This window comes from Plecotus auritus, assembly GCF_963455305.1.
Source record: "Plecotus auritus genome assembly, chromosome: 9".
Classification (NCBI taxonomy): Eukaryota; Metazoa; Chordata; class Mammalia; order Chiroptera; family Vespertilionidae; genus Plecotus; species Plecotus auritus.
The window spans coordinates 140,955,477-141,243,834 of NC_137783.1; the positions used below are offsets into that span (position 1 = coordinate 140,955,477).

The window sequence follows — 288,358 nt, forward strand, 5'->3', positions numbered from 1 at the left end:
GTCGAGAGTGTAGACATTTATAAGATATTTATAAACGGAGGGCATGTTCAGCCTATGGCCATAGGGACCAGCATTTTCTGTAGCAAGCAGGCTTCATGTCAGAGTCCTTGCTGAGGCCAAAGTGGCAGAGCACAAAGGTCAGGTGGCCAGGATGTGGTACTGGGGAGCCAGAAGCTGAGACAGAAATGAGGAGACAGAGCCTTTGAACCCCAGAATTCCAGAGCTGGAAGAGGATGCATGAGGGTATCTAGGGGGCCTGCTCCCCAGAGCAAGCATCGTGTCAGCCCACGTCCCTGAGGTGGAGGCATCCTGTTGGCTGCATAATTTGGACCCCCGGGAGATGACTGGGCGTGGACAATAACTACTTCCCAATGGAACCTGGTAACGTGGAAGCCCTGGGAAGCTGCCGGAGTTGCAGAGGGCGAGGGGGGAGCTCAAAAGGCATTTGCACCTCTCTTATTCTTACATGTGGTAACTCTGACAGTGAAAGCAAGCCCTGGGTAATGGTCCCCTCGTGTTAGAGATCCGAACTGGGTCTTCTGACCTAAGACTTCCATCATGCAAATGGACTTCTACCAAGGACAGACTACATCTGAAGGGGATCATGACAATGGTGCTTGGCAGGAAAATCTCCACCTGATCAACATAACTTAGAACTAAAGTTTGAAAGAAAGAGGGAGGGGGGAAATATCCATCTACAATGACAAATGGATATCACAAAAAAAAGAAAAAAGCAAAGAAGTTCTCAGTTAAGTTTATATGGGCTCAGGTTTGGGCTGGGTGTCTTTATTTACTCCTCAGGTCCTCTCTCCATCCATTTGCCTTTAGGCCTGGAGACCTGTCTGTATGTATCAGTGGGCTCTCAGGCTTCTATTAGGTTTAGCCAACAAGAGTCAGCCAGCAGGAGATTGGAAGATGGAAGGCGAATAAAGTTGGGACATTTATGGTGTGGCTCCCTCCCAGCTGAGTCACCGCCTGGGCTGCATCCCTCTTCTACAGACCACAGTTCTTGTCAGATGGCGATCTGCTACAGCACTGCTAGAATCTGGTGTCTGTCTCCCCCTTTGCCCCTGCAGGGCTTGGAATGGTACCAGATCCCCACTGGGCTAGCTGCTCTCTGGCTTCCCTTAACCCTGCCCAAACTACCAACCAGCCCCTTTATTAAACTCCCACCCGAGAGTGCCACCCACTTCCTGCTGGGACCCTGACCAATACAATAATCGAATACATGATATAAAGTTGAAACTGTAACCTGAGGTTAATATAAGCTCAAAACCACCCCCAAGACTTGGTTAGATGGGGCTTAGGACATGAATTCTCTGATGGTAAGAATTCCCTTCAGCCCTAACCGGTTTGGCTCAGTGGATAGAGCGTCGGCCTGCGGACTGAAGGGTCCCGGGTTCGATTCCGGTCAAGGGCATGTACCTTGGTTGCGGGCACATCCCCAGTGGGAGGTGTGCAGGAGGCAGCTGATCGATGTTTCTCTCTCATCGATGTTTCTTACTCTCTATCCTTCTCCCTTCCTCTCTGTAAAAAATCAATAAAATATATTTAAAAAAAAAAAAGAATTCCCTTCATCTGGATAAATTGGTCTCGTTGCAGTGGGTCAAGAAGTAGAACTCAGTTCATTCGCTTATTTAAAAAATGTTGATTGAGTTTCTGCTGTATGCCATACACTCCATTAGGGACTGGGGAGTCAGTGGTGGGCTAAATACCACTAACCTCGTGGTGTTTTTAATCTAGTGGGAGAGACATTAATCACATAGCCACAAATATAAATATGTAAGTAGAAGCTAAGATAAATCCTTGGCAAAATAACTACAAGTTTTTCTGAGGGCATCAATAGGATGCTGATAAGGTATGGAACATTAGAGAGACACTAAGTTTAGCCAGGCAGGACACTAAAGTTTACAGTGCTCCTTTATATATACAATTTCATTTGATTATCACATCATTTTGTGAGCTGGACATATAGAGGGGTCACTGTTTAATTTTATAGCTGATATAGACGTCCCAATTGCTACAGTAGCATACACATCTTATAGTTATATTCATTGCAAAGAACTTCAGTATCCAAATGTATTTATAGTCTATCTAACAGAATGAGGTTGTGCATTACATTCAATAATAATGCATGCTTAGTAAGACAGGTTATGGTTCAATTCAGTTCCATTGGATAGTCTGCTAATCTGTCAATATGAGATTGGAAGCAGTTACCTTAGCCTTGTTAAAAATTTTCTTTTTTCAACTTTATTAAGGTACTAGAGGCCCGAAGCACGAAATTCATGCACTTGGGGGTGGGGAGGGTCCCTCAGCCTGGCCTGCGCCCTCTCGCAGTCCGGGACCCTTCAGGGGATGTCCAACTGCCACGGAGGCGGGAGGGGCTCCTGCCACCGCCACTGTGCTCGATTGCCAGCTGTGAGCCCAGCTTCTGGCTGAGCGGCGCTCCCCCTGTGGGAGCATGCTGACCACCAGGGGGCAGCTCCTGCGTTGAGTGTCTGCCCCCTGGTGGTCAGTGCACATCATAGTGACTGGTCATTTGCTGTTCAGTCAATTTGCATATTAGCCTTTTATGATATGGGATAAGTGACAAATATGAGCTGTAATTTACCTAAGGTATGTATACAACATGATGTTTTTATATATGTATACATTGTGAAATGATTACCACAGTCAAGATAGTTAGCATCTATCATCTCACATAGTTATGATTTCCTCCTTCCTTCCTATCTTCGTTCTTTCCCTCCTTCCTTCCTTCCTTCCTCCCTCCTTCCCTCCCTCCCTCCCTTCCTTCCTTTTTTCTTTCTGTGAGAACACTTAATACCTACACCCTCTTAGTAAATTTCACTGTAGTCACCATGCTGTACATTAGACCCCCAGAACTTATTCATGTTGCAGAAATGAAACTTTGATCCTTTGACCAACATCTCCTCATTTACCTCCTCCCCGCCACCCCTATCGGACAGTCTACTCTTTGCTTCTATGAGTTTGACGATTTTAGAGTCTGCGTATAAATGAGATGATGCAGTATTTGTCTCTTTGTGTCTGGATTATTTCACTTAGCATAATGCTCTCCAGGGTCATCCATGTTGTCACAAATGGCAAGATTTCCTTCTGTTTTTCAGTGGCTAAATAGCACACCTTATTTCCTTTATTCATTCATCCATAGACAGACATTTATGTTGTTTTCATATCTTAGCTAGTGTGAATAACATGCATTCATCATCCATCCATTCATCCATCCATCCATCCATCCATCCATCCACAGTAGGCATCAGAGCCTCTGTTTCTATGGATCAGTAAATAGACCAGATCTAAAACAGCAGCTGTATTGAAATCACAGTCTGATTGCTCTCACATAATCTGCCATCATTCTCCAAGTCCAAGATACATCTGCCCAAGCCAAATAGGTAAGTTAAAGGAGGATGTGATAAGGATCAACAGTGGTTTGCTGCTAAACTGGCTCTTCAAAGGAGAAAAAAATTCCTAATTTGTAGCATTTGCCAATTTCTGTGGTTTAAATCATTCCCACCATGGCCAATTTCAAGCTACCAAAATGACGTCACTGAAAGAGGAAGTTACAAGATAATGTTAACACTCTCATAACAATTTTCTTGAATAATGATAATAATTCTCATGAGCCTGTACTCACTGATTCCAGCACACTGCTGTGCCACCAAACTCGCATTTTTCAAGCTTCTGTGACAGCACTAATCTCTGTGATTCTCCTGGAAACCTGTTATCGATTTTGATTTACTGTTTTCGTTAGAAAGAAACTCACCAGTTTTCACTTGATCCTTCCTATCATGACAGTCCTTAACCCATGGGTCAGGCAGTTGCTGAGTATATATATTCCAAATATATATTCAGGACCTAGAGCAATAACGACAAGGGGGATAAAACTCTACTGGGCTCACTGGGAAGTGGCTTGGCTCACTCTGTTTATTTCCTAACTCCTGTTCATTCCCACTCAACCCATGACCAGAAATAAGCATGATCTCAGAACCAGTAATAAGCCCTGAAAAGTTTAGTTTTTCTTTTCTCCCATCCATCCATCCATCCATCCACCCACCCATCATCCATCCATCCATCCATCCACCCATCATCCATCATTCATCCATCCATGAACACTCACTCTACTAAATGACCACAGTTTCCTTAGGGAATGTCCCATTGTATAGTGTACACCTTTTTTTCTATGCACCTGCCTTAGGTCTGGGAATTTAGTGAAAACCTGTGATACTCTGATGTCCTGGTACTTCATTTATCAGAACTCTAAGCTCTAGGTTTTTTTTGTTTGTTTGTTTGTTTTTTAAAGAAATTCTACAGATCAGGTGGGACCTTAATGCAATACTCCATATATTTAAGTCCTTAGTATTCATGATCAATTAGCCATCACCAAAGACCCCTGTGTAGTAGTCTATTCTGACTATTACTCTGGCCCTGCTGCCATCTATGTCCACTTTGCTTATGGGCAATGAGTAAATACATAGCCAATATTAGGATCTCATTATCCCCATTGACAACCAGGAACACATTTCAATGGCAGTAACTCCCATCGTCATCCCCAGCACATAGAGGACTGTAACTATGGCACTTATGAAGAGTTCTGATGCTCTCTCCTCATCAACGTATTTCTCTATATCTGGATGGTAGGAGAGTCCTTTGGTCCCTCTCAGGGGATATAGCTAAAGCGTGGGAAAGCCAGCCACATGTGATAAATCCACTTCAATGTACCTAGCTCCCTAAGTCTTCTTTAGATTTCTCCTGGGAATTTTGGGGGGCATCTCAGTTTCATTTGACTCTCCCCAAGCCCAGGCTTCAGTTGTTACCGACTGAAGTAACAATAGAACTTTTAGCAGATTCTTGAGCTGGTACACCAACGTCAGAATCTCTGGTAGGAACAGCCATGCTGAAAATTCCAGCCAGATTGAAAACTATATTCTTTTCTTGCTTTCTGGCACAATTAAAGCCTATTCCTGTGAATATGCCCCAGGTTTTCATTGCTATATACATTTTGAAATTTTGACATATAAGCATTTTAGGCCAACTTTGTAATTGGCATGCTGGGGATATCTCGATTGTCTTTGGCCATGAATCTGGGGAATGTGTGAGGCTTCTGAGGTGGGGAATAGCCACAGAGTACTCAAGCAAGGCAGGGCCAACCTCCTTTGGCAGCGTAGGAGTGGCTGTTTCTATTGGTGAGAGAAGCCTGGTGGAGTTATGAGGGTCTTCAGATTTAACTGGGTTCTCCTAAATATCACCATTCTAGTTTGGGGGACTCTGGTATTTCCTCATTATTGCCCTAACTTAAGAAATCTGGTAAGGCTGTGAATTGAATCTATTTTGTCAATTAGCAATCTAGAGGGGAAGAATCTATACTTGATTTTGGCCACATCAACTCACTAGCTCTAGGAGAGACGCTAGTATTTTAGGGCAATCATAAAATGCTCTCTTAGGACAGTTATGGAAGTCCTTGATTCTCTGGCTGTAGCTTGAGCCATAAATTTAAAGCCTGAACTTGTTATGCTATTTCTTTAAACTCTCCTGGATGTTTAAAAGCAGCCAGCCTACCTCATAGTCCTTATACTTTTTACTAGTGACCCAGTGCACGGATTCATGCACATTGAAAGGAAATTAATTAGAAGGTGGCCAGGAGGGTGGGACTGGGCGAGATGGGCTGGACACACCCTGGAGCCAACCTCCCACGGTCCCTCCCCAGCCAGCTGCACCTGTGGCTCAAAGGGTGTCTTCGGAGTGAGCGGGGGTCCCTCTGGCAGGAGGGGTCCCTCAGCCTGGCCTGCAGGGATCAGACCAGAAACTGGCTCTCTGACATCCCCCAGAGGTCCTGGAGTGTGAGAGGGCACTTTGCAAAGCTGCTGTCATACAGGGTGTGGAACCCAAATGCAAGTGTGCAGTAAACCAGATTCAGGGCTGACAGTACCCCAGCAACAACATAACCCACGGCCGAAGGTGGAATTGTGCAGCCCCACGAGTAATTGGGCTCCCTCCTCTCTGGCTTCGGGGTGCATCACCCAAGAACCGCCGCTGCCAAGTCACTGCAGCTCCGCAGATCCTGTGTTGAGCGTCTGCCCTCTGGTGGTCATAGCTACCGGTTGGACAGACACTTAGCATATTAGCCTTCTATATATATAGATGACTAGCAAACTGTGTTAGGGCATTTGCCATTCATTGTGCCAAAGCCATATCTAAACAAACTTTTATTCCCTGTGACCTTACCTTCTTTCCCCCTCCCTCCCTCTCTCTTTCCTTTATCAAGATGATAATTCACACACCCTACAACCCACCCATTTAAGTTGTACACTTCAATGATTTTTAGTATATTCACATAGTTGTGCAACCATCACTACGATGAATTATAGAAGATTTGTTTTAAAAAAACCATTACTTTAGTTATCATCCCCAAATCCCCATCATCACCTCTGGCCCTAGAAAACCACTAATCTGCTTTCTGTCTCTATATATTTGCCCATTCTGGACATTTCATATAAATGGAATCAGAATGCATGGTAAGAAAATTGCTTTCTTAAATTGTTTTTTATTTTAACTGGAATAATTCTTCAATGCAAAGGAATGAAGCACTAACTGTAGCCGCTCAGGCACTGGCAGCAGATGTATGTGTGTGTGTGTGTATGTGTGTGTGTGCATGAGTGTGTGTGTGTATGTGTGTGTGTGTTGGGGAGGAAGAAGGACTTGGAGATTCAGACCCTACTTCCTCTGTGCATAATGCTAGTCCATTTGTTTGTGTGTTTTTTTTCTATTATAAGTGCTTAGAAAGGAAAATGTCAAAAACCAATCCAGGAGACTCCAGGAGAAGGCCAGTGAGTCACTGCAGTGGCTGAGGCCCTGCTGAGCATTGCATGGAAGAAGGGAGGGATCTCTGCCTTGGGGCTCCCCTCTCGAGGGGGAGACCAGCTGACTGTGTGGAGGCACTGGAGGGAATAGACCAAACATTGCTGGTCTGGAGGCAGCAAGTGGAGTGGAGAGAGGGAAGGTCATGATGGACCCCACAGCACTGCCCCAGAGGACTGGGAGGGTCACCCAGAAGCCCCCACCTCTCCTTCCACCCACACAGTCCTTCATGGGGACAGAGTAACCGGCACAGGATGGGGCAGGGTCATCAGTCATTTGTCAAACTGGGGGCATAGACTGTTTGAACAGCTTATATGATGTTTAGTGGTTCACCTGAACCTCATTTAGGGGCATGCCAACCCCCAAATAGCATTAAACCACCCCCTAAGAACAGTCCCTCCCCCTTTTAATTCTCTTTTAAGCCTTTCAAGTCCACAAGAAGGAAACACTTGGTGCCCATGTTTTTAACACCTCACTGAACATCCTTTTTAAATAAGGGAGTGGGTCTTAGAATCAGGGCCCACTCCATCCACATTATCTCCACAGGATTTAATAACATTGTTTGATTACAATGAATTGATTTTATCCATGATGTTGACCTTCTATGTCTGGTAGTGATGTAAAGTTTCCATCTTATGTAAATCTTTTAAGAGCTTAATAAGTGAGTCAGTTTAAAGACATCACAGCAAGTGGTATACAGATATGGCAAAGCTGGTGACAGTGAGACATGAAATGGCCAAAGCAGGTACAAACTGAATTAGGATCTGTTTCGGCTCAGAGAGTCTGTGACTCAGGGGTTGAGAAGATGAGAAATGCCACTGAGGTCAGCCCTGGACTTGCCCATCCTGGCTCTCACCACCCTGCACTGTGATGGGCAGTTTCCTTGCCTGCCTCTCTCACCAGATGTGGAACCAGATATCTGTCTTGTTTTCATCATGTCCCCAGCACCCAGCATGGTGCCTGGCACACAGAAGTCCTCAGTACTTATTTACTGAATGAACGCACAAATGAGTGAATGAAGTGAGTGAATGGCTGTCTTCTAGGTTATTGGCCTTAATACCGAGAAGTTACTCTGATTATGTTCATCCATCCATCCATCCATCCATCCATCGCATACTTATTAAGAACTACTATGTTCAAGACATCCAGGCCTTAAATTCCTCCTCAATGGCTTTATTTTTAGTCCATAAACAATCTACATAGTGTGCACAGAGTAGTCAAGATGCTGTCAGTGGTGGGGAGAACAACCGCTTCTTGATGTTGGTGCCGAGCAGACCTGAGATCGAATCCTGCCTCGGACAGTATTTTGCGCACCTTGTGCCATTTATCTGTTCGAGTAACAGTTTCTCCTATAAAGTGGTTTCACTAACATGCAACTTGCGGGAAGGCCCTGAGTCCGCCTCAGTGGATGTTGCTGAGTGAACCAGACGGAGGTAGTGAATGAGTGAATGGAGGCGGGACTATGGCCTCACTCAGGCTGGGTGGCGGGACCCAGCCGGCTGCTGAAAATTCAGGACGAGGAAGAGAAAGCCTAAGCCCCAAGCTTTGCTCAACCAAGCGAAAACGGAGCACACTGTAAAAAAGCAGGGAGCTCCGACATGCTCTCCCACAGAGGACCTTGTGGCTTGTGGCTGTGCCACCAGCAGGGCTCCTGGATAGGGGACCCAGGCTAGGCCATCCTATCACTATGCGGAATGTCTGATGGCCCCAGCCCCCCTGTACCCTCCCTCCCCACAGGATGTTGGCATGGTGACCAGTCAGCCCGTCTCCCCCTCCTCTGCACTCTGACCTGACAAAGAGGCCCTTCCGAGCAGAATGGGGCCCTGTGGGCTCCACTGCCTCCAGAACTGTGGGGAGAGCGGGTTCAGGGACTGAGGGGGCCCGGCAGCTAAACACCCGCTGGGGAACAATGGAGCCGTTGCCCTGGCAACCAGGGGAGCCTCTCCCTGGGCCTCAAGGCTGAGTCTGGGAAGAGGTGTCCTGAGAAAGGGAGGCCGGGAAAGAAAAGGGGTGGAGTGAGGGGCCTTGTTCTCAGAGCTGTTTGCCCCTTAAGGAGGGTGGCAGGGCCCCCTTTCCAGAGCAGAGGGTCAGTCTCCATGGACCATTCTGCAGAGCCGCTCAGGGGACCCAGTGCAGAGTTTCCCCCACACAGAGCGAGGCCCTGCGGAGCGGCTTCTGCAGTCTCTGCCAGGACCTTCTCTAGGGCGCAGCCTCCCTCCTGCTCCGGGCCTCCTGAGGCTGGGATAGGGCAGGGGCTGTGAAATCGGGCCCTGGGGGCCCCCGAGGGCAGCGGAGGCTCCACCTGGGACGGTGCAGATGCTGGGAGTGGGGGCTGGGGTGCTGGTGGGGCCGCATTCTCCAAGCCTGAGAGGCCCTGGGGTTTTGTAACACTGCCAGCTTCTGGAGAGAGACAGTCCCGGCTTCAGGTCTGGCCCCGTCACCCTGCGGGATGACTTGGTCTCTCTTGGATCAGTTTCTCCAGCATCAAAGCATGAAGGGCCCGGCCTTAGCCTGCTCCGAGTGAAGGCAGGATGGCGCTGCGAGCACCTTGCCCCACAGCATCGCTCACTGTGGGCTGGCGGCCCTTCCCTTCCCGCCCCAGCCACGTATTTCTCCTTCCGTGTGCCTGTGACCCGGACCTCTGGAGGCATCTCCCAGCGCTACACAAACTGCAGAGATGCCCCCGGACACCAACGCACCCCATTCTCCCCAAAAGCCTCCTGAGGAGCTTAGTCTGTGAGGTGCTGGGCAGGATGGACCCCTCTGGTGGTGACCAAGGGTATCTGAGGTGGCCTGGTTACAGGTGTCCTTGGCCTGTCTGAATTTTCTCTTGTTCCCCTTTGAACGGGGATTGCGTTTGCCTTAAATAAAGAACAGAAAAGGGGAATGAAGCACACCTTACAAAAGGCCTGAGAGCTCAGAGGCACTGGGAGGGGCCGGGCCGGCCTGGAGGATGATGTTCTGGGCCATTTGTCCATTGCACCCGCCTGGGTAGAAGCAGGTGGCTGGGGAGAGCCTGTCTCGGCTGGTGACCACTGAGCCAGGGTCCCAGAGTGGAGGCCTGGCCCTGCACCCCATGCTCCGTCCTCACTCTGCAGTCAGCACCCAACAGGACTGGGAGAACTACGTGGGTGTAGGATGTAGGCGGGAGTCACGACTCCAGCCAGACGTCTTGTCCTTTCAGAACAAATGGGTCCCTCTTGTGGCCGCAAAGCCTCATAGCCCTTGCTTACCCGCCCCCCCCCCCCCCCACACACACACCCCCCGCATTGGGGGCTGCTCAGAGCACTCCTGCAGGTGTCTGAAGGGAAGGGCACCAAGGAGAGCCGAGTCCAGGACTGAGGGGATCTGGTCTGCCTGGCCCTTGTGCACCCAAAGTCAAGTCAATCCTGGCCTGCTGCCCCTCCCCCAAGTCTGATGGAAGCAACCTGGCTCTTTCCTGCTTTCTCTGCAAGAACCTTGTGGAGGTTGAAATGCAGTCTTTCTGAGAACCGCAGCACACTCAGACTGAGCTGCCCAGCTGAGGTGGGGGGGCTGCAGGCAGCTCTCCTGCAAAGGTAATCTCGGAGTGAAGAAGATGGCACAAGTCCTTCACAGACCATTTTCGGAAATCCTGTTCCATCCCAGCTCTGGGCTGGGCTCATTGTGGAGTGCGAGGCAGAAACACAGAGACCAAGAAAACCCTCCTGTTGCTCTCCAGTGCCTCCAGTCTCATTAGTGTGTTCATTCCACACAGGAGTTCTGACCTGGGATCCTTGGATTGGTCCATAGGTCCCCTGAACATATATGCAAATTGTGGCCTCATGAGCATTTTTTTTGGACAGAGGGTCCAAAGCTTTCATCAGATTCCCAAAGGATCTGAAAGAATGACAACCATAGCCAAAATGAGTGAGCAGAATTTTCTTGCCCGATGCTGTATGGGCCTTTTAACGGTCGTCACTTTTGGGGGGATAACCATGTTCAGATGATGCTGTCTGCTTCCATTAGGGCCTCCTTTGGGCTGTCCCCGGGGATAACTTTATACTATGGAATAATCTCAGGCTCATTTGTTTGTGATCACACCTCATTTTTGTCCCCAGAGTGACCCAGCTTCATCACCCACTTTAGTCACCAGCTTTGAAGCCAAAGTTGTTGACTGTTAGCTGTTTCCAAAAATTCCATCCAACTTAACAAGGCAAAGATTTGTCACCCCCAGGAGTATTCAAAGGAACAGGATGGCATCACTGTAGGGATTCCTGAAACTTCCTTCAGAATTCAGAATGGGAAAGCAGTAGATAACATTTTTGAGGTGACTGCTCTACAGGCTCTGATCAATCAGTCAAAAGTCAGCCTCGTGGTTTTATGACTTGGAAGCCTGATAGATGAAGTAGCAATACCCAGATGAGATAAAGGGTCAGAGGAATGTGTGTGGGAAGTGAGGGAACAGGGAAGTGGTGGCCAGGAACATGCCTCCATCCATACAGCATCCAGAATATTGGCTGACGTCCACTCCGGGCCTTAGATAAATAAGACAAGAGCACCCAGAGTCAGGCACACAAAGAATCAGCTGTAAACCATGTGGGGAGTGGTATAACAGAGAGATAACAGGGGAAGTGACACCCCAAAAGTTCACCCAAATTGACACTAAGTTCACTCAAAAGTGACAAATCCTTCCAGAGAGAGCACAAAGCCAATATTTTATCATTCATTGTCTTCAGGAGTGTTTCTGTCTGGAGCTCGTAGCCCTCCCTCATCCTCTTTCGCACTCAGCTTACCCCCCCCCCCCCGGCTCCCCCTAGGCACCACTCCTAACCCTCCTTTCCCAGGCTGGGCAGGTGTCTCTCCTCAGGGCTTCTTACACCTTCTCTTGTCCATCCCAGTGCTGCTTACCTCACTGTCTCCTGATTACCTTTTTATCTGCCTGTCTCAAACAAACTCATGGGGAGGAACCGAGTTTGCTTTTTAAAAATAGTTTCTAATTGATTTTTTTAAAGAGCGATAGGAAGGGATAGAGAGATAGAAACATTGATGAGAGAGAAACATCGATCAGCTGCACACCCCCCTATCGGGGACTGAGCAAGTGCCCTGACTGGTTCATGACCTCTTGGTTCATGGGTCAACACTCAACCACTGAGCCACACCAACAGGGCCTGAGTTTGCGTTTTAAAACCCCCTTTCCTCTGTGCTGATTTCTGTGTCTGGCACAGGGTAAGCCCCTGGCTTGGCTTGAGTTGAGTTGCCTAGAAGAAGACTCTTAAGATTCTAGTGCAAGTCATTTATTTGGGAAGTGAGCTGAGGAAACAGGGGGTGGAGAAAGCCAGTGAAGGGTGTCCTATCAGGCCACTTGTCCCTGGGGGGTGGGTCACCACAATTAAATCCCCTGGGGGATTCTGGGAGTAAGGCTAGAGGAGACCTCATCGTGATCTTACTCCAGGGGGTAGCTATCCACCCAGGCAGCGCAGCAAAGGCCAATGTGCTCCCACAGCCACAACCACCTCCCTGGCAGAGTCCCAGCAGGCAAGGCCAGCAGTAGCAGTGGTGCTGAGGGAAAAGGCACCCATAATTCTAGGACCGTGCCCGCTGTTTGGTAAGTAGATGTGAAGGAAGGTGCACCCAGGCTAGAGGTGACAGGGGAGCAATGGGCATAAGTCTGACGATTCGCTATCCCCGGAGTCCCTGGTCCTCAAAGGCACTGAGGCGTGAAGGAGCAGGGTGTGGCCGCACCTGCAGCTGGCCCTCAAAACACCTCCAAGTACTCTTTTAGCCAAAGAACCAGGTGCTGTCCCATTTCACACCCACTTTCATCTGTAGCCCTAAACCCCAAGTCCCATCAAGCCTGGAGCAGAAATAATTAGTTCCTGAGAAGGAGGAGATGAGGAGAGGTCTGCTTCAAAGGGACCCATGCTTTGGGGCCTTCTGAGGGCGTTCTCTAGGGGTGAGCTCCATGTCAGACTCCCTCTGGGGTCTGGGTGGTGGCCCACTGGGGCTGCGGATGAAGGTCATTGGCCAGGGCAGCCCGCTCCCGTGGGCCCGAGGATGGAAATGTTGCATACCTGTGCCATCCTACAGTAGCCCCTGGGATGTGGCTGGTATAATCAAGGAGCTGAATTTCTAATTGGATTCCATTTTAATGAATTTAAATGTCAATGTCAATACGCAGACCTTTAGCAGCTACTGTGCTGGACAGCACATATCTGGGGGCTCCACCCACCTCCCCTACGCCTCTCCATCCTCTGCAGCCAGCCACTGGGAGCTCCTAAGCCAGGAGAGCCATAGGGTCCGCCCCTTCGTTGCCCAGTTTGGTCCTTCGATGCTCAGCCTTGTGTCCAGCTGCCACCTGCAGGATTTGGAGAGCAATGGGCAGAAGTTGGCTGATTCCCTATCCCCAGGCTCCCTGATCCTCTGGAGCCTCACCCAAGGCACCTGGCTGTAGAGAGACTGGCTGATGAGAATGACTCTGAACAGGTTCTCAAATTCTTGGAGAGACCACAGAAGAATCCCTGGCTCCTCCCTGCCATTGTTAGGAAGCCAGCATGTGGTAAGGGTCTGGCTGGGCCTTACTCTTAACCAGGGTCTAGGTTTTGTTTTCTAATAGGGAATTGGAAGATACTGGTAGAACAGAAGAAATCCACCAAAGTGAAAAACAGAAAGATACAAATTTCCCCAGGGATTTCTATTAAATGCTCTTATGGGCAGGCTCCTTACCTTAGGCTAGGAATCACTGTCTCAAGAGCAGTCAATCTTTTGAATCAGAGTCCAGAAATGGAACAAAACACTTAACCGAAAGGAAAAGGTAATTTATTTATTATTTTTAAAAAATATTTTTATTGCTTTCAGAGAGAAAAGGGAGAGGGAGAGAGATAGATAGAAACATCAATGATGAGAGAGAATCACTGGTTGGCTGCCTCCTGCATGCCCCCTACTGGGGATCAAGCCTGCAACCTGAGCACGTGCCCTTGACCGGAATCGAACCTGGGACCCTTTAGTCCACAGGCCGATGCTTTATCCACTGAGTCAAATCGGCTAGGGCAAAAGGTAATTTATTTATGGAACTAGGAGATGTGTGGCAGGATTGCAGACCTCTGCTAATAAGAAGAGCTAACATTACTTGGTTGTGTAGGGTATGCCTACCGCTGGTCAAAGAGCTTTAAGGGATCAGGAGGTGTGGGCGGCTCAGAGTCTGGGTTGAGGTGAAGAGAGAACAGCTTCTCCACGTGTCCTCTGGAGTTTTCCCTGACTGAGTCTTCTCTCTCCCTTCCTTCCCTCCCTTCCTTCCCTCCCTTCCTTCCTCCTTCCCTCCCTCCCTCCCTCCCTCCCTCCCTCCCTCCCTCCCTTCCTTCCTTCCTTCCTTCCTTCCTTCCTTCCTTCCTTCCTTTCATAAAAATACTTTTTTTTATTGATTTTAGAGAGGAAGGGAGAGGGAGAGAGAGATAGAAACATCATTGATCGGCTGCCTCCTGCACACCCCCTACTGGAAATTGGGCCCGCAACCCAGGCATGTGCCCTTAAATGGAATCGAACCCAGGACCCTTCAGTCCTCAGACTGACACTCTATCCACTGAGCCAAAGCAGCTAGGGTTTCTCTCTCCCTTTCAGTAACTACCTGCTTCCAGTCTCTTCTCCCTGGTGTTGCTATTCACCATTCGCTCAATAGTTCAGTAACCTATTCTTTTTATCAAGCAATTGTTTTGTTCCAGGCCCATATGTTGTTATAGCAGGAGATATAGACATTAGACATGGAGCTAAGCATCCGATCGGAGACAAGATATGTAGCTCATTTCCATTCAGTGTGACGAGTGTCACGAACTGGGTTAACACAGGTGCTGTAGGAGCATGGCGTCCTGTGACACTTGGACAATCCCTCACAAAACCAGTGGAATTAAAGAAGTGAATACAGGGGAAGAGTGGGAGGAGTTGGCGTTCAGACAGTGGGCACAACATGATCCCAGGCACAGAAATGGGGAAGTTTGATGTGTGGGGGGAACACTAATTTGTAGCTTAAAGTACAAGCTGGAGAGGGGCTCTCCATTTCCCTCAGGATAGAGCCCAAGCTCCCTAGCTCTGCTTATGATGTTGCTCATGATCTGGCCCCAGACTCATCTCTCACCTCTCCCCCCGCCCCACACTCCCCCGCTGTCCCCCATGTACAGATTTACCTGCGGTGGCAGCACAATGCCAGGCACAGAATAAGCATTCAATCCATGTTTTTTATTATTTTAATTTGTATTGTTTTCAATTACAGCTGACATTCAATATTATATCAGTTCAGGTGTACAGCATAGTGGTTAGACATTTGTATAACTAATGACGTGATGCCCCTGATAAATCTAGTACCCACCTGGCACCATATGTAGTTATTACGATATTGACTATGTTCCCTATGCTGTACTTTACATCTCTGTGATATTTTGTAACCGCCAATTTGTACTTCCTAATCTCTTCACCTTTTCTTTCTCTTTAAAAAATTTTTTGTATTGATTTCAGAGAAGGGAGAGGGAGAGAGAGATGGAAACATCAATGATGAGTGATGTTTCACTTTTCCACCCAGCCCCCTAGCCATCAGTTGCTCTCTGAATCTATGAATGTTTGTTTATTCATTCATTTTTTTTTTTAGATTCCACAAATAAGTGAAATCATATGGTATTTGTCTTAGTCTGTTTGACTTACTTCACTTAGCATAATATCCTCTAGGTCAGTGGTCGGCAAACCACGGCTCGCAAGCCACATGCGGCTCTTTGGCCCCTTGAGTGTTCTAATGCCACTTCTTCAAAATAGACTCGCCCAGGCCAAAAACTGACTTCTGCGCATGGGCCACGAAGTTTCAATCGCACTGTACGTGCACTCCCGCACGTGGTATTTTGTGGAAGAGCCACACTAAGGGGCCAAAGAGCTGCACGTGGCTTGCGAGCCACAGTTTGCCAACCACTGCTCTAGGTCCATTCATGTTGTCCCAAATAGTAAGGTTTCACTCTTTTTTATGGCTGAGTAATATTCCATTGTATAGGTGTACCACATATTTTATGTCCCGTCATCTACTGATGGACATTTAGGTTGCTTCTATATCTTGGGTATTATAAATAGTGCTTGCAGGGGTGCAAATATCTTTTCAAATTCGTGTTCTGTTCAATCTATGTTTGCTGAATGAAAAATGAGTGGCAAAAGCATGGAAAGGCAGGCAGGGCTGAGCCATGGAGGACTCTGCTTGGAGTGTCCAAACCAAGGCGTGTGCATCTAGAAAAGTCTACGCAATCCCAGGGGACTCGTATAGTAGGTCCATCAGAGAACTCTGTTTCTGAGTCTTTAACATTCAGGTTTCTGCTGGAATGGACTCTCTTTTAATTCTCTGCCTCTTCTCTTCAACTAGATGTGACTCTTTGAGGGCAGAAACCATATCCAGTGTCTCATTCACAGTGTCGGACATCAATAGGTGTGAATGGAATGTTTGTAGGTAGAGCTGGACTTGCCTGGTTGCATCTTCACGGAAAGGGAAAACATGGGACTAGATCTAGGGAAGGCACATCTGACCACTAGAAGTCTGACCGTGAGAATCACCACATAAAGCTGAAGTTGGAAGCCAGTCTTCCCAGCTGTCGGCTCAGCCACTGGCTGGGAGACAATGGCAGGCAGAGGAGTTGCTGGAGGCCCAGGAAAGGGAAATTATCTGCACAAAGCTGCCCCTCCCCACCTTCTCCTTAACCAGCGGTGCAAAGCCCTTGGGTAGTGAAGGATAGACTACCTTTCCTCTTAGCCAGATTGAGAGCAGGGAGCCTGAGGCAGAAATGTGTGTGTTTGCAAGTTCCATCCTAGAGAAGCAAGATATTTCATTTCTCTGAGATTGGTTTTCTAAATAATTGTAAGATGTGGGTGGAAAGCCCTCAGAACTCCAATAGCAGGAAGAAGAGGAACATATTAATTGCATTGTTTGTAAATCTTTCAGCATTTATTGAGTATAAATTTTTAATATAATATAGTGCAGTTAGTGCTAGGAGACACAGACATAGGACATATGAAACACATATAAGAGAGACAAGATCAATGCCCTGTAAAGCAAATAAGGAACATTTAAGGATGAAGTATAGTCACTAGAAATAAGTTATACAGGAAAGTATAGCAGAGCAGTGAAGGGAACTAATTTTGTGTACTAACTGAGGCAAATCTACAGCATATACTGTGTAATATGAACCAGTTACTTCACCTGTGAGCTTGGTCCTCTCATCTATAAAGTGGGAATAGTATTGTCTACCTCATTTTGTAGTTGTGAGGATTAAATAAGATACTGGATGTAGAGAGCATGGTGTTTGGGCATGCTGGCCCCAGAGTTATCTGACTCCATCACTTCCCAGCCATGGTCTTGAGCAAGTTCTGTAATCTCACTCTTAGTCTCCCCGTTCTTAAAATTGGAGTAACAACAGTACCTATACTTTTGGGTTGGCGTGAGGCTTACATGAGTTTTATCCCAAGAAAATGTTTAGAGTACTCTTGGAAAATAGCAGGAACTCGGTACATCAACAACAGGAAAACAAGCACTGAATTGTTTACACAAGAGAAATGAAAACCTGTAATGAATGTTGATTGCAGCTTTATTCATAATCTCCCAAAGGTGGAAACATCCCAGTGTCTTCCAACAGGTGAATAAATGATGGAACACTATTCAGCAATAAAGAGCAATGAACTGGTTCATGCAACACGGATGAATCTTAAGTGCCTCATGCTAAATGGACGAAGTCAGACTTAAGAGGCTACATACTATAGAATTCCATTCTGTGACAATATGGTAAAGGAAGAAACAGAGAACATATTGGTGGTTGCCAAGTGTTAAGGGTGTGTTTGACTACAAAGACTCACCGTGAGGGAGTCTTTTAGGGGATGATGTTGTGGTGGCTACGTGACTATGCATTTGTCAAAATTCACATAACTGCACACCAAAGACTGAATTGCATTGTATGTAAATTAAAAAAACAAAACAAACCCAAAACAACTGTTGAGCATTTCAGGAAACTGAGCACCAAATTGTGAATAAGTGGGGAAGAAAGGAATACACACACATTAATTTATAAATATCCTGCTAGTGATTAAAGTCTCACTTTGTTCTGCAACAAATGAGCTTACTCTCTGAATACATCTGACCAAACTGTGTGGAGTTAGTTGTACTCTAGTTGCATGAAGGACAGAGAGCTCACAGGCATGCCTGACTGCTCATCTCTTCTAGGCACTCACATGGTCTGTGCTCCAGTATCTGAGATGATTGGTGTCTAATGATGGAAAGTCTGCAGAAGTCCCGTCTCCCGTGGAGTCCTGTCCTAATGGGCTGCTCAATTTCATTCTGTGTAACTCTCACCAAGAGTCTCCATGAAGCTTACTTGACGTACTTGAGGACCAGCTCTCCCTGGAGGGGACGTGACTGGCTTACGTTACTCCTCCCTTTCCGGGAAGGTCCACATACACCCAACTCTGAACACCTGCTGATTGCGCATCCTTCCTGGTCAAAGGTTCATGCTCATACGTTCACGGACCATAAGCCTAGTGAGGATGTTTCTCCCCTCCCCGGGCTGCTGTGGAAAGGTAAAGGCGGCCTAGGACTCCAGCTCAGATGCAGTGACAGGCGGGCTTCCCAGCTGCCCCAGGTAGCCCGCTCCAAAGAAAAACCACACGGCAGACCTGTTTTGATCATAGACGACTTTTATTTTTGTTCTCAGTATGTGCCCTTGAAGATTCCCAAATGTCTGGAGTTTCTGATTCCCCTGGGACCAGAGGTGACAGCATTGTACGGAAACACTGGACCCTGGCTCATCTCTCCCCTGAGGAGCTAAGTTTGAAGGCCTCAGGGAGAGCGAGCTGCCACTTACACCTTATTCCAAGATGGGTTACACAGTGAACAGAGAATTAGTAAAACAGAGACCCAGTCTGTAGAGGGCTTCAAATATACATATTCTATATATATAGACCTGGGATATAGGATTTCAACTTATTGGTTCCCTTGTGATTTGTAATCAACGTACACATGATAAAGATGTTGTACACCACTGATTTCCCCTTCTCAGCCCCCCTCCCTCCCCAACATAAATAACATACAATGGTCAGGTGATTCTAAGGGTTTTCGCTGTTGTGAATAATCTGTTTTAAAAATCATTTCCCCCTGCCTCCCCTGCAGACTACCTCTGAGTTTGTCACATAGCAGCACGGAACGGAATGGGCGAGACTGGGCAGCAGGGAGATCTGGCGGAGAGCGAAGGGCGCTGCTTCTCACCCAGTGGTGCTGGGTGGGCTTCTGCAGCCGAGGCTATGAGGCTGGGACAGGAAGCGGAGAGCGTGGCGGTTCGTCCCCCGCCCAGAGGGGGAGGCTGGCTGGACCACTGCGAAGAGCCATGAAGGCCTCGAAGTTTTGGAGACAGAGCACAGCTCCAGAAACGCCTTGGCTCAGTATTTACACATCATCTTTCAGCTGCATTTTCCTTTCAGAAATCTGTTTCTGAGGTTGGCTGGGGGAAGGAGCTTAAAAATAAAAACAAACCATTCCCACATACATAAAAGTCCTGTTTTAAGTCTTACTCGGTTATTTTCACACATCATTAAAAGTAGAATAGACAATGATTGGTTTCTTTTCTTATTCTTTTTTTAGGAGCATGAGAGAGAGAAAGGAGGGGTGCCCTATGGGGAACGTCGTCCCTTTTTCAGCATTAAGTGACACTGGATGGTCTGGATTCGGTTCTTGGCCGGGACAAACTCAGGCTGCAGCTTCAGAGTGGATTCGTACCACACCAGCGCCTTTTCAAACTCCTCCTGCGAGGGGCAAAGGGACAAATGTGAGAGGTACTAGCGCCAGACTAAATATACACTGGGAACCCCTCAAAAAGCTCCTCGGTGCTAGCGACAATCTCCTGCATTTTCTCAATGGATCTAAAGTGCGGAGAAAACCCAAGTTTGAGGGGAAACAGCTGCCTCCACCCCCACCTGCAACATCACAAAGAGAACCACAGCGTCAGGAAGCAGAGGGAAGGGCTCACTTCACACAGGCCTGCTAAGGCGGGAGTAACTGGGGTGGTAGGAGTAAGAGCTAGCATCCTGAGCACCTGTGTGTGCCAGGCACCGTGCTAGGTGCTTTATCAAGTTCCTCCATTCAATCCCCATGGAAACCTCTAGAAACATGCCCGACAAATGCTCATTACACATCTGCCTGAATACTCTACTGCAGCGGGAGAGATGGAAGTAAAGTCAGATACGTATCTCAATTAGACTTTGAAACAGTTTTTATTCTCCCTAACATCTAAAAACATGGGCATGGTTTGGAAATGATCACTGCCACGGAAGGCGTTTATCTTTCACTTAGACTAATCCTCTCAAAAACCAGCCCACACCAGCTGGTTAAATGACTCCTTCTAGGCAAATAAGAGGAAGAATTCCTCTTCAGGGTAGAAAATGTCACACTTGCTGGAGATGAAAACAGATTCTTCAGTTTCCAGTAGCAGAGGGCAATCGCACATTGACCAACACCCACCTGGCCAAACTACACTTCCTGCCCTTGAGGTTGAGGATGACCCCTGAAGCAGCCTGCAGCTGCTCCTACTGTGACCCTTTCCTGGGCGCACCCTGGGAACAGCCCCATGTTGGGACACCGGGTTTTAGATGGAAGTGGACGACATGATTCTCATGTTAAATTCGGCTTTGTAGCTTCTGGGAACCGCCAGAACTTAAGTTCTCAAATCAGTCCTTGTTTCTGACCAGAATGAGCGCTCTGGATGGTGGGTTTGCTTTTTCCTCTGTCAGTGGTGTCCCATGAAACTAGAGGCATTTCATCACCTACTGAACATTTGGTGAGCACCTACTGTGTGCCAAACACTGTAAGTGCTGGGAACAGGGAGATGAAGAGCAGTGTTTTTCCTAAGGAGGGCCTAGTCTGGGGGAGACAAATACTTACACAAAAATTCGAAAGCACAGTGAAAATACAGCAAGAGAAATATGCACAGGGCACCATGGGTGCAGTGCTAAGTATGAGGCCCAACGACCATGTGGAGTGTGAGTGGTTTTCCGGAACAGGTGGTGTCTCCAGAAAACTTAGGTGAATCGGACTCTGCTGTCAGTGTTACTTGAGACTATTTAGATGACTTCCATTTACAATTTTTAAAAACTCACAGATCCCTTATCTATAAAATATACCTTTGGTGGAGCTACCAATTTTGGACAGAAACCTTACAGGAAACTGGAAGACACTGACATAGTCACATAAGATCTAAAAGCAAAGCTGAGCCCCTGAGAGACAGTGGCAGAGTAGGTGCGCCTGCCCACACGCCAGCCTCACCATCGCCACGTAGACGTTGCCCAGGGTGAAGTGGTTCACAGCAAAGTGTGGCGCGATCTCTACCGCCATGGTGGCCACGATGACGGCGTCGTTCCAGAGCTTGGCATTGTGCAGGATGTTGGCCAGGCTAATCAGGGGTACGTCCTGGGAGAGGAAGGAGAATGGAGAGAAGGGAAGAATATTGAGCTTTCGTTCTTGGTTTTTGTGATCATAAATAATGCAGTTGGCTTTCCTGGTAACTCAATGAGCTAGTCTGCTGTTGGCTACCGGTCTGTGACAGGTAAGGAGCTGGCACCAGACTACAAACCAATGCATTACTTCTCTCACTGAGAAAGTCTTGCCTCAAAAAACAAACAAAACAGCCCTGACTGAGTAGCTCAGTTGGTTAGAGCCTTGTCCAGATACACCAAGGTTGCAGGTTTGATCCCCAGTCATGGCACATACAAGAAGCAACCAATGAATGCACAAATGGGTGGAACAACAAATCGATGTTTCTCTCTCTCTCTCTCTACCTTCCCTTCTAAAATCAACAAAACATACACACACACAAACAAGCAAAACAAAGCTGAGGAAACAGTCTGCTGAGTGGAGCTGTTGGTTTACATTCTGGTGCAAGCTCCTCGCCTCACTTCAAACCAGTATTAAATAGTTAATGGGCTGACACCTGTCACAGGCCACACCGTGAGTCACGCTGTCATGGAGCAAAAGTATTTCCTGCAAAGACCACCACACCATCTGAAGCAGGGGCTGGCAAATTTTGGCCCATGGGCCATATCCAGCTGGCTGCCAGTTTTAGTACATTTTATTGGAACACAAACATCCCATCCCTTTACTTACTTCTGTGGCTGGTTTTTTTTTTTAATATATTTTATTGATATTTTACAGAGAGAGGAAGGGAGAGGGATAGAGAGCTAGAAACATCGATCAGCTGCCTCCTGCACACCTCCCACTGGGGATGTGCCCGCAACCAAGGTACATGCCCTTGACCGGAATCGAACCTGGCACCCTTCAGTCCGAAGGCCGACGCTCTATCCACTGAGCCAAACCGGTTTCGGCTTCTGTGGCTGTTTTATGTTATTGTGACAGAACTGAGCGGTTGCAGCAGAGGCTGTCTGGCTTGCCACACTAACATTTCTTACTATCTGGCCCTTTGCAATAAAAGTTCTCTGACCCCCGATCTAGAGTCTTGGCCTTTCCCTATTGCCTGGCAGTAAAGAGCACAGAGTGATGGGTTGAACAATGGCAACATTATTATCATCACAAATATTTATTCCCTTTAAATGTGTTACCTGAGCAACTATCTATATCACATTGTACTGGGTTCTATAGGAGAGTCAGAAGAAATGGGGTGTGGGGGTGGAGGAAGGAGCCATTTTAGACCTAACTGGACACCCATAAGAGTGTGTAACAATAAATGAGGTCACAGAGGTTTAATAACGTGCCTAGATCACAAAGCCAGTAAGAGGCAGAGCTGCATTTAGAACTCAGCAATGTCTAGGGGGAGAGCCTGGGGCCCTCCCCTTTCCCTGTGCTGCCCTGTGAACAAAGACATCAGCGTGTCTTTAGGGAGAATGAGATCTGGAGGTTAATGCAGACCTCAGCACATGTGGGTTCAATGCGCTGTTAAAAAACTATACATTCTCAGTCATCATAGCAATAATGGGCTTTTTGAAAAGACTGAGGTTATAGGGGGTTAGCTGGTGCGAGTGTGTGTGTGTGTGTGTGTGTGTGTGTGTGTGTGTGTGTGTGGTGAAGCTGAACGAAGAACAGGAACTGGCTGACGTGCATGAAGAAATGGAAATTTTCTTGTTTCGGCATCTGGAAGCAAGCTTACTTCAGGAGTGTAAGTAAAACAAGTACAGCAGGCCTCCAGGCCCAGCGGGTAGCTAGTTCCAGGACGACCTCTAAGGTGGAGGCCCGCCCAGGCCAGTGGACCTGCTGTACGCTGGGTGGCTCTGATACGGTGGAAGGGGTATTCAATGATGCCATCTCTGACAGTGATCTTGAAGTGCTTCCCCCATACCCCAACTTGCTGAGATAGAGAAGGAATGAGGATGGGCATTACTCATAGGCCTGAGGCATGGCATAAGGGCAGTCACAGGCTCTTCTGCCCTATCCTAGCCTTCTGCCATCTTACTGGCTGAGCCAGCTGAAACCTAAGAATACACCACTGGGCAATGGAAAGGACCCAGGGACAGAGTCAGACCTGGGAGGCCCACGCACCTTCATCTGGTGTGGAGCGTAGTGGAGGGCCTGGCGCAGGCAGTCGATCGCCTTCTTCCCTTGGCCTTTCACTCTCCAGTAGAGGGCTGCCATGCTGGAAAGGACCCAGGACGTCTGGTTCTACGAAGGAATGGACAGTAAAGCCAATGTCTCTTAAATAACGTGTTCATTTGCCACCAAGATTAAGAACAGTAACACGGGTTCATAACCACTTAACTGAGTGTTTACTAGGTGCTGGCACTCTGCTACGCACCTTATCTCCATCCTCTCATTAATCCTAGGAACAATCTTATGAGCTTGATTCTATTATTTCAGCCTTTTTATAGATGAGAAATGATGACTCATAGAGAGGTCGAGTATCTTTTCCAAATCTACTCAACTACTGAACAGCAGAGCTGTATTTCAGGTCCATGTTCTTCATCTACAATGACTTAACTTTTGGAACAGGTAACTCATTCACATGTTTCAAAAGCTGGAAATTATACAAAGTTATATACGGTCAAAAGCCTTCCTCCCATCCTTGTCTCCACAGTATATCAGTAAACACTATTTTTAGTTTCTTATGTAACCTTCTAGAATTTTCTGTTATACCTGCAGCTATGAATACAGACTTATACCCCACGGTTTTTTAATATAACTTATTCCTTATATACCTGCACTTAGCTTTTTTCACTAAACAAAAACAACTTGGAGATCTTTTTCCATCAGAGTACAGAAAGCCTCCTCCTTCTTTTGTTATCAACTGCATAGTATTTCATTGTATGGAGGCACCATTATTTATTAAACTAGATCCTTATTAGTGAATATTCCTCTCTCCCATTGTTACTGTTACAAATAATGCTGCACAGACAACCTGTCTAGGGGTAATTCTGCATTTGTGCAGGTGCACTTGTAGGATACGTTTCCAGGTGTGGCACGCTTTGTCAAGGGGATACACACTTGTCATTTTGATAGAAATCACCACAGTGTCTGTCCTCCACAGGATCGTACAAATTAGTCTCCCACCAGAAATATGTGGGTGTCCTGCTTCCTTACAGCCTCACCGCCAAGTGTGTTATTAAACTCTTGGACCTTTGATGGGTGAAAAATGTGGTTTAAATCTGTATTTCTTATGAGTGGAGCTGATCATTTCATGTTTGACATTCTTTTATATTTTTCTGTATCTATTCTTATATTTTGTTAATTTTTCTGTGCGGTTTTCATCCTACCTATTTGAAAAAGCTCTTCATATATTCGGAAGATTAGTCCACTGCTGGTGACATGAATTACAGATGCACTCCCTCAGTTTTCGAAGCCCACCTGAACTTGTGGTGCTTATGTGACGTCGGTTTTCATTTATACACAGTTCAATGTATTTATCTCTGATGACATCTGGATTTTCAGTGGTAGTTAGGAAGGTCTTGCTTATTTCAAGGTTATCAATACAGTTTTACAGAACTTTTATAGTTTTATTTTTCATAAAATTTTGATTCATTTGAAATTTAACTTGGCATAAATAATATGGCTCCAGTTTACTTTTTCCAGAAGGCTACTAAGTTGTCCTAATAATATTTAATGGATAATTCATCTCTTCCCCCACTAAGATTCTGCTTTTACCAAAGAAAAAATTCTAGTACTTAATTTAGGTCTAATTTTGGATTTTCCTATCTATTTCATTTGCCCTTTTTGATGGATGGTCTCTAACTCCCAGCAATTACAGATGAGGCAATCAGAAAGCTTACCATGCTTCCTAGCTTATTTCGTTCTCCCAGTCTAATTTTTTGGTAATTTTATCGTTGTTCATTGTCAGGGCACATAGCCTTTCTATTTTCTCCTGTCACCCTATTGCCTACCTGTGTTTCTGTACTGTACTGCAATTCAATATATTAACTGATCACTGGCATAAACTTTTGTGTGGTTTCCCCAATCATCTCTGGTTGGCGGAAGTTCATCTTCTAGTAGTTTCCTCCAGAAAAATGCACAGGAATAATATTCTCTTGAGATTGTTATGGACTGATATGTGTTCCTCCAAAATTCATATTTGAGGTCTCAACCTGTAGTGCTAATACCTCAGAATGTAACTTGTATTTGGAGATAAGAACCTTAAAGATGTGATTATAGTAAAAGAGGTCATTTGTACGGGGCCCTCCTCCAGTCTGACTGGATCTGTATGAAGGAGTTACAGAAGAGGAAGAGACACCCCAGGGTCAGTGTAAAAAGGCATGAGCATGTGAAAAGACAGCAAGAGGACTGCCATTTGCAAGCCAAGGAGAGAGGACTCAGAGGAAACCAACCCTCCTGGCACCTGGATCTTGGTCTTGTAGCCTCCAGAACTGTGAGACAATAAGTTGTTGTTTAAGCCACCCAGTCAGTGGCATTTTATTATGGCAGCCCTAGAACACTAGCACAATCATACATGTTCAAAACTTTCTGTCTGCAGCCTTCACACTTGAGGGCCAGGTGGCTGGATATAAAATCGTGGCTCATTCTTTCTTTCCTTGAATATTATGTTGGCATTGGTCCATTGCCTCTTGGTGTGGATGGCTGATGCAGAGAAATCTGAAGCCAGCCTAATTTATCCCTCCTTCTTAGTGACTTCATACCTTGACTGGCTTCCCTAAAGGATTTTTTTTTTTTTAAAGAAATACAATTAGCTCGGCAGGCATGGCTCAGTGGTTGAGCATTGACCTGTGAACCAGGAAGTCATGGTTCAATTCCTGGTCAGGGCACATGTTCAAGTTGCAGGCTCAATCCCCTGTAGGGGACGTGCAGGAGTCAGTCAATCAACGATTCTCTCTCATCATTGATGTTTCTATCTCTCCCTCCCTCTCACTTCCTCTCTGAAATCAATAAAAGTATATTTTAAAAATATATTAAAAATATAATTATCTTTCTTCAATGCTAATACTTGACACATACAAAATAACATTTACATCCTATCTAATAAAAGAGTAATATGCAAATTGACCATCACTCTAACACACAAGATGGCTGCCCCCATGTGGTCAAAGATGGCTGCCCCCATGTGGACACAAGATGGCCAGCAGGGGAGAGCAGTTGGGAGGGACCAGGCCTGCAAGGGAGGGCAGTTGTGGGCGATCAGGCCAGCAAGGGAGGGCAGTTGGGGGCGATCAAGCCTGCAGGGGAGGGCAGTTAGGGGTAACCAGGCCAGCAGAGGAGGGAAGTTGGGGGCAACCAGGCCTGCAGGGGAGAGCAGTTGGGGGGGACCAGGCCTGCAGGGGAGGGCAGTTAGGGGTAACCAGGCCTGCAGGGGAGGGCAGTTAGGGGTGACCAGGCCTGCAGGGGAGGGCAGTTAGGGGCCAACAGGCTGGTAGGGGAGCAGTTAGGCATCAATCAGGTTGGCAGGGGAGTGATTAGAGGGTGATCAGGCTGGCAGGCAGAAGCGGTTAGGGGCAATCAGGAAAGCAGGCAGGCAAGCAGTTGGGAGCCAGCAGTCCTGGATTGTGAGAGGGATGTCCGACTGCCCGTTTAGTCCCGATCCTACCGGGATCGGGCCTAAATGGGCAGTCGGACATCCCTCAAGGTGTCCCAGACTGGAGAGGGTGCAGACTGGGCTGAGGGACACACCCCTCTGTGCACGAATTTTGTGCACTGGGCCTCTAGTAATTATATATAATAAATATGTAACTGTATAAAATGTGCACTTATGCTGTAAAGCACAAAATAACGAATATCCCAGAAACTGCCACCCTATCAAAGAACAAACTTGCGCCTACCGACATATTCTTACACTATTCCAGCCTCTGGCCTCTTTTCCAGAAGCACACACTATCCTAAATGTTGCTCTATATCAAGCATGTCAAGCTCAAAGGCTAACATGGGCCAAATAAACAAGCTTTAAGTTTTTGTGGTCCAAAAAAACAAAAGCTTCAATTTTCATAGAAACGTAGGTTTATTTCAATAGACATGCTGAATACAAAGGGCTGAAATAAATGAGTAATCGTTAACATAAAATAGAACATTTCAATAAAAATTAATATTTTTTCTTGACCATTAACTTACCAGACACTGAATAACTGCACAAATTAATAAGCGTAATGCAAATAAACCTATTTTTCTTGTTCTCCGAAAGCGAAATATTTCCTGCTGCGCACACCAAACAAGTCAGTACAAGACTAATGACGTGGTAATCGGCTGCTAAAATATTCGCTGCTAATATTAGTGGAGAGTAATGGTGCGCCTGCGCGTAAGGCGCGTAAGGAAAATTAATGCAACATGATTATAATAATCAGTCATTAGTTCTATAGTTCGTTCTTAATAATTATGTATAACAGGATATTATAAAAATTAAGTTATGAAATTTTTATTAAAACGTTTCTTACATACCGTTATATTGGCTGGGCCACAAAAATATTCATTGTGGGCCGCATGTGGCCCACGGGCCGCGAGTTTGCCATGCTTGCTCTATATCATCACTAACATTTCCCATTACCACTCTTTTATTGTAGCCCTCTAATTCTAGTCATGCTTCTTGCTTCAAGGTTTATTTTTTTCTAACAAGAGTGTAGCTATACCAGCTTTCTTTTTTTTGTACTTTCAACACTCTGTACCCTAACATCTAAAGTGTTTCTCTTATAAGCAGCATATAGTTGGATTTTAAAAAAAAATCTATTCCATACTAAATGCTTAAATTATATAATCTTTTTGTATTTAACTACCGGTATACTTGGCTCTGTATTTGTGTTCTATTTTCAAGCCTTTCTTCAGATTAATTAAACGTTTTACATTATTCCATTATCCTTCAATTAAATTACATTTTAAAACCATTTTTAGTAGTTAGACTTCTTACTTATTACAGTCCAATGCAAAGGATTACTTTTACTACTTGGCTGATACTAATTAAACCTTAGGACTTTAAACTCCATTCACTTCCCTCCCATCATGTTACTGTTACCGTGAATTTTAGTATGTATAAAACTGAAGCTCCTCAGGGTACTGCAGGCCTTATTTTGTGTAGTTATGTCATTTATATTTTCCTTTCCAATGCTCTTTATTCCCCCTTGCATGTTCGAAGAACTCCCTTTAATTCTTATTTCAGTGCAGGCCTACTGGTGTTGAAATCTCTGAATTCCTATTTGTTTGAACACATCTTTATTGCGCCTTCATACTTGGAGGATGTTTGTGCTGGTATAGAATTCTAGGCTTGTTTTCTTCTCCCACCTTTACGATGTCGACTGGCTTCGGGTTGCCATCCCTTCTGGTGCGAAGCTGTCAGCCTCGTGGCTCCTTTGAGGGGGACTGTGATGGAGTAAAGATGGGCCCCACATGCTCTGTCACTATGAGCAGGCGGAGGACATTTCCCTGCCTTGGATTTGAGAGGCCCTGGCACTTGCTTGGGCAGGGTGGTGCTGCTCCGGGCCCTGCACAGGCTAGGAGGCTGGATGCGCCTGCTTTCGTCCTCGTAGAGCCCTGAGGCCCTGCGTCAACAGGTGCAGCCAGGGTGCTGGAGAGACTACGGGGAGGGAGCACATTCCCAGCTGTGCCTTGGCTATTCCGGCCACTCTGGCTGAGGAACCAGACATATGGGTAAAGCCTGCTTTGGTGGCAGCCCCTCAGGAGGCTCCACATATCTGCAGTTGCATGAATGATGCCAAGTGAGTCCAGAAGAAATGCCCAGCTGAGCTCAACTCGGACTGCAGAATATTGAGCAAATAATAGTTTTGCTTTAAGCCAGTAAATTTTGGGTGGTTTTTTAGGCAGAAGCAGCTAAGTGAACTAGTATTGGGGATCAAGAACGGAGTGTGGCCATGACAAAGTTAAAAGGTGTGGCATCAGTCTGGGGAATGGCTGTAGACATCTGCTGAAGGAACGGCAGTGAGACCCTTGAAGGAGCTGGACGAGCATGGGAAACTGGCTGCTGGAGGCTGGAAGGAGGCGCTGCTGTCTATTGGCAAATCACAGCCAGGCTGCATCTCTCAGTACAGAAGAAGTACCTAACGCAGTGTGGGCCTGGCGGGGAGGACTTGCAGGAAGAGTGCTGAAGGTGACGAACGGATTTTTAAAAACCACGTGTAATATGCAAGTAACGGAGAGCAGAGCTGAGCGAGGAACTGTGTAGTTTTCAAGCAGAATTTTGAGAAAATGCTTTCAAGCTGGGACTTGCAGGGTTAGAAATGAAACTTTATCAACTGCCAGAAACAGTCCCTACTCTGAAAGTAGGGGAAATGGTGACATATGTCCAGATGGATTTCAGAATGACATGGAATAGTGATTGCTACATGCTTTCAGCTTCCTCTCTTTTAAAGTGGTGTGATTATGCTATTCCTATTGTACAGCCAAGTCAGGCTGGAAGTTGATCCTCTTAATCACTATATTCTTCAATTTATATAGTAATAAAATAGAGATATGGAACCATAAAGTAATTAATTTTAATGTGAAAAACTGTGTTCTCTACATCAGCGATTTTCAACCTTTTTCATCTCATAGTACACACAAACTAATTACTAAAATTCTGCAGCATACCAAAAATATATTTTTTGCTGATCTGACCAAAAATAGGTATATTTTTGATTCATTTACAGCAGATGGCTATTGTTGTGTTGGCTGTTCTTTTTTTCTTTTCTTTCACAATCTAAGGGAAAAGTGGTTAGTGCCCTGACTAAACAGTCAGCTGTTGCATGTTTCATAAATTCTAGCAGCACAGCAGTTGACAATCGCTGCTCTACACGAATCTCACACAGAGGCGGCGGAGGAGCAGTCTGGGAGACTCATTCTATTTTCTGTAGGCTGTATGAAAATGCAGTTTTCCAAATATTTTATTTCACAATTTCAAGAGTAAATACCTGTTAAGGTATTTAAAGGTGTGTTTCCCATCCACAACCTAATATTCTTCACCTAGAACACCTGGCTTGTTTCATGCCGAGATCGCGCAGTTCCCAGGACCACCACCTCTCACCCCCATGCTGGAGAAAACCAACGAGGTAGTTTTCATCACAGAAAGTAAGTAAAGCAGCAGAAAAATACTAACCAAGTGATGAGAAAAGTAATGGAAAAGTGACTGAAACATTCTGTGTGGGGGCTATTTCACGTCATCCCTTTAGTTACCAAGTGCCAAGTAACTAACAGAAGAGGTTATCAGCACTGAGTGACAAATAATCTGGAAACGTTAGAGGGCGGCAACAGTTCCCAGCTTCTCTACAGGGTGACTTACCTTTTCCAAAACTTTGGCAATTCGGGTGCCAATTTGCTCAAGGGACTGCTGAGGATACTGGTCTTTGCCGAGATTTTGTAATACCTGGCATAGGGAGGAAGATGGTTGATTAGAGGAGTGAAAGCGAGGCAGGGTCTAGACAACAGTGCTGCCGCTGAGCTGGGCACTATCCCACAAACGCAAGCTCTTTCCCTAGGGCACAATCTGTGGTCCTGTTGGTAAGGCATTTTATGGATGATGCGTTTAAGGCCATTATATCATCCCTTCAGACCTCTCCGAGTTAACAAAAATTATAGACACGTAAAGCACATTCATTCTAGCAATGTTAGAAAACAGAATAAAGAAAATAGAAACTGTTTGTAATCCTGTCACCCAAACATAACCACTGTTAACATCTTCACATATATCTTTCCAATTTTTCTGTGTATACACATATTTCTCTCACAGAATATGGGATCACACTGCATACTGTCACCATTTTCACATAATAAATTTCTTCATGTGACTAAATATATTCCTATACATCTTTCTTAATGATTCCACTTTTTACTATTACACATCTATACCAACATTTATGTAACAAATCCTCTATTGTTGGACATTTGTGGCACGTTTTTCCAGTTCTTCTTGGTATATTCTGGGTCTGCCCTCCTTTCTTTCCTTTTTTAGAATGCCAACAGGGGAATGAACTGCCCCAATACTTCTTGTGGGAGCATCTGTCTGACAGCAAGCAGAATGCTACCTACCTCAAGCAGTGAATTAGAATGAAAACTGCCTGGTCATAGAAAGAAAGCATAAGCTCAGTCCTAGGGCATGAAATAATCAGGCTTAGCCTAAAGCCACCGAAATGACAGCCAATGAAAAAAGGCAAAAAAAAAAAAATGGCCTGCCCTAGCTGGTTTGACTCAGTGGACAGAGCATTGACCTGCAGACTGAAGGGTCCTGGGTTTGATTCCAGTCAAGGGCACATGCCCGGGTTACAGCTAGATCCCCAGTGGGGGGCATGCAGGAGATAGCCCATCAATGATTCTCATCATTGATGTTTCTATCTCTCTTTCTCCCTCTCCCTTCCTCTCTGAAAGCAATAAAAATTATTTAAAAACAACAACAAAAACCACACAAAACAAAACTAAAATAACATCGCCTGGCCCTAGTGCTTTCTGCTCTCAGTTGCGCCAAGACTGGGGGCTAAAAACTACAGACAAGCTGAGTGAAATGGAGCACTCACCTCTGTGAGCTGGCTCTCGCCTGTGTAGTGCAGGCTGGCTCGGTTGGAAACCCCGTGCAAGTGGTCCAGGGTGTGCATGCTGGTGGGAAGATTGCCGTTGCAAAGCGGCTCCATTGCTGGCTGCTGGATTGGAGTGGCAAAATCTATGTGTTCCGTGATGCTGAAAATGGAGATGACCACATTAGCCACGAAACATTTGACTGGGTGGGAGAAAGAGTGTTAATAATCAGCTGATCATGACTTCAATATGTTACCAGGATTGCCTAGAACCACAGACTCTCAGACTGGAAGAGACCTCCGAAGTTATTTAGTCTGTCCTCTCATGACACCAGGGTGAGGACTCCAGTGCCTGGCAATAACTGCCTGTTGAAAGTATGACTCAGGATCCATCCCAGATCAGAGGAGCGGTGCTGGGAGCTGAGTCCTGTGCTCAGGGAGTTCCCGGCCCCCTCAGAGGCTCCTTCCTATGCTCCATGGAGCCGGATTTGCTCACTCTTGCTGGCCACTTTCTCTCACTGGGGGAGGTTTTAAGCCAGATGGGTTTTCTTCTATGATGTCTTTTTCCAGGGTATAGAAAATGGTAAATAGCCACAAGTTGTTCCTCTTTTATTTTCCCTTTATGACAGAAACATACTCGCCCCCACAGAAGTTTAGAAGTAAATTTTATACAAAAACAGCTGTCCTTTGTATCTACATTTAAATATAAGTATTTCCCTTCATTATCCCCAAGTGGTCATTTTCCTGCTATATTCAGGCTAAATGTCATGCACGATCATATATACTGATATGGCAAACTGGCATTGCCAAATTTTATTTCTAGCTATTTAATGCCAGGGCTATCATAATTAACAAACATACCCAGTCCCCCTGTTATGGTGCTCATAGTTTTGTGAGTGACTTAACTGTTGCAGATGCGCTAAGTTATAAAAGAAAAAAACATGGTACAATGTCAGTGCCACACCACAGGAGGGTATCCATTTCCTCTACATGACGGAGGAGGGAGATAGTGAAGAGTTCGTTCCCCGAGGAAGTAAGATTTAAGCGAGACCAGAAGGATGAGTATGCATTAACCAGGCAGGGAGTTGGTGGTAAGGACACAGCAAAGGAGATACCCTGTATGAGGGCCCCGATGGGAGAAGAGGACAGAGTTGGAGACGGAGAGACGCACAGGAGCAGACTGACAGTGCGGACTACTGGAAAGAGCAGTATGAAGTAGAGCATTTGAAGAATCCTATCTAATAAAAGAGAAACATGCAAATTGATCGTACCTCCGCTATGCACACAAGCCACGCCCACCAGCCAATCAGGAGCAAGTATGCAAATTAACCCAACAAATGTGGCAGCGGCCACGGAGCTGGAGCCAACTGGAGGCTTGGGTTGCCCCCGGTGATGGAGAAAACCAAGCTTCCCGCCCGTCCTGGCCAACCCTGGCCTCCGCTCAAGGCTACAAAGTTTCAATTATAGAAGACAAATAAATCCCAACAAAAATGGTGGCAGCCACAGAGCTGGAGAGAGCAGGAGGCTTGGGTTGCCCCCGGTGATGGAGGAAGCCAAGCTTCCCGCCTGCCTTGGCTCAAGGCTACAAAGTTTCAATTATAGAAGATAAATAAATTCCAGATACCAGGGCCTCCGCTTGCGTCACCGGGGGGCGTAGCCGGCCTGCAAACCACAAAGGGCCCCTCGCCCAGGCCACCCCATGCCCCAAGGGAACCCCCACGATCCGGGACACCTTTCAGGGCAAACCAGCCGGCCCCCACCCGTGCACCAGGCCTCTATCCTATCTAATAAAACAGTAATATGCAAATTGATCATCACTCCAACACACAAGATGGCTACCCCCATGTGGACACAAGATGGCCACCACAAGATGGCCAGCAGGGGAGGGGAGTTGGGAGGGACCAGGCCTGCAAAGGAGGGCAGTTGGGGGCGATCAAGCCTGCAGGGGAGGGCAGTTAGGGGTGACCAGGCTGGCAGAGGAGGGAAGTTGGGGGCAACCGGGCCTGCAGGGAAGGGCAGTTGGGGGGGACCCAGGCCTACAGGGGAGAGCAGTTGGGGGGGGGACCAGGCCTGCAGGGGAGGGCAGTTGGGGGGGACCAGGCCTGCAAGGGAGGGCAGTTAGGGGCAATTAGGCTGGTGGGGGAGTGGTTAGTGGATGATCAGGCTGACAGGCAGAAGCAGTTAGGGGCAATCAGGAAGGCAGGCAGGCGAGCAGTTGGGAGCCAGCAGTCCTAGATTGTGAGAGGAATGTCCGACTGCCCGTTTAGGATCGGGCCTAAACGGGCAGTCGGACATCCCTCAAGGGGTCCCAGATTGGAGAGGGTGCAGGCTGGGCTGAGGGACACACCGCCCCCCGCACGAATTTCGTGCACTAGGCCTCCAGTTGACTTATAATTGAGGAAGAATTCTGAGCACTGTGGGGAGAGTGGATTGAATAGAGCCAAGAGGAAATAAAGCAAGAGGACCAGTAGGAGACACCGAATGAATGTAAGGGGAGATGATGGTGATCTGATTTAAGGAGGCAGCAATGGAGGTGGAGAAAAGCAGATGGTTTTGCAAAACACTCATCAGGTAGAAATGATAAGAAGTGGTAACTGACTGGATTCAAGGGGTAAGGTGGAAGATTGTTAAGAATGACTCCCAAATTTCTGGCCTAAGCATTGCTAGAGGCACTTAGTAGGAATAAAAAATAGAAAACAAACTGCTAGAAGTTCTGGGAGTTGATCAGTCTGAATAGGGTGATTATAAAGGCTTAGTGGTAAATCTTGGGGAACTCCAACACTTGAACGAGTGTCTGAGAAGGAAAAAGAAGTTCTCAGAGAGGCAGCCGTATGTTTTGGAAGGTGTTTGTAAATCCAGATTTGCCCCAACTCCTTTTTCAAGTGTATGATGTCAGTGAGACTATAGGTTTCATGCTTCTAAAAGAGAGGGACCCAGTCTTCAATCCTAAGTAAATCTGGGTAAGTTACAAAGGTGTGGGCAAAGGCACTGAGAATGGGGCACAATGACTGTTCAGTGCACTGGCTGCGCCCATCTGTGGGCTGTGGTCAGCAGTGGTCATCCTCTGAACCACCAACTCTTATTGTCCGGCTAATGCACCACCTCTGCTCACAGCTTCTGACAAAAGAGGGCATCAGGATGTCGCTGAGGCCCAGGGCGGTCACTGGTACACGAATACCAGGGAAGAGGGAGCAGTTTAAGATACTCACTCAATGTTTTTTGAAGAAACTGCAAGCCAGGTACTCACGATGGCAGTCAGCTCTACCCAGCGGAGTTTGACGCACTCGTCTGGGCTGGGCCACCCCAGACTCTGGTAGTCACGCTTTTTTCCTGGGAAAGAACATGTCATTAATGACACAGTTGCAAAGGAACAGAATCCAGTGTCTCATGCCTTGGTGATTACTTCATCCAGACTGGCGTTTTAAAGGTGCTTGTCATTCTTCTAGTTTTCAGAATTTCTACCATTATAGAGAGCTAATTAAAATCTTGTCATTCACAGCAATGGGAATAAAGATCCCTCTGAGAAAAGCCTTCTTCTCCAAGATAGAGAATAAATGAGTCCTTCACTGGATTCCAGACTAATCAACATGAGATGAGGGTTAAGATGTTCTTTGATGTTAACATTCTTACCAAACTTAATTTTCAACCCTCTGCACTTTGATTTTAAAGAGAACTCTAACTCAGTCAAGAGAAACACACCTCCAAAGCAGGTTTCTCTACCTGGGCCTGTGAGCACCGTGGGCTGGATAATGCTTTGTGTGGGACTGTCCTGTGCATTGGAGGATACTTAGCAGCATCCCTGGCCTCTACCCACTTGATGTGACAAAAAAAAAAAATGTCTCTGGATATTGCCAAATGTCCCCTGGCGGCGGGGAGGTGGGGGTAAGAGGGGGCGCAAAATTAATCCTGGTAGAGAAACACTGCTGTATAGAAAAGCAGCAGGGTGGGGAATAATGATGATAATGAGAGGCTACTTATTTCCAGAGCACTTACTGTGTGTTCAGGTCCTGTGCTAAGTGCTTTACATTCATAACTTCATGAGGCAGGTATTGTTTTTAAGGAATTTAAAAAATTATTTATTCATTTTAGACAGAGAGAGAGAGGGAGGGAGAGCAAAACATTGATTTTTTTTTTGTTCCACTTATTCATCCATTCATTGGTTGACTCTTCTATGTGCCCTCACCAGGGATTAAATCCGCAACCTTGGTGTATCAGGACCATGCTCTAACCCAGTGGTCGCCAACCCGTGGTCCATGAGGTCCGAAAGGTTGGCGACTGCTGCTCTAACCAACTGAGCTATCTGTCCAGGACCCTGAGGCAGGTTTTAAACATCATTTCTCAGGTGAGAAAATGGAGGCACAGAGATATCAAGTGACGTGCCCAAGGCCACCTGGCTAGTAGGTGGCAGAGAGGGCTGCATATCCAGGTCTGTTGACTAGCATGCAGGCCCCCAATCACCATGCTATTTAAAGCTACATAACACTTTTAGAGCTCTGTTTACTGATACCCTTCACAAGTAGTACCTTTTGGGTGTAGGCCCTTTACTGAAATCAAGTCTCCAAGAAAAAAGCAGAACTAAGTCTTATCTGGGAAGGGTTCTTCTGAAAGAATTATAATCGAATGGTCCAGAAGGAGAACTGTGGTTATGTACAGCTCTTTTTATACTGTAGGAATTTATCCACAACAGAAAATAATTTGATGTACAGGCAGGGCTTTAGATTTAGATGTTAATAAAATAGAAAAGAAGTTTGGAAGAGTTTCAAATGAACTCTGTTTAAATTAATAACTTAAAGACTTAAACCATACGTTTCACAATTAAGCTTATTTTTCTTTTATATTTAAGAAATTCACTTGAAAAATATTTGTTGAGCAAGTATTATAAGGGACTGGGAATTGTGTGGAGATACGAAGGATACAGAGAGAAATAATAAGAGAGCCTGACCTCGTGCTCCCAGTCTAATGAGGAAGGTAAACATGAGCAAATCATTAGGACACCAGAGGATAATAGCTGGAATGAAGGTGCAGAACAATTGGAGAGAGCAACTAATTCTGCCTGAAGGTGCCAAGGAAGAGATGGCATCTGCGTTTGAAGTTTAAGGATGAGTGATATTTTAGCACCTCTGAGGTGGCATGAGGGCATTCCAGGCAGAAGGAACAGTATGTGCAAAGGCAAGGAGGTAAAACTAGAGCATGGGTAGTTCAAAGAATGGTGCTGAAGGGTAGAGAGAGGCTGGGTTATGAAGGGTCTTGTACACTACACTAGAAGTTTGGACTTTGTCCTGCAGGCAATGGGGAGGCTTTGGGCCCACATTTCTCCACCTTGTTCACATGATATTATAAGAGGTTCTATTAAATGCTTTACTAAATCCAGTTCCACTATGTCTACTGTCTACTGCACTTCCCTGGTCTTCCAGTCTAGGAGCCCTCACCAAAGAAAGAATGAAATTAGTTATGCATCAGTTGTATTAGCTCTTAGAAAACCTGCAATGACCCTTAGTGATTTCTACTTTATCCCCATGGACTCACAAACCACCTGTTTCATAATTTGCTTAGGCCTGGCCAGGTGTGGCTCAGTGGTTGAACCATGGACCCAGGAACCAAGAGTTCATCGGTTCAATTCCTAGTCAGGGCACATGCCCGGGTTGCGGGCTTAATCCCCAGTAGGGGCCATGCAGGAGGCAGCCAATCAATGATTCTCTCTCATCATTGATGTCTCTCTATCTCCTCCCTTTCTCTCTGAAATCAATAAAAAAATATTAAAAAATATAATTTGCTCAGAACTTTGTCAGAATTCATCACGAAGCTTATCACTTGGAGTGGACGGAATCCATATTTATTTGAAAATTGGGATACAGTCTTCTCTTGTCTCTTCCATGCTTTAGACAGGGGTGGGGAGCCTTTTTTCTGCCAAGGGCCATTTGGATATTTATAACATCATTTGTGAGCCATACAAAATTAGCAACTTAAAAATTAGCCTGCTATATTTGGCCAAACATTTAATTGACTCACTCCTAATGCCTTAGCAGAGCCAGACAAAATGATTTTGCAAGCCATATATGGCCTGTGGGCCAGACATCCCCCACCCCTGGCATTTTTCCTGGGGAGTAGTGCTAAAGCATTTATCTTATACTTAAAGAGATACATGACACACAAAAATGTTACTAAGTAGTAAATATGCATTGAGCCTTATATGCCTGGTTCATTTAAAGCACTTTACATGTATGAACTCATAATCCTCACAACCAACCTATAAGACAGACACAATTATTATTCCCATTTTATAGATAAGGAAAATGAGGCATAAGGAACTAAATGGCAAAACTGGTGTTTGAGCCCAGGGAGTCAGTCTTAAACCCATATTTTTATATATTAACCTAGACTTTCAAGTTAAGAATCAATAGGATATTTAAGCTCAAGATAATAACAATAAACGTCAAAAAGCCAATGGTAAAAAAGTGAAGTAAACTGTCAAAATGAACTTTTTATATCAATGACTGGCTTCTTGCTCACTTAGCCCAACTATCTTCTCGTCTACTTTAAGTCACAAACATGTCCTTTGTGAGAACTGAGACAGTAAAACCTGAAGGAAGAAATTGGCACATAAAACATTCAAATTTACCTTGTGGCCCAGGAGATGCCACCTTTGGGCCAGTGATCTCCAGGTTTGCTTGGGAGCGATGTGCATTTTCTGCTTGATTGGATTCTATCTTTTTCCCAGGAGGTTTTTTATGGTCTCCTTTGGGTTTCTTCACACGTTTGACCTGGAATGTGATCTGGGAAATGGAAACATGTTAGGGATAAGTGAGACCAATGACCAAATCTGTGGATACTGGCTTTAAGAAAAACCAGTCCTGTGCTAAGTAAGGTTAAGTTTTCTCCTTCAGTTTAATTCTTAAAGGTCTAAATAAAAAATGTTTAGTGAATAAAAATAGTAACCTATCATTGAAGAATGTACAGAAGAAACTGAAAATTAAAATGTCTGAACTGGGTAGTTCCATATATAAAGGCTTTGAGTGTGGCCTCACTCCCATCCCATTTCCTTTCCTTCCAGGAAGAGCTGGCAATACGCAAGTCACATGACATGCTTCCTGCACTACAATTCCAACATGAAGGCTGACTGGAGTGTGGAGCAAAGTAGTGCCATATATCCAAGAGAAACATCACACTTTGAAAACTACGAGCTCCCCTCCCCCAAAGATTGCGCTACAATTTGGTAAGAATTGAGTTGGCAACTCTTACCCATTCTGTTGCTTCATCATCTTCACTTCTGCAGTCTCCATAGCAAGAGCTTTTGGCCACTCCATCCTGGGGCCCTTTCTTCAGTACCCGTATCCCCTGCAAGTCCAGACGCCGCCCTTTCATGTCTAGTGCTCCCCCGAAGCCATCCAGAGGCCAGGCCTGTTGAAATTCATCCACCAAAGCCAAGATCTCTTCCGACATTTTGGTTTCATCTGCATTCTCTATCTCATCAGAACCATTGCTTTCTTCGACTACTGTACCTGGAATTCAAGTGCCAGCATGTTATTAAAAATTACATAATATTTACTCAAGTGGTTGAGTGGCTCCAACCTTGCTTTTTGAGAAAAGTTTTGGCTTTGGTTAGAGGCACTTGTCTAGCCCACTTTCATAAAAATACTATTTGGCATCTTCAAAATTCATAATAAAATATCATCTTTATCATGCAGCATTTGTCAAGAGCCTGGCTGAGAGCAATGGCAGCAGCAAGATGGCAGGCAGTCACAACTTATGTCCCTAGTGAGCAGGGGGGTGGCTATTTTTTATATGTATTTTTTCCCAAAAACACCACTAGATATAGGCACACATGGCAAAGATAGTTTATTATGTTATTTAATGTGGGGTTCTTCAGGCTTTATTCAAATAGCATGTGAAATACCATAGCTGGATGTCCAGATCACATAGTCTAACTGCCTTAAGTGAACAATGATTTAATGGGAAATTATCCTCATTCCACATGAAGGTTCCCGTTTTCACTAATGGCTGATATAAGAAATAGCTAAATTTAACAAAACAGCAATTTTTTCCTAAAATGGTTATCAAGGTATTATTTGTCATGTTGCTCAAGTTTCTTATGTGAAGACTCACCACAATGGCTGAGTAAAGATTCTTTCTCCTGAGAAGTCAGTACATTTCCATTACTATACACTGAAGGCTACAAAACCCTACAAGTTCCCCTCTATGCTTAGCTAACTAGGAAGGTTAGGGAAAAATTACTCGAGTTTCTTAACTGAATGTCTTCCTTAAAATAAATTATTTACTACTTATGTCATTTTGAATTAATGGCTGAGTCTTACGTTGTGTGTTCTATGCAAATTATCTCTAATCCTTTTTGGAAGTAGAAAGGGTATAAAAATGAACAACAAACTGAAATGTCTGCTTTTGTAATATGTACTCACTGAACAAAATGAGAGGGTGGGGCTGATTGCTCATAAAATGCTAGTTTACATTATTCCAGTGATCTTCACCTGGTAATTCTAGCTTGTTCGGTGATTTAGAACATGGTATTAAAACGATGATGGTCAGGAATCTCATATCCATATCGACCTATATAGCGATTGTGAGTAACCCCTCTTAGAAATGCATGGTATTAGTCTCTGAGGAGGCATGGTTAACAATAGCAAAGCTTTGAGCCCTATTCACAGAAGATGCAGGGTCACCCTTACCTCTGGTGGCATCTGTCTCCCATTCCCCACTATACCCCAGAGAATGGGAAGGTCCGTTGTCAGTACCACCAGAAACCTCTGTTATTCTTTCTTGAAAAAGCTATAGGGTTCTTCTATTTGTAACAAGTGACTACAGAATGTACAACTGTCCTTTTAAGGAAGTTTCTTTTAGATTTTCTGAACCAATCTGCTGGTTTCTATTGATGATGATGATAATGATGAGTGGAGTTCTGAAACAAGTATAAAGTAAAATAGGGGTTTGCAAAAGCTTTTCTTTAGAATATTCAGATAAAAATGGTTGGTTACTTGCCTAAATTTGTGACAAGTAGTATAAATGCGGGGTTGACAAACAGTTTTAATTTTCAGTTTCTATCTTGTTTGTTACTATGTCCTGAATGTCCAACATTTTACCTGACACATAGTAGGCACAGGATGAATTAATGGGAAATCAGAAATAATTTGGTTTGTGAGGTCCTGCCTTTTCCTTGTCCTGCTAACTTTTTAAACTTTAAGGTTTACCTTTTAATGTGTTAAAGTATAGTCAACCCAGCTCAATGGTGAGCAACAGAAAAGTAGGTCTTTAGTGTAATGAGCAGCATATTATGTCATTTACAAATTTCTCAGTAGCTAACCCAGGAAAGCAGCTGGACAAGGTTGCTATGGGGATCCCAAATAGCAACTTAGAGATTTACCTGTCTTTGGACTTGTAGCAACACTGTTGTCTCTAAGTATTCCTCATGGTATTTTAGCTTCCTCTCCTTCCTTCTCCTAAGGATACTATGGGATTGCTTGCACCTGGTCCTGAGAAGGAAAAGGGTTTTTTGACAAATTTGGCCATAGCCAAGAATATGGGTTTAAACGAAAGTGGCTTTTGGCCAAAGGGAGGCTGCAGGCAACTAATTCTCCAGTGTATAGTTAGAATGGCATATGGATGCTGTGTTTGGAAGCTTAGCTTACTATTTTGAAAGCATTTATGTTGTTTAGTTGCAAAGAGTTCCCAGAGGTTAATGGTTCCCTGTGCCCTTACCATTATGTAATATATATCATTATTTAAAAGTTCTTAAAGAAAGAAGCTTTCATTGATGAAAATCAATATTCAAATAAAGAGAAACTATGAAACGTGGTCTCTTTATCCTCTGTCCTGCTCTCCTTCCTCCCTCCCGATTCCCAAATACACCAACTGATTTACTACTCTAACTTTTGTAAATACAATGGCTCTCATCTTGTTATTCCTCTGCTTGGAACTTGCTGCAGGCTTTTGCTGCTGGCAGCCAGTAGGTCTTTTCAAAGGCTGCTGGGGTGGGGTGACAGCAGTTCCTAAAGAACACTACATGGTAAAGGTGAGGAGTAGGGAGATCATAAATGTGCTGAGTTAGAAGAAAAATAAACCAGTCCTCATTTATCTAGAGCCTACTATGTGCCCATCTACACATATGAGCAATGTACGTGGGAACAAAAGGAATAGGAACCTGAGGAATCTGACCCTGAGGAATTAAATGAATTTATAATCAAGTTGAAGACGCAAACTATACATGTTACACAACAAGAGAACAAAGTACATTTAAATATTTTTTGCAAGGGGAAAATGTATTTGACTGTAGTCACAAAATGCTTCATAAAGGAAGGCAGACTACGTGTGGCAGGATTTAGATAGAATGTAGGGCCAGGGGGCTCCCCAGAGTGACAACACTAAAAAAGCATGTACAAACTTACATACCCATACACACGGACAGATAAAGGCATAAGGAAGGTATATGTGCAGGCACTACTAATTTCAAATTAACTAGGACAACAAGTGTATATAGATGCTATCAGTAAAAAAGAGACTCAGGGAAGGTGGGAGACACTGAGAATGTCTGGGAAAGTCTGGAAGAAGATTCATTGTAAAGAGAGCATCTTGTTGGCTAAGCAGAAGAATAACAAGATGAGAGTCATAGTATTTGTGAAGGTTACAGTAGTAAATCAGTTGGTGTATTTGGGAGTGGGGAGGGAGGAAGGAGAGCAGGGCAGAGGATAAAGAGACCAATTAGAAGGGTATTTCAATAATCTATATAAGAGTTATATAAACAGTGGCTGACTTAGGGTGAGGATAAAGGGACTTTTTAAAAAGGGAGGGGAAGAGGTATGTGAGGAAATTTCAATGGAGAAAAATAAAGAATAGGGTAAATTCAAAGATGATTTCAAGATTTTAAAGCTTAATGTGAAACAGTGGTTGGGCTTTTCTGTTATTGTTGTTAATCCTCACCTAAGGATATTTTTCCATTGATTTTTAGAGAGCGGAAGGGAGGGGGAGAGACAGACTCTTCGATTGGTTGCCTCCTGCATGTGGCCCTGGTTGTGCCGGGGATCAAGCCTGCAACTGTGGTATGTGCCCTTGACTGGAATCAAACCCAGGACCCTTCAGTCTGTGGACCAACACTCTACACTGAGCCAAACCAGCCAGGGTGAAACAGTGGGTTTTTTACTATGTGAATGTGGTTTTGGAATCTGTGAATGTGACAACAGAATGCTGTTTACAAAGACAATGGAGTTAGAAAAGGGCAATAGGATAAAGCATTGGGATTTGTGACCCCAACTGTAACTAACTGGGCTCAAATTTTAAGAGTCTAGCAGCCATTTCTACACAGGGGCTTCTCATGCAAACTGCACTTCAGGGAGAAGTCTGCACTAAACTGCCTGCCTGCACTGTGTTCCTGCCATCTCAGCCAGCTCGTATAAAGGAGTTCCTGGAATCCTACCTCAACCAATAGGACTTGGGCTTTCCCCATGCAATTGGAGCTGTGCAGCTCCAAGCAATCAGAGCAGCTCTATTCTGACCAGTCAGGACAGTGCCTCTTGGACCAATCAAACTGTAAAGATTTGGAGTCCCCATTTGCATGAGGACAGACCAATCAGAGACCAGGGCAGGGACTTCTGTCCATATGAACCAGTTACCTCTGGCTCTAAGAGTGCACTTTCCCTTTCCACCAAGACTGAAGATTGCATTTCCCTGGCTAGATGTCTCACCAGAGCAGATCAGAGCAGACCTGGGCTGTATCACCAAGGAGCTCTTTGCACTGAATAGTTTCCTTCTTCACTGCACCCCAAATTGAGGCTTCAACGAAAATCGGCGCCACCATCAGTTGACAGATTTTAGATGCTTACTCATTAATTTTTTTAAACATTTGTTGCTGTGTCTCTAACAATGTGCTGAAGGCCTGGAATATAATAGCCCATAGAGCTTATAGTCTGGGCTAGAATGCACGGAGGAACGTATCTTCAGACATTGTTCAATAAGCAGTTGGAAATACAGAATCCAGGTTTGGTGAGTGGTCTGGACTGTAGCAGGATCTCAGAAGGTTTTAAATTGTGCTTGAAGCAAGAGGAAAAAGTAATGTTAGGTGTGCTGCTCATGGGACAGATGGTATGGTATAAACTGAAAACACAGAGACTGAGAGCCCTATATCTGTTATTTTCTTTATCTTCATTAACCTGCACCATTTCTATACTGAAGAAGGGAGAATAAAAATTGTGAAATGAAGCGACTATGAGCACCCCAGTGAGGCTTATAATGAGTTCACGGTTTTTCACTTGGATGAATCCTATCTCAGAGTGCCAGGAAAACTTACAGTTGAGTTTGCGCCACGTTAGGTAACCTGTTAGAATCACAGGGACTAGGAGCTTTGATGGAGAGAAGCATATGTTGCCCTGATTTAAAAAAAAGAAAGAAAAACTGGGGGTGGGGGGTGGGGGAGAGAGAAGCAAACAGAAAGAGAAAAAGAAGTCCAGTACAATCTTGCCATGTTTGAGACTACCTGGAGATTCATGGTTAATTAAGCCTGGGCACCACCGTTTAAGAGATTTTCAGAGCACAGCACATTCATAGAAAAGTGAAAGAACTCAGTGCAAGTACTCAAAACAAAGACACACATATAAAGTTATAACACACATACGTCTAGATACTTAGACTCATCTTTATTCTGAGATTGTCTTTGTACCTTTTTAAAAATATATATATTTTATGGATTTTTTACAGAGAGGAAGGGAGAGGGATAGAGAGTTAGAAACATTGATGGGAGAGAAACATCGATCAGCTGCCTCCTGCACACCTCCTACTGGGGATGTGCCCACAACCAAGGTACATGCCCTTGACCGGAATCGAACCTGGGACCTTTCAGTCTGCAGGCCGACGCTCTATCCACTGAGCCAAAGCAGTTAGGGCTGTCTTTGTACCTTTTTGACATTAAAATGTTCTTTGCATTATATAATGGTGATGATTGTTCTACTTTTCTTTAAAAATGACCATACCAATTGAAAAATAGAGTGCTAATCCATCAAACCCCTACTTCTGAGAACCACGTGCAGAAGGACAGTTTATGAAATCAGAAGGCCTGAGAATAATTTTAATTATACTACCTACTGAATATCTTAGGCAAGGTATCTAAGCTCACTGGGTCTCAATTTTCTCATCTATCAGATGGGATTAGTAATAAAATCCATAAGGTTAATACATAATTCATAATACTTTATAAATTATAAGTACCACAAAAAGGTAGTGATTATCGTAATAGTTTATGGCTACTAGAGAGGGTACTAACTTTTTTCCCCGTTTGTCTAAATTCTGGGAGTACCTTCTTCTGAAGTTCCCCTAGATACTGACAAGTCCATGGAGACTGCAGTTGTACCAGTTGGCATGTTCAGACCAGTGGGCTTCCTAAGATGTGGTCATCAGAGACAGAAACACTCCATTTTTTAATACAAATAGTGTGTTATAATAAAAGCCAAGCATAGACATTAAATAATTTTTATATTATACTTTTGGAGGAAATTTTAAAAAGTACAAATAGTAAAACTAGTAAAAGTCATCATCGTATTATAGATTATGAAAAGGAATCCACACCAGGAGACAGTTTGCATGATGCTGAAGGGAGCTGGGAAATACATAGGCTCAGCCAGGGCAACTGTACTAAAGCCTCAGTAGGGTGATGGAACAGAACTAAAGAAGGTAAGCACCAGGTTATAATCTGTCTTAAGCAATGATGTATTCAGAAATCAGGGCAACAAAGAGCAAGATTTTGGTTTTATTTTGAGTTGTCCTAGGAACAAAGACTCTAATTTGGTAGTCATGAGTATTCTGGTCAGTGGGGAGTTGTACTGCATTGAAATAGGGACTGTTTCTATAAATTGAATAAAACGCCCCTGAACATGACTCAGTTTCATTTGTGTTAACTGTAAATTTATTAAGCAACCTCCTCATGTCCATTTGGTCGTGTGGGTGCCTGATGCCAGAAAGAGACAGAAGTCTGTCAGGCACCAGAGAGGAGACACTTCCTTGTAAATGAATAAATGACCATCTGTTTTAAGAGCCAATCTTTTTTGAGTTAGTAAATGGGAGGGAGTTTTCTTAAAGCCCAACAGTTTCTGGTAGAACTGATGAAACTAATTTTCTAAACCTGCAAATGTGAAGGTCACAACTTCTCCTTTGGGGTCTAGATTGCTTCTCTTAAGACATCATTTTTTATATACAATTTCACTTGGGAACAAGATTGTGTAATTGGCAAATATGTTAATCTGACCTATATAGGAAGGCAAATGCCATGTTTTATTACTTTAATGAATATTTATTGTACACAGGAATATAAAGTTATATAAGACATGGTATATAAGAAGCTTATAGTCTGATGGGAGATAAGAAGCTTATAGTCTGATGGGAGATAAGTGACTAATATTGTATGACATATGGGTTGACAGAAAGTGGAAATAAGGCAGCAACTAAATGCTTGGAGTCCTTTGTGAATGCTTCACAGAGGAGGTGACATTGGAGCTGGATCTTGGAGCTGCTTAGGAATTGTCCATGTAAAGCAAAGAGTACACAGGGACCATTCCCAGCCTGTGCAAAAGACATGGAGGCTCAAAACAGCACTGCATGTGAGGGGAATGGTGAAAGGTTTGCACTTCTGCCACGTACAGTACTAGTAGGTAGTTCAGTTAAAGACGAAACCGAGGCAAATCATCACATATCCCATTCTAAGACATTTGGACTCTCCCTATCAATAAGAGTTATTGAAAAATTTAAATGTAGTCAACTTACCTGATCAGATCTGATTTTAGAAAAAACTCTGGATACACAAGAAATTGGTGACAGGGGTTGCTTCTGCTTTTTAAATCTTGTACCATTACATGTATTCTCATTCTCTCTCTCTCTCTCTCATTCTTATTCCTCCCTTCCCTCCCTCCCTCCCTCCCTCCCTCTCTAGCTCCTAACATAGACTGAAGTAAGAGACTAGATAACAAGGAACCAACCTAAGAGGTCACTCTAACAGCCCAGGCAGAAATGAAGAAAGTCTGACTTTAGGCAGGGGAGAAGGAATAAATGAAGATTTAGGCAGGGGAGAAGGAATAGATGAAGATAAGATTCAACTGGTCTTAGGAGCTGATTAAGTATACTGGTGACTGGGTGAGATGCGATGCCATTAACAGAAAGTAGGAATACAGAAATTAGAAGTCATTCAGGAAATAGGGTGAAAATGAGGACAAGTTCAAGTTTGGATATGTTAAGTTTGAAGTGTGTGGCACATCCAGATAAAGAGAGTACTAAAAAAGGAGAAATGAGATCTAGAGTTTCAGAGAATATCTTAGCTGAAAATACAGATATGGAATCACTGGTATACTCAAAGGTATGTGAAACACCATGAGATAACACATAGAGGAATAAGAAAAGAAGACCAAGGTTAAGATCCTGGATAACTTAACAAATAAGGGGCAAAGTGAACAAGTGAAGGGAACTGAAAAAGATGTCTGAAGATAGGAAGAGAACAAAGAGCAAGTGATGTCCCAGAAGCCAAGAGGAGAGGAGGGAAATTTAAGAAGTGGGGACTTGTGCATAGTTCCAAATGCAATAAATGTTGGTTAAGTAGGATGAGTATTAAAAACAAGTCAGTAATTTTGGCAGTTATGGAATTGACTCAAAATGTGGTCACAGAATGGGATTTTAGGAGGGGGGCCTGGTAGGTATGCCCTTATTCCAAATCTTTACATTTTATTGGGTTAGCGTCAATACAACTTATCTGGCTTTTTTTTCAATGACTTACTCAATAGACTAATGACATTAAGAAGACTGGTAATATAAACATATCAAATTTGTTCTAGCAAGAGACAATGAGGCAGAGAAAAAAGAAAGAAATGTGAAGAGCATTTTCACATTATAGTTTGTCTTCTGCCTCCCCACTGGAGGGTCACTCTCATGAAAGTACAATGTAATAAAAGAAGGAAACAAACTCTTGAGTAGAGAAAAGCCTTAGAGCCTGAGAGTTGATTTTACCCCAGAAGCACAGCTCAGGTCAAATCAACTTACTTTCAAGTCTAAGCACATCTGAGTCCCTCCCTGAATTCTCAACAGAGAGTACGGGGTCCTCCTCTGTGCCTGTCTCAGAGGGCTCTTCTTCAGCAGCATCCAGTGACTGGGCGTTGTCAAAGTATTTCTGTTTGTCATGGTTGTTGTCCGGGGTTTTCTCATGACAATTACCTCAATGACAAGAGACACAGATACAGCACATTAGAAACATCACTCTTCTGCAGCCCATGGCTAAACATCAAGAGCAAAAAGGCGACAGTGTCAGTTTTTTTCCAGTAGAACATACAAAATCAGTGATCTGGAGAGCCCAAAGCCAGATCACCTCTGTGACTCGAGATTCAGCACTGAAGTTCAAGATTCACGGCTATAGTAAGAACCAAGTATTTGGGGGAGGGGGGAGTAGTTTGTAGCAATAAAGATCATGTCCCAAGGTCTCATTCCATTCATAATGAATGACTGTGAAAGATTTCCTTGAAAGTCAAAAACATCATAAAGAAGTTTGCCTTCTACCTAAATAAATCTGGAGATAGTTTAATTATAGCAGAGAAATGTAGTAATTTTGTCTCATAACTTAAAATGTAAGACATATAGAAAAATAAAGGATTATAAATGAAACACCAAAGACTTAAAGGAAGATGGTGGTAGCAAAGTCCACCTTTAAGGCTGCAATATCACAAAGGGGACTTTTTCTTTTGGAAAACAAGTTCTGGTCATGGACACAAAGATTTACTGAAGCATAAAATTTCAGATCTTGAATGAAATCGCAGCACTCGTAGATACTTTGATATGTATGGTGAGCCTGACCTCTTACATTTTTGCCAGAGAGTTGAGGAGCTTTGACTCCATTAGGGATTGTATGTTAATATGGATAAAGAGCTGCTGTCCAGCCCCACCTGATGGTCTTCTCTGGTAGGGGAAGTTGTGTCTGATGTAGCAGCGATCTGGTTAGCTGAACAGGTCTTCTCTTCCTTGCTTATATTCCATGCGCATAAGGGCTGTAGATGCATGTTCAGTGGAAGCCTGTAACTTTCCTATTTCTCTCTGGGTAAGAGTGTATAAGTAATTTCTCTCCTTTACCAGACATTTAAAATGCTCTAAAAGCTTATTTTCAGAGAATGTTGTCTCAAAGAGATATATATTCCCAATCAAGCTCTTTCTACAGCAGGGGGAATATAAGAAGTCTCTTTCTGGCTTTGATGACTCCCTTATGGATTCCACAATTTAGGAAAGCACTTGCCATGCCATTTCCCTTATTGTGCCAGGGAAACATGATGGACTCAAAACCTTGCCCAACTCACTGAATTTAGAGTAAGGGGACTACATGTGTGGGGAGTCCCTTTCCATTTCTGCACTATCACACAGTAAGTGGTAGCTCTGGGATTTGAATCAGTTCTATCACATATCTGAGGTTTCCATATTCAACAAGGCTACATCGAAACAGGATTCTGTTTCAAGAGAGCTGTAGCTCTCAAGAAACTTGCAAGCAACTTGGGGAGACAGTAAATACAAGATAGCAAACAATAAAGAGGTAGTATACTGTGCCAAATAAGTCCTTCAGAGAATAAGCTTTGAGTGGGTAGATCTTGAATTTTGAAGAATAGGAAGGACTTAAAAAGGGGAATCTACAAGAAAGGAAGCTAATATTTGGTGAATGCTTCCTTTGCCTTTTGTCTTCTATATCCTCCTCAAAAACACCTTGTGAAATATTAACTTTCATTTTATAGATAAGGAAAGCCGATTCTCAGTGAAATTAAGTAACTTAATAGTAAATGGCAGGTCTGGGATTTGAATCAGTTCTTACTACAAAGTCTCATGGGTTTCCACTAGTCAACACTTCTACAGTAGCAGAAAACGTAGAGAAGGCATTATATGCAGGGAGAAATGATTCGCTGAGCAAAGCGACAGGTACAGGAATTCTGATTTGTGTTTGGGAGACGAGAGTGAAGGTACGAGGGTGTGGTTTTATATGTGCCCATGGAGGGCTAATAGAAAAGCCATGAGCAATAATAGTTGGTTTCTTTCTCCAGATTCTCCTGTGAGAGTACTGAGGTTGCTGAATTGCCTCCACTTCTGACTGCGCCATCGAGTGTGTGCAGGTAAGTATGGGGAAACTACAGATAAGAGTATTAAGATAAAACAGAGCAATGATAACTCTACATACTCAATTGCATAAAGTCTACTATGAAGAACATCATACTTCTTAGAGACAGTTCTTTTTAAAGGATGTCTAGAGAAACACATTTAATCAATTTTTATTTGATTTTAGAGAAAGGAGCAGAGAGGAACATTGATTTGTTGTTCCACTTATTTAAGCATTCATTGGTTGATGCTTGTATGTGTCCTGACTGGGAATTGAACTCACAACCTTGGCATATCATGATGACACTCTAACCAACCGAGTTACTTGGCCAGGGCAAGAGATAATTCTTAATTGGGATGTAAATAAGCATGACTATTAAAAGCAGAGAGGAAATAATGATGACAATGATGCTGATAATTTTAAAACGTATGTTATTTCCAGCAAATATTCCTGCCTTCAGCTTTGGTGAATTAGCTTCTAAAGCTTTTTCACCCTGACACAGGTAGAGTAAAGCTTAACACTACAAAAGCAAAGGACAAACCTTTAATACTGGAACCCAGGGAAATTCCAGCTGTTTTCTGCAGTTGACTGCCTCCTCCAACCTTTACATCTCTTATTTTTCTCTCCTACCCTCTTCTCATTATAAAAATTTAATTGGTCTCATCTTTTTAAATGTCTGGAATATTTTAAAATGCTTCATAAGCAACTTATAAGATATGATGTGCACAATATCCCAAAGTTAAAATTAATCTTCCTGCACAACCTCAAAACCCAGACACCCTCCTAAAGCAAACCTTGTGCATTTTAAGGATGTCTCATCCTCCAACTTGGGAAATTGGGGCCAAAACCTCTGAGAGAGAGGGCAGAGGAAGGGACCAGGGAGAACTGGGTGAGTAAAAAGAAGAGTAAGAAGTTTATGTTCCGATATTTCTTGGAAGTAGGCAGAATCAAACTGATCAAGTAAAAACTATATTCTTTTAAGATGAGAACTGTTAATATTGATTTTTCTTAGGGTGACAGTTAAAAAGACTGCTTTAGCATTCTGATTATGATTTACATAACTATCTTGGCTAATAATAGAAAGCCAAATTGTCTAATTTAAAACCACCCCTTCCAGTTGTCTGAGGAAGAACTGAAGCACGCCAGGAAGAATGAGTTTCCGTTCCTTGGACTACAGTATCAGTCTACTCCAGCTCAAAGGGGAACTAAAAAAAGTTGCTTACATGGAAAAATATCACTTGTCTCCCCACAGAGGTGGAGATTATGTTCTCATTAAAGAAACACAAGAAAATGTTGGAGAAGGAAAAATGGAAAGACACCTACCTATGAAGTCATTTTCCTTGCATATGACTTATTTTTTGCTGATGCAAAAATGAGGAGAGTCTATGGCTTAGACTAACCTTGAGAGATATGATTTTTTTTAAAGAATTTAAATGAAATGCTTTAGATAACAAGGTCCCAGGTGAAAATGGGAACACTTTTCTGTGCTTAACTTGCTTGCAAAGCATTTAGCATCTACTTCAAATCCTGGCAGTTTGGTTTTTCTCAGAAGTAAGAGACTGCAAGGCAATAACAACTAAGCATAAACTCCAAGGAGGATATTTCTGATTCTGGAACTGCTATGAGATCTTAAGACATATCAACATCTTTTTCTGTGCTAGAATATCATATGCATAAATTGGGTTACTAACATTAACGTATCCTAAAAGGGCGTTCTGGGAAATAACTAAATGTTTAATATACTTGTCAAAGTATAAGTCTCCTAAGGGATAAAGGCACAATTTATCCCATGGATACAGGTTTTCAGAGTAAACTAACTTCTCAGAAATTCCCATCATTTCTAAGGTTAAGGAAATCTCCTATCTTCTCATATGAATTCTGTTTACAAAGGTCCAGGAAGAATATTTATTTTCTGACTAGAGTTGGGTAACCACTTGTTTAAAACAGCATTCTTACCTTGTGAATCTCAAGATGGTAAGAGATTCCTGGTTGGGAATCTTAGGATCCTTTAGGATTACTTATACTAAAGAAATGCCACAAATAAATTGAGAGGCATGAGAAAATGTTATGAGCCATGTTAACTAGTGAGCCAAGTAAAGCCAATGCCAGGCTCATGTAGGTCTTTCAGTAGTACAGCACAGTGGGTGAGAGCATAGATGGGAGCCAGACTAATAAGTGAGTTCAAATCCCTTTTGAGCTCTTTGTGGATCAGTTTCCTCATCTGTAAATTGAGTTTACTAATAGTATCCACTTCATTGGGTTGTTGAGATTAAATGAGACCATTGCTTGGTACATGGCAGGATGCAAAGGAATGAGAACTTATCCCAACATAATCTCTTTCCACACAGGCCTTTTAGCTATAGCCAACTCAGAATCTCTAGTATGAGCAACTGGCTCTCAGAAGTTATCCAGATATTTGCCTAATTTCAACTTCCAGAGTGTGTGTTTGCATGTTTGTGTGAGCGTATAGATGCTGGAGACAATACAGAGTTTGTTTCTATAAGTCTCTTACAAGAAAATAGCATTTATTTCAGATTAAACTGTTTAGCATATCTAAATTATAAATTAATTAGTACATTTATAAATCAGCTTCACAGTCTGCTATGTGCTTTTTAAAGGACATTTCAGGAGATTGTGTGAATTCACTCTTACAATACAAAAACAGATTATAGATCCTACATTCAGTTAAATCAATACTTACCTCTGCTTAACAATCCCCATCAGGTTGCTCCAGTCTGCTCCCAAATCTTACTCCCTCTACTATACCATCCTCCCATATAACAAATAAGTGTATTACCCATATGCTTCTTATTACATAATGAATTTCTAAGACATAAATAATAATTAAACTGATTTGTAATGGGAACTAGAATTCAAATTTTATGTTGTTGAAGGCAAAGTAACAGATGCTAGAAAAATGGTTTTTGTGAATAGTGGAATATTCTAAAAATATTCCTACTATCCCTGTTCTAATAGGGTTTTATTTCATTCTAAAGTCTTCTTTCTTCTGCCTATAAGAAAAATTACCATATAGGAGGCATTGGGTACATTCTATTAAATGTAAGGCACCTGGGTGGAAAATACAGATACCACTGTCCTTTCACAGACATTGGTGACTTTTTGAGTATGTCTTTCTCTTTACCGTTCCACTCAACTGCACTCAAATTATGCAACTATAAAACCTTTTTTTTTTTTATAAACAGGTAACTTAGTAACACATTGTGACTTATTTTATGACCATTTTAGCTACCTCATAATTTTGTGATATTTATTTCTCTAGTAAGATAATCTGTCTTTTAGAAAAGGTAGTAAAATAAATCATGAAGTGAACAAAAGTGTATCTTTTAATTGCTCACCATTGCTGTGCAAACATAATTTAAAATATTAGCAGGAAACTGTAACTATGGGTGGCACGTGGGGCTTGGAACCACACAGAGTAACAGGAGGAAAGAAACCTTACTGGGAACAGATAACTTTATGATGTCCATCTCCAGAGGTTGTGACAGAGTCCTACATACCTCCTTCCAAAAGGGACAGTCCACAAAATAAATTTAAATTCTGCCTTAACTGCAGCCCTACCATATGAACTCAGGCAAATCAACTTACTTCTCTATGTCTAGATTCTTTATCTGAAATTTTGAAATGGAGAGCTAATACTGTCCTACTATAAGAGGATTCTTGGGAAACAGCATTAATGAAACCACTGTGGATAGAAGCATATGGAACTCCTTGAATCTGGATGAGACCTAGGTTGTGATGAGTGCACCTGAGACAACTAAAGCCGTCTCACTCGCTCTGCCCTCTACTCAGGAAAGACGAGAAATAGTTTCAACAGAAATAACAGCTCCTTAGACTTGTTCTCATTTAGCAATTGCTGCAGAATGAAGTTCTTTGTAGATCTTAAAGTAATGATTATGTACTAACTGACCTAAAAATGCAATGCCACCCACTGCATGGGAGAACATATTTGCCAATGTTATATCCAATAAGGGTTTAATCTCCAAAATTTATAGGGAACTCATACAATTTAACAAAAGGAAGATAAACAATCCAATCAAAAAATGGGCAAAGGACCTAAATAGACACCTTTCAAAAGAGGACATACAGAAGGCCAAGAGACATATGAAAACGTGCTCACAGTCACTAATCACCTAAGAGATGCAAATCAAAACAACAACGAGGTACTATCTCACACCTGTTAGAATGGCTATCATCAACAAATCAATAAACAACAAGTGCTGGTGAGGATGTGGAGAAAGGAACCCTGATACACTGCTGGTGGGAATGCAGACTGGTGCAGCCACTGTGGAAGACAGTATGGAATTTCCTCAAAAAATTAAAAATGAAACTCCCATTTGACCCAGTAATCCCACTTCTAGGAATATATCCAAAGAAACCAATATATGCACCTCTATGTTCATAGCAGCACAATTTACAATAGCCAAAATTTGGAAACAGCCTAAGTGTCCATAAGCAGATGAGTGGATTAAAAAACTGTTGTACATCTAAACAATGGAATACTAGGCTGCTGTAAAAAAGAAGGAACTCTTACCATTTGCAACAGCATGGGTGGAACTGGAGAGCATTATGCTAAGCGAAATAAGCTAGTTGGAGAAAGATAAATATCACATGATCCCACTCATTTGTGGAATATAATGAACAACATAAACTAATGAACTAAAATAGATCCATAGACATAGAAGCATTGAACAGATCATCCAACCTCAGAGGGAAGGCAGGCGGGGGGGTGGAGGGTGTAAGAGATCAACCAAAGGACTTGTATGCATGCATATAAGCAGAACCCATGGACACAGACAGTAGTAGGGGTGAGGGCATGTGATGGGGGGGTTGTTGGTGGTGGAAACTACCAGGGAAAGGTCAATGGGAGAAAAAGGAGACATATGTAATACTTTAAACAATAAACAATTTAAAAAAAAAGTGCAATGCCAGGTAGGAAAGAGACCATATCAAAGACTTGAAATCAGCAACCTCAGGATTATACAGGCATTTCCTCCTAGTGAGGTGAATGAGTCAGAAGCAAGTTTAAGAAAACAACACAAAGAATGAAAAGTGGTGCCCTCAAAGACAAGGAAGTGTGTGTGTGTTTCCCTCTTACGACATATTCTGGAGTTGAAAGCTATCCTGGGAACGCTCTGTTCACACAAGACAGGGGAATCTGCTCTGTCTCAGAATTTTGGTTGCACTAATTTCTGAAGACCCACATTTCCTGCCTGTTTTCAGAAAAAGGAGAATTGGCTGTAAATCTGATCTCTTTGTCATGTCATTCGTCTTAAGTGACAAAGCATGGGGAGCAGTCAGCGTCAGTTGAGATACAGACACCATGACAGGTAGACTGTGGGAGAAACAACTCCAGGCAGAACAAAAACGCTCGGCAGCTACATAACTTCCTCTAGAAATGTGAAAGGTCAGATCAGATCTCTAAACGCTCCTGGGAAGTTTACTATGAAACATGTTCCTTTGCAGACACTATGTTGAAAGAAAAAGAAAACTGCCATACCTGCTATTAGCATTATTAAATTTAAATTTCTGGCTTATTTCATCCTAGCTATCTCATAATTTCAAGCAAGAATGCTGGGGAGCCCTAGCCGGTTTGGCTCAGTAGATAGAGCGTTGTTGGCCTGCTGACTGAAGGGTCCTGGATTGGATTCCCAGTCAGGGCACATGCCCGGGTTGCGGGCTCCATCCCCAGTAGGGACCGTGCAGGAGACAGCTGATCAATGATTCTCTCTCTCATCATTGATGCTTCTATCTCTCTCCCTCTGCCTTCCTCTCTGAAATCAATCAATATATATACATAAAGAATGCTAGGAAAACAAATCCAATAGGTTTTCTCAGACTCACTGATTCACCCATAAATGTTGTTTGTTTGTGGGGTTTTTTTCATGAGAATCAACAGGACAATTGTTTGTAACTCTTACTAAAAACTGTGTGGACAGGAGGTGGAAGATTACAAGCCATCTATTAGATGTGTCAGCATTCAGTGGACAAATGAGACAACATAATTAATTTTCTCCTCTCCCTTCTATGATGTTGGAGAAACAGACCTTAATAGATCTATATTTATTATGTATGTTGAGTGGTGGCTCCGTAAAAGCATTCTGTTAAACAGTGGGTGGATACAAGTTTATTATTAGGTATTTTCAGTTCAAACTTGAAATATCATCAGCTAATTCGCTATTTATTTAATTCTATGTACTAGACTTTTGGGCCAGGGTATGAAAATGAAGAAAAGGATCGGTCTCTGTTCTCAACGAGCTAGAAAAGTCTTACAGGAGACTTACTTCCTGTACACAAATAACTATAAAGGCAAGTCACAGGGGCTGAAGGAGAGGCACATTACTTATAATTAAGGGATCGGGTAAGGCAGAAGTGGGCCTTGAAGATGGGTAAGATTAGGGCTTTTTTGGCCGGGAGCGGGCAGGGTAATAGGGAAGAGCTGCAGAAAACAACATGAGCAAGCCCATGGAACCAGGAAAGCAGGATGTATGTGGCAAAGAAAACAGGCTATTTACAACAGCATCATCATATATCCCAGTTGGTACAATTTCCATTGACTTTGCAAAAGGCAGAATGAATTAAAGTTCTTAGGTGGTAAATGGGCTAAAATTCACCACACCCACGAGGGAGAAACCAAGATGGCGGCATAGGTAAACACCTAAACTGCTGCCTCGCACAACAATTTCAAAACTACAACTAAAAGACAGAACGGACACCATCCAGAACCGCAGGAAAGCTGACTGAGTGAAAATTCTACAACTAGAAGGAAGGAAAAAAGCTCACAGAGAATTGGAGGTACGGCAAAGGGTCTTTGTGCGCGCAGAGAGGAAGGGCGGCTGAGAGCCTGGCTGACTTTCTCTGGCGGAAGGGGGAAGGGAGCCCCCGACCGAACTGAACCCCGGTACTGACTGCACTGAAACCCTGTTCCGGGCGAGCCCCTGGGGACCCACGCTCTTGTGGGGGGAGTCTGGACTCTCGGGCGGAGACTCGGGAGCCGGGGAAGGCGGAAGACTGAAAGTCCGCTCGCGCCAGTGCGCACAAAGGCTGCGGGAGGCTGCCACAGGCTTTCCCTAGCGGAAGGGAGTGAGAGGCTCCTGACGGCACAAAACCCCAGTTCTGACTGAAGTGAGCCCCAGTTCTGACTGCAGCGAACCCCAGTTCCAGGCGAGCCCCCGGGGACCCACGCTCTTGTGGGGGGAGTCTGGACTCTCGGGCGGAGACTCGGGAGCCGGGGAAGGCGGAAGACTGAAAGTCCGCTCGCGCCAGTGCGCACAAAGGCTGCGGGAGGCTGCCACAGGCTTTCCCTAGCGGAAGGGAGTGAGAGGCTCCTGACGGCACAAAACCCCAGTTCTGACTGAAGTGAGCCCCAGTTCTGACTGCAGCGAACCCCAGTTCCAGGCGAGCCCCCGGGGACCCACGCTCTTGTGGGGGGAGTCTGGACTCTCGGGCGGAGACTCGGGAGCCGGGGAAGGCGGAAGACTGAAAGTCCGCTCGCGCCAGTGCGCACAAAGGCTGCGGGAGGCTGCCACAGGCTTTCCCTAGCGGAAGGGAGTGAGAGGCTCCTGACGGGAGTGAGAGGCTCCTGACGGCACAAAACCCCAGTTCTGACTGAAGTGAGCCCCAGTTCTGACTGCAGCGAACCCCAGTTTCAGGCGAGCCCCCGGGGACCCACGCTCTTGTGGGGGGAGTCTGGACTCTCGGGCGGAGACTCGGGAGCCGGGGAAGGCGGAAGACTGAAAGTCCGCTCGCGCCAGTGCGCACAAAGGCTGCGGGAGGCTGCCACAGGCTTTCCCTAGCGGAAGGGAGTGAGAGGCTCCTGACGGCACAAAACCCCAGTTCTGACTGAAGTGAGCCCCAGTTCTGACTGCAGCGAACCCCAGTTCCAGGCGAGCCCCCGGGGACCCACGCTCTTGTGGGGGGAGTCTGGACCCTCGGGCAGAGAATCGGGAGCCGGGAAGGCAGAGGACTGAAGGCACACACGTGCTAGCAAGGGCAAGGCTGATGGGAAGCCAAGACTGAGACTCCACCCCATCCAAGCAGAGCACAGAGGCTATTGCAATTTGGCAAGTCTAATCCTATAAGGCTGTCTCCAGCACCGGACTTCTCCCAGCATAGACACAGCTGATCCTTACAGCCAACTGGCCTGGAGGTCAATTCTTCCCAGTGATACCAACAACAATAAAGACTTAATTACAACAAGGCTGTACACACAGTCCACAAAGGGGTACACCAAGAGTGTCCACCCCAGGTTAACTGGGGAGGCAGACCCACTGGGCCAAATTGGAAACCTAGCACACAAATCTACCAACTCAGGGAAGCAGTGAAAATGCGGCGTCTAAGAATCAGATCACAAACGAAAGAAATGGAGGAAAACAAACGACTGGATATAGAATTCAAAACCACGGTTATAAGGCTTTTTAAGAATATCCTAGAAAAGGCCGATAAATATAACGAGACCCTCGAAGAGATGAAAAAGGACCAACTAGAAATTAAACATACACTGACTGAAATAAAAAATATTATACAGAGACCCAAAAACAGACAAGAGGAACACAAAAATCAAGTCAAAGAATTGAAATACAAAGAAGCAAAAAACACTCAACCGAAAAAGCAAAAAGCAAAAAAAAAAATCCAAAAAGTTGAAGATAATGTAAGAAGACTCTGGGACAACTTCAAGCGTACCAACATCAGAATTATGGGGGTGCCAGAAGAAGAGAGAGAGCAAAATACTGAAAACCTATTTGAAGAAATAATGACCGAAAACTTCCCCCACCTGGTGAAAGAAATAGACTTACAAGTCCAGGAAGCCCACAGAACCCCAAACAAAAGGAATCCAAAGAGGACTACACCAAGACACATCATAATTAAAATGCCAAGAGCAAAAGACAAAGAGAGAATATTAAAAGCAGCAAGAGAAAAACAGTTAGTTACCTACAGGGGAGCACCCATACGACTGTCAGCTGACTTTTCAACGGAAACTATGCAGGCCAGACGGGAGTGGCAAGAAATTTTCAATGTGATGAATAGCAAGAACCTACAACCAAGATTACTCTACCCAGCAAAGCTATCATTCAGAATTGAAGGGCAGATAAAGAGTTTCACAGACAAGAAAAAGCTAAAGGAGTTCATCACCACCAAACCAGTATTATATGAAATGCTGAAAGGTATTCTTAAAGAAGAGGAAGAAGAGAAAAGGAAAGATAAAAATTATGAACAACAAATACATATCTATCAACAAGTGAACCTAAAAATCAAGTGAATTAAAAACCTGAGGAACAGAATAATCTGGTGAATACAATAGAATCAGGGGCATAGAAAGGGAGTGGACTGATAATTCTCAGGGGGAAAGGGGTATGGGGGGGTTCATAAAGAGACTGGACAAAAATCATACACCTATGGATGAGGACAGTGGGGGGTAGGTGGGGGCAGAAGGTGGGGTGGGAAATGGCTGGAGGGGAAATATGGGGGAAAAAAGGAGAAATAATTGTAATAATCTGAATAAAGATTTATTTAAAAAAAAAAAAATAAATAAAATTGTATATTAGACAGTAAAAAAAAAAAAAAAAAAAAAAAAAAAAAAAAAAATTCACCACACCCACTGGCAGTGAATCAGCTTCACTCAATTCTGCATACTTGGTTGCAGGATGCACCTGCATTTCAGGATTTTGAAGCCCATAATAAGTTAACCAGTTTTAATTCTTCTTACAAAAATAAATGCAGATAAGTTACCTACTAGCATATTAAAAATGCTATAAAAACTGGGTCTTCAAGACTTTATTTTTAAGCAGATATCTCACTAATTCTTATTAAGAATATGATAAAGCAAAAGCCCTTCAGGCAGGTAGCATATACTGGATAGTCCACAGGAGGTAGCAAAATGCAGGATTTCTTTTCCTTCAAAATCTGAACTCCATGCCAAAACCAGTTTGGCTCAGTGGATAGAGCATCGGCCTGTGGACTGAAGGGTCCCGGGTTCGATTCCGGTCAAGGGCATGTACCTTGGTTGCGGGCACATCCCCAGTGGGAGGTGTGCATGAGGCAGCTGATCGATGTTTCTCTCTCATCGATGTTTCTGACTATCTATCCCTCTTCCTTCCTCTCTGTAAAAAATCAATAAAATATATTTAAAAAAAAAAATCTGAACTCCATGGAAATTGCTTTTAAACTGTAAGTTATAAATCTACAGAAATTTAGGTTGAAGATCACAGATTAAAGAAGTTATAAAAGGGGATAATATTTAGGTAAATAGATGTTATAAGTATAGAACACTGTGAGGACAACACAGGATAATTGTTCTAAACACTGGAACAGATGTTAAAGCTCATGTACATTGTTTGGAAATTCCTCCATTTTTTCTACGGTGGGGAATCTTTCAAATACATACTATAGAGAAACTGCATACAATTCTATGCCTTCCTAGATATTAAAGTCTGACTTCAATATAACAATTATTCATTATTTCTAAAGTTCTGGGCCAACAGTTTTAAATGGGCATGTGTTTCAGTAAATTAAGAAAAGACCAGGGTTCAGAAATCCTGGGATTGATGCTTAATTATATTTGGTAAATATCAGTACCACTGTTAGTGGCATACCTGTGAGCATCTCATGAAAATGAAGTTTAACAAATATAATCTTCCACTAATCTTTTTTTTTTTTTTTTTTTTTTTTTAAAATGGGATACTTTTTTTTTTTTTTTAAATATATTTTATTGATATTTCACAGAGAGGAAGGGAGAGGGATAGAGAGCTAGAAACATCGATGAGAGAGAAACATCGATCAGCTGCCTCCTGCACACCTCCCACTGAGGATGTGCCCGCAACCAAGGTACATGCCCTTGACCGGAATCGAACCCGGGTCCTTTCAGTCCGCAGGCCGACGCTCTATCCACTGAGCCAAACCGGTTTCGGCACTTCCACTAATCTTATGATTTTCTAATATGAGAAAAATACTGATGAAGAATACTAAAAATAAAGTAAAATTATACAAATCAAAAATATAATAGAACAATGTAGATTGGTTAAGTAGTCAAAAATATCTTTACGAGATGTAACTTTTTAATTTGCAAATTAGTGAAGTTGAAGGATAAAGTATTTAGAAAATATTCCACTATCGTGAATATTACAGATTCAATATCTATATTTTGCTTATATTGTTATTAAAATTTATTTTCTAATGTGGTAATTAGAGAAGATACCAATTATTGCCTCATGAAATATCATTCTCTGTGACTTTATATTTTCTAATGAAAAAAAAGTCCTTTTTTAAGTGTTGAGCATTTCAGAGACTTTAGACTTAAAAGCATTATTAGTTCATTTAACACAGTGGTTCTCAACCTTTCTAATGCCGCGACCCTTTAATACAGTTCCTCATGTTGTGGTGACCCCCAACCATAAAATTATTTTTGATGCTACTTCATAACTGTAATTTTGCTACTGTTATGAATCGTAATGTAAATATCTGTGTTTTCTGATGGTCTTAGGCAACCCCTGTGAAAGGGGTCGTGACCCACAGGTTGAGAACTGCTGTCGGGTTGCCTAAGACCATCGGAAAACACAGATATTTACATTACGATTCATTAACAGTAGCAAAATTACAGTTATGAAGTAGCATCGAAAATAGTTTTATGGTTGGGGGTCACCACAACATGAGGAACTGTATTAAAGGGTCGCGGTATTAGGAAGGTTGAGAACCACTGATTTAACAGATTCTATTTTAGTTTAAAAATGAGCAAGTGTGTTGTTACTGAAGAATGAGTGTGTTAAAACAACCCATTCAGTTATACTTAAGTTAAATCAAGTTGTCAAAATAACAAACCAATAAATGTGGAAAAAACAGTACATATTCCAAAACTGCTGAAATAAAATAATTAATCAAAACTAGAAGTGCTAGCTTTTCTTTTGCAGTCAACATGAGAGTAGGCAATTAAAAAAAACAATCTATTAAGTTTTCCTTCCCAGCACCCTTGAAATGATAGTGGTAATATAAAACTACCTATAAAAAAGGTTTTATTAAGTGGCATTGTAGGGAGAGAGAGGATAAATAGTTGCTATAAGAACATATGTACCTAACAAATGGTAATCAATAAAATGATTTCTAGATTAATAAAAGTGTGGGACAATTATGAGCAAAATAATTTTGTACTAATTGACACATTTTTAGCTATAAAGTCTTTATAAGTAGGAAAATTTTATAAGCAGTGATTATTTTTAAGCTGAATGAATCAGTGTTCAAAAGTAACAGAATACATTACTTGTGCAGATATTCCAAAAAAACATAAACTGAAAATCTGTGTAAACAAAAATCCCATGATTATATATGAAACGCAATAAAATACTTGCTGATGTTAACACACTGGCTACGATTTTACCATTAAGTTCATACTACCCAAGACATTATATTATACTACAGTTGCTGTAAAAATAGTTACTAAGATCAATCTATAAAGAAAATAATTTGTAGGAGAATAACAGTAGTGGTCAGAAAAAATATTTTAAAAAGGGTTTTCCAAGAGTACTTAATTTTTTTTTTCTTGAAAAGCTTAACTAAAAAGTTTTAAATTGGTAACTTTTCAAATAGACTTTCATAAGAGATTTGGGTTAGAAAAAGGGTGGATAAGGGCAATTTAAATTCTTGTCTCATTAAAACTAATATGAATTGCTTATTATATGGAAAAGGAATCATGAGACTTGTCAATCTCTTAAAACCTTTGCAGTGTCATAATAAAAACTTCAGACAATATGTCAGGCAAGTTAGATAACTTATGAAGCTCATTTCAATATTGCAAAAAATGAAAAATCGAAAGCAGACAACCATCTGAAGGTATAAAGATGCTAATCATTATTCAGAGGTTTTGGCCTATTTTTAATCAACCATTTAGTAAAGCTTTGAGATAACTGGAGCAGCTGCAATTGTTTAGGTTTTCAAATATAAGTTCATGGTTTCTACAGATGTTTGTTTCTTTCAAGTTTCAGCTTTCAAAGCTGGAACTCAGCAAAGCAATTGTGAATAAACAGGATTACTGTGGAAATAAATACAAAAAACATTGTCAAAGAAAAATTCAATACTGAAAGTAATTCAGTACCAGCAATGAGTTTTTAAACCTAGAAAATGCTACAGCATACATTTCTAGGGGTACCAGTATTTATTTAAGGGCTAGCAGATGTTAGATTCTTTTCTAAACTAGTTAAATACAATGTAAAAAACAACCATCCATTTAAAAAATTATTTATTAATGAGTTCTTTCTAAAAGAACTAAAAATGTATTCACTTTTCCTAATTATTTTCTTTTAATGTTATTGTATGGGACCCAATAATAGTCTTGGGACAATCTGAACTATTCAATATGACAACTTTAGAAAAGGTCTGTTTTAAGTTAATAGTTTCTTGGGCTTGAAGTTAAGCTCTGGGGAAAAATTTTAAGACAGCTGAATTTTCTCTCTTGACATAAGTAACATAAAATAAGAATAAATTTCCCTGGCAAGGTAGTTCAGTTAGTTAGAGTGTTGCCCCAATATGCCAAGGTTGCAGGTTCGATCTCCAGTCAGGGTACATACAAGAAGCAACCAATGAATGCATGAGTAAGTGGACCAACAAATTGACATTCCTTTCTCAAATTACTCAATAAATACAAAATAAAATAAAAAGAATAAATTTCAATAAACAAATATTAATAAGCAAAAGCATATAAAAGTAATGCTAAGGAAAAGGTCTTTTAGAAAAGGGTCACTATGTACCTACCAACCTTCTTCCCAGTAACAGAAACAAATCAGAGAGGAGGGAGATGACAGTACGTAAAGAAAATAAGAGATCCTATCCTATATATTAAAAGGGTAATATGCAAATTGACCTTAACAGCGAATCAACCAGGAATGACTGGTCCCTATGATATGCACTGACCACCAGGGGGCAGACGCTCAATGCAGGAACTGCCCCCTGGTGGTCAGTGCACTCCCACAGGGGGAGCTCCGCTCAGCCACAAGCCGGGCTGATGGCTGTGAGCGCAGCAGCGGTGGCGGGGGACATCCCCCGAGGGGTCCCAGACTTCGAGAGGGCACAGGCTGGGCTGAGGGACCCTTTGAGTTCATGAATTTTTGTGTACCAGGCCTCTAGTTAATTTATAAACAGCCTACTGAAAAAAGTGAAACCCTGTGTTCAAGGCTGTCCTCAGTAACCCTATATAAAACATTTTCTAGGCTTATGTAAGGTGATAAAGATCCATAACTTGCACTATTAAAGTTCTGAATACCTCTACTACTTTTTTTTTTCTTTTTTTTTTAATAAATATATATTTTATTGATTTTTTACAGAGAGGAAGGAAGAGGGATGGATAGTCAGAAACATCGATGAGAGAGAAACATCGATGAGAGAGAAACATCGATCAGCTGCCTCCTGCACACCTCCCACTGGGGATGTGCCCGCAACCAAGTTACATGCCCTTGACTGGAATCGAACCCAGGACCCCTCAGTCCGCAGGCCGACGCTCTATCCACTGAGCCAAACCGGTTTTGGCAACCTCTACTTACTTTTATCCAACTCCTATAAGAATCTCATTTAATCTTCCCAACAGGTATATGAGATAGATTTTTATTGCCTTTCGTTTTATAGATGTGGACACAAGTTATTTTGCTGAGAGTGAAAGGCATTAATGGCAGAGTGAGGGCTCAACATGAATCTGTATGATTCTAGCACTAGCCACTATATTGCCTTGTGAAAGCACGGTCTTTGACCTTCAGCATTCATGCAAGAACCCTTGTCTCTCAGCAAAACTAAGGAATTCTGTTGCTGAGAAAGTTTTGGTTTCTTCACTAAAAAATCGGTCTCTGATACATTTTTAAAAAGTGTAAGCACTACTTACTGCCTGTCATTGCATTGAAATCCTAAGGTAGTGTAGTATAGGGAATCAGGAAAACCAGTTTTGGGTGCCAAATCTACTAAATATCTTTTACTTTTTAAATTTATTTAAATAGATTTTTATTGATTTCAGAGAGGAAGGGAGAGGGAGAGAGATAGAAACATCAATGATGAGAGAGAATCACTGACTGGCTGCCTTCTACATGACCCCTACTGGGGATTGAGCCCATAACCTTGGTATGTGCCCTTGACCAGAATTGAATCCGGGGACCCTTCAGTCCACAGGCTGACGGTCTATCCACTGAGCCAAACCAGCTAGGGCTCAATCTCTTTTACACAAGTCGCTTAACCAAGTGGTGGTCACTTTAAAAAAATATCTGAAGTGAAGAACTGAACTGCTTTAATATTATAATTAAGTTTGAACATTAATGGAGCACCCACTGTGTGCTCTACAATGGCAAGGCAATGAGGATTCACATATATGTAAACCGTACTTCTCATAATTCAAGTCAAACTTTTTTTTTCTTGTAGTAAAGGTTAAACAAGTAAATTACCAAATATCATGGAACTCTTAGAAGTGATGAATTTGTAATAGTTTGGATATTAACTCAAATATTTTGACCCAAGTGGATACACATATGCACATGCATATGTATAAATGCAAAGTAGCCGTGGAAGAAAGTGGAAGAATGCAAAGGGATACCACTAATGTCAGGTGACTATGTTAAAGGTGCAGTAAAGGTCCAGATTACCTTCACTGAAAGGCAAGGGGCTGTACTTCAGTGAAAGAGGATAGAAAAAGAAAGACTGCTTCAAATCTTATTGCACAGTTTGAATTCATGGATAGGAAAAATATCCCTGACCATAAATTTCAGTCATTATAAAAATCAGAGATTTAGGGAAAAGAAAAAACACAAAAGCTCAGAGCCTACCAATCCCAGTTGAATATCCTTCATTTTAGTCAGTCTTTCTCAACTGGGGTTTTGGATGAGAATTAAGCCTAACACCTTGAGGTATCTGTATAGCAAATAATAAACAATTTCTTTCCTATGCATCTAGAATTATACTAGTTATGTTAGATCCTTGGGGAAAATGAGAAAATCATTTTCTGTGTTCTTTTGATCAGAATAGAAATTCTGGTTGAACTCATTATTTTGCCAGCACTTAATAGCTGCTTACCACTGCAAATGGAAGAGGTGATGTTGTACAGAAAAGGATAAAACTGCATACAGCGAATCAACTTCAGGCTGCTTTCACACTCTGGGCATTTGGTAGTCAATTTCAAAGCCTGTCTAAAGGCCTCAAGTGCCCCACTGATATTCTTCAGAGCAAGGTAAGCATTCCCCAGGCTCAAAAAGGTCAGGGGCTGAAAAAAAATCAGCAAAATGTTAATGAATTAACATTTCTGAGAGTTGCAAAACACCTTTACATTATAGGTCTTTTGGCTTTTTTTTAAGGTTACCCCATAAAAGCTAATGTCTAACTGCCCACTTTATTCACACCAGCCAATTCTAAACTGTATAACACAAATATAAATTTATCTTTTACCTTTTTACTAAGATAAAAAATATATAAAGTGTGTAATGTATATCTTAAGTGTATAGATCAATGACTTTTTGTATAGATCCCTTAACATTTCAAGATATAGAACATTTAGAAAGTTTCTAGTATCCCAATAGGTTCCCTTGGGCAACTGAACCCCGATCCCAGAGGTAACCACCATTGTGATGTTGTGACTTCTATCACCATAGATTAGCTTTGCCTGTTCTTAAATTTCATTTAAATGGAATAAGTAGCTGTTCTCTTATGTGTATATACAATATGTACCATTTTGTAGCTTCCTTCACTCAATAAAAAAACTAAGTTTCAAGAAATTGAATGTTTTTTGTGTATCAGTTCATTCTTTTTAAAATGATATATGACTAGAGGCCCATTGCACGATATTCGTGCAAGAATAGGCCCCTGGCTTCACTCCCAGCCGCCTGGGAGCCGGCAAGTCCCCACTCCCCGGCCGCCTGGGGCCTGGCAGCCAGCACGTCCCCACTCCCGGGCTGCCAGGAGCCAGCATGTCCTCGCTTCTGTTTGGAGCACCACTCCAGTAGCTCCCTCTGCCGCCCCACTTCTCCTCATAACAGGCTTCACACCGCTCTGTGCCTGCATATGCAAATTAACCTCCATCTTTGTTGGGTTAATTTGCATACTCACTCTGATTGGCTGTGGGCGTAGCGGAGTGATGGTTAATTTGCATGTTTCTCTTTTATTAGGTAAGATGTTCCAGCATGTGAATATATTACAGTTTGTTCACCTATTTTCCTACTGGACTATATCCAGTTTTTGGCTATTAAGAATAAAGCTACTATCAATATTCTTGTAAATGTCTTTTTTTAAAAAAAATATATTTTATTGATATTTTACAGAGAGGAAGGGAGAGGGATAGAGAGCTAGAAACATTGATGAGAGAGAAACATCGATCAGCTGCCTCCTGCACACCTCCCACTGGGGATGTGCCCACAACCAAGGTACATGCCCTTGACCGGAATCGAACCCAGGACCCTTCAGTCCGCAGGCTGACGCTCTATCCACTGAGCCAAACTGGTTTCGGCTGTAAATGTCTTTTGAGAGGCATATGTACTCGTTTTCCTTGGGTATATACTTAGCAGTGGGCTTAAGAGGGGGAGGGCATATATTTGGTTTTAACCAAATAGTTTTTCAAATTGAATGTACAAATTTATACTCCTAACAGTCAATACCAATTCACTGACTTGGTATTGTCAGTCTTTTTAACTTAGCTGTTTTAATGAGCTGATGGTGGCATCTCACTGTGGTTTTAATGTGCACTTCCTTAATTAGTAATGATGAGTATTTTTTCATTTGGATATCCTCATTTCTGAAGTACGTGTTGTTTTCCCCATTTAAACAAAATTGTCTTTTCCTTATTGATTTGAAGGACTTCTGTATATATATACTAGAGGCCTGATGTGCGAAATTCATGCAAGAGTAGGCCTTCCTTCCCCCGGCTGCCAGCACTGGCTTCCTTCTGGCACCCGGGACCCGGGCTTCCCTCTGGCCACTGGCAGGCACCCAGAACCTGGGCTTCCCTTGCAGCCCTGCCTTCATCTGGTCTAATTAGCATATTACACTTTTATTATTATAGATATATCTACAAGATATGAGACCTTTGTTGCAAATACTTAGTGCAAATATCTTCTCAGTCTGTGATTTGCCTTTTTACTTTCTTAATGGTATCTTTTGATAAACAGAAATTCTTAATTTTGATGAAGTTTAGCGTATACATATTTTCTTAAATTACAGTTAGTGCTTTTTGAAATCTTTGTCTACTGTAAGGTCATAAAGACTTTCTCCTACGTTTTCATTAAGAATCTTTATTGTTTTATCTTTCACATTTTGGTACATGATCCATCTCAAATTACTTTTGTGTACAACGTGAGGTAGGAGTCAAGGTTCATTTATTTTCCCTCAGGGGTTATCCTGCCCTCTCTGCACTGAACTACAGGTATGCCTTTGTCATAAATCAGGTGACCATATCCATAGGGCCTACTTCTAATTTCTCTATTGTTGTTCCATTGATATATTTGAGCATATTTGTGCCAATACCATACTGACTTAATTATACCAAGTCCTGAAATCTCTTATAAGCCTTCCAACTCTGTTTTTTCTCCTCACCCCCCAATTTTTTGGCTATTCTAGATCCATTTCTACGTATATTGTAGAATGAACTTATCAATTTATACATATATTATACATGCAATTGCTGAGAGAAAAGCAACACCTATGAAGTGAATCTATATATCAATTTGGAGAGAACTTACATATTAATATTGACTCTTCCAATCCATGAACACGATGTATATCCCCACTTACTTTAGAACTTCTTCCTCTTAATGCTTTGTAATCAGTACAAAAATATTTTATTTATTTCTAGGTATCAGATTTTTGATGCTATTATAAATAGTGTTTGTATTCTATTTTCCAATTATTTGTTGGGACTTTGTTTTTAAAAGTACCCCAAAGTATTCAGTTTAGATTGTTTTAGCTAAAACACACCTATAATTAGTATTTTTGTAATTTGCTTGTATACAAACCATTTATTCTACACTTATTTTATAAAAAATATTTTTAAAGATCTAAGAATGTTTTATTCTCAAATTGCATGATATATCCCTATGAAAAGCAACACCTATGATTTATCCAACTACTTGCTTCTGATTCAGGCTGTTAGGTCATCTGAAATGTCTCACTTAACCAAGCCAAAGTGTACAAAAAGATTCCAGATTAAAGAGGCCTAATACAAGTAATTTTCAAATTACATTTAAAGTATTACTTAGTGGTTCAGACTCAGCTATAAAATTAAATCCCATACCTTGATTTCTTGATATTTTGCATAAAAAAGCAGTGTCATGATTAATGCTATGACCATATGAATTCATCCAGCAAATAATTACAGAATATGTGCTAATGTTTCAGACACTGTTTTAGACACTGGGGATACAGCAGAAAGTAAGAAAGATAAATCCCCGCCTTTGTGGATCGTACAGTCTAATATTACACTATTATAAAGAAAATGTGATGGAGAAAAGTAAGCAGGGAAGAGATAGAAGTAATACTAGAGTGGGGAAGGGATTGCCATTTTCTTTTATGTTTAGTTATTTATTGATTTGGGGGAGAGAAACATTGATTCGTTGTTCCACCTATCCATGCATTAATTGGTTGTTTCTTATATGTGCCCTGACCAGGGATGGAATCTGCAACCTTGGTATATCACAACGATGCTCTAACCAACTTACCTATCCTGCCAGGGTGGGAGTGCCATTTTAAATAGAGTAATAAGGGAAGGACTTACTGAGAAGTTAGTATTTATAAAAAATTTTAAGGATATGGAGGAGCAAGCTATGAAGAAATGTTGGTGGGAACTGAAGTATATTCCAAGTGGAGAGAATAGAAAGTGCAAAGGCCCTGAGGTGGGAGCATGCTAGCATGTTCAAGGAAATGCAAGGAGGCAAGTGAGGCTAGAATAGAATGAGTAAAGGATTCAAAAAAGAAACAAGGTCACATTCACGTAGGATCTTCTCCACCATGATTAATTCTTGTTTTTTACTGTGAGTTACATGGAGAACCACTGCAGAGATTTGAAGAGATGAATGACATCTGTTTTTGTTTTTGTTTTCAGAAAGATCTGACTGGTTGCTGCATTGTGAATAGACTATCCGGGGACAAAAGCCAAAAGCAGAGAAGCCAGTTAGGAGGCTGCTGAAATAATCCAGAAAAAGGATAATAGTGGTTTAAATTAGACAGCAGTGGAGATTATGATAAGTAGTGAAATTGTAGGTATATTTTGAAAATAGAATCAGCAAGGTTAGCTAACAGATTAGGTTTGCCTTAAGAGATGGAGAAAGGATGGCTCCAAGTTTTCGTCCTGAGGAACTGGCTTTACTGTTTCCTCAAATGGGGAAGACAGAGAACAACAACTTGGAACAGTTTTAAGAAGCTTAGTTTTGGCCTTTAGTTTTTTAGTGTGTTTTAGACACTGAAGTGGAGATATCAAGTAAGCTGTTGGGTAAAGGAGTCTGGAGTTCAGAACAAAGGTGATAGGTGATTCAATAGGGAAAGGATAGTGTTCTCAAGATATGGTGTGGAACAACTGGATATCTATGTGGATATGAACTTTGATGAGTGAACTCTGATCCCTACTTCACATCATAAAGAAAATTTAACTTGAAATAGATCATAAAACATCTAGATCAGTGGTTGGCAAACTGCGGCTCGCGAGCCACATGTGGCTCTTTGGCCCCTTGAGTGTGGCTCTTCCAGAAAATACCACGTGCGGGCGCGCACGTACAGTGCGATTGAAACTTCGTGGCCCATGAGCGGAAGTCAGTTTTCGGCTCTCAAAAGAAATTTCAATCGTTGTGCTGTTGATATTTGGCTCTGTTGACTAATGAGTTTGCCGACCACTGATCTAGATGATAACATAGGAAAAGATTTTTGTATACTTGAGAGTTAACTTATATAAAGACAAGTCATAGAAAACAAAAACTAAACAGAACTAATTTTTTTTTCAAATGTCTTATGGGGACAGCTTATATCTAACAACAGAAATGAAAAGAAAAAAGATGTACAAATTTAAGGGCAATTTTTAAAAGCTAAGACAAAAAGGCAAAGAGAGAAAATATTTTAACATGACAGATAAAGACTATTATATGAGTTCATATAAAATTAAAAACAACTAAATTCTAACAAAATGAGCGAAATGCATACATGCACTTTTACTTTAAAAATTAAAAGAAATTTATATTAGAGAAGTGAAAAAATTTAAAGGAAACTTGTTTCACAAATGTAAATTCAGAGGCACTGTGACATGGCTGAAAATGTAAGCTCTGTGGCCTCTCTCCCTGAGTTTAAATCTGAGATCTGATTTTTGATATATCTCTTGGAGTTTCTTTATCTATCAAATGGGAAAATCCTATCCCATAGGGTTGTTGTGAGGATCAAATGTGTAGTGCTCACTATGGTACCTGGCTCTAGTACACAACCAATAAAAGTTAGCAGTCATTTTAATTGCCCAATTCTGGTGAAGATACAGATGAAATGAATATTGTTAAACCTTGATTATGGCGATGTATATTGGCCCAAGTCTTTTGGTGGACTGTTTGGCATTTTGTATTATAGTCATTAAAATATTTATTCTCTTCTTGACTTACTAATTTCAGTGCTAGCTATCTTTACTAAGAAAATTATCTGGGATACAGAAAAGGCCTCATGCAGAAAACCGTATTGACAACAGCTAAGCACTACCAGTAACCTAAACATTCAACAACGGAACAGTAAGCTGTGATTTACCAATTCATTGAACCTTTATAGAACCATTTACATTGATGGCTATAAAAACTATGCAGTAATAAATTATTTTTATACAATAAGTTTTAAATATCACCAGTACAGTAGAGTTGCAATACTATGAAATATTTACATAGGAGAAAAGCTTAACAAGGAAATACTTCCAAATGTTGACAGCTGGGGATGGGGTACTGATTAAGTTTTATTTGGGGGTATCTACCCTGATTAATTGACTTCTATTTTTTTTCTTGTTTCAGTACACAGTTTATAACAACTGCTATTTTAGTATCATATTCAAAAGTGGAAAGGCAAGTAATCTCTAAAGGAGCTCTCTTTTCTTCAGAAGAATACTACCTAATTGCCTTGGCTGGTGGCAGCAGAAAGTGAAAAGTAGCAAGGGAAACACAGCTGTATCAGCCTTCCATTTGGAGGTCAATTCATCACATCTCATAGAGAGCACCTGTTCCCACCACACATGGCACATGATAAACATTCGATAGATACTTTGATGTACTTCTTCAGCAACGTGACTTGTTGTGTAGTACACCGATTGTAAACTTCTGCTTAAAATCCAGCTATGAATTTCAAAGGACACGCTTAACAAGGCAATATTTCTTCTCGTACTTAAAAAATTAGTTCTGGGATATCTCAAATAAACCTTAACCATTCATGCACACTGTTTCTAAAAACATTTCTTTAGATAGAAAACCTACAAACGTCTAGACACTAGGTATAAAAGCAATTTAATTATATATGTATTATAACTGTATTTTATTAAACTTAAGATGATATCAATTGTAACATATATCCTAATTTCTGAGATGTTAAAATATGAAAAAAAAAGAAGTGGCTTCTTAGTAACTATAAAATAGAGTAATTAACTGCAAAGCAGTGATGTCACTCCATGGACTGCATGTAGTAGGTTCAAAACATGAATATCAATCCACCTCTGTTCTTATCAAAATAACTTGTGCTCTGGCCTGGGTGGTATAAAGAGATCTGTCAATTAAAGTTGTAAAACAGTATAAAATTAAGCAGCGTACATACTGCTATGAGTAGGACAAAGAAAAGCCAGATGTTTCAGACTGACATGAAAAAGTGGCAGTATATTTTTAGCAGCTATATCATTCTTATTTAAGTGTAATTTTCTAAAAAAAAAATGTACTGCATAATTATAAATTTCACTCATTTAAAATAAAGAAATAAACACATAAAAAATAAAACAAAGTCTGTTTCATGCCCTCTCTAAATATGCAAATTCTTCTCTGAATCTGAGTTACCCCCACATAGCGTAAGTGATTACAAAGGAACCTAAAACCTCACCTCCGAGCTATTGATGGCCAAAGCCTGAAGTAGCAGCTTAGCGGCATCGAGATGAAGGCCATAGTGAATCAAAAGGTTGGCCAAGTTCACAAGAGGAATGTCCTGGTATTGAAGTGGAGCCAAATTCAAAGCCCTCTGAAGACAAGCAATAGCGAAAGTGCTATTTCCTACCGCTCTCCAGTAGAGTCCAGCTTCATTGAGTATCAGCCAGACAGGAGCATTTGGCTGAAAAAACCCCAAATACTTCAGTTAGTACAAGAATACAGCACTTGTTCTAAAAAGGATTTTCAACATATGCATTTCATTCTTTTAAATAATTTTTAAAATATGTTTTTATTGATTTCAGAGAGGAAGTGAGAGGGAGAGAGAGATAGAAGCATCAATGATGAGAGAGAATCATCCATCGGCTGCCTCCTGCGCGCCCCCTACTGGGGAGCAAGCTCCCAGCTCGGGCTTGTGCTCTGAATGGGAATTGAACAATGACCTCCTGGTTCATGGGTTGATGCTCAACCACTGAGGCACACCAGCCTGGCAATTTTGTTTTTGTTTTAGGGAACACTTGTTTAAAGGCACTTTCTACCTTTTTAATTTTAATTTTTTTATTTTAAATGGAATTTATTGGAGTGACGCTGGTTAATAAAATTATACAGGTTTCAGGTATATAATTCCACAATACATCATCTGTGTATTTATTGTATTGTGTGTGTACTAGCCCAAGTCATGTATTTTAATTTTTACTTAACAGTTACTAAGCACTTAAATTTCAGATGTCTGAAGTAGATGACTCACCTTATTAATAGCATGAAATAAGAAAGAACCAATTTCTTCTTCTGGGATAGTATAGTTATTAATACGGGAAAGCAAAATCTGAAAACAACAAAAGGAAGACTGACTCAATTGAATATAACAGGAAAGACATTTGAAAAGAATTTCTATAGATAACAGTCTCTACTTGAGCTCCTCAGGAACAGCTAATTTGAATAGATATTTATAATCATGTAACAATGAGGTCATAGAAATACCAACAGGCGTCGACCTGCTCACATGTATGCCCTAGTTTTCTATAACTAAAAAGTGTTAAAAGACATATACTTATTAAGGTGATCTATCATACCCCATTGAAGTCAACCTAGGTGTCCAGAACCAAGTGAGGAAGTGTTCAGAAGATAGCAGCATGCAATACCTGATGAAATAAAAGTCTCCTATCTTTCCTAGCCAGAAAAGCACCAGATCCTCAGTCTACTTTATGTTCTTGCAGCATTCATATAACTGTGAGCAACTCCAGGGCAGGAATCATGGTTTATTTATCTTTGTATTCCTAGCACTCCAAACAGTGCCTAGCCCATGATATATATATATATATATATATATATATATATATATATATATATATATATTGCCTCAGTAAATGTTTGTTAAATGTAAGTAGTAACTGTTCAGTTTTAAAATTAATTTTAAAAAGAAGGTCATTGTGATGGTCTGTTTTCTCTGTAACAAAGTTATTTTTGTCATTTGTATCTATGGAATGGCATGTAATACAGAATTTATAGTCAGTAATAAAACATTCCTAGTTACACATAACTAAGAGAATTGAAGAAAACAACATAACAGAACTTACTTATAAAAAATGTTTGTGAAGTGGTTATCCAATTCATATAAATTTTTAAGGACCTCATATAAGCCCAAAACAGGGTTCACAAGGCCAAGGAAAGAGAATCAAGCTTCCAATTTATACAAGCTTCTGGAGGATACAAAGCCAAACTGAAGTGGTCAGAATGGCCTCCATCAGGTCAACAGAGAGTTCTGAGTTACTCATATTCGCAGACTTCCCAGTGAGAGGAACAGTGCTTAGGTGGCTATGGCAGCAGTAGCCGGGAGGAACACCTTCCTCGCACCCTTCCAATAGCATGACTGATTTCTTAAAGATTTTAACAACTCTTTAACTCTATCCTTCTGTTTTATAAAGTTAAAGCTCAACAACTGCCTTCTATCGAATTTCTGTTCCACCTAAGAGGCTTGTGAAGTCACCCAGAATGGACGGCAATAAACACCAGCCTAAATGAGCCTTACTTTTCGTGCATGGTCATCTGGCATTTTGGCTTTCAGATCCATGCGGACCTCTAATTCTTTGACTAAGTAGGACAGAGTCTGGCTTTTTCTGAAGTCAGTTATGGAACAGTCAGGGGTTTGGGCCTCTTCTTCTGAAGAATAATCATCACTGTTGAGTTCGTGGATCCTGGCACAAGAAAAAGGAACAAGTTTCATATTTTCAAAGTTTGGGTGATGTCAAGATAAAGACTTAACCTTTCAAGTCCAAGGCTGGTGCTCTCAAAGAACTGCCAGATGACAATCATGCAGAATCAAGTGCTTTGCCAATCCATCAGCACTTGCCTGAGTCCTTTGTTTTCCGGAGGAAGAAAATAGGTTGGCAATTCTCCGCTAACAGGGACTCTAGGATAGCTTTCTGCACAATCTGCTCTTTTAGGCCACAGAATATTCTGTTTGTCCTAATAGAAAAAGAAAGTTCCTCATCAATTTCTTTGGATTCAATATTTCAACATGCTAAATGAACTTTTAAAAAGAACACAAATATACTAGGATCATTAAACAACAATTTAGTATTTTAAGATAAATGCAGACATTTTGGTTGATTCCATAATATCCCCTCTACTGCAGGTTATAAGTCTAAATCAGTAATTCTGCCTGCTTTACCACAGACTGGTTCAGGGTTGGGCAGGCCTACGTCAGCTGAGCCAATGAGACACAAAGCGAGGCTTGCTTGGGGCACTGGGGAAGAAAAGCCAGTCTTAGTTTCCTATGCCACATAGGAACAAAAATCTCGTTGCTCTAGTTGCTGCTGGCTGTCACCTCATGAACAAGTCAAGCTTTAAGATGAAACCAATACTGTGATGGCAAGTTTAAGAAAAACGAATGAAATGGGTCATTGGTAACATCACTGGACCATTGCATCAACCAAATCCAAATCTTCCCTATCTCTGAAATTCCTGTAACATGAGGCAAATTTTCTTTTGTTAAAGCCAATTTGAGGTGAAATTTGTGATTTGTACCTGAAAGCACACATATACTTATAAAACTGGCACAGAAAACTATTTTTCCTTGAACTAAGACCTCTTCTTTGCCAATACCAATGTTTAACAATTATTTTTGATATGTAAAATGTTCATTTTTCTAAATATAAAGGCTTATTAAACTTATATCCCAAAGCTATCAAACTTTGGGGGAATTTATATTACATATAACTAAATCTAAGTGGCTATATTAATTCTGTTAGAATAAAAACAAATTCTGAAAACTTAATAGTGAATAAAAAATACATGGCCTCTGTCCTTATATCTTGGTATTTCCATTGACTAAATTTCTTAGCCTATATATACATCTTTATTAACTTGTTTATTATCTGTATCTTCTGCTAGAATGCAAGCTCCAGCAGAGCAAGGAATTTGTGTACTATATTGATAGTACTAGCCTGGTACACAGTTGGAAGCTCAATAAAAGCATGCTGATTAAAAAAGTAAATACAAGCATATGTTTAAGTCAAGTTTAGAAACTTGTTAGGGTTGGAAACTATCCCCAGAGCTCAAAACCTGAATTGAAAGCAGGGAGTCTATCCTTCCCGCTTGACTGGGAAGAACTCAAGGCAGACCCAGTGTCTTACTTATCCACTACCGTCCTAGCCAAAGCCTGCCATTTAATAGAAGTTTAATAAGTGCTTGCTAAACTAAGCTGAACTGTGATGAGGCCATATTAATCAGTGAGGTTGAGAGTCACTGCTTTCAAAGAGCTTGTCTGTTTGAGAAAATGCCCCCATCATCCTCTATTAACTTACCCTATATGCATCAGAGTCCCTGCCCCAGATCCAGAGAACAGAATGGGCTACAGGAGGAGACTTGACCAAATTATTGACGTCACTCTGATTTGTCTGAACATCAAAGTTCACAGACATCATACTGGAGGTTGATGAATCTTCACCAAACTAGAAAATGAAAAGTTCAATCAAACTGGAAGCAGAAAAGGAGTTGTAACTAAGATTTAACTCAAAACACTCAGTGAATATTGAAAATTAGTAGAAAATCAGAAAGTAGGTGGGTAATAAAGCAATCAGATCTTTTAATTCTCAGAACTATGCCCCAACAATATTCTCTCACAGATAATGCACAGTTAGCAACTTTCAATCAATTATGCTATTGGTTTGTGCTCCTGTCCCTTCATTTTCTTTCTATGATTTAGTCTCTTTCAGGTTTAAAGATTAGCTGATTTTGAAGTTTGGTTCATTATTGCATACCCCCTACCTAGACTAAAATATAACTACTCTATAAAATTAGTGTTCTGTGGGTAGAGGCAAGGGAACTTAAGGAAGGATCTTAATATTTTAATATAGATATCACTTAGGCATTATAGACTATTGTATAATCAATTCCAAATATATATAGCCTTCCTCCAAAGCAAGGTAAAACAATGTCTGATAGCCTCACGAGACTGTGTTTCTAAAATCTTGTTAGATAAGAGAATGGGACCACGATGGGATAGTGTACAAAAGACATGGGGAAAAGGAATAAATATGATGCATATTCTGTGGCAAATAGAAATATCATTCATGGAGGAACTGAGTACTTTCTATAAAATCTGATTTCATAAACATAACAGATACTTAACACCTTAAATGAGAGTCATAAATTTTAGGGATCAAATATACAAAGAATCAAGAAGGGGGAAGGGGGAGAAACAATGTTACTCCAGAAGAGAACAAGAAAAAGACCTGAACATAATCCACATTTTCAAAGATGTCTCCACGATGGTAGCGCACAGGTTGGTCCCACTGGCAATGTAAAGTATGCTGCTGGTTGACCAGACGGCATATCTGATGATTTCCTGGAATAAGAAAGAAAATTAAATAGATGAAAAAGATCAGCAATGCCAACATGATTTTCTTAGTCTAAATCATTTAGTTCCAACTCTATATTCTTCAGAGCCTGGCAGAGTACTTACACAGGAGGTACTTATACAGGGGAACACTAATTAATGGTTCATTAAATTAAATCATTCTAAAGAAGCCTCGCCTGCTCCATCTACAAATCAAAGGGGCTCCACTAGATAATCACGGCAATTACATCCTATAATGGTAAAATCTAATTCACTACATTGCTTTAAGAGACTTAGGCCATCTCTCTGGAGAGAATTTGCTTTATATATTTCATAATCCTGCTTCAAATTTATACATAAGAGCTCTGGTTGCACTTCAGTAAAACTGAGGAATAAATAATCCCAAGGACTAAACATACTCTTTACACTCAAAATAGCAAAGAATACTTGTTAGATGGAATATAAAATGAACTGTAAATTATCACCGCTAAGTTTCAAAGGTTAAGAGGCTTTGTGGGGGAAGGTCAATGGGGAAAAAAAGGAGATATATGTACTATTATATGTAATACTTTAAACAATAAAATAAAATTTTTAAAAAAGAGGCTTTGTAGACCAATATATTTATCAAGAGAGAAAGGTGTAATATAAGGAATTCTATTAACTTATTCTTTGGTGTCAACCTGTGAGATCTGCTCTCTTAGGGTTTAATCAGACATGAAACATTTTGGATACAACCAAATCACTGACCTCCTGCCAACCCAAGTTCTCTTAGACCAGTGGAACCACAGTCTCTAAGAAGAGATTTTAAAGAGAGTTATATACCCTCTTCCTAGAACAAAAAATTATGCACAAACACAATTCTAAGTATAATTCTGGGGAGGATTTCAAAATTCCCTAAAATTAATCCACTGACTCAAATTAAGAATTCCTGCTGGAGCCAAATTCTAATCTAAAATCTTACTTCTAAAATGAAACATTTGTTTTTAAGGGAGAAAAAAAAAATAGGTATTTATTTAGCCTTGTTGCCAGTGTCGACTGAAGAGGGTGGATACTTAGTTTCTAAGGTCTGTTCGGTTTGTTTTACTTGGTGTAGGCTCCAGTTGCAGTGTTTTCAGACCAGCAGCGACTGGCATCAAATGGGAGCTCATTAGAAATACAGACTGAGCCCCCTTCTCAGACCTACTAAATCAGAACCTGCATTTTAACAAGATCTCCAGGAGACTGACATGCATATTAAAGTTGGACAAGTATCAATGTAAGCCACAGAGGGTAAACAACCATTATTAAGACTTGGATCTAAAAAATTTCACTTTTACTTTAAATGTGAATTTAAAAAAGGTACAGGGACTAAACCAGCTCCCCTGGCCTGCTGCTGGTATACCTGCTATGATGATGCTGGATTTTAAGATCAAAGGAAGTCATAAGCGCAACTTTATACTGCTTTATAAAAGTTACGGAAGTAAAGCACGCCAGAAGTGAACTTCCTAACCTGTCTTCAATTATTTGGAATCAGTACTTACCTAATTGTGCCTCTTTTGCCATCTGTGTCTCATGGATGATATTTCTTAAGATTTGCTCTTCTTGAATCAGCTTATGTTTTTCCAGGATCTCCTGCTGTCTCAGGTAGTGGTCATGCTGCTTTTGATATTCTTTCAACTCATTCAGTGTTCGCTGGAGGGATCTTAACATTTTTAACACCAGGAAAAAGTTACTGAGGTTTAAAATTGTGAATTTTAAACCCACTTACATGCATAGATTTTCTGGTTCTCAGTAATAATTGCCAAGGTATTTTTTTTTTCTTTTAACGTACAATCACTGTACCACAAAGTTCAAGAATAATGAGGCTAAATAGATGATATTGTTTTATTAAACTTAGGGGCAAAAAGGTGGATGCAAAATGCTCCCCTTAAATACAACTACCTTGACATTAAATAAATGGTGTGTTGGACTTTTCAGGTGCCAAAAAAGATGCATAACAATATACGATTAACTTTTACATATTTAACAATTCTGTCTCCCTCCATGAAGTTTGTGTTAGTTCCACTGACTGCCAAAGCCTTTCTGGAATCTCCCTTTGATTTTGCCGAAAGACAAGGTTAAGGGTAAGGGCCACTCTACCTTGTTCTCACATGCTATCTCCTTGGTTTATAGAATTTGGAATAAACCACAGAAACTTTGCTTTAGAAACAAATATTCTCTACCACCTGGTATAAAATCAGCTGCCTGATTATATTTAGTCACAAAAATCTTATTACCTATTACATTGTAACATATGGAGATTTAGGAGCTGTACAGATTGTATAAGAAAGAACCAATTCAATTCTTAAGAGCACAATCTTGGAAGAAGCTCAGCCAGGGAAAGATCTAATCAGGTGTAATAGAAGCCAGGTATAAACAAGCAAGCTGTCATTCTTTCCTTCTCACTACAATATGCTCTAAACAGACTGCAAAATAAGCAAATACAAAAGCTTAATGAATTCTAAATCGCCATTTAATTCTCTAATAATCAAAGTAGACTTAAAACATTAACGCTAATTCTATATGTGATAAAAAATTCACTTCTAAGTTATGGGATGTTTCTTAGCTGGCCCTATAATCTATTGAATCAAATACTTTTATTAAGTATACTGCAAGGACCATGTGCAACAGAATCCCATTACTGTACAACTTACACACTTCTGATTAAAATGTGGGTCTTTCAACCTCATGTAACTAACATAACAATAGCTCACCCCTAGGAGTCAAAGGGGAGAAAAGATCACAGGATGTGCAAGTGACTTCACAGATAGTGTATAAGGATATAAAAACTTAAATAGTAGAATTACTGATTATCCAGCAGCACCTCCATCTGACTTCACAAAAGTAATGATGATCCAACTGTAGAGCTCTAAATGACAGCATTTACTGCAAACATTCTCTAGTTCCTAAAATCCATGCTATTAAAGAGATTCCTCTATACCACCACCAAATTGTACTAAACATGCTGGATTTGGAGAAAAGGGATACAACTAGCAGTAGTGAAAAGGTGTTTTTCTTAATTCTAATGAAAAAATTAACACTGAGATCATCATCCACAGGTCTAAGTTAAGGTTCTATGGTGCTAGTGCTTCAGGGACATTTTTTTCTCCCAATTACCTATGTTGAGCTTCCAATTTCTGCTCGAGTTTTTGCTGACACAGGACAGCATGCTTCCTCTTTAGAGCTTGCTCAAACCCAGGTCTGGCCTGCAAAGCGTGGTCATAACAGAGCACTGAGTGGTTATATTCCCCAAGCATCTGAAGAGACAAAAGCAAACACACACACACGGGAAAAACATTAGCCACAGCCTGTTTGCATCTAACCAACTCCCCTAATAATTTATGAGGTCACCCCTATATCTCACTCTACAACGAGTATTGTTTTGATCAGTGGCCAAATATCCACAACATAAAAACATGCTATAGCATGGCTTAATTGGGAAGTATTGCCATCTTAAGAGGTGTGCTCTGCAGAAATTTAATATTCCTATCAATTTAATTATTTTTCTTTTTGTCAAAAGGCTGGGACAATTATGATACGTTATTGTGTTGAGATTTCCCCCCCTAATTCATCTCCATCCCCTTTCCCTTATTTGGACCAAAAGAGGAAAGGAAAAGGTATTTTTTTAAAAAATATATATTTTTATTGATTTTTTACAGAGAGGAAGGGAAAGGGATAGAGAGCCAGAAACATTGATAAAAGAGAAACATCGACCAGCTGCCTCCTGCATACCCCCTACTGGGGATGTGCCCACAACTAGGGTACATGCCCTTGACCAGAATCGAACCCGGGACCCTTCAGTCTGCAGGCCGACACTCTATCCACTGAGCCAGTGGTCGGCAAACTCATTAGTCAACAGAGCGGCAAACCGCGGCTCGCTGACCACTGCACTGAGCCAAACCGGTTAGGGCGGAAAAGGTATTTTTTATTGAAAAGAAAACAGCAACTGATTTGGCTCATGAAAACAAAAAGTTGTATTTACTGCATATATATTTCCCAAAGTATAATAGCTGGTGAAGAAGTCACTGTCGTCCAGAGCTGCGTGGACCACGACAGCAGCATCAGCAGAGAAGTGTGCTCTGTGCAGCACATTTGCCAAGTTGACCAGGGCAATGTCTTTATTGTGCCTAAAAGAGAAGGAGAGAGTAATCAGATGTTAGGAAAGAAGCATGTGTTCCACAATTACGCACAACTACCCGACAAGGGAAAATTACATCCAAAGCTATTGAGCTTAGGGGCATAACTTTCAGTATACTTACAGATGAGAAAACAATTTAACAAAATTGTAATGTTTCCTTTTTACATACTTGATGGTGCTTACTCAATCTGATAGTTATAATTTTTACCGCAAAAAATAAGGTCTGGGGGGAAAAAAAAGGTCTGGAAGACATTTTGTGATTTTAAAATGTATTTAGGCCTTATCTTTGAGGCCTAAATACATTTAATCTATGATAATGTCTCCAACGTCCTTGCATTCAAGTCTCAAGTGAATCAGAGGGCATCTACATTATATATATTTTTCTCTAATGGAATCAGAAGTCTATTATGCTATTATCACTTTGAAGTCTTTGAAATTTGTCATTTTTTTGTGATGGGACTAATTTCTTTGAACAGGAATAAAGGAGAGTATAGGTATAACACAATGCTTCTTATTGTTTTCTCTTTTTTATTGTTTTCTCATGTTTTGTTTCTTTAAGAGCCCAAGTTATGTGGAAAATGCAAGGTAGAGATGGGGAGGAAACTTACCTGGAAGAAAAGTGAAGTGCTCGCATGGCACATTCCACTACCTGATATGGCTCATTCTTTATTCTCCAGTAAAATGAAGCCATGTTATACAGTACCCAGGAGGAAGCGTTCTAGAGATTAAACAAATAAAATGACAATCAAACATAACTCAAGGCAGTTTCTGAACTCAGAATGTTCCAAATGAGCACCTTTACTACTGTCTCTTCTGAAATTTAAAATGAAGAGCAAGACTTAGAGATAAAGCATGAGACAAAGTAAAAATAAACTACACCTGTCAGGAGAGCCTCCTGATCACCAGTTGTGCAAGTGCATTAGTTGTCATCTCCACAGAGAGACCATACAACTACAGGCTATTATTCTAAGGAGGAAACAAAGCTGAAAAGCCCACCAACTGGCCACAATTTAATGGGTCTTCCTTCCTTATTTCAGGACTTTAGAAGTTAGGAATCAACCTACTTAGAGATGACAGTTGCTTTACCATGAAATTTCTGAAATTAACATATTTTAAAGTTTCCTATTTACTTAATATCTAAGTGAAGGTACGTATGTAATCAAATGACAGGCTTATGCTGAATATTTGTCATTTTCTCTTTTGTGTTCAGAATCTAATTTAAGCCTTCACACTATATACATTTATAATAAGTGTATTATTTTGTCAACGTAAAAAGGAGTTCTTTTTTTTATTATAAGGAGCTCATAAAAAATCTAAACAGACAAAACAAACCAACTAACAAATAAGAGATCATGGACCAAAATGACAATTAAAAAATATGAAACAATGGCTAATTGTCAGGTGAAATGATGTAAACCTTAACAAAAAAATAGAAATTAAAAAGATACAAGTTTCTTTTCAAAAACTGGCAAAGAATGCCCAGCCAGTGTGGCTCAGTGGTTGAGCATCGATCAATGAACCAGGAGGTCACAACTGCCAGCCAGGGCACATGCCCAGGTTGCAGGCTCGATCCCCAGTAGGGGATGTGCAGGAGGCAGCTGATCAATGATTCTCTTTCATCATTAATATTTCTATCTCTCCCTCTCCCTTCCTCTCTGAAATTAATAGAAAATATATATTTAAAAAATTGGTGAAGATTAAAAAGAATGCCAATACTGGCTACACTGTATATTAAGTTCAGATATTAACTGTAGAAGTGTTAGGTTAGTACAGTCTAGTACTTCTGGGGGACAATTTGACAACATGTATGTAAAAGGCCTTAAGAATGTGATAACCCTTCGACTCTACAACTTGCAATTTATCCTATAAAATAGTTTTAATTATACAAATGTGTAAAAATAAAAATCCAAAAGAATATATTATAAAACAGTAATTATATCTAAGTTTTTAAATTATAATTTTTACTTCACAGATTGATAGATTTTAAATATAATCTCATTTTTTACAAGGACCAATTATTTTATTTTTAAAATAGTTCTTTTTAAGATTAAAACTAAGTATAATTCTGTATTAATCAGCCTATATATTCTATCTTCAAAGAAATGTATGACTTTCAAGTGATGTAACTAAAGACTTGAGCACTATATGCAGTCAGTTAAAGGTTACTATATTCTTTCACAATTGACTTATGACTTGGGATTAAGCCTCTTTTTCAATAGCCTTTTGAGAAAAATTTCCTCCAAATAATCAAATGCTTTGATATTTCTCTCTTATTTTCAGACTTTATATTGTAAACTGGAACAAAAAGATTAATTAAAATTCTACATGAATTTCTCAAAACATCAGGATAAGCAGAATATTCTACACATATTAGGAGATAAAAATAAATCTTCAAGAAAAATCTTTCTTTAAGATTTCTTATAAAATCTCTCCCCAAATTTATAAATGTTCAAATATCACTGTTAATTACTCCTTCCTTCTTTGGAACACTTTTTTTTCTCTTGGCTCTTAGAATCACATTCTTCTGGACACCCTTTGTGGTCTCTTTTGAAATTCCAGACTTATACAGGTATTTCAAAATCAACATGGCCAAAACAGAACTCTATCTTCTCTTCTCTCACCCCCACCCTGCTCCTCCTTCAAGTTGCTCAAGTCAAAAATTGAGAAATTATCCTTGATTCCTCTTTTTCCCTCATTCCCTGTTCTAATTCATCAGATTCTAAACTTTTAAACATTTCCTGAAGTAGTTCCTTCATTTCCAAAACTAACCATTCTAGTCCAAACCATCTTCATCTCTCTCTTGAACTACTGAAGGATATTTTAAATTCTAGGCCAGTTTCCCTTATTACTACTATTCAAGTTCTGGTAATGCAATATTTTACATTATTTTCAGAAAAACAAGATGAAGATGGTAACTTAGCAACAAAAATAATCATATATATAATGTATGTGAATAATCATACAAATATGCAATGTATGTGAATAAATTATATGTATATAAATGTTGCAATTATACATTTTACTTAATACCACTATAATAATGCTGAGGAACGAGCCTACATTTTAATGCACCCTTTGGGTATAGAGAAGAGCAAAAACCATTTTCTAATGCCCACAAGTTATCCTGATTGATACATTTAAAGTCTTGGGTCCTGTTGCACAATTCCCTGTTTCATTTTTTGAAGTAGATGTTCCCTTAAAAGAAAAAATTACAAGAAGATTTTATTGGTGGTGGTGATTCTTTTTCATGTTCAGAGAATAGTGATCATCTATGTATTATGCGGAGATATAGCAAAGACTCGAACGTTAAATTTTCTTTCACATTCAAAATACATACTCAAACCTATAAGCTCTGTTGCTTATATTAGTATATAATTTTCTTTTATGAATTAGTTTAAATATATCTTTTTAGCATTCCTTCCTGGGTAATGGCACTGGATTACCAATGTTTTTCTTTAGCTTTAAACTTCACAGTTTCTATTAGTGTAACCATAATTTAAAACCACTCTCTAGATAGAAACAAGCTCAGCAGGTGTATCCTGAGAGTAAAATATCTTCTGTTCACACAGAGTTTCCTAGCTCTTCAGTCAGTGATGACTTACCTTCTGCAGGCCTTCATGAATGAGGTGACCTATGTCATCTATATTCCTTCCTAATCGTTTAGATAAATATGTGAAGATTGGATCTTCTTTAGGTAATAGAGGTGCAGAAAGATTAACTCTCTCTTGTACACCCTGAAGAACAAAAATTGAAAAAGAAGATTATTAAAGACTATAATTTGGTATCTAATAACATTTATTTTGAAGGAATTTTAAGAAATACAAAATGTTTGTAAAATTATAAAGCTATGTGAAAGGAAAAGAAAAAGAGTATTTATAAACAAGAGACTAAATTTCTAAAAATGCACTAAAAAAAGTCCCACAGCTCTCTACTTACTCGCAAGTGCTGGAAAGCATGTATACTATATGGAAGTTCTAGAATTTTAGTGCAATCAGGTTGCTCAGGGTCTGGAGGGACAGGAGATTCTGTATCTATATAATCTTCAGGGCTAAAATCAAGAAGCAAGAAGCAATGAATAAAATGTGAAGAAATGTCCAATTTTCCCCTAATTGAACTATATTCTCAAAACATCTCAACTTTACAACCAGTATTACTCAACATTCATAACGTCTTCAGTGTTGTTAGAGTCAAACATTTTGGGAGTTCAAATTAAAGGAGATAAATCAAGAGTGAGAGAGAAAATAGGCTGGTGAGAGAATGTTAAGATCAGGGACTTTTTAAAAACTAATATAACACTGCTAAATTCTTTCGAGAAATATCAAATCAATTTACATTTCTGTTGATAGCCTCTCCCTATTTTTACATTTTATAGACGAAAACTATCTAAATGTTTTAATTTGTACGTACTTGATCATTACTGAGAAATATGTTTTCTACATGCTTATTAGTCATTTGTATTTCTTTTGCTATACATTGTTCAATTTACTGCCGTGGTATTAAATATCTTCAATAGTATGTACTTTGAACTTTCAAATTTCAAGAAACTTATCTGTGATTGAAGCTTATTCACATTGAGAAATAATTTATTGATTTGAGAAAGATCTGTTCAAGAAAACATAATTTGCGGGGAGGGAAGAGAATGTCTTTACCTGATGTCTTTGCTCTCCAAAGTTATGTATGTGCCATCATACAGATCCAGGTCCCCTAAGGGCACCTTGGCTTTGATGCAGTCTGGATCTTCTTTATTATGTCTTTGTTCCAGTCCTGTGTCTCTGTCCTCATTCTCTTCTATGTGAATTTTTTGAGCAACTAATTGCTTCTGTTGAGAAGAAAATAACACAATGGATTTTTCTAATATTTCCATCTAGATTCCACGTAGGAGAAAGGAGAATTTAATGTACTGAAGAAGCCTGAGAATCCTTTACAAAGGAAGATAAGGATTTTGAATATGCCCTCAATTAATTTAGTTGACATCAATAAGCTTCTCGGGACGGGTGAGAATAGCACTGAGATTTGGGGGCTATTTTTTGCCAATACAAAATTGACTAATATACTACAAAAAATGTAGACTATCTTAACTAATCAATCATTAATGAGAATAAATATATTTTCAATATGTGGATGCTCAACCACTGAACAACACTGGCCGGGTCAGAATAATCTTTTAAAACAAAAAATAAAATACTAAATTGACAGGAAACCAATTATATTGAAAAAAAAATTACATGATGGTTTACCTAGACTCCTACTTTTGGCAAGACAACTTGAAAGATGTCAGTACTCTAAAGTTTTTTAATGTTTGACCATAAATTTTTCAACAGGATTTAATTTATTCAGTTTCTTTTACCTTCTCCTGAACATGACAAAAGAGTCTAACATGCTTTAACTAATCACTGATCATGCCCCAAACCGACCACATATTGTTAATTTTATTTAGTTTTATCTTTTAAAACACAAACACAAAAAATAGTTGAATAAGTTTAGCAACTTTTTCATCAGTGTTTTTACTGACCATTAAGATGTACCTTTCACTGGCTTTACTTTTCTTCTTGCAAAAGTATACCTTTAATTTTATTTGAGTAAACTCTGTCTTTATATGTCAGAAAACATCTTTGCTTTGTTCTAACTCTTGAATGGTTTAAAAAAATATAAAATTCTAGTTTGACTGATTTTTTTCTTAACCTTCTGAGGTTATTCCTCCATTTCTTCTGATATATCGAAGAAGTCTATCTAATTGTCACTACTTTGCATATAAATTGTATTATCTAGTCTCATGGCTTTAAGTCTGCATGTCAATGATTAACAAATTTACATCTCCTGTCACACCTTTACCTCAGAGTCCACACTTGAAGAATCAACTCCCTACCCGATATCTCCACTAAGACTAATAGGTACCTCAAACTTAACATACCAAAGCCAAACTATCATTGATTTCCATAAACTTCCCAATCCTACACATCCATTAGTCTTCTCTACCTCAGCTACCATCAATCCATCCTTTCAATCTCCTGGATCAAAAACCCTCGAGTCATTCTTCACCCCTCATCATCTATCTCTCCCCAACCACTCCATGACCATCTCTTCTAACAGTTTTGATTCTATCCAGTTCCCAAGTCCAGAAACAGGTCTTATAATTTTGGTTTGGAGTTTCTACCTCAAAGTAATATTCTGCCCTAAAATGGGTTTCAGGAAATTGAAGATGAAATTATTTAGCCATTGGATGGTTTAGTTCCTTTTTTGATCCTTAGGTTTTGTCTTGTCTTCCTATTTGTTTTTCCCACACACTTTTCATGAACAGATGCTCCATCCCAGTCCTCAAGCAGTAAGCCTGATTCTCTTCATTTTGCATGGAATATTGCCAGTTCTCTTAACTCCTCAGAGATGAACTATCACACACCAATAGGGTGCTCCTGGCCTTGGAAACCAGCAGGTTTGTAGCTTCAGGCACTTTCCAAGCTTAGTGTGTCTGTTCCTTTTCTGGTCCATGGAGATGTTTATGTTGCTTTTAGGCCTGGCACCATTTTATTTTGATTTCCACTTTATATTTTATCAGCCATTGCTGTGTATATGAAGCAAAAGAAGTGTATTAAGTATAAACTCAATACACTACCTTAACCAATAATTAGTGGACTCAACATTTCTCATTTGTATTTTCACTGATGTGGTGAATGGCATTCCCCCCTGTATATACTCTAATTTGAGGCTCTTTCTCTTTATATTATGTCACCAGAGGCCCGGTGCATGAAATTCGTGCATGGGGGTGTGTGTCTCTCAGCCCAGCCTGCACCCTCTCCAATCTGGGACATCCCTCTCACAATCCAGGACTGCTGGCTCCCAACTGCTCGCCTGCCTGCCTTCCTGATTGCCCCTAACCGCTTCTGCCTGCCAGCCTGATCACCCTCTAACACTCCCCTGCCAGCCTGATTGATGCCTAACTGCTCCCCTGCCAGCCTGTTTTCCCCTAACTGCCCTGCCCTGCAGGCCTGGTCACCCCTAACTGCCCTCCCCTGCAGGCCTGGTAACCCCTAACTGCTCTCCCCTGCAGGCCTGGGTCCCTTCCAACTGCCTTTCCCTGCAGTCCTGGTTGCCCCCAACTTCCCTCCTCTGCCAGCCTGGTCACCCCTAACTGCCCTCCCCTGCAGGCTTGATCGCCCCCAACTGCCCTCCCTTGCAGGCCTGGTCCCTCCCAACTGCCCTCCCCTGCTGGCCATCTTGTGGCGGCCATCTTGTGTCCACATGGGGGCAGTCATCTTGTGTGTTGGAATGATGGTCAATTTGCATATTATCCTTTTATTAGATAGGATTAGATAGGATAGAGGCCTGGTGCACGGGTGGGGTCTGGCTGATTTGCCCTGAAGGGTGTCCCGGATCAGGATGGGGGTTCCCTTGGGGCGTGGGGTGGCCTGAGTGAGGGGCCTGTGGTGGTTTGCAGGCTGGCCATGCCCCCCGGCGACCCAAGCGGAGGCCCTGGTATCTGGGATTTATTTATCTTCTATAATTGAAACTTTGTAGCCTTGAGCGGAGCCAAGCCTCCTGCTTGCTCCGTGGCTGCCGCCATTTTTGTTGGGATTTATTTATCTTCTATAACTGAAACTTTGTAGCCTTGAGCAGAGGCCTGGGCCCGCCAGGGCAGGCGGAAAGCTTGGCTTCCTCCATTGCCGGGGGCAACCCAAGCCTCCTGCTCTCTCCGTGGCCGCAGCCATCTTGGTTGGGTTAATTTGCATACGCGCTCCTGATTGGCTGGTGGGTGTGGCTTGTGGTTGTAGCAGAGGTATGGTCAATTTGCATATTACTCTTTTATTAGATAGGATAACTAGAGGCCCGGTGCATGAAAATTCATGCACTCAAGGGGGTCCCTCAGCCTGGCCTGTGCCCTCTCGCAGTCCAGCCCCCCTTGGGGGATGTTCACCTGCTGGCTTAGGCCTGCTCCCTGGTGGGGAGCAGGCCTAAGCTGTCAGTCGGACATCCTTCGCGCTGCTGAGGAGGTGGGAGAGTCTACCACCACCACTGCGCTCACAGCCATCAGCCTGGATTGTGGCTGAGCGGAGCTCCCCCTGTGGGAGCGCACTGACCACCAGGGGGCAGCTCCTGTGTTAAGTGTCTGCCCCCTGGTGGTCAGTGCACGTCATAGTGACTGGTTGTTCCAGGTCATTCCACAGTTAGGGTCAATTTGCATATTACCCTTTTATTATATAGGATGACCCCTAAAAAATGGGATAGCATTAAACGTATAAAATGTGCCTATACATCTGAAAATAAAAAGTATTTTCTGTACCACTGCATCTTTTGAACACTGTTTTTTAAAAAACAGATCAAGCTTCCAAGCATGAAGCCTGATAAATATACCTATTGGCAAGCTCAGGGAAGGCCTACATGGAAATCTTGCAAACTCTAAAATCTAAAGTAACCACAAGGATGGTCTGAAATTAAACTTTAACTAAAAGCAGTTATGGTGGGTAGTCAACTCCTAGGCTGGTATCTTCCCTGACAAGGTCAATCTTTACCTTAACTGAGCTTATTGTCTTTTTGCATCTAAAATAACATATCACTGAAATGTCAGGGTAACTTTTAACTTCCCTTTTTCCCAGACCCATCAGGGCACAGCCAAATGTTCTGGGTGCCAGGACAGATACCACAAATTCATTCATTGTTATTATTATCATGTTAATTGTTGACTGTTAAGTATCCTGTACCTACCTAAGTAAAAAGAATTATGTGCCTATCATTTTACTCTTTATCCAATCCCAGAGGTCCCCCCCGCTTTGCTTTCTCCAGCCTCTCTAATCTATCATCAATGGATTTCACGTAACCCACCTATGTTTCCTCCTTTGATTAAAATGTATAAAAATAGGTAAAAAAAAAAAATGCCATTCTCTGGAGCACTATCTCAATCCTTTGAGATTCTGCATCCCAGCAATTGCTGACAGTTTGGCTCAAAAAAACTCACAAAAATTCTTTACAGGTTTGAATGTTTCTACGTTCATAATATAATAACTCCTGTGAAATGCAACAAGTTTCAGCTGCATATTGCATGCCCACTTGCCTCACCTCCAATTCTTTGAGGTAGTTAACTGTTGTTTCTTGTCTCATTAATATGACTAAGTCATGGGGATGCTTCAAGTTCATTGGTGAATCCACCTGCAAAAAAGCAAGCAATAAATAAATAAAGCTCAGATATTGTTAACATAATAAAGTTTCCTTTAATATGCTCTAAATTATTGTTCAATCCCCATTATAACCAGTGTTAGGTGCTCAATAAAACTCAAGAGTTATTTCAAAACTGATCATATATAAATTTCAACAAGGAGAATGACAGGTTCAAAAGCTGTCCTTGAACTTCTACTTGAAAGAGCAAGCTTTTGAAGTGAATATTCTGACTTGACTGGTTAGATGAGAAATATTCAACATGAGAAGTATTTGGCAACGGATGATAAATTCCTTAAAAGATATTTCACATCTGTAATAACAAAAAGGGATTGTCTTGTCTTGATTATCACATTCCATATCGGAACAGATTTGGAAGCAATAAAAGGAAAGTACTAAAAGGACCAATTTTTTTCCTCTTTTTTTAATGTTTTCTTTTTTCTTTATTCTTTTTTTCTCACAAAAAACAATTTTAAATACAATAATGTTACATGCAGGAAACACCAATTATTCAAGAAAAATGATCTTAAATATATTACATGCAATAAACATTAATATTTCAAGAAAAAAAGGATTTTAAGTATAATAATATTACCAAAACTGTACTAATATAGTATGATATCACAAAAGTTGTAGGAAATATTAAAAATCTGCAAATAACAGGATTACTTCTATTATATTCTAAAATATTATTTTTTTCCCCTCTGGCTCTTTTTTTTTTTTTTTTTTTTTTAAGGTACTAGAGGCTGGTGCACAACATTCGTGCACTGGACGGGGAGCGGGGTTCCCTCTGCCCAGCCTGAGCCCTTTAGCAGCCCAGGAGCCCTCAGGGGATGTCTGACTGATGGCTTAGGAGCCTGGCTTCTGGCTGAGCCACGCTCCTCCTGTGGGAGCACACTGACCACTAGGGGGCAGTTCCTGTGTTAAGCGTCTGCCACTAGTCGTCCCACTGTTCGGTTGATTTGCATATTAGCCTTTTATTATATAGGATTACATATGTGTCCTTATCCCTCCATTGCCTCTCCCCCACCCTCACTCATGCCCTCACCCCCGCCCCCCCCCCCCCCCCCGGTGTCTGTGTCTGTCTGTTGGTTAGGTTTATGTGCGTGCATACAAGTCCTTTGGTTGATCTCTCCCCCTTACCCCCAACCTCCCCTACCTTCCCTCTGAGGTTTGAGCATCTGAGCTCTGTCTCTGGCTCTATTTTTGTTCATCAGTTTACATTGTTCATTATATTCCACAAATGAGTGAGATCATGTGATATTTATCTTTCTCTGCCTGGCCTATTTCACTTAGCATAATGCTTTCCAGCTCCATCCATGTTGTGGCAAATGGTAAGAGTTCCTTCTTTTTTACTACAGCACAGTATTCCATTGTGTAGATGTACCACAGCTTTCTAATCCACTCATCTGCCGATGGGCACTTAGGCTGTTTCCAAATCTTAGCTATTGTAAATTGTGCTGCTATGAACATAGGGGTGCATATATCCTTTCTGATTGGTGTTTCTGATTTCTTTGGATATATTCCTAGAAGTAGGATTACTGGGTCAAATGAGAGTTCCATTTTTAATTTTTTGAGGAAACTCCATACTGTTTTCTACAGTGGCTGCACCAGTCTGCATTCCTACCAGCAGTGTAAGAGGGTTCCTTTTTCTCCACATCCTTACCAGCCATTCTGACAGGTGTGAGATGGTATCTCATTGTCGTTTTGATTTGCATCTCTCAGATGATTAGTGACTTTGAGCATGTTTTCATATGTCTCTTGGCCTTCTTTATGTCCTCTTTTGAAAAGTGTCTATTTCAGGTCCTTTGCCCATTTTTTTTATTGTATTGTTAATTATCCTTTTGTTAAGTTGTATGAGTAGAACCAATTTTTGAAAATGACTTATGGAAGCCAGAAATGAAAAATATAAATAACCTTGAGATTTATTATTTATAACTTATGTTCTCCAAATCATAAACAAGCAACTATGTCATTGAAGATGTAGAAAAATAAACTTTCATATGCTGATAGCAGGCTTATAAATTTATTCTTATTTGAAGGGTTATTTGACAACATAATCAAAATGTTATAAGTACATATCCCTTGACCTGGAAATATAAACTCTAGGGAACTATCCTATAGTCATTCTTAAACAAGCAGGCAGATATATACAAGGATGCTCACTATAAGACCTTTAGCTGGAAAAAAAAATCCACAATAATAACCTAATAACCCATCAATAAGGAAATAGGGAAATCCATTATCCGATGGAATGGGATATGGAAAGCTAGATCTACTGTCCTGCAAAAATGTTCACAAGGTATAGTTAACTAAAAACAATAAAGAATAATAAGTATACTATGATTTTTAAAAGAAATTGTGTGTATACTTTTATAGATATAGATGTATACATGTCTGTGTATGCACAAAACTAAATCGGCTTATAGTGGTGTCTTTTGGGAAATGGGATAAAGAGGAGAGGTGTATTCATGCTTTTATTTTATATATACATGTTTATTTTTAAATTGTTGGTAATATACACATAACACTTTTAAAATAAGGAAAAACAATTCACACACATTTATATACATCTTTGGAATTTCAGAAAAATCTAAGACACTGACTGTTCTTGGTACCTAAGGGATAAAATGAAGTTCATGCTATCTCATAGTGTTGGGTTGTCAAATTATATACCAGCCCTTCAGGAAGTTCCATTCTGAGAAGAAACTATTTTTTAGTAACCTCTAAGAAATTGACATCTGCTCAACTAATTGATTTTGGAGATAACTTTTTGCCTGCAGAAGATAGCCTTGGTAAATATGAGAGCCCATTAAAAATTATTTTAAAAAGGCTTCCGTACAGACGCCAAGGAGCAAACATCATGGAGAAGACCGGCGGCAGCCGAAAGAAAGGCCTGAAGCGCAAGAGCGCTGCCGAAGAACCTCAGGAGGCTGCCGTCGTTGAGGATGGGGCGACGGAAAGCGGGGGCCAAGCCCCGAAAGCGTCTGCCTTCCCTCCAGGCTTCAGCATTTTGGAGATTAAGAACAAACAGCGGCGACACTTAATGTTCACGCGGTGGAAACAGCAGCAGCGGAAGGAAAAGTTGGCAGCTAAGAAAAAACTTAAAAAAGAGAGAGAGGCTCTTGGTGACAAGGCTCCACCAAAGCCTATACCCAAGACCATTGACAACCAGCGAGTATATGATGAAACCACAGTAGACCCTAATGATGAAGAGGTTGCTTATGATGAAGCTACAGATGAATTTGCTTCTTATTTCAACAGACAAACTTCTCCCAAGATTCTCATTACAACATCAGATAGACCTCATGGGAGAACAGTACGACTCTGTGAACAGCTTTCCACAGTTATACCAAACTCACATGTTTACTACAGAAGAGGACTGGCTCTGAAAAGAATTATTCCACAGTGCATCTCAAGAGATTTCACAGATCTGATCGTTATTAATGAAGATCGTAAAACACCAAATGGATTAATTCTGAGTCACTTGCCAAATGGACCAACTGCTCATTTTAAAATGAGCAGTGTTCGTCTGCGTAAAGAAATTAAGAGAAGAGGCAAAGACCCCACAGAACACGTACCTGAAATAATTCTGAATAATTTTACAACTCGGCTGGGTCATTCTGTTGGACGAATGTTTGCATCTCTATTTCCCCATAATCCTCAGTTTATTGGAAGGCAGGTTGCCACATTCCACAATCAACGGGATTATATCTTCTTCAGATTTCACAGATACATATTCAAGAGTGAAAAGAAAGTGGGAATTCAGGAACTTGGACCACGTTTTACCTTGAAATTAAGATCTCTTCAGAAAGGAACCTTTGATTCTAAATATGGTGAATATAAATGGGTCCATAAGCACTGGGAAATGGATACAAGTAGAAGAAAATTCCATTTATAAAATACTGAAGGAACAGTATTGGATTTTGCAGAACAGGCCTATCTTAAATTTGTAACAGAAGACTCTTCAAAATGGCATTTACTGATTTCATATACCTTCTTTCGTGTCTGGACAAATTATGGAGTGCCATGAATTACCACTCACTTTCTGTAGGAAATACAAATAAAAGTCATTTGGGTGGAAAAAAAAAAAAAGAGGGGATAAGAACAACATGAAAAAAACTTGGCTTTAATTATATAAATGAAAACAATTGGACAATGTTGAGTGACTACAATAAAACTTATCTGCCTTTGCTCATTCTACCATCTTGGAGATGCCAGAAGAAAAAGAGATGCTAGTCACAAGTAATTTCCATTCATACTTTCATTGCATTGATCTGAACTACATAATTACCATTATCTAGTTACATAATTATCACCTCTCCTGGTCTTGCTTTTAAGATGAAATCCCTTCACTACTACCTGGCCTTCCCACTATATTAGATTTATATTAAAACTTTTCTGAATTTAAAAGGCACTAAAAATATAATAGCAAGGCCTATACACGGCCACCTGAGCTGTAAATCTATATCAAATAATCACACCTACCAAAGGCCTACAAGGAAAATGTTGTTTATCTCAATAAGAGGTGGAAAATTTTGCTTCTCTTTTCAATAGTAGTTGAACAAATTCGCAACAGGTATATACGAAAGCTACTATAATAAATTGAATTTGGACCAATTTAAATTCAAAGCCCATCAATCTTCTTTACAATGTGATATATATTTGTGATATGTTACAACATACCAAAATTTTTATAGGAGAAAATGTAAAAGCTACAGCCAGTGGCTAGACTACAAAAGAGCTATACATAAGAAAGCCAAAGGCTAGAGAAACCAAGATGGCGGCATAGGTAAGCACCTAAACTGCTGCCTCGCACAACAATTTCAAAACTACAACTAAAAGACAGAACGGACATCATCCAGAACCACAGGAAGGCTGGCTCAGTGGAAATTCTACAACTAGAAGGAAAGAGAAAAGCTCACGGAGAATCAGAGGAGCGGCAAAGGGCTGAGGTATGGAGGTGCAAGTGCCTGGCTGACTTTCTCTGGTGAGAGGGGGAAGGAAGCCCCCGAATGCACTGAACCCCAGTTCCGGGCGAAACCCCATGGACCCAGGCTCATACAGGGGGAGTCTGGACTGTCAGGTAGAGAGAAAGGCACACGGAGACTCAGAGACCCGGGGGAGCCGCGGCGGGCAGGGGTCGGGAGGCGCGCGCGCGAGTGCTCGCAGAGAAGGCTGAATGTGGAGGTTGCCGCAGGCTTTCCCTAGCGGAAGGGAGTCGGAAGCTCCTGACTGCACTGAACCCTAGTTCCGACTGCACTGAACCCCAGTTCTGGGCGAGCCCCTGGGGACCCACGCTCTTATGGGGGGAATCTGGATTGTCAGGTGGAAATTCAGGGGAGCCGCGGAAGGCAGAGGTCTGGAGGCGCGTGCGCAAGAGCAGGGCTGACAGGAAGCCAAGACTGTCTGCTCCACCCTGAGACTCCGCCCCATCTAAGCTGAGCACAGAAGCTTTTGCAATTTGGCAAGTCTAATCCTATAAGGCTGTCTCCAGCACCAAACTTCTCCCAGCATAGACACAGCTGATCCTCATAGCCAACTGGCCTGGAGGTCAATTCCTCCCAGTGATACCAACAACAATCAAGACTTAACTACAACAAGGCTGTACACACAGTCCACAAAGGGGTGCACCAAGAATGTCCACCTCAGGTTAACTGGGGAGGCCGACCCACTGGGCCATATAGGAAACCTAGCACACAAAGCTACCCTACCAACTCAGGGAAGCAGCAAAAATGCGGAGACAAAGAAACAGATCACAAACGAAAGAAATGGAGGAAAACAAACGACTGGATATAGAATTCAAAACCACGGTTATAAGGCTTTTCAAGAATATCCTAGAAAAGGCCGATAAATTTAGCAAGACCCTCGAAGATATGAAAAAGGACCAACTAGAAATTAAACATACACTGACTGAAATAAAAAATATTATACAGAGACCCAACAGCAAACTAGAGGAATGCAAGAATCAAGTCAAAGATTTGAAAAACAAAGAAGCAAAAAACACTCAGCCGGAAAAGCAAAAAGAAAAAAGAATCAAAAAAGTTTAAGATAGTGTAAGAAGCCTCTGGAACAACTTCAAGCGTACCAACATCAGAATTATGGGGGTGTCAGAAGAAGACAGAGAGCAAGATACTGAAAACCTATTTGAAGAAATAATGACTGAAAACTTTCCCCTACCTGGTGAAAGAAATAGACTTACAAGTCCAGGAAGCGCACAGAACCCCAAACGAAAGGAATCCAAAGAGGACCACATCAAGACACATCATAATTAAAATGCCAAGGGCAAAAGACAAAGAGAGAATATTAAAAGCAGCAAGAGAAAAACAGTTAATTACCTACAAGGGAGCACCCATACAAATGTCAGCTGATTTCCCAACAGAAACTATGCAGGCCAGACGGGAGTGGCAAGAAATTTTCAAAGTGATGAATAGCAAGAACCTACAACCAAGATTACTCTACCCAGCAAAGCTATCATTCAGAATTGAAGGTCAGATAAAGAGCTTCACAGATAAGAAAAAGCTAAAGGAGTTCATCACCACCAAACCGGTATTATGTGAAATGCTGAAAGGTATTCTTTAAGAAGAGGAAGAAGAAAAAAGTAAAGATAAAAATTATGAACAACAAATACATATCTATCAACAAGTGAACCTAAAAATCAAGTGAATTAAAAAACTGAGGAACAAAATAAACTGGTGAATATAATAGAATCAGGGGCATAGAAAGGGAGTGGACTGATAATTCTCAGGGGGAAAGGGAATGGGAGGGTGCAGGAATAAACTGGACAAAAATCGTACACCTATGGATGAGGACAGTCGGGGGGAGGTAAGGGCAGAGGGTGGGGTGGGAACCAGGTGGAGGGGAGCTATGGGGGGAAAAAGGAAAAACAATTGTAATAATCTGAACAATAAAGGTTTATTAAATTAAAAAAAAATAAAATGATGTAGTTAGCTTGGAAAAAATAAAAAAAAAAGAAAGAAAGCCAAAGAAAGCCTGCTTACTTTGCAACTTTATTTCTCAAGAGGTGGCTATTTACTATGTAACTTTATATAAAGTATTTTTTTAATGAGGATTTTTTAGAAAAAAAATTGGAGTGAGAGTGAAAGTGGGAATATGACATTCCTATTCCAAAATACCTAACCAGTCTGATTACCTGGTATTTGGAGAATTGTAAGAGGAATAAAAGAATGAGATAAATGAAGGTTTACATTAGAGAACTAAATGCAGGGGTAGGGAATGTCTGGCCCTGCCAACAAATCAGGGGTGAGTTAATTGTTTGACCCAAATACAGCAGGCTAATTTTTAGCTGGTAATTTTGTATGGCCGGAGAATGATGTTATAAATACCCAAATGGCCGGTGGCAGAAAAAAGTTTCCCCACCCCCGATTTAAAGTATAGTCTTAGTTTTAGATTAAAAAGATACTCGATAACCAGGGCTTTATATATTTGAATAGCATAGGTTTGGCCAACATTCAAATATAAGGAAATACTTTTCATTTCCTTGAAGATTTTAGTTCAACAAGATACAGCAGCTGGAGGAGGTATAAAGTGATCTGCAGAAGGAAGGGAGTCCACTGACAGCTGTGTTTCTCTTTTTACATGGCAGCAAATGGCATGGACCTTCGCCAGATAAGGGTTAGCAGTAAGTGATTTATAGCCTGACATATATTTTTATTGAGGTATCTTCAAGTTCTTAAATTGTAAGACATGATAATTATCCTTGGCAAATGTCAATCAGCTCGAATTTCTCTCCTTTCAAACACCCCTCCTTCTTAGATTACAAATACCACACCATCCACTCAACCAGGCCCACTATGAGTCAATATTCAGAATCTATGTACTCTTATTTTATACAAATAGTGAAAAGTTATGGTAATATCCTTTAAATCCAGCTGAGATTTCATATATCATATTTCGTGAGTGGTAGTTTCCAGTTGGTGGACTCTGGATGATTATGAACCAGTGAAATGCTGTCTCTCTGACTCCACTTGTTCAAGCCTGTATTGTTCTCATGGCCTTATGGCTCCTGCTTTGGACAAGCTAATCATTAGAGGAATTCTGTGTGGGGCTTGAATTTTTACAAAAATAGCCCCTCCTATTTTCCCTTCTCTTGACATAAAAGAAGCCTGAATCTTGTAATTTCTTAAAATGGATCTGAGGAACTACCAGGGTCCCCATCTTCTTGGTTGGTGCCTTCTTGGTCAATAAACCTTTCCTTACTCCAAACTCTGACGTTTTTAGTTTTGGCATTCTGAAGCTTCCAGCAAAGGGACTTTGGAGGGTAACAATTATTCTTTTCTTGTGTTTTCTGACTTTTTCTACAGGGAACACATATTACTTAACTATATAAAGTAGTTCCCTTTTTCTTTTTTAAGTGCTATCTACGGGCCATCTTATATATTTAAGCAACATGTATTTATTAAATTTTATTTTTATTGCTGAAAGTATACAGATATTCCCTTCCCCACCCCATTGACTCCCTCCAGGCTTTCCCCACACAACTGTCTGTCCATGAGCTATGCACATATGCGTATAAGTTCATTGGTTAATGACAAGTGTAAGCTCAGGTCTGAGGAACAATTTTGTAGCTTTTCCTTGTATATTTATAGAGAAAAAGTTCCTCTCACAGATGTGAGGGCCGGCATAACACTTCAAAAAGGCAACATCTATTGTATTTTCTTGTTCCTTATCTCCCTCCCCTCAGATTTTTATCCTGATCTTAAATCTAGTTCATTGCCATTTTCAATTAATCATCTAAGGAGCCCTCACCTTTGTGACCCCCATCATACTAATATAATAAAAGCCTAATATGCAAATTGTCCCCTAGACCAGGAGTTCGACCAGGAGTTTGACCAGGGGGCGGGCTGGCTGGCCAACCGTGGGAAGGGAGTTCCCAGCTGACAGCCGCTAGGGATCCTACCTGTGCACGAATTTCATGCATTGGGCCTCTAGTACTAATATAGTGGCAAGGAAATGAGTTTTAGAAGGATGGGATGAGGGAGGCGGAAGAGTCTGCCCACTTTACACACAACTTCTTCCAGGTCTAGAGAATTGCAAGTTCACAAAATAACAGTCAGCCTTAGCTCTTGAGAGGGAAGTACACAGGCTTCTGCCTATAATTGTCAAAACTTTTATATTAATATGAACAGATCTTTCACTAGAAACATTTCCTTATATAAGATCATTAAAACACTATTATTATGAACTGTGTGAGTTTCGGAAATATTTTTTTAAAGATGACATTTTTGCTTCTAGAGTACTTGTCCAGTATTTTAATGATAAATTCAAAGCCAGTCTCAATTTTGTAAGCTACCAAGTTATCAAAACTAAATATAAACTTTAAATAAACAAAAATATCTAATCCTGACGATCTCATGAATTTTTATGGTCTTATATCTCTAGTTTTAAAAGTCTTACCCTAAATTAGATGTTACCTTTTTATTTGCATAGTTGCTGGAAGACACAGTTGTACATTCTTAAAGTCACATGAAATAATCTAGGTATTTAAAGTATATTACCTATATATGTAAAAAGCCAGCGACCGAAACGCCGTAATGACTAGAATGACCAGTTGCTATGACACCCACTGCGGCTGGCGAACTGGCCTGATCTGGGGGTGGGGCCGGCTGGTCAACCTCCTGTGCCCCTCCCCCTAGTTGGCCCCGCCCCCAATTGCCCCCCCCCCCCAATCAGGGGAAGGGCCTGCTGGGCCAACCTCCCACCGACTCCGACTCCTGATAGGCCTGGCCCTGATCCGCCCCGATTGGGGCCCAGAGGCCGGACCCCACCCGTGCACAAATTCGTGCACTGGGCCTCTAATATAGCTATAATCTGGATTTGGATATGTAGTGTTACAGCCAATTTTGCGAGAATATTCATGTCAAATAATCACCATTTTCCTAACTGATAGTCAAGTTAATTTTTCAATTTAAACATGAACAACTTCTAATAAAAGTACCTTTAGCCTACATTTTCTGATTTATGTAACCAAGAACTATACAAAAAACATGAATAAAGTAGACAATTTACAATTTTCAAGGAAAGAGAATGAAACACTGAATCAAGACAGAAGAGTCATGGGTATTTATCATTCCAGTAGTTATGATATTCTTGTAAATATCTACAGAAACAATGTAGCTAAACAGTTGGAATTGTTTTATATGTAACTCAGAAGTGATTCTCATTCCAGCAGCAAATATTTATGAAACATAGAATAATGGTCTAATAAATGTCCATGTCCCAATCCCCAGAAGCTCTGAATATATTAGGTTACATGGCAAAAGGAAATTAAGGTAACTGATAGAGTTAAGGTGGGTATTCAGATTACCTTAATTAAGACAGAGAGTATAACCTGGATCATCCAAGTGAGCCCAAAGTAATCACAGGGTCCTTAAAAGGAGAATAGCTCTGTCAACTATAATTTTTAAAATGAAACAATATTTAAAAATAAATAAAAGTAGTCAGTTCTATAATAACGACTAAAGTGGAACAGGGAAGTCAAAGAGAGAGATGTGATTAAGGAGAAATGGTCAGAGATGCAATGTTGCTGGCTTTGAAGATGTAATAAAAAGGGGCCAAGAGAGAGTGCCCTTCTAGTTACTAAATGGGATGCTGTCTGATTTATGAATCACATAATAGAACCAACTAGATCTTCAAATTTACTCAGTTGAATTTTGTTAACAGATTTGGTGACAGCTTCAGAAGCAAGTGAACTGATGGCACTTTGGGACAATGAGAAGCACAGGCGCAGCTCCCACAAACACCATTTTGAGGTCACTGTCTTTCTCTCAGTATCCCTGGGATGCTGGCACACTCATTTCCCCCTCAATAAAATGGGCATGGCTGGTGGTATATTCAGGGAAGTGGCCCAATATGCTACGAAAGAAGGCTGTACGAGATTTGCTACCAGTGGTCATCTCAGATGCTTCCCCAACACCTCTGGCAAAAAGAGAGTAAGGAGAATTGAGAAATCAAAACTATCCTTGGGTCCAGGATATGCCTGCTATCTCTTTTCATGTTTCCTTAACCTAATTCCTCGCTGAACTGGGCAAAGAAGCCCACAGTGTTGATGATGTAGTTTACCAGCTGGCCCCTTGAGCCCAGTAATTTTTAAAACTGTGTTACGAACTTTCACTAAAACTTTTAACTAAAAAAAAAATTCATGAACACCCACAAGTAGACTAAAAGGTAGAAAAGATCCAGGTTCACACACATAGTATACATACAAAAGAAAAAATTATCTTAGTATCATTTTTACTTATCAAGTATATTGAACTATAAATAAACTTCAGCCACAACAGTAAGAAAAAAGGAAAAAACATAATAAGCACCTTGGAGCAAATTCTGTCAGGGCAAATATTTTAGACACTGCTTATTCTTGATTTAGTATAAAGAGGCTGCCCTAGCTGGTTTGGCTCAGTGGATAGAGCATCAGCTCGCAGACTAAAGGGTTCTGGGTTCAATTCTGGTCAAGGACATGTACCTCGGTTGCAGGCTCAGTCCCCAGCCCTGGTCGGGGCACGTGAGAGAGGCAACCAATCAATGTGTCTCTCTCACATCAATGTTCCTCTCTCTCTGTCTCTACCTCTCCCTTCCACTCTCTCTAAAAATCAATGGAAAAATATTCTCAGGTGAGCATTAACAAACAAACAAACAGGCTGACTTTGCCTTTGAAATAGAGATAAACAATATCAATTGTTTGAGCACTTGAAATCCTAATTTCCTATGAAACCCCTCCCTCTCCCTTCATTGGGAACTTGCTAACATTTCTCAAATAATCAATCTCTGGAATAGAATTTCCATTTTCCCAGAAGTATCCCACAAGTGAATGTAATTCTTCTTTGTGTCAATGCCACTGGCTTTTACAATTTAACTAATTTCTGTAGCCTTTTATTAAAAAAGTAATGATTGATGTTGGCAAAATCATTGCACCATCTTTGTTCCTGTTATTATTTTTTATTTGAAGCAACAGTGACCTATCAAGTTTTTCATATTGATACCATTGTTCCTTTTTTTAAAGGTGTTTTTGTTTGTTTAGGTTTGGTGATGTTTAAAATAATATCAAAACATACCATTAAACATTTCCTCTGTTTAAAATATCAAAGCACACCATTATATATTTCCTCTACTTCATGATCTGAAAAAAAAAGGGGGGGAGAGGCAAGAGGCAAGGAATGTGGGTGGCAACTAGAAAAGGCAAGGAAATGGTGTCTCCCCTAGAACCTCCAGAAAGATATATACTGCTTCTGTCCCCTTGGGTATAGTGAAATAGATGTTGGACTTCTAACACACAGAACTGTAAAATAATAAACTGGTGTTGTTTTAAATCACTCAGTTACTGATTTTTAGCAGTATAAGAAAAATAATATAAGCACCTACTAAGTACCAGAAATAATGCTGGACATAATGGAGATTAATAAAAAACATGACAGCTTACAAGTTTTTAGTTGATGGGTGCTGAGTTGTATCTTCCTAAAATACATACATTGAAGCCCTAACCCCTAAAGTGATGATAACTGGAGAATGGGCCTTTGGGAGGTAATTCAGTTTAGATGAGGTCATGAGGTTGGGCCCTGCAGGATGGGAGTGGTGACCTTTTAAGAGGAGACACCAGAGAGCTTACTTTCTCTTGCTCTCTGCCCTGTGACAGCAAGAATGCAGCTATCTGCGAGCCTCAACAGAATCTGACCCTAGTGATCTTGGATTTCCTGCCTTCAAAACTGTGAGAAAATAAACTTCTGTTGCTTAAGTCACCCAGTTGACAGTATTTTGTTATAGCAGCCCAAGCTGAGGCAGATGTGTTAACCAAATATTGGAAAAGTGACACTACAATCAGTGCCAGAAATGGAATCTTAGTAACTTTATCATTACTCAGGTAATAGCAAACTCAACAGCCAGGAAATTACTTGCTGTTCAAGCTAGAAAATGTTGCTCTAAAAAAGACACAACTGAATAAAGTTTAACTTGATTACTCATCAAAACATTAGTAGTATCAACCTAGGCAGAAGGTTGGGGGGGGAACCTCCAGTTTGACTGCAATCCCAGCAAGTGTGAAATAAGCATTAATGACAAAGGTTTAATTTTTCTATGAAGGTAAAACCAAACTGAAGGTTCCTTTTGTCCAGACTTCTACTTATGGCTGCAACACTTTAGGTGAAGCGCATTGGATGGAATAATGGCTTTTCACTAGAATTGGATTATGAACAAAGGTTTTATATAGTCCAAACACTGCTGGATATTTTCAAACACTCCTCATGCAGTCCCTTAGGAGGACAGGTGGGCAATACTTAAGAAAATGAAATATAATGCATTCTTAGAACCAGGAAATTCCATTTCAAAGAATTTATCTTACAGACAGACATACTCAATAGATTCATGAAGCACACACAGATATATGTATGACCATGTTCACACTGCAACACTGGGAAAACCTGGAAACAATCTAAATGTCCCTCACTAGGAAAATGGCTAAATAAGTCACAGAACATCTATGCAACTGAATACTATGTGGTCTTAAGGTAGAAGGGGTTAGCTTTTTATTTCTGACATGGACAGATGTTTAAGTCTTATTAAGTGAATAAACGATAGCGTTGAGACGTAATGTTTCCAGCTGTGTGTTTGGAACAAACGTGTGTGTGTGTGTGTGTGTGTGTGTGTGTGTGTGTGTGCGCGCGCAAATGAATAGGAACTTTTTGGAAGAATGCACAACTAATTCCGTGATTGCTGCCAGGAAGGTTTGTGAGTAGTTACAAAACTTTCACTTTTCATTTTATAACATACTAAGTAGCTTGAAAAAAAAACTTGAACAATGAGCATGTATTTTATAATTTTAAGTTCAATTATAAAATTGAAAAAAATCTTTAATTTTTGTATTTGTTTTACAAATTAAACTACACAATTTCTGTTATTGTTAGTACCAATGTTTAGCACTGCAGCAAGGAAAACAGAGTTTAGAATCAAATCTGGGCTTAGGTTTAGATTCTGCAACTTCTTACCTGCATGGCCTTTGGCAAGGAATTTAACCACATTCAGCCTAAATTTCTTTACTCATAAGAGATCAATACCCACGTTTTCTGGGTCTGTATGAGAATAAAAATGAGATAATAGGAAAATACTTGGTAAAATGTTCAGTGAAATACAGGCATTAAATTGTTTTATTACAACAAAAGTTTCCTGTTGAAATCCTAAATTACAGTCACTTCCCTGTATGACTGCATCAAATACAAACTCTATAAAGGCAGGGGCAGTATCTCCCTCACTGTTGTCTTCCAAGTACTTAACAAAGAAATCACTCAAGCATGGTGGAGACTGTGTGAGCTAAGCCAGCCAAGTGTTAATGGGCAAATACTTGCTCAAATAAAAACGTTCCTGACAACATTTGGCCATGTTTGGCAGGTACTCTACTCCCTTGAGTTTTACTAAAGATTAATTACCCATCTCAACTCCCCACTCAAGTGGAAAAGACTGACCATTAGGCTCCCTCTTGGCAGTCACCTGATTTTAATTAAAAAATAACTAAGTGCCTCAGAGGGAAAGTGAGGACTGAAGAGGCTAGTAAAAAATGCATGAGTGAGTTCTTTTCTAAAGTTAGATTCACGGAGTAGTTACTACTTGACTAAACAAATGTAGGAGGCACAGTATGATCTGCCCAGTGTGAACGCCCAGTAGTGTGTCTTGAAAGCAAATATATACTTTGGCTTATATAAAATTGTCATGACCTTATAAATTTTGTTTGTTTGTTGTTAATCCTCACCGCAGGATATTTTTTCCATTGCTTTTAAGAGAGAGTGGAAGGGGAGGGAGCAGGAGAGAGAAAAACATTGATGTGAGAGACACATCCACTGGTTGCCTCCCACATGTGCCCCACCTGGGGATGGGGAGTGAACTCACAACTCAGGTATCTGTTCTTGACGGGATCTGAACCTGCAACCCTTCAGTGTGTGGGCCGTTGCTCTATCCACTGAGCATACCAGCCAGGACTAAATTTTTAATAAATCTTCCTTTTGTACATGTTTATATGAAAGAACTTCCTTAATATTAAGTAACTTACCTAAATTTATAAATGCAATTACTTTAATAATGCCACAACCTAAAATGTGAGTTATTTGAACATATCATAAAAGGTATTTTAGGGAGGTAGTATATCCAAATACTCAACAGGAAAGGAGATTATCTGAGACACGGTTTTACAACACAGGTTCCGAAGGAATTGGTTTATCCCCTTTAAAGTAAACACACTTTCCCTCCTCCAGATTACTAAAATGATGGTGGCTCTTCAGTAGGCGGAGATGACATGCAGGAGCTATTACAGGTGTAACTGCTTGCACACAGACAGGCACATTCTCTTCCTTTCACTCAATCAGTATTTCCTGAATTTATACCACATGTCAGTCACTGTTTTAGGCCCTGCGTTATGTTCTTAGAGAAAGCAAGCAATGAAATATATATTACTATATAATGCCAGTGGAGCAGGTGTAGATGTTCGGCAGGCAGTTGGATATTTGAGTCTGGAGTTCAGGGGGAGACCGCAGGTATGATTTGGGAGTCCTCGGAATAATCATGGTATTTTATGCCATGAGACTGCATAGGATCATCTGGCGAGCACAGGTATAGAGGGAAGAGAAGGGGCGCACCCACATTTAAGGCTCATGGAGAAAAGAGGAATTCCGCAGAAGAGAATGAGAAGTCATGGCCAGGGATTTAGAAGGAGAACCAGGAGTGTAGGTCCTGGAAGCCATGTAAGAAAATAGTGCAATAAGATCTGAGGACAAATGCTGGCTTGCTAAGAGGTTGAGCTAAGATGACTCAGAACTGGGCACTGAATCTGGAGACATGAAAGGCCCCGTGTATCTTGACAGGAAATGCCCGGATGAAGAGACCTAGGCAAAGACAGGGAAGAACTGTGTACAGTGACTCTTTTGAGGTGTCTGGCTAAAAAAAAAAGCCACTCTACTGAGGAATTCCCTTTGCTTTGCCATCATGGAATACAGCCGAGGTACCAGTCCTTTTCACACCCTGCTCCCTACATTTTGGAGTGCAAAGCTATTCTCAATTTTGACCTGACAGGCTGGCAAGCCCTCTTATTCCTCCCGGTCAAACTGCCTTTTGTTCACGTCCACCACTGCTTCTGAGCTACAACTGCTGAGCCCCACGGCTGATCCTGACCCTCCTCAACAGTGCAGCTGTCATTTCTCATCTCTCTGCCTCTGCCCCTTCCAATTCTTTTTCCCTGCTTTTCTTGTTTGTCACTATTTTATTGTCTCTTATTGCTTCTCCATACTTTCCGATGTCTGAGCAGTAAAGGTGACTTTCTGGACATCAGTGACGGAGTGGATGACTTCCCTTGCACACACAACCTGATCCCAGTAGACAGGAAGAGTAATCTCTGAAATTGTGGCTCTTCTCACCTGTGTACAGCACCTTTTCTGAAGGCCGAGTGCTGGTTCTCGGACATCTGAGGCTTCCTTTAGGCTCGTCTCCAGATGACTAGCACATTAATGAGTATGGTTACGCTTCATTCCAATAATGGTAAATTCCTAAAAGGCAGGAACCTTTTCTCTCCTTTCCTTATATCATCCACTCAACAGAAACTAGCCTATGTGTTTAAGCAGCATGAGAAATGATGGAGGTGCAGAGAAGGTGATATAGCCACTCCCCTCATAGAGCAGGTAATAGTCTAATAGTCTAATTATTACTCTAATAGAATGGAGGTGGAATGACTTCATTTTATTACTTTATTTTTTAAGCTTTATTTACTTATTATTTTTTAGTTAATCTTCACCCGAGGATATTTTTCCATTGATTTTTTAGAGAGAGTGGAAGGGAGAGGGAGAGACAGAGAGAAACATTGATTGGTTGCCTCCTTCACGACTCCAGACCAGGGCCAGGGAACCTGCAACCAAGGTACGTGCCCTTGACTAGAATCAAACCCGGGACCCTTCAGTCTGCGGGCTGACACTCTATACACTGAGCCAAACTGGGCTAGGGCCATTTTATTCCTTTAAATACTCCCAAAATGTTAGATATTTATTTTTACAATGCCCTGCTTTAATTTTCTAATTCAAATTTTCATTACTGAATTACAGTAATGATAGTGGCTATGGGAAGATGATATAATTAGAAAGTAAAACTGAAAGATGTTGGTAAGGGTTAAGGGAGAGGGAGAAATTAAAAGAGACAATTAGATTTCTGACATAGACAAATGTGTGGATGGTGAATGGTAGTGTCGTTCATTAAATTTGGGAAAACAGAGCATGACACAGGTGTAGGGGTAAAATAAGTTAAGATTTGGTCATATGAAGTTTGAAGCACCCAGAGGACATTCACCTGGGATTAAAAGCTAATATAAAGGTCTTGAATCTATAACTTGGAGAAAAAAACCTGAATTGTAGAAAGAAATGTGGATATTCTCAGCATATATATGGTAACTTAAGTCCTGAGAAGAGAGGAGATTGACCAGGTATATGTAAAGAGTAAAAAGAGAAGGCTTTAGGACAGAAGTTGGAGGAAGAGCAATGTAAAAAACTGAATTTTCCAGAATGATCTGTGACCCATCTGCATTATAATCTCCTGAGGAGTTTGATAAAAATGTAGAATCCTTGACTCCACCACCAACCTCCTGAATTAGACCCTCTGAGTGGCCTCTGAATCTGCATTCAGGCAAGAACCAGATTATTTTTGTACAAAGTAAAATTTGAGAACCATTGATCTAAAAGGTAAGTAGAGTAAGAAGAGCAAAAAAAAGTGAAAAAAGCTGTACTTTGCTCACTGCTAAAGAAAAATGAGAATTTTGTGTCATAGTAGCCAATGGAAAAAAGCTGGCAAAAAAAAAGGAAGCAGCCAGTAAATACTTGTTCAATAAATAAGTGGGGACAGTATTTAAAATTATAGTTTATCTCTGTGTATTTCCAAGTTCCTATTACTACTCTGCAGTATAAACAAAATTAATACTTGGGTAATTGATAAGAAGAAAAATAATAGTGGGAAATACCTAAAAATAGTAGATTGAATAAGAGTCATTTTGATTCCAAAGTCTAGGACAAACTGCAAAGGTTTACCAGGTGCCTAGTAAGTTAGTGAATAACCACCATGACCTCTCAGGTCCAAGTAAATCCCTGAAGTGTATAAACAAGGAAACAGTACTCCATGGCAAAAAGATGGGTTCAGTTTTGAAAAGCTGTGAAATAAAGCTGTCAGCTTAATGGTACTATATCGATGCTCTCTCCCAGATTAACCAAATTACTTAACATCTGACCAAAATCAAGCCACTCCTTCATTTATAAGCTATTAGAAACCAATAGATAAAGACTTAGTCTGTCCAACTAAATCTGATAGCTCTGCTTTAGCCATAGCTACTGAAATAGTTGCTTAACAAACGAATCTTTGCCAAGGCTGCTAGGCTTCAGGGCATCATTTTGTCAGAAACCTTGTTTGTTCTGAACAGTTAAAAGGATCTGCACTCCTAACACATCTACTTGATAGATAGGAGGTAAATTAATTCACACCTATTTGGGACCCTCCCTGCCCACCTATCCCCAATTTGAAGTCAACACAAAACATGTTGTAGAGGTAAAGCAAACTGGAAAAGGGAAGATATTTACTTCATTAGTCCTATTTTTGCTTTTATTTTTATTCCTTCATTTGTAGGTGTTACCAGAAAGGGATGGGCACTTCAAATTTACTGATTACAAAGTGTTCACTTGTATGCTACTGCAGATAAATACATTTTTACTGATTGTTACAACTAAATACCATTCATTAGTTGTGTGACTTGGGGTGACTTTCTCGTCTAAGAGTTGTATGATATATTATTAAATAATTTTTCCAAATCTAAAATTCTATCATTCTAAGATTAGAGAGGGAAGAAGATAAATATTATAAGAGATCTGAAAAAGATGATACTCTATTTACTTAAAATTTTAAAGCAATGAATCCAGTACTAGCTAATAGTACAACTTCTTGACTCAATAGGCTGCAACAAACAAACTTGTAACATTTCAAGAATCCATCTGTTAGAACAGGAAACAATTCCCACCCCCCACCCCCCACCCCCCGCCCAAAAAGATGTAATATATAGTAGCTAGGCTCTCAAGCTAATGCACAAATATATTTAATCTCTAATGCAAGTGAGTTGCTAGACACTTTAAAATATATTTTTATTGATTTCAGAGAGAAAGGGAGAGATGGAAACATCAATGATGAGAATCATTGATCAGCTGCCTTCTGCATGCCCCACACTGGGGATCGAGCCCACAACCCGGGCATATGCCCTGAATGAGAATCCAGCTGTGAACTCCTGGTTCATAGGCTGACGTTCAACCACTGAGCCATGCTGGCTGGGTGCTAGACACTTTTGATAAAAATAGAAAACAGTTGTTGCTACACTAGTAATTAAGCAAAAAGAACATAAAAATGAAACAAAAAAAATGTTTATCTTGAAGCCTCTTCTTCACAATGAAGTCAACCAAAAGATCCATTGGCCTGATTACACACAGGGTAGATCCTCCTAGTGACTAGATTATAATAGTCCACTGTTCAAATCCATGGACTCCAAGTTAAGGACCCTGCTCAAATAACATTAGAGGGCCTGATCTTCAGGTACAGAGACACTAATGGTTCAGAAGTATTCCAAAGCCCGAAGTTGGGAGAAAAACACAGAACTGGAGAAGATAAGGAAGGAAGGGGCCTTTTTTAGATATCCCCTGATCCCATGGGGAAATGAACTTAGTGACTGGAGCATTCTCTCACATCCCAGCTCCAGGATTTCCTGGACAATGCTCCTGGGAGTTCAGTGGTGGCTCAGTACACATGGAGCCTAAAAACACCACAGATATGCTTCCTAGCTGGAGCAGGGACTGTGGAAAGAACAATTTCCTGAGCTGCTATGCCAATTAGTAGACACCTGCTACTGCCAGAAGCAGCCCCAGCTTTGACTATGAGGAGGCTGTGAAGGAATGTCTGCTTCCTGGCTCTGACTGAATCCCCATTTCAACCCCTTTACAGATCTAGGGCTTCCAATATATGTGCATGTTCACGAGTCTGCAGTCTGAGCTTGTGGGTGCCTATCTTTATCATCTGGTAAGGCTAGAAATAGAAAAACCAAACAAATGTTCAGTCTTTTCTCCTGGGAAGGACTACTTACTGTATTTTAAACTTTAACTATAATGATAGAAAATATCTCTTTAAAACTATACTTGGGCAACTCTGATTTTTAATTCATAAATACTTCTCCACATTCACTATGAAAACAATGACCTATTATATCTAATTTAAACAGGTTTAAATATCAGCGGAAGAGTTTCAAAAGGTATTTGTCACTCTAGTTTTCTAAGATCTGTTATTTCAATTTGCCCTTGGCCTTTTCCCTGATATTAGGCAACTTTAAAATTGAAATCACACTCAGATAGTATAACCAAAAACAAGTAAAAAGAAATGTGGTATGTCATGTAGGACACAATATATACACTAAGCTTTTAATTATGTTTCTGAATGTATGGATAGATCTGCAGTATACTCAAATCTACATACTGAAGGGATCTTGCAATTCTTTAACAAGTATATCCAAATGTGATAATTAATCACAATTATAATGGAAGTTTGGATTTTGCCTGCATTCAAATTATTGCTGAAAGGGCAGCATGGGTAATGCACACACAGCTATCAGAGTGGAACTTAGAAGCTGACCATGATATCCAACTCTTTATACATGTACCCTTTTCCTCTGATTAAATCCAACTTTCCTTCCCTAGCCTCCTATTGTTTCAATATAGTCACCAACTTTATTTCTTCTAGTATACATTTTTATGATTGCTCGAATCTAAGTATATGTTGTGTAGCAAAACATTGGAAAATTCACTGAAAAGGGTCATTTAAAAAGGCATGTAGTAAAGAACCTTGCTTTCCTAACTTTAAGCCTAATAACTTACTGCAGTGGTGACTTGGCAGAGATCCAGAAAATTCTTTAGACTTCTCCCTTTCTGATGCAACCCATACCTTTCCCCACTAAAACATATACATCAATGTGCAAAACGAAGGAATTTGTTTAAAAAATAAAAACCAAATCAGATTCTACTTTCCCATTGCCATGTTCAGCATAAAAGTAATACATTTCTATCAGCTTTGCCTTTTCAGATGGGCTACTTTCTCAGCTGAGTGGCAGGACACCAAAATGGGAAGGAGAAACCAATGTCATGGAGTATAAATAGCTGTGGCCAAAAACAATACTGTAGAAGAGCCAATAGGAGAAGGGATCCCCAAATTGCAGCACGAGCGAATTAACTCCGTCTCCCTTCATGAGGGCCTCAGGGAAACCATCATCAGGAAACGAAAGAAGGGGGCAAGTAACCAGGACTCACGTAAGATTTTCAATCTTTCCTTAGAGATGAATGTGCAGGGTTTTCTAGGGTTTCTTTTTTTTTTTTTAAATATATTTTATTGATTTTTTTACAGAGAGGAAGGGAGAAGGATAGAGTCAGAAACATCGATCAGCTGCCTCCTGCACACCCCCTACTGGGGATGTGCCCGCAACCAAGGTACATGCCCTTGACCGGAATGGAACCTGGGACCTTTCAGTCCACAGGCCGACGCTCTATCCACTGAGCCAAACCGGTCACAGCTAGGGTTTCTGAAATACATATTTCTTAAGCCTCAGCTGGCATGGCCACGAAAGGAAATATTTTCTAGTGTAAGGTAGGTAAAGAGGAAATGCCACCCAATAGGAAGTCAATCTTTTCTCAGATATGTTGAAAACCACTCACCAATACCAACGCTGATTTTTAAATGTTTCAACTCATTCATTATACTTGAGATAAAATGTGCATCCCATGGCAAATCTAAATGTGAGCCACACTCTACACAAAAGTAAACCTTGCATTGCGTTCCTATCACCGTTCATCACACGCCACTCTAAGGTCCGGTCATGTCACACAATGGTTAATACATTTGAGATCAGTGGGCTAAACTGCATGGGGCTCACATTCACTTTCTAAATGTTCGCTGAACTTTTCAGAATTGCTTTCAAGAGTGTTGAAATCCATTAAGTTCACCGAGATTCTGTAGCGCGCGCGCGCGCGCACACACACACACACACACACACACACACACACACACACGTACTCTTTGGGCATCAGCATCCACCAAATGCAGGCAAACCATAAAGTTATGTAAGAAAAGCAGGAATTAGTTCAGGCACAAGAATCCAGGAAATCGCATATCCTTCTTGCGGGGCTACAGCAACTAGGTGAAGACACAATGCCAAGCGCGCCGGGAAACGGAGGGCAGTGCCTGCTGAACGATGCAGGGGACGCCACCAGAGGCATCTTCACACATTCCTTCGGAAGGAGAGAGTGTCTTCTCTCGTGAGCCCCTGCCGACCTGGGTAACGGTACAAGGTGAAACCACCACAGCCAGGCAGGAATGCCAGCGGGTGGGGAAGGAGACGAGGGGAAGCAGCAAGCAATGACCCCCTGCCTCTGGGTGCCAAAGCTGTCACCGCCCTGGAGCCCGGCGCTGCCACCTGCTTTCTACTTCCTCCGGGAGCGCTGGTGACGCGTGGGCCCGAAGGGAACCAGAGGCAGAGAAAAAGGAATCTATGGTTTCTAAAGCCCCAGCAGGAGAAAATGTTCCCAGGGCCCGAACCCCCACAGCCGGGCGATGCTCCCCACGCGGCGTGCGGCCCCAGGAGTGGGAGCCTGAGAACTCGCAGGCGGCTAAGGCAAGGGCCGGGCACCAGTGGGGAAGGGGCGGCGCCGGGGTCCTCCGGGCCAGGGCGCGGGGACCGTGGGAAGGTGGGCCGGGGGCGGGGCTGCGCGGAGCCAGACAGCCAGGGGTCGGACCGGGGGATCCCCCCAGGGCGAGGGCCGGCGCGGGCGGACAGGGGGGACGCAGCCGCTACCTGCTGCTGGATCTTCCCGTCCTCCGTGACGACCCAGTGCGTGGTGGCGAAGGCCCCTCGAGCCGCCATACTCAGCAAGGCAGAAAGGCTGAGGAGCCAGCCTGGGCCGGAGCGCGGTGGCAGCTCGCACCGGCCGCGGACCCTTACTGCCGCCGCCATCTTGCCCCCCCGGCCGGGCCGCTAGCACCGGAAGCGGAAGCGGGCCCCCTCCGCCCGCCATCTTGGGGAGGTCGGCGTTGGAAGAGGAGGAGGAGCCGGCGGGGTGCTGACGGCCCGCCGCAGGCGTTCTCCAGCTCGGTTTGGGCAGCGGGGAAGGGCGGCCTCCGGTGGCTGGCGCACCTGGTTTCAGGTCGGAGACCGCTTTTTTGTTATTGTTGTCCTGCGTGGGAGCGTGGGAACCAGAGGGAGAGAAAAGTGGTTTGCGGTGGAGCCTACGCCAAAGGAGATTCACACACACATTGTAAAATAAAACCTTGGCTTTTATCTTATCTTTATTTCTGGTTGTGTAAAATAGTTGATAAATGAAAGGTATGCCTTCAAAGCACCTAAGGGAAGAGATGTTATGTTTTTTAACTTTCCTTTTTTGTTGGTTTATTTATTTTTATTTATTTCAGAGAGGAAGGAAGAAGAGAGGGAAACCTCAATGATGAGAGAATTATTAATGGGCTGCCTCCTGCACACCCCCCACTGGGGATGGAGCCCGCCACCCAGGCGTGTGCCCTGAGGGGGAATCCAGGTTCATAGGTCGAGGTTCAACCACTGAGCCACGCGGGTTGGGCGCGATGTGTTACCTTTTATTCTAAAAGCCTCCCATAGTGGAAGCTTCCTGATCTGGACATTGGTTACGACTTAACCATCGGCCTGGGTGCTCCCTCAACTCACTATCCTTCCCCCATTTCAGAAACTATAGGGGGAACTCAAATTAGTTCTGGGTGGGTAGAAAACAGCAAGTGAGATTTAACTTTAGCAAGTGTAATGGAAACAAATCTAATTTCTAAAAAAAAAAAACCACCTAAGAAATTGGAGATTTATTCCTAGAAGTTGTATGTTCATTCCCTAAAACTAATGTTACCACAAATAAGAAAATCCAGTAAAAATCTGGTCATCATAGGGTTGATATTAGAAATAACATCTGAGACAAAGCCTAGGTAAAATACTACATACTGTTCTAGTTTGCATTCAAGAATACACTTAAGTAGAAAAGGAACAGAGAGGAATAAATAAGGGAATGGTATTCCTATGAGGACAAACTAAAAATTATCATGCTATAAATAATGGATAAGGTTTTTTAAAAAAAAAAGCACAAACTCATGAAAGGTTTGAATAGAATGAACGTGATTTTAATCATAAAACCGGGATATTTGGGTGTATATAAGGGAATAAAAGCTTGCTGTGGGGGATGATCCTTGGCTAATTACAGAATGAATAATTACAATACAATTACTCCATAAAAACTGTCTTCCCCAGCAGCTGCAAAGATTTGAATAAATTAATGGCTGGTAAGTCTGTATCAGGAAAATCCTTTTGTGGCTGACCATCATGCTATCCTAGAGCAGCCCTGGTGTCGCTGTGGGTTAGAATGGGCTGAATGAACCCTGGCTCTCACCCACAGAAGTCCTCATGCTTCAGACTACCTGATATATTTGGCAAGCTATTTCTAAATTAAATTATTGTGTATTATGTATTCTCTGCCTTCCCTTTGAAGTCCCTCTTCACTTTGCATGTAGCTGTTGGGGAGATACACCTGTAGAGCACTTCTGGCCACAACCAGCCTCCCTCCCCACACCCTCTCTCAAACCCGATCAATTCAGAATTGTTCTAAAGAAATTCACTACACATAGGCAGCTAATTCCTTCCATTCCTGCTCAAACATAGTTTCCCCTCAAGTCTGGGCCAGCTTTGTTACTTTGACCAATAGAACGCAGAAGTGACACTTTGCCAGTTCTGGCCTGGCCCTCAAGGAGCCTGGCAGTTCTGCTTGTACTGTTTCAGAGCCCTGAGCCACCATGTAAGAAGCCTCCGCAAATACCCTGAGAGAGAGGCCCAGCGTCCCTAGCCATTTCAGCCACTCCAGCCAAGCACCAGACATGTGAGAGGAGCCATTTTGAGACATTCCAGCCTTATGAATGACCCCAGGCAACAGCAGGAAGAAAAGAACCACCGAGCTGAGTCCGGCCACAATCTATGAAAATAATAGACCATATTTTAAAACCCAAGCCACTAAGATTTAAGTACTATGAAGCAACATAATAAATTAACAGCATTAAAACCAGTGTTAACTCTCTCAGAGATATTTATATCCTAAATATTTTTGCTAAGGAATAAATAGTACTAAGAATTTTTTGCAACTTTCAGATAAAATGGCTCAAGGGAAGAAATTAGAAAGCCAGAAAAAATAATTTTATTAGTGTCCAACTCCTAGTTTCAAAAATTATATAATTTATAATGAGAGTAAATAAATCAAGGGATCTATTTGCCAAAATACTTTATGTTGAAAGACCAAATTAAATGCAGTTAGGGGTTTTTCTATCATTTGTTCAACTGGGAATTAAATTACAATTTACAGATCATAACTTCTGTCAACTATCATCCTATATTTCTATATGCTTTAAGCATCTAAAAGAGGAAGTATAATTAAAAAGGAAAGAGAAATATCCAAGTCTTAGAATAAAATAAGGGTAACAGGTGATCTATCTGGGTGTAGAAAATAAGTAGCAACAATTTTATTTAGGTTAAGATTTTTAAATGTTTTATTCACATAAAAAGGGAAACCTACCTTTTTGGGGGAGTGGGGGTGAAAGAACTAAGCAAACTAACCACTGAATTATGGAAACTTTATGAAAGATAAAAATATATTTATCTTTTTAGCTTCCTGTCCTCAGATGCTAATAGTCTTACTAATTGAAAGTAATTAGTAAAAAATTACTCAAGAGTTTAGCTGTTCAAAAAGTGCGAAGTTGCCCTGACCAGTTTGGCTCAGTGGATAGAGTGTCGTCCTGCAGACTCAGGGGTCCCAGGTTTGATTCCGGTCGAGGGCATGTACCTTGGTTGCAGGCACATCCCTAGTAGGAGGTGTGCAGGAGGCAGCTGATCGATGTTTCTCTCTCATCGATGTTTCTAGCTCTCTATCCCTCTCCCTTCCTCTCTGTAAAAAGTCAATAAAATATATTTTAAAAAATGCGAAGTAATATCACAAAGTAACATAGCATTAATTGCAATATTAGTGTTAGAGAAATCAGAAGAGTCAAATACTAGTAGAAGTTGACAGGCTTCTTTACAATCTGGTATTTGAGTTGTACCTTAAATAATAGATTTGAAAAGGAAGAGCGAGGAAAGGATTTCAGGCAGGGAACAGGATGAGCAAAGTCACTTCTAAGTGATACGGGTGATGCTTAAAACAGTTCAGTAAAAGACTAGAGATCAGAATTTGGCAGTCAGGACCTGTGCCGGCAGAATTCTAGGACTACTCTCAACGATGCTCAGCCTCATAGTATCTTCTCCCTTGAATGTGGGAGAACATGTGAATATAATTTCTGTGATTTATAATTTCCATTATATGACAAAAGGAATTTTTGCAGTTGTCCTTAAGTTTACTAATTAGTTGATTTGGGGTTAATCAAAAGAGATTATCCAGGTGGACTTTATCTAATCACATGAGCCCTTTAAATCAGGGCCTAAAGAGCAGAGATTGAAGGAAGTCAAGAGATTTAAGCAGTGGAGGTTTTCCTGCTTGCCTTGAAGGAATAGATGCCATATTGAGAGGGTCATGTGGCAAGGAATGGTGGGTGGCCTTGAAGTTTAGAGTAGACATAGTCAGTAGCCAGCAAGAAAACTAGGACCTCAGTCCTACTATGGCAAATTACTGAATTCTGCCAGGAACTTGAGAGTGCCTGGAAGAGGCCTCCAAGCCTCAGATGATATTATAGCTTTGATTATCCATCATGTGAGATCCTGGGCAGAGAACCTAGCCCCACCATGCCAGACGCTTGACCCATGGAAACTGAGTTAAGTGTGTGTTAAGCTGCTATATTTGTGGTTATCTATACTAATAAAAGGGTAATATGCTAATTGGTCAGGATGCCCTCACAGTAACTACCGAACAGCAGGCTGCATGGGGCCACAAGGCCAGCAGGGGGGTTAGTGAGGGATGACCAAACGACTGAACAGCAGGCTGCATAGGGCGACCAGGCCGGCAGGGGGGGCAGTTAGGGGCAATCAGGCAGGCAGGCAGATGAGCAGTTAGGAGCCAGCAGTTCGGATTGTGAGAGGGATTTCCGGGATCAGGCCTAAACCGGCAGTCGGACATCCCCCAAGGGGTCCCAGATTAGAGAGGGTGCAGGCTGGCTGAGGGGACCCCCACCCCCCATGAATGAATTTCATGCACTGGGCCTCTAGTTCATTACATAACAACAGAAAATTAACACAGGATTCCAAAGTACAAGGGTTATTATTTAGGGAAAATAGAGGTGGTTATGTGGTACATTAAAGCTACAGACACTATGATTCTACCCCCTTGCAGGTTAACTTGTGTCAAAGAAATTGCTAATGGGCAAAATATGTGATGTTGGGGCTTCTCTCAAACTCCTCACCACCCTTCATCCAGGCCCAGGTTCTAGAGTCAGGTAGATCCAATTCCAAATCTGAGTTCTGCTGCTTATTATCTGTATACTAGAGGCCCAGTGCACGAAATTCATGCACTCAGGGAAGGGGTCACTCAGTCCAGATTGCAAGAGGGCCCAGGCCAGGCTGAGGGACCCCACTGGTGCACAATAGGGGCCGGGGAGGGGCACTGGAGGTTGGCCAGCCAGGGAGGGACTGTGCGAGGGCTCCAGGGCATGTCCAGCCTGTCTCACTCAGTCCCGATTGGCCCGACCTCATCAGCAAGCTAACCTACCAGTTGGAGTGTCTGCCCCCTGGTGGCTAGTGCACGTCATAGTGACTGGTCGACCGGTCGACTGTCTGCCCTTGGTGGTCAGTGTACATCATAGCAACTGGTCAACTGGTCGACTGTCTGCACCCTGGTGGTCAGTGCATTTCATAGTGAGTAGTTGAGCAGCCTTAGCATATCATTAGCATATTATGCTTTGATTGGTTGAATGGCCAACTGGAAGACCGGACACAGCATATTAGGCTTTTATTATATAGGATGATCTTAGCCAAATTACTTAACCAGCCTATGCCTGGTAAATTAGCAAAGATTAACAGGAATATGCATGTACAGTGCCCAGTATACATTAAACGCTCAATAAAAGTTAGATGATGATGACTACCGCTACTTAGCTTTATACATAGGTAAGAAGAGTTTACCTCTATGCCCTAAAATAAAATGCTGAGAACAAAGAGACTCCAGCACTTGCCACTCCCCTATTATCCTACATTTCAATTGTTAACCTACCAATATGCCACAAGACTGTACACTGCTCAGTGGTCATATTTCCATATCTAATGTCTAGCAGAGTACTAGACAAAAGCAGGTAAACCGTACATTTTTAATTAAATGAATGCTCATTATTTCAGTCCTCAAGAAAAGCTGCTCTCGGGGAGAACGAAAACACTGTTGTGCATTGCTTCCATAGCATGAAGTGATGTTTAAACACTTGGCAATTTTTTTTTCCTGCAATGCACCAGGGTAGAGAAATGGTCAGGCAAAATTCTCCTCCTTTTTTTCAAAGAGAAAACCACAAACATAATGAACCTAAATACAAAATGACACACAACGCTAGAAGGCAGCCCTGAAATACCTAAAACAACATATCTAATAATCTAGAGGCCAGGCTAGTCGCTTGGACTGCCTGTTGGTTCACTAGTGGGAAGTGCTTCTCACCCTTGAATGTACATCCCAGTCACCTGGGACTTGAGAAGGTAGAATCCGACAGGGCTGGGGAGAAGAACCATGAATGTGTTTTTCTAATGCGCTCCCACCTGATGCCAACACTGCAGGTCTCCAGCCTAGACCTGCCACCTAGGTCCACACTGCCCAATAACATAGCCACTAGCTACCGTCCCTGAAATCCGGATAGTTCCAATTTAGACGAGCTGTAAATGTAAAATACATACCGATTTCCAAGGCTTAGTATTTTTTTAAAAAATTAATCTGTACTAATTTTATATTGAACTTACAATATTTTGTACATACCGGGTTAAAGAAAATGTTGTTTCACTCGTTCTTTTTTAGGGGTCCTCAAACTTTTTAAACAGGGGGCCAGTTCACTATCCCTCAGACCGTTGGAGGGCCGGACTATAGTTTAAAAAAAAAACTATGAACAAATTCCTATGCGCACTGCGGGCCCGGGACGAGTCAGCTGCTAAGCAGGACAGGCAGCGGCACCTGGCGGGCCGGATAAATGTCCTTGGTGGGCCACATGTGGCCCGCGGGCCGTAGTTTGAGGACGCCTGTTGGCTCGTAGATCACATTCTATTTCTACTGTACAGCGATGCCCTAGACCAGTGGTTGGCAAACTCATTAGTCAACAGAGCCGCATGTGGCTCGCGAGCCACAGTTTGCCGACCACTGGTCTAACCTGAAGGATCAACCAAATAGCCGGATGAAGACATAGTAGATGAGGAATTTAGGAGTTCTGGGCTTGAGATTAGGAGCCTACAAGCTTTGAGGCAGCCCTCTTTAGCACAGTCTGGCATTCTTAAAGCCAGGTGTTCAGTAGGTTTTGCTACCTCCAACTCAAATGCTTTTCCTTGAAATCTTTATTAGGTTGGTTCCAATAACCATCCAGGTCTCTGTTCAAACGAATTTCTCAGGCTTTTTCTAACCATTCTTTCTATGCTAGCTCTCTCACACACTATCCCAACAGAATGCTTCAGTGTCCTTGTAAACTCTTATTAGGCTCTGCATAATAAACACCATGAGCCCAAAACACTACCTTTGACTTAGTGAAAGCTTACTGTATCCAGCACTGTTTTTAGAGGCTTGAGCAACATGCAAAAATCCTTACTTTGTGGCATTTTAGCCACATTATAGTCTTATCAGGGGGAGACAGAGTAAACAACATATAAGCAAATTATATACTCCAGAAAACATATGGTAGGGTAAGTGGGATCTGGAGTCTTGGCAGGATAGAAAGGGGCATTGCAATGTGAAATGATTCCTTGAAGTGATCTTTGAGGATTTGAAGGAAATGGAGTAGGCAAGCAGACATAAGGAAGTGTGGCTAGAGGAAACAGCTAGTGCAAAGATTCTAAAGTAGGAATGTGTTTGCCTAGCCTGCATGAAGCCAACTGACTTGAGCAGTGTGATGGAGGGGAAGAGTAGCAGCTGGGGTCAGAAATTAAAGCCACAGCAATGCTTTTGATTTTCATTCCGAAATGAGGACCATTGAACAGCTTCAAGTAAAGGAGTACATGTCTCTTTGCTGCTGTGTTCAGAGCAGGCTAGAGAGTCGTGTACTAGCAGGAAGATCAGGTTATTGTGAAACTCTTAAACAAGAAATGATGGACACAAATTTGGCAGTCCACAGCATATAGGTGTTTTTAAAGCCACAGAAGGTGACCACCAAGGGACCTTATCTTGTCCTGGTGCATTTCAACTTCTGGCTTTAGAATATTTCTAACCTTTGATACTACTTCAGGAGACTTTTTTTTTTTTCAAGGCTGGTAGTCAAATTAAGAAGTCCCAACTTGTTTTTGAATATTAACTTGAGGATGGAAATATTTCATGCTTTGATTAGAGCCAAATCCCTTTTTTCAGAAGAGTGAATTAGCTTCTAAAAATAAATCCAAAAGAATGAAAATTAAAGATAACTTGCAAGACTGAACTTCTTGAAGGCAGAGCAGTAGCTTGTCTATCTTTGTATTTTCATGGTAAGACACACTGCTTGGCACATGAAAAGCAATCAATAAATGTTTAATGAAATCCAAGAATCTGAAGTAATCATAATCATAACACATCAAGACACAAAACAAAATTACAAAAGGAAATTTATTTCAAAAGCATAAGGAAACATTTACTTTTGAACAATGTGATAAACAGATGTCTTGCAAAAGAAAAACAATCATGACATGAAGTTTTTCATTCAAATTTTGAAGCAAAAGTAACCTAAGTTGTGCATTATTGCCTTAGGAAAGGGAAGGGGAACAATGAGGTGGCAAAGGAAGAAACACAGTCAACTCAATATCAAACTTAAAGTAGAGTCAATTCTGCTCAGCTTTGAATTTACAAATATTCTTTAAAAAAGAAAAAGAGGAAAAGTTACACTTAATGTTCAAATTTATATAACGGTAGTCCTAATACAATTCCTATACTTGAAATGGCTTTCGGCCACCTGGTCACAGTTTTCAAATAGCAATTCCAGATTCCTATGTCTGTTCAGATTCCAAGGGAGCTCAGGTTCAGCTCATTGTCTTTTGGAATGTTTAGATTATTGCCACCACTCCAAATCAAGCTGACCAATTTCTTATGCTCACTGGTATAATTCTAGTCTTCAAAAAATATTTATCCCATAAACATGTGCAGTAATTCTAACAAAGGGGTTTTGTTTTTCCCCCACTGTAAGGGTTAACAGTAATGAAGACACTGCCATTGGAATTACTAACTATTCCTCAAAAAATATGCCAAACTACTAGAAAATGTTATTCAGACATTGGATTTGAGTAGCAAACTTGGGGAGGGAATATTAACTGTGAAACAAAAATATATGAAACATTCAAATGCAGAGCAAAGGACCTATGCTACTAAAAATGCCCATGACATTAAACACTCCACAAACCCCCCATCTGTTTTTTAACCTAAAGATTCTATTGGCTAACTTATACAATAATTTTGATTAATAACCTGAGAAGTTAAAATCTTCAAAGTGGCAAAAGCAAACAGAGAGCATCCCTTATTATTGGTAGAACATGTTATCAAGTCACTTTTCCTGGATTGCCCTGGTTATTCAATTCCCAAAGTCTAAATTATTCTATGTCATCCTGTAGAAACCTATATGTACATCGGATTCAGTATTTTGGCTGTATTTCTCCAAAAGGGATCGCCAAACTCATCTTTGAAAACACAGCCTTTGTTTATTTTCAGTTTTAAATAACAATAATCATGTAAGTGCAACGGACTCAAAATCCCTCACCTCTGGGAAGAAAACCTAGATAACAAGTTAATAATGGATTCAGCCTCAAAAGGGTAATCACCATGTCAAAGATTACCTGTTCCTGGAATTTTAAAAAGTGATTTATGTTGTGTAGTCAGCATGCATATATATATATATACACACACACACATATATCTTATGTATGTATGTATATTATACATACACATTTCTATTCAAATAGTAAGATCCCATATTCAAAAGCTTATTATCACAATATATGGAGAAGAGTTAAGTAAGCAGTGCAAAGCAGCTTACATTCTCCTAAAAATGTAACACTTCTACATTTAAGTATTTTGCTCTTAGTACACTAGGTAGGAATGCTGAACCATTGCCTAGCAGCTTTATTAAAAAAACACACAATGAAAACCAAATGTTAAAATTGACCATTACTCTTCTCTATACATTGGGGGAAAAGGACAGAGGGGAGAAGAAAATCAGTAAGCTTTCAAAACTGATCATCTTTACCAGTTATCAGAAATAGAATTTCATTATATTTTAGATTTGAATAGCTCTCAAATTATTAAGATGTTTAAAAGATTCACAATATGAAGTCTGAATGATGATGATATTGCAAAAACAAGATTGCGCACAAAGCATCCAAAAATATCGCTGTGGTTTTACCTTGGACACAACCATGGTCTGTTACAAAAGTAGATCATACATACAAAGGTATAAAGAACAATAAGTTTTTAGCTGAAGGCAGCAGTCCTTTTTAAGGGACATCCCCGGCAATCCAATGAGTAGTAGAATTTAAGTATATTAAGCTCATGACGATGCTGAAGAATGTGATGTCTTATTCAGTAGAGTCTTCCCCGACTACGATTTCCTCGTGCTCCCCAACCTCGGCCACCTCTACTTCCCCTGAAGGCTCCTCTCTGCTCTACGAAAAAGCGAACAAGGGTTTAGGTCTTGCTCAGGACTTCACAGTACAGCAAATACAGCTCAGTGCTCTGAAGGAAGCAGTAGGCACTATAAAAGCAGCACTGGTATTCTGCTACACCATCCACAGATTCATCCTGTACATAAAACCAGGACAACATGTGTATCAAAGAACATATAACAAGGTGCAAAATATAGTCATAGTTGGTACTCAATTAAATGTACCCCATTAACAAAGATGTTTCAAGGTCACAATGTTATGATAACTATTTATTAGTTCTTTACTTCAGTGCCTATCACTATCACAGATAATGAAACTATAAAAATTTCTATACTTAGTATGAAATTAACAAAAAAGCCACTGGCTTTCAAAAGTTGGTGACATACATGTAAAATATCTTAAACTATCAATGATCAATTATGAAATATTAGGCTAGCTAGACGCTAGACTGACACAATTTTCCTTTCAAATGCAATAGATAGGCAATTTGTTTTGGGTCATCATATTTCAAGCACCAAAACTCAAGAAAAATATAGATATAAATATAGATGTAAATGCTGACAGCTTTTCTCCCTGCTTTATCAGCTATATGAGCTGCTCAGAGATGCTGCCAAAAAGTGATGATGTGTATACATATGATATTTGGGTTACTGATTATAAATTAAGCACATCTTTTGCTGAAAAATCAAGTCACGTGTGTCATATGGTAGAATAAGATGTTGACTCACTAGGCAGTCTCTTTTATAGCTCCAGAAACATATTTCTGAGGAGTCTTTCCAGTAAAGAAAATTGACTGAAGTTATCAGCAAGCCTGGACTTTCATCATACATAAATTAAGAGTCTCAAATTTCTAATTCCAGAGGTCAAATCTCTTCATTGAACTTTCAAACTTCCTCATTGCAGCAATTTTATTAGGAGCAAGAAAAAGAAACTGTGTTGCTATTTTTGGATCCATAATGTTGGATACTTGAAAAATTCCTATTGAGTTGGGACTGCAACCCATTTTTTTTGCCATTATGGCTAGAAATATAGTTACCTTATTTGGGTGATGTTTTGATAATATATGTTTTTTGCCTCCAGAAACTCTGAGTTAGAAAACTAACTAGATCTTTCTCCAGCTTAGCCAACATTTCTAATAGAATGGGATCTGATTCAAAGTCACCTCTCATGACACATTTTTCTAAGTTGATCAGTATGCACACCATTAAATGAAACCATTATATTTATTACTCCAGTGAACACATTCATAATATTACTAGATGTTCCGAGGGGAAGAATGCAGTGACTACGGGTGCATTCAGGTAGTTTTGCAACCTTTATGTAGCTATAACTCTGCATTTTTTACTAAGACTGGGCCTCATCTATTGCATGTCTGCACATTTCCCCCCACCATACTCATTATAAAACCTTAATTTTTCGGCCTAACTGGTTTGGCTCAGTGGATAGAGCTCGGGCCTGCAGACTGAAGGGTCACAGGTTCAATTCCGGTCAAAGGCATGTACCTTGGTTGCGGGCACATCCCCATTAGGGAGTGTGCAGGAGACAGCTGAATCGATGTTTCTAACTCTCTATCCCTCTCCCTTTCCCTTCCTTTCTGTAAAAATTCAATAAAACATATTAAAAAAACAAAACAAAAAAACCTTAATTTCTCAATAAATTTAACATCAACACACTTACTAAACATCCTCATCGATATCATTATTATTACCTATAAGCTAATAACAGACTACTAAAATCCACCCTTTCAATTGTTTTTCAATCAATTTTAATATGAGGAACTGGGTTCCCCTAAATTGGTCAGCTAATTACTTGATCCTGTTACCTTTTCTATACTGGCTATTTCTTTTTGATCTGCAACTGATATAGCTGTTATTACAGTACAAAGAGTCACCAAGTTTTCTTTTTGAAAGGCTTCATCCTGAGAGACCATTCAGCACTTCTGTGTTTTTCCCAGTGGTTTCAAGCTTATATTACTAACTTAAAACATCACTACTCCCAGTTAAAATTATGCTATAAAAATTTTTATATTTTAAAAAGATAAAAGGTAAAGGACACAAGTCACAAAATATAGAATGTTTACTACTTCCAGGTTACTGGGGAACTTTCTTCATAGAAGGACTACTAAACATGGGTATGTTTGTAAATGATTTGATTGAAAATACACCAGGAAGCTGAACTCAGTTGTGGGAACCAATACTATGTTCATAAAGTAAATAAGTGAGACATGGGCTAGTAAAACAATAAACTTGGATAAGGAAACAAAGTGTAAATATATCTGCATGGACTCAAAGAACAATCACAAATTATGGCTCCTTCTTTATGGTGAACAAGTTTAGGCCCATGGCACTGGTACAGTTTATTTTCTTTACAATAAACCTGTTCTATAGGGTGGGTGGTAATATTAACACTACCTGTTTCCCTAATAACACAAAAGGAATATATTTCCCAACCCTTCAGTGTATATGACTTAAAAAACATCAACAACCATTTAGTCTTCCCTGGAAAAAATAAAGCAAAGCATGAGCTTGGCTGACATAGAAAAGTAGAATTATGATGATTTTGCCAAATGTAGGTAACAAAATCTATTCTGTTTTTCTTTTTTGAGTGATTAATGGATAGTATTTATTAACATGTTCTGTAAAATTTTAAATTCAATACAATGGAAAATTTTATTAGCAAGTATTGCAATTGGGACATATTGCAAAATGCCCTGTTTTGTTTTTTTTTAAAATATATTTTATTGATTTTTTACAGAGAGGAAGGGAGAGGGATAGAGAGTTAGAAACATGGATGAGAGAGAAACATCGATCAGCTGCCTCCTGCACACCCCCCACTGGGGACGTGCCCGCAACCAAGGTACATGCCCTTGACCGGAATCGAACCTGGGACCTTTCAGTCCGCAGGCCGACGCTCTATCCACTGAGCCAAACCGGTTTCGGCTGTTTTGTTTTTTTTTAATGTAAATCATTTAATCCCATTATAAGAAAATTTAAAAATATAAACAAAATCTATTCTTAAAAAGACCACAAAACATTTTCCCCCCTCCAATTTTGAGGCAACAATAACATCCCAGAAAAAAAGAAATGCAGCATGCTTCTGATATGCAACATCTTCCTGATATGCTGTCATTTCCCCAAGGACAGGCATAAAAAAGGGGTAAAAATTCTGAGATAGATGGGCCCACCAATTCTAATCTGTAGTACTGCAAGAATATGCATAAGCAGATAATCAACTCTCAAATATAAAAACTAGAAGAACATTTACTCCTATTTTCTATTAAGAATCAGAGTTGAGTTTGCTTTGTATTCAATTTATGACAAACCCCCAATTACAAGTTGCGCCCTATAGAAATATTAAAGTATGGGAAAGTATTGTAATACTGAACACAAAAGATAATCATTGGGCATGCTTGTTTGCCCTTTGTTACTTTGCTGACTACAGAACTGAAGTTGTGACTCCTGGATTTTTGTCTTGGGTAAAAGGTTTTTCACGTTGATAGTTTAAAAAATATCACATACAATCTAAGGGTTTGCATTTTTCAAATGCATTATTATCATCCGATTCTCACTATCAGGCACAGGGCAGAACCCTCATGGAAACGCGAGTAAGTAACCTGCCCAAGTGAAGTAATACAATGCTCTATGTATTGCCATAGTTCTTGATTATGTTCATTAAATCAAATGACAGAATCTGATCTAAGAGTTGATTTTTTTTTTTAAAATATATTTTATTGATTTTTTACAGAGAGGAAGAGAGGAAGGGAGAGGGATAGAGAGTTAGAAACATCGATGAGAGAGAAACATCGATCAGCTGCCTCTTGCACGCCCCCTACTGGGGATGTGCCCGCAACCAAGGTACATGCCCTTGACCGGAATCAAACCTGGGACCCTTGAGTCCGCAGGCCGACGCTCTATCCACTGAGCCAAACCGGTTTTGGCTAAGAGTTGATTTTAAAAATGGTTTATTTTAAGACATCATATTAACTAGTAAAAGTGAGGACAATATTTGGACAAAAGTCTAAATATGCCTAAAGTAACACAAAATCCTTTCCATTTACAAAATGCTTTCACAAATATTATTTGAAGTTTTTAAGATCTCGGTGTTACACCTATTTTTCAGGTAAGAAAAGAGGCTGAGATGCACGTTTTCATATTATTACACAAGTAAAAGGATTCAGTGATCTTTCCCACACTAAAGTTGCTTCAAAGAAAAAAGGCAAAAAGCGAAAATAGTATTTAGTGTTTGTTCTGCAGCAAGCCATTATCTAGGCAGCATGCAACGAATAGTGAAAGTGGCTCCACCAAGTTCCTTTCCCAGGAACTACACTCATTCAGCATCTCAGTATCAAGCTGCCATAGCTTTGAACAGTATCTGTGAGCACCTGTACTCTACCTTGATTTTATGCATACCTGAGCAAGATGTGTTCTAAAATATCAGAAAAGCCTGAGACTTTGTAAAGGTGTTATGCTTATTTTAAAACTGGATGTAATTAAGCGTTTCAATTGTGGTGAATGAAATAAAGATGCTGTGTGTTGAATCAGCCTCTGTTCACCATTTGTACTACTTACACAGAGAATGTTGAAAGCTGCTGGTTACCATAGTTTCTGCTAGTATCAAAGTGATCTTTTACGTGGCATCCAGTAACAAAGTATACTGCTTGAGTGGGACTGATGCGTGTAAACATGGTGTGCATTTATCATCATTCCTGCTTTGACTATATGTATTATTTTTGTTTTTTATTAGAGGCCAGGTGCGTGGAATTTGTGCATGGGTAGGGTCCCTAGGGGCTGCCTGCGGGGAGGGGGAAGCCTCCCTTCCCCTGGCCGCCTGCTGCTGCTGGCCCTGCCCCCTGGTCAAACTCCCGATTGAGGGGACAATTTGCATATTAGGCTTATATAGGATGTATAATTTGGTAGGTTATTTTTTGGGTCTTGGAAGGCTCTAAAATTTTTCTACATAAATTAAACATAATTGCTTCGCTTCACACCATTTCGGCTTATGAAAGGTTTATAGGAATGCTCTACTTATGGATAGTGGGGGAAACTTGTACTGCAGAATTACTTCTGATTGGTAATCAAGGCCAATAACAAGTATGTTTGAGTGCTAGTATTATTAAACAAGAGGCCCAGTGCACGAATTCATGCACATTGAAAGGAAATTAATTAGAAGAAATATTTTAGAGGCCAGGGAGGGACCAAGGGAGGTTGGCTCCAGGGTGTGTCCAGCCCATCTCGCCCATTCCCGATCGGCCGGACCCCGGCAGCAAGCTAACCTACCAGTTGGAGCGTCTGCCCCCTGGTGGTCAGTGTGCATCATAGCGACTTGTCGAGCGGTCGACTGGTTGGACACTTAGCATATTACGCTTTTATATATATAGATGTCTTAAAACGAGATTTGTGGAGTCAATGATATTTTTGTCTATTCTTCGTTGAAAGGGACTATGAGGAAGTAAGTCAATGAGAAACAAACTTCACTTCTCATTCAATAGCCCTGGGAGAGAATAGATTAGTGGGAAACCCTTCTGGCACTAACAGCTGAAGCTGACAGGAAGACTGCACTCTGGGCAGCAGGGAGACCACAATGGGTCATATCTTCCTTGCCAGATGACACTTTAACATCTGACTCCATTTCTATGACTTCTCCTTTTGAAACAGTGTAGAAGACAGGAGGACAAGCAGTAGGCTGACAAGGACCAGGGGGGATCACTAACACCACATCTGCTAGAAGCTATAGCTCTATCCCTGAAGGAGAATGCACAGATTGTCTTGCCTTGAAGCTAGAACAGGGAATACCAGGAATGGATGGTTCATGCCAATTTCCTTTTTTTTTTTCTTTCTGTTGGCTCCTCTGAATACAAGAGGCATATTTTTCTTTTTTAAGTGCTTAGTGCTACATGCTTAGTTCAGTGAGCCCGCAAGAATGTGTCAAAAAGGAACAGGATCAATTGTTTCCCCAATAGCTCTAATTCCCCAAGCTAACTCAGAAAAATCACAGAGAACAGCTATAATACTGTATATAACTGATAATGAAAATCAAGTACAACACAATTTCTGTCTAATCTCTCATACTGCTTATACCCAAACGGAAACGCTCACCATAATTAAAGTTGCCCAAATTGCTGCTATATTTCCCACTAGGAGGATTATAAATCTGCCTTGCATCTCTTTTTGGTCCTGCTGGAGATTTCTTGGGTGGTGAACCAGAAGTTGTATCTTCAGTGGCTCTCTTTTGCCTATAACAGTAAAAAGAACCGCAATAAAAAAAATTGCATTAAACCAGAGGCACTTATAATTTAGCATAGGCACTCTAAAGATGATAGTCATACCAGAAAAAAGGAATAACATTCTGATGTCATCAAATTAACTGTGCCTTCGTTATGCAGACATTATCAAAAAAGATTTACAAGGCTTTAAAATAATCTAAAATACGTAGCTTCAAAGACTATATGCAAGTGACCCTTTTTGTAAAACTTGTCAGAAAGTCTAGTTATGCCACATGAGTACAAATAGGCTGAAAAATCTAGGGCTGTATTCCACCAGTTTATTTTATAAGTACTAGAATTAGATTTTGTATTTTAAGTCATACTTCTAATAGTCATATTTTAACATCTTATTAAGAATCATTTAATAATGTACCATTTTATACAGTAAATATAACATCTGAATTCACATTTTTATATTTGTAAATCATAAGTATTAGAACACTTAAATTCCTTTTAAATATAATTCTTACCCAATTTCAACCTTCTGTACAGGTTTCCAGGATAATGTTACTGTGCTCTTATAAGAGGGAGGAATGTGGAAGAGATCCTGAAGAGACAAAATTAGACAAGATTTCTATGTATTTGATGGTGAGTGGAATGGTTGGGTGGTGAGGGTAAGAAACAGAAAGACATCTTAAAGATTAATTTTAGGAAAGGAAGCTTTAATTTATCTTTCTTGCTCTTGTGCTGGTGATTAAGGTCCTAAAAAATGCTGCAAGAAAAAAAACTAAACAAGGACAATTTTGTTAAAAGTTACACCCCTATTACTACCCTGCTGGTGTTGCTCAGTGGTTGAGCATCGACCTATGAACCAGGCAGTCACATCTGGATTCCAGGTCAGGGCACATGCCCGGGGTTGTGGGCTCGATCCCCATTGTTGGGCATGCAGGAGACAGCCAATCAATGACTCTCTCATCACTGATGTTTCTATCTCTCTCTCCCCCTCCCTCTCCCTCTCCCTTCCTCTCTGAAGTCAATAAGAAAAGTATATATTAAAAATAATTCTTTTTTTAAAAGGTACACCTATTACTTATTAATCCCTTGTTGTGCACAACACTTAAGAAATTGAAGCTAAGTTTTTTCTAAATGTGATTTCAAGTTTCAGGATAAAATATCAATAACAGTTAAGTATTTCTCTTGCATATTTTTTAAGTAGTTCAAAAGTAGAACACTACTTTTCTAGCAAGCTTGGGAGGACTGGGTAAGAAAGGAATACTTATTACCTTGATTAAAACATTGATGTTATTTGTTATTTTCAATGCAACAACTTTAATCTTGTTCTGCAAAAAGAAAAAAACAATGCCAATAACTTTTACAATGCATATTTTATTACACTACTCTTTCAGAATCATTATTCCTATTTTTTTTACTATAAACCAGTGCAGAGATGGCAAAGAAAGCAAATAATCTTGACAGGTTAGAATATTAAAGTGTTATCTACAATCTACCTGAAAAAATGAGTAAGGGACAGGTCATATGCACATAGGAATTATTTAAAAAATAGTTTAAAAAACACACATCAGTTTAGCCCGACAGGTGAGGCTTAATGGTTTAGCATCGACCTATGAACCACGAGGTCACGTATCCACTTCTGGTCAGGGCACATGCCCAGGTTGAGGGCTTGATCCCCAGTGGGGGATGTACAGGATGCATCTGATCAATGATTTTCATCATGGATTTTTCTATCTCTCTCTCTCCCTTTCCCTTTCTCTGTGAAATCAATAAAAATATATTTAAGAATATAATCAGTTTAAGTTAAAGATAGACATGATAAAAACTTAAAATATTTCACTAGGATTGGGATGAAGAGTGATCAAAATAGATGAAACCAGGGAACCAAATATCCCAACACAAACAAACATAGTTTGGTATAAAATTTAATATTTTTCCTAATATTTTCCCCCAATTTAATATTTGGGTTTCAAAAAGATGAAATTAAAAATATGACAACCATCAATCAAATATTTAAACAATACTAGTATGTGCTGCTAATGAGACCCTAGTGAAAGATTGGTATGTATCTAAGTTTGGTAACATTTTCCACAAACATTGGAAACATTGAAGATATTGCAACAAAAATACAACTTAGCAAATAACTAAATATGTAGACAATCTTCTAACATCATGTATCACAACACAGACTTATAGCACTATTTCAAATAAAGTCGCATATTACATTTCAATGTATGAATTCAGTCTGAATTGGTAATAAATGGTGGCTATTATAAAAATTTCTTTGAAATGTGACCCAGTATTCCTACCTCATCTGTTTTTAAGGCCTCGCCTGTTTTACCCTGGAGAGCCAAGCGAAGTTGTCTGATATAAACCTGCAGGCCCCGTGCAAAGTACTGCAGCCTAAAGAAAGAGTATTTGTTAATTAGCAAATTATCACTTCAACTTTGTTTTCCTACTTCAACTTAGACAAAGGACACCTAAAAAACACAAACTGTATTGCCTTCTCAACAATTTCTGACTTCAACTAGTCATTTCTAGTTGGAAACACTTCGGAGCAGAGTAATATTAACTCCTTTTAGCATGATCCAGCCCATTTGTTTTCCTGACTGTTTTAGAATGAATATCTTCTGTATCATCTAATATGAGGTTCATATACGCATCATAACCAATAATAGAACCCTCTATCCGAGTATTCTCTTGTTCATAAAGTCACACCTGAATCTGAGATCTATTCTGCAAATACCTGAAGATGAGGTTGATGGGCTGCACCATCACCTGCAGTTTTTGGCCCTGGCCACAGTACACCATGTTGGAAGCTGACAAAACCACACTAACCCGCTAGAGTAACTTAAGTTGCCTGCTTCTGATCAAATGTTTCATATTAAACCTCTGCTTTACCAAAGAGTAGAGGACAGTAACAGATGATACAGCAGCTAAGCATTTCAAAATTTAAGATATAAATTTGTTAATTTGGGGTGTTAGAAAGATTAGGGAACCTGCCCAAATCATAAAGTGGGGAGAGCCAGAGCCCATTTTTGGGAAAAGTTCTTTTCCCCCATATATGACAGATGTTATATGTTTGCACCCATTTCTCTTTTGTGGCTCTTCCATTTTGTTCCAGTGGAGTAAGGCAGGGTGGGAAGACAGCTCTTGTAAAAATGAAAATAAAACCCAGGGAGCATCAGATAACCATCATCTTTGCCAAGGATTGGACTACTTCAATCATACATCACCTAATTTTAAAATCTTTGAGCTTTTCTGCATTCAGTTTGGCTGTTAAGAAATCTGGAAGTTTTCGGCCCAACTGGTGGAAGCTGTACAACAAACATTCCACATAACTGAACTGCAGCTTAGGTTCTTCATTACCAGCATTCTCCCCATTTTCTGCTTCTTCTGGAGGGAGAGGCATGTACTCCTAAGAGATGAAAATAGAGATATTTGCAATCTGTTCTAAATAATTATAAACATATATTAAACTAATTGTAGGGCATGCTTTTATGGTAAGGCATTAAGCATTAAAACGTACCAAGATCAGAAATTTAAGTAAGATATGTCTTTTAGATCTACTGGATCAATGATCTACACTGTCAATTCTCCATATTAACCTATGTTATAGTTGCTACTAATACTAATAATGACAATGAAAGTAGCTAACATTCATTAGGCACTCAATGTAGGTGGAATTCTGAAAGTGTATCTTTCCTATGGTGAAAGAGTTAGTCAACCTAGGTTCAACCTCTTAAGTTGATGATCTTAACCTACTAAATTATGCTAATTCCAAAAATCTTCTTTGAATATTAGTCCATATTCTCTAAGTATTGACTCTTTTTTCATTCAAATTACCACCAAAGGCATTTGTTAACAGTACTGTAGCACCCCAGTAGGTATTACAAATACTGGATGACTCCATTCACACTATGGACCTAATGCTTATCACTGCGTCATAACTGCTCACACCCAACAAAATAATTTGGTGACTCTGATGACTTTATCAGACGGCCTATTTTCTCCACAATTATGACTTAAATTTGACTTTATTTCCTAGTTGCTAAACCTACCAGGCCTTGGGCAGCAACCTGAATGGTGGAATATTTTGATAAAGGGCTAGCAGAAGGCCCTACTATATAAATCCTGTATTATACTTTTTACAAAGCATCAACAACAGAAAAAATGCCAAAGATTAAAAATAGATTTTTTTTTAAAGTAGAAAACATGTGGCCTGAGCAGCTAACAGCACTTGCTAGTATTGTCTAATACTGTAACTTCAAAATCTGGCTCTCCATAATCTAGAAATTAATACTACACTATTATACTCAGGGGCTATATAATTTTCATGGGGGAGGGGTTTCTTACCAATAACTTATCAAACAGTTTCCTTAAATTTGTTTCTAGCTTTTCCATGTCACCACAAAATGAACTCATTTCCGCCAACAGTTTCAATACCTAAAATACACAATTTACTGTTATTAGTATTATTTTCTTGAATGAGCAAGAACTATAAGGTCAGAGAGATTATGTGACTGGTCAAATCAGAATATATATCAGCTGTAGGGCAAGACCCTAAAACCCAGCTCTCAGAATTTTCAACAATCAAATATAATAAGGAAAAGAATATACATGATATTTTCTGCTACAGGTTAATGACAGTGCTAAATACAATGTAAAAATGACAAATACATTAACTAACTTGACAATTTGTAGAAAAAACTGAGAAAGTACTCTTAACAGCAAATAACAAATTTTTTAATCCTCATCCGAGGATATTTTTCCATTGATTTTCAGAGAGAGTGGAAGAGAGAGGGAAAGACAGAGAAATATTGATGTGAGAGAAACATCGATTGGTTGCTTCCTGCATGAGCCCTGACCAGGGCCCGAGCCCGTGATCGAGGTATATGCCCTTGACTGGAATCAAACCTGGGGACCCTTTGGTCCGCAGATCGACGCTCTATCTACTGAGCCAAATCGGCTAGGGCAGTGGTTCCCTTTGGCCATGCCCCACCTACGTATCTCTAAAATCCTGATGCCCGCCTGTGACAAATAATTCTTATTATTCAAAAAGTGAACTTCTATTCACATGGAGGAAGCCTAAAAGGCCATTAGCTTGGTCTAAACAAGCTTCCAAAGAACATGGCATCCATGAAAGAGAAAAATGAAAGAACGAAAGGACAGTTGAAGTAATGAGAAAGAAATCACTAAGAAATTGTAAAAAACAAACACACACAATGAAGTGATATGAAAAAATAGCAAATAAAGTTTCAAAACATATAATACAGAACTGAAATGCATACATATGTCAATATATACTGTATTTGAGGCCCCTAGAACCATAAGAAATGCAAAAAATTCACTGTTAATAACCATCTCGAATTGCCCCCCTTAAAAATCAAATTGCCCTCCTGTGGGATGTGTGCCCCACAATGGGAACCACTTGGCTAGGGGTTAGCAGCTAATAACTATCTACTAACACTTAGAGAGGGCCTCATTTACTATTAAAATTTAATCTCTGGTATTTGCCACTATTCTTGAGGTCCATCTTTGCTTTATTTAATCCAGTCTGATAAGCCAAACCGAGAACATTTGAAGCAAACTACAGTGTACAGTGAGTCTTCTCTACCCCAAAGACCTATGAGGAAAATACATTTCCATATTTCAGTTTGATTCAACAATCATCAAGTGCCTTTCAGAATCAGGCACTAGATTCTGGGGATATGGAGATGAATATGGTTAAATGTGGGGAGATAAGTAAATGTAAAGTATTACACATGCTGTGAAAAAATGTATATAAACATTAGAGCTGAGATACAAAGGAGAGAGACGGAGTAATCAATTCTATTGGAGAAAGGATAAAGGATATTTTGTGTTAATCCAGCTTAAATCTGGCTCTATCAGTTGAGGATAGAGATGGGAACTATCATTAGTTAAATACCTTATTTAAAAGTATTAAGGCTACAAAGGTAGAGACTGACTACAATGAAAACTACAAGCAGTGCTTTCCCATTACAACAACCTTTAATTGAATTCATAAATCATTCCTATGTAATTCATCCTAGGACAGATTACTTGCTAGCCATCACCAGACCTCTATTGTCTTAGAAATCGGATTTAAGTTTGTGGTTTATATTTTTATTAAAATAGGAGAATGGCTTTTCAGTACCAGAAGGAGAAATCTTCTCTTACCTCCAACTGTATATCAAGACCTTCCACTGGAGTAGTTAAGGAGCTGAGGTTAGGTAGAACCTGCTCACAGAAGTAAGTCACAAACCTTGTGGAATGCACATTCTTCTGTAAAAAACAAAAAATACTGAGTTGTCAAAAAAGGGAGACATATTCTCTCAAATATAACAGTAGAATGTCATTCCCCAAATGCTAACTGAGCACTACAGCATCAAGCACTGTGGCTACAAATACAATGCAGAGCACACCCTGGAGCACCCCAGAAATAAATCTTTGTTTTTTTAAATCCTCACCCGAGGATATGTTTTTATTGATTTTTTGAGAGGGGGGGGGGGCAATGCAAGAAACATCGATTGGTTGCCTCCTGTACGAGCCCCGACCAGGATCTAACCAGCAATCTTTTGGTACACAGAATGACACTCCAACCAACTGAGCCACTCGGGCAGGGCAACATCTATACATCTTTTAACTGTTGCAAATTTTGGGGAAGATTTTAGTGTTGAATTTCAGATTGTACATTTTCACAAAGGATAGATCCTTTAAACTTTTTTTTTAAACTATGGTATGCACATCCCAGAACACTGATAGCTAGAAATAGCACAAAGCCAGAGATAAAGAGCATATACTTAGAACAACAATCTGTTAGAAATTTTAATAAAAAAGGTTAAATTACTAAAGCAAGTATTTTAGAAACTCAGCCAAATTATAATTTATGATGCAAAATTCTCAAGACTTTAAAAGAAGTCTCTTAGGAAGACTTTAAAGAAACTTCTTGCCGCTTTGGTCTCTCACCAACCCTACTCAAGCCCCCATAAACTAAATATTGATTCCACTATGTTACCACTTTTATGCAAAGGTTTGAAGAGAGTGCTCAAGTGAATATCTATGGAAATATAAGCTGCCCAGCCAGCGTGGCTCAGTGGTTGAGCATCCACCTAGGAACTAGGCGGTCACATTTGGATTCCAGGTCAGGGCCCATGCCCGGGGTTGTGGGCTCGATCCCCAGTGTGGGGTCATCACTGATGTTTCTATCTTTCCTTCTCTCTCCCTTTCTCTCTGAAATCAATAAAAAAATAGTTAAAAAAAGAAGAAATATAAGCTAACAGAGTAATAAAAATAGCATCTATGTAAAACAAAGAGCTCACAGAGAAGAGGGGTACCGCCTGCCGAGTGCACTGTAAGAGCCTGTCCACACAGTCGGGATCTGATGGGTTGAAGGTTTGTTCCAGGTCAGCCTGTTCAGCCACCAACTCTACAAGTTGCTGTCTTCCACTCACTGTCTGTAAGCTCTTTAACCCAGACAGTATCTTCATGAACAGGACAAATTCTTCACCAGTCACATCTTCTAGGACCTGGAAAGAGATAGTAATTAAAAATAAGTGTCTTTACCACTTGAATGGAAAAGATCAGTATTAAAGCAGTGTAACATTTATTTCAGTTACTAAAGTCAGTTTGCTCTTAATGTTTCTGAAATACTAATGAGAGTATAACTTCTAGCTTCAGTCAATTTAACTTCAGAGTAGAACATTATTATCAATACTAGAGGCCCAATGCATGAAATTCGTGCAAGAGTAGGCCTTCCTTCCCCTGGCTTCCCTCTGGCCTCAGGCAGGTACCCAGGCTTCCCCTGCAGCCCCAGCCTCGTCTGGAAGGACGTCCAGTCTAATTAGCATATTACACTTCTATTATTATAGATGGGGCACAATGTTGTCTCCAAGGCGGCAAATTTGGTTCTTGGAAAATTTTAATTTTTTATGTCTAAAGCACAAATTTACATACAGTAAATAAAAAGATATACAGTATATCTGTGGCATTAAAAATGCCTGGAAGGGTAGTGAAGGAAAAAATAAGCCTAAAAAGGCTCTTTTGGGAGTGACAGCAAAATAGAGATTGAGAAATTATGTAGTAAACCAGATGCAGTTTCCTATATTTCAAAGCAGCCTCATTCACACCAATGTGGTAATTGCATACAAAATAGAAGACATATTCCACCAGATTATTAGTTGGAGCATAGGTAAAATATGCTGACATTCCCAGCTGAATAACTGCTCCTTTCTCTCTCATTGAAGAAATCTTATTAGTAAGCAAGTGAATTTTGGAATTTTCCTAAACATATAAAAAAGTAAATTATTCCCAAACTTTCGCACTTCATAAGTGAAAATTACTTGTGACACATCTTGATAATCTCAGCATCTATATTTATGCTAGATCTGGCGGCACACTCTTGAAGAGCTTAGTATGTCATGGGGTAGGACAAAAAAAAAAGGTCATTTCAATGTGATTTCATTTTTATTTTGAAACTATCCAGAATACTGAGATATTATCCTAAGACAGGTGGGAATTAGGTAAAATTTCCTGAAGGAGTCGATCTGTAGACTCCTGGAAAATGCATAAATTTTGAGGTTAGCAACCACAAAGGATTTAAATGTGATCACATCCCTTTAAATTAACACACATTCATCATTATAAGCAAGCAAAATGCAAAATATAAGAAAAGCTTGAAGTTCTACAATGGTTCTAATGGGATATGTCATTTTATATACATTGATGAATACTGCTAAGTTCAAATACGTGCTTTTGTTTTAGAGAAGTTTTATTAAATGATGACTGAAGCTTACCTTTTTGGATTCTGTTAGTATAAGTTCCTCTACTTCCTTTGTTAAGACTTCATCTGGTAAAGTCTTAAGTTTTGTAGAAAGGAATTTGATTGCTCGTTCTCTAACAATGTCTTCTCCTTGAAGGATTTGGCTGAATAAGCCACCTAAAGTCCCTGCAACATAGAATAGTTTTGTGTAGCAAGTTAATTCTCTATCATAATGAAGTTTTTAAATATAACTCAGTTTATAGTATTTCTTCTCAAGTGAGTTAACAAACATCCTGACTATCATTGATACTGGTTAAATTAGTATGAAGCTTCTACAGCTCCAACTGTAAGAGTGATCACATGCTTTCTTCATGGATTCAGAGTTAGACTGAGCATGACTTACCCTTTTTTAAAAAAACCCACATATTTATATTGATTTCAGAGAGGAAGAGAGAGGGAGATAGAAACATCAATGATAAGACAGAATCATTGATTGGCTACCTCCTGCACACCCCCTACTGGGGAAATGAGCCTGAAACCCAGGCATATGCTCTTACCTCCTGGTTCATAGGTCGACACTCAACCACTGAGCCACACCAGGTGGGCTTATCATTACTAATACTCTATAATAAAGATGTAATATGCAAATGGTCGGTTGTCCGGATCATGGATCAGGAGGGTGGGTCAGTGAGCTACAAGCAGGCAGCAGAGAGCTACAGGAGGGGGCAAGGCAGCAAGCTATTGGAGGGGCCCGGGGGGCAGAGGGAGCTACAGGAGGGCGGGGCAGCGGGTGGAGAACTACAGGAGGGCGGCAGCAAGCTACTAGCTACAAGTGGGCAGTGGAGGGCTACAGGAGAGGGCAGGGCAGCAAGCTATGGGGGGGTGGGGGAGCAACAGGAGGGTGAGGCAGCGGGTGGAGAGCTACTGGAGGGCGGCAGCGAGCTACTGGTGAACGGATTCGTGGGCAGGGCTACGAATAAATAAAACTCAGGCATTTTGGAACTGCTTTTGCAATTATTTCTGCTGGGTTTTCGACTCATAAACCTCTTGAGCTAAATAGCTTTTTAAAAAGAACACTTAGCCGAAACCGGTTTGGCTCAGTGGATAGAGCGTTGGCCTGCGGACTGAAGGGTCCTGGGTTCGATTCCGGTCAAGGGCATGTACCTTGGTTGCGGGCACATCCCCAGTGGGGGGTGTGCAGGAGGCAGCTGATCGATGTTTCTCTCTCATCGATGTTTCTAGCTCTCTATCCCTCTCCCTTCCACTCTGTAAAATATCAATAAAATATATTTAAAAGAACACTTAATATTTTTATGAAATAGATATGCGGGTGAATTGAAGACTTTATCCTTTATGAATTGTGCCAAAATCCCCAATTTTTAAGACATCAGACTAAGAAGAACAATTCAGAACAAGAAGTGGACTTACCTTTTGCATCCATCTTAAATATACTTAACAGGGCATTGTTCACTAAGTTAAATTCTGCAGAGTCATCTACAAAGAGAAAAAGTGGCACAATGCATAAAATAAGTGAAAAATATCATCTGCTTCATTTTCAAACTTAAGATTCAACATAGATTCTCATGGATTACATTGAGACACATAATTTAAGTAATTCTCTCAAGTACTGAGAAAATACATCTTCCTTAAAAAGGTAGAGAACCTGATATAGCATGCCTGGAAAGGTTTTATATTAAGATCGTACAATTATGAAACTATAGGAAACTGGAGGGGTGGGGATCATGATGCATCAAAATCCCCCAAAGAATCTAGTAATTTTGACTTTATAAATAGAACTAAACACAAAACAACACTAGAAATTAGATAATCACAATTCATTAAGTTTCAAACTATTAAATACAAGAGAATTTTATTTTTTTAAAAAAGCTAAAAACAGTCATTTCAGAGAGAAGTTACATATATTTAAATTGCAGATTTAAATACTATTATTTAAATGAATTTATTTATCTTTGGTCTTAAATCTTTATTGTTGAAAGTATTACATATGTTCCCCTCCCCGCCCATTGACCCCTTCTAGCCTGGAGAAGTTATATTCATTAAAAGGATAATGTTAATATTCCTTACCTGTTTGCAAAAGTTGGGTTAGAATATCTGCCACTCGGGGAAGATTTTCTCCAGTGGCAAATTGAGGAAGCTCTTTAATTGCTTGCCGTCGAATCTGGATATAATTTCAAACAAAAATTTAACCAAATACTATCATCAATAAAAACAACAAACCCAATCTTTAAAGAAAACTAAAACCACAGAAAAACTATAATTAGGGGGCAGATGAGTCACAAAAATATAAAACATGAAAATTCTAGCAGTTTCAGAAATAATTTGCTTCAATTTAACATTCAAGCTTCACAGAATAACTAAAATAAAATGTGGTGGGAAGGGACATTAAATATGATTGTCTGACTGAAGTAGACAGATTTGAGATTATAAACCATGGTTTATATATTGATTATACACAACTTTTTTTTTAAGGGCACATAATATGTATCCTTAAGAAAGCCTACAGTGGCAATGTCATACTTGTAACTATTTACTTTCCAATATTCAGTATTGACTACTTAATAGACATTTGTGAATATTTTGTGTATTTAACTCCAAATATGTGGTCTTGGCTTATTTAGTTTAACATAAAAATGTATGGGAGTTACAGCTAGCAAATTCTGCATGAAATGTTAATTCACAAATTTCATTTGAAAGTCATGAACTAATAGCTGAAAATTCTCAGGAACCTATATCAGCAGCCAGAAATGCTAAAGGCTAATTCTTCTTATTCTAGTTACCACATGCAATTATTACACATATCAAATATTTTTCTGCTATGAAAAATATTTAGGGTTGTTGAAACTATGTTTTATGATGTAATACTACTAATACTTTAAATATCTAAGGTAAGCATAAATTGATTGAAAACTAACATTAGTCTGATTTCATATGCACATTGTATAATGATTTATAAAATAATGGCCACAACCTATTTTTAATGAATAAGCAAAACAAAGTATCTTGTAATTCTATGCATTTTTCACAGTTGAAGGGTGGTGAAAGAGCAAATATATTTTCTCAAATGTAGAGAAATAGTCTGACATTGTGTCAAGCCATATTGCAGTACTTTACTGGGCACTGATATGATTGGTACTTAATTATATTAACTACGCACATACAATGTCTGGAAATGGTAACATCTGAAAACTTGTTGAAAACATCAATCATAAACTTACTGATACATCTTCATCCTCACAGAGGTCTAACTGTGCATTGATAGCAGAATCAGCCAATTCTGGAAAATGCTTAAAGAATTTTGGAATAAACTGAGCTGCTAATCTTTTTTCCTTGGTACCACCTTTCACACCATCCAATATCACTTGATAGGCATCTTTATGCTGAAAGAATAAAGCAGAAAAAAAACACAATTCTGAATGATGAAAAGCTAAACAAACTTGTTTGAATCTAAATTAGTAAAATTTTACAAAGGCTAAGCTTAGAAATAGGGCTTATTTTGGAGTGTTACTGCTTAAATTGGACGCCTACCTTCCTACCATCTGTTCCCTGCCCCCTGCCCACGAGTTATTTTGTGAGTAGGGAAAGAGAGAAGGATAACTCTAATTTTAAGTGGAAAAAGCAACTAAGCTTGTTGATGTACCAACACTTCTTCATTCTAGTGATTACTGACCCCAGCCTGGGACTGTATCATGCTTTAAAAATTGTAATGAATGTGGTAGAGTCGTCAAAGTATTGTGTTACATGTATTTAAATATATTTGTTTCCAATTAGCACTTTAAAGCAGGTGAAGAGAATACATTCCTGAAATTAAGCGATATCACAAAGGTTAGAAAGCTTTACTTTACCTCATATTTTAGAATATGAAAATAATTCATTCTATATAGCCAGCCAATTTTGGTTTAAGAAAGATTCACGTATTTAACTTTTTATTAGAATAATACATTCAAAGCTCATCTGTTTCCTTAAAAAAAAAATTCAGAAGTGCTCTCCTTCAGATACTCATGTCAACTAGTTCCGTATCCTCCTATACCCCTGCCTCCAAACCAGTCCTTTCAATAAATAACAATGATCAACCTGGCTAGAACAGTAATAAATATGGAGGCTACAGTTGCATCTCCTGTTTGGACATCAGGATAAAACTTTTAATTACTAGAAAACTTTAACCCTTAAACATTATAACAATTATACCAAATGTGTAAACAGCATAGTGTTTACTCTGTATAAGGCAATTCGCTAAGTGCTTTAGATATGTGAGCATACTTCAGGCCATCAAGAGGGGAATAACTAATAAATATCCAATGAATTATAGAATCACCAATGATTTAATTAAATAAAGCAGGATGCAAAGTTACTGAGGTACAGTAGAATCTCAATTAATCTCAATTAAGGACATTTCCTTATTAAGTAATCAGAAATAAAGTGTTCTATGTATCAAAAGGTTAGGTCTTATATTGCCAACCTACTTAAAAAACACATTCTAAAAATCAGTTCTAAAAAAACATACATTCCATAAAAAAAGACACCAAAAGAATGAAATATAAGTCAGTAAAGTTTGTACTCTTCCACCCTGAAAAGCCAGTGTACTCCTGTGTAAGGATCTAATCTTAGAAAACCCTAAGTGCCACAGTCCCTTAACAGGTGTTTGTATTTTGTCTTGTTTTTTAAACTTTAAAAAAATTTGACTACATCAAATTAAGTATTTACTCTTTAATATTAAATAAATTCATAAACATCTGAAGCACAATTTAAAATAATGATGGGCCACAGCTCTATTATGGCTGGTCAGAAGCCCTGGGCAGACAGAGCACGGTGGAAAGGGGGTCAGAGAGGTAAAGGAACACAGAGCAGGGGAAGGAGAACTGAAGGAGCGGCAGATGCAGAATGGGGAAAGGAAGGCTGAGTAAGTAGGTAGAACACAGGAGCTAAAGAGGAAAGGTGACAGAGGGATTGGAAGGTTTTGAGGTATTAAATCATGCTTCATTTAGAATGTATCAATCGCAGTTTGCTTATCAGAAAATACATGTGCATGGACTGAGTGGACTGCCACAGTTCAAACCCGTTTTATTCAAGGGACAACTGTAAAAGGATTTAACCCTTAACTTTAAGTGTTTTTACAATTTAGTAAGGGAAAAAGAAAAGTCCTCAAATGAAATAAAATACAAATATGAAGTACTATAAATGAATACATAGTGCCAAGGAGGTTAAAAAAAAGAGAAAGATATGATCTGCTTGAGGAAAATTAGCTGACAAAACCTCAGAGAACTTATTTAGTATTGACAGTAGTGCCAAGGGCACTCCCTCAGTGAGGCAGCAACGTGAGCAACTGTGGTACTCAACTCTTTGTCAAAGGGTGAAAATAAAAATAAAAGTTAGAAGAAAGTTCTAGACTAAGAAACTCAAATATGGTCTCAGAAGTGTCCAGATAGGTATCTATCAGGAAACTTAAGTCTTTTTTTAAAAAAAACAACACACACATATTTTTATTGATTTCAGAGAGGAAGGGAGAGGGAGAGAGTGAAAGAAACATCAATGATAAGAGCAAATCATTGACCAGCTGCCTTCTGCACGCCCCCAACTGGGGATTGAGCTCGCAACCTGAGCATGTACCCTTGACCGGAATCGAACCTGGGACCCTTCAGTCCGCAGTCCGACCGACGCTCTATCCACTGAGCCAAACCAGCTAGGGCGAAGAAACTTAAGTCTTGACTGTAAATCTAAGTTAACATGAAAATCAGGCTTTGCTACACTAAGAATGAAAACTTTTTTCTCTCCTTAAAAAGAAAAGAAAAAAATAAAAGACAAGCAGTGTCCCTTCCACTAAGTTGGCTCTTGCTTTTGTTAGTTAAAAGTCACAAGTAGAATCCTAAAACCCACCATCCTCTTTTGCTGAAGTTTTAGAGATTTTTTTCTAAAAGGGACGAAGTATTACACAAGAGAGAATTTGTAAGCATTACGGTTTAGTTGAGCTTTAGGTCCCTCAGAATTCACTTCATTAGGCAGAGGTCTTTTTGTCTTAAGTAGTTGCTTGACAGCTGTCATTACAGTATCATGAAGGTACTGATCTCCCATCATCAACAGGGAACTGTGCTAAAATTTTATTGCCCAGCACAGTGTCTGCTACATGGTAGGCACTCAAAAAATGTACTGAATAAATAAAATCGTGGGCCCTCAGTGAAGTCTGCAGGAAAGATGCCTTTTCTGCTTTTCACAAACTTATGGCTCCTAAGCACTCTTCCTAAATTAAAAGCAGATTTTTGCTTTGAGAAAGACATTTTTGACCTCTTGAGGGAGATCAATCTAATCTGGTAGTATTTATAATTAAAGATGACATATGAGGGGAATGCAAGCAATTCTCAATTATCCATTATACTGCACAGATAAATTCTAGTTTGGCTTTCGTTTGCCCTATCGTACACTGTAAATTGGTGGCTGTCTACCGTTTTTCTACTCCAGCAAAAGGGTGGGAATAGTCAAGATCTGGAAAAAGTCCCATCAGGGCCATCAGTACATGAGTGGATAAAAAAGCTGCAGTACATTTATACCAGACTACTACACAGCTGTAAAAAAGAAGGAACTCTTAAACTTTGCAATAGCATGGATGGATCTGGAGAGTATTATGCTAAGTGAAATAAGCCAGTCAGAGAAAGACAAAATACTGTATGATCTCACTAATGTGTGGAATCTAATCAACAAAATAAACTGACAAACAAAATGGAATTGGGAGCCAGAGGAGAGGTGAGTGGGGTGACTGGATAAAGAAGGTGAAGGGATTAGCTAAAGAATATATATACAAATACCATGGAAATGGACAATAGTGGGGTGAAGACCAAGGGATAGGGAGGTGGGGGTGGGTGGAGGTGGGCAAAAGGGGGGAAAGGGGGACACCTGCAATAATCAACACTGCAAAATTAAAAAAAAATGAAGGTGGAGATATGGGACATCACTATGTATATGGTTTCAAAGTTTCCCTACAAGATTCCTGATCCACCTCTTTGGCAGAGCATCATATGCAAACCGACTGAGAATCACTGTTGTAGCTTCTACCCATTCCCTCTGCTGATGTACAATTTTAGGTAGAACAATCCTATCTAATAAAGAGGGGATATGCTAATTAGATTGGACATCCTTCTGGATGACCTTCCAAAAAAGGCCGGGGCTGCGAGGGAAGCCTGGGTCCGGGTGCCTGCTGGCGGCCCGAGGGAAGCTGGGGTCCCAGGTGCCGGCAGCCGGGGAAGGAAGGCTTACTCTTGCACGAATTTTGCGCATCGGGTCTCTAGTTTACTATAATCTTCCCCAACTCAGCCACAATGAATGAGAATATCTTCACTACTACCTCTTTCTAGGAACAACAACAAAATCGAACTATGATTGACCAGTTTTTCCCACCTTGTCTTATTAGGCAGACAGTTTCTCCTCCACAGCTGATCTATAACCCACACCTTACATTCATCTACAACAGGCAGCTTATATTTCTCATTAGTGACGTCAAAATTCCCTACTGAAACGGCAACTATGTAAGGAAGGAAAATCGTGATACTTGAAACTGTATATTTACAATTCTAGATTAAGCTAAAATAAGGTTCCAACACTTCCCCCTCTTCGGCTCAGAAATGACACATGTCCAGAGACGGGACCGTGAGGGGGCAATACCACAGCTTAGCTAACGTTAGTAGCTCTAGGATCGTCCACTTCCTACTTCCAGCAGAAGAATCCCATGAAGTTCCAAGCACTGAAAATATAGGTGGCATGGGATTTCGGACAAAAACGGTCAAGATAACCCTCCGGGAGAACCTGGTTCTTTTCCCAAGAGAACACAAGCACACGCATAGCTAGCAACTCCTCAAGGTCCCCGCCCCCCGGGGCTGGGAAACTCACAAAGAGGCCACGGCTGGTGCGGACAACCACACTCCTCCAACTGCGTCGGGGCAAACGCTGCAGACAGACCTGCTGCCCGACACCTCTATTTATAACGCTGCACTCTCCTTCCCCCTCCCACTGCCCCTGCTATATTTTACAACCCTTTTCATTAAAAATAAAATAAAATAAAACCTATCTTCCTTATTGATTTATCGCTAGTCTCCCTCTTTAAGAATACATCCCGGCAGAGCGCCGGTCAGTCCATCTTGTACCTGCAGCGCCCGGCACAGCGTCCCGGTGAGTGGTAGGCGCTCAAATCAGGTCCTGAATAAATGAAATCCCAAGCCCTCACTCAAGTCCGGGCGAAAGGCTCATTTTCTTTCTTTTTTGCCCCCTGCAAACTTCTGTCTCCTAAATGAAGAGCAGGTTTTTATCTCAAGAAAGACATGTCTGACCTCTCGAGAACTCTTCATCTAGTCTTTGGAGGGACTGAACACCGGGAAGGAGGAGGAAGACTTAGGCTCGGGGGGAGAACTACCGGGAGGCTGAGTTAGAAAGCGCCACGGGGAGGAAAGGCTGCCCCAGGGAGGCGGAGGGGGGCCGCGCTCGCCCTGGGGACGCCGGGGTCCACCCTCCCAGACCGGGGCCCACCGCGACGAAACAGCCAGCGCGGCCGGGCGCTCGCGGGACAGCGCAGCGCGGTCCCCCCGCCCCGGCCCGGGGAGCGCTCCCGAAAGGCCGCGGAGCGCAGGGCCCTGCAGGCCGCTCGGGGACCTACCTGGCCCACTTGCTCCGTGGCATCGGCTAGGATGCCATAGTTGCGGTAGAGCTCCTCCACCGTCGGCATGGCGAGCGACAAGCCGAGGGCTCGCTCCTGCGGTCGTCGTTGTCCTCGCCGGCTCCACCGCCGCCCCAGAAGTTCCTGCCCCAAGCCCGCGAGCCGCACTATGAAGCCTCTAGCAGCCGCCAGCACCGCCTCCAGTCGCCGCGCACTGGGAGGCTCCGCCCCCAACGCATACGTAACGACGTGCGCGTCGGGAGCGGCTTTATTGACAGCTAATGCACAGCCTGAGGTTTTATTGCCCTCTAACGCTGGGAGGTGCAAAAGACGGCAAGCACGATGTCTTTGGGGAGCACTGCGCCTGCCTAGGAGCTTTTTGGTTTTGAGGGCAGGAATGTACAAAGTTGGCCAGAAAAGTGACCTTAACGGGAGAAAAATAGAATGAGGGGAGGGCGTTCAAGCTGTATGAGATAAGTCATAAACTCTATTTCCTCCTGACTCAAGAAAGATAACAAATCTCTAGCAATAGGAGGCAGTGGGTTCAGTTTAATTAATTAATGAAAAACCAAATGCTGTTAAAAAAATAAAAACTATGTCCATCAATCTAAACAAATCTCGAGGTGAAGTTTAGCCGGATGGAGAAGTTCGTTTATTTTTGCTTGCTTCCAGAGTAAAGTTAGGGCCATTTGATGGTCTCTGATTACAAGAGGGTAATAAATACATGAAACCATATGCACTTACTGGTAAGAGTCTCTAAAATACAAGTTTAAAATTTAAAAATGGAAGTTGTAAAAACAGGTATAAAATAATCACTATGTAAACAAATGACTTTAATAAAACAGCCAGTTATTTTATCAGCAAAATGGGTTAATTTGGGAATAGCATAGGATAAGGCTTAGCAAACTGTAGTAAAAAACCATAGGCAAGTTCAACAAAGGAGAGGACCGTTCTTCTATAGAGAAAAAGGAGGAAATTGGAAGAGGCTGTTTCAAATGAAAGTCTATTGGAGGAAAGCAAAGTTCAGGGTGGCAACGGTTTCTAATTGGCTGTTGTGGGGAAGGAAAGAAATCTTCCATTCTGCTGGGTAGTAAAGTAGTAAAGGTGCATTTATTTCTTCCTGTTGAGGGTCTATAATTGACGTAGAGTAATAATGGGTGAGGGCTCCCCCTTCTGACCTCTCAACTCCATTTTAAATTTATTTTATTAATTTGCACAAAATTAAGTTCACAAAAACAAAAGCATACAAAAAAAGTTATGCGCGTATGTGTAAAAGGATGCTAACGTTAAAATTTCAGTATTGAAACAGGAACCTTTAAAAGGTGGTAAATTTCAAAGCCAGATCCACGTGTGCAGAATATATGCAGGAAATGGTTGCAAAACAGATCCCCTACCCTTGTACTCCTCAGTCAGATTGATGATATTAAAAAGGATTAGAAGGAGAGGATGGATGAGACTTCCTTCTTCTTCTTCTTCTTCTTCTTCTTCTTCTTCTTCTTCTTCTTCTTCTTCTTCTTCTTCTTCTTCTTCAGAGAGATGCTCTGCTTGTGAGTAGCTTGAAGCAATTATTAACTCCTTTCCCCAAGTCCTAGCAGCATTCTGAGGAACCTGAAATGTGGTTTCTGTAGTTAGGAGACACAAAAGTCTGATGCCTGACATGCATGAAAAAACTTCAGTTACCTGTGGCAGCAGAGTGCAGGTATCCATGGGATTTGCATGTATGCTCTTTAGCTAATTCTTTCAACTTCTTTATCCAATCACCCCCACCCACCTCCCATCTGGCTCCCGAAAAACTGTTCCATGTATCCGTGCTTCTGGTTCCATTTTGTCAGTTTATTTTGTTCATTAGATTCCACATATTAGTGAAACCACATGGTATTTGTCTTTCTCTGACTGGCTTATTTTGCTTTGCATAATAATAAAAATCTCCAGGTCCACTCATGCTGTCACAAAGGGTAAGAAAGAAGCCCTTTTTTCACAGCTGTGTAGTATTCCATGGTGAAAATGTACCACAGTTTTTTAATCCACTCAGTGTTTTGGGCACTTGAGCTGTTTCCAGATCTTGGCTATTGTAAATAACGCTGCTATGAACATAGGGGGTGCACCTATTCTTTCTGATTGGTGTGCTTTATTTTACTTATTTGGCAATGTGTTTTACAGATCTTTCAATGACAGTATTGCCTAGTATCAATGTGCCATAGTTGATTTATCCATTTATTTTTGGATATGTCGGTTGTTTCCTATTTTTCTTTATTATAAACTCCGATAAATGGGTGATTTTATTTCCTACTTTGTGCTTTTCTGAATTGTCCAGCTTTTCGACAGTGACTTCTGTCATTTTAGTTATATTCTCTTTCCTCGCCATTGGATCTGTGAATCAGTCCAGAGGTTGTTTTCTCAAGGTCGCTTTATTCTTACAAGGCAAAATTAAGTCCCAGAAAATAAAATGATGGACGGCCTAGCTTAGGTCACATGTCTGCTGTGGTACAATCAGTTAAGATCAGGAAAGCAAGGTCAAACACAGCAAACTTGGCTGCTGGGGCCCATATATACAGATGGAAGAGAGTGGGACGGGTCCCAGAGAATGTTTAAAGGTCACCTGAATTCCATTCTACCAAGCTGCATGCTTGAGTGGGGGCTATGTTTGGCTCTTTATTCAGCAAGTATTTATTGAACACCTTCTATGAGCCAGGCACTGCTTTAGAATGCAGCCAAACCATGAAGGCATGAAGCTCACATTCTGGTAGAGGGAGAGAAACCATAAACAAAATGCACAAGTAAAATACATTTGGCTTATAAAAGTAAAGCAACAATATCAACACAGTACAACCAGCCTATAGAAAGATTTCATATACTGACACTGTGGTATGTGACTGATGTCATGGTCTGGAATCAGCCTTAAGATCTGGGAAGTCACTCTCCCCAGGGATCTGCAGTGAACATCACTTCCCTTTCATTGTCCTGCTACAGCACTATTTTTTCCTAGCCTGGGTTGCAGTTGTTTGTGTACCCCACCGCTAGCTAATAAAACTTGATGATCAAGGCCTAGCCAGTTTGCCTCAGTGGCTAGAGTGTTGGCCTGCAGACTGAAGGGCTCGATTCCGGTCAAGGGCACATGCCCGGGTTGCAGGCTCAGTCCCCAGTAAGGGAGTGCAAGAAGCAGCCAATTAATGATTTTCTCTCATCATTGATGTTTCTATTACTCTCTCCCTCTCCCTTTCTCTCTGAAATCAATAAAAAGAGGCCTGGTGCACGAAATTCGTGCACTCGGGAGGGGGGTGTCCCTCTGCCCAGCCTGTGCTCTCTCGCAGTCCGACGTCCTTAGCACTGCCCCGGAGGCAGGAGAGGCTCCTGCCACCACCGCTGCACTCGCCAGCCATGAGCCTGGCTTATGGCTGAGCAGCGCTCTCCCTGTGGGAGCACACTGACCACCAGTGGGCAGCTCCTGTGTTAAGCGTCTGCCCCCTGGTGGTCAGTGCATGTCATAGCGACCAGTTGTTCAGCCATTTGGTCAATTTGCGTATTAGCCTTTTATTATATAGGACAGTGGTTGGCAAATTGTAGCTTGCGAGCCACATGTGGCTCTCGAGCCACAGTTTGCTGCTCTGTTGACTAATGAGTTTGCCAACCACTGGGATAGGGGCTTAATCACAAGGAACAACAACAGCCTGTAATTATTGGAATTGAGAGTCTAGGTCAGTGGTCGGCAAACTCATTGGTCAACAGAGCGGCAAACTGAGGCTCGCAAGCCACATGTGGCTCGAGAGCTGCAGTTTGCCGACCACTGATATAGGATATATGAAGATCAAGAACTATTTATTCATGGTCAACAAATGTTAAATGAATGAAGGCATGAACCAAGGAATAAACAAATAAATCCAAACTTTTCTGGCCAGCTTATTGGAGTATGGCAAAAGCTTTTTTTGGCAGAAGGAATTTTTTTTCCTTGGTTTTATTTTTATTGGTTATTTTCAGAAAAATGGTTATTTTCAGGAAAAGCATTCCCTCTTTCTTATTACTCTCCCTTCCCCAACCTACCTAACAATCAGTGGCTTCTGTTGCAGCAAATTGTGACATTTCAAGTGCTATGACTATCTTTGAATCTATTTATTTTGTAATCTTAAAATTGGGTTTAATTGTCTATTAAATATACGGTGAAAGGCTTAAAGGGCCGCCCCCTCCCCTGCCATCACTTTACATGCCTTGTACTTTGGATCCATCTTAGAGCCTATGTGCTGAGAGCTGTTACTTTAATTCAATTTCTGTCTTCCAAGGAGGCCTTTTTAATCCCAGCAGAAAAAAGATGACGACTCTAGAAAAACCAGAGAAAGATTAAGGTCTAGCTGGGTCTTAACTGAACTAATGATAATAATAGCAAATATCCATTGAGTGTTTACTGTGTGTTTAACAGCATGTGTGTTAGAGGAATAGCTAACCCTCATGGAGAGGCTGCTATCTGCCACGCTCGGTCCTAAATGCTTCACATGCTTTAACTCACAACCACCTTATGTAAGGCAGGTTCTTGCACTATCCCATTGAAAAGATAGAAAAACCAAGGCACAGAAAGATTAAGTACCTGCCCAGGGTCACACAGGTGGTGAGTAGAGGCTTTGGACACCATATCCAGGTGTCTGGCTTGGATGGCTGCACCCCTAACTACCTCTTGGTTCAATGTTTTTCTTAGATGTGTTATCTTTGGAGTCTCACCGTTCTTTATTCAAGCATATCCAGCCTCCTAATCTAATGTGGGCCTTGCCAAAAGAGATTTACATACTTATTAGTGGAACCTACTTTTTAAGATTACTAGAGGCCCGGTGCACGAAATTCGTGCACTTGGGGGGAGTGTCCCTCAGCCCAGCCTGCACCCTCTCCAATCTGGGACCCCTCGAGGGATGTCTGACTGCCTGTTTAGGCCCGGTGGGATCGGGCCTAAATGGGCAGTCGGATATCCCTCTCACAATCCAGGACTGCTGGCTCCCAACTGCTCGCCTGCATACCTTCCTAATTGCCCCTAACCGCTTCTGCCTGCCAGCCTGATTACCCCCTAACCAATCCCCTGCCAGCCTGATTGATGCCTAACTGCTCCCCTGCCAGCCTGTATACCCCCAACTTCTCTCCTCTGCCGGCTTGATCACCCCCAACTGCCCTCCCTTGCAGGCCTGGTTCCTTCCAACTGCCCTCCCTTGCTGGCCATCTTGTGGCAGCCATCTTGTGTCCACATGGGGCAGGATCTTTGACCACATGGGGCAGGATCTTTGACCACATGGGGGCAGCCATCTTGTGTGTTGGAGTGATGGTCAATCTGCATATTACTCTTTTATTATATAGGATAGAGGCCTGGTGCACGGGTGGAAGCTGGCTGGTTTGCCCTGAAGGGTGTCCCGGGTCAGGGTGGGGGTTCCCTTGGGGCGTGGGGCAGCCTGGGCGAGGGGCCTGTGGTGGTTTGCAGGCCGGCCACGCCCCCTGGTGACCCAAGTGGAGGCTCTGGTATCTGGGGTTTATTTATCTTCTACAATTGAAACTTTGTAGCCTGGAGTGGAGCCAAGCCTTCTGCTTGCTCTGTGGCGGCAGCCATTTTTTTTTGGATTTATGTATCTTCTATAATTGAAACTTTGTAGCCTTAAGCAGAGGTCTGGGCCAGCCAGGGTGTGCGGAAAGCTTGGCTTCCTCCATCGCTGGGGGCAACCCTAGCCTCCTGCTCTTTCCAGCTCCGTGGCTGCCCCCATTTCTGTTTGGGTTTATGTATCTTCTATCATTGAAACTTTGTAGCCTTGAGTGGAGGCCTAGGCCAGCAAGGGCAGGTGGAAAGCTTGGCTTCCTCCATCGCTGGGGAAACCCAAGCCTCCCTCCTGCTCTCTGTGGCCATAGCCATCTTGGTTGGGTTTATTTGCATATTCGCTCCTGATTGGGTGGTGGGCGTGGCTGGTGGGCATGGCTGGTGGGTGTAGCGGAGTGATGGTTAATTTGCATATTACTCTTTTATTAGATAGGATTGTGAAGATTAAACAAAATACTAGAGGTCAGTGCATAGGACAGTGCCTGGGCCATAATAAGGGCCCAGTTAATGTTAGCTCCCTTCTCTTATACCAGTGGTTGACAAACTGTGGCTCATGAGCCACATGCGGCTCGTGAGCCGCGGTTTGCCACTCTATTGACTAATGAGTTTGCCGACCACTACGTAAGGCATTACCCTTACCCAGAAGTTTTGACTTCAGGTTAAAGACTTAGTACATTACTAAAATGTTTTTTAAGTGGTTTTCCCTAAGGCAGTGGTTGGCAAAGTCATTAGTCAACAGAGTGGCAAACTGTGGCTCGCAAGCTGCATGTGGCTCGTGAGCAGCAGTTTGCTGACCACTGTCTTATACCATCTTTTTTTTTTTTTTTTTTTTTTTTTTTTAAATATATTTTATTGATTTTTTACAGAGAGGAAAGGAGAGGGATAGAGAGTTAGAAACATCGATGAGAGAGAAACATCGATCAGCTGCCTCCTGCACACTCCCCACCGGGTATGTGCCCGCAACCAAGGTACATGCCCTTGACCGGAATCGAACCTGGGACCCTTGAGTCCGCAGGCCGACGCTCTATCCACTGAGCCAAACCGGTTAGGGCTGTCTTATACCATCTTATCTTAATCATATGTATTTTAAAAATGAGTGACCCTTGGTCATTGCACGTTATTCTCTGGAGTTTGGTTTGCTCCCTCTGAATGTATCTCCAATATCGGAAATAGGAGTGTATTCGTTTTCTGTGGCAGTCAACAAACTACCACAAACTTGGTGGCTTAAAACAACAGACATGGGTTTCTGTTGTCTATCAAATATCTCCTATGTGTCTCTTATAAGAACACTAGTGACACGGTACACGAAATTCGTGCACATTACAAGGAGATTAATTAGAGGAAATAACTTAATATTCCTATTTGCCCTTTCTCTATAATAGAAGTGTCAGAGATGAAAGAAAATTAGTAAAATGTATATGAAAACCTTCCTCCTGTCAGAGTCTGGGGCTCACCACAGGACCCAGAGTCAAGTCCCTGCCCACCCACATGCACCTCAAAATCGTGTGAGACCCAGACCCAGCTGAACCCCCCCCCCCCTGCATTGGGCTAGATCCAGACATGGCTAGTCCCACCCTTGTCAAGCCCTGGTGGGCAGGGGGCATAGCCTCAGGTCCCCTGGCCCGGTGCCAGGACGGGGGTGTGTGCCTTGAGGTCCACTGTAAAGCCCCGCCAGGTGGGGGACACGGCCTGAGATTCCCTGTCAAGCCCTGCCAGGCGGGGGGTGGGGGGGTGGGGGGGCACAGCCTCAGGTCCTCCTGCCCAGCACTGGCAGGGGGGCACGGCCTGAGATCCCCTGGCCTGGTGCTGGGGCGGGGGAAGCAGCCTGAGGTCCTCTAGCCCAGCACCAGTATGGGAAGTGTACCTTGAGGTCCCCTGTCAAGCCCCATGGGGGCGGGGGAGGGTATAGCCTCAGGTCCCTGCTGATTGCTCGTTAAGGCTCCTTATGGGAACTTGGCCTCAGCTGTGGGTGCAGCCATCTTTGTGACTGAGTGATGGTCAATTAGCATATTCCCTCTTTATTAGATAGTATTTGTTGTGGGACTTGGGGCCCACCCAGATAATCTAGTACGATCTCATCTGAAGATCCTTAACTTAATTGCATCTACAAAGAAACTTTTCCCCCCAAATAAGGTCATATTTCTAATCTGGGGATTAGAAAGTGGGAATATCATTTTGGGGACCACCATTCAACCTGCTACAAGGGGTTAAGACCAGATGCTTGGGAGTCAGTCAGCCCTGGTTCTGGCTGTGCTCCTTATTCAATGTGTAAGAGATTCTCAACGTGATGTCTGTAAAAACACACCCCGCCCCCTCTTGCAAATCAAGGGACAGTGAGTGGCTCCTCTTTCCTCTGCCTTAATGTTGAGGAGATGACGACCAAAGCTGACATCCTTTCCCTAAAACCGCACTGGGCTTGTACTGTTCCTGAGAAACAGAACCAACAGAATGTGAATACACACAGAGATTTATTGTAAGGAATTGGCTCATGTGATTATGAAAGCTGGCAGGTTCAAATATGAAGTGTTGGCCACCAGGCAGGGACCCAGGAGAGCTGAGGGTGCAATTCCAATCCAAAGGCAGTCTGCTGGAGTCTTGGTGGCTCCCGAGGAACCACCCTTCCCAGTATCCATACCCTGTGTAATGACTTTCCACATTAACCTGAGCTTGCTCATGTGACTTGCTTTGGCTGATGAAACAGCAACAAGCATGATGCAAGAAGAGGCTTGATGAATACTTGTGTGTTAGCACTTGTGCCACAACCATGTAGGGGTGTAGTTAGGTGCTGTAGTTAGGGTCCAGGGGTCCTCAAACTTTTTAAACAGGGGGCCAGTTCACTGTCCCTCAGACCGTTGGAGGGCCGGACTATAGTTTAAAAAAAAAACTATCAACAAATTCCTATGCGCAATGCGGGCCCGGGACGAGTCGGCTGCTAGCTAAGCAAGACAGGCAGTGGCACCCGGCGGGCCGGAAAAATGTCCTCGGCGGGCCACATGTGGCCCGCAGGCTGTAGTTTGAGGACCCCTGGTAGCCTCTCTGAGGATGAAAGACCACAGAGAGAGAGAGACAGGCTCAGTTATCCCAGCTGTCTCCACTGAGCCCATCCCCAGCTCACCCCACAGCTGAATGATGTTGCCTGAGTGAGCCCAGGACAAACCAGCAGCGGAACAGGAACAGCCGAGGCAAACCATAGAACTGTGAGATAGAAACACATCACTGTTGTAGGCCGATGGTCTGCAAACTTTTTCTGGAAAGGGCCAGATAGCAAATAATTAGGCTTTGCGAGCCATACAGATTTCTGTCCTAATGACTCAACTCTGCCATGATAGTGTGACAGCAGCCACAGATGACACAGAAACAAATGAGTGTGGCTGTCTTCCAAGAAAACTTTATTTTCAAAAACAGGTGGTGAGCCGAACCTGGCCCCCGGACTGCAGTTTACTGGCCCTGATACAGGCCACTAGGTTTTGGGACCGTTAGTTTCGCTGCCGTCAATAAGGGAAACAACCTGCCACGTTCATCTCATTATTCCAGGTGTCCTCGTTCTTGAGAACATTCCACTTGCTATGGCTTCACTCCTGACGGCGCCCTGGGGTGGGATGCCCTCATTTCTCAGGCCTGGCACTGGGAAAATGAAAAAGTCAGCAGCGTATGTTTTTAGCTTCCCTGTCGAAAGGTTCTAGGAGGGCCAAAAAGAAATGGCTGTGGAAGTGCTGCTGTCACAGGCATGGAAGCTGCCAGCAACTGAGTTCCAAATGAGGGGAGGAGTCTCTCGCCTCCTGCCTCCGGCCCCCGAGGCTCCACGAAGTCTGAGAGGGTGACTTCAAGCTGCGTAAGCGGCAGCTGAAGTTAGTGTAATGGAAGTCTTTTTGCCTGATCGTCCTGTTATGTCATTAGAGTGACTCAGCTGTCCCCATGAAGTGGTGGCTTCTGACCCCCAATCCACACATTGCCCAGAAGCCTCAGGTTTCCTGGAATTTCTACTAGAATTCCTAGAACTCTAAGTAATGGTCTTTAAAAAATCGGAATTATTGCAAAAGGAAGGGTTAAGCATCAAGGAAATTGAGTCCCGCCGTGTTGTTATTTCAGTGCTAGTTGGCAGTCCGTCCACTCGTCACTATGTGGCGGCAGGCAAATCATATAATCCTCAAAGCCCAAGTTTCCTCAGTTGTAAAATGGTCATAAGAATGGTACTTACTTTTACAATTTTTTTTGTGATGATTGAATGACATCATTTATGTAAAGTATTTATCACAGTGCCTGGCACATTCTAATCCCCCAATAAATGTGGCCATTATAATTACTAACTCACTGTCAGTCAATTCGATAGAGTTTCCTGATTTAGAAAATTATCCTATCTAATAAAAGAGTAATATGCAAATTAACCATCACTCTGCTACACCCACAAGCCACGCCCACCAGCCGTGCCCACCAGCTAATCAGGAGCGAATATGCAAATAAACCCAACCAAGATGGCTATGGCCACAGAGAGCAGGAGGGAGGCTTGGGTTTCCCTGGCAATGGAGGAAGCCAAGCTTTCAAGCTTTCTGCCTGCCCTTGCCAGCCTAGGCCTCCACTCAAGGCTACAAAGTTTCAATGATAGAAGATACATAAACCCAAACAGAAATGGCAGCAGCCACAGAGCTGGAAAGAGCAGGAGGCTAGGGTTGCCCCCAGCGATGGAGGAAGCCAAGCTTTCCGCACACCCTGGTCCGCCCAGGCCTCACTTAAGGCTACAAAGTTTCAATTATAGAAGATACATAAATCCCCCCCAAAATGGCTGCCACCACGGAGCAAGCAGAAGGCTTGGCTCCGCTCCAGGCTACAAAGTTTCAATTGTAGAAGATAAATAAACCCCAGATACCAGGGCCTCCGCTTGGGTCTCCAGGGCGCATGGCCGGCCTGCAAACCACCACAGGCCCCTTGCCCAGGCCACCCCACGCCACAAGGGAACCCACCCTGATCCGGGACACTCTTCAGGGCAAACCAGCTGGCCCCCACCCGTGCACCAGGCCTCTATCCTATCTAATAAAAGAGTAATATGCAGATTGACCATCACTCCAACACACAAGATGGCTGCCCCATGTGGTCAAAGATCCTGCCCCCATGTGGACACAAGATGGCCACCACAAAATGGCCAGCAAGGGAGGGCAGTTAGGAGGGACCAGGCCTGCAAGGGAGGGCAGTTGGGGGTGATCAAGCCTGCAGGGGAGCGCAGTTAGGGGTGACCAAGCCGGCAGAGGAGGGAAGTTGGGGTTGACCAGGCCTGCAGGGAAAGGCAGTTGGGAGGGACCCAGGCCTGCAGGGGAGAGCAGTTGGGGGGGACCAGGCCTGCAGGGGAGGGCAGTTAGGGGTGACCAGGCCTGCAGGGGAGGGAAGTTAGGGGTGACCAGGCCTACAGGGGAGGGAAGTTAGGGGAAAACAGGCTGGCAGGGGAGCAGTTAGGCATTGATCAGGCTGGCAGGGGAGTAGTTAGGGGGTGATCAGGCTGGCAGGCAGAAGCGGTTAGGGGCAATCAGGAAGGCAGGCAGGCGAGCAGTTGGGAACCAGCAGTCCTGGATTCGGGCAGTCGGACATCCCTCGAGGGGTCCCAGATTGGAGAGGGTGCAGGCTGGGCTGAGGGATACCCTCCTCCCCTGTGCACGAATTTCGTGCACCGGGCCTCTAGTTTTAAATAATAGCTTATTGATTTGAAGAGAAAGAGGGAGGGAGAGGGAGAGAAAGAAACATCAAGGTGAGAGTACAACAAAGATCAGCTGCCTCCTGCACACTTTGTACCGGGGATGGAACCCACAATTTGGGCATGTGCCCTTGACCAAGAATTGAATGGCAACCTCTTGGTGCACAGGACAACACCCAACCAACTGAGCCACACCAGCCAGGGATGATTTCTGAGATTTTTATAGAATATTTATATTATTTCCTGAAGTGTTCTCACCTCTGTATTCATTGGTTTGCCTGAAATTTCTTGGGACTAGGCAGCATGGTAGTAATTAATCTCAATTTAAAGGGGAGGAAATTGAGGTTGAGGTGTTAGGGTTCTTTCTTTTGTTGTTGTTCAAGTTATTTTAATTCTTGCCCAATTATGGTGGCAAGAAACAAGTATACTTGTTCCATATCCTCAGTTTACAGGTTGGTCAAAAAGGGGCAGGGACTTGGGGAGTGCAAGAAAGAACTAACATTTAAGTGTTGCAGGACAATTCCCAGGGAGTAGACTCAGAAGGTTTGCATGAAGCCAGGTCATTGGGAAAAGCTCTCTGGGATGACGCTGTGGGGAAGTGAGGGAAGCAGGACTGGGCAGAGGGGGAAGGTTGGGTGTGGTTTACCCTCCCTCATTCCATGGGGAGCTCTGAAGCTGGAAGGCCCCTACAGAATAGACAGACCCAAAGGAGGCATCAGGTTGGGCCTTTAGATCCACAAATCGATAGTCACTGGGTGTGGGCCAACCCTGATAAGGCACCTGACCTTGGGCAAGGTTGTTGTCTTTAGATAAGACCAGAGGGGATACTCAGCTGTGTGCTCTCAGCTATCACCAGTGAAGGTTTTGGGGGGATCAGGGTAGTGTCCCATAGAATCCACAACAACCAGCTTCTACTCTGGGCCAGATATTGTGTTAAGAACTTTCATGGAGGTCATTTTATTTCAACCTCACAGCAAACCTGCTGAATAACTAATGAAGAGAGCCATGTTATTTTTAGTACCGTCCATAAGCCCAGTGGTTTACAAACGTTAGTTCATACAATTAGTTCTTAACAACGCATCAAGGTTGGAATCACTTGTTGCATCTGGTGGAAGAGAAATGGGCAGTTCAGAAGAGCCAAGTTGGCGGTCAGGACATCAACCCAGCTCTGTTTCACATCAGAGCGGAGCGCCTCCCAGGGGGCGGTACCGATCTATTTTATAGATGGGGAACTTGAGGTTTAGTGAGATGAAATGACTTTCCCAAAGTTCAGAGCTAGTCAAGTCAGAGTTGGGGCTTAACTCAGGTCTGTGGGATCCTCTTGCCTAAGCACCATGCTGCTTTGCATAAGTGAGGTAGTGCTACATTAGGAAACTGGAGTAAGACCATAATGTAGTGGGGGGTGTGGGAAGGCAGCTAAGATGCAGCTCAACTTCCCTAAACTCTGTTAACTTCATCCCTGGCGCTTCAAGAGCTTTTAAGACTTTCCAGAAAGCCTCAGTTTATGGGCTTTGAGTGTCTCACTAGGGCTGGCTCAGAAAGCTTTAGAAAATTACATCTCTGATTTGCTCCCCACCTCCCCCCCTCTACTGCTTATCAGCTTTTAGAAGTTGGCCACGACTTTGAGGAAGTGGGTGGGGAGAGGCTAGACGCTAGAACAGGGGTGGGCAAACTTTTTGACTCGAGGGCCACAATGGGTTCTTAAACTGGACCGGAGGGCCGGAACAAAAGCATGGATGGAGTGTTTGTGTGAACTAATATAAATTCAAAGTAAACATCATTACATAAAAGGGTACGGTCTTTTTTTTTTTTATTTCAATAGTTTTATTCATTTCAAACATTTTAACAAGAAGAATGTAAACACTAATTATTATAATTTGAAACTTCAAAAAATGGAGGAAGCATAGCACAATAACATACCTTATATTGAAGATGGCAAAGGCAAAATAAAATTGCCTAACAAGCCGAAACCGGTTTGGCTCAGTGGATAGAGCGTCGGCCTGCGGACTGAAAGGTCCCGGGTTCGATTCCGGTCAAGGGCATGTACCTTGGTTGCGGGCACATCCTCAGTGGGAGGTGTGCAGGAGGCAGCTGATCGATGTTTCTCTCTCATCGATGTTTCTAGCTCTCTGTCCCTCTCCCTTCCTCTCTGTGAAATATCAATAGAATATATTTAAAAAAAAAAAAGGAAAAAAAGAAAAGAAAAAAAAATTGCCTAACAAAGGAAAGGTACAAAAGCCTTTCAAATTAAACTTAAATATAATAAAATAATTTAAAACTAAAACAAATAGAAAAGAACAAAATGTGTAAACAGTAAATTAAACATTTTCTTTAGTGCAACTTCCAAATTATGCCCGGGACATAGATGTAGATGGCAATGTAGACTGGGTTGAAAGGTTTTTGGTCTTTAAAACATCAACTTCAGTGGGAACAGTGTTGTTGGTCTCCTTTTTAGCTAATGCTCTGATACTGTGCTCTCCAGGGGTGTGTCTCCCTACATCACCATGATAACGTGTCTATGCATTCCCAGGGTGATGTCGGGGGACGCGTCCGCGGGCATTACAAGGAGCCTCTGGAAGATTGAGAGGTTGTTCCTTCTACTGAATGGGGGGATATAAATTCGCCCACTCAGAAGAAGGAGCTGCGGCTGTGTTTCCCGACATTGCCATGTTAACACTGCTGCTGGTGAAGGAGCGGAGGGGAGAGCAAGAGAACCCTCCGCTCTTTCGGCTCTGCGGGCCGGATAGAACAGCCAAACGGGCCGGATCCGGCCCGCGGGCCGTAGTTTGCCCACGGCTGCGCTAGAAGCTTTGAGTTTGGGGATATTAAGTAACAAATGAAGTCTGGTATTTTGGCTGTACTAGCTGCACTTGGCTTGCAGTTGGGGCCAGTAGATGGCGCTCACCCTCCATTTCCCTCTATCGTCTATTAACAGTATTAATAGCTAAAAGTTATTGAGAAGTTGCTAAGTGCCTAGTAAATTCTTATGCTAATAACTGTAGCATAGTTTACATAAATTATCTTTACATAAATTATCTCATTTAATCCTTACCATAACCCTTTAAGGTAGGTATTGCTATTCTTAGCTTATGAATGAGGGTAAGTAATTTACCAAGTAACAAAGCTAGTTCAGGATGAGCCAAGCCAGGATTTAAACCAGGTGGTCTGATTTAGAACTTTGACCTATACATTCTTTGTCTTCCCAATTATTATGTTGTGATGACAATTGGGCACTTACTATGTGGTAGTTTGTCAAGTTTCCTTCATTTTATTTATTATTATTATTTTTTTAAATCTTCACCGGAAGGTATTTTTTCCATTGATTTTTAGAGAGAGTGGGAGAGAGAGGGAAAGACAGAGAGAAATATTGATGTGAGAGAAACACATCGATTGGTTGCCTCTGCACGGGCCCTGACCAGGTCCTGCGCTGGGGAGGAGCCTGCACCTAGGTATGTGCCCTTGACCAGAATTGAACCCGGGACCCTTCAGTCCACAGGCTGCCACTCTATCCACTGAGCCAAACTGGCTAGGGCATTTTAAAACTCATAATGTTCTCACACACACAAAAAAGTGATATATGTGATAATTAACTCAATGAGGAAATTCTTTCACAATATATATGTATATCATCATGTTTTGCACTTTATTTTACAATTTTGTTTTTCAATTATACCTAAATAAAAATACTCATAAGGTCCTTGTGAAATAACTACTATTATTCTATGTCATCTTATTTTATTTATTTTTAAAAAATATTTTCAAACTGATTTTTTAAAAAAATATTTTTATTCATTTCAGTGAGGAAGGGAGAGGGGAGAGAGATATATAAACATCAATGATGAGAGAGAATCATTGATCGGCTACCTCCTGCAGGCCCCCTACTGGGGATCGAGCCCACAACTCCGGCATGTGCCCTTGACTGGAATCAAAGCCAAACCAGCTAGGGCCAAACTGATTTTTATAGAGGAAGGGAGAGGGAGAGAGAACCATCAATGCGAGAGGGTAACATCGATCAGTCCTTCTATTGGTGATGGAGCCCCATGTGTCATGACCTGGAATCAAAGGACACCCAACCAACTGAGCAACACCAGCCAGGGCTCTATTTCATTTAAAAAAAAGTGAGAAGATAGAGAATAGAAAGGTAACTAATTGCCAAGATATAGCTAATTAGTGGGACCCAGGCTGGAATCCAGATTTCCTAGGCTGTGAATCCCTAAAGGTTTACCTTCTGAGGGATGTAAAAAATGAGAATATTGGCCCACTCCGATTCATTGGGGATCTAGGATTTGGGAGATACCCTTAGATTCTCTGGGTAAGCACCTTCTGCTTCATGGAGAGACTCTCCTCAGGGGGTTTAACATGCTGGGAGGAGCCAGGCTTTGAGTCAAGACCAGGCTCAAATCTTGACTTCTCTGTGTGACTTCCTCCCATTAAGCTTCGCTGAGCTTCTGCTCCCTTGGTTGTAAACATGCGGATATCATAGTCCCAGGGAAGGGGTCCCCTTCCCCGCCCTCTAAGAGCCCTTATGGCGTACGAAGGTTCAGGAGGAGCTTTGGGCACAACTTTTCCTAAGTGGATCAGAGGCCTGTAAACAAACCCCAAAAAGAGAGACTTTATATTTCAAATTTGGGAGGCGCAGTCTCCAGCAACGAACTGAAAGTGTGCTCCACAGACAAAAGGGAGGCCATCCTATCTAATAAAGAGGGAATATGCTAATTGACCATCATTCTGTCACAAAGATGGCTGCACCCACAGCTGAGGCTGAGTTCCCTTAAGGAGCCTTAACGAGCAATCAGCAGGGACCTGAGGCTACGCCCTCCTCCGCCCCCGTGGGGCTTGACAGGGGACCTCAGGCTGTGCCTCCCACCCGGGCGTCAGGCTGGGGGACCTCAGGCCACGCTTCCCAGGGGACCTCAGGCCATGCCCCCCCCCCCTAGTGGGGCTTCATGGGGACCTCAGGCTGTGCCCCCCACACCAGCACCAGGCCGGGGGACCTCAGATCGCACCCCGCGCCTCAGCACCAGACCAGGGGACCTGAGGCCGTGCTCCCCACCCAGTGGGGCTTGACAGGGGACCTCAAGGTGCACCCCCAGTGCTGGGTTGGGGGAACTCAGGCCACGCCCCGCGCCCAGCGGGGCTTGATGGGGGACCTGAGGCTGTGCCCCCTTCCCAGTGCCGGGCCGGGGGACCTAAGTCTGCACCACCCCGCCTGGCAGGGCTTGACGGGGACCTCAAGGCATACCCCCCGCCCCATCTGGGGGACCTTAGGCCATGCCCCCCATCCTGGCACTGGGCCAGGGGACCTGAGGCTAGGCCCCCTGCCCGGTGGGGCTTGACAAGGGTGGGACTGGCTGGGCCTGGATCTAGCCCAATGCAGGGGACAGCCGGTTCTGGGTCTCCTGCAATTTTGAGGCACATGTGGGTGGGCGGGAACTTGACTCTGGGTCCCCCTTTTAATGTGCACGAATTTTGTGCACTGGGTCACTAGTTACAAAAAAATCAAAACAAAACATAAATTCCTGCCCAGTTCCTAATTATGTCATTTTATATAAAGGATGTAACCAGATTCACATGGTTCTGATTGATTTGAATCCTGCAGTTTTGATTGGTGTTAGCATTGTGATTGATTGTTATGGAAGAATCTGATTGGACAGGGCAGGTCTCAGGCCATTGGTTGAAAAACCAAACCAGGAATCCTTTATAAGAGCTGATGCAGGCTGAAATAAATGAGCAGGGCCTAGTGTGGGAAGCTGATAGAGGTTATTCCTGGTGTACGTGAGACCATCAGATGACCTCTAGAGTCTCATTATTTGTAAAACTAGAGGCCCGGTGCATGAATTCGTGCACCAGTGGGGTTCCTCAGCCTGGCCTGCGGGAATTGGGCTGAAACCGGCTCTCGGACATCCCCTGAGGGGTCTTGGATTGCTAGAGGGTGCAGGCCAGGCCAAGGGACCCCACCGGTGCATGATCGGGGCCTGGGAGAGACACAGGCGGTTGGCCAGCCGGGGAGGGACTGGGGGAGGGCTCCAGGGCATGTCTGGCCCATCTGCTCAGTCCTGATTGGCCAGACCCCAGTAGCAAGTTAACCTACCAGTTGGAGCATCTGCTGGTGGTCAGTGCACATTATAGCGACTGGTTGACTGTCTGCTCCCTGGTGGTCAGTGCACGTCATAGCAAGCAGTTGAATGGCCTTAGCATATCATTAGCATATTACGCTTTGATTGGTTGAACAGCCAACCAGTCGACCAGACACTTAGCATATTAGGCTTTTATTATATAGGATTTGGGCCTTTCACTGACCACGGGGAGTCTACCTCAGCAGTTAAATTCTTTCTCAGGTTCTACAGGCCCTTTAAAATTGATGCCTCCCTTTCTGGAGATGCTGAAAGAAGCAATTACTTAATGCCTTTCTTTGTGGATTTGCTTAATGCCTCTTTCCCCTTCTGGCCTAGATGGTTTATGTTTCAGGGCCGAACTGGGAGACCGGTGGTTGAAACTGCAGTCTCCGTGGTCTTTTACAGTTCCAGAATCCACCCCCACCTCCTAATCCCCCTTTGTGGCCCTTCTCAGATTTAAGAGCTGGAATAAATGAAATAGAAGGTGGGATAAGAATGTTCTGATAGAAAATAATAATTAATAAACAATAAGACAAGAAGAAACTTATGTTTCATGTACTCACAACTGTAAACCTACTTTTGCCCCACCCTGTGTTTTACTGTACTTTTTTCTTTACCCAATAGATGGCGACAAGTTTCCATTGAAAAAATAAAATCCAGCGTTCACTGTTCAGCCTGTGTTGTGGGAGGAGGCCTTTGGGAGTGGTTGAAACAATCCAGACTGAGGAGTCTCCTTTGGGAGGCATTAAGCACCCCTCAGGGCACAAGTAGGCATTCATCGCCACCCAGAGGGACTTCTCTGGAGTCCTTTTAATGGGCGTTTCTCCCCAACACAGCAAGCACAGATACAGACTTTATGTTTGTAGGAAAAGATCTATTTTGTTCCCAGAACAAGGATACATATAAGAATATATATACATATATATATACACACACACATATATATGGATATATAATATATATGTATATATGTATATATAAGAATGTATATATGTATATATAAGAATGTATATATAAGAATATATGTATATATATATAAGAATGTATATATATGTATATATATAAGAATATATATATAAGAATATATATTCTATATTCTTGAGGGGACCCAATCTTAATGGTTAGGAGTTGAGCCCTATCTCACGGGTAAATCTCATGGTATATTGCAAGGCATGGAAATGTCTCAGTGAATTTTGGACCACACCTGAGAGCTTCTTGGCAAGGTAGGCTGTGGAATCAGACACGTGGAATCAGAATCTGCTTAATTATTAATTAGTTTACTTATTTATTTGTAACAGTCGTCAGCAGGAAACCCTGACGCTGCGCTGTGGAAGAGTCCTGCCCATGTATCCAACCTCTCACCTCCCGCCCTGGCGTCCCTCGGACCGCCGCCCCTGAGCGGTGCTGCGGTTCAAACCCGGTGGTTGGTGGCCGCTGCCCAAAGACTGCAGTTTAACAAGCAACCCAGGTGGCGCCTATACACAGTAAAGCACAAACTCCCAAAGCCCTCGCAGGTTTGGCTCAGTAGATAGAGCGCCCCCCTGCGGACCAAAGGGTCCTGGTTGAGCCCAGTCCAGGTCACAGACCTCAGTTGCAGGCTCTTCCCCGGCAGGCTGGGCCCTGGTTGGGCTTGTGCAGGAGACAACCAATCGATGTGAGATGTCTCTCTTCCATTCTCCCTAAAATTCAGTGGGAAAGAAGAAAGGCAACACATGCGTGAATGAGATTGAGGGAGGCATAGGGCTCAGAAGCCAGAGTAAGATAATGTGGGCAAAGGCGGGAATCAGGCCCAAGGGGTGGTTTTGTGCCCCGAGAGGAGCAGCCACCCAGTGTACTCTGGACGTCTCAGCACACAGCCTGCCTCCAGGAGGTGGCTCCAGTACTTGTTCCAGCAAAAACCTCAACTGCGTGGAAGTTGGCAAGGAAAAAGGACCAGCAACACAGGTGCAAAGACAGAAGTAGCCCTGGCACCACTTTTAAGGAAGAGCAGAGTTTAAGTGTTCTTATTTCAAATTCAAAATGTCCTTTCCAGAGTCGCTTTCCGGCCCCAGCGAGCAGCGGGAAACACTGGGGACCCAGCCTTGGCAATGACGCCCCCGCGCTGGGACCAGGGAGCGTGCGGGAGCCGTCACTCCGGGTCTGCCAGCTGCCGCTCAATGGCACTGCGGACCTTCTTTGCAGCCGCCTTCAGTCCTTCCTGCAGTCGGTGCACTTCCTTCATGATTCTGTTCTTGGTTCTTTCTTTGTCCAGTTCCAAAAATTCACCGATGGACAGCTCTTCCACACGCTTCGTGAGAGACAGGAAAGCACAGCCAGGCGAATGCTTTCGATGCTCCTCTGTGGGGTCGTCGTCTGGCTCCCAGCCTTCCAGCTCCTTGAAGCAGAAGAAACACTCGGCCAAGTCGGGCTCGTTCTCAGTGGGGCAGTGAACGAAGCCGGCGGCGGCCATCCGCTCAGGGGTGCAGGCGCAGCCCTCCCGGAAGGGCCAGTGCTGGAAGGTGGAGAGGCGGTGGTCTTCGCGGTAGACCTGCCAGGGCGCGGGCAACGACGCGGCAGCCATCCCCCCATGCGGTGCTGTGATTCCAGTCCCAACCTGCGCTTGTCGGTCGCTGCCCAGAATCTGTTTTATAACAAGCAACCCAGATGACTCCTATATTCATTCAAGTGTGAGAAGTTCTGGCCTACAGGATCTCAGATGGAAAGGATTCCTCCGGCCAGCCCACAGATAGTTCATTCATTCTCTTTCATTCAACGGGGGAATGAAGGATAAGCTAGCCCTGTCATCCTGTGTCATCTTTGCAGTGTTATTATTCCTAAAGGACATTTATATAGTCCTATTTGGTTGCTGTACCTTCCCAACAATACTTTGGCTCAATCTCATTTATAGCTGAGCTAAGGAGGCTCAGAGGTGCGGGAGGAGCCAGTAGAAGAGAGACATGAGCTCAGGTCTTCTACATCCATCGTGATTGGATTTCAAATTAGTGTTAGTAATACAAATAATAGCTAACATGCAACGCATGCCATGTACCAGGCCGTTATGTTAAATACGAAATATATTATTACAGATAAGCCTTCTTATAATTCTAAGGGGAGGCTGCTATTATTGTCACCATTTCACAAATGAGAAAACTACAGCATAGAAAGGTCAATACACTTGCTGAAGGCCATGCAGCTGCTAAATAAATGATTGATCTAGGATTATAACTCAAGCCAGTATGATTTCAAGCCCGAGAGCTTACACGGGAGACTGAGCTCCCTCCAAGGGCTGTATAAATTCCGGGTATATATGTCATTTTGAAACACTTAACTATGATTATAACCTACTTTGGAGTAAATCATTATTTTGAGCTTAAAATGAATAATTATACCAGGACATTCTTCCCTAATGTTTAGTACTTTTTCTTAGTACCTGTATCAGTTCCCTAGGACAGCCGTAACAAAGTCTCACAAACTGAATGGTTTAACACAATAGAAATTGACTAGTTTTGGAGCCAAGATGTGTGAAATCCAGGCACCAGCAGGGCCAAGCTCCCGCTGAAATTTTTAGGACAGAATCCTTCCTTCTTCTTCCTAGCTTCTGATGGCTTGCTAGTCATCCTTGGCGTTCCTTGATTTGTAGCTGCATAAGCTCTGCCCCTGTTTGCACATGGCCTTCTTCCCTCATGTTGGATTAAGGGTCCAGGCTACTCTAGTATGACCCCCAACAATTTAATTACACCTGTAATAACCCTATATCTGAATAAGGTCACATTCTGTGGTACTGGGAATTGGGACTTCAACGTTTTTATTTGTGGGAGGAGTGGGGGGCGGACCACAATTCAACCTATAACAGCATCTCATAAGGTAGAAACATGGCCAGGTGTGTGGGTTCCAGAATCAGAATGCCAGGGTTCAAATCCTGATTCTGCCACATAAGCTGGGTGACTCAGAGCAAATTGCTTAGCCCAGTGGTCGGCAAACTGCGGCTCGCAAACCACGGTTTGCTGCTCTGTTGACTAAATGAGTTTGCCGATCACTGGCTTAGCCTATCTAACCTTCACTTTTCTTCTTGGTCAATTAGGAGAACCTCATAGGGTTGTCGTGAATTAATACACCTAAAGCACCTATCCAGAACAATGTTGTAGTAGAAACAGCTGGTGCCCTTCTGAGATCCCTTTACCAGCTGGTGCACCCCTTCTGCACCATGGCTAACAGCTCACACCAGTGACTTTCTGTGTATAATTGTCCTTGGCTGATGGGAGCCACTTTATTGGAGATGCCTGGGAGGTTGACCACCTGACCTAGTTGGCTGATCAAGGCTAGACTTACCTGAGACCACATCCTTGCTCAGTTCTTTCCCATTGCCTCAACTCTCTTATAGTCCCTTCTGAGAGCAATACCTCAGTAAGTTATGTGCCTCTGAATCCCAGCCTCGGGATTCAGAGGACCCCGCTCAAGATGAGTGCCAAGGATGAAAGCATGAGACTGATGTTATTATCATTTTTGGGGAATCAGGAATTAACCTACCAATTTTCCTGCCTTTCCCATGACTTGGTACAGCAATTGTGTTTTATTTTTCCTGCTATTCATCTTCTCATGCCAAAAATGGCAAAGCTACCCCATACACATTGAGTCGTCTCTGGGCTGAGACTGTCCAGTCCACCCCTAGGGGAAGCTGCTCCTTCATTGCTACTGGTCACCTCTGAGAGTGTGTGCAGACCTGGGGCATTTCTCTTCAGTGTACCTCAACTCTGGACTGCTAAGGGCTCTTCCTTGCTTCATTTTGGCATCCCATTTCCCAGTGCTTGCTCTGTTCTGTAACAGAAATGGTGATTTGAAATTGTTGTTGGCTTAGCTAAGCACAGTTCCACCTGTCTGTCTTCAGGTAGGCTGGGTACACCGTAGCCCCATCCATACTATCATCATCATAAAATTCACTTAATGAATAATGTGTGGCAGACAGACAGTATATAGTACCTATGAAAAGATGGATGTTAGTTCTAAGCCTCCAAAACTCTCTGAAATGGAGAGTGACATCTTCATTTTATTAACAAGGTGCAGAAGGTCAGAGAAATTAGGTCACATGTGGTCATGCAACAGTTGAGTCAGACTTTGAACCACAGTCATCTGGTAGGGAGCCAAGTGTAACTCTCAAGTTCCTTATTGAAACTACATTCTCTAAGCAATCAAACCACGAGCCACAGATTTTCTCCCTGTGAATAGTACTTTTAATAGCACTTTTAATATTCTAGGCCCTTCCCAGCAAAGGGAGTTGATAACTCCTCGAATATTTCCTTTACTTTTTTCTCAAGCCTGGGCTTAAAGTCTCCTCAAATCCTTTTATTTCTACCTGCCATCTGATGCTTTGTTGAGCTTCTGCCCTACCATCCCTACCCCTACCCCATTCCTCAAGCCCCAGACAAATTCACACATATTATCCACACACTTCCTTCTGTCCACAAGATTTCGGTTTCTCTAGCATTCCATTTATGTCACCCAAGTTCCAATAAATCATAAAATGTGCATTTTCAGACCTACATTTAAGTCAAGGCATGTGAGAATCTTGCTTGTCATAGACATTGAAAGGGTGTAATGGCTGTGTCATTTCTCATAGTTTATTTATAATGATGCCTTGGAAAGACCTTATTAATTGAGCTCCTAAACAATGCCTCTTTATTTCTCCTTCCTCATAGCCCAACCATTCATTAGGATTAGGTTACTCTAAATTACCATTTGGTAGCAACCTGTGGCAGATATCTGGATTACTTAATAAATCACAGGGGTTCTATGAAATTGCATAGGGAAAGGCTTTGAAAGTGAAAACATCCACTAATGAACTCATCACTCACAGCCGTTCCCAATCAGGCAGCCTCCCCTGGTCAGCCCTAGCCTCTCCTCCATCCCCTTGTATTACCCAGTGTCTTGGTGGGTGTGTGTCAGGCTCTTGATGATTTATGAAGGGTAAACATCTGAAAAATTCAATGTGAACTCAATGTAAGTCAGTTGCAAAGAAAACCTAGAAATTCTGCAAAGGGTGTAGAATTTCATGAAGTCAATGGAATTGATGTTAGAAGGCTGTCTGAATTGCATGCATGCTGTTTGGCAAAACAGGATTGCAGAGTACCCTTAGTAGGATTAGAATATAAGACACTTAAGAGAGTCCTTCGGGAAAAGTGAGGAAGACTACATATTTTTCAGAAATGACTCTCTTATTTTCTCTTGCTGTGAAAGTTAAATATGAAATCAAGAATGCCCCATTGTGCAATCACATATTTGTGTGGAAAATGATGCCCAAGGAATCAATACATGATTTATTTTTTTGCTCTGGAATAATAATGACCTAAATTTGGTTAAATATAAGCCCAAATAAATCAATTTTTATACATTTTCATTTCAGTTTTTGGTAGAGGGCCCCCAATAAACCTGTTCGTCACTGTTTACGGTGACATTTTGCTCTCCTTTTAAATAGATTTCAAGGTCAATTACCCTTGGGGGCCAAGAACCTGCCCGCAGGAAGCTTATGGTTTTATTGGGGAGGCTTTCCTAACACACTGGGGACAGGACAGTGAGGAGTGAGAGGATCCCTTTGCCAGGTTGCAACTATGGTTTAGCTGGGGCAGGAGTGTGTGGGAAAAGGAACATGGAAATGTCTTCCACTTGCAGTCAAGATCGGCAGAATCCTAAGCCTGGTCCTGGCCTCACTTTCCTTGGCTTCCAAGATGGCTCCCCTTTGACACAAACCTTCCTGCTTGCTGCTTTCAGTAACTTGTTGACAAAGCTCTTTTGTCTGCTTCCTGAGGGAGCTCATGAAAAAAACACGTTGGGAATTCAGCAAAACACTGGGGCTCTAACTGCTCCTGAATGAGAGGGAATGAGAAAAATGGAAAACTTAATTTTCAATTAGTGCACATTCAGGCAGGAGTGGGAGGGATCAAGGGATGGCAGCTTGTTTGGTTAACACAATTTTAAGAAGACATACTTGCAAGCTATTAGTTAGCTTTCTCCTTTCCTCCCCCTCCCACCGCTCTAAGTACTCCTAGCTCTTTAAAACGGACTCAGATGCAGGTGGCAGCAGCCGCAGCCACTGGCAGTGGGATGCAGCCTGTCGTCTCTGAGACTGGCTTGTGTGTGTCCCCCTTGCTGTGGACCCTTGGAGCCACAGGTGAGTTTGTCACCTCTAAACATGCGCGCCCTTCTAATGGCTTTAAAAAACACCTTCAGAGAAACATTTTTTTCTCTCTCCAACATATTTGATCACAGTATGAGACTCGCTATTGGGCAAACATGTCCATATAGGTTCAAAATCTGGGGTTTGTGATGAGAGAGTTGAGTTGAAGGTGGGGAGGGTGAATGTTACAAGAGATGGATATGAACTTGGGTGTAGGTGATGGCAGAGACTGCCACCGACCAGGGACACGAATGGGTTTATGTGTCCTCTGGCGCCCTTCCTTCCTGGTTTTACACAGCCCTCGTCCTTCTCTCTCTCTCCCTCTCTCTCTCTCTCTCTCTCTCTCTCTCTCTCTCTCTCTCTCTCTCTCTCTCTCTCTCTCTCTCTCTCTCCTTTTCCCTTTCCCTCATCAGAATATTTTACCAGGCTCAGTGTGCTGTGGCAGCCACAGCCTGTTCCTTGGTGAGCCCTGTCTTCTCCCAACACTTTGGTCCCGCAATGAGTTAACTGTGGAGATTCATTGTCTCCAAAGTGCTGCCTCAACGAACACGTGAGCACGTAACGCAGTGTGTTTGCAAGCACTGGAACGGAAAATCATTCATTCAATCAGCAGAGCAATAACTTCATTAGGAACTTCTTTCTGTCATGAGTCGGCTGGAGGGAGTGTGCTGCAGTGATTAAACATGGCATTTCAGACGCCACAGCAAGGCTGCTGTCTTCTTGGCAGGTGCTTGTCATCTTCTCGTGTTCCTTCCAACTCCACTCCGATCCAGCAAAGCTGGCTGCGAATGTTGGGAGCAAGTGTTGCATTTTTATAACAGACATGGCCGCTGGCTCTAGATCTGTCACTAGGGCTTTCCTGACTTCTTCCTTGACCTCGGCTCACATCCCGGCCCCAAACTCCTGGTGACACCTGCTCCCTACAGATTGCCCTGAACAAATACCAAGTGCCTTTACTTAAGGCTCTCTCTCTCAGGGAGTGCAATCCTCGGCTAATGTTGGCAACCCTTTCTCAAAGGCACCGATGTCTTCAGCCACCACTGGTGAAATCCTTCCCAAGGTTAAACTCCTCTCCAGAGAAGTGATCACCACACACTGTTTCTTCATTAGTCTTATCACGCCGACGAGCCACTCTTGTTAATCCTCTTTCTCTGCCAACCCAGCTGTGGGCTGCCAGCCAGTTTCCAAGAAGTGTTGGATTTAATTGGAGAAAGGATGAGAATGAGAAAAATTAGCGGCTTAAATGCTAACACAAGTTTCCAGACTAACAAAAGGAGAATGGGAAGACGTTTTGAAAAACAACTTCTGTTAGACAAATACCAGCGAATCCTGGTAGCTCAGAAGCAATTGGCTTACAGAAATGAAACTGAAAACTAGGGTTTTGGGGTTTGGAAGGGTCTTCTAAGTCTTGTAACGCTTTTATTTTATGAATGGGGAAGCTCGGACTTAAAGAGGCTAAAGGGCCTGCCCGTGTAACTCACTAGGGAATGGTAGAGAAAGGTCTCTGGCCCAAAGCCTGATACTCTTCCTGTTGCCTGCCCTATGCAACACACCACAAAGCCTGTCTCTTCTTTCCTTTTGTGAAAGCAATTGAAAAGGTTTTTGGTGAAGATGTCAAAGCTCATCTACTTATGACTTTTGAGGATGCTAATACACTTCTTCCCAGGATTGAGGGGCATATCAGTCAGAACTCTTGGTTACAAGGGAAAGAGATACAACTTGCCCAGAAGGAGAAGTTATTAGCCCATAGAATCTGAGGGAGGTTGGCTTACCAAATCATAGAAATCTTGGATACAGGAAAGATTAGAACAAGGACTGGAGTATCACTAGATCTTTCTTTATTTTTCACTTTGCCACATGTATTCTTTCTCACTGAAGATTTCTTTGTTTTCTCTCTTTTCACAGTGATGGAAACTATCGATAGCAATAGCTCTAACTTTTTCGTCTTATAACTTCTGTCATTGGAGAGGATTTAATCACACATCTGTGGCTTCCGTCCTTGGAAAGTATCTGATTGGCTGGAGGTGATGGCTTCCCTGAGCCAATCAATTATAGGCAAATGGATGGGATATTTTCATGGGCTCAGTTTGAGTCTGGGGCCCGACCCAGGATGAGTCACTAGTGGTTATGGGGTTGGGATCTATAAGAATGTGGTTCCTCCTATATGGTTATCATGGTTAGAGTTTGTATGTGGGGAGAGGGGATGACATTTCCACCAGAAAATAGGTGCTGGATAAAGAAAACGACAGCAATCCCACTATAAGGGGTAACTTGTCTCTTCTCATTTAATGAATTCTATTTCGTCTTAATGTTCACCTCTATGTAGATTCTGAGATGACACTGAATTTAAGGGACAAATTTCTAGTTTTTGAGTATTTCAAACCACCTTTCTAATTATAACGCAATAGAAGTTGAGAAACATAATAAGAAAAAAAATGCTAGTTTAATGCATCTCATTGGATTGGTTAAATTTGAAAGGGAAAACATTTTAAAGGGAGAAGCATAAAGTTATACTCTGCTATGGTTTAATTAACCCAATACTTGGATTTAAAAATCCTATCTAATAAAAGAGCAATATGCAAATTAACCATCACTCTGCTACACCCACAAGCCACACCCACAAGCCATGCCCACAAGCCAATCAGGAGCAAATATGCAAATAAACCCAACCAAGATGGCTATGGCCACAGAGAGCAGGAGGGAGGCTTGGGTTTCCCTGGCAATGGAGGAAGCCAAGCTTTACTCCTGCCCTTGCCGGCCTAGGCCTCCACTCAAGGCTACAAAGTTTCAATGATAGAAGATACATAAACTCAAACAGAAATGGCAGCAGCCACAGAGCTGGAAAGAGCAGGAGGCTAGGGTTGCCCATGGCAATGGAGGAAGCCAAGCTTTCCGCACACCCCAGCCGGCCCAGGCCTCTGCTTAAGGCTACAAAGTTTCAATTATAGAAGATACATGAATCCCCCAAAAAATGGCTGCCGCCACAGAGCAAGCAGAAGGCTTGGATCCACTCCAGGCTACAAAGTTTCAATTGTAGAAGATAAATAAACCCCAGATACCAGGGCCTCTGCTTGGGTCACCAGGGGGCGTGGCCAGCCTGCAAACCACCACAGGCCCCTCACCCAGGCCGCCCCACACCCCAAGGGAACCCTCACCCTGATCCGGGGCACCCTTCAGGGCAAACCAGCTGGCACCACCCATGAACCAGGCCTCTATCCTATCTAATAAAAGAGTAATATGCAGATTGACCATCACTCCAACACACAAGATGGCTGCCCCCATGTGGTCAAAGATCCTGCCCCCATGTGGACACAAGATGGTCACCACAAGATGGCCAGCAAGGGAGGGCAGTTGGGAGGAACCAGGCCTGCAGGGGAGGGCAGTTAGGGGTGACCAGGCCAGCAGAGGAGGGAAGTTGGGGGTGACTGGGTCTGCAGGGAAGGGCAGTTGGGGGGGACTCAGGCCTGCAGGGGAGAGCAGTTGGGGGGTACCAGGCCTGCAGGGGAGGGCAGTTAGGGGTGACCAGGCCTGCAGGTGAGGGCAGTTAAGGGTGACCAGGCCTGTAGGGGAAAGCAGTTAAGGGTGACCAGGCCTGCATGAGAAGGCAGTTAGGGGCAAACAGGCTGGCAGGGGAGTGGTTAGGGGGTGATCAGGCTGGCAGGCAGAAGCAGTTAGGGGCAATCAGGAAGGCAGGCAGGTGAGCAGTTAGGAGCCAGCAGTCCTGAATTGTGAGAGGGATGTCCGACTGCCCGTTTAGGCCCGATCCCACTGGGCCTAAACAGGCAGTTGAACATCCCTCGAGGGGTCCCAGATTGGAGAGGGTGCAGGCTGGGCTGAGGGACACACATCCCCGTGCACGAATTTCGTGCACCGGGCCTCTAGTAATAGTATATTTTTACTGATGAGTTTGTTCATCAATTGAGGCCATGTACCCCAGTTCTGGTTATAAGCCCTTCCATTGATCTATCCTAGAGTAGCCTAAAGTTTCAAAGTGACAGTCACATCTTTACCTCACTGGTGAGATGTCAGAACGCATATTTTTTCTATTTATAGTGACTCCTAGAGTATAGCATTTATCATAAAGTGAACATGAGTTATTGTTGCAATGAGACTATAAACCTTCTATTCCTTCTCCATCTTTGCATTTGTAGCTTTCCTGATACAAAGGGATGTTCTTCTGGATCTGGTAATTATTTTATCCCTTTCATGGGTGAAGGCACAATTAGATCAGTAGTCAATAGAATAATCATCATAATAACATCAACTATTATTGAGTGCTTACAACATGCCACTTACTTTTAGTTTTACATGTTTTAACCTAATTGATTGTCATAACACCTCCAGGAGTTTAATACAATTAAATATTATTCCTCCTTTATAGATGGAGTTAATAACACAGATGGGTTAAGTCACTTACTCAAGGTCACACAGCTAGAAAGTGGTAGAGTTGGGACTTGAACCTGGGCCATCAGGGTTTTGGGTATGTACATTAAGCCATCATGCTATTCCACTTGTGAAGTTGCTAGACACTTGTATGGGACTAAAGGAGTTTTGGAAAAGCCTCAGATACTTTACCAACTTGTCGAATAATGACCTAAGATAATTTAATTCAAAGTATCAGTTTTATTGTTAAAAATGGAAATACTCCTGGGAATAACATTCTATTAATTTTGATTAGTAAGTTACCCTTAATTTCAACGACCATTTATTAAGTGCCTATTATTTGTTCTAACGTTTACTCACTACATTAGCACCATGAGGTGGGTGGTATAATATCCATTTTCCAGGCAAGGAAATAAAGACTTAGCTAGTAATGTTGTGGGCAAGCCAGGATTTGAACCAGGACTGCCTCCTTATAATCTGTGTGCTCTCTGTAATACTTGCAAATGAAATGAATTGGTCAGATGTTTGCTGGTTGGCAGAGCAGGTTTTAATAGGGAAGGAAGGTGGAAAGTGCATGGCTTTGTGACTTTGCAGGGGTAAAAGTGGGATCCCTTGAAGGATGGATGGGGATACTTTCTAATAAAAGGGTAATATGCAAATTGACCATCACTCTGCAACAAAGATGGTGGCCCCCACAGCCAATAAGGAGGGAAAATGCAAATTGACATGACAAAGATGGCGGCGGCTGAACCGGGATGGTTGCATCATTGTCATGGTGATAATGCAGGTGTCCCGCCCTGCCCTGGCTGCTCCAGGCCTCTAGGCAGTGCACGCACACTAGTGCGGAGCGGCTGGGGTGGGATGCCTGCTATGAGGGGGGGGTGAGGGGTGTAGGGAGCTACAGGAGGGCGGCAGGGCCAGAGCCAAGGCAGAAGGTAACTCTGGCCAGAGTAAAGGCAGAAGGTGGTGGCCAGAGCGAAGGCCTGGATCCCGGGTGCCGGAGGGAAGCCGGTGCCGTCAGCCAGGGGAAGGAAGGCCTATTCTTGCATGATTCTTCGTGCATTTGGCCTCTAGTTGGTATATAAAGGAAAAAGGGTGGATGTGAGAGGCTATCTTAGAATGTTTCAGTTCTCTCATTTTGCTGCCCAGGGAGCAGGGAAACATTTACTTAGCTAACGTTTGGGAAGGCTCTGGCAAATAGGGTGTTAATATTCGGTGTAGTCACAATTATGCTGTACCTACCAATTATGGGAAAACTCATCATTTTACGGTAATGTAATTACACTAAACAGCACCAGTCATGTCAGTGCGAAGACTGGGGCAGCCTCTAATTATCCACTGTACCCAGACACCTCAGCCTGGATCAGGAATAATTGGCGTAATGCAGTTTTGCATTTCAGGGTTGGCCCCAGTTTTCCTCTGGAAAGATTTTCTTGCTTTCTGATCCTCCCTTGTGTGTGTAATTCAGCTGTGTTTGTGATCTGGAAGCAGATGTGATGTTAACATCTCCAGTCTAGGTGTGACAGCATTTCTCCAAACTAGAAAGGATTTGGGAGGCATGTTTCTCTTATAGGTGGCGAACCCTTTGAGGGTCCAAACTATCTTTTTTCTTCTTTTCTCTCACTATCTCATGGGACAGAGAATGAGGATAGCTAACTTATCCTCCGTGTCTCCCATATGCCAGGGGCTGTGCTAGGTACTTTGCATATGTTTTACTATGAATTCCCAAAACAGCTCTATAAAGGAGATATCAAAATCCCCACTTAACAGAAGAGAGAGCTAAGTTTTCCAGAGAGACGAAGCAACTTGCCCAAAGCCATAGAATTAACAAGTCGGACAGCCAGATTCATTTTTTTCCCAAAGCCTGTGCTCTTTCTACTCCTTCCCAGGAGGTGACTAATAAATATTTATTAAACAAAGATGGAGGAGGCCAAACACATTTGCATGAGAGGATGGTCCTTAACTTCCTGGTCTATTTATGACATCAACTTCTTCAGAATTAGATCTTTAGAAACTGTTCTTTCCTTCTTACCTGACCCAGACCCATTTTTTTTTTTTTTTTTTTTTTTTTTTTTAGTATTTGTAGAGTGTCTCCTAGTGATTGATGTGTGTGTGTATGTGTGTGTGTGTGTGTGTGTGTGTGTGTGTGTGTGTGCGTGTGTATGTATAGGCATGTGTGTACATTTAAAAAATCAATCAGTTGTAAAGTTAATCTGAATGAATATCCTTAAGGAAGACTCAGGTCTTAGAAGGAAACACGGAGCTGCTGTGAGGTGAAGAGGACCAAAGGTCTGATAAAGCTAAAAATGGTCTTATTTTTCTCCCTTTTTTTGATATCTGGATTTGGCAGTGATCTGATTTAAAAATGAGGGGAGCGCAGCAGATGGTATGATTTAGATTCACATATAAAATGCTTTTCCCAAGAGATTTAGAGGCCCTGGTAGGGTTTTAAAATTATAATAGCTGTGATTATTGTGTCATATTTTATAGACAGTGTTTTGGACACTGCTGATTGATTTCTTCTCACCTGAAAGCAGGAGAGGCAAGAATAGGCACCCCCATTTAAGAGATGGAGAAATGGTAATGGAGGAGATGATTAAAAAGTAGATTTACCTTGGAAGGCATCAGCACAGGTCACTGAGGCCCTGAGAGTCCAGCCTGATGGAATTCAGTTTGTCCTCGACAGAAACAGATATTATTGCAGTGGAGGTCAGTAACTGACATGCACCGGCAGTGGGATTTAGTGCTTCCTGCTGACTGATGGATCTCACCTTTTCAAATGAAGTTTCTTTGCTTATCTAGAGTCTCCTCAGAGAGGCTTTTATTGGTCTGTATGGAGTTAGACTTTTCTGTTTGGAACTTATGATAGTCAGTCAACTGCAACTGGGCTTCTTAATTAATATCTAGAAGAGAGAGCTCTTATTTTGGAAAACCCTCCAGGTATTTCACAAGGTAAATCAGGAGGCTGGGAAGGGCCTACTCTTCCACCAGGAGAAGCTGAGGAGGGAGGGGTGGGGCTGGAACCTGGAGAAGAAGGAATTTCAGGAAAATCCAAAGTACTTAAATGACATGTTGGGAATGCTACCAGCACTGCTGTGGACCCTGGAAAACCCCAATATCCAGATATTGGCATACAATTTTCAAAGTGAATCAAATTTCCTCTATAATTTGATCTTAACTGTTGCCTGTCTAATTAAAAAATTTTATTATCTCCTTTTTATCCTCAAAGTAATCAATGCTTATAATAAAACTCAGTCACAGGGGATGTAAAGGAAAAGTAAAAGACCTGTCCTTACCATACCTCCATCACAGTCTTTAGGACTGACAACTGTGGATAGCTTCTTATGTTATCCACCTAAGGTCATTTTACTTTAAAGCAAGCGTGTATTTATTTATACACATACAAATCATACTCGTCATACATTTCCACAGCTTTTTTTAAAAAATAAATCTTTATTGTTCAGATTATTACAGTTGTTCCTCTTTTTTAACCCCATAGCTCCCCTCCACCTGGTTCCCACCCCACCCTCTGCCCTTACCTCCCCCGCACTGTCCTCATCCATAGGTGTACGATTTTTGTCCAGTCTCTTCCCACACCTCCTACACCCCTACACCCCCCTCCCCCGAGAATTGTCAGTCCACTCCCTTTCTATGCCCCTGATTCTATTATATTCACTAGTTTATTCTGTTCATCAGATTTTTTATTCACTTGATTTTTAGATTCACTTGTTGATAGATATGTATTTGTTGTTCATAGTTTTTGTCTTTAGCTTTTTCTTCTTCTTCCTCTTCTTAAAGAATACCTTTCAGCATTTCATATAATACTGGTTTGGCAGTGATGAACTCCTTTAGCTTTTTCTTATCTGTGAAGCTCTTTATCTGACCTTCCATTCTGAATGATAGCTTTGCTGGGTAGAGTAATCTTGGTTGTAGGTTCTTGCTATTCATCACTTTGAATATTTCTTGCCACTCCCTTCTGGCCTGCATAGTTTCTGTTGAGAAATCAGCTGATATTTGTATGGGTACTCCCTTGTAGGTAACTAACTGTTTTTCTCTTGCTGCTTTTAATATTCTCTCTTTGTCTTTTGCTCTTGTCATTTTAATTATGATGTGTCTTGGTGTGATCCTCTTTGGATTTCTTTTGTTTGGGGTTCTCTGTGCTTCATAGACTTGTAAGTCTATTTCTTTCACCAGGTAGGAGAAGTTTCTGTAATTATTTCTTCAAATAGGTTTTTAATATCTTGCGCTCTCTCTTCTTCTGGCACCCCCATAATTCAGATGTTGGTACACTTGAAGTTGTCCCAGAGGCTTCTTACACTATCTTTGTATTTTTGTATTCTTTTTTCTTTTTGCTTTTCTGGTTGAGTGTTTTTTGCTTCTTCGTATTTCAAATCTTTGATTTGATTCTTGGATATTCTAGTCTGCTGTTGGATCTCTGTATATTATTCTTTATTTCAGTCAGTGTATGCTTAATTTCTAGTTGGTCCTTTTTCATATCCTCGAGGGACTCACTAAATTTATCGGCGGTTTCTAGAAAATTCTTGAAAAACCTTATAACTGTGGTTTTGAACTCTATATCCAGTAGTTTGCTTTCCTCCATTTCTGTCATTTGTGACCTGTTTCTTTGTCTCCACATTTTGGCTGCTTCCCTGTGTTGATAGAGTGGCTTTGTGTGCTAGGTGTCCTATAGGGCTCAGTGGCTCAGCCTCCCCAATTACCTGAGGTGGATACTCTTGGTGCACCCCTTTGTGGGCTGTGTGCACAGTCTTGTTGTAGTTAAGTCTTGATTGTTGTTGGTATCACTGGGAGGAATTGACCACCAGGCCAATTGGTTGTGAGGATCAGTTGTATCTACAATGGGAGAACTTCTGTGCTGGAGACACTCTTATGGGGCAGGACTTGCTTCAGTGGGGCTTTGGTGCTCACTGTGTCTGCCCCCTGAATGTGTCCCTTATGGATCTGAGGAGTTGTAATCTGGATGGTCCCACTCTGACCACTGGGTACACTGGCTCTTGGATCTCCAAGGAGGTACAAATTTAGCTCTGCCTGAGGCCACCCAGCAGGAGCTACAGAGAGATCTGCAGATTCCTCTTCTTTGTTTGGGGTTTGGAGGTGCCCAGATGAGGCCCAGCTGTGAAGCAATGCAAGCTGCTGTGGAGCCTTGGGCCTTCTTTTGGAAGTTCTGGGGCTCTCTGACCCAGCTGCAGTTTGTTAGGTAATTTTAGATTGCAAAGGGCCAGGCCATTCATATGCAAAAGCCTCTGCGCACAGTTTGGGTGGGGCGGAGCAAACAGCTATGGCTGATCCTTAGCCCTGCCCTAAGAGGCCCCTGGGTCTCAGTATCCCTTGGTAATTGCTGCAAGCACCTCTGAGAGAAAGCCACCCTCAAGTTCCGCCCGAAGCCAGACAGTCCAATTTCTCCTCATATGAGTCTGGGTCCCCAGAGTCTCACCCAGATCTGGAGTTCAGAGCAGTCTGGAGCTTGTGTCTCCCTCCTGATTGAAAAAGACAACTGTGTACTCAGTTACAAGCCCTTTGCGCGCGCACGCCCCCGTACCTCCTCACTTTACTTCCGCACTTCTTCTGAGACTCAGTGTGCTTTTCTCTTCCCTTCTGGTTGTAGAATTTCCACTCAGCCAGCCTTCCTGTGGTTCTGGGTGATGTCCGTTTTGTCTTTTCGTTGTAGTGTTGAAGTGGTTGTGTGAGGCAGCAAGTTCTGGTGTTTACCTATGCCGCCATCTTGGTTTCTCCTCCTCCACAGCTTTTAAAAAATACTGTATCTTGGGTGTTGTTCTATATTATTAACCATAGATTTATCCGTTCATTGAAAAATTATTGCAAGTTATTATAGTGTATAGATGTACCATTATTTACTTCCATTCCTTATTGGTAGATCTTTGGGTGGTGGTCAGGGTTATTTTTTTTCTTTATCATTTAAAAAAATTGTTGTTGTCATTGCAAACTATGCTACCCTGTACACTTTTGTACCAGGCCAATTTAGAAACCTGAGGTCAGCAAGTTCAAATTTCTTTATTTTCAGGTAAGAGAACTGAGATCAGAAAGATGAGAAGTGACTTTCTCAGGATTATAAATTCTATTATGGTTTAGCCATCTCTATAAGTCCTGATCTCTTTACTCTAGCATCGTCTGTGTCCTGGAATTTAAATGACTACTGAATATTCCTTGAAATAGTGTGTTGGCCGCATTTGCCATTCTAACATCATACAGTTTTCTGTTGGGGGTGCTGAATATGGATGCACTAAGGCACCCGGACTAAGAGGTGAGCAAAGGTGGAAATTCAGAGTGGCTGTCCTAGCTAAGCCCTGAGCTGGGCCTTGGTGTTGCATCTAAATGGCTTTCCCAGACTGGACACCTTTCTCACAATTACCCAGAGGCACCACACAGGCTGGCAGCTTATTGCATCTTATGATGATGCAATATCATTCATTTTAGTGGAAATAGATTTCCAGTGTTGTTTGCACTTTCTCACCCACTCTTCCCTATGACTGACAGTTTGCATTTGATAGACAACTACTAGTGTGTGGGATTAGGGTTATTACCAGCATATGGTCATGGGCAGGTTAAATTTAAAAAGTGTATTTTTATTTTTCATTTACAGTTGACATACATTATTATATTAGTTTCAGGTGTACAACATAGTGATTAGACATTTATATACTTTATGAAGTGATTACCCTGGTAAGTCAAGTACCACCCATCTGACACCATAATAGTTATTACAATAGTACTGGCTATATTCCCTATGCTGTACTTTACATCTCCATGACTATTTTGTAACTATCATTTTGTACTTCTTAATCTCTTCAACTTTTTAATCTAGTCCCCTAATCCCCGTTCCCCTCTAGCAATCATCAGTTTGTTCTCTGTATCTATGAGTCTGTTTCCATTTTGTTTATTTTGTTCTTTAGATTCCGCATGTAAGTGAAATCATATATTAATCTTTGTCTGATCTCCATCCATGCTATTGCAAATGGTAAGATCTCATTCTTTTTAAATGGCTGAGTAATATTCTATTGTATATATGTACCACCTCTTCTTTGTCCCTTCATCTATCTACGGACACTTAGGTTTCTTCTGTATCTTGGCTATTGTAAATAATGCTGCGTTAAACATAGGTTGCAAATAGTTTTTTTTTTCAAATTTGTCTTTTGGATTGCTTCAGATAAATAGCCAGAAGTGAAATTGCTGGGTCATATGGTAGTTCTAGTTTTAATTTTTTGAGGAACCACCATACTGTTTTCCACAGTGATTGCACCAACCTGCATTCCCACCAACAGCGCATGAGGGTTCACTTTTTTTTTTTTGCCTGTTTCAAAGTTTATTTTGTTAATTACATTTCTAATTCTTTTAAGTTAAGAGTTAAAAAAAAAAAACCTCAAAACAACACAATTAATAAAGCCCTTTAGCCAGGTTTACAACCATATAGCAAAATATTACCCCAGATTCCTGTTATCAGTTTAAATCTCCCAGCTTTCTCTATAGTGTATTATTATTAAAAAACACACACACACACACACCTGACCAGCATCGCTTAATGGTTAGAGCATCAGCTTGTACACCAAAGGGTCTTTGGTTTGATTCAGAGTTAAGGATACATGCTTGAGTTATGGATTTGCTCCCTGCCTCTGGATGGGGCCTGTGTGGGAGGCAAGCAATCAATGTGTCTCTCTCACATTGAGGTTTCCCTCTCTGTCTCTCTCGCTCTCGCTCTCTCGCTCTCTCTACCTCTCTCCCTTCCTCTCTATGAGGTTTCACTTTTATCCACATCTGCATCAACACAAGTTGTTTGTTGACTTTTTGATAATGGCTATTGCGCTAGAATGATTTAATGTTGCTCTATGGTTTGTTTATAATTCTTGGGAAAGGATAAGCATTGGATGCCTAGATGGGTTACTCCATGAGGCAAGTAAAAGAAGGAAATATTGGAGTGATTGATTGTAGAGCAAGAATAGTAGAGGAAGCATGAGATGTTAAAGAATGGCCATCAGGAGGAGCTGATCAGGGCTGTAGGGAGTTACAATTTATGCAAGACTGGAAAGCTATGGAGCTCGAGAAGGGGAGCAAAGGCATGAAACAGGGAAGAGAGGAGCTGGTTCAGGGAGATTGCCAAAGAGAAGAAAGACGAGGGGGCCAGAAAGCATTAACTTGGGGAAATGTTAGGGTCTTGTGGCGGAAAGGTGGCTCGGCCTAAAGAGGCTGCAAAGTCTGGGCTTTGATTTTCTAATGAGAAAGAGACGTGGAGAGAGAGGAAAATAAAGACATATATAGAGAGACACAAAAAGGGATGAAGAGAGAAAGAGATACACAGATCAAGAGAAAAAAGAGAAAGATAGAAGGAGGGGAGATGGAGAGAGAAGGAGAAAGGAGAGAGGGAGAGAGAATGAGAATAAAAGCAAGACAAGAAGAGACAGAAAATAACAAAGACTAAGATAGAGAGACAGAGAGACAGAGAGAGAGAGAGAGAGAGAGAGAGAGAGAGAGAGAGAGAGAGAGAGTACTTCAACTGCTCTGATGAGGCAAAAGTGTGAGGGAACCAGGAAGTAAAGCCTATTAATAACTTGATTAAAGAGTGGGGGTCCCCCTTTGATGTCATCTCCTAAAGAAAGGTGTGCCCTTGGCCTTTGGCTGCTTCTTGGCCCTCCACACACAGAAGTTACATACTCTCATTCTCCAACTCACTGACTACAAAGACCTCAGGCTACCAAGACACAAACTAAATAGAGGCACTTTCTAAAGATGAGAGAAATAAAGCCTTGGGCAGAAGAGGGAAACAGGCCAGCCAGCCAGCCAGCCAGCAAACACTTGTTCTTCTGATGGAGCTGGCAGGAAGGCCACTGTTTTGAAAATCCCCCAGCACCCTGCGTGATGTTGTCCTGGGCCTTTTATTTTTGTCATTGTTTTTAAATTAAAACCCATTATTAAGGCAGAGAGGTTCCTTCTTTCAGGGCATAGGTCGGGATGCGGATCTTCCTGTTAGATTTTGGGAGTTCAGGTTCTTTCTTATGCTTCAGCTACAAAATGTCTACCTGTTTGCCACTCAATAAAGTGACAAATCAGCAACAATGTAAACGGGAAATCCAGCGCTTTATTTCATTAAAACGTGGCAGGACCCAATGGGAATGGAGATCTGGCTACTCCCAGGTTTGGTAAGTGGGTAAAATATTCTGCCCAACTCTCCCCCTGGTGACTCCGTGAACCAGCCTGCAACCTCGTCTGTCCCAGCTGGAAACAGAGCTGCTCTGAGTTTGGGGACAGTGGCACCACCCTGCTTTCCAAGTGGCTATGGATTAATGTGTCTTTCATAACCTCACTTCTATCAGAGGAAGAATGGTGAACGTTTGTAAAGTAACCCATTTGTGATTTTGTGAAAGTGAGCACTTCAGATTTGAAAGCTTGTGTCGTTTAGGTGTATTCCTAAGAGTGGGTACAAATGATTAGATCTAATCTTTCAAGGCCAGCAGACTCCCAAAAGACCAGCAAACACAGATAAACAAAACAGATATTTATATTTTTGGCCTGAACATGGTGAAGGCTATTTTGTTTTGCATGGACCAGAAATCAGCTAAAGAAAGAGGCCTCATAACTATTCACAGTTTTGTATCTTCAATTTCCATTATCAATTAAAAGATAGTAAACTCTTATCCTGAATAGAAGTGCAATTAGATCCAATAATGAAATCATCAAGTACTGCTGAGGCAGAACTTGGCAATAATTAGTTTTTTGATACATAAATACAATTTCCAAATGCAATTTGTCCCTAAACTCAGACTGCTGATTCAATTCACCGTGTTTGCTATTATAAGGTGATGTGCAGTGAGGTGTGTTTCAATTCCTCAGGGCTGTGTCTCTCCATGGAGAATGAAGTGAGTTGGCTAACATCTGAAATTTCTGGTTGGACATAGAGAGGAGATGTTGTGTGGCTCCCTTGGGGACTCGGAGTGGATGGTGTCCCCTCAGGATCTCATTGGCATGTGCATCACTCAAATCAACCTGCCTTCCAAATGGCTATGGAGAAGTGTATCTTCCATGGCTTCATTTCCTATATCCATCAGGAGGCAAGCTGGTCCTTTCTGCTTGTCCTTTTTCTATGACTGTCTTCTATCTCTCTTCCCCATCTCTCTCTTCCTAACACTGCCTCTTCCTTTACTTAAGTGTTTATTTATTCAATATTTACTGCGGGTCTACTCTACTGTATTAGGTTCTGGGATATAGAAGTAAAGAAAGTTGACACAGTTCCTGTTCACAAAAGACAGTTAGTCTAGTGTTCAACGTGAAAGGAATGTTTGTTCAAACAATTGTTGTAGTGCTGTGAAGGGTCCTATGAGAGTGTGAAATGAGAGCTCTGTCATAGTCTGGGGGTTCAAGGAAGATATCCACGAGGAATTGACAGTACTACTGTGTTCTGAAATATGAATAGGACTGAGGCAGAGAACTTAGAGAAAACAGCCAGGTGGAGAGAATCCCAGAAGGAAATTTCCTGCAGTAGAGAAACAGAGAGAATGCCAGCGAGGCAGGAGCAGAGAAAAAAAACAAGCAAGGGAGAAGGTAGGTGAGATGAGGCTGTGTCTAGAGAAGGGCCAGATCATTCAGGGCCTTGTAGCCCCTGTTCAAGGTTTTAGGTTAGGAGTTCTTTGAAAATTTTAAAAATCTTCAAAGGAGGAGCAATATGATCCTACTCTCTAGTCACCAGGCTCCCCTAAAATCCAGTAGCAATGTATCTCAATTTGATTTGGTCATTCTTCAGGTTGTTCTTCCACCACCTCTCAACATTTTCAGAGATCCCAGCTGGGAGGGAAGGATAGCCAGTGGCAGACCCTCCATTAGTAACTTGTGATGTCAGAATTTCAGTGCTTACAAGTCCTATGAAGCCCTAGCAACCATAATTAAAAGTTCTTCAGGCAAAGATTAAAGGTACATGCTGTGGATTCATCAGATGAAAAAAAATCCCAGCTTCTGTGTGAATGAATATATTTGATAAGTATTGGCAGAGTGTGATATTTCCTCCTTGCTGTCTTTTTAACCTCAATCCACTAAAAAAGTACTCAGATCATTGCTTTATTTTCACCTCTTAAGCTTTGGTCTATGGGGGGCCTTAAGACTGCCTTTAGGTTCTTTCTGCAAAATCGCAGAGTGAAGTATCTATTGATTAAATTTTCTAAATGAATGGCAACTGTACCTTCAGTTGCCCCAGTGTGTTGGTTAAAAGAAGGTAGGTTGCCATAACAGAGAGACCCAACAACATAGCAGTTTAAAGAACAAAAAAAGTTGATTTCTCTTTCATGTAGCATTCCTGATATGAGCAATTCAGGTCATGAGAAAACTCTGCTTATCTTGTTCACTTGAGATTCCAAGTTCCTCACAAGTCATTACTCCTCTATCTCCTGGGACAGTGTCATCAGTGGCATAAAAGATGCTCCATCGATATTCCAGTTGATGATAAGGTGGTATAGAACCTCCCAGAAGACATTCCCAGATATCTTAAGTAATACACATCACTCTGTTAACATCCATTGGTAAAAACTTAGTTCATAATGAGAACTTAGTCACCCATGATCACACCCAATTGCAAAGACTATGAAATGTAATTTGCATGGCTGGTTACAATTCTATTACTATGGAAAAAGGGAGAGTGGATATTGATGGGCAGCTTAGATTCTTCACCACGCACAGTGTGGTAGATTGATTGCAAAACGGCCCCAATCCTTCTCATCTCCCTGTGTCCACACTCTGCAATGTGACATTGAAGCTCCTCCCATCAAGAGATGGTCTGTTTTCCATCCCTCGAATTGGGTTAGGCTTGTGTTTACTTTAGTCAATAGAATATGGTAAAAGTGGCAGTGTGCGAGTCTATGCCTGAGCCTCAAGAGAGTTTGTGCACTCTCCTGGACCCCTATCTCTACCACAAAGGCCATCCTAGACAAGCTCAGATAGCTGGTTGATTCCCAAAAGTGTGAGAAAACCAACCCAAGATCCACAGAGCTGCCTACCCAGCCCATAGTTGACCAGGGATGCATCAGTGTGTCCAATTGAGCCAAAAAAAATCTACTCAGCCAACCCATAGACCCATGAGTAGTAAGTATTTTAAGCCACCAGGTTTTGAGTGTTTTTAGCTGTTTTCTTACTGTCTTTATGTAGCCTGTGGTTTGGTTGGAAAGGAAAGCTAATGGAAATGGTGCCCATATAAAAGAATATTAAACTAGAAGTTTTGATTGAAGTAATGAGGTAAGATAACGTAGTTACCCAGATAGGCTGTGATCTAGACCAACCAGTAAAAAGTTCAAAGCAGGAGTCCCAGAAATTTAGCATTTACTAGGTTGAGGGCCTAAAAATATATTGAACAAAGATAGGGAAATAATTTGCAACGATTCTTTTCTTAGAGCTTATTCTCCAAGAGAGAAGGAGTATCTGCTTCTTCCCTCAGGTCTAGTGCAAGAGTCCTCAACTGGATGACTTGGACAGCTTGATACATGTTCTCTGCAGTTGGAGGGCACAGTAGATTAGTTAGTATCTGCCTTGATCTTCCCCAGGAAATCCTGAATACAAGAGGTAAGTGGTGAGTGCTTTGGTATGGTATTCTGGAAACTTATTGTATTTTGTGATTGGTATATAATCCCAAAGTTTTAAAAGGAAACATATGTGGGAGTGTTCCCTCCACACATGTGTCCATATTCCACCCTCCCTCCCCCCCCCAATGGACTGGATGTGGACTTGGCATTCGAGAGAGACAGTATAAGGTCACCTTAGGTTCCATCAAAAGGGGCCTTCTAGTGGGTAGAGGGCAAAGGTGCAGCTAACCATCGTCCAATGCATAGGAAAGTTCTTCACAACAAAGAATTACTCACTCCAAATGTTGATGGTGCTAATGTAGAGAACTCTGGCTTAGGTCAAAGTGATGTTGGGGGGTCTGTGAAGAATGAACAAAAAAGCAACTATGAGGGAAAGTCAGCTTTAAGCATGTGGTAAGCTCAGAGAGTACAGAGCCATCAAGGTGTAAGCCTGTCATGTAAAGACATCCCTGACCCCTAACCTCTCCTGGCTGCCCCATTTCTACCTTCCACTTCCCAACCCCCAGCACCATTGTGATGGAGTCAGAAACCTCAGTTATCAAGACGAGGAAGCACATGGAAGTACTGTGTGGAGAAGGAGATAAGAAAGACCACGACCCCTTTTTATTGATGGTGGCAGCAGGCCCCAGCTAGGCAAAGGCAGATTCATAGTTAAAACTGGGTTTGGAATTTAAAATATCGCACAGGACAGGACATTTGAATTATTGAGTTGAGATAGTGTTTACAGTTGAATGTAACCCTAGGACACCCTGGAGTGAGCAGAAAAATCTTGGGATCTACTTACAATTTTATCCAGAGCATTCTAAAGGGATTTTGAGATGAAAAATACAATAAAGTTGCCGATTACATTCCTGGGTCCTACTTATGTGCCCATTACCTTAACAGTTACTGAACAGCCATTGTAAAAGCTGGGAATGGTAATATATATTACCTAATTTAATCACCAGAATTGAGTAGAGAGCATTTATTTTTCTCTTAGTGTCTGAAGCAGAATGATTATTTTTTACGCCACAGGGAGGAAACTAGGGCTTAGAGATATGGAGAAACTTGACCATGTCACACATCAAGGAAGGGTTGGGTGGTGGCCCTGGGAGTGTGGAAGTGCAGGAAGTGTTTCTAGAGACATCCATCTCGTTGAAACATTCATTTTCAAAATCCTGTTGTCCTAGGGTTAGAGTGCAGCAATCCCTAAAACTAGACCCAGATGTGTAGCAATATATTACATTTCCATGTCAATGTGGGTAGCTAAGAGGGAGAGAGCAAGAGTTTTGATCATACTGCATATCAACTGACTCCAAGAAATCATTTAGAACCAATATTTTCGAGGTATGGGCATCTGGAGAGAGGAGACCAGAACTAAGTCCCATTCCAAAGGTGTCTTTTTGTAGCTGGTTGAGTTAGTCAAGTGTGTGTCCTCTCCCTCTGCGGGCTGACTAAAAGATTTCTTCATGACACTTACAAACCTATGTTATGGCCTGTGTCACATTGTCTTATAAGAATACTAGAGGCCCGGTGCACAAAATTTGTGCACGGGTAGGGTCCCTAGGCCTGGCTGGTGATCAGGGCCGATCGGGGCCCTCCAGCTGCTGGCCAGGGCCTCCCTTCCCCAGCTGCTGACTGCCTGCTGGGGTCTTCCTTCTTTCCACGCTGCCCCCTGGTGGTCAGTGCATGTCACAGCAAGTGATCAAACTCCTGGTTGAATTCCCCAGGGGGCACTTTGCATATTAGCCTTTTATATATATAGATAAGAATTATTTCCCATGTTTTTTTTTTTCTTGCCAGGTAGGTAAGCTCCTTCAATCTGAGGCTTTTTTGCTTTATTTGCTTTTATATCTGGTAGCAACTAATACATCGTAGATATTTAATGTGTGGAATAAATAATTTATTGAGTTAAGATCCTTACCTTCAAGGAGCTTAAGGTATACACTGGGGAAACATGAAAAAAGGAAATTATAACATAGTATGGATGACATAATTTATATTTTAAGATACATATACTAGTACACAAGTACATGGACCAAAAATAATACCTAAAGAACTCAGCATCAAATGGTTAACAGTGGTTACCTTTGTGAGGTCAAATGATAGGAGACATTTTCTTTCTGTGTAATATATTTCTAGAAGTAAGCAGGAATCTTTTAGTCATTTCGTATTTAGTCAGGGGGAAATAATAAGGTATAAATAAAAGAAATGAAATACTAATCATGCTAAGTTGTATATGATTAGTTTAAAATTGAATGCAGCATGTAGCCAGCATAATTGGAGTCCAGAGGGCATGTCAGACCGTGGACTAGGGTGGTCATGGAAGCTTCTAGAAGCATTTTGAATCTTGCTCATTATTCAGGGCTTTGTAATAGATTTCTGAAAGGCATTTGGATCTTGGTCTTCCCATTTGAACTCAGGATCTTGTTGTTGCTTTTAGATAAACCAATGCCATCTGTTTTTGGAAGCTGGCACTCACACCTGCTTGCTAATTTGGACTTCTAAACCACTTTAAAAATGAATGGCTTTATAAAAGGTCTGCAATTCCCTCTTAAGAGTTTAATATCATATTGATAAACTCAGTTCATATTGCGTTCCGGCATATTGCAAATAATTTACAGTGTTGTCCTGCTCATGGCATAAGTAATGTGGAACCACAGCTGTGCAGATAACTTTTCCTATCAGTGGATGATAAACTATAAGTGGCCCCATTTGGATGCAGGGAAATCGTCCAGATTTTAAAAGATGCATTGGTGCAAGGGGGAGGGATATTCTCCAGCCATGGCTTCTCTTACCTGGAAATCATTGCAATCGTAATAAATACAGCCAGCCTCATTGCTACTGGTTATTATACCTAGAAAGAGTGAGCTGGTCGTGAAGTTTATGGCCCTTTGGTCTGCTTGCACAAACACTTTCCTAAAGTTGCTAAATAGTTTGGAAAGTGGGTCAGCAAGCCCAGGGGCCTGAGGTCAAGAGGCAAGATCTGGAACGGCCCAACAATTGGACTAAGGTTTTGCATCTCGGTCAGTTGCTCCATAAGGATGAAATGCCCAATGGGTATGTTTATGTCTTTTACTTGTGCGTCAGCATCTCTTTAGTAATTTCTTAGTGTATTTCAGGACCCTGGAAATCAGCTGTTCTTCCCTAATAAACCAAGTGTGAGGTTTTTGCTTTTAAGGTCATATTTCTCGTGCAAGATTCAGTCTACCTGCATCTTGAGAGTCATAATTACATTGACTCATTTTGCATCTTTTGAGATGAAGTACCAAAGGTGTTTGACGTTAAATTTATTTTTATTTTCAAAACTTTTAAATATGTTTTTATTGATTTTAGAGAGAGAGGAAGGGAACACTGATGAGAGAAACATTGATCAGCTGCCTCCTGCCCGCCCCCCCACTACTGGGGATCAAGCCCACAATCCGCTCATATGCCCTAACTGGGAATCAAACCAGGGAAATCTTGGTTCATGGGTTGGTGCTCAACCACTGAATCACATTGGCTGGGCTGATGTTACATTTAAATTAGAAACCCAGATGAAAATTTTACACATTACTCTGTTCAGCTAAGTTGAGCCTGGGTCTCAAATTTTATTCATTTTTGTCAAACATTAATTAATGAGTACCAATAATATGCTAAGGATGGTACTTGGTGCTAGGGATAAAATGTTTAAAAAAAGTAAACAAACATGTCTTTTGTGTATCCTGTCTCTCAGCCTAGAATTCGCACCCCACTCATGAACTTGGTACTTGGATATCATATCCAGGGCAAATATAACCACTTGCTTTTATTTTAAAATTGTGTCCTGAAGGGTCCTAGTTTCTGATGAAGTGCCCCAGGAACCACCATAGAAGGCAGGAGACAAAAACCAGGATTCTAGAGAAGATTCTGGGTTGGCTTGTCCCAACCATCAACCAGGGCAGCTCTATTTTATATTTGGAGTTTCTGATAGATTAGCTTATTGTTTGGGCAATTATTCATTTGCTTCCTCCTTTTGTCTCCATGCAAGCAGAGTTACCTACACATTGATGTTAGGCTCAGCTATATGATTTACCTTGGTCAGTGGAATGTAGGTAAAAATGACAAGGTGCCTTTTCTGAGGCTAGGCCTTAAAGAGGCAGTGCTCTTTATCAGCCACAAGAAGAATATGACCCAGGTAGCTTCTGCTCCTCCAGTCTGATCCTCAGAGTGAGACACATGAGGCATGTTAAAATAAACACTTATTATTGTATGACACTGATATGTTTGTGGTTATTTATAAGGCAGCAGCAAATGATTTATACAAACATCTGGCTAAGATCTCATTTGGTGTAAGAGTTTGTTCATTGGCTCATTCATTCATTCATTCATTCATTCAAAAAGTATTGAGTGCTCTTTATATATCAGGCAGGACACCACCGGAATAGGTGATTTTTAATATCTATTGGCTTTTTTATCTTCCAGACTTCTACTCTTTACACTTAATATAAAGAAGTTTATGGCTATTTATGATATATAGACTATAAACAATGCAATCAAGACAAAAAATAGTACTAAAACATCAATTTGAGAAGTGACAAAAAATTAATGTTAATCATGTGCAAAATAATAAGCAAACAACATGCAAGTAAAGATAACTGAACACTATCTTTTGCAGAAGAATTACTGTGTGATGAGAGGACTGGCTTCAAGCATTTACAATTTTAGTGCTTGCTCTGGGAATTGTATGCCAAAGAAAACCCAACAGGAGTCCCTGATAGCCTTAGAGAAAAAGGGGGCTGATAGGACAAAGCCAGCTTTCCTCTCTGCCCTGTGCGACTAGAGCCTGTCTTTCAGGCTGGGGGAAGATGCCAGAGTTGATCTGAATGTATTTAGAATGAATCTTCTTAATGATCTGTCAAGTTCAGAGGAATTGCCAGACCTGGGCTTTAATAATTTCCTGGTTTTTAGTACCTGAGCCTATAAAGATGATATACAGGCCACTGAGGATGGAGAGTGGCCAGGGTGCGGTGAAAGGTGGGGGCAGGGGAGTCTGAGCTGCCATCAGAATAGGTGGCACATGTAAACCCGTCCAGCTGGGTCTCTTGGTTGCATACTTGTTTTTGCAGCTGAAGACAAGGGGATGGAGAGGGCAGGGGTGAAGTAGCTAGGGATGAAATTAGGGAATAGACAAAGCTTGAATTGGAGGCCCTCAGGCCTGCCTTTTTATAAAGCCTTCCTGAGTCCTGCCTTCTCTTGCTCCCATACTCCCTCCATCCCCATCATCTGTTCAACTGATCCTATTGTCTTCTCTTAAAGGCATTGCTCTTTTGGTTGTCTTATAAGTCACAGTGTTTTAGGACTCGATAGTGTGATAGAGTCATAAATAAGGAGCAGCATTCCAGACCCCTCACTTGTAGATGCGGACTCTGATACCCCCAAACAGGCTGACTTTAAGGACACTTTCCAGCTAGTCAGGTGCAGACCCAGAAATGGGTATCCTGGCCTCAGATGATGTTCTTTTCCGTGTTCAACTGGGAATTAATCACTGCTAAAGTATTGAGATATTATTATCACTCTGAAACTCTTGAAGAAAAAGTGTAATCCTATATAATAAAAGCCTATTATGCAAATTATCCCCGTGGGTGGTCATTTGACCAGGAGTTAGACAGGGAGACTGGGAGTTCAACTGCTCGCTATGATGTGCGCTCACCACCAGGGGGCAGTGTGGAACATGGTGAGTGTTGGTGATGTGTTGCTGGCAGCATGTGGCAGTGGAGGTGCTGCCAGCCCCAATGGGCCCCAATGAGAGCAGGACCATAGCGGGATGGTGGAGCAGGTGAGCTGGCCACGCCAAGGTGGGTATGACCTCGTCCCGCTGATTGCCCTGCAGAAGGCCACCAGCAGTGGCGGTGGGGGGGGGCCCCAGTCCCAATTGATCGCTCTGCAGGTGGGATGGTGGAACAGGTGAGGGGGCAGTGCCAGGCCACAGTGAGGTGCCAGGAGGGGCTGCGTGGCTTCTGGGCTGGAGGCTTGAGCTGGGGCTGTGAGGCTGGGGGCATGAGCTGGAGCCTGATCCCTGCAGGCCACCCTGAGGGACCACACGCATGCACGGATTTGTGCACCAGACCTCTAGTAGAGATATAAAAGGATAATCAAAAGATTTCAGTTTTCAAAGATTAGTATTCAGGGAAAACATTTATGGACAGAGGAGACCTTCAGTATCTCTCACATTAAGCTTTGTCTGCTATCTCCTATTCTTCCCATGGTGTGTGTGTGTGTGTGTTTGTGTGTGTGTGTGTTTGTGATCTTTTTAAATGTGAGAGGCTCTGAATCTGCCTGTTGTGCAAAAGAGGCCATCTTTTCAGAAGTTCAGTATGTACTGACACTTTGAGGGTCTTATGCTATTAAAGAAGTCTTGTGTTAGCAATTCCTACCATAGCAAATGTGATTGGGTACTATTTTGTAATATTAAGGGAGATTTCCCCCTTAATCTCCCATTTCTTAGATTCCTAGCACCTTCCCAGCCCCATTCATTCAAATATGGCATTCCATGCTTACTGCCTCAGTGAAGGGCTGACACAACAGAATGCAGCTAAAACAAAGAATCTGGGTCTCAGTCTCGAGGGGACTAAATAATGAGTGAGGAAAAAACTTCTAGTCACAGCCTGGACAAGAGCTCTAGAATTGGAAAGAGAAAGGGAGTTGGAGAGGAGAGAGGAACATTTAGAAAAGTGGCATTTTATTGCACTCTGCACCTTGTCCATCCACCCTTTGCTGAGTCTGAGGGGTGGGAGAGGGACGGTGGTGGTAAAGAAATCCTTTAGGTAAGTTTGGAGTTCTGTCTGAAGAGAGGAACTATGGTGTTATATTGCTTAACTAGTATTGCATAACACAGTACCCCAAACAATGAGCATTTACTTAACTCATGTATCTGTGGGGTGGGTGAGAGCAGGCTGAAATTGGCCAGAACTTGGTGGTTCTGCTGCTATCAGCTGGGCATGTTTACTTACATGTTGAGATGTTTGGCTGGGGATCAGATGACCTAGCCTGGACTCACTGAAGAAGCTTGGCCCCCACTCTATGTTTCTTTATTCTTTTTTTTAAATATATATTTTATTGATATTTTACAGAGAGGAAGGGAGAGGGATAGAGAACTAGAAACATCGATGAGAGAGAAACATCAATCAGCTGCCTCCTGCACACCTCCCACTGGGGATGTGCCCGCAACCAAGGTACATGCCCTTGACCGGAATGGAACCCGGGACCCTTCAGTCCGCAGGCCGACGCTCTATCCACTGAGCCAAACCGGTTTCGGCCCCACTCTATGTTTCTTATCTTGCTCAGCCCAGTGACCTAGTCTGGGTATATTCTTCTCAGGGGTATAGTAGAGGTGTAAGACAGAGAGAGAGTGGAAGTGTGCAAAGCATCTTAAAACCTACACTTGGAACAGGTGCAGTTTTTATCTCAATTATTCAAGGAAAGTCATGTGATCAAATCATAATCAAGGGACAGAGAAACATAATCTGAAGGAACTGCAAATTCACATGGTAAAAGGTGTGACTGTGGGGAAATATGAAGAATTGGATCAGTCATGCAACTGACCATACTCCTCTTTTCTGAGCAGAACTCAGAGAGAGGGCAAGACCTCAGCATGCCATGGGAGAAAATAGTTATATTATTTGTCTAGAAGATAGCAGACCTTTAACTGGTCTTACGATGTACCCATCTCCCATAAGAATATCTCCTGTGATGTTGGCCATGGTATATGTGTTAACACAAAGATATGGGCTCGAAGGGGCCACCAAATGGTTATACCAGCAATGACGCACTGGATTAAAGGCTGAAGAGCATTTGAAATGATGGATAATCACAGGGCATGCCTGTATGACTTTATGACAACCATAGACTGGTTGCCTTATTTATTTATTTATTTATTTATTTATTTATTTATTTATTTATTTATTTTTTATTTTTTTTTTAATAATTTTTTAAATATATTTTATTGATTTTTTACAGAGAGGAAAGGAGAGAGATAGAGAGTTAGAAACATCGATGAGAGAGAAACATCGATCAGCTGCTTCCTGCACACCTCCCACTGGGGATGTGCCTGCAACTAAAGTACATGCCCTTGACCAGAATCGAACCTGGGACCTTTCAGTCCACAGGCCAACGCTCTATCCACTGAGCCAAACCGGTTAGGGCTATTTATTTATTTATTTATTTAATTGAGTTGATTGGGGTGACATTTGTCAACATGAACATATAAGTTTCAGGTGTGGGTTTCTATGTTACAAGATCTGTATATTGCACCTGTCACCATATATTAAGATCGCCTTATCTTCCCACCTCCTTCCCTCTGGCAACCACCACACTGCTGCATTCATGAGTTTCAGCTTTATTTTTATTTATTATTTATTTTAAAAATATTTTTATTGATTTCAGAATGGAAGGGAGAGGGGGAGAGAGAGATTAAAAACATCAATGATGAGAGAGAATCATTGATCGGCTGCCTCCTGCACGCCCCTTACTGGGGATTAAGCCCACAACCTGGGCATGTGCCCTGACTAGGAATTGAACTGTGACCTCCTGGTTCATGGGGTGATGCTTAACCACTGAGCAACACTGGCTGGATACGACTTTCAGTTTTATATCCCATATATGAGTGAAATCATATGGTTCTTAGCTTTTTCTGACTGACGTATTTCACTTAGCATAATATTCTCAAGGTCCCATCCATGTTGTTGCAAATGGTGCTATTTCACCCTTTTTTATGGATGAGTAGTATTTCATTGTTTATATGTACCACATCTTGTTTATCCAGTCCTCTATTGCAGGACACTTTGGTTGTTTCCATGTGTTGGCCACCATGAATAATGCTGCAATGAACATAGGGGTGCATACATCTTTGTGAATACACGATTTAGAGTTTTTTGGGTATATACTCAGGAGAGGGATTTCTAGGTTATATGATAGCTCTATTCTTAATTTTTTGAGGAATCACCAGACTGCTATTACTTGTCTTGTTGATAATGGCCACTCTAACAGGTGCTGTTTTGATTATTGTAGTCCTATAGTATAATTTGAATACTACCTCCAGTTGATATATAGCTATAGTGTGATACCTCCAGCTTCCTTCTTTTTTGTCAGGATTGCTTTGGCTATTTGAGGTCTTTTGTGATTCCATACAAATCTGTTAATTTCTCATTGTATTTCTTTAAAAAATGCCATTGGGATTTTGATGGGGATTGCACTAAGTCTGTATATTGTTTTGGGTAATAGGGCTATTTTAACGATGTTGATTCTTCCAATCCATGAACATAGGGTATTTTTTTTTCATTTTGTTGTGTCTTTTTCAATCTTTTTTAATAATGCTTTGTAATTTTCAGTATATATGTCTTTCACATTCTTTGTTAAGTTTATTCCTAGTTATTTTATTCTTTTGGTTACAATTGCAAAAGGAATTGTTTCTTTTTTTGAAATGTTATTGTTAGTATACAAGAAGGCAATGGATTTTTGCACACTGATCCTGTATCCTGCAATTTGACTGTATTTGTTTCTAATAGCTTTTTGGTGGAGTCTTTAGGGTTTTCTATATACAGAACCATGTCATCCACAAAAAGTGACAGTTTGACTTCTTCCTTCCCTATTTCGATGCCTTTTATTTCCTTCTCTTGCCTTATTGCTTTGGCTAGGACTTCCAGCACCATATTGAATAAGAGCGGTCAGAGTGGACATCCTTGTCTTGTTCCTGATTTTAGAGGAAAAGTTTTCTGTTTTTCACCATTGAATGTGGTATTAGCTAAGGGTTTATTGTAGATGACATTTATTATGTTAAGGTACTTAGCTTCTATATCTATTTTATTATTTTAATCATAAATGGATGTTGTTGTATCTTATCAAATGCTTTTTCTGCATCTATTGATACTATCATATTATTTTTATGCTTTCTTTTGTTAATGTGGTGTATTATATTGATTGATTTGTGTATGTCGAACCATCCTTGTGCCCCTGGAATGAACCCCACTTGATTGTGATGTATTATTATTTGGATGTACTGTTGTATTTAAGTGGCTAGTATTTTGTTAAGGATTTTTACATCTGTATTCATTAGAGATATTGGTCTGTGATGTTTAGTTTTTTTAAAACTGATATACTAAAACATCTTACAGTTCACCAGTTTTTAAAGCTCACTGAGTAGTTATTTTGAATACTCCAGCCACAAAACATTCCAAATGCTACAGACCAATGCTATCCAATAAAAATATAATATGAGTCATAGGTGTAATTTTGAGTTTTCTAGCAGCTACATTAAAAATGGATAAAGAGATAGGTGAAATTAATTTGAATAATATACTTTTATTTAACCCAATATAGCTAAAATATTATGAGATTAAGTTTTTACCATTAAATGGATGGGGGAATGGAAATAGAAATTAAGTTTAAAATCACATTTCTAGCATACTTGAGTTCCTGGTTTGCAATTGGTAGCAGCTTTTCATAGTCTTTAATTTATTCACAGGTACTATTTTCTGACTTAATCATTGCTTTTATGGACCTCTCTATTCCCAACATCAACACTAGTAGTTGGCTTTCTTGTCACCAAGCAATACTTTTTGTTTATAACTCCATGAGTGTCACCGAGTAAAGGGAAATGGTGGGCTTTAAATACAGGGACTAGATGATCAATAAACTCACCCACTAAATGACTTGGTTAGAACACCAGCTTTGTGACCACTGGTTCAAATTCTTGCTGAATGACCTTAAGAGTTATTCCACATTCTGGATCTTCTTTATTGCCCTCAAATATTAAATCTAGAAATGTCTAGAGTCCATTGTGCAATTTTTCTCATTTGAGCCATCCCCTAAACTCCTACACTTTCTCCACCCTCTTCACAGTGAAGAAAGTCAAGGATAGGTTCAGAAAATTTCAATTAATATTTCAACCTAGTTTCATTTTCTCTTCTTAAGGATGCTCTCAAGGATAACACCAACACAAGTATTGCTAATATGTCCTAATAAAAGAATAAAAATATAGAAAAAATTTCTTTGGACATACTTTATTTTCAACTTTGTAAACAAACTATGGTGGAGTTTCACTCCTGGGATTACTAGGGTTGGCTTTTCTCCAACTTAAAATGAAAAAGGTATGGGTTTAATTATAGATGACATCAATTAATATTGAGAGGTAGGTGTGTTGAATTTAATAGTTTTCTTGGACATGGCAAAACTCAGGATAGGTGACGTACAGATAAAGAAGATGTGAACTATCAAACAGATCTTGTGCTCTTTGTCCATTATCTTATTTAAATCTTAAAAAAAGACCCTTTTAGCCGAGCTGGTGTGGCTCAGTGATTGAGCATCAACCTATGAACCATGAGGTCACCATTCAATTCCCTGCCAGGGCACATGCCTGTGTTGTGGACTCGATCCCCAGTGTGGGGCGTGCAGGAGGTAGCCAATCAATGATTCTCTCTCATCATTGAAGTTTCTATCTCTTTCCCTCTCTGAAATCAATAACATATATATTTTAAAGACCCTTTTAATGGAGTCTTTAAGGGGGTCTTAAAAAACCCCTTTTATGGTAAGCAGGCATTATCCTCATGTAACAGTATCTTTTACTAACCATTTTTAGAACTCAAGGGAGTTTCCTTCCTAAACAGGTTGACTCTATTAGGACTTTGTAGGGAGACACCTACCTGCACAAAATATGTGGAATACCAACAGAGTAACTCCTTGTGGAAATGGGGTCACCCATCATTCTTATTTTGTGCTAGGTAGGACAAAGTTTCCTCCTCCTTAGAGAATGGCTTTGATATGCATACAATGAGAAGTTCTCTATTGAGTAGAAGTGGGGTATCTGCTGACAAAGACTTCAGACCAATAGGGCTCCTGGGCTCAGACCACACCCCTTGCTTTGTATTGGAATGGTAGTAGGAATGGAGGAGAGGCTTTTTGAAATACTCTCCAGTATCAAGCCACAGCAAACACCCCCGACTGAGTATATTTCATCTCTCACCTTCCTCCAGGTTCTCACCACCCCTCAACAGGAGATACACATACACACACACACACACACACACACACACACACACACACACACAGAGTCGGTTTCTCTCTCTCCCAATTTCATGCACAATTGTGAACATCCCAAATCATTAGCATCTGGGGGCAAACCCCTCAATCTTCAAACAAACAAACAAAGAAACAAAACCCTAGGACCATTTTCATCTTCCCTAGAGGAAAAATATTCATTTCCTTCTGAAGGCTATAGAGAGGAGTTAGGGAGCGAGTGAGTGAATTGTTCTTTTCTCTTGACTGGGCTGTGACACTATTAATAAAATAAAAACAAAGAGGGGAAATCCCCAAAGTTGGGTTTTGTTAGTGAAACAGGTTGGGTGGTCATATGTTGCTATGTATTTTTTCTTTTATGGAGGTAAAATTGAAGCTTACTCAGGTTCACTGTTTACCTGAGATTTCATAGGTAGTAAGTGGCAAAATGCAGATTAAAATGGAAGTATTTCTGATTCTAACAGTCATGATATTTTCACTATATCAGAGCATATACCTTTTAGGTTAGGCTAACCAATCAATACACATTGGGAGCAAAAGACAAAAAAGGACATTATATAAAATGCTGAGAGTGGCAGTATACAACACATGGAAGTTGCTGTGCAGGAAGAAATAAGTCTGAATCCCCTCTTTGTTTAATGCTGCCCTGCTCCTCTCATATGAATGAATGCTCAGCCCAGAGCTCAGGCAGTGGTTGGATTTGGGAGCGTTAAGGGGTGTTGACTAAATGACCAAAGTAGAGATGGATTCCAATTCCATTAGAGCTCAGCCTAGAAGCACTTTCCTTTCTTTGAGGGAAGCAAAGATCAAGTGAAAAGATAGTTGCCAGACCTGTCACTTGCTTCCTGGAAGCTAATGGACCATGAGAAGAAGGATGTTCATGCAACTTTAGATGCAGCCAAACAAGGTGCTCTTAAACTGCTGCTGGAGATTGCAAATGTCTCTTTCTCTTAAAACACACTTTGTCCATTTGACCAAGTCAGGAAATTCAGCTTGATCCAGATTTAGGCATGACATTGATTGATGAATCAATTCATTAAATTTTTTAAATTATTTTTTTTGTGTGTGTTTTGAGAGAGGGAGAGATAGAGGGGATGAGGGGGAGTGGGAGAGAGAGAGAGAGAGAGAGAGAGAGAGAGAGAGAGAGAGAGAGACAGTAAGAGAGAACACGAGAGAGAAACATTGATTTCTTGCCTCCCATACATGCTCTGACTGGTGATCAAACCCACAACCTAAGTATGTACCTGACAAGGAATCTAACCCACCCACCTTTCAGTGTACAGGATGATGGTCCCAACCAACTGAGCCACACTAGCCAGGGCAGATGAATTGATTCATTTAATGAGCAATAATTAATTAGCTCAAGAAAGAATTTTAGAAGGCAATCTGAGACCCTCCACCTCCCTATCTTTTAGATAACTAAAAGAAGGCAAACTTAAAGGAAAAAACTAGGTAAGCAATAGTAGAGATAAGACTGGGCATCTGCTCATCAAATTGTGAGTCTTAGCCATATTTGTACTCTCCATAGCATCTAGCACAGTGCCTGGCATATACTAGGTGCTCAATACATATTTCTTGAATGGACTGAATACCTACGCCTGGCAAACATGCCACTGAGCTGGAGGGTCTCTTTGTGTGATAAATATGACTTCTCTCTCTGGCTTGCCACCAATCTCAAATTTGGAGCTGGCAACATTAGCTTACATTTTCTGTAAGAAGCATCAGAAATTTAAAGATTAATAACAATAATAGCATTGTTGATGATGATGATGATAATTGCTATTTATTTAATGTTTTCTATTTTCTAGCATCATTTTAGGTGAGAATACACATCATTTCTAATCTTTACTATGACTGGTGGCATATGTTTCAATACTCTCTTTTTTACACATGAGAAAATATAGACTTAGAGGGGTTAAGGTCATCCAGCTCCACGTGCCAGAACAAGGAACGAAATCCTTGTGTATGATACCTTGTGTATGCTCCTCCATCCAACACCTTTCATTGACCCCTTTTCCTCAAAAGTGGCTAACAAAGCCATTCAAATGCTAATTTGTGCAACATGTATCTGATCGTGGATCAGGACCCACTGCATCAGCATTGCAGTTGAAAATGCCCGAATTACTTTCTGCCACAGTTGGGAAGACAAGAAATTGTGCCCATGCAGCCATCAAGCCTTTCAATTATAATTTTTTACTTCATTCCACAGGAAAGAAAAAAGGAAGCAAAAAGCTAGCCAGCCTGGAGCTGTCTCAAACAATCTTTGAACTGTGGATTTTACATTAAAGCTACATCTTGTAGCATTAGGATGAGGCAGTGGGACGCAGGAGTGGGTAAGGCTCACAGAGGTTTGGTAAAATAGGATCAGGCGACCACCCATTTGACTGCAAGACAGGAAACAAAAGTAATTTAGAATTCTGGCCTCCAAATTATAATGACTCTGAGCTTGCCTTTCTTCATTATCCCAAGAGCGGGATAATAAAAGTTAAGATCTTTTAATAGGCCTCTGTAGGGCATCCCTTGTGTATGAGCCACTTCAAATCATCTCAGGCCTTATGTTCCAGCCACTGTGTGGAAACCAGTTCTGTGCAGGCTTAGACCAGCTCCACAAAGAGGCAACCCGAATGCTCCCCTTTCTCACTTCCTGCCATGGACCTTGCTGGCATCATGATGGAGGCCACGTGTGGAAATAGATACAGTCCTCAAATGCAAAGGAGTCAGTGCCCTATGGTGCCCCTCATGAGCAATGGGAGACGGAAACTGGTAAGTAAAATGCTCCTTCTTCATTTTCCCAGTGGATGGTTCTGAGATGTACATTGGTAGGTACTCAGGAAGGTTCTGGGGGATTCGGTAACTAGTAGCTCACGTCACAGTGGTGACTAACTCAGTAACACATCCTTGTGTGGTCTTTCCTTTTATTCTGTTTCACTTCCCCTGCACCCCTCTTCTTCCTGCTCCCGGGGATAATGTTTCTAAACAAACGATGCACACACAATAAACCTTTGTTTTAGGCTTTTGTTTTTTTGTTTACAGGCCAACTAGGCAAAGAAACATTCTGAGACTAATAATAATGAATAACAAATTTGCATAGCATTTTACAGGGTACTAAGCTTTTGCAGCAATACGCCTTTTATCTGCATGAGCACCAGTTATACAAACATGTAAATACGTGTGTAGTACATAGTACATGGATTATTATTATTTTCGTGTCCTGATTGAGACACCTGGGATTCCAAGAGGTGAAGCAGTTTACACGAGGGCATACAGAAGTAATGACAGTGCTAGAACAAGAGTTGTTTTCTGAGCTCTTAGTTCAGTGTGTTTTCTACTTTGGCCACATTCAGGGTCCTGGAACCATTTGCCAAGCATTTTGCAAACTGCAGCAATATTCTAGAATTTTGCCTTTACTAGACTTCAATTGTCAGTGTATTAAAGTACATGATATGTATTGGTGAAATTTATCATTCAGATGACTAAATGTGCCTACTTAAGTGCAGTTATGGAGTTCTGAAGGCTTTTCTTAAGTAAGAGTTCAGTTCTTTCATTTCTGCGGGGTGTGATTTGAAGCCAGTCTGTTTTGTAAGCAGCCACCACCCCCCCTCAGAAAAAGAGCAGGAGAAAGATATGATAGTAAATATAGCTACCATTTACTGAGAGTCAGCACTGATCTGCATGCTTTCCCTCATTATCCTGATTAATCCTTAAAGGTCCTGTAGGTACTAATAATATCTCCATTTTGAGATAATGAAGCACAGGAAAGTTAAGTAATTGACTCAGGATCACACAGTTAATAATCGGTGTAGTCAGCATTTGAACTCAGGCTGACTCTAGAGCTCATTCTTTTAAATGTTATTCTATACTGCCTAGGACTAGGTGAAAGTGTGTTTAGTATTGCTCATTTGTCATTTTATATTAAATGACAGATCCCCCAAGTCCAGGAGAGGCTGGCGAGAGACTCTCTCCTACCAGAATCCATTCCACTGACTCAGTTTTACAAAATATAGCAAGCCACTCCCAGCCAGCGGGGCTCAGTGGTTGAACATTGACCTATGAACCAGGAGGTAATGGTTCCATTCTCAGTCAGGGTACATGCCCCAGCTGTGGCTTGATCCCCAGTAAGGGACGTGCAGGAGGCGGCTGATCAATGTTTCCCTCTAACATCGATGTTTCTCTCTCTCCTTTCCTCTCTCTCTAAAATCAATAAAAACATTTAAAAATATTAAAAAAAAAGCAAGCCATGACTATAACAAAGTTATCATTCTGCCTATAACATTAACATTTAACAAAGACCAATAGAAGGGGGTTATTTTAGAACTTGCTCAAATGTCTAGACTAGAGTCTCATCTAGGCAATTGTGTATGATTCTTTTAGAAAATAAAGGCATTGTATTAAGAAATTATTTCATCTATTTTTAATCCTTATTAATATGTATTAGAAGTTATTTCTAAAAGGCTAATAATTCTTAGATTTAAAAATTAAGCATCAAACTTCTAATGAACTCGAGGAATAGAGAGAAGTAAGAAAATGGAGTCATTGTGGTCAAGCTGCTAAATTATTAACTTCAAGTGGGCTGATGCATAAGGAAACCATCATTCTTGTTTTATCTGAACTCAGGAACTTAAACTTTTGAACTTTGCAGTCCTGCATCAATACCTTGATGTACATTAGTGTGTTGTATGTTAATGCCTGGCCATACATTCAGTGAGCCATCTAAATGACCTCAAGAAGAAAATGTTCCATTATCTAGACTAGTGGACCTCTGATGATTACCATCTTGGACCAATCTAATAATACAGAACAGATAATTCTTAAACATGCACTTTTTGCTATAAAACTCTCAAATTGTGTACATGTATATGTATAAATATATAGGTACATATATATGTGTGTACATACAGTTATAGATTAATTCCAGGTACAGTCTCAAATAGAGGTGGGGAAGAAGTAGATTGAATCACGTGGGAAGGGTTGCTCTTCAAGGTGATTATACCAATTTGTACTTTTTTCAGCTATATCTAAGAGAATTTCATTTTTCCACATCTTCCATAATGCTGGCATTACCCAGACTTTGTAATTTTTCAAGTCTGTGAAATGGGTCTCTTTTCCATTTCCTATGGAATTTCTTAAGTTAAGGTTGTTTATAAAATATCCCTTTGATCTTGATGGCCTTATTGGTAAGTTCACTTCTCTCCCTACATACTGCCTGCTAGTTTTTAGGCTCAGCCATAAAAGTTGATGTCAGCCGAAACCGGTTTGGCTCAGTGGATAGAGCGTCGGCCTGCGGACTGAAGGGTCCCGGGTTCGATTCCGGTCAAGGGCATGTACCTTGGTTGCGGGCACGTCCCCAGTGGGAGGTGTGCAGGAGGCAGCTGATTGATGTTTCTCTCTCATCGATGTTTCTAACTCCCTATCTCTCTCCCTTCCTCTCTGTAAAAAATCAATAAAATATATTTAAAAAAAAATAAAAGTTGATGTCACATGAGAGAAGGGGGTAGGAGGGCTGACTGGAGCAGCAATGTCTACCAAGTAAGGATGAGGGTAAATATGATGGACAGGTAATTTCTACCCCAACTGGAAGGGGAAGGAAAGAGCAGAGGGGACAGAAACTCCTCTGTTTCACTATCTCCTCAATGGCATGTGGTCACCTGAGACGAGGCTACTTAATATCCTGTAAAGAAAGCCAGCAAATTGTTTTTTCTGCACATCTAATTTGCTCTGTGTAAAAATGACCCATAGCACCAATACCAAGATGCCTGAGTTCCCTCTACTAACCCTTACCTGATATCTCAACTAAGTACTTCATCTATATTGTTTCCTTTAATTATCCAAATTATCCAATGGGAGGTAGGGTGGTGCGACTTTTCCTTTTACTGTGAGGAAACTGGATTAGTGAGAGAAAGGAGCCTGCCTAAACCCACATTAGGAAATGGTGGCATTGTTATTCTAATGCAGCAACGGCTGACTCCAGACTGGCACACGTGACCATTGCACGATCCAGACTTCTATTGGAGCACCCGATCGAAGTGCACAGTGGACATCAGGAAGACAGGACATCTTTGAATCCTGTTCCTGGACGTTATGGTCAGAATAGTTTATGCGACCTTAAGCAAGAGTTAGTGCCTTTCAGCAAGTGTTCCTATCATGATTTTCTGGGATGACAATTGCCAGTCTTGACAGAGGCAGGCAGTGGGTTTAGGAAGCCTTTAGGGATATGGCACATTCAATTAGCAGGTGAATGAGTAAAAGGACGATAGAGCACAGTCCTTAGGAACTTGGCTCTGTAGCCACATAGAGTCCTGACGGCTGTTATTTCTTACTCTTACAACCTTAGGCAAGCTCCTCCTCCTCTCTGAGCTCTTTTACGGCCTGGAAGAGTGGAAAATTATGTATGTTATGTAGGTTTGTAGATTAAGTTAGATACTATAAATGCAGCTCCCAAGTGCTGCATAAAGGGAGCTGTTAGATGGATGAGGAGCGAGCAGCAACGGAGCATGCAACAACAGGGAGTAATACCTAAGAATAATGCTGCTGGTTTTTTGCAATACGAAGTCGCGGAGAGCAAAGTTTAAGAGAAGTAGCCAATGGACAAACGTGGATTTTAAAACAAGACCTGTTTGCCAAAATATTGGCAACGTTTTATCTCCAATGACACATCCACATCCACACACCTGGGCACTTAGTGCCATACCCATTGGGCTTCCTTTGGAAGGAAGGGACCTGAGGCGATTTCTTTAACTTTATTGTTGAGAGAATGTCCCCAAGGAGACCTGTTTCTGTGGGCCTTTCATGTGGGCTTTGGAAAAACTTGCAAGTGAGATCAGTACCTCTTTGACTGTTTTGAAGGTTTGTTCTTTGTAGTGTCCCGACACATTCTCAAGGCTTCAAGGGAAAATTTTCAGAAAGTCCTGAGCAGAACCAGGACTCCAATTGGGTAAAGTCTTACAACTTCCTGATGGGTAGAGAAGGGTGTGATTTCTGAATGAGGAAAAGAAATATAATGCTTTTTAACAATGAGCTGTCCTTCATTTAAGTAGATGACACTCCTGGCCTGCTGTTTCTTAGGCATGCTGGTTGATCCATTTCCTCACTGTTGGGTTGGATTAGCACTGAGCTTCCCACACTAACACTCTCAAGGTGGGCACGGGGATGATGGCTTATGACAGCCTGTCTGGGGACCCACCCTCCATCTCTTGGCCTCATTTTTTCTGGGATCTAACCACTGAGAAAGCTCACCAGCAGAATTCACTGGCCATGATATATACTGTATTGCCCTGGGATTCTGTGAGGGTGTTTCCATCAAATGGCAATTTCTACGTTCAGGCCCTAAAAATTAAACCCTTAGCATCAGAGGGAGCAGCAGGAGAGAGAACACCATCAGAAGCACACAAGTCAGAACACCGTCAACGTATGACGATTTTTATTCTGTCTGCCTGAGCAGAGAGCTGTTGCAATGCATTAACTTGGAGAGAGCCGGTGAGACCTTGCACTCAGAGGAGAGATGAACTGTGAGGCAGCCACCCAAAAGGTCAAATGCTCATTGTCTTTGTGTCTTGGAGAGCCAGATATTGACTACACAGATCTCTTGATGTTTCCTCCTTCCTATCAAACTGCTTCTATCCAGGAGCCATTAGCCCTAGGCTCTTTCTCTCCTGGCAGGAGGCAGGTACCCTTAACAATGGTGGCTTTTGTCAGTCTATCGCCTCTGTGGAGTGAGGATAGAGAAAGGGGAGTAAAGTCCTGTCATGCATGAGGGGAAAGGGATGTGGCATCCTTGTTTTTAGGACTCAAGAAGTAAGAGTTTTACTGGTACCTATTTCTCAGGTCTCCCTCCCTCCCTCCCTCCCTCCCTCCCTCCCTCCCTCCCTCCCTCCCTCCCTCCCTCCCTCCCTTCCTTCCTTCCTTCCTTCCTTCCTTCCTTCCTTCCTTCCTTCCTTCCTTCCTTCCTTCCTTCCTTCCATCTATAGAGCACAAATGACCCACCCAGAGCTTCTCTCTGAACTGAATTTTGTTTCAAGGACTGTGCCTCATCCTACATGTTCCCGTGTTCTCTTTGTGTTCGCAAACTGATCCTCTAGGACGGGGGTGGGGACCATCTGGCCCGAGAAATCATTTGGTCTGACCCTCCCAAGGCATTAGGGTTGATTTAATTAAATGTTTGACTAAATATAGCAGGCTAATTTTTAAGTTGATAATTTGGTATGGCCCTCGAATGATGTTATAAATATCCAAATGGCCCTTGGCAGAAAAAAGGTTCCCCACCTCTGCTCTAGGGCATTTGCTATACTCAAAACATTCCCCCAAACGTATGTGCCCCCCACTGAAGGAGACTTCTAAACCAAAGTGAATCTCCCTCTTTCCTCTGGATATGGAGACCCACTTTGCAGATTTCACGTGGTCACCTAGTTTTTGCTTAGGTCCTTTGTTCCTGAACATGATGCCCAGCATTCTCTATGGGTCCAGAGTAATTTGCCTTTTTAAGGAACAGAAGCAATGTGCTGTAGGTTTGTGTTGTCTGCTGCCTATAGAAGGCTTCTGTTGGCCTCTAATGATTGCTTTATAATTGTAACCTGTAAAACGGAAATAAATTGCCCTCACAAATGTTTTTGTGATGTGCCACTACTGTTAAACTAATTTCATCCTCTTGTGGGAATCTAGAGACAAAGGTTTAAGTAAAGATGAAAGCAATTTGGTTATTTTTAGACCAATTCCCAAAGGCAATTCTGGGCCCTCAGGTATTTCCCAGCAGTTGTTCATCAAATCTGAGGAGTGAAGAAATTCGGCTCCCTGTGAGAGAGATCCGGAAGCCTTCAGTCAGGTCTTCTTTGGACAAGTTATACAAGCCTGTGAAACTCACTGAAGCCATTCTGCTGGAGATTACAGAATTAGGACTTTATCTCTTAGTAAAAACACAAGAGTTGTTCATTGTAGCCCTTGTACAAATGTAGGAAAACTGTAAAAATCTAGCCCCCTCATGTTCTGAGGTGAAATGCTATGTGGAGGCTCATGAAGTGATAACAGGTCTTCAAAACTTCCTTACTCTAACCTCAGTCCTTTACCCAGAAATCCTGCCCTCAGACCCAGGGTCACTCATGTTGGACACTGAAGCTTGTTTTTCATACATCTTTTCCTGGCATGGTATATCAGTTAGCTTTTGCTGTATAACAGATCATCCCAAAAACATAGTGGCTTAAAACAGCAACCATTTATTTAACTGATAATTCTGTTGGTTGGAAGTTTGGGCTGAGACCAGCTAGGTGGCTTTTCTGTTCTCTAACTAGGCTCACTCATTTATCTTAATCAACTGCCAGACTGTCTTGTGACTGGCTAATTAGTGTGGCCTCAGTGGGGATAGCTCATCCTGCTCCTTGTGGACTGTCACCCTAGAGCAGGCTAGCCCAGGCTTCTTCAGATGGCTACTAAGATTCTCACAGTGTAGAAGTGGCAAGACTTCTTAAGGTTTAGGCCCTGAAACCTTCAGAGTCTCTTTTCTGCTATATTCTATTGGTCAAAGCAAGGCACAAGGCTGGTCCTGATTGGAGAAATAAATTCCTCTTGACGGGAGGATCTCCGAAGTCTCATTGCAACAAGTGTGGATACAGGGAGGGGGATATTGAGACCATGTTTTATGAGCAATATTCTACAGCCTGGAGAAGACTTGTGTTTTGCTTGGGATAGTTTTTTAGGCCAATGGAGGCTTAGTTTCTGCAGGCCTGAGGAAACACTAGTCTGCTTTTTTTTTTTTTTTTTAGGAATTTCAAAATATAGGTGTAGAGTTTAGCAATCTGTATGGAATTGAATGAAGTGCGTTCCTTGTCTATAATTACGAATGCAATGCCCAACGCAAGTGCTTTGCTCTATGGGGCTGTTTTCATGGATGCTGTCTTTGGTTCTGAGGCCACATTAACATTATCTTTTTTGCTAGGCCTTCTGTCATTGCAAAACTAATACCATGAATTATTGCCAAAGGACAGCACCACAACTCTTTATTATGCATGTTTTGATTATATATATTTTGATATATCTGAGGTCACTCAATCACTTGCTCTGTTGATATTTCTTTATTTACTCTATTCACACTTATCATGCATGCATATTTTATCTAAGGCAGTGAAGCTATCTCTATCGTTGGGGAAGTTTGAGCCAGTGAAGCTTGGCTTGCACTGCTCTTCTTGAATAGATCTCAGGGAGGATCTTCTTAGTCCTTGTGTGGGAAGAGATATAAGAAAGTGCCATGGTCACATGGATTGTCCTGAGTCAGAGTTTTGTATAAAAAATACATTATAAGTCCCTTTTCCTGGATATCCCATACAACTGAATTCAATGCAACTGTCAAGAGAAATCTAAAATACTTTTTTTGGTTAAGATTACTCACTCTTTTGGACTGACCCCATCTGCATTCATTTCTTACATGGAATCTAATGAACACAATAAACTAACAAACAAAATAGAAACAGATTCACAGGTATAGAGAACTGACTGACAGCTGTCAGAAGGGGTGGGGGTTAGGAAGCTGGGTGAAAAAGGTGAAGGGATTATGGAAAAAAACAACTCATAGAAACAGACAATATTATGGTGATTACCAGAGGAAATGGGGGTGGGAGGAGGTAGAAGAGGGTAAAAGGGAGATAATTGGTGATAGAAGGAGAATTGACTCAGGATGGTGAACACACAGTACAATATATAGATGATGAATTATAGAATTGTACACCTGAAACCTACATAATTTTATTAACCAGTGTCACCCCAATAAATTAAATAAAAATTAAAAAAATAATTTGAGATATGAGTTCATAAAACATGCATTGCCACTTATTTATGGTTATTGATAGAGCACCTGGCATGCTTCTTTGTGCTTTATGAAACTCTGATCCATTCAGATGATAAATCTCCCCTTCTCCTTTTTGGAGGCTTCCTGCAGAACCCCAAATGTAGTAAATATTAACACAATAATGCCTTAAAATTATACCATGGGGCTCAAGATTTAATCTTCTAATAATGAGGGCCTACCATGAGATATGTACTGCCAAGGCATTTTAAATATATGACCACATAAGTAATTCTCACTGTAGGCCTTTCTTGTAGGTTTGGTCATCTTTAATTCATATATGAGGAAATAAAGGCTGATAGCAGTTTAGTAACATATTCAGAAGAGCACAGAGTCAGTATGTCACTATACAAGAATGGAAACCGGATTCCAGAGGTAGTTTATTTTATTTTATTTTATTTTATTTTATTTTATTTTATTTTTATTTTTTTATTATTTAAAGTATTACATGTAGTAGTACATATATCTCCTTTTTTTCCCCATTGACCTTCTCCCACCCCCTGTCGCATGCCCTCATCTCACACCCGCCCCCCCCTCCCAGCCCCAGTGTCTTGTATCCATTTGTTGTGCTTATATGGATGCATATCAGTCCTTTGGTTGATCTCTCTTCCCCACTCCCCACACACCCCAGCCTTCCCGCTGTAATTTGACAGTCTGTTCAGTGCTTTACTGCCTCTGTATCTATCTTTTGGTTCATCAGGTTATAATGTTCTTTATTTTCCATAAATGAGTGAGATCATGTGGTATTTTTCTTTCATTGCCTGGCTTATTTCACGTAATATAATGCTCTCTAGGTCCATCCATGCTGCTGCAAATGGTAAGAATTCCTTCTTTTTTATAGCAGTGTAGTATTCCATTGTGTAGATGTACCACAGTTTTTTAATCCACTCATCTGCTGATGGGCATTTAGGCTGTTTCCAAATCTTAGCTATGGTGAATTGTGCTGCTATGAACATAGGGGTGCATATATCCTTTCTGATTCGTGTTTCTAGTTTCTTGGTATATATTCCTAGAAGTGGGATTACTGGGTCAAATGGGAGTTCCATTTTTCCTTTTTGAGGAAACTCCATACTGTTCTCCACAGTGGCTGCACCAGTCTGCATTCCCACCAGCAGTGCAAAAGAGGTCCTTTTTCTCCGCATCCTCGCCAGCATTTGTTGTTTGTTGATTTGTTGATGATTGCCATTCTGACAGGTGTGAGATGGTACTGCATTGTCGTTTTGATTTGCATCTCTCGGATAATTAGTGACTTTGAGCATGTTTTCATATGTCTCTTGGCCTTCCTTCTGTCTTCTTTCGAAAAGATTCTATTTAGGTCCGTTGCCCATTTTTTAATTGGATCATTTATCTTCCTTTTATTAAGTTGTATGAGTTCCCTGTAGATGTTGGAGATTAAACCCTTATCAGAGATAACATTGGCAAATATGTTCTCCCATCCAGTGGGCTTTCTTGTTGTTTTGTTGATGGTTGCTTTTGCTGTGCAAAAGCTGTTTATTTTGATGTAGTCCCATTTGTTTATTTTCTCTTTAGTTTCCATTGCCCTAGGAGCAGTATCAGTGAAGAAGTTCCTTTGGCATATGTCTGAGATTTTTCTGCCTGTGGATTCCTGTAGTATTTTTATGGTTTCCCATTTTATGTTTAAGTCTTTTATCCATTTTTGTGTATGGTGTAAGTTGGTGGTCTAGTTTCATTTTTTTGCATGTATCTGTCCAATTTTCTCAACACCATTTATTGAAGAGACTGTCTTCACTCCATTTTATGTTCATGCCTCCTTTGTCAAATATTAATTGAGCATGTGGTTTGGGTTGATATCTGGGTTCTCTATTCCATTCCATTGGTCTATATGTCTGTTCCTGTGCCAGTACCAGGCTGTTTTGAGAACAGTGGCTTTGTAATACAGCTTTGAAATCTGGTATTGAGATCCCACCTACTTTGTTCTTTTTTCTCAGGATTGCTGAGGCTATTCGGGGTCTTTTTTTATTCCAGATGAATTTTTGGAGAGTTCTTTCTAGGTCTGTGAAATATGCCGTTGGTATTTTAATGGGGAGTGCATTGAATCTATAGATTGCTTTGGGTAGTATGGACATTTTTTTAAAATAATTTTTAAAAATATATTTTATTGATTTTTTTACAGAGAGGAAGAGAGAGGGATAGAGAGTTAGAAACATCAATGAGAGACATCGATCAGCTGCCTCCTGCACGCCCCCTACTGGGGATGTGCCCGCAACCCAGGTACATGCCCTTGACCGGAATCGAACCTGGGACCCTTCAGTCTGCAGGCCGATGCTCTATCCACTGAGCCAAACTGGTTAGGGCAGGTAGTATGGACATTTTAATGGTATGTTCTTCCATCTGTTTATGTCTTCTTCTATCTCTTTTTTTCAGTGTCCTGTAGTTTACTGCGTATAGGTCTTTTACCTCCTTAGTTAAGTTTATTCTTAGGTATCTTAATTTTTTTTGGTGCGACGGCAAATGGGATTGCTTTTTTAGTCTCTCTTTCAGTAAGTTCACTATTGGTGTATAGAAATGCCATAGATTTCTTGGCGTTAATTTTGTATCCTGCTACATTGCTGAATTCATTTATTAAGTCTAATAGTTTTTTTGATGGAGTCTTTAGGGTTTTCTATGTACAATATCACGTCATCTGCGAATAGGAACAGTTTTACTTCTTCTTTTCCATTTTGGATGCCTTTTATTTCTTCTTCTTGTCTAATTGCAATGGCTAATACTTCCAGTACTATGTCGAACAGGAGTGGTGAGAGTGGGCATCCCTGTCTTGTTCCTGTTCTTAGAGGAAATGGTTTTAGTTTTTGCCCATTGAGTATGATGTTGGCTGTGGGCTTGTCATATATGGCTTCTATTATGTTGAGGTATGATCCTTCTATTCCCATTTTGCTGAGAGTTTTTATCAAAAATGGGTGTTGGATTTTGTTGAATGCTTTTTCTGCATCAATTGATATGACTATAAGATTTTTATCTCTCAATTTGTTTATGTGATGTATCACGTTTATTCATTTGCAGATATTGTACCATCCTTGCATTCCTGGGATAAATCCTACTTGGTCATGGTGTATGATCTTTGTGATGTACTGCTGGATCTGATTTGCTAGAATTTTGTTGAGGATTTTGGCATCTATGTTCATGAGGGATATTGGCCTGTAATTTTCTTTCATTGTGTTGTCTTTATCTGGTTTTGGTATTAGGATGATGGTTGCTTCATAGAAGGAGATTAGAAGTGTTCCTTCCTCTTGGATTTTCTGGAATAGTCTGAGGAGGATATGTTTTAGTTCTTCCTTGAATGTTTGGTAAACCTCCTCTGTGAAGCCATCTGGCCCTGGGCTTTTGTTTGCTGGAAGCTTTTTGATGACTGCTTCAATTTCTTCCATAGTTATTGGCCTATTGAGATGTTTAGATTCTTCCTGATTGAGTTTTGGAAGGTTGTATTTTTCTAGGAATATGTCCATTTCCTCCAGGTTGTCCAGTTTGTTGGAATAGAGTTGTTCACAGTATTTTTTAACAATCCTTTGTATTTCGGTGGGGTCTGTTGTTATTTCACCTCTCTCATTTCTGATTTTGTTTATTTGGGTCCTCTCTCTTTGCTTCTTGGTGAGCCTGGCTAGAGGTTCATCAATCTTGTTTATCCTTTCAAAGAACCAGCTCTTGGTTTTGTTGATTTTTTTGGTCTCTATGTCATTTATCTCTGTTCTGATCTTTATTATTTCCTTCCTTCTGCTTACACTGGGCTTTTCTTTTCTTTTTAATTTTTTTTTTAAATTTTTTTAATTAAGGTATTGTGTACATATCTTACCATTGCCCACCCCCCACCCCACTCCCATACATGCCCTCACTACCCAATGTTTTGCATCCATTGGTTAGTCTTATATGCATGCATATAAGTCCTTCAGTTGATCTTATTTCCCCCTCCTCTCCCTAACCTTCCCGCTGTAATTTGACAGTCTGTTTGATGCTTTACTGCCTCTGTGTCCATCTTTTTGTTCATCAGTTTATAATGTTTTTCATTATACACTGGGCTTTTCTTGTTGCTCTCTTTCTAACTCTTTGAGTTGTAGGGTTAGGTAATTTATTACCATTGTTTCTTGTTTTTTTTGCAGTAGGCTTGTAGAGCTATGAACTTCCCTCTCAAGACTGCTTTAGCTTTGTCCCATAGATTTTGGATTGCTGTGTTTTCATTGTCGTTTGTTGCCATGATGTTTTTTATTTCTTCTTTGACCTCTCTGGTAACCTAGTCATTGTTTAATAACATGCTGTTTAGTCTCCATGTGTTTGATTTTTTTGGATTGTTTTTATTGTAGTTGATTTCCAGTTTTATCCCACTGTGATCTGAGAAGATGCTTGATATGATTTCTATCTTCTTGTATTTGAAGAGACTTTGCCTGTGACCCAATATATGGTCTATCTTTGAAAATGACCCATGGGCACTTGAGAAGAATGTATATTCTGTGGCTTTGGGGTGAAATGTTCTGAAGATGTCAATTAATTCCATCTGGTCTAGTGAGTCATTGAGGATTGATGTTTCTTTGCTGATTTTTTTGTTTAGAGGATTTGTCCAATGGTGATAGTGGGGTATTAAAGTCTCCTACTATGATTGTATTGCTGTCAATCTCTCCCTTGATATCCTCCAGGAGTTTTTTTATGTATTTGGGTGCTCCTGTATTGGGTGCGTATATGTTTACCAGAGTTATTTCTTCTTGTTGGATTGCTCCCTTTAGTATTATGAAGTGGTCTTCCTTATCTCTTTTTTTGTTCTTCACTTTGAGATCTAATTTGTCAGATATAAGTATTGCTACTTATATCCCAGGCGAAATCTGACCTTCCTGTGAGGGAGTGTAGAGCTCCTCTGAATCCGCGTGCTTGTGCCAATTGGGGACTGGTGTTCTCGGTTTCGCAGCTGTTCAGTGGGTGCTATAGTTGTAGATTCCCTGGGCTTTTCAGGCTTCCGATAACATCCACTTTCCCCTTCAAGATGGCGTGGTCTCTGCGTCCAAGCTGGTTGCTCTGGGAGGGAACCCAGCAGCAGTGGGCTGCCCGGTCAGGAGAGCCCCAATCCAGCAGACCCTCACAGTCTCCTGGAGTATAGCTGTCCCTCAACTCACCAACAAACACTCCCCATGCGACCACACACTCTCCCTTTGTTTTCTCACTCACACACTATCTTGCAGTCTGCCTTTCTGTCGGCAGCCGTCTTCGGTGTCTGGAACTCCAGAGCTAGTTTTTTTAAAATAATATATTTTTATTGGTTTCAGAGAGGAAGGGAGAGGGAGAGAGACGGAAACATCAATGATGAGAGAGAATCATTGATCGGCTGCCTCCTGCATGCCCCCTACTGTGGATCTAGCCCACAAAGCAACTCTGGCATGTGCCCTTGATTGGAATCGAACCCGGGACCCTTCAGTCCACAGGCTGATGCTCTATCCACTGAGCCAAAACAGCTAGGGTCAGAGCTAGTTTTTTTTATACTACAATGGGATTCTTTTGTTTAAATTTTATTTTTCAATTACAGTTGACATTCAATATTATTTTATATTAGTTTCAGGTGTTACAATGGTATTCTGAATGTGTTAGTGGCCTTTGACTACTAAGTCATGGCTACCATCATTTTGTAGGAATATTCTTACTTTTTCCTGGAAGAAGCAAGGAAACTGATGCCATCATCTCCCCATCTTTATGATTTATGGTATAGCTGCAAGATAGAAGTAATCGTTTAAAAACTCACATGAGATTGGATGGGTAGACATTGTGCAAGCCTCAGGAAAGACACTGACAGAATGGGTGGTATGAAGTGGGTGGAGGATTCATAAAGCTGCTTCTCTGTCATTCTTGAAAGTGTGTGTCTTAAACCTAAATTCCAAGATTAAGTATACACTTTACTATAAGTTTCCCAGCATCAGCGTCTTTTTTTTTTTAATAAATATATTTTTTTATTGATTTTTTTACAGAGAGGAAGGGAGAGGGATAGAGAGTTAGAAACATCGATGAGAGAGAAACATCGATCAGCTGCCTCTTGCACACCCCCTACTGGGGATGTGCCCACAACCAAGGTACATGCCCTTGACTGGAATTGAACCTGGGACCCTTCAGTCTGCAGGCTGACACTCTATCCACTGAGCCAAACCGGTCAGGGCAGCATCAGCGTCTTTTAAAGAACTTGACACAGAATGGTGGTGAGACTGCCAGCCTCTTCTCTCCTGACCCAGAGTTGGATCTTGACTGTCTTGTAAGTCCTTGGTGATGTTCAGAATTGAAGGCATCAGGTCAGATTTCAACTTCCTCCTCCTAACATGTCATTATTATTATTAATTATTATTGTACATTGAAGTCAGTTGCACCACAGCTGCCCTACAATGTAAATTAGGTTCTCAGCCCTATGTAGGCAGTCCAGCCTCCTTCTGCCATATTATACTTCTAGGAATACCTTCACTCCAGGGCGGCGTATTTGGCTTCCATAATTTGGTTCTAGTTTTGCTACAAAGCTGTTTGTTTTAAGAACAGCATTTATTAAGTGTGTTCCCAAATCTGGAAAACCCTTGGAAATGAACTACATACTTTAGTTTACGAAGGAACATAAAAATGCTTCATTTATCCTACTTCTTAACTGTTCAATACTGGGCAGAAATTAAAAGCTTCATTTAAACCTATCCCATTTGAATTGTTGCTTCTTATATATTGGAGTGTAGATGTCCAGGGAGCAACTAGATCTATGAGCCAGGCACTCTGGGGGAGAGATCAGATTTAGAGATAAATGTTAGGGAATTAATCAGCATATAGATACTTTCTTAAATTTTTTTTTATTGTGAGAACACTTATCATGGGATCTATCCTCTTAACAAATATCAACTGTACCAACAGTGCACGAGGGTTCCCTTTTCTCCATATTCTCACCAGCACTTATCATTTGTAGACTTATTAATGATAGCCATTCTGACAGATGTGAGCTGATACCTCATTATGGTTTTAATTTGTATTTATCTTACAATTAGTAAGTTAAGCATCTTTTCATATGGCTATTGGCCTTCTGTATGTCCTCTTTGGAGAAGTGTCTATTCAAGCCCTCTTCCTCTTTTTTAACACAATATATTAATTGTTGACTATGGGTACCATATTGCACAGTAGATCTCCAGAGTTTATTCACCTTATTCAAATGAAACTTTATGTCTGTTGATTAGTAGTAACTCCCCACTTCTCTTCCCCCTCTGTCCCTGCTAACCACCACTCCACTCTGTGATTTTAGCATTTAGATATTTTCTAATGGGCCTCTCGCTATCATAAAGCGAGAGAAGAGGGCAGAGCCTTGAACCTGGAACACTTATGGGAAACACATGGCTTCAAGGTGCAATAAAATCACATTAAATAACAGAAAAACCTTTAAAAAACACACATAAAGGGAAGACATTAATTACCCAAATAATAATAATTAACATAAAACCATGCAAAGTATTCAGTACTTTTAAACTTAATTTTGGACCTGACCATTTCAAAACAGTGAGTTTTGCTGAAAATAATGCCTTGGATTAAATGGTTTTAATGCTTCTAATAGACTCTGTTCTCAACAGTCCATAAGAGGGACTACATTGGCCTCTTTTATTTATGGGTTCTTCTGTTTGTGCTCTTTGTGGAACCTCCAGTATTTTAGATCTGGATAGGTAGCATTGGCTTGAGGGGTTGAAGGAAGATATAGGAAAGTAGAGGAAAGGAATTAAATAAGGAAGCCTTAAAGGAGCAAGGGGACACATAGTCATAAATACAAATATAGAAGAGGTAGTGGGGAGATATGAGAATTAATTCATGCGTCCTTGAAGGAAGCAATGTTAAAATTCATTTATTGGGCCCTATACTTGATAGGGGGTGATCCGATTATAATGGGTCACATCTGTTGAAAATAGTCATATCTTTTCCCTGATGTATAAACACTAATTTTTAGGCAGTCCTATATTGGGTTGGAAACAACACACCAAAAGGTGTGAGCAGGGCTTTTTAGTTGTCTTCTCTATTTTTCAAATTATTTTTTCTCAGGTTTCCGGACTCTTATTCTGCCTGGTCTTCTCCATTAAAAAAAACAACAACCGCTTTGACCAATTTATATTAAATAGGTCATGTCTTTATTGATTGATTGATGATTTATTCATTCAACAAATTCTTACTGAACACTTACTATGTGCTAGGCACTGTTCTAGCCCTGAGAATGTAGGTATACACAAAATAGATAAAAATTTCTGCCTTCATGAAATTGATATTCAATTTGGAAGGGAGAAGGAATTAGTGAATAAATCAATATAATAAGGTACATTTATGTCAGATGGTGGTATGTGTTATGGAACAAAAACTAAAGGCAGAAAGGGGGAGGCAGTGGTGGAGTTGAATTTTAAATTGGGTCATCAGGGAAGGTATCATTTAAGCAAAGATAGGGAGGTGAAGAAGAGAGCTGTGTACCTATCTGGAGGGAATGCGCTCTATTATCATTGCAGAAGTACTGGGCAGAAGGAAATGCACCACTCAGAGAAAGAAAATGTTAATAATAGCATTTCAGGTGACAATTAGGGAGATGTTTTTGGTGCAAAGACCTTTTTGGAGTCCTGCAAATCATGCCATGCCAGTCGGTCCCCACACTGCCCGTGGGAAAGGCCAACTCAGAAGAGACACTTTGAGTGATTTCTTATAAAGGTGAAGGCTGTACTATGTGGCAGGTGACAGCCAAGGAATGGATCTGCTGTAAAAAGTTGAAGGTTTCCAGGAACATGATAAGATGCCAGAAGACATTTGAACATCATCCAGAAAGGGAATAAAACCCCACAGGGATTTATCCTTTCACAGTCATTTTTCTAACCCTTAACTGGCTTCCATCACCCTTGTCTCTTTAGACCTTTCAGTCTGTTCTAGGTCTAGGTGTTATTTGGTTCTTTGTGGGTCTAATAGTGATCCTATGTCCCCATGAATCAACTTTGATGATAAACGGCAGAGTATAAGGAGACCTATGTAGGTTGGTGGAAAAAGTGAGAAAGAATTAGGAGTGGCTCTAATATTTCTGATGTGATATGCTTACTCCTGGGTCTCGAGCCCTTTTCTTTATAAACTCTGGGTAATTATGTCTCTGATGCCACGGTGAGGTGTTCAGTGCAGGCAGATTTCTTTGTTCTATGTAGTCCTTGCATCTTATGCTATATCTATCGATGCTATTTGTATGAATGGCCCCGTTGGCTTCCCAGAATGCCATGCCATTTGCTTAGTTGACTCATTCTTCTAATCTAATCTCCAGGACAACTAAATGTCCCCAGGAAGGGTCACCATCTATGCTGTGCAGACTATGCCATACACAGGGCACGTAACTAAGGATGGAAGTAGGAGCTAAACTATACTCTATGGTTTGCTTGCCAAGCCATGTACTTTGTCATGGAGTAGAATCCAAATGGAAAAAAGGTGTCTTTTTCTAGTTTACCTAGACATGACCTACGTTAGTCAAACTGTTCCATTGTGGCTGCATTCACCCAAAAGGTGAGCTTTTTCTAATTCCCGCAATGGAAACGTGGGGCTAGCACTGGCCCAGTTCCAGTTTTCAATGGCATGTCTTCAAAGAAAACCTCTCTTCCTCTATCGTTCTAAATGCACAAGCAGACATATCCAACAGGTCTTGTGCATTTGTATGGTTACATGCACATATATCCCTTGTCTGCAGTTAAGAAAAACTCATTCTGTTTCTCAAACTCTGTTTCATCAATGCTTCTGGCTGTAATTATACTGTGAACAAGTCAAGGTTGTTGCCCACCTACCTGCTTCAGAATGAGTGATTAACTATCAGTGAAGTAAAATCAGGCTTGGTTTATATTCCCTTCTTAATGTTTGACTAAATCTCAGGATTGTAGGGATAGAGAGGGCCTTGGCAGGCCATCCTACCTGTAGGAAGTGCTTTATCTAAATCATTACAAAGAGAATTCGTTACTTTGCATGGAGTCAAAAGAAATGTGTTGGAATGAGAAACAGTGGCTGGGGCAGGCGTGTTTCAGAAACAGCGGGACGTGCTCCCAGGGGAGTGAAGTGGGCTGTCCTTCCACTTTGGTGCTTATCTCATTGTTTTGGGGTTAAGAGCAAAGGCTTTGGAGCCAGAGTTCTAAGATTCAAATTTAAATTCTGCCTCCTGCCTGCTGGATAAACTGGACCAATTCCCTTCACTTCACTGTAATTCAGTTTTCTCATCACCACTGTTAACACTTCTCCATCATCATCATCATCATCGTCGTCATCATAATCATCGTCATCGTCATCATTGTTGTCATCATCTAATTCTGGCTCCTGTTTCTTTTTTTCTTTTTTCTTTTTATTATTAATTTCTTTATTGATTAAGGTATCACATATTTGTCCTCATCCCCCCATTCCCATCCCAAACCCCTCCCCACGCATGGCTCCTGTTTCTTCAGTGGCTTTCCCCTACAGCTGGACACTGTGCTCCTTTTGTCTGTCATTCTCTTCCCCTGTATATTACTGTGCCTGCCAAGTTATTCCCAAGCACCAGATTGGGCTTTCCTTCGTGTCTGGGTTCCTCCTGAGTAGACATCCTGTATGTCACCTGGATACAGGCTGTTTCAATTCAATAGGATCCAAAGTGAACAGACTGTGTTCCCTATAGGAGGAGAGAGTAAGGGCTTTAATGTGTTCAAAAAAGAAATGCATAAAAAAGAAAATATTATCCTAATAGTCTTTGTGTGAACTTACTTGGATTAGGCTTTAAAGAGAATGTATAGCCCTTACATTCATCATAAAAATGGTAGCTGTCATTTCTGAAAATATAGTGTACACTAAGTACAAGGATGGATTTTAAAAAATACAAATATCCTAGCAAACATGTGAGATGGATATTGTGATGAGAAGATATGAGGGAATGGAAATGCACAGTAATAACAGATTTATAGAGGGCAGTGCTTTCTCTGACACAATTTTCTTCCATATATTGGTTTGATCATTTTTCCTGGCCTCCAGGAGCCCGAAGTATGTGTATGAAGCATAACTTAGTCATAAATGGTAAAGGCAGCACTTTTCAGTTAACACATTTAATTATCTTCTCACTATGAAAGTGACACATAATGAATAAACAAAATTTTGAAACAACAGATAACTAACATGCCTACATTTATGCTGATCTGATAAGTGGCAGTCAAGGCTAAGTCTTCCCCAGGAACCTATGCTCTCAACCACAGTTTTGTATGAAATCATTTCCCTGTGCTGGTCTCCTTCGGCTGACTCACACACCAGGTCAAATTCATTATTATTTGCCACACTGGCACATCCCAGTCCAGAGCAGTTGCTTGTTTTGCATAGTTCCATCTGTCTTTAGCATAGGTTAACAGTATGGAACTTTTCTTGGCCAAGTAGTCAGCGAATTTTGGGGATAGTAGCATCCTCATCCTAGCAAATGTAACTGGAAAAGCCAGTGATGCAAATGGAATTGATGTTCATACATGGTACATTGGCTCCTCTTAAAGGATATCTACTGATCTGTTAAGTCATGTCTAGTTTGATGGCAATACTGTCACCTCATATGCACATTGGTAAAACTTTTGCATATTATTTAGCCAGGGTAGGTCCTAGGTCACCTCCCCCTTCACTTGTAGTTCTCCAAACTTTACTCCTGTTAATAGGGGCTGTTTTTATTTTGAGAATTATACTTTAAGATGATGCTGGATAAATATATCATTACATTTAGTTGCCTTGGTAAATATTGTTTTTCTTCTCATTTTGATTAGATTCAATGTAAGCCCTATAAAGTGAAAGAGAAAATGCATATTGGGGCCTCAGACACTTTATCCATAATATTAAGGGTTAGGCTAGATGATAACTAAAGACTTTTCCATCTCTCAGGTTCCTTAAAACTTTTCATGAGTCACAACAATGAGAGACATTTCAGGACCTGGGATCATGTTAACAAAAAAATTTTTTTTGGCAAAATCTGGTAGATTACAGGAAATGTTGCTAATTAATTTCCTGTCAGTTTGCAGAAAGTAGAATTTTGTGAAGTTCAGCAATTGATGACTGTCAGGTGGTATTCATGATATACTTGAAATCATAAGGGAAACAGAGACATCAGAATGAGATGAAGTTGAAAATTGGACTTATTTCTCATGCTTGAGGTGGAATAAAGTAGAATAAGTTTCTCTGCCACAAACATGTTTGGAGAAATCTCCAGTTACAATTTGTGGCTTATAAAATAATATTGCACTTATTTCCTCTACGCTGTGAGTCTGACCAGGATGGGGACAGAAGTAATGACTGTCCAATTGCATGTCATGGTGGTGCTTCTTTGAGGAATAGGGTGGGGCAGGTATAAGAGGAAGTGTACCAGTGGTGGGGCCAGGAAGACTGCTTTGATTCGTGGTTATCCCTCTCACTGATGTGTGACCTTAATTCATGTTATTTAATTTTTTTGAGCTTATATTTTCTCATCTATAAACTGGAAATAATAAAATGCTCCTCAGAGGTTTGCTGTAAATATTAATTTTTAATGCATGTGTAATGCCTATTGCTCAATAAATCTAGGTTCACAGTCTCATATCCAAAATGTTGAAATCCAAAAAGTTGTGAAAATTGTTTTCTTGAAACCTTCTTGGCAAACTTCAACTGTCTGATCATATATCACTTGGCAGAAAAGTTTTACTGATCCCGTGAAGCTATTTGTAGTCTTTATCCTACTCAATGTGAATATTTATAGATTTTGCTATATAAATATAAGTGTTTATTTGTGCTGTCTCAGATCCTTCTAGGGGAGTTACATAATGTACAATTTTATATTGTTCTAAAAATTAAACATTCTGAATTCTGAAATATACATGGCCCAAAGGATTTCTAATAAGGGATTTAGGCCTATATTTCTTCCCTGCTTTCAAAATGAATGAATATTAAACATTTTTTGTATTGGTTTATTCTAGTTTATATTACACTTGGTCATTTAAATAAAATAATCTTTATGATTTTTAAAGATTTTTTTTGGGGAAAGAATATTTTCACATTTTCTGAACTAAGATTTATGTTTATAAACTGGTAACTTTCTTAGAGTTTAGACTTAACAAAAACCTTAAGACATAGACTTCAGTCAGTCTTATGATAAGATAAAAATTATTCCCAACTGGTTTAATTGAGTTCGACTGAGTTAAAAGAAGTCCTTTTACACTTTATTGAATACCTGTTAAGAAGAGTTGAATCCCAAGAAACATGTGTGAATTGTAGGATAAATGACAGTAGGTGGAGGAATAAAATATAATTGGTTCTATCAAGATCTTTCAACTGGACATCTTTTCAAGAAAGTACAATTTCCACAGGGTTTGAACATGCTTAGCTCAGCTTTTGGTCTCTTTTCTGGAAAAGTTGCATCTGTTATTTAAAAAAGGCAAATCAGGTACGCTCTTGATTCTTAACTGCTCCCTCACACCTAAACATTATAATTCTTACACTTAGCCTTGAGTTCCTGTATTTACTGCTGGGAATCATGGAGGCCTAAGAAACTTATAAATATGTATATACTCTACAATGGTGGGAGCCAGGCTCTATCCATGGTACAGAAGCAGGAACCACCAAGAGCAGGAACCACCTGCTAAGTGGTAACAAAACCGCATGGGTCAATTGCCTGAAGTGCCAGGAGCTCATTTAAAACAGATTCCAGGTTTAATTGAGCCTGTATCAAACACATCATCCTGTATAGAAAGAATGTTTTTATAGCTTAAGATTTGCAAGAGAGACTATCAGTAGTACCCCATATACAGTATGTAGTGAACAGACCAGTGTAATTCACAAGCTACTAAAGAGAAATTATTTTGTAGGCTACATAGTCACTGGGTAAAAACTAAAGTAATTTATTTAATTATCTTTTGGAAGAATCTCTACATTATTTTTATGAACGCACTGAAAAGCCGAAGGAAAAATATAAAATTAGGTTACATGAAAGTTGGCTTATTAATTTTCTCTTCATGTAGAAATGTGTTTTACGGTGTTTAGAACAATGTAATTTCAGAAGCAGTGAAACTGTCTTGAGTTATAAAAGGAAGCAAGAAGAGTTTGGATCAGAGAAAACATGTTCTGAACCTTTGAAGAGATGAAGAGTCGGGGGAGGCACAAGAGGGTATAGGGAGGATCAATGGTGATGGGAGGATACTTGACTTGGTGTGGTGAACACACATGCAATGTACAGATGCTGTGTTACAGAATTGTATACCTGAATCCTATGTAATCTTATTAGCCAATGTCACCCCAGGATATTCAATAAAAAAGAACAACAACAACAAAAAGAACTCATAGAAACAGAAGAACAGTGGTTGCCAAGGACTGGATGGTGGGAGAAATGGGGAGTTGTTGGTCAAGGGGTACAAACTTTCACTTAGAAGGTGAATACATTCTGGGGGTCTAGTATATAACATGGTGACTATAGTTAATAATTATTGTATATTTAAAAGTTGCTAAGAATAGAACTTTATTGTTCTCACTAGAACAACAACAAAATGGTAATAATGTGAGATGAAGGGTGTAACTGACCTTATTGTGGTAAACATTTTGCAATATATGCATGCATCAAATCATCACATTGTGTACCTTAGGCTTACAATGTTATATGTCAATTATATCTCAATAAAGCAGAAAAAAAGTGAGAGACGAGGGATTAAGCTTCTCAGACCACTGTTGGTACAATTCTCTTCTAAGATGGAGAAATGTATATGGTTAGCCCGGCCAGTGTGGCTCAGTGGTTGAGCTTCAACCTATGAACCAGAAGGTCACTGATCCGCTGCCTCCTACATGCCCCACACTGGGGATTGAGCCCACAACTAGGGCATGTGTCCTGACCAGGAATCGAGCCGTGACCTCTGGTTCATATGTCAATGCTCAGCCACTGAGCCACACTGGCCGGGCACAATCGGTTTTTTATCAGAGGCTCCACTTCCCTAGGTTGAATGTGCTCCCTGTGGTATTAAAAAAATGGAAAAATTTTTGCTTGCATAACTAAACCAGATGAGTCTGGTGCCACATTCTTCCTGGTCCTAGGTGCTTCTTCACCTCTACCAGAAGAAGAAGTAGTCAGCCCCCACCTCATGCCTCTCAAAATGCTTCTAGCTCGTTGGTTGACACCTGTGCCGGTAAAGCCACTTAACAACTTACACAAACTGGTTTGGGCCCCTTGCAGGATAGCATTTGCACTGTCAGGTATGTGGGAGTATGGCTTTTCTGCAGGAAGGAGCTTGGATGGCATAAGGAAGATAAACAGCCCTGAGTGAAAAGGTGGATAAAACCCTCGATAGTTTGAATTTTCATTGGAGGAACCTGGGAGTTAAGCATTTTTTTTTTCTTCTTCCTTTATCTCTTGTCTGTCTTATATTTCAGTTTTATTGCCCCTCTTTTGCTGGCCATGGTGTTGAATTATGATGAGCCCCAGACTTAGTTTAACCTTAGCTATTTCCTGACTCACTTTTTTTTTTAAAGGCAGAAAATGACATAGATTACTTCCTTCTCTGCAGTCATAACTATTATTAAATCTCTTACAATGGTCATATCTAATTTCCTATTATACTTACCCCTCTCGTGCACTGGGCAATGTGTCTGAAGAGCACAGGCATTGTCTCAGGCTAAAATAACATCAAAGGCTGGAGCTAAGACCCAATAAATGTTCTTATTTAATCAGAAAAGTATGCCAGGGTGGTTCGGAATACTCATGGACAGCCTTTTCCTTTGCAGAGATCAGCCTCGTCTAGACATAGGTTCCAACTCTCACTCTACGGTAGATTTACTAGTTGTATTGCCTAAAGGCAGTTGCTTAATGTTACTTTCATTTGCTCATCTGTTAATTGAGGTACTAGCAATACCTATCTCATGGGATGATTCTGAGTATAATATGAGATGATATGAAAAGTATAACATAGAGTCTGACACATATGTTCAATTAATTCTACTGTCCCCTTCTTTGAATAGCAGTGGATGCTGTCTTAATGCACCAGAAGGAGGTTGCAAATTCATGATGACAAAGTTATGAACCTTCATTCTTTTCTTGTATTATTTTTTCATGACATTCTTTCAGGTGACAGCAGGTGTAAAGATCTGACATTTTATTTTCTTTTTTAAAAAAATATATATTTTATTGATTTTTTTTTTATAGAGAGGAAGGGGGAGAGACAGAGAGTTAGAAACATCAATGAGAGAGAAACATCGATCAGCTGCCTCCTGCACACCTCCTACTGGGGATGTGCCCGCAACCAAGGTACATGCTCTTGACCGGAATAAAACCTGGGACCCTTCAGTCTGCAGGCCAATGCTCTATCCACCAAGCCAAACTGGTTAGGACTTCTTTTCTTCTTTAACCACAAGAGTTGTATTTTAGTTGAAGAACTTCTTATGATGTAGATTTTATATAGTTGAGACTGAAAATTGAAACTGCTTTGCCCACAAAATAAATGACAAATTAACCAGTTTTCTAAAGAAACTGGAACAAAACATTTTCTTTGAGAAAAATCTAGATGATCTGGGAAGACAAGGTAGGAAATAGCAGGTAACTCAAACAATAGCAGCAGACACCAGCTGGATTATATCTGCCTATACTGAAAAATCTAAGCACAACTGAGACTGTAACGACCAGTCCTTGGTGGTGGTAGTGGTGGTGGTAGTTCTAAAAAGTAGTGAGCCATTCCAGTGACTAAGAGAGTGGAGATGAGGGTTGTGCCTTGAACTGGGCCTGGTTATCAGATACTCAATACATTTCTGTTTCCATCAAAAGACTAGTTTCTGGATGAACTCTAGTAGTTGGAAATATCAGTGCTGGTTGTTGGGGGCTGGTGAGAGAGTGTCAAAGGCTACATTTCACTGACTCAGACAAAGTTGTGTATATGTGTATAGGACAGGGGTGGGCAAACTTTTTGACTCAAGGGCCACAATGGGTTCTTAAACTGGACCGGAGGGCCGGAACAAAAGCATGGATGGAGTGTTTGTGTGAACTAATATAAATTCAAAGTAAACATCATTACATAAAAGGGTACGGTCTTTTTTTTTTTATTTCAATAGTTTTATTCATTTCAAACATTTTAACAAGAAAAATGTAAACACTAATTATTATAATTTGAAACTTCAAAAAATGGAGGAATCATAGCACAATAACATACCTTATATTGAAGATGGCAAAGGCAAAATAAAATTGCCTAACAAAGGAAAGGTACAAAAGCCTTTCAAATTAAACTTAAATATAATAAAATAATTTAGAACTAAAACAAATAGAAAAGAACAAAATGTGTAAACAGTAAATTAAACATTTTCTTTAGTGCAACTTCCAAATTATGCCCGGGACGTAGATGTAGATGGCAATGTAGAGTGGGTTGAAAGGTTTTTGGTCTTTAAAACATCAACTTCAGTGGGAACAGTGTTGTTGGTCTCCTTTTTAGCTAATGCTCTGATACTGTGCTCTCCAGGGGCGTGTCTCCCTCCATCACCACGATTTCGTGTCTACGCATTCCCAGGGTAATGTCGGGGGACGGGTCCTCGGGCATTACAAGGAGCCTCTGGAAGATTGAGAGGTTGTTCCTTCTACTGAATATCCGCCCACTCAGAAGAAGGAGCTGCGGCCGTGTTTCCCGACGTTGCCATGTTAACACTGCTGCTGGTGAAGGAGCGGAGGGGAGAGCAAGAGAACCCTCCGCTCTTTCGGCTCCGCGGGCCAGATAGAACAGCCGAACGGGCCGGATCCGGCCCATGGGCCGTAGTTTGCCCACGGCTGGTATAGGATGTGTGTTGGTAGGGATGTGAGGAAATGCTATGTCTATATTTCAGACATCATAGAGGAATTCAGCACTCACAAGAAATAGAGTGTCAAGGTTAAGAACTCCAGCCTTGGAGACAGACAAACCAGTGTTCAAATCCTAGGACTATCACTTGTTTTTGTCAAATGTACTTAGTAGAAAATCCAACTTATATTGGATTTAAAGATAAGACTAATTATTGACTCACACTTTAGGAAGTACTGAGGCCAGGTAGGCTGCAAGCCTAGTATATTAGGGCTCTGGTTCCACCTCTCTGTGATTCTCTTGTTTCTGCCCTCCTCAGGCAGTGGGCTTAATTTTCCAGTGATTAGAAAGATGGTAGCAGCAATTCTAGGTACCACATTCAGGATTGAAAGTCTTCAGAAGAGAGACTGATTTATTTCTTTGTCTCTTCTATAGGAATGATAAAACCTTTCCTCTAAGCTCCACAGCGAACTTTTCCTCACTTTTCACTGGCCAGAGAAGCTTACATGCTTATTTATAAATCTGTCATGAGGGGAACAAGATTATTAAGATTAATTTAGGCTAAAGATCTACTCTGGGAGCTTGAGATGAGGATCACGTGGAAGAACCTGAGAAACACTGGTGCTCTGTTAGAAAAGAAGAGAAAATCAACAGTGTATGCTGCAATTTGCTAACTCCTTTGTGCTTCATATTTCCCATCTATATCACGTGCATATGTCACATACCCAGAAAGTATTAAATGAAATAATATATGTAAAGCCCTTAGCACAATACCTGTCACAGAATAAAGATTTAGCAAAGTGACAAATAGATTTGGCAACTGAGAAAACACACTTATTGACTGCAAGATTGATTCAAAGCTCTTATTGCCTTGTGTGGTTCTATGTTCTTTTTTTTTTTTTTTTTTTTTTTTTTTTCAAATTTTTATTAAGGTATTATATGTGTACATATCTTATCATTGCCCCCCACCCCCACCCCACTCCCATATATGCCCTCACCCCCCAATGTTTTGCATCCGTTGGTTACTCTTATATACATGCATATAAGTCCTTCAGTTGATCTCTTATTTCCCCCACCTCTCCCTAACCTTACCACTGTAATTTGACAGTCTGTTTGATGCTTTACTGCCTCTGTAACTATCTTTTTGTTCATCAGTTTATAATGTTTTTCATTATCCCCAAATGAGTGGGATCATGTGGTATTTTTCTTTCATTGACTGGCTTATTTCACTTAGCATAATGTTCTCTAATTCCATCCAAGTGCCTACAAATGGTAGTAATTCCTTCTTTTTTACGGCAGCATAGTATTCCATTGTGTAGATGTACCATAGTTTTCTGATCCAGTCATCTGCTGATGGGCACCTAGGCTGTTTCCAAATCTTAGCTATTGTAAATTGTGCTGCTATGAACATAGGGGTGCATATATCCTTTCTGATTGGTGTTTCTGGTTTCTTAGGATATATTCCTAGGAGTGGGATTACTGGGTCAAATGGGAGTTCCATTTTCAGTTTTTTGAGGAAACTCCATACTGTTCTCCACAGTGGCTGCACCAGTCTGCATTCCCACCAGCAGTGCACGAGGGTTCCTTTTTCTCCGCATCCTCGCCAACACTTGTCGTTTGTTGATTTGTTGATGATAGCCATTCTGACAGGTGTGAGATGGTATCGCATTGTTGTTTTGATTTGCATCTCTCGGTTAATTAGTGACTTTGAGCATGTTTTCATGTGTCTCTTGGCCTTCCTTCTGTCTTCTTTCGAAAAGCTTCTATTTAGGTCCGTTGCCCATTTTTTTATTGGATCATTTATCTTCCTTTTATTAAGTTGTATAAGCTGCCTGTAGATGTTGGAAATTAAACCTTTATCAGTGATACCATTTGCAAATATGTTCTCCCATACAGTGGGGTTTCTTGTTGTTTTGTTGATGGTTTCTTTTGCTGTGCAAAAGCTTTTTATTTTGATGTAGTCCCATTTGTTTATTTTCTGTTTGGCTTCCATTACCCTAGGGGCAGTATCACTGAAAAAGTTCTTTTGGCATATGTCTGAGATTTTGCTGCCTGTGGATTCCTCTAGTATTTTTATGGTTTCCCGTCTTATATTTAAGTCCTGTACCCATTTTGAGTTTATTTTTGTGTATGGTGTAAGTTGGTGATCTAGTTTCATTTTTTTGCATGTATCTGTCCAATTTTCCCAACACCATTTATTAAAGAGACTGTCTTGACTCCATTGTATGCTCATGCCTCCTTTGTCAAATATTAAATGCGCATATTGGTTTGGGTCGATATCTGGATTCTCTATTCTGTTCCATTGATCTATATGTCTGTTCTTGTGCCAGTACCAGGCTGTTTTGATGACAGTGGCTTTGTAATACAGCTTGAAATCTGGTATTGAGATCCCTCCTACTTTATTCTTCTTTCTCAGGATTGCTGTGGCTATTCGGGGTCTTTTTTTATTCCAGATGAATTTTTGGAGAGTTCTTTCTAGGTCTGTGAAATACGCCGTTGGTATTTTAATGGGGAGTGCATTGAATCTATAGATTGCTTTGGGTAGTATGGACATTTTAATGATGTTGATTCTACCAATCCATGAACATGGTATGTTCTTCCATCTGTTTACATCTTCCTCTATCTCTTTTTTCAGTGTCCTGTAGTTTTCCGCATATAGGTCTTTTACCTCCTTGGTTAGGTTTATTCCTAAGTATCTTAATTTTTTTGGTGCGATGGAAAATGGGATTGCTTTTTTAGTCTCTCTTTCTGTAAGTTCATTGTTGGTGTATAGAAATGCCATAGATTTCTTGGTGTTAATTTTGTATCCTGCTACATTGCCGAATTCATTTATTAAGTCTGTTAGTTTTTTGATGGAGTCTTTCGGGTTTTTTATGTACAATATCATGTCATCTGCAAATAAGGACAGCTTTACTTCTTCTTTTCCAATTTGGATGCCTTTTATTTCTTCTTCTTGTCTAATTGCAGTGGCTAATACTTCCAGTACTATGTCAAACAGGAGTGGTGAGAGTGGGCATCCCTGTCTTGTTCCTGTTCTTAGGGGAAATGGTTTTAGTTTTTGCCCATTGAGTATGATGTTAGCTGTGGGTTTATCATATATAGCTTTTATGATGTTGAGGTATGATCCTTCTATTCCCACCTTGTTGAGAGTTTTTATCAAGAAAGGGTGTTGGATTTTGTCAAATGCTTTTTCTGCATCAATTGATATGACTATGTGATTTTTATCTCTCAATTTGTTTATGTGATGTATCACATTTATTGATTTGCAGATATTGAACCATCCTTGCATTCCTGGGATAAATCCTACTTGGTCATGGTGTATGATCTTTCTGATGTACTGCTGGATCCTATTTGCTAGAATTTTATTGAGGATTTTGGCATCTACATTCATGAGGGATATTGGCCTGTAATTCTCCTTCATTGTGTTGTCTTTATCTGGTTTTTGTATTAGGGTGATGCTGGCTTCATAGAAGGAGCTGGGAAGTGTTCCTTCCTCTTGAATTTTTTGGAATAGTCTGAGGAGGATAGGTTTTAGTTCTTCCTTGAATGTTTGGTAGAACTCTCCTGTGAAGCCGTCTGGCCCCGGGCTTTTGTTTGCCGGAAGCTCTTTGATGACTGCTTCAATTTCTTCCATAGTTACTGGCATGTTGAGCTGTTTAGATTCTTCCTGATTGAGTTTTGGAAGGTTATATTTTTCTAGGAATATGTCCATTTCCTCCAGGTTGTCCAGTTTGTTGGAATAGAGTTGTTCATAGTATTTTTTAACAATCCTTTGTATTTCGGCGGGATCTGTTGTTATTTCACCTCTTTCATTTCTGATCTTGTTTATTTGGGTCCTCTCCCTTTGCTTCTTGGTGAGCCTGGCTAGAGGTTCATCAATCTTGTTTATCCTTTCAAAGAACCAGCTCTTGGTTTTGTTGATCTTTTGTATTGTTTCTTTGGTCTCTATGTCGTTTATCTGTGCTCTGATCTTTATTATTTCCTTCCTTCTGCTTACACTGGGCTTTTCTTGTTGCTCTTTTTCTAACTCTTTGAGTTGTTGGGTTAGGTAATTTATTACCCCTGTTTCTTGTTTTTTGCAGTAGGCTTGTAGAGCTATGAACTTCCCTCTCAAGACTGCTTTCGCTGTGTCCCATAGATTTTGGATTGTAGTGTTTTCATTGTCATTTGTTGTCATGATGTTTTTTATTTCTTCTTTGATCTCTCTGGTAACCCAGTCATGGTTTAATAGCATGCTGTTTAGTCTCCATGTGTTTGATTTCTTTGGGTTGTTTTTATTGTAGTTGATTTCCAGTTTTATGCCACTGTGGTCTGAGAAGATGCTTGATATGATTTCTATCTTCTTGAATTTGAAGAGACTTTGCCTATGTCCCAACATATGGTCTATCTTTGAAAATGACCCATGTGCGCTTGAGAAGAATTTATATTCTGTGGCTTTGGGGTGAAATGTTCTGAAGATGTCAATTAATTCCATCTGGTCTAGTGAGTCATTTAGGATTGATGTTTCTTTGCTGATGTTTTGTTTAGAGGATTTGTCCAATGGTGATAGTGGGGTATTAAAGTCTCCTACTATGATTGTATTGCTGTCAATGTCTCCCTTAATATCCTCCAGGAGTTTTTTTATGTATTTGGGTGCTCCTGTATTGGGTGCATATATGTTTACCAGAGTTATTTCTTCTTGTTGGATTGCTCCCTTTAGTATTATGAAATGGCCTTCCTTATCTCTTGTTATGTCCTTCAGTTTGAGATCTAATTTGTCAGAAATAAGTATTGCTACCCCAGCTTTTTTTTCAGTTCCATTTGCCTGGAAAACCTTTTTCCATCCCTTCACCCTCAGTCTGTGTGCGTCTTTTTTTCTGAGGTGGGTTTCTTGTAGACAGCAGATATATGGGTCGTGTTTTCTTATCCAATCTGTTACCCTATGTCTTTTGATTGGGGCATTTAATCCATTTACATTTAAAGTTATTATTGATAGGTACTTATTTGTCGCCATTCCTATTCTTTACCCCTGTGTTACTTCTTCGCTTCCTGTTTCTTTCTTTTTTTTTTTTTTTTACAGTAGACCCTTTAGCATTTCTTGCATTGCTGGTTTGGTGGTAATAAATTCCCTTAGTCCTTTTTTGTCTGTGAAGCTCCTGATTTCACCTTCAATTTTGATTGACAGCCTTGCTGGGTACAGTATTCTTGGATTCAGCCCCTTCCTTTGCATGACTTTGTATATTTCATTCCATTCCCTTCTGGCCTGATGAGTTTCTGTTGAGAAATCAGTTGCTAGTCTGATGGGGGTTCCTTTGTATGTAACTTTCTGTCTCTCTCTTGCTGCTTTTAAGATTCTTACTTTGTCGTTGGTGTTTGCCAATTTAATTGTAATGTGCCTTGGCGTCGGTCTTTTGGGGTTCATTTTGCTTGGGACTCTGTGAGCTTCTTGGATTTGTGTGGGTTTTTTCTTCCCTATATCTGGGAAATTTTCTGTCATTATTTCTTCAAAGAGGTTTTCTATTCCTTGCTCAGCTTCCTTTCCTTCTGGAACCCCTATTATGCGGATGTTGTTTTGTTTCGTGTTGTCCCAAAGTTCCCTTAGACTCTCCTCCTGCCTTTTAATTTTTTTTTCTAGAAGTTGCTTTTCTTGGGTATTTTTTTCCATCTTGTCTTCTAGCTCACTGATGCAGTCCTCTGCTTCTTCTAGTCTACTCTTGATGCTTTCTATTGAGTTCTTTACAGCAGCGATGTCATTTTTCATTTCTTCTTGGTTCTTCTTCATTTCCTCTTGGTTCTTGCTCATATTGTCGAATTTGTCTTCCATTCTTTTCAGCCACCTTATGACCATTTCTCTGAATTCTTTTTCTGGAAGGTTGCTTGCCTCCATTTCGTTTTCTTCCTTTTCTGGTGATGCCTGCTTTTCTTTCATATGCGGGCTGCTTCTTTGTCTCCCCATGGTCTCTCTTCTCTGGGTGTCTGGTTATGTAGTTCTCTCTCTCCTGGGTTGATTTAAAGGCACAAAATACAGCACTACCAGGTACAACTCACAAGGCACTGAACAGGAATGTATTCACGATATTAATAACCTCCAATAAAGGTGACCACCAGAGAAAGGCAAATTAGGTGATAGGAGAGAAAGAAGAAGAGGAAAAAAGAAAGAAAGAAAGAAAAAAAGAAAAAAGGAGTGTGAAAATGAAATTGGGAAAAGGGAAAGTAAAGAGAAAAAAAAAAGTAAGAGAGACAAGAAAGTGACTAAGAGAGAAAGGGGAACAGACTATATATATTGGGGATAAAACTCCAATAGAACAATCACTAATCCCAGCAAATGCCAGCAACAAGTGCCTGGGGATTAATACAAACTACAACACCAACTAATATGGATTGAGGCAAGGGAAAGCTGAAGCACAAAACAAACAAAAAAATAAACAAAAGAAGAATAAGCAAAACAATCTCACAAAAACAGCATAAAAATTGGATATAATCTACATTCAAGCAAACAACAACAAAAGGACAGAGAGAAGGACAAGTTTATGGATAGCTCAGACAGCGAAGGGAGAGGTGTATGTGGACTTGGAGCAGGGGATTAGAGATTAGATATGTAAGTAGGGTGAAATTTTAACAAGGGGTAAACAGAAAGAATAGGGAAAATCTAAAGCAGTAAAAGGGTAAGACAAACAGGACACTGAAAAGGGGGAGGTTAGGAAGAGAGTGATGGCCTAAAGGTAGAGTTGAGATAGAGTAAAACGATGCTAAAGGAAAGATAAAAAATAGAATGTAGAACCCTAATCCCAAAATAAAATGAAGAGAAAATAAAATGACACTTTAAAAAAAAAAAAGATAAAATAGCAGTAGTAATAATACGGATTGAAAATAAAAATGTAATCATTAAAAAGGTAAAATCAAGTGATGAAAAAAGAAAAAAAGTTTCTTGATTAAAAGATGCAAAAAATGAAAATAAAAAAAAAATAAAAAAAATAAAAAAATAAAAGGTAAAAATAAAATGTGAAGTAGTGAAGGTCATTCACTTCCTCTGTTTTTCTGTTTGGCACGCCTGTTTCTCAGTCCAGACAGTATTGCAGTTCCCTGCGATCCACTGCTCTTCGGTGTTGTAAGCCAGTCTTGATTTTAAGCAGGCGGTGTGTCTTAATTTCTCGTATTCCTTTATTTTTGATTACGCAAGAGTCAATTTGTGATTCAGCCCCTGGGTGGCAGTGTTTCTGGATTGACTTCCGGGTCTATCTATGGCCTCTCTAGGCAGTGTTAGAGCCTTCTTTCCCTGTGGCACTCGCCACCGGCCTGTGGGCGTGGTCTGCCTCAGAGCTGACTCTCTGATGGTCACTCCCCGCTCCGATCCCCAGGTTCCAGAAAAACAACTTTCCCCTGCAGTCTCCCAGGGTGTCCCCAACTGGGTGATCCTATGTATTGGGCTTAGTAATCAGAAGCAAGGATTTGAAGAGGAAAAAGCCCAGTTGTGTGTACTCCGGGACTGCGAGTAAACCCAGGCACAAAGGGAGCGCACGGGCTGCGCGTAAGTCTGGACAGCCTGAAATTCTTAGGGTGTCCCTGCACTTCAGATCAAAATGGGTTGCTTTTTAGAGTGCCCTTCTCTTAGCAGCTCTGAGGACCCCTTTCCACAATCACAGATCACGCCAGCCCCTACAGCCACGGATTTTTCTAGGCACAGACTTCCCTGGTCCTCCAGCTCCCGCAAAACGCGCGTTCCTCTCTCCCGCCGGGACCAGAGACCTCACCTTATCCCAGGCGAAATCTGACCTTTCCGTGGTGGAGTGTAGAGCTCCTCTGAACCCGTGTGCTTGCGCCAGTTGGGGAGCGTTGTTCTGGGGCTCGCAGCTGTTCCTGGGGTGCCGCAGTTGTGGATTCTCAGGCTTCAGATAAGCTCCACTTTCCGGATCAAGATGGCGCAGACTCCGCGTCCAAGCCCGCAGCTCCGGGAGGGGACCCAGCCGCAGTTGGTGCTGCCAGGTCAGGGGAACCCCGTTCAGCAGTCCCCCACCTCCTTCTGGAATTCAGCTGTCTCCCAACCAGCCAACAAACACTCCTTGTGCGTCCCTCAGCTGTTCTTTCTTTCTGCTCCGGGACAAGGCTCGGAACACGTCTGTCTATTCCGCCGCCATTATTCCCTCTCTCGGTTCTATGTTCTTGAGAAACTTTCTGAACTTGTCCAAATATATCTTTTTTTTTCTTTTTTTAAATATTTTTTTATTTTAATAAATCTTTATTTAGATTATTACAATTGTTTCTCCTTTTTCCCCCCATAGCTCCCCTCCACCCAGTTCCAACCCCACCTTCTGCCCTTACCTCCCCCCCACTGTCCTCATCCAAAGGTGTATGATTTTTGTACAGTCTCTTCATGAACCCCCCATATCTCTTTCCCCCTGAGAATTATCAGTCCACTCGCTTTCTATGCCCCTGATTCTATTATATTCACCAGATTATTCTGTTCCTCAGGTTTTTAATTCACTTGATTTTTAGGTTCACTTGTTGATAGATATGTATTTGTTGTTCATAATTTTTCTCTTTACTTTTTTCTTCTTCCTCTTCTTTCAGAATACCTTTCAGCATTTCATATAATACTGGTTTGGTGGTGATGAACTCCTTTAGCTTTTTCTTATCTGTGAAGCTCTTTATCTGCCCTTCAATTCTGAATGATAGCTTTGCTGGGTAGAGTAATCTTGGTTGTAGGTTCTTGCTATTCATCACATTGAAAATTTCTTGCCACTCCCGTCTGGCCTGCATAGTTTCTGTTGAGAAATCAGCTGACAGTCGTATGGGTGCTCCCTTGTAGGTAACTAACTGTTTTTCTCTTGCTGCTTTTAATATTCTCTCTTTGTCTTTTGCTCTTGGCATTTTAATTATGATGTGTCTTGGTGTGGTCCTCTTTGGATTCCTTTTGTTTGGGGTTCTGTGCACTTCCTGGACTTGTAAGTCTATTTCTTTCACCAGGTGGGGGAAGTTTTCGGTCATTATTTCTTCAAATAGGTTTTCAGTATCTTGCTCTCTCTCTTCTTCTGGCACCCCCATAATTCTGATGTTGGTACACTTGAAGTTGTCCCAGAGTCTTCTTACACTATCTTCAACTTTTTGAATTTTTTTTTTGCTTTTTGCTTTTTCGGTTGAGTGTTTTTTGCTTCTTTGTATTTCAATTCTTTGACTTGATTTTTGTGTTCCTCTAGTCTGTTTTTGGGTCTCTGTATAATATTTTTATTTCAGTCAGTGTATGTTTAATTTCTAGTTGGTCCTTTTTCATATCTTCGAGGGTCTCGTTATATTTATCGGCCTTTTCTAGGATATTCTTGAAAAGCCTTATAACCGTGGTTTTGAATTCTATATCCAGTCATTTGTTTTCCTCCATTTCTTTCGTTTGTGATCTGATTCTTTGACGCCACATTTTCACTGCTTCCCTGAGTTGGTAAGGTAGATTTGTGTGCTAGGTTTCCAATATGGCCCAGTGGGTCTGCCTCCCCAGTTAACCTGAGGTGGACGCTCTTGGTGCACCCCTTTGTGGACTGTGTGTACAGCCTTGTTGTAGTTAAGTCTTGATTGTTGTTGGTATCACTGGGAGGAATTGACCTCCAGGCCAGTTGGCTGTAAGGATCAGCTGTGTCTATACTGGGAGAAGTTCGGTGCTGGAGACAGCCTTATAGGATTAGATTTGCCAAATTGCAATAGTCTCTGTGCTCAGCTTGGATGGGGTGGAGTCTCAGTCTTGGCTTCCTGTCAGCCTTGCCCTTGCGCGCACATGCGCGCCTTCAGACCTCTGCCTTCCCCGGCTCCCCAGTCTCCTCCCGAGAGTCCAGACTCCCCCCACAAGAGCATGGGTCCCCAGGGGCTCGCCTGGAACTGGGGTCCAGTGCAGTCAGAACTGGGGCTCAGTGCAGTCAGGAGCTTCTGACTCCCTTCCACTAGGGAAAGCCTGTGGCAACCTCCGCAGGCTTTGTGCACACTGGCACGCGTGCGCCTTCAGACTTCTGCCTTCCCCAGCTCCCGAGTCTCCGCCCGAGAGTCCAGACTCCCCTCACAAGAGCGTGGGTCCCCAGGGGCTCGCCCAGAACTGGGGTTCAGTGCAGTCAGAACTGGGGTTCAGTGCGGTCGGGGGCTTCCTTCCTCCTTCCGCCAGAGAAAGTCAGCCAGGCTCTCAGCCGCCCTTCCTCTCTGCGCGCACAAAGACCCTTTGCTGTACCTCCAATTCTCTGTGAGCTTTTCTCTTTCCTTCTAGTTGTAGAATTTTCACTCAGCCAGCTTTCCTGTGGTTCTGGATGGTGTCCGTTCTGTCTTTTAGTTGTAGTTTTGAAATTGTTGTGTGAGGCAGCTGTTTAGGTGCTTACCTATGCCGCCATCTTGGTTTCTCCTCCAAATATATCTTTTTAAAAACTTATCTTTATTGTTTAAAGTATTACAGATGTCCTCTCCACCCCCCTTCCCCCGCCACCATTGACCTCCTCCATCCTGCACCCACCCCTCCCAGGCCTTCTCCACACTATTGTCTGTGTCCATGGGCTATGCATATATGTATATAATATATCCATATTATATTATCTTTTCCCACCCACTCACCCTCCCTCACCTTCCCTCTGAAATTCATCAGTCTGTTTCATGCTTCTATGTCTCTGAACCTGTTTTGTTCATCAGATTCCACAGATAAGTGAGATCATGTGATATTTGTCTTTTTCCACAGATAAGTGAGATCATGTGATATTTGTCTTTCTCTGACTGGCTTATTTCACTTAGCATAATATTCTTCAGGTACATCCAAGGAAAATTCAAACTATTGTAGCCTTGAGTGGAGGCCTAGGCCGGCAAGGGCAGGTGGATAGCTTGGCTTCCTCCATTGCTGGGGAAACCCAAGCCTCCCTTCTGCTCTCTGTGGCCGTAGCCATCTTTGTTGTGTTTATTTGCATATTCGCTCCTGACTGGCAGGTGGGCGTGGCTTGTGGGCGTGGCTTGTGGGTGTAGCAGAGTGATGGTTAATTTGCATATTACTCTTTTGTTAGATAGGATGAGGTTTGGAGGAAACTTTTGGAAGTGATGGACACATTTATGGCATACATTTTAGTAATGGTTTCATGAATGTATACTTACCTCCACACTCATCAAGTTGCATACATTGAATATGTACATATTTTGTATGTCAATCATACTTCAATACAAAAAGCTTACTGTGTCACTAACCTCCAAAAGTGTAGTTATTTCTCCAACAGCCTCAGCTACTCTTTGCTCTGCCATTAGGCTGTCCAAACTTTTGTTTTTACATTTTTTCAGGCATGCTTCACTCTACTCTGTCTTATACCAAATTTCAGGGGCTAGTGCCAAGGTCTCCAAATGTTTCTTCTGAAGCTCTGCTGTACTTGGGAATTCCCAGGGATCCATCAAAGGGTTCCTAATCAATCTATGATTGGCTGGTCCAGCCTATGGGGCTGAGATTTACAAGGCTGAATTTGGGCTGTCTGCTTGCAAACGCAGCATCTTGTTCTATTGTGTGGGTATAACTGGCATATATTATTCTTAACCCTTAGGCTTTAGTCCAAACTGAGGCAATAGGAAAAGTGCCATTTTAATATTCTCTTGCAAACGGATATGGTTAGATGCCCATGCTTTGCATAACTTTAATGAACACAGTCTCTAATCACATCATTTCCCTAGCCCAATACAAAACAAACAAAATGCTGAGCATTCTTATATTAAAAAAATCAGAATATTTTCTAAATTTGACCAGTTTGGAGTTTCTTGGCTCTAGACAGTATTAAATTAGTCAAACAATTCCTCAATATTCTACAGAAAATGGGAGGGCCCTTTATCTGCCTTTGTTTAGAAAACTCCCCCAGTCAGCTGTCATACACTTGAACGTGGACCAAACATTTAAATATTCAGTTGAAATTTGTAAGTATTGTATAAAGTGCTCAGCAAAGTGCAAAGCCCTCTGACCACTTTCAAAAGAATTGAGGCAAACAGCAATCAGGAATACACTCTACTTCTTTCCATTTATCCATAGTTCATCAGGACATAACGTGGGCTCCCAAGCATACTGGGAGGAAAATGGACAGCACTTAGATTGTTCCTGACTTTGATATGTGACTGTCAGGGTTGCAAATAATGTGCCTGCAAAAGAAAATTGCCTCCCAGTGTACCTGAAGATGGAATTTAAAAAAATGTTCTTTCCTCCTTCCTTTTCTCTTTCCATTTACTTAGCATTACGAGATTCTACTGTTAAACACTTGAGAAAAAAATTGTTTATGGTGGCTCCACTGAAATGAGTCTGACCAAGAGCAAGTAGGCAACAGAGCACGGAAGTGTTCCCAACATTTATTTATTAAAGCACTTATTGGGCACAAAGAACATAAAACATGGTGACCGCCTGCTAGAAACTTTTAATCTGGTTGTGAGGATAGGATATATGTGCACCCTAAGCTAAATTCAAAGTTTGTAATGATGAAGGCAGAGTCATCCCATACTGTGAGCCTGCAAAAGGCAAAGCCACAGTCAAGGAACTGTTAGAAGCTATGGCGAGAGAGGTCTGGACTAAGTGTAAGTTTCTGACAGAGTTGACCAAAGGTGGGTTGGACTTCTCAGGGGAGGGGGTAGGGGTAAGTTTCTTGTCATCCAAGGTGTTTAAGGAGCGATCTGAATGAATACTTAGCAGGAGTGTTTGCAGAGGGCCTTATATTCTAGAGGACAGTTAAAATACTCATAAAACTTTACCTTGCTTCTATGATGCCTTGATTCTGCGCGCCCTGAGGTCAGTGAGCATGCGTGGGCTCATGGAGTAACCAGGAAAGAATTTATTCAGGTTGAGGTATGAAAGGAGGAGCAGATGGGGGATTAAAGGTGGGCTGGAGAAGGGAACTTGGGCAGAGGGAAGTATGTGGAACTGATGAAAGGTCTGAGGCCTTTTCTTGTCCATATACTCTAAGAAGAAATTACGTTATTTTTAACCACATTCGGAGGAAGGCTACACAGGATTTTAGAAACAATATCTTACTGAATGTTTTCTTTGCTGCCTGAAAATTTACAATAGCTGACCTGTAAAGTCAAGGCTGAGGGAGGGGCTAGGGAGTTCACCCAGGTCACTTAAACTCAGTATGCTGAGTGCATACTATGTTGCAGGCATCAGGCATGGGGAGTGCAGAGATGAAAAGAGACACAATTGCTTCTCTTGAAAAGCTGATTGTTGTTGAACAGAGACTATTTATTTATTTATTTATTTATTTATTTTTACTGCTCCAGTCAACAAAAGGGAAACTATTGAGGCCCCAGGGCCAGGGGTTCAGGTAGAGGGCTGCCCTGCAGGCTGGAGGAGGGGGTGGTGGAGGGGCCTTATTTAACCCCCTCCTAGGAGCACAGGTTGTTGGTGTGGCTGCACTTCATGGCAGTTGACAGCACAGGGGCCCAGGTGGGCGGAATACCTGCACAGATCATCTTGTGGCAGTTGTACTTCTGGGCGAACTGGCAGAGGGAGGGCTAACGATACCTCCCGCAGAGGAAGCGCCAAGTGCAGGGCGGACTCTTTCTGAATATTGTAGTCTGAATGTGTGTCCATCCTCCAGCTGCTTGCCCACAAAAACCAGACGCTGCTGGTCAGGCGGGATGCCCTCCCTGTCTTGGATTTTAGCTTTGGCATTGTTAGTGGGATCACTGGTCTCAACCTCCAGGGCGATGATCTTACCAGTCAGGGTCTTCACAAGGAGCTGCAGTTCTGTGTCTGCTGGGGATGCTGATCCTCACTGAAGGGAAAGAACTGAACAGAGACTTTTATTTTTCAAAAAAAAAATTATTGTTGAAAGTATTACATATATCTCCTCCTCCCCCGCCCCGCGCATTGATCTCTTCTAGCCCACCCCACCTTCCACCCCAGGTCTTCACCACCCTATTCTCTAAGTCCATGGGTTATGCATACCTGCATACAATGAACAGAGACTTTTAAAAAGCTCATCCTGATGAAGACCTATATTTAATTTCCTCAATGTTTTATGATCACTTTAAGAGCTATATTTATGGAGTACCCTCTAAGGGCTAGATATGATGCTAGTCTCTTTCCAGTTCTCATGATAACCCTTCAGTGGATATATTTTATTATTTGTTTCCCAAGGAGGAAGCTGAAGCTCAGAGAGGACAAGTATATTGTCCAGCTCTTAGCTGCTAATTAAAAATTCAAACAGCCTCTAAATTAATTGAATGGGTCACATGTTCTAGGGGCTGGACACACAGCATCTCATTAAATCCTCACACCACTAGAGAAGAGAGATTCTACTGTTATCCCCATTTTATGGGCTGGGAAACAGAGGCTCAGAAAATTAAACAAACTGCTCAGTCACACAGTCCGTGTTATGGACTGAATGTTCATGTCCTCCCCAGATTGATATGCTGAAGTCCTAACCCCAATGTGATGGTATTAAGAAGTGGGGGCCTCTGGGAGTGATTAAGTCATGAGGGTGGAGTCCTCAGATTGCTCCCTTGTTATTTTGTGCCCTGTGAAGATGCAAGTGCAGCTAGCCAACTATGAACCATCTTCCCAGCCTCCAGAACTATGAGAAACACAGTTCAGCTGTTTATAAGTCACCTAGCCTATGGTATTCTATTCTGGCAGCTTAAACTGACCATGACAGTGTAGACAGAACAAGGATTCAGTCTCTAACCATTAGGCTACTCTTCTTTCCCTCCTGTGCTTTTCAATCAACAGCTTCACTTCAGCTCTGCCTTTCTCCTCTCTTTAGGAAAAAACTGAGAGAATGACAAAGCCATTTTGAGCATTTTCTTGAAAGGCTAGGCGTGAACCTGACTGGAGGAGAAATTCCCATTAGAATTCTGAGGCTCAGCATACAGCAGCAGAACCAGGGAGGTAAAAGTGCCATGCTAATTAAGTAATTACTGAAACTCATAAATGAAACATGAGGTTGCCTTTTTAAGAGAATCCCTGGAATAAGTAGTGTTCATTTTGCCTGGGACCCTGGTTGATTAGTGTCTAAGAAATCCATCTTCTTCTATGGAGAAGTGATGGAGAAGCAAGGACTATTTCATCCATAATCTTTTTGGATCCTTACAAGGACCCTTTGGAGATATACGGGAAAATTTGGTGTGGGATTTTAGTGGTCAGTTAATCAGATCCCTCCTTTTGGGATCCCTCATTTGAAAAATACACACAATAGTCAAGGATTCCAACTTCAGGTTTATTACTTGGAATGGGTCATGTGTCTTAGATTTATGACAAGTGCCCCTCCTCATACTCCCCTCACCCACTTCTGCTGCAGCTGGACCTTAGGATCTGTATTTCCCAAGAAGGGAAGGGTTGGGCTTGTAGCCAGCTAAGCAGAGAAATGTAGCTGCCTTCCACCAGGTGAAAATAGGTAGCCAAGGAGAGGAAGGTCTTCCATGCAAGGGACCTATACCATGTTCACCTCCCCCAATAGAAAAATGTGAATGGCTAGATGTCTGCCTCTTATCACTCCACCTATTTAGATGAATCATTCTTATTCCCAGGAGGAGAAGCTAATAAAAATGTAGAGGTCAGACATGAATTTCAGAGGAAAGGCAGGGGGTAGGGGGAGATTAATCAAGAAAATTATATGCATATATGCACAGCCCATGGATACAGGCAATAGTATGGTGAAGGCTGGTTGAGAAGTTCAATGGAAAAAACACACAAAGGGGACATCTGTAATACTATTAACAATAAAGATAAATTTTCAAAAATGTAGGGGGCACCCATAATACGCTCAAGAGGTGTTTTCTCGGCTGACAGAATCACAGGGAGAGCGAGCATATGCACTACACCCCCTGCCTGATCTTGTTCTTTTAGTCCATTGCCCTCTCCCCGTATGACAGGTGGAGCATTTGAGATTCAGAGAAATTAAAGTTTTGAAAGTCATACTTTAATGGCAAAAACAGAACTAGACTCTTGAGATCTTAGCATGCCAGTGGAAGGGAGCTTAGGATCAGGGGGTCAGACTCTTCACGTTATCAATGTGATATGTGCCTCAGAGAGAAGGCATGTGACTTGCCCAAGATCAAACTTCTAGAATTAGAAACTCAGGTGTTCTGATTCCTTTCAGTGCTCTTTTTTAAAATTTATCTTTATTGTTGAAAGAATTACAGATGTCCCCCCTTTTTTTCCTCTATTGACCCCCTTCACTCCGCCCCCCCGCCCCAAGCCTTCACCATCCCTGTGCCTTCTGGTGCTCTTTCTAGTGCCTCACAGAATTCTCTGTCTTAACCCTGTGACATTGTGCTGTTGGCTTGTGAGCATGGTCTTCTGGATTCCAGTCCTGCCCTTGAACCTCTTTTCTCAACTATGAAATGTAATATCTGCCTCTCAATGTTCTTGTGAAAACCAGGGGAAGGTGGGTCTGTGCAAATGCTTTGCGAATATATAACACAGACACTGGGATATTATTTTTGAGATTGTAACTCTCATTTCTGTCTTCTCAGAGAGACCCTATTTGAGCCAGTTGGGACATAGGTGGCTCAGGAGGCAGCTGAGCTACTGGAGAAGCAATTCTTTAGTGCAGTGGTTCTTTACTCTGGCTCTATGTGAAAAGCTCCTGGGGACCTAAAACAACACCAACAAAAAACAAACAAACTCATGTCTGCTGAAATGTCCTCCAAGGAGGAGTTACCTGCCATGCATGTCACCTATGAGCACATCACCTATTAACACATCACAGTTGTGTTATCAAATGGCTTGGGTTTGGTTGTCAGATTAGCTAGCCAGTCCCTGACAGTGCAGAAGACTGCTAGTGAGTCCTAGTTGCAGTTGAGGAGATAAAAAGAGGAGGTCCAGGCACTTTGGTTCTCATCTATCACAACCAGGCTTGGTTGTGGTCTGCAGTGGATGGGGAGGAGGGAGAGTTCCCAGTCTTACCTGTAAAGTCAGGAGAACAATGGCTGCTTTACAGGATGTCATGAAGATCAAATGAGGTAACAATAATAACCAACTTTTATTATATTGATCATCGATGTGTATTACCTTAATCCTTCCCAAAACAACACGAGCCAGTTGCTAGTGTTATCCCCATTTTACAGAAGAGGAAACGGAGGCACAGAGAAGTTAAGGTATTTGTCTGCCAGCTGGTAGGTGGCAGAGTCAGAATCTGAGCCCAACATCTGCTCTGTGATAGTACATGGAACACAGCCAGCTGGAACTTCCCTCTTTAAGGCACTGAGTCTACTTTGTATTTATAATTTTGTATTTTTTTTTCCTGTAAAAGGACATCTGAAATTATATAAGCTTCAAACTTTGGTCCATTTCTGAGCCTAACTGCAGTGGTGCTCAAAAATTGAGCTGCCTTCTCTCCTCGATGGTGGGTCTCAGGAGAAAGATGAGGAAACAAGACGAAGTGAGAAACGGACGACTGGAGATTAGCTTTGGGAGTGGCATTTTACCCCCTTCCTGGCCGGTCTTCTTAACCCCGGTCCTGATTCCTTTCAAGGGGCTCTGCTAAAGCATGGGCTTAAGTTCCTCTTCCTCTTTCCTCCTGTGCCTGAAAGCTTAGGGAGCTTTGTTGACTTCTTAGAACTTAATTTATAGCCAGCCAGTGAGTGGAGCTAAAGCTTCATGAGACAGCTGCTTGTCCCGAAGACTTGCTCAGGAATTCCTGCTCGAATGTCTTGCCTTGGTGTTTGTCCAGGTCCCTCCTCACCTTGTGGAAACAGTCTCACTGATGAGCTTATCTCAGCCTGGTGGAGCAGAGGGTCACACTTCCAGACCGTCTACTTGTGTCACACCTCGCTACTCCTCTGCCCTGGCCCCTAGCATCCTGGAGCTAAATCCATGCAGCATTAGCAGAATTTTATTAAATTCCCCTACCCTGGAGAGAAATGGAGCTGAAGAAATCCTTTAATTCTTTGGTGCAAAGAATGAGCACACATAGGCATTTGAACTCCTTAAACCAAACAGGTTGTTTAAGCCAGTGGTTGCAAACTTAAATTCCCACAGGGGTCAGGCAGGAAGCATTACTGGGAGAGGGGAGCTGGGTGAAGACAATAGGGACTGGCGGGGACTATGGCAGACTGAAGAGCACACTGTGCTTTCTCAGAGGGGGGCAACAGCTCCAGCTCCAGCCACTGTAGCCAGGTGGGAATGCAGGTCCAGGGTCACCTAATCCTCTGATAGTTCAGGAGAAAGTGTAGAGCTGGATTTCCTGTGAAATGTCCTCGTTTTTAAAAACACTTTCTGGCCAAAAAAACACCTCTGTGGGCTATATAGTGTGTGGACTGCCAGTTTGAGAACCCTAATTTAAGCTGTGAGAAGCTGGCTCTGGCTACATTTTTTCCCACTTCTCCTGACCACTCTGTCCTATTTGACTTCAATGGAAGTGGCTGTTGATCAGGAGACCTTGTAGTTGGTCTGGGGAAGAAGCTTTTTTGGAAATATTTGGACCTCTTTCGGTGAAACCCAAGCACAGCATTTGCTTGCTCATTCATCCATTCATTCATTCAATAATTCAACAAATATTAAGGCACTATTTTAGACACATACCATATTCTAGGGGAACAGGAGTGAACATGGCACAGCTCTCAAGAAACTAGAAGTCTTATAAGAGAGGTGAGCAAAATAGTGCTCTTAATGATTCTGCATGGTCAGGATTTTTAATGGCTGCCTAAGGCACATAGGGGAACATGGATGACAGAATTCTTAGCTCTGCCTTTGGGAATCAGGAAAGAATTCTCAGATGAAACAGGGAGGCAAAGCAGAGATTAAATGGAAAGAATGGATTGGATTTAAAATTCCTTCCATAACTGATCCCCTATGCTTATTTTTGTTAAAGCCATTATTTTATGCTACCTCCTCATGCACAATTGCTTCTGCTATTTTTATTTTCTGGTTGGGTGTTTTCTGTTTCCTCATATTTCAGATCTTTGGTTTGATTCTTGGAGTCCTTTGATCTACAGTTGAGTTTCTGTATATTCTTTATTTCAGACAGTGTATGCTTAATTTCTGACTGGTCCTTTTCCATTTTTTTGGCATTCTCATTAAGGTCCTTGAAGGTCTCACTAAGCTCCTCGGAGGTCTCATCAAGTGTCTCGGCAGTTTTTAGAAGATTCTTGAGTAACCTTATAAATGTGGTTTTGAACTCTATGTCCAGTAGTTTGCTTTCCTCCATTTCTTTCATTCGTGACATGTTTCTTTGTCTCTGCATTTTGCTGCTTTCCTGTGTTGATGGAGTGGTTTTCTGTGGTAGGTGACCAGTGGTTCAGCCTATCACCTGAGGTGGACACTCTTGGTGCACCCCTTTGTGGGCTGAGTGCAAAGTCTTGGTGTAGTTAAGCCTTCATTGCTGTTGGTACACTGGGAGGAATTGACCTCCAGGCCAATTGGCTGTGAGGACCCGCTGTGTCTATAATGGAAGAACTGCTGCGCTGGAGACACGCTTATGGGGCAGGACTTGCTTCAGTGGGGCTTTGGTGCTCACTGAGTCTGCCTCTTGAATGTGTCACTGATGGATGTGAGTAGTTGAAATCTGGTGTCGTCTCACACTGACCATTAGATACACTAGCTTCTGGATCTCCAATGGGGTGCAGGTCAGCTATTGTCTGAGGCCAACCCAGCAGGAGCTACAGCGAGAACTACAGTTTTCTCCTCTTTGCTTGGGGTTTGGAGGTTTTGGAGCTGTCTGACCAGAGCTGTAGTTTGTTAGGTTAAGCTGCGATAGGGCAGACCATTTATATGCAAAAGCCGCTGCTTGGAGCTTGGGTGGGTTTGTAGATTGTGCGGGGCGGGGTCTCAGGGAGTCACTTGGCTAGGGCATGGCAAAGAGCGATGGCTACCAGTCAGCCATCTCTGCGTCTCCGCGTTTCCAAGTGCTCGTGTCCTGCGCCCCAGCGCAGTAAACAATAATTGCTGCGTGCACCTCTGCAAGAAAGCCACCCTCACTTTCTGACCCGATGGCAGACAGTCTAGCTTCTTCCCCGTAGGAGTTTGGGTCCCCAGTGTCTCCCCAGAAACTGGAGTTTGGGAGCTTGTCTCCCTTCGGGTTGAAAAAAGCAGCTCACCCAGTTGCCCTCCGCCAGCCCGATTCGCGCACCTCTGTACCTCAGCTTTCCAGTGCTTGTGCACGTCTCAATGCTCTTTTCTCTTCCCTTCTAGTTGTAGAACTTCCACTCAGCCAGCTTTCTCGTGGTTCTGGGTGATAGACATTTTGTCTTTTAGTTGTAGTTTTGAAATTGTTGTGCGAGGCAGCAGTTTAGGTGTTTACCTATGCCGCCATCTTGGTTTGGATTGCTTCTGCTATTTTTAAAAAGTAATTTTTATTTTAAGATAACCTTACAAGAAGTTGCAAAAATGATGGCGATTTTCTGTGCACCTTTCACCCAGTAATGGCAATATCTTACATAAACTTAGTTGTTTATTTCTTTCTTTCAGAGCTGTATTCATACTGCTGTTGTTCCTTACTCCTCTCACTTAAAAGATCTTCCTTTATCATAAATTTATGGTAAACATGTATTTTAACGTTTTGGTGTGCCATACTCTAAATACATTCCTTGCTGTTGGTCTGGCAATAGAATTCCAACCAATTGCAGAGGTTGTTTCCACTGTTTTGTTATTATAGCATTGCTGGTGAGCATCTTTGTGCATCAGGCAATTTCCATATTCAGGATTACTTTCTTAGGATATATTACTGATGGTACAATTGCTGAATGGGTAAAAGCTTTTTGATACACATGTATTGGTAGTTGCTGAAGGAGAGCTGCCTGAAGTGAACTAGAGGGACCGGTACTCCAGAAGTTGAGGATGGGACTCCAGGAATGACCTTGAACTGAAAAAGCTCTAAGTGCCTTGGGAAGAGACTGCCTCTGAAGTTCAGCAGAAGCCAGAGCAGCAGATCCCTACTGAGTCTCAATCTTGCTGCATCCCCTCATCTCCTGGCTGAGAAACCCAGAGCCCGGGGGCTTTGCTGCTCCTGACGTGACTGCCCGCTCGGTTCCACTGCTGAGACTCGCCTCTAGTCGGTGGTGCCCCAGCTCTGGGCTCTTTTTTCACTCAGGCCATTCACTGAAATCTGAGCAAAGATTGATCACTTTAAAGCAAAGAACAAATGGACTTGCTGGGCAATCAGCCTTCCTTCCAGCCAGTGTGCATTTGTGCACCCAGTGGTGGGTGCAATGCCATCAGCATATGACGGTTTTCTGTGCTGTGACAGACAGAATGACGCCAGTGGCTTGCCTGGGCTGCAGTTACTAGTAAAGGCTGAACAGGAGCACTCTCAGGTAGGGGCGGGATGTTTGGTCCATGAGCAAAGGCTAAGCACTCCCATGCAGGTGAAGTGGGGCCCATGAGAACAAGTGCCGAGGTGGGGGAAGAAAAGCGTGAACTGAACTGGTGGCTAATTCCTCCAACACAGGTCAGAGACTGGCACTTACTTTTTTTCCATATTGCAAAACAATCATCTCTTACCCATGAATATTCACTACCTGCAAATTGCCACCAGCATCACTACATTTGTTGAATACTTACTATTGCAGGTGCCAGGCACTGTGATAGGTGTTTTACACTCATGAGCTCAGTTAATCCTACATAGGTATTTATCTCTGTTTGGGGGATGAAGAACCTAAGCCTAGAGAGGGTTGTAGGCAGGAGGAATGCCAGGGTTTGAATTCAGGTCTACTGTGTTCTTGCCCTTGCGGTCCTCTCTGCTATTGTTGCATGAATACTCTTTAAAAAAAAAATTCAAGGTGTTTTCCATTAATAGGTGTTTACCAAAATCTGTGTTCCTCTCTTCTTCTGGAGCACACCAATAGATGACATTCCCAGCCTCCCTTGCAGATGGATGTGGCCATGTGACTAAGTTCTACCCAATGGAACATGAACAGAAGTGATGTTCCTCATTTTCAGGTGTTCTTGTCTTTGTAGCTAGTTGTAATGGAGATTTTCCCTGGGGTGACAGAACGCACATGGGAACGATGGCAGTCTCTGTCAGTGTAGTTCCCTAAATGACTGTGTGGAGCAGGACCTTACCTCCGTTCCCACTGACAACCAACCCATTCACCTGCCCATGCTGATACATAGACAACGCGTAAACTTCTTTTGTGTTTAGACATTTTTTTGTTCTATTATGCCAACACTTTTATCTTAAAAATTCAAGAAGGCACAGCAGGTTTGTTTCAAGTACAGGTCAAAGGGGTTTGCAGATGGAGCAAGGCCTGCATACATGGCAAGGGGTGGGTAACCTCCTTTGGGTGTGCTTAAAGGGGATTCCAGCATCTTGCAAGCCAAATGAACCCAAAGTTACAGAGAAAGTAGATAGAGGTCCCGTCCCTGTGTGCAGAGATTGGCCTCTCTCCTTTCTCTCTCTCTCTCTCTCTCTCTCTCTCTCTCTCTCTCTCTCTCTCTCTCTCTCTCTCTCTCTCTCTCTCTCTCTCTCGTCACAGAAGATACTTTTCTTAGAAATAGTAACAGTTAGATTTCTAATCCATTTTAGTGAATCATCAACTTTCTTTTGTGGTGGCTCAAACTGAGGTTGTATTAGGTAATGATAATTACAGGATTCTACTTAATTTAGGGCTAGAGGATCCCAGAACTTCTTCAACCCTATATCTTTTGAAAAACTCTCTGAGGGGTTGAAATGGAGTCAGGAGGTAATTGGTGTCTCTCCGAATCCTGTTGTTGCTATAATATCTTGTAGATTAAAAGTTCTATCCATAAAAGGGTGGTTTTAATAAGCTTATGGATTGAAATTAGAGTTAGGATGGTGACTTTCTTATGAGACAACTAGGCTTAAGACAGGTGCCTGGCTGGAATTCTTTCTGTATACCTTAGTAGAGGGCTACTATTTAGGGGACTTCACACTATCTAAAGTATGTAGGAAATGGGAAAAAGACTATTTCTTCTTTTCTTTGTTCATACTGGTTCTTTGATGTTCAAGATGGTGTTAGTGGGTGTAGGATGGTGATGTGATAGATGATACAGTAAGGAGAGGACCAATTCTAATTAGATACGAAAATATTTGAAGTAGTAGTTTAAGAGCACAATGATAATTACATAATTTCAGTTTTTAATGGCCATAATTATAATATGCCTGGTATTTCTAGGAATGTGCTTAATTGTCATGATCGCTTCTAAGTATTCCCTGATAGCATCCCTCTTCCTCATGCCCCACAGGCAGTTAGTTCTATATACTCACATTATACCTAGTAAATCTATCTATTATAACATTTATATTAAATTCATTACTCAATTAATTTTATTGACTTGGAAAAAGTTTATTGAACGCCTACTCTGTGTCAGGGGACTGCAGAGGACATCAGGGATAAAATGATGAATTTGATGCAAATCACTCACAGACTGCCAGGGGAGACTTAAGTGAATCACCATTTGCAGAGTAGAGTGATTGGTGTTATGACTGAAGAATGCACAGGGTGGATTGAGGGTTAGTAGGACAGGCATTTAAATCAGACTGCAGGTGGTGCCCAGGAAAGCCTCCTGAAAGTGCTGTTACCAGTATCAGTTGAAGTATGTCCATAAGGAGAATTGGGAGATGGCTGGGCAGAAGGGAGCTGTTTAAGGCAGAAGTAATAGGCAAAGATATGGAGTTGAGAAAGAGTGAAATGCATTTCAAAAGCTATTAAGTAATTTTGTTGGAGATGACAGTAGGGGAAATATAGGCAACACATTGTAAATATTTTTGTGTCTGTCTTGCTAGTTTTTTCAGTTCAGAGATCATGCTTTATATATGTTTATATTCCCGTATCTGGAACACCAAGGGTTTCAGCAAATTTTTGTTGAATGAATGAGAGTTGGCTGATTTGGAGTCACTGATGTCTGCTGGTCTCAATTCTAAAAGCTGTTGGTCTGATGTTCAACCCTGTAGGCCCTCAAGACAGGATGGGCATAGATTCCTCCAGCTATGAAACAGCTGGAAATTTCTTTGCAAATGACAAAAAGGAGCACTAAATATTTAATGCTTAAAAGTTAAATACTATTATAAAAGTAATTTAATATAAATGGCTTTCAGAAAATCCTTATCCATATTTCATGACTGCAGTGGATGTCTAGGTTCTAATGTTTGTGAGCAATTAATTTTAATGGTTATGTACTCTCAATTTTGCTATATTTTTTTCCTTAGCAGACATCCCAGGTCCATCAGGAAAGTAAAGAGTTAGACATCAGATGTCACTGTGGACAGAAAGAGACACAGAGCCCTGAGCAGAGGTCTCCAAGTGACAAGTTAATAGGCATTCATTTTAAGCAGTGATGCTGTAAAACCCTGAAGTATGGTGTTGACTTGGTGACTTGATGCCTTTATTCCCCGCCCCCCCGAAGAGTTTCAAAGAGTATGTGTTCTCTCTGATTCCATATTGCCTTCATTATATTCCCTTATAGCAATGATAACTATGGTAACTCTCATTCATTGAGGATCACCTGTGTGCCAAAAGCCACACTGAAACTGTTATAATTTATTACATCAACCATGGAAAATTGGAATTTTATACTTCATTTTTCAGATAGAGAAACTGAGGGTAAAGAAGAAAATCACTCAAGTTCATATAGTGTTTGGTTGTTTTCTGTCTCTTTGGATTGTGAGTTCTGGATCAATAGAGATCTCATCATATTCTCCCCTATAATCCTAACAGCACAGGGAAGGGTAGAAGGGTACTCAGTAAATACTTGTTGAATGAATAAATAAACGAACACAAGAATCAGTACTATAAAATTATTATTATTGTAGTAAGCACTTGCCATCTCACAAAGACCTTTTAACAAAAAGTCTCTTCTCGGATTGAAGGAATGATTGATTTCCTCTAATGTAAAGGTCCTCAAAACTATAGTTATTCTCTTGGAGCTTCCCAAGGGGTCTAGAGTGAAAAGGTGAGCCCCGTGTCTTCTTCTCCTCTAGCCTTCAGGTTCCGTAATAGTGAAAGGGTAGGAGTGGAGACGAGAAATGCTGATTAAATTTCATGATATTTGGCCAAAAACCGGTTTGGCTCAGTGGATAGAGCGTCGGCCTGCGGACTGAAAGGTCCCAGGTTCGATTCTGGTCAAGGGCATGTACCTTGGTTGCGGGCACATCCCCAGTGGGAGGTGTGCAGGAGGCAGCTGATCGATGTTTCTCTCTCATCGATGTTTCTAGCTCTCTATCCCTCTTCCTTCCTCTCTGTAAAATATCAATAAAAATATATTTTAAAAAAAATTTCATGATATTTGATCGTTAACTCGGACCTAGGCTTATCCTCCTTTCATGCTGACAAGAGTCACTTTTTGATCATATGGAAGCCACAACTTTTGCTGCAATGCGCTGTAGAATTGCATGATTTTCTAACACCTGCATTACATGTTGTGGGAAAATACTCTTATTTTTGATGTTCTACATCTACAACTTCTTTGCCTTGAATACACATGTCATCGATTGATGTATAATATATGCGAAGTCATACAAATGAGTCATGAGGGTTACACAGGCAACTTGCCCTTTGCAGTTTTCCACTGAATGCCTGTGGTCACCTGATAGGAGAGATCATTGTGGCTCTTGTGGGAAGTTTTGGCTGAATGCTAGAGCACAACCCAAATTTCCAAATTATGTGTCACATCCCAGTGGGAGGCCATATCAGTCAGTTCAATGGACATTGACTGCTTAATTTGGAACAAGTTCTGAATTAGTTTTGGGAGTCCTTGCTAAGATTTGAAGGCTCCTATGGTGAGAAGGTCATGGCAATTAGAGATCAAGGCAAGTAGCAACAGGATCAATGCTTTTTATAACTAACTAGAGGCCTGGTGCACGAAATTTGTGCACTCAGGGAAGGGGGTCCCTCAGCCCAGATTGTGAGAGGACACAGGCCAGGCCAAGGGGCCCCACCGGTGCATGATCGGGGTTGGGGAGGGATGCAGGAGGGCTCCAGGGTGTGTCTGGGCTTTCTAGCTCAATCCCCGATCAGTTGGAACCCAGCAGCAAGCTAACCTACCAGTCAGAGCATCTGCCCCCTGATGGTCAGTGCATGTCATAGTGAGTGGTTGAGTAGCCTTAGCATATCATTAGCATATTACGCTTTGACTGGTTGAATGGCTGACTGGACACTTAGCATATTAGGCTTTTGTTATGTAGGATAACACTGCAGAAACAGTGTGGGTGATAGGAGGGCTGCTATGGGTAAAAAACTCTTTACAGAGAGGCACGTGGAATTCAGAGAAGTTGAATAACTCACTGTATATCACACAGCTAGTATGGGATTGAAACCTTGGATTCTCTAAGGGTCAGTGTTACAATTTCTTAGTGATGAAAAGCATGGGCTGTGTGGAATCATAAGACCTGGGACCCTGACCTCTCTTACTAGCTAGTGACCTTGGGCATGTTATACTACTTCTTTGGGCCAGAGTATTTTTTTTCAGATTCAGAGGGTGGTTATGAGAGTGAAATGACATAATATTAGTAAAATAATGATTACCTTGCTGAGTATCAACTGAGCACCAAATAAATGGTAGTTGTTAGAGTCTGCTGGAATGTATTCCTTTGTCGAAGTCTAACATAGGATTGAGAATTGGGGAGCAGGAGGTCCCACAGGGTCCTATAGGCTGTGATAAAACAGTTGGGTTATGACCTGTGGTTCTCAATCCATGAGCATCACTTGCGGAGATTGAAAAGCATAATGATCTCTGAACCCAGAAATTCTTATCTCTACAATATTATTATTTTTTAAAGCTACCAGTGATTCTAACTGTGCAACTAGATTGAGACTCAGTGGCCTGGGCAATCCTAGGAGGCAGATGACTTCGACGGTGAAGCACTGTCCATTTCTACCTCTGTCTCAATGTGACTAGTTCCCAGCCAGTGGGTCACTCATTGATCAGTTGAGAGTGCTGACAATGGAGGCAGGGTACGAACTAACCCAGCAGCCCTGTACTCTGCTCTGAACGGACTCGGTCAAAGCGGCATTGCTGAGGTCAGGCCCCAGGTTGACCCGTGGTGGTGAGAGATGACAAATCAGGTAAGGAGGGGACACCAAAGCAGTGGTACCTATAGGACCAAAAGTTCATGTGCATAAACCCTGGTCTTCCTAGGCCTCATCTTAGCCTGCCCTTCTCAGGTAAATTTCTCCAGAACAGCAATTTCCAATCATTACATCATGGCATGCTTGCATGTCCTAATTGGTATGATTTGTGTTTTGTTACTATAATGAAGAACACAGACTTGCAAATGGTTTTATTTAAAAATTTAATAAAAACATTACAGTAAGATGGGTTTATCACTACTTTCCTTGTTTGCCTTTGTAACCAGCCAAGGACAAGCACGAGCCATCATCTAACTGCAGTGGCCTCCTTACCCTCTTTCACATCTAGTCTTGCCCCTGTTTTCATTCTCCGCCCAGCAGTCAGAGTAATTTTCTTAACATGTAAATCACATTGTGTCATTCTCCAGCTTAAATCTGCTGGTGCCTTGCCATCGTACAAAAATTAAAATGCAAATCCCTTTCTCATCCTTAAGGCCCTGCATAAAATGAACACACCTTTCCACTCACATCTTTTTCTCTCCCCCTGGACCACTGCTTCTGAACTGTAGAAAGTACAGAGTTCTTTGCCATTTCTGGGATTTTGTGTTTTCTGTTTCCTCTGCCTAGAATTCCTTTATCCCATCCCTTTACACATGGGCTCTTGAATGTTTCCTCATGGGAGAATGTTACCTCATTCATTTATTCATTCAACAAATATTTATTGAGTACCCCCTGACTACCCTTTATACTCTTCACTGTGCTAGTTGGATTATAGGGGAGAATATGATGAGATCTCTCTTGGGATTTGAGGAGATAGAACTCACACTACAACGAGACAAAAACAATCAAGCACTGATTGACTGACTTTATTCTTTGAGTTTCAGTTTCTCTATCTGAGCTGAAATAGCCCCCCACACTTGCTGCCCTGGTCACTTTCCATCACATTACCCCATTGGTTTCCCCCATAGCAATGAGCACCATCATCAATGATGAGATTTGAATTTTTATTTGTAGATCAATGTACAGCAGCTATTGTCACCTGTATAACAGAACCATCTGAAGGCCAGGGTCTTGTCTAACTTATTTATTATTTTACTGCCAGCAGCTAGCACAGGACCTGACATGTAGTAAACATTTAATAACTATTTGTTGAAAGAATGAATAGTTCAATAATTCTGTCATTCTTAGTCACACATTCTGAAATACTTTCTAAAGAGGGAAAGAAAGGGGTGGAATGAGAACTGGTTTGCTCTAAGTTGCACATAAACTAAGTCTGTGGGAACATTCATTTATTTAGTGAACAAACTCACAGTGAGTATTTTCTCTGTCTGGTCACTGTTTGAGGCACTGGAGATATAGTTAAAAGCAAGGCACAAAGTTCCTTGCTCTTAGGAAGCTTATAGCAAATAATAGCAAACAAATAAACAAGATTATTCCAGCAAATAATAAGTTCTATGAAGGACTTATAACAGGATGATGTGATCAGGAATGATGGGGGGTGGGGGCTACTCCACAAGGAGTGGTCAGAGAAGGCTTCACTGAGGAGGGGGCATTTATGAAGGACCCCTAGGGGATGTTGCCTCCTCTACGGGTGTCATATATCTTGTGCATGAAAGAAAAAAATCTTTCAAAGTCACTGCTCTAGGAGATACCACTCAAGTTTTAATTAGAATCCACTTAAGTCAGATGCTAGCTTGTTACCTAATAGTGATTAGCACTGTCTTGGTTAATTAACAGCTCTTAGACTTGGAGGAGGAAATAACTTAATTATCTGCCTGACCTTGATTTTGTGAGTGCTGAGTCCAAAAGAAGAAAGGACTAAGGATCTAGCCAGGTATTGGAGACAGATGTAGACCTAGTTCAATCTGGCTATAAAGGAATCCACCAGGCAAATGGGAAATGGAGTTCCTGGAGAGAGGTGATAGTGCAAGGCCCAGGGAGTTGGCCTCTAGTTTGTTCACACTAGATGTCATGGTCTAGGCAGCTATTCCCATGCTATTGGTCCTGAACCAAGAAATCTGCATGCTACCCACTGGCTTTGCTTGTTTGCCTCATCATCACCCTCTTTTCTAGAAACTAGACTAGAAATCTCACTGGAGCTAACCTCTTCTCTCTTTTAGCTTCCCTGGCTAAGGGAGGCTGGGTCACAATCTGAAGCTAGAAAGTCCACTTCTAAGGGAAGCAACAAACCATTGCCTCCTCCTCATCAGATCAGTCTCTCTAAGCTGCAGATAGTCAGACTCTGGACAGTTGTGGATGAAAGAGATGGGTTTTCTTTCAAAGTCAGGCAAAATAGTGTGTGTTCTTTAATTTTTCCCCCTGACTCCGTGTCCTCCTTGCCATCCCCTTCATCTCCTTCTACTTCCATTCAAGTCAGCTCTGGATTAGAGTTTCAGATCAACTTTCAATTCTCTCTCAGCAGATTTTTAATTATCCTGAAGCCACACTGAGAGGAGGCCAGTTCAGAGCCTCCAGGCGGCTTTTGTTGCATCTGCAGATCACGTAAGTATAATCTCTATGGCAACTGACCTGGGTTGGGTAGGAGCAAATAAAGCTCAGAACCAAAGGTTAATTGCTGTTTCATTCTGTCTCACCACCCCCAACCCCTCCCAACCCCGCTGGCAATTCCAGCATTGTGGATGGAAGTTCTAATTAGAACCAAATTACCAGCAGATTGAACATCCTTATTTCAGTGGCTGAAAAACTTACTGCATTTGGCTTGTAAGGGGAAAGTGTTATGATAGATGGTTTCCATTGGCTTTGATGGCTCTTTTTTCCCACCTTCCAGGGGGACAGACTGCTTAGATGATCCAGCCAAATGGCCTGGATCTTTGCAGCACCAAAAAGTACGCTCCTTTGTTCTTGATCTATTCTGATACTAAGAATATTACTGATAGGGCTGGCCATTTATTGGGGATTTACTTATGTCAGGCACTCTGCTAAGCACATACATAAGTGACCTCATTTAAACTGGAAAGCCATGCCATGATTTAGAGTAAAAAATATATATATATTTTTATTGATTTTAGAGAGGAAGGGAGAGGGAGAGAGAGATAGAAACATCAATGATAAGCGAGAATCATTGATTGGCTGTCCTACACTGGGGATGCAGCCAGCAACCTGGGCATATTTCCTGTCTGGGAACTGAACCATGACCTCCTGTTTCATACGTCGATGCACAACCACTGAGCAACACTGGCCAGGCGACTTGGAGATTCTTAACCCCATTGTACAGATGAGGAAACAGCCTCAGAGATGTTTCATAACTTGCCTGCCATCACATAACTAGTAAGCTGCAGAATCGAGTTTTGAACCCAACTTATCAGATTCGAAAGCTAGCCAGATACCAAAATATACTCTGTGAGGCTCCGCTTTGTTTACAGAGATGGGGAGATTCGTAGAGGTTTTCCTTGTTAACTGCCCCAATACCAATGTGCTCAGGGATTTGGCTAACTCATTCTCTTCCAATTAGTATTCTGAAATAATAATTATGGAATAAGGATGTAATGGTATACATTGAATCTTATATATAGTTTCTCTGTTTCCCTAGAATTAAAAAAACAATCAATACATGATCTTTATTCATCTTCTCCCCATACAGTGCTATTGTGTTCATATCTTCTCTTTACTCAGATCCTCTCCTTCCTAGAATTCCTCTCTCCTTTCTATATCTGTCATTTATGCTTTTTATTCTTTAAAGCCCAGTTAAAAACACAATATCCGTTATGAAATGTATTTCCTTTGGTAACCACAGCTCACATTTTTTCTTTTATCATGAATTCCTATACCATCCATTTTCTGAATTGTGCAGTAGTGGTTAACAATTTAGATTTGCATTCAGATTTCCTGGATTTGCGTCACAACTCTGCCATTTAATATTTCAGTGTTCCTGAGCAAGCTACTTCGCTGTACCATCATGGAACCTATACCTTAGAGTGTTTTTGTGAAGAAAAATGCAGTCCCCATGTAAGTACTCCATGAGTGTTTTCTGTTATGTCCTGTCTTGCTCTGGCCGGGGACGCAAAGAAGCTGGAGAGTGAGCCCAACCCACAACACCCAGGATGCCAACAGATCAGAAATCACATGTGTGAGCTGCAGTGGAGCCTGGCGCCCACACAGTCCTTCAGAGCCAATTGCTGCGGCTTCACTTCTGCTTTCCAAATCTCACATGTTTCTCTGTGACCTGGAAGCGTCTGAAAAACGTCGTTCTAACTTGGTTGAACTGAACATACAAAACCTCAGCCCATGTTCTGTGACATTATTCCACATAGATTATTTCATATATCTTCAGAGCAACCTTTGAAGGCAGGCGCTGCAGTGTACAGACGGGGGAACCGAGGTTTAAGAAGTTACAGAGTTTACTTGAGGTACACACTTGATTCAGGTACAATCCCAGTTAGGCGTTGCCAACTCAGATCTGTACGACTTTAACCTAGGCACTCTCCCAGTGGGTGGCATTCAACACTGATTTTTCTCTAAGCGTCCTTCCAGGCTGCTCTGATGGCAGCTTATGTCATTGACATAGAGTATGAGGCTTCACACAGGCCTGTTCTGGGGAGATTTGGACCCCCAAATGCTTTTGTCACCTTTCCTCATTCCCCAGGTCACAGTGTCCTGTTGTTAGAGTACAGGCCTGTGTGGGATGGGTGGGGCAGCAGGAGCCCCTGGGAGGTCACCTCCAGCTCTTAGCAACCACTTATGCTTCCTGACCTCAGCGTGTTCCAGGACTTGAAGGCTATGGTCTCCCAATCACGATCACGACTCACCCCACAGGGAAGGAATTTGTTGGCCTCTGCGAAACGAACCCGAGAGGACTCGGGGGAACCGATGTGTAGCCTGTTAGCATGAGAGGGACTGACTAGTGGAGGAGAAAGCCTCGTGTGGCCCTGTCAGGCTCCCAGGTGGCAGCCAGGTATCTTAGTTCTGATTTTTGTTTTATAAACATTTTCCCTGCCTGTCAGTTCTCCAAAGTCATCTCCATGGCAGCTGAGGCATAAGCGCCTCAGTAAATATGTCAGAGCCGAGGAGAAAGCTCCACTCTGAAACAGCCATAAAAGGGAGAAAAGAAAAAGGTTTGCTTTTATCATAGAGTTTGGACAATGCTGAGAGGGGAAAAAAAAATCACATGACAGGAGGTTACATGAAAAATATCCTGCTCTTTTTCGGAGGTTCAGCTGAGGCCCTGAAGCCAGGACATGGGTAGATAAATGCTCACACCCTCTGCAAAGAGAACTGTCAATCATGTCTGTGCAAGACTTGCTAAGAGAGCCACCAAGTCCTGTCACTCTGAACAAGAGCATTTAATAATAGTGTAGAAATTCATTAAAACAAACCAAACCAAAAATTCTTCTTTAGGTTGAGTTCTTCCAGAAGCAGAACCAGAGCCAAAGATTCATGTACAAGTGATTTATTAAGGAAATGCTCCTTGGAGAAGTCAGCAAGGGAGTGGGAGGATGGACAGGGAAGAGGTAACCCAAGTGAGTTTCCTGTTTTGGCTGAGGTCCCTGGGCCAGGCTGCTACTTGCTGAGCTGTGAAATGTAAATTACTCCTCAGAATTTGTTCCCTCTTGAGCTGCTGGGCTTCTGTTCTCCCACACAGGGCTTGCTCTTAGTCATCCAGATGCCAGCACCAGCAGCAAGACATTGCAGAAGCTGGGGGATGAGCCAATAAAAGAGATCTCAAGGGACTTAGATGCAGAGACAGCAACAGTGTTTTTCTAGAGAAGAAATTTGTAGAGAAGGCACTTGCTCTCCCCACCCCAGCAATTCAAGCCAAAAGAGGGGGGCCCCAAGAGAGCCACTCATGGAGATTGGGGCTGTCTGCATGCAGAGAGCCTGGCTTCTTTTCCATCTCTGCCCTAGCCTAGTGGGATGCTCACTGAGCTGAAGGAGCTCCTACACTCACCTGATGATGCCCCCGGCCAGAGAGGAGTGTGGTGAGGGTTCTGGGAACAATTTGATTTGTGCTTCCTAGACTTTGGCAGGCATCAAGACTGGAGAAGCCAGAAAATAGCAGCAGGTCCTAAGAATATGGCAGAGTCAGGTCTGAAGTTGAGCATCTCCCATAGTGGAGGCTGGGTGTGATGGCTGAGGATATAGGTCCTGGAACTAGATTGGCCAAGTTCAGAATCTTGGCTCTGCCAGTTACTTAGCTGTGTAATCTCGGAGAGGTGTCCTCACCTCTTATGTCTCACTATCTCCATTAGTAAAATGGGGATAATATTCCTCATGAGGTTGTTGTGAGCATTAAGAACAGATCTGTTATATGGGAATCTATATATATAAAAGCCTAACTGGCTGTTATGACTGAGCAACCAAAATAACCATGACCGGTTGACCAGTCGCTATGATGTGCACTGACCACCAGGGGGCAGACGCTGAATGCAGGAGCTGCCTCCTGGTGGTCAGTGTGCTCCCACAGCCCATCTCCCGTGGCTCTCCCGCCCTGGCCAGCCAACCCCCCCATACCAGCAGGCCAACCTCCTGTAGCCCCTCCCCCAGGAGGCTGGCCTCCCCAAATAGGCCTCGATCGTGGGCCAGGCCAAGGGGGACCCATCTGTGCACGAATCTGTGCACTGGGCCTCTAGTCTATAATAAATACCATATATATAACATACTATATTATTGTTATATTATTATTACATATGCAATATATTGCACATTACATGTATTTACATATGTATAATTTATATATAATATGTATTATGGCATATTACATATATTTATGTACTTATATTGCATAATTCTTAATTGTTAAAATTTATGTTTACCATATAATATATTTATTATATTTGTATGTTATGTCACATATATTTACATATATTACATTATATAATATGATTAATATGACATACATATAATATAATCCTATATGTACATATCACATATCTTAGATATTACTAAGTGATTTCTCAAAGTCATTGTGTAATGGCCGACCTGGCATTCACACCAGCCCTTGACTCCAGAGCCTATGGTCTCAAGCACTTTGCTGTAATGATCTTGAATACACATTGTACTCTAAAGGATAAACTAGTGCGCTTTGAGGTCAACCAGCCTAAACCTAATAGTATTTCCTTTATTGAATTATTAGGATTAGATGAGGTAACCCATGACAGGTACATAGCAGTGCCTAGCACAGAGTGAGTACTCAATAAATTATGACTGTGAGTACTCAATAAATCATTTCCCTAGGCCTGTTTCTAGCTCTGCTTCCTGCCACATAGTCATCCCAAGTTTTGGCTTTCTGTTCATGTTGAGGAGCTGCAGGCTTAGAGTGGGGACAGGGTGGGAAAGAGAGAGGCAGCAAAGCACAGGCACATGGAGCACATGAGTGCCTAGGGCAGCCGTGGGCAAACTACGGCCCACGGGCCGGATCTGGCCCGTTCGGCTGTTCTATCCGGCCCATGGAGCCGAAAGAGCGGAGGGTTCTCTTGCTCTCCCCTCCGCTCCTTCACCAGCAGCAGTGTTAACATGGCAACGTTGGAAACACGGCCGCAGCTCCTTCTTCTGAGTGGGCGGATTTATATCCGCCCATTCAGTAGAAGGAACAACCTCTCAATCTTCCAGAGGCTCCTTGTAATGCCCGCGGACACGTCCCCCGACATCACCCTGGGAATGCATAGACACGTTATCGTGGTGATGGAGGGAGACACGCCCCTGGAGAGCACAGTATCAGAGCATTAGCTAAAAAGGAGACCAACAACACTGTTCCCACTGAAGTGGATGTTTTAAAGACCAAAAACCTTTCAACCCACTCTACATTGCCATCTACATCTACGTCCTGGGCATAATTTGGAAGTTGAACTAAAGAAAATGTTTAATTTACTGTTTACACATTTTGTTCTTTTCTATTTGTTTTAGTTTTAAATTATTTTTTTATATTTAAGTTTAATTTGAAAGGCTTTTATACCTTTCCTTTGTTAGGCAATTTTATTTTGCCTTTGTCATCTTCAATATAAGGTATGTTATTGTGCTATGATTCCTCCATTTTTTGAAGTTTCAAATTATAATAATTAGTGTTTACATTCTTCTTGTTAAAATGTTTGAAATGAATAAAACTATTGAAATAAAAAAAAAGACTATACCCTTTTATGTAATGATGTTTACTTTGAATTTATATTAGTTCACACAAACACTCCATCCATGCTTTTGTTCTGGCCCTCCGGTCCAGTTTAAGAATCCATTGTGGCCCTTGAGTCAAAAAGTTTGCCCACCCCTGGCCTAGGGACTTTCAACATTAATCATTTGACTTTCTTTTCGTGTTTTATTTATTTTCTATACAGCTTCATCAAGCCCTAAGTTCGTTTTAAAATGGAATGAATCATCCCATTATCCTTGGGCACTGCATCAGGGTCAGAAAGTATTATCCTCCTTTTGCCCATAACAAATTGACAGAGAGGCTAAATGATTGGTTCAAAGTCACAAAACTAGAAGGAGTATCTGTGGTCAGTGTGCTGACCTTCACATACTACTGCACCCTCAGGCTATAGGGCAGTGGTTAATGTCAGCGGATGGACAACTGTAGCTTTATAAGTATGGAAAAAATAGGGAAAGAGACTATGTTGGTTGATCACCTAATGTGCTAGGTACTGTGCTAGGCATATTATGTTAGTATTTTGTCAAATTCTAACAACTACCATATAAACCAGCACATGAATCATATTGGTACTATAGTCCCAAGTAGGAGGTGAGTAAACTGAGACCCTTCCCTCCCTGTTAGCCAGTGTCCTGTTGGCCAAAGCAAATCACATGGCCAATCAACCTACATTCAGGATGGAGAATTAGACCCCACCTCTTGGTGGTAGAGGAGGCATTTGCAGTCCACCGCACTTATTTTCTGTAAGATCCCTAAGTCTGGTGAGGTGGTATAGTAAGATATGCAAATAGATAAGGATATTTTGAAAACTGCTTATAGATATGCTGGCTGTCTATTTCATTGGCTTCTAAAATGCTCTGGACAGCGTGGAACTTGGGAGTTCCCTCAAGTGCATGAGATTTCTTTGAGAAAAGAGCCAGTGCAGGTCTTGGACTGCCTAGCACCGGGACAGCTTAGTGGGAAGAAGCTATTGTGGTGACCTAGCCCTTGAAATCAGGTCTTTCTGAGTAGGACTTTGTGTCACCTCTGCATCACTGCCCCTCACCTTCCCACAGAAGACCTGGCACAGCTGGAAGCCCAGCTGGGCATCTGTTTCAGGAAACTCAAGATTAACTTTATGGCCTGAAAGTGCCAAGCATGGCTCAGTGTGGTTTCTATTGACTTTGGGTATTGAACAGCCTCCGATCCAACTTTGCTATCTTTTGTCACATTTGGAAAAATGCCCCTTACCTAGACATGTTCTTCAAAAGGCAGTTTTTTTCCAGCATATTATGGTGTGTCTTTGGTTTTTGTTACTGAGCAAGAGTGGGTGGGTGGGGGAGTGGGACACACATGGGGAGCTCCTTGACGCCTTGGGCTGGGATGGAGTCCTGACTGTCCCCCAGTTGACTCCAGTTCCAGCTGTCACTTCCCTTTCATGGTCTCTGGAGGCAGAATAGTATGCTTAAGTGTGGACTCTGAGAAAGACGGGGTCCAAATTTTGGCTCAACTACCCACTCACTCTGTAATTGGCATAAATTACTTAAGCTTTCTGTGCTTCAGTTTCTTAATTGGTAAAATGAAGATAATCAAAGTGACAATTCATAGTGTTATTATGAGGATTAAATGAGTTAATGCATAAGCTATTTATCCTATATAATCCTATATAATAAAAGGGTAATATGCAAATTGACCCTAATGGCGGGAACGACCGGGAATAACCAGTTGCTATGATGCGCACTGCCCACCAGGGGGCAGACGCTCAACGCAGGAGCTGCCTACTGGTGGTCAGTGCACTCCCACAGGGGGAGCTCTGCTCAGCCACAAGCCGGGCTGACAGCTGCAAGCACAGTGATGGTGGCGGGACCCTTAGCCATCAGTTGGACATCCCCCGAGGGCTCCTGGGCTGCCAGAGGGATGTCTGACTGCCAGCTTAGGCCCAATCCTCTGGGAATGGGCCTAAGCTGGCAGGTGACATCCCCCAAGGAGTCCCGGACTGCGAGAGGGTGCAGGCTGGGCTGAGAGACCCCCCTGAGTGCACAAATTTTTGTGCACCGGGCCTCTAGTATATAATAAAGCTATAATAAAGCTATGTGCCTGGCATGAGTTTAAACACTTTATACACATTCACTCATTCAGTGGAGCTAAAAATAACTTTTATATCTTCATAGATTGCCATAGCATAAAAGGTCATAGTTAGCTAAACATGGGAAATATTAGATGTAACTTAATTTGCTTAATACATCTATTTAGTGCTCAGAAGATGCAAAACATACACACAACTCAGCAAGAAAGAGGCAAGAGCCTTCAAAAGGGGCGGTAGGAGAGTCAGGTGGAATTCTACAAATGTGATAAACACTTATTAGAAAAATGAAACCTAGACAGATGTGCCCTTAAACTAATTGAACAAAAATCCTGGAAAACCTCAGTGGTAAGCATAACAGGAATAAACTGTTGAAAGAATGAAAAGAATATGCAAAAAGAATCATACCCAATGTTTCATATACAAAATGCATTGCATCTGCTCTAGCCAGTTTGGCTCAGTAGATAGAGCTTCAGCCTGTGAACTGAAGGGTCCGGGGTTTGATTCTGGTCAAGGGCACATACCTCGGTTGCAGGTGCAGGCTCCTCCCTGGCCTGGGTCCTGGTCCTGGTCCATGCAGGAGGCAACCAATGATGTGTTTCTCTCACATCGATATTTCTCTCTGTCTTTCGCACTCTCTCTGAAAATGAATGGAAAAATATCCTTGGGCAAGGATCAAAACAAAACAAAACAACAAAATGCATTGCATCCATTAAACTCTGAGGACCTATATGATCTAAATGTGAAAATGCCACCAGATAAATTGAGAAAAGCTCCTTGAATAATGCAGAAGAAGAAAAAGAAACCTAAAAGACTATGAACTTTCTCAAAATGGGCTGAAACTGTTATATTAGTTTTGAAGTGTTGGTTTGTTATTAAGGATTTTAGGCCAATGTATCATTATGAGAATGGCAGGTGAATCAGTCCTCTCTTACTTCTTGATCTCTCAAATTTGTCCCCTCCTTTCCATCCACAGTGCCACTGTCTGTGTAAAAAATGCTCATTATTCCTAGAGCAATAGTGTACCTGTGGCTTCCTCACCCCTCACCTGTTTTCCTCATTGTAAAAGAGTGATTTTTTTTAAAAAAACACAAGATTGATAGGTTACTACTTTTCTTAAACTCTCGTAGTGGTTTCCCATCACTTTCACATCAAGTCTGCCTCCTGAGCTCAGCAAAAACCTTTTTGTGATTTGTCTGTGGCCAATTTTCTATTCTCCTGGCCTGCCTCTTTCCTACATGCAACTTCAGTCCTGCCAGAATGAACTATCAGATCATTGTATTAATAGGCTGTACTGTAACCAGCTGTTTCATAATCAAATCTCTGGTTTCAGATCCATGGGTTCTTCCTGAACTTCTCTTCCCAGCCAATTCCACATTTATAGGTTTATTACTTCCATTATTCTACTTCAGGCACCAAATTCTGCATCAGTTAGGAAACAATGTCAAAATTCATGCTGCCTTAAATAATAATGACGATGTACTGATTTACACAATAGGAAAATCCTGACACAAGTTTGGCTGATCTAGCAATTTAACGCTGTGATTGCAGATCCAATTTCTTTCTTTTTTTCATTCTGCCCTTTATTGTGTTAGTTTCATCCCAGACTGTGCTTCCCTCCTGATGTTAAAAAGGCTGCAGCAGTTCCAGGCTTTGCATCTGCTCACCAGGCCCTACCAGAATTCCAAGCAAGTATTCTGAAATACAGCTTAATAGACTTGTTTAGGTCACATGATCCCTCCTCTACCCCCTCCCCAAAACTCCCCACCAATCCAATCATTTCATCTAGGATAATGGAATGTGTTGATTGGTTTGAGTAAATTGAGCTGGTTGGAAGTATAATCAGGCAGAGGGAAGAAGGAATGGACATTGAATTAGCTATCAGCAAACTTGTAGTCCATGTTAGAAGCCTTGGTGTGCCTAGTAAACAAAGCCAGCCAAATTATGAGAGCCTCAGACTTGAGACTCATCGTAGAGGTCACACTAAAGAGCTTTGACTTGCAGCTACTAGTATTTGGGCTAAGAGTGGAGTTTGAGAGCCAATGTGATGAGTGAATGACTATAAAGAGCATTTATTCTGTTCCTTCAGCCAATCAGATCTGATTCTTGAACCTGGGTATGAACTTCTAAATTAGCTTTGAATCTTGGCCAAGATAATTACTTTTTGATCCCCATTTTTTTCTTATCTGCAAGGATAATTTTCCTGTCTTATTCTTTTGTGAGAAATAAATGAGATTATGCATATAAAGTACCCGGTATAGTGCATGGCACAGGGTAGATAAGTTCCCTTTTAGTTTATAGTCACTCAATTGACTCTGAAATCATCAGCATAATGACTTCTTCGGGTTATTTAGTTCACCAGGCAAGCTGTGGCTGCCTCTTTGTATCTCTTTATATAGGAAGTAAAGGTAGATTGTGAAATAACTTGGTCTCTTATTCTCAGCATCTCTTCCTTGAATCGTGGGAAAAACTTGATTTCTTAAAATTTCTAATAAATACAAATGTATTTTAATATCAATAACCAACACTGAGCAGCTCCCCGAATCTTGCTGACCTGGAGTACTTTTTCTCTCGCCCTGGGAAGCCTCGCCCATTGTACTTGATCTAAGCGTTGATCCTTTCCTGATGCTTTAGGAAACTAGCTGTCTCTTCATTTCTCACCAAGACCCAAAGCTATTTGCCCCAGGGGAGTCCATAAGCTCACTTGAATTAAGTTTCCACACGCTAAGCCAAGAATCCCAAGGTCATAAGGCTGTGGAGCATCAGCAAACTATTTGACTCATTTTTTTTCTTTGTAAGAGTTCAACATTTATTGAATTATATCTGTTTGCATAAAAGGGTAATAAGCAGAATTCTTTTTGTCATCTTTGTAGCCAGCCACAAAACTCTGTTCTTTTCTGATTGGGACTTTCTTTCTTTATTTTAAAAAATTGTTTTGTTTCAAAAATTTTTAAAATTACAGTTTGCATTCAACATTGTTTTGTAGTAGTTTCAGTGGTACAGCATAGTGGTTAGCCAGTCAGATGACTCATTTCTGGTTCCTGCTTTCAACACTGGACACTGACAATGTTTCTGTTCAATGCTACCTATTTCACTCAACCTAACGTCAGCGGATTGGTCAACTCAGAAAGGTAGTAGCAGCATAAACAGTGCTTCAATAACTGGAAGTAGCAGCATAAACAGTGCTTCAATAATCTCCTCCAAGCAGTCAAGCCATGAATAATTCATCAGCTTGCTGTGGCCCTCCTTACCCCTGCTGGTCTTACCATGGGTTACAAGTGACTAAACACAGGGGAAGCCCTCTCCCCAGGATAATTAGTCTTCCTTCAGCTCCACTGAATGAGCACTCCTATTTTATTGTACCCTTGGGTTACAGGAGCTATTAAATTATAAAACAAGCAAATTATTGGTGAAGGCCTGCGGCAGATTATTCTGAAGCCCCTGCCACTCTACAAATGAGGTTTAAGTCATCATGGAAGTTCAGTCTGTGGCTTCATGATGCGAGGGGAGGGGGGGAAGATGTTTATTATGTTTAGTTTTCCAAGTTGAAAATAGATTTACATTTCTTTCTGATCATAAAGATTCTAAAAATGAGTACGTATGAAACAATACAAAAAATCATAATGAAGACGGCAACAATAATCTTAAATCCCAAACTTTGAGACGATCATTTTGTGTTTTTGTGCAATTTAATGCAATCATTAGTATTTTGCTATATGTGGTCCAGATCAATTTCTCCTTTTTTTTTCTTTCATTTAACATAAATGAAACCATATTATAAATGCAATTTAACAATCACTGAGCATATTTTTTTATGTTCTGATATATATATATAGATCGATATCATCATTTTTAGGCTGGTACTGGGTTGCATTTGTGTACCAGCCTTCCCTGTTGATTCCCTGCTGATGACCACCACGTTGATTCTAAATTGTTCCTATTCATAGTACATGGCAGTGGACAACCTTAAACACTCCTGCATACATATCAGCTTACCTCCTTAGGATATATTTCTCAAAGTGGAATTGCTTAGGCACATCAGAAGGCTTTGATTCCAATGGCTAAACTGCTTCTCAAAAGGTATTGCAATTTACATGTTGATCCATGACACCTGAAAGCAGGCTAAACCATCTCTTAAAAGAAACCCATTGAGGAGATGGGCTTCCAGGTGCTAAAAATAAGCAAACTAGCAAAAACTCCTGGCAACATACTCCAGGTGTCACCCTTAGAGAATCTGTAGAAGAATCCGGGATAGTGGAATCTCGGAATAAACAAAGCAAAGCATGCCAAGTCCTGGGGGACTGAAGGCTACCTCCATGGTGAATGTAGGAGGTGGGTGACTGTGGCTAGGGGCACAGGGAAATCATTAGGGCTTGCTCTCACCTCTTTCCCACTGCCTTAGGGCAAATTGATGTCTAATTCTCTTAGCACTAGGCTACCAGTACAAGGAACTGCTTTATTGGGATGGCCTGGTGGAAATAAGTATGGATTGACTGTTCTTGGGCATTAATTCCCACTACCTTCCAAGATGCTAGGGGCTACTATTTTGCAAACTAGGGATATGCCTCTTCCCCATGTTGCTTCTCCTTAAATAAGATTTTAAAAGTTGGAAACCTGGCCAGATGAGTTGTCTGGCGGTGGCAACAAGCAAGGTTCTCTGCCCTGGGACCCAGCTTCTCCCCTCTCCTTAATCTTTGTGGTAGTGACAAAGATAGAGCCTGGCCTTTGGACCTTTCCAATTTGTATGACCACAAAACTGGATGTTACCCCCAGGGAACATGAGCTCACAAGTCAAAATAACTAAATGTAATGAAGAGTACAATTTCCCCCAAAGAGAGATAACACAAACTTGGTTAACATTTACCATCTGAAGCAAAAGTATTGGAACAGATGGAAAGAGAATTTAACGTAAGTATGATTAATATACTTAAGGAAATAAAGAAGATATTTGCAATTTTCTAAAACAGAACCAAGTAAAAATGTTAGATTTGAAAAAAAAAGTGAAGTTTTCATTTCCCTTTGTAGCAGAACATGAGCATGGTTATATTCTAAAGAGTTTAAGGAGTGGGGAGAGGATGTGCCCCAGGATAGAGAACCCAAATGCCACAGTGGTTACTAATTCTTTTGCTGCTTCCTTGCTGGGCAACTTATACACCCTCAACCAGAGGTATTCTTAAGTGAGTCAGACACAGTCTTAGCTAAGTTTGGAGACAAATTGGTTTGTCTTATTCTCTCCCCTCTATTGAATTTATTATTAATACCATATAATTTCACCTTATTTAAATATGCTTTTCATCTGTAATTTAAAAAAAAATATTTATTTTTAAGAGAGAGGAAGGGAGAGGGAGAGAGAGAGATAGAGATATCAATGAGAGAGAAACACCAATATCAACCGGCTGTCTCCTGCATGCTCTCTACTGGAGATCAAACCTGCAACTGGGACATGTGTCCTGACCAGGAATTGACCCTCCGAGCTCTTGGAGCATGGGTTGACACTCAACCACAGAGCCACAGCACCTGGACTGTAATTGTTTTATATATCTTTTATTTCCAATAACTCACTGGTAAACAGGATAACACCTATCTTATCTTTCACTGATGTTGTTTATTCCATGCAGTCAACTAACATCTATTTGATGAGTGCCTGTCAAAATAGGAGCTGGTAAAGATGGAAAGAAAATGAAACATGGCCTTTTTGCTTACAAGATTATAATCTAGAGATGGAGATAAACACACTCAAGAATATATCATGCTGATGTGGTCAAGGTCACACAGCTGGTTCCTGCCAAGGTTAGGACTCAAATATGGGATATTTGGACCATTAGACTCTGTTTTTTCCTGGTGAGCAGTGCATGGTATGTGTGACTGTTTCATAAAAGATGTATACATTTATTTATTTCCAGCAATGTGTAACTCAGGAGCAGAAGCTTAAACATGTTTATTGCTTATCTTACCAACTGCAGCTCTCCATGAAGACTCATAAAGCCCTGTGTTAGCCGTCTTTCAAAGTTATGTGCACACACAGAAAGAGTTATTCCACTGCAGGAGTTTCAGAACCAATGGAGCGACCTTTGAATTCCTGGAATGGAAAGGGCTCTAAAAAGCCCCCCGTCCTGTAACAATAAACAGCCCAAGGTCATACACAATTTAGCAGCAAAGTTATAATAAAGTCTTATCATATTCATAGGTTATTTGGTTGCTGAATTTCTGCAGATTGGTGATTGCTGTTTTGCAATTTGGGAGGGATTACCTTAAAAAAATCTTTATTGTTGAGAGTATTACAGATAACCCCCTACCCCACTTTTTCCCCCCACATTGCCCTCCTCCACCCAGATCCCACCCTGCCCCAGGCCTTCACCACCGTATTGTCTGTGTTCATGGGTAATACATATATGCATATAAATTCTTTGGTTAATCTTTTCCCGACCTCCCTCCTCCCCCCTCACCCTTCCCCTTCTGGAGGGTTTACTTCTGATTGAAGAAGACACTCCCCTCCTTTGAGATCAGGAAAAATTGACCTATTGGTTCCTGCTGTTTTCTTATTGCTTCACTTTTATTTGAATTCCCTAAAGTAATTAGCTTCATAGGATATTGCTAGCTCCCCCTCCCCCTGCTCCCTCAACTTTTCCGCATATCCAAGAATATTTTAAACACAAGACAGTCTTATTTTGATGTCATATTAAGTTTAACATGTGACACTGGTAACATCTTTCATAACATGTCTGGTTCTTTCTTTTTTCAGGCCTTTCACATAGACTCCTCCTCTTGCTGGAGTTGCCATTCTCCCGTTTATTATCCCCATGGCTAGCTGCTCATCTCATCATTCAAATCTCAGTTTAGATGATACCTACCATTCCAACATTGTTCTCAATCTTGATGCTCATTCATTAATTCATTCTTTTATTTAACACATTTATGGGCATGTCACCTGCCATATGCCAGGCACCCTTACTGCTAAGTGTTAGAGTACAATGATAAGCAAAAGCAGAAGAGATTCTTGCCCCTTTGGAGCTTACAGTGAGGAGAGAGAAGAAGACCTTAAGCAGGCGATCACACAAAAAAATGTAAAATTGCAACTGTAAAGGTGCCATGAGGAGCAGGCACCCCATGTTATCAGAAAGAATTAGACTCTAATCTAGTCAGATTGGATAGACAGAACTTTCCAGAAGAGGTGAGACCAGAATCTTGTTTTTCAACTTCATGGGCTAAATTATATTCCCCCATAATTCATATGTTGAAGCTCTAACCCCTACTACCTCAGAATGTGACTGTATTTGGTGATAAGGCCTTTAAAGAGGTGATTAATGTAAAATGAGATCATATGGGTGGGCCCTAATCCTGCATGACTAGTGTCCTTATAAGAAGAGGAGATTATGACATAGACAATATACAGAGAGATGACCATGTGAGGACCTGGTGAGAAGGTCATTGACAGTGGCCTCAAAGAACTAAACCTGATGACACCTTGATCTTGGACTTTTATCCTCCAGAATTGTGAGATAATAAATTTTTGTTGCATTATTTACCCAGTCTCTGATATTTTATTATGGCAGCCCCAGATAACAAATACAGTGGCACTTAGAAATTTTTATTTTATTTATTTGTTGTTTGACTAAACATTGTTTCCCCACTGGCTTAGGAGAATTAAATCTGTCTTGTTCACTGTTGTGTTTCAGCATATGGCACAGTGCTGACCATAATATTTGCTCAATAAATATTTGTTGCATGTTGACAAAAAGCACTATGTGTGTATCTCTCCTATTGTCATTGAGAATTTCTGTTTGACACTGAACTTTAAATGGCCACTTCCTTCCTTCCTTCTCAGGCATGTGAAGATTGCACTCTGCCTGAGAAATGTTGGGGTAATTACTTCACTTCTTTATGCTGCCTGAATTTCCTGAAACTCAAAAGTACTCACTTCATGCTTTTCCTTGGAGAAGAAACATCTGGATAAATCTCCATTAGGATGGGTTATTCATTCCTTCTCCAGTTTTTGCACCGCACATTCTAAATTCTCTGATTCATCTACCTTCCTGATAAATCTCAATGAAAGTGCTGTCTCCTCACTTCTGCAAGCTCCATCCCCAGTTAGTGCTGCTGTCTGCTCTACTTGTTCCATTCCCTAGGAGGCCACAGGCCACATAAGTGTCTCCAGCTGTCTCATTGCTTTCAGCTTGGGGTTTTGCTTACAGTTTGCACAAAGAATGAAACTATTCTTCTCCCTGGAGAATATCATATTTCCCCCTTTTCCCTGTGGATATCTTGAGCTGGTTAATATTTTGGGTCCTTAAATGTGCCACTTATTAGGAGTGTGAATCTCTTTAAGCTTATGTTTCCTTCTCTTCAAAAGGAGGTAAGAATTTTATGAACTAAAAGAGATGTTGCACCTAGCAAACTCTTAATGCATTTAACAAATGGTGATGATGATGATGATATTTTTGTAATGGAACATTTCAAACATCTCCATACTATATATATAGAGAGAGTATAATAAAGCCCCAGGTACCCATCACTCAGATGGTTAGACTTGGTCTACATACACCTTCATATGATGATGTATTTACAGTAGAAAGAGGATTGTTTTCAGTCGTCTTTAGAAACCCTTTTATCCTACAATGAATCTGAAAGAACCGTTTGCTATGGTTCTCCAACAACATTTGGATTTGAGATTTCTGTGTCTTATTTACTTTACTCTTGTACTTGAAATGTAAAGACAATAAAACTTCATTCATTGAGATAAATTGGAGGAAAGAGGTTGGAATCTAATTTAGTAAGAACTTGACAGCTATTTAAAGTCTATTGCAGTTTTATTGTTTTTAAAGCCTTATACTAACTCAAATTAAACTGTTGAGAAGCCACCGTCTTATGGGATCCATTTTGATGACTATTAGAAAGATATTCAAAGAAATACTTTGTTTGTAAGTATATGCTTGTAAAAAGCTTATTTTTCTTAAATGAGGGGGTTAAATACTTTCCTTGGAATTTATATTGTAAGGAAATGTTGCCATCTCAAGTTGTCAGAAGTACAGAGGTGATAAAATAGTCTTCATTCACCTAACAGTTATACAAACAGTTATAATAATTGCTATCATATATGGAATATCTACCATGTGTTGGGGCTTGATATAATCTTATTTCATTTAAATATTCCCAACAGTTCCCTCAAGGAATTAACCTGATTTTACAAGTGGGGTAAATCAAACTCAGAGAGATTAAGTAATTTGCCCAAGTTTATAGAGCTAAGAGGAAGAAGAGGAATTTGAATGAGTTCTCACTAACTTCAAAGCCCATGTTCTTTCCTCTATGCTTTGCTTCAACCCAATAGTACAGGCAAACTCACAGGTAGCTATCATCAAATGTAGTTAGAGGTCTGGGAGAGGTAAGTATGAAGCATTATGGGACCCTAGAAGAAGGTAGAGCAACATACTACTAACTGAGCCAGGGCATGCTGAAAGGCTTCCCAGAGGGAAGGCTGATGAGCCTGGAAGGATGATTTTAAAAAATTAAAAAACAGAGTCTTTTCAGTGAAAAGTGGGTGTTTTTGTGGGCCCAGAAGTGCTTTAGAAAAGAAACGTGTAGAGTAGATAGGATATCCCTGTGAGCTAACATGTCTGTTAGCTCTGTCACACACACATATCAAGTGTTTTAATTTTATCAAGTCTATAAACTTAAGATACCTTATGTGTAAAATGAAAATAACAATAGTTTCTACCTCATATGTATTACAAAGATTAAGTAAAAGAGAAGATGTATATAAAGCATTTAGCATACTGCCTGATACATTTTGGTTATTACTTCTCATTTAAAAAAATTTTAGCTTTAAAAAAGTGAATTCTTAACATTTGTAACAGCATGGATGGAACTGGAGAGCATTATGCTAAGCTAGTGTTCGGCAAACTCATTAGTCAACAGAGCCAAATATCAACAGTACAACGATTGAAATTCCTTTTGAGAGCCAAATTTTTTAAACTTAAACTTCTTCTAATGCCACTTCTTCAAAATAGACTTGCCCAGGCCATGGTATTTTGTGGAAGAGCCACACTCAAGGGGCCAAAGAGCCACATGTGGCTCGTGAGTCGCAGTTTGCCGACCACGGTGCTAAGCGAAATAAGCCAGTCAGAGAAAGATAAATATCACATGATCTCACTCACTTGTGGAATATAATGAACAACATTAGCTGATGAACAAAACCAAATCCAGAGACAGAGAAGCATTGATCAGACTGTCAAACCTCAGAGGGAAGGTAGGGGAGGGTGGGGGTAAGGGGAGAGATCAATTAAAGGACTTGTATGCATGCATATAAGCATAATCAATGGACACAGACACCAGGGGGATGAGGGCATGAGTGGGGGTGGGTGGGGGGGCAACAGGGGGGATAAAAACACATATGTAATACCTTAATCAATAAAGAATTTTTTTTTAAAAAAGTGGATTGTTGACCAAATGATTTCTTTAAGGAGTAGTCACTATCTTAAAACAGATCTGTGCTTCTATCTGTTTCATTCCATCTCCTTTAAAATGCCTTTGTTTTCCTATGCAAACTTTATTTTGGTGGTGGGGGGGGGGCAGTGAAAGCCCCAATGAGCATGTTATCCCTCTTTATTCTAGAATTTATTCTAGAACCCTCTCACCCCAAACCATTCTTGGCATGCTTTTGTGGTTCAGCCTTGGCCTCCCTCAGACATGCTGTTTGGCATTCCTCCTCTGTGGCTGTGCGCTCCTGTTTCCATCACAGTCTCCCTGTTATTACAGGTGGGAGTCAGACAACCTCAAGGCCATGCCAGGAGGGAGGACTGGCTTCAAGTTTTCTCTGAGGACTTGCTCGATGTGTTATTCCCTTTCTTGCCTATTTTTTTTCAACCTCTCTACATTCTCCTCCATAGCTCATCAACATAATCCATTTGTTTTTAAAAATTGTCCCTTGACCCCTAATGAAATCTCACCAGATGTGAAAAACACAGAGAATTTGTATTTTGATAGACGAAGATGGGGGATGGTCCCAAGCCTCGCCATCTTGGGATCCCCAACTTTGTTTCTTTCGGAACTGCTAGGAGTCAGAGTAGTGGTTCTCAAAACGTGGTCTGTAAACAATAGTTCCCGCCTCATAGGTATACAGCATCAGCATCATCTGGGAAGTGGTTAGGAAAGCAAAATCTCCTCTCTAACCCAGGGTCTACTGAATCAGGATCTCTGGGAATGGAGACAAGTGGCCTGTGTGTTAATAAGCCCTCAGATAATTCTCAGGCATGCAAGGGTTTGAAAGCACTGCACGAGTTCGTTCCAGGCATAGTTATGACATCACAGCACAGGGGAAGGCCCCTGGCTCCTTAGGAGGGGTTACTTTTCATTAGGGTTACTGTGAAACCGGTGTGTCACCGGTGCTATGAAATCACAGGGCTAGATTGGGCTAATTGGCTGGCAGTGGAAAAACTGGCCAAATAGAGCCACAGGTGCAGGTGCAGGTGCAGGCACAGCGCTGCAGGGGGCGGGCTGCACACTCAGCACGGAAACGTGGAAGCAGAATGCAAGCAGAAGCAGATGGTCCTGTGCTCAGAGCTGGGGCCACTGCCTCCAGAGGTGACTTCTGCGACTCTGAGCCTCAGCGAGCCACAGCAGGTGAAGAACGTGCGTGTATGCCGAAAGGGAAGCCACCGTCCCTGTATCTAATTCTTTTCCTGGCAGCCTTTCTGACTGGCCGTGAACTTCTTTGTGCAATAGTTTGATATAAATGTCGTCACTGGTGGGGCCTCCTTAGATGTCAGTATAGAGTCAAAAGTGACGAGCATCGAGTTTGAGTTTCAAGAGCTTTCGGGGGATGAGACATTTCAGGAGGCCGTGATGGACGTGGCAAAGTGTATACATTCCTTGCCTGGGAGGAAAGATGGGCCTGAGTTCATATTTATATCCACAGTGCCTTCCTTACTCCAGTGGCTCTGCACTCTTGGAAAGCAGAGCTCTGCTGTAGGGGAGGGTCCAAGGAGGAAAGAAAGGAAGATATCCAGTTGCTATGAGACTCCAGTAAAGCCATAGAAGGACTAAAAGCACCTGCTGCAGCAGTCTGAGCCCAGCAAGCTGACTTTCAGGGGGGAAGTTGCAGACAGCAAACTCACAGCCAAGATGCATCCAGGGGTCCTCAAACTTTTTAAACAGGGGGCCAGTTCACTGTCCCTCAGACCGTTGGAGGGCCGAACTATAGTTTTTTAAAAAAAACTATGAACAAATTCCTATGCGCACTGCGGGCCCGGGACGAGTTGGCTGCTAAGCAGGACAGGTAGCAGCACCTGGCGGGCCGGATAAATGTCCTTGGTGGGCCGCATATGGCCCGCGGGCCGTAGTTTGAGGACCCCTGCTAGTGTGTCTTTTGTTTGGGACCCCAGATCTGGGTACACACCATGGTCTGACTGATGGCCATATGGAGCTAGCTGAAGCTTTCATGGAGACCCATTACCAGGTGTATTATCAGTTTAAGATGGGGCTGAGCCCAGAAATTGTGTACTTCAACATTACTGCCCCGCCGCGCTCCCCTCCCCCCGCCACCCCGGTGCTAGCCATAAGGACCTGGAGATCCGGCCTGAAGATAACTTCTATCTGCTGTGGCCTGTTCTCTTTCTACTGGTTCTGTGGGGACAAGAAATGCCAGAATTGGAGATGGCCGAGAGATGCTGCAGTTTTCAGCAAGTACACCAGCATCAAATCAGGTGTCTCTTCTTCAGCCCATAATATTCAGAATCCAATCCCAAGAGACAAGATGGAAAGTTCTTTTTTTTCTGAGAGAAACTCTTAAGTACATATGTCCTCTCTTTTCTGATGACACGGACTTCCTCAATCTTGACAAATATGTGTTTAACACAGAGGGTCATCCCCTGCCCATCTGGACTTCAGCTTAAAAGGCTCAGAACAACTCTTAATCACGGGACTTTTCAGAGTGAACATTGTGAACAGTAGAATTTTTATCTTTTGAGGATCATAGATTGGCAAGGCAATTGCTTATGAATAAAATTAGTCATCCTTTGACTTTTAGCCATGGGATGTGCAGGCCAGGTGGCTATTGTGAGTCAGACGATTTTCAACTTTGGACTGAAGATGGCGAGTCCAACGGGACAGCTGGGATCCAGGACACCTTAGAAGGCCAGACACGAGCCGGTTTTTCAGGGTAGGTGCTCTTTGGTTTTGAATTTATCTTTGTGCATTTCTTTAGGTGGTAATTCAGGTTGGCTTTGGCCTTGGGGTTTGTTTCTGTGTCTGTGCTTTCTAAATCAGTGTCCCTGTGAGGAAGAAAAAAGCCAGCAAGTTATTGATTTATAGGGAAAACAAGCATCTACCAATAACACAAAATCCTGCCACATCGCCTGATTTGTGTTTTCAGTTAGCTCCTTTGGGCGGAAGCTACACTGCTTTTGGGAGAAGGGAGAGGCTTACAGCGAGTACAGAGTTGTGGGACTCTGCCAATGGAGGCTAACAGGGAAGGCAGAGACAGACTAAATAAGCCCTGTGGAAGGACATGGCTCCTGTTGAACTTGGTCAGCTTGTTATTTAAAAAGATATTAAGGGAAAAAATAACTGCTTGCAATTCCGGTGACACTTGCCAGTGTCCTTTATACCATTAATTGAGTCACCATACTGTGCCCAGATAAAGTTTTAACAGAGCGAAGCATGGCAAATTTGTAGACCCAGCAGGTTGTTTATTGGGGCCGCACAGTCTGGCTTCTGCGATGAGCATGGAATGATGGACTATCAGCTTTACATTTACCCTCCAGCTGGGCTCTCTCAGCTGTTTGGAAGAGCCAAGCCAGGTGACTGACTATAGGCAATAAGTAAAAGGATCAATCTAAAGTCCCCTGAAGATTAATAGTGAAAAAAATGTTTAATAATGATTTTTGTTTTTTGGTTACAGAGGTATTGTTTAGAACAGTAGAGAGGCTCTGTAGGATAATAAATAAGGGCTCAGATTCTGGAGTTGGTGAGACCTGGTGTGATAGTCTGAATTATTGTTTTGAAAATATTCTCTCCCCATTGCCCTAGAGAGTGGAATACTTGCCTTCTACACTGAGGTTGAATTTTAGCCATGTGACCTGCTTTGAGATGTTAGCAGATGTGATGGGAACAGAGGCTTGAAATGTGCAAGCATGGTTGGGACTGCCCTGTTGTGCTTTGGTTGTCAATCACAGGAAGGACAAGGCCCTGGTAGCAGCTCTCCTTTCAGCCTGCGGTCCAGAAATACATGGATCAGACCTACAGTTTGCACCTGAAGCAAAGCCACCCAGCTGAGGCGAGTTTATCGGATAATTCACAGTTGACCTGCAGATTCCTGAGCATGACAATAAATACTGTTTTCACTGAGTATGGGACTAGTTTGTTATGTAGCTGGGATAGACATTGGGGTACAAATATTCCTTCTGCTATGGTCTAGTTATATAATTCTGGCAACATATCAGTCTCTTTAGGCCTTAATTGCGTTGTCTGCAAAGTGGGCAGTATAATAACTACCACACAGATAAGCATTAAATGAAATAATACATATAAGTGGGTTTCATTATACCTTTTCTTTCATAAACATTAGCTATAGTTTAGAGCTCTAAGCATAGTAATAATGGTAGCTACAATATATTGAGCACTTATTACTCTGTGCCTGGAGTTAATGAAGATGTTTTGCCTGCTTGATTGGTTGATATATTGATTGATATTCCTTACAACTTCAAGATATAGTTATGGGCCATTGGAAAGAATGTTGGTCTTACTTTGAGTGAAATAGAAAGCCATTGGAAGGTTTGGAACAGAAGAGTGAGTTGATGTAAATTTATGTTTTTAAAGGGTCTTTTGGTTGCTGTCTTGATAATGGATGCTGAAGAGCTAAGGGCAGAACCAGGGAGATAAACTGAAGACAGTTATGATAATCCAGGTGAGAGATGAAGGGGCTTTGTCTAGGGATACTGTGGTGGTGATAGTGGTAGAAAGTGGTTTGATTCTCTATATATTTTAAATGCAATGCTAGCAGAATTTGCTGACTGGTTATATTTATCATTAAGAGAGAAGTGATAAAGATGTCTTAAGCTTATGGAATGAGCACGTTGAAGGATGGGGTTAGCAATAGTTAAACAGGGAAGACTGTGGAAGGCACGTGCTCGTTGGAGGAAGACAAGAAGCTTAGTTTTGGCCATGTCTAGCCTATAGACAACAGCAGGTAGATGGTAATCAGGGAGTGGAAGAATCTAGGCTCAAGTTCAGTGGGGAAGTCTAAGTTCAGGTTCAGTGGGAAGGTCTGAGCTAGATATGTAAATTTTGGAGGCATCTAAAACTGATAACTTATGAAAACCTAAGATCTTTTATGCATATATGCATAGCCCATGGACACAAACAATAAATAGTGTGGTAAAGGCCTGGGGTGAGGTGGGAGCTGGGTGGATGGGGGGATGGAAGAGGGGAAATAGGGGATATCTGTAATACTGCCAACAATAAAAAATAAATTAAAATAATAAAGAATGAACTTAAGAAATCCCTCATGAAATTTGGTGACATCATCCAAAGAATGGGTATATGTAAAGAAGATATATGAGGCTTGGAGCACTGCAAATTAGAAATGTAAGGTAGATGAGGAAGTCAGCACAGGTGTAGCTTTTTATCTGCATTATATACCTAGTTTAAAAAAAACAGTTATTCATATATATGCAAGATGACTATATTATTCAGTTTACAAATTCTTGGTGCATCTATGAATTTGTAAAACTTCTATAGTAATTATAGGCACATAGTAGACACTAAATAAATATAGTTAAATGAAGAGCAAATAAAAGAACTTATGAATCACTTTATCATCTTTCCCACACTAAGACCCACCGTTGGTCTGCATATGATTTTGGGGGTGTTTATTGCCCATCTGTCTGTGCAAGGAGTGCACCCCAAACTTTGTGAGGACGATACTGTCCCAGCATGTGCAATTCCTTATCCCACCCCTCTGTGGGCATGGATAATCTGTTCAGGCAGATCTGTGCATCAAGAACCTACTTAGAACTAGTTATATTGCCACTTTGGGCAAATGCTGAGACAAATCATTCAAGCCATAAATAGAGAAGGAAGATTTTGCAGGAGGTGCTTTGGGAATTGATCTCTTTTGCTGAGAGCCCTGTAGCCTGCCCAAGGTAAGGCAAATAGGCAAAAGATCAGATTCACTACTGAGCTCCAAGAAATGGCTTTCAATCTGTCAGTCCAGTAGGAGAGGCAACAACTCTGAATCCCTCCCCAGTGCCTTTCCATCGGGAATGCACAATCGCCCATGCTGATTGCCTTTCTTCTGAGTAATATCCTCTTGGTGTTAAAATTCATTTTGGATTCCAGATGCCTCATCTTATAGATTTCAATTTAGAAGCAAAAGGAAAATACAATAGGTTTTTATTACACAGAGTTTAAAATATCACTGAACAGTCTGCTTCCTGCTCTCTGCCTGGCTCTGCTCTGACTTTCTTTGGAAAGCAGGACTTGCATTTCTCTGTGGGTGCTAGAAGCTCTCACCTGCAATCCTTGGTGAGTCAGTAGAGGGAAGCCATTCTCTTTTCTTACACCGCCTTTCTGACTCTTTTCATAGAAGGAACATATGTCAGCATGTCTGCTCCCTCTAAATCTGTTTTCACTTTCCTACTTCTTACTTGACTCTGGGAGGACTAATGAATAGTGAAATTGTTCCAAGTTACCAGTGGGTCCCCAGGAGTTTACTAGAATCAGATGCTGTCCTTTTGCTCAAGGGGGTGGACTTGTTTTCCTTCCTGGTTTACATTTGGTAAATGACTGAAGGGCATCTGCTTTTAGCTAGGCCTCCACTTTCTCTGTTCTAGGCTTTCTGTCTGTAATTGGGTGGACAAGTTCAGAGCAGAGGTGGAAGCGAGGAAGCCCAGCCATGATTTCCAGCCTAGGTCTGCCCGTACTAAAGTGGCCACCAATTTGATGCTGGTTTTGCTCCTTGTGCTGGCCTCAGTTGTTTAGAATTTGGAAAGAGAGGTGATTTGCTCCTCTGGAGTCTCAAATAATGGGCAGTAAGTGTCAGAGCCTTATTTCTCAGCCACAGTGAATACAACCAGGAGTGGGACATTGTTGGGGCAGGCAGGGAGATCGACAGCATAGCCAATAAGTCATGATATTTGTAGGATGGCTTTAAAAATGATTTCCTCTCTAGAAATTTGAAATAGGATTGGGGGAGAATTACCCAGTAGCATTTGTCACTTTTTAGATGACGATCCTACAGATAGAGCAATTAGCTGTGCTTAGCAGTAGCCAGCTTGATAATGTATTTTCAGTTAGCTCTTCCCCTTCCTTGTTTCACTTACCTTGTTCCTCACCTTGCTGCATGTGTTAGAATTCTCAAATACGGTAGGATCACCTAAGTCAGTGGTCGGCAAACTCATTAGTCAACAGAGCCAAATATCAACAGTACAACGATTGAAATTTCTTTTGAGAGCCAAATTTTTTAAACTTAAACTTCTTCTAACGCCACTTCTTCAAAATAGACTTCCCCAGGCCGTGGTATTTTTGTGGAAGAGCCACACTCAAGGGGCCAAAGAGCCGCATGTGGCTCGCGAGCCTCAGTTTGCCGACCACAGACCTAAGCCCTTTCTTCAGGCTCTGCTTTCCACACTAAGACTGGTTTCAGAAGAACATGAACTTCTCACCACTCTTTTTTTTAAATTTAAGAATTTATATAGATTTTTTTTTTTGAGAACAAGGAAGGGAGATGGAGAGAGAGAGAGAGAGATTGATGTGAGAGCAGAACATTGATAGGCTGTCTCCTGCAGTCCCCCACTGGGGACTGAGCTTGCAATCTGGGCATGTGCCCTGACTAGGAATCAAACTGGCAACCCTCTGTCTTTCAGGACAACCCCTAACCAACTGAGCCACACCAGCCAAGACTTCTTACCTCTCTTAATGGCGTGGGCTGCCCGCACTTGTAGTTACCAGAAACAATTATTAAACATGGCCTTATTATCTTAAAGGGAGAAGGGACTTAATAGGTTGACCAAAAACGATATGACATGATTTGTGCAGCAGAATTCAAGGTGGTTTTCCATGTGGCTGGGTTTACCATTCTCTGTCATTGGTACAAGGTTGCTCACCTTTCTGGAGCATCCTCTCTGACTGTGGCTGGAGAAAGGATCAGAGATCAGGATCTATTGATTGGTCAACATGGAATGCTCACCTGGGTAACCCAAAATATTTCTTTATTATTTTTTCTTAATATTTCTGCATAATTGGGAGTTGGATGGTGGAAGTGCTGTCTTAGCCTCTTTATTGCCAGTTAGTAAAATCCTCTCTGGGTGACTTCAGTCAGCATAAAAATTATAAAAAAAATTGTTGGCATCGGAAGTCACAGAAATGTAGCACAAAGCTGGAATTGGTGAGAAAAGTAAGGCGAAATAATGTGTAATTTGTGTCAGAGATTGACTGGTTGTTTCTCCTCCTGAGCACAGGTAGATTACATTCCCACCTCCTTGCAGATAGGTGGGAGCTGTTTGACTGAGTTCTGACCAATGGAATGTGGGCAGATTGTAGGCGATGTTAGGCTTGGCCCACTGCCTAGGAATGATTCTCCATTATTTGTCCCCAATCAACATCTGAATGGGGAGTATTCCAAGGACTTAGAGGACTGGGGAGCCCCAAGATAAAAGGAGCTTGAGTCATCCTGCATGACCCACTTCCCCATGGCTTATCCACACTAGACAGTGATATGAGAAATTGCCTATGTAACATTTTGGAGTTGTTTGTTATAGCATTTTATCTTCCTCTGACTGATATTTAAGTGTTATAGGGTGGTTATCATAAGCAAAATATTTTCCTACTGATTGGCCTCATGATAACCACACATGGGAATGTCATCTGTGCAACGTAGGTGCTGGCAGACAAGATTACATTTAATGGGCCTTTTTATTTCCTACAATAACCCCCTCTTATCCCTGATGGGTAAGGTTGTTGAAAGCACAAGGCACAAGGAAATGCTTGGGCACAAGGAAATGCTTCATGATTATAGCAAAGGGCAAGTGGGTATCTTTGTGTATGTATGTGTGTTTGTATGTGTGCGTGTGCACATGCACAATGAAACAAGCCTCTCCAACCATTATAAAACCTGAAACTCACCTTTCTCTTCCTCCTTCTCCCCTTTCTCTTTCCCCTACTCTCCTTTTCCTTTCTTCCTCTGTTCCTTTACTTTTGCCTTCCTTCTTTTCCTCCCCCCACTTCTTTCTTGAACATTTATTGATGCTTAATCTACCCTTGGCAGTACAGTCTATTGGCTTAGATTCTAGGTGTTTTCAGTACCAGGAGGCCTTTGTGTTCTTACCAGTAATTATAATCAACTGGAGTCCAGAGATAAATAAGAGGCCTTTTGGCAGATAGAATCTTAGGAGAGCTTATTGGTACAATTTCCTAATCCAAACTTGACTCAGACCAAGGCAAGATTATATAAGCTTTAAAATGACAATAACTTCTCACTTTTTCATCACAACACCATACCCATGAGCATCCATATGTCAAGATGTGGGCGTAGGGAACATTATTTCTATTTTGTGAGAACAGCATCATCTCTGTTTTTGATATTGGACTCCCACAGCTTTCTCACTCCCTGGAGCCCACTGTGTCATAGTGAGTTCAATTATCTATATTTTGGAGAGAGAAAACAATTTTGTAAGGAATGCTGAATACTGTATCTGTATGCATTGTACAGATATTTAAAAAATAATCACTTAGAGCAGGGGAGTGCCATAGCCTGATGCCTTCATTTTACAAATGAGGGTGGGGACTCTCAGATAAAACGAAGAGAGGTCTCACGGGTCACATAGTGAACAAGTTGCTATTCTGGGTCTAGGACTCTGATCCTTTGAACAAGATAGTTGCCTGATGTTGCCCCTTTATGAACCTTTCCTAATTTGTAAAACAAAGATATAAGACCCAGTCATTTCATTTCCATGCTCAAAAATCTTTTACTTTTCCAATATGTATAGAGTACATACACAGACCCTGAATTACTGCATGGAGTCGAGCTCCTCTCTGCCAAGTAGGCACAACCATTCTGAACATATGAATGCTTGACCAAGGAAAAAACTTCTTTTATGTTCAGTTTCTGAGATTTCAGGGTTGGTGTGATATCCTTTCACCAGCTGTTACCTTTAATAATAAACTGGGCAGGCTGGATTCTTTCTGACTGAACCTAGTGATTGATTCTAGGGGTGGTCACGTGTTTTAAGCATGACCCATCAGAATATTCCATGAAACTTGATATGATGTCTTGATCTTACAAATGAGGATAGGGACTATTGGATAAAATGAGAGACTTGCTATTTTAATTTGAGAGGGTTTACGTTACAAAGGTAATCTAAGTTGGAATTGCTGTGATAATTCTCTCCTTAGTAAAACAGTGAAGCCAACTCAGAGGAGAGCAGAGGTGAGTGATGGCGAATGTGGGTCATGACGCCATTTGAGCACCTGGAATTGTCTGTGTCTACAATCCTAGGCTTTGCAGCTATGTGAGTTAGTTTTTTTCTGTTTACGCTAGTTTGAGTTGAGTTTCTGTCATTGGCAGCTGAAAGAAGCCTGGCTACTATAACCAGGAGCTAAAGTGAGAGTCGTACGTAATTGCAGGACTTTATGAAGTTTCAGAGTTCTTTGGTTTTTACCATATAAGAATTTTTATTTCATTAGCTGCAATGAAAAAAAGTGAGTAAATTCTCATGGGGGATTATTGTTTTGGTGACCTCTGGGTTGATTTCATGAGTACCTTTCAATTTCTAAATCCTTCAAGGGCCTGCTTCAATCGTAACCTGATTTTGTGTCTTGATAGTTTGAGAAAACAAAACATTTCTATATTTCCTTAAAATGACCTGAGCCGTATTACCACCCTTGCAATTTTCCTCTAAGCATATCATCTCTTTTTTGTCAAGTCCTTCAAGCAGCAGTAAATTAAAGTAAACATCAATAAACACATTCTCTCTCAATTTACATGTCTAGTTGCCAGAAATCATTTCTCTTTGGTCTGTTGACAGGTGGAAGGCATGATTTCAGTATGGAATACACTGCAAAGTTATTGATGTTCTGTGATAATAGTAATAGAAATGTATTAAACTATCAACTTATATTGGAACCTACACCTTCTTGTGAATGTCCATACTAATTAAAGTCAAAATCCCTTAGCTTGTTTCAAGTTTAAAATTCTCCATAATCTGACCTGCACCTTTTTTTAAACCTTATTTCTGTCTTTGTGCTTTAGATTAAATGCTGTGTTTCCAGAATATACTGCTTACATTCTCATTATTTTGCTTTTATTTATGATAATGCGTCAATGCCCTTTTTCTTGTTTTCCTCCATAGGCCCATAATTTCTCATCCTTCCAGATCAAGCTGGAATGCCACATTCTCCACAAGGCCTTTCTTTCTTTTTAAAATATGTTTTTATGGATTTCAAAGAGAGGAAAGGAGAAGGGGAGAGAAATAGAAACATCAATGATGAGAGAGACTGGCAGGGAATCAAATGTGACCTGGTTTATGGGTCAACGCTCAACCACTGAGCCACACCGGCCAGTCCACAAGGCCTTTCTTGATAACCTCAGTTGGAATGACTCCCTCCCAGCTTGGAACTTGGAAGCAATTTGTACAGTATATGCTCCTCTTTTATCAACCGCATTACTCATCAAAGTGCCCACTCAACT

The 288,358-nt window shown here is 41.4% G+C and overlaps 4 protein-coding genes and 1 pseudogene across 8 annotated transcripts; 1 reads left to right on the forward strand and 4 right to left on the reverse strand.

Annotated features, from left to right (window-relative positions):
• Positions 1-16,776: 16,776 nt before the first annotated feature.
• Positions 16,777-114,178, reverse strand: TTC17 (tetratricopeptide repeat domain 17). 3 transcript variants are annotated; one of them, XM_080687396.1, is made up of 25 exons: positions 113,959-114,178; positions 90,972-91,061; positions 86,573-86,742; positions 85,860-85,971; positions 85,526-85,657; positions 82,532-82,641; positions 81,768-81,912; positions 80,903-81,042; positions 79,288-79,448; positions 77,664-77,776; positions 76,734-76,880; positions 75,278-75,393; positions 74,957-75,122; positions 73,676-73,753; positions 72,887-73,111; positions 65,888-66,074; positions 47,761-47,931; positions 38,986-39,245; positions 38,366-38,519; positions 34,956-35,076; positions 31,750-31,909; positions 30,522-30,605; positions 23,372-23,491; positions 21,149-21,292; positions 16,777-19,632 (listed from the first exon to the last, which is right to left on the reverse strand). In XM_080687396.1, the coding sequence occupies exons 1-25, from the start codon at positions 114,115-114,117 to the stop codon at positions 19,501-19,503; spliced, it is 3,597 nt and encodes a 1,198-aa protein (XP_080543522.1). In that variant the 5' UTR covers positions 114,118-114,178; the 3' UTR covers positions 16,777-19,500. The 3 variants fall into 3 exon arrangements, with proteins under 3 accessions (XP_080543522.1, XP_080543523.1, XP_080543524.1); XM_080687397.1 differs by lacking the exon at positions 113,959-114,178 and adding an exon at positions 105,062-105,101 and having other exon boundaries at positions 18,518-19,632; XM_080687398.1 differs by lacking the exon at positions 47,761-47,931 and having other exon boundaries at positions 18,518-19,632.
• LOC308257528 (ribosome production factor 1-like) lies at positions 93,926-94,968 on the forward strand (the record flags this gene model as incomplete). Its single annotated transcript, XM_080687399.1, has 1 exon — positions 93,926-94,968. The coding sequence occupies exon 1, from the start codon at positions 93,931-93,933 to the stop codon at positions 94,966-94,968; it is 1,038 nt and encodes a 345-aa protein (XP_080543525.1). The 5' UTR covers positions 93,926-93,930.
• Positions 114,179-121,873: 7,695 nt separating the features above from the next.
• Positions 121,874-147,784, reverse strand: API5 (apoptosis inhibitor 5). 2 transcript variants are annotated; one of them, XM_080687400.1, is made up of 14 exons: positions 147,562-147,784; positions 142,145-142,306; positions 140,994-141,087; positions 140,337-140,402; positions 138,943-139,094; positions 137,470-137,676; positions 136,328-136,432; positions 134,504-134,593; positions 133,384-133,565; positions 132,457-132,550; positions 131,419-131,475; positions 130,666-130,742; positions 130,029-130,165; positions 121,874-123,933 (listed from the first exon to the last, which is right to left on the reverse strand). In XM_080687400.1, the coding sequence occupies exons 1-14, from the start codon at positions 147,628-147,630 to the stop codon at positions 123,851-123,853; spliced, it is 1,575 nt and encodes a 524-aa protein (XP_080543526.1). In that variant the 5' UTR covers positions 147,631-147,784; the 3' UTR covers positions 121,874-123,850. The 2 variants fall into 2 exon arrangements, with proteins under 2 accessions (XP_080543526.1, XP_080543527.1); XM_080687401.1 differs by having other exon boundaries at positions 121,874-123,928; positions 147,562-147,776.
• On the reverse strand, positions 132,685-132,958 carry LOC308234835 (small nuclear ribonucleoprotein E-like; annotated as a pseudogene). Its single transcript has one exon. The product of its transcript is annotated as a small nuclear ribonucleoprotein E-like (transcript).
• Positions 147,785-167,042: 19,258 nt separating the features above from the next.
• Positions 167,043-167,474, reverse strand: LOC308257904 (baculoviral IAP repeat-containing protein 5-like; the record flags this gene model as incomplete). Its single annotated transcript, XM_080688045.1, has 1 exon — positions 167,043-167,474. The coding sequence occupies one exon, from the start codon at positions 167,472-167,474 to the stop codon at positions 167,043-167,045; it is 432 nt and encodes a 143-aa protein (XP_080544171.1).
• Between the last annotated feature and the right edge of the window lie 120,884 nt (positions 167,475-288,358).

What these genes read in the sequence shown, in the direction of transcription:
- API5 (XM_080687400.1), bottom strand. Translation starts at nt 147,630, where the DNA reads ATGCCGACGGTGGAGGAGCTCTACCGCAACTATGGCATCCTAGCCGAT. An exon ending in AACCCAACTTTTGCAAACAG is followed by an intron (nt 140,403 to 140,993) that starts GTAAGGAATATT and finishes TTCTCTTTGTAG; the next exon opens with ATGACTCTGCAGAATTTAAC. An exon ending in GTACAGAAGGTTGAAATTGG is followed by an intron (nt 130,166 to 130,665) that starts GTAAGAATTATA and finishes TTACTGTTATAG; the next exon opens with GCAAAAGAGAGCCACTGAAG.
- TTC17 (XM_080687396.1), bottom strand. Translation starts at nt 114,117, where the DNA reads ATGGCGGCGGCAGTAAGGGTCCGCGGCCGGTGCGAGCTGCCACCGCGC. An exon ending in ATGCTTTCCAGCACTTGCGA is followed by an intron (nt 85,658 to 85,859) that starts GTAAGTAGAGAG and finishes TTTGTTCTTCAG; the next exon opens with GGTGTACAAGAGAGAGTTAA. An exon ending in ATGATGAAGCAACAGAATGG is followed by an intron (nt 38,520 to 38,985) that starts GTAAGAGTTGCC and finishes TCCATTTCCCAG; the next exon opens with ATCACATTCCAGGTCAAACG.